Source organism: Pholcus phalangioides, unplaced genomic scaffold (assembly GCF_987345545.1).
Source record: "Pholcus phalangioides strain wild (caught in Gottingen) unplaced genomic scaffold, Ppha-v1.0 ptg000013l_1, whole genome shotgun sequence".
NCBI lineage: Eukaryota > Metazoa > Arthropoda > Arachnida > Araneae > Pholcidae > Pholcus > Pholcus phalangioides.
This window is the reverse complement of record NW_028301606.1, coordinates 30,831,888-31,095,701: the sequence shown is the minus strand read 5'-3', so window position 1 is coordinate 31,095,701 and position 263,814 is coordinate 30,831,888. Positions and strand designations below refer to the sequence as shown.

At 34.1% G+C, this 263,814-nt stretch overlaps 1 protein-coding gene across 4 annotated transcripts; it reads right to left on the bottom strand.

Moving 5' to 3' along the window:
* Positions 1 to 133,101: 133,101 nt before the first annotated feature.
* Positions 133,102 to 254,424, bottom strand: LOC149078968 (cell adhesion molecule Dscam1-like). 4 transcript variants are annotated; one of them, XM_089241199.1, is made up of 28 exons: positions 254,096 to 254,424; positions 231,161 to 231,484; positions 213,244 to 213,405; positions 203,020 to 203,169; positions 196,447 to 196,564; positions 168,818 to 169,005; positions 168,465 to 168,731; positions 165,408 to 165,635; positions 165,072 to 165,251; positions 161,736 to 161,897; positions 158,518 to 158,802; positions 156,602 to 156,721; positions 155,164 to 155,337; positions 152,410 to 152,557; positions 151,072 to 151,220; positions 150,722 to 150,853; positions 147,859 to 148,026; positions 147,662 to 147,732; positions 147,327 to 147,564; positions 147,060 to 147,158; positions 145,720 to 145,905; positions 142,934 to 143,227; positions 142,555 to 142,716; positions 139,037 to 139,278; positions 137,312 to 137,387; positions 136,809 to 137,019; positions 134,628 to 134,752; positions 133,102 to 133,587 (listed from the first exon to the last, which is right to left on the bottom strand). In XM_089241199.1, exons 1-28 carry the CDS (start codon positions 254,163 to 254,165, stop codon positions 133,487 to 133,489), a joined length of 4,830 nt encoding a protein of 1,609 aa, XP_089097325.1. In that variant the 5' UTR covers positions 254,166 to 254,424; the 3' UTR covers positions 133,102 to 133,486. The 4 variants fall into 4 exon arrangements, 2 of the variants coding, with proteins under 2 accessions (XP_089097325.1, XP_089097326.1); XM_089241200.1 differs by having other exon boundaries at positions 134,628 to 134,749; XR_016193865.1 differs by having other exon boundaries at positions 133,479 to 133,587; positions 136,846 to 137,019.
* Positions 254,425 to 263,814: the final 9,390 nt, after the last annotated feature.

Here is a 263,814-nt window from a genome sequence, read left to right as displayed (position 1 = left end):
AAATCAAGAAAGTATCCTTTAAATCTGTAAGCGGAAGGCAAGGGATGAGATGTCGAAATATTGGTATCATTCATATTTTTTTAACAAGTAAAAATTCGATTTTTATGATCATTTAAACTTTCCTGAACAATCAAAAAATCAACATGTTGAAATTTTTTTCCATCTCTCACCCCCAGAAATTCTCTCCCGCTTCCCTATGGGTGCGCGCTACTTCGGTTACAAGGACCACTGATATAGACGTTGTAATAACAATCTTTGTCCTAACTTTGGAGGAAAATCTGATGATTTCTGTCTTGACCAGAGAAGTTCTGTCTAATTAATACACTTTTACATTATTTCTCTTATTTCTTCTCTTCTTCTCTATTCTCTTCTCTTATTAAAAATACAGTATATAACTTATTTTATCAGTCGAAATTTGGGAAGTGATTGTATGTCGTCACGAAGTGCTGCCATCTGTCAATTAACGCGAAAAATGTTCATGTTATGAAAATACTCTCGAACCACCGGATACGACACGAGGGAGTTTTGATCCAATTTAAGGAAGGTTTTTATTATATTGGATACAGAAGAACCAAATTTTAGGTCCCTTCATGATGGGTTTGACTTATGTATGTACATTTATCGACAAGGACGTGCAGTAACGGAGGAGCAAAATAATGATACATATTTTATCAGTACTAAATGATATGTCGTAAGCTATTCTGATAAATCTGCGGCTGAAAAGACTTACGATGTAAAAGATAGTGATTTTCTGCTATATCTACCCGAAAGAGTGATTCCAGAAGTGGTTGGTGTGAATCAGATAATACTGATGAAAAAGGAAGACAAAGATGTATTTTTTAATTGCGAATTCTTCATAAATTAATTTGTTGTATGAAATTTTAATAGCGTCCTAGATTTTCCTCGATAGTGCAAATTTACGATGCATAATAATAATGTTATCCACAGTGTGCGTGAACTAAATAGTGTGAATAAAAGATATTATGTTCACATAAAAAGATGTACAGCATCAAAATGGAACAATGTACAGGGCGATGTAAATGCAATGTTTATCAATGGTAAATCTTTTCCACAGTTGTCCTCTAAATTTCCATATTTAAAGTTTGAACGTCATTTTATGGTCACCCTGCATGCTTAAGAAAGGGTAAATTTCTTCAAAATTAACAAATTAAGCATGGGAAATAATGCCTGTTATTTTTTATTGTAAAAATTTAGTGTGATTAAATAAATCGCACTAAAAAGAAGCATGGGTCAAAATGGCTGCCAGCGGCCTTAATAAGTATGATGTACAGTCCGGCCCTTCTATAATGTTAAGAGGTTAGGTTAAACTTAGAAAAATGCTTAAAACATTCATAACGGCGATTATGAAATGTGAATACTGCATATATTCTCAGTTTATCAAATTAACATATTTTCAGAATAAAAAATATACGCTTACGTGCTCCAGTCGCCCCCAAGAGTATTTAACTGATTAAATAGATGACATAATATATATAACAGATTTAACTTTTCTCTATAAAAAAAACGATTTTAGTAGGAAATCGCAGTTGGTACTTACTTTAGTCAATTGTATGTAATTTAATAATAAATATTAATATCTTTGTAAAAAGTACTTTTTACGATACAAATATTCTAATAAACGTATTTACAGAATTTATCATTGTCCGTTATTATAATACTGTACTTGCAGTTTTCGGATAATTGTAACTTAGTATGTTTTTATCACTATAACCACAGAAAAACTTCGTTATTTTATTTTTATTTCTCGGACAAAGGAAGCAACGCCCTTTAGCATGCCGATTTTTCTTACGAGGTGGCTCGTTTTCATGTTTTTGTAAACCTCTTCAAATGATTAACAAATTCGGCGTGGTAACGTTGATACCGTGCATCTTTCTCTCTCTCTCTCTCTCATGAAACTTACCACTACAGAGATACCATGACGAATTCAAAGTCCCTCAGTCAACAATTTCAATTTTTTTTTTTAGAAGGAAAGAGTTTCGAGAGAAATAATGTAAGTATATAGTTAAATAAAGTAGAGAGTACGTAGTTGCGTTAAGAGCAAACCGCTCTAATTTTGACTTATCCACCGCAGTTCTGATTTTATTTTATTCATACTTATTACAAAAAGCTACTAATTTACTTAATTACGAATATTTTATGTGTCGTTTCGAGAATATGCAGTGAACAGGCATGTCAATAATTGCAGTATAATCCTATAACTGAATTTTTAAAACTTGGTACATCTTTCTCTCTCTGTCAGAAAGCTGTTCGAGATAGCCAGATAATGCCATCTATGAAACTCAACAAGAACTACGACAGGGATATTTGCACTTAGATAACGAGCTCTAATACTGGAATTTTCGAAAATTGAAATTTGGGTTATGCAACCATATAGTAACAAACGTACAAAGTGACTTTTGAATGATTTTCAAGTATGGAAATTCACAGTGAATTGTTACCTAAATTTGAATTTTCTTTCAATTTTATGAATGTATAAGAGTAAAGTACGTGGTGTTAACAAACACTCGTTATACTTTTTTCTAGGAGTAAAGCCTACCTTAGATATAGAAGATACAGGAGAGTTAAAGATTTACAGTTCTTAATTTTTGCAAAGTGACTTTCTAAAAATCATTTGACGATCCTGGAGCATTTTAAAAAATTACGGGACGAAATTCTTCAAACGTTCATATCTTCGGAAGTATTCAGAATGTATCCGTGTTTGTGATCTCTGTGGGAAGATGTGAAAATACAGGCATATGCAGATGACATTCTCCTGATAGTCTTGTACTACACAGTGAAACAATTATGAAATTTATATCTGATTTATTATTGATTTCAATATGCGATTTAGGATTTTATAATCGAATTAAGATTTAATATGGAAGATTATATGCTTATAATTATAAGATTAATATTATAAGATTGATATTATAAGATTAATATTATAAGATTGATATTATAAGATTAATATTATAAGATTAATATTATAAGATTAATATTATAAGATTAATATTATAAGATTATTATAAGATTATTAATATTATAAGATTATATGCTTGATTTCCTATTGTACACGTATTTGTGATCTCGCAACTGATTTTATAATTGGATTATGATTTTATAGATGTTATGATTGTAATGTATATTTTGTAATGTACGTTTTTTTATAAATAAATATTGCCAGAGGTATATCCAGTCCGTGAGGACAATGAGCCGATATTGCCATATGACGATGAAATTGTTTTACTCTATTTCTCGGAATGTTCGCAATATAAATGAAAGCCAATGGTGTCGTCTGTTAGGCATCTTTAAGACAAGCCAAATGATGCCACTTCGGTTTTAATATCTCTTCCGGTTTGGGACCCAGGCTCGCTGTCTGCTTTCGTAATGGAATTGTGTTACATCATATCTCAAGAGGTTCACAACGCAAATAGATGTCAATGGTGTTGTCTGATGAGAATTTTTCAGACAAATCTAATTATACTACCTCGGTTTTAATATTTGTTTTGGTGAGGGCACCAGAGACTCGTCGCTCGCTTTAGTAACCAAATTGTCTTACGCTATATCTCGGGATGTTCACAACGCAAATGAAAGGGAATGGTTTCGTCTGTCAGATATCCCAGAGTCGAATCCGATGATACCCTACGGATTTGAATACGTCTTACAGTTTGAGCCTCAGGCATGCAGCCCGAATTTGAAACGAAATTAATTTTTTTTACTCCGTATCTCAAGGAGTTCGCAACGCAAATCCACAACATTGGTATCGTCTCTGTTAGCTATTTCAAAATCTGGCCATACCAATTCCATTACACTTACCATGTGTAGTGAGACCGGATCACGAATATATTTTAATTAAAAATAAAAAACCAATTACCACAAAAAAACCGAAACATTAACGTTGTGTGCCGCAATATTTCAAGTTTTAAACATTTCATTGTGTTCAGGATCATTAAACAAATACAATTAAACAAAAGTTTTGAACGGATATTCAATTGATATTTCATTAAATCAATTAATTAATGAATCAAAAGATTCACAAATATAAAAGATTATAGTACAAACACGCACACACAAATAAATTGGACTTACCAAGGTACTGCTCATCTCCACTGCTGGCTTCCCAAGGGAAGGCCAACAGGCACTAAATACTACATTTTCAATACTTTAAAACGGCCCCCTGCTGTATAATTGTGAGCATCCCTGGGAACTACCCGATACGCGGACGCGGACCCTTACACAAACAAAACCGCAAAGAAAGTGTGAGTAACTGAGAATTACTTCTACATTAAAAGAAAAAGCTCTAATTTCATTGGTTAATTGAAGCATGGGAATGGAATGGCTTCCACATTTACGTTTAAATGTTTGGGTGCTATCAATATACATAAAATTCGTGGCGCACCAGTTATAATCATGTGCACGAAAAAGATGATTTCAAAGCAAAGAAAAGTGTGTTTCTCTATGATTAAAATGAGAAGTATTCTACCTATGCGATTTCTTAAGTTTATATATTCTGGAGGGACAAATTGCGTCCACGACACATGCAAAGCTAAGCGCAACGAATGTATTCGTGTCAAAATTTGCTGCCGTGTCTACGACATAGTCTACAATAATTTTGTTTTTAATTTCAAACTATTCCCCTTTTCTCTGACAGGTTTGCTTGTAATATGCCCCCTTCCCCCCTCCCTTTCGATTTTATTCGATCTAGGCACCGTCTGAGTTTGAGTGTCATCTGTCTTCCAGAAAAGAAAAATAAATTCTAAACTGTTGCTGGAAACAAAAGGAATTTTTTTGGCTTGTGCAGTGGGCAGAAACATATCTCGAACATTTGAAGAGTTTGACTATATCTAAATATAAAGCATTGTCTATTTGCCAATGATAACAGTTTGCAACTCCAAGGGACTTTTGTTTAAGCACTTATACGAAATCAAATCCATTTTTATTCTTTATAAAAGAATTATCACAAATATATATATATATATATTTGTCGGTATATATATGCGTCGGTAAATGTGATAAATTGGTCACATTGACTGTTTGAATTGTGCACCTGTGAAGTTAGAGTCTACTGGCATTGCACATGTTTGTATATTTAATAAATAAATACATAATAGCCGGTTATCATACATACTTAACAATCATCTTAGAAAGTTTGATAAATTCACCACTTTCGCCGGAGATAATGCATAATATTCAAGTGTCGTTGGTAAATTTGAAAAATACAGAAAACATTATCACTTTTACCGGTGATTATGCGTAATAACCAAATATCGTTAGTAAATTTTATAAATACTTGCAATTTATCGCCATTATCTGTGATTACGCATAATACCAAAGTCTAGCATGTGGGATGAATGCAGTTGGACACCGATATAATGATACATGTCTGAATTATATCAGTTATACTATATAGTGTACTTGTATACTATATGATAATGTTTACCATAATACTATATGATAATGTTTACAATAATACTATATGATAATGTTTACAATAATACTATATGATAATGTTTACTATAATACTATATGATAATGTTTACTATAATACTATATGATAATGTTTACTATAATACTATAGTATAATGTTTCACCAACGACACAACACTTGGGTATTAGTGTTTATTAGTTATTATGCATAATCGCCAGTAAAAGTGAGATTTTGTAGTACCTATTAAATTTGTTTTGAACGTTTCGCCAAGTGACCGTTGACGCCTTCATTCCGCCGCCAACACAACGCCAAACCTGTCCATCGAGAAAAAACCTGTTTTTGGAGCAGCCTAGGGTGCAGTTTCTCCCTATATCGCAATGCATAAACGAGGTTGCTTTAAAATTGGCGTTCAACATTGGCGAAAGACGATATGTTGGTTGGCACCATATTACCTGGCTGCGTTTAACAATATATTTTTTACTTCGATTCCCACACAGGTCATATGCCACTTTTTTTTCCTCCCTTCCATTTCCATTTCTTGGTCTCTTATTAATTTTTATAGCATGAAAAATAAAAAAAATTGGAACCCGGACCCTGTCAGCCCTGCCCATGGGAGCTATGGTTTCTGGTTGTGGTGAAAACAGACTTGATAATTTCATTCCGGATCCAGGGCCCCCCCCCCCCCCTTTAACGGCTCCGAGCGTTCGGGCGGGTGGCGAAGCCGTTTGCGGGCCGTAGCGGCCTACAGGCGTATTTACTAATAAAGTAATCGGAAACGTTTTTTTGCGTTTCGGTATTATATATGATTATTATGATCATTATGTTATATTGCTATTAAATTATATGTTATGGTAATATTGTCGCGTGAGCAGATTAAATAAAAGCGAAATCGTTAATTGGCCATATCATATTACCAATCTAATTTTATTTTACGGGATGACAGCATAATGCCGTCTTAGTGACAAACCTTCAAGCGATAAGCTAGTAATTGAAGTAAACTTTCTGAACATAACGCAAATGATTCTGGGACTTTTTTCATTGAGAACAATAAGCGTTGCGCTGTGGGAAGATTTTATTGCCTTGGGGCGACGCTCTTTGCTCTTTTTTCGTGATTCTGGTTCGTATCGTTGCTAAGAGAGATGGTCTAACCTTCGGCTTCGGAAAAATTGCATGATATATGTACGAATGCTCTGATTATGTGAATCCTAAATCTCAAATTAATGCCTAAAATTAACTAAGCACGCAACCCATATGTAGAGGTTGTAACTACGACAAATCGGAACCCCCGAGTCTTCAGGTTGGAAACAGATACTGACTTGGACTGGCCCACGCCACTTTTGGGGACGCCATCACCCAGGAGATGAGATGAAGTTATCTGGCCTAACTGATGCAACCTTTCTGAAGGCCTAGAACACCCGCTCGGACTCGTCACCTCTGGATGATGTATATGGAATCTGGTAATCTTCGACCTACGCGTGTGTACTTCGCCGCAGCCCCTGTCTCGACGACCCGCAAAAGATCCATAATAAAACTCTAATGTTGTGAATATCCTTTTTTCTAATCCAGGCATGGTACGTAAGTTCTTTAGCGATAATCGAGATCTCACTAAGAAATTAAAATAATTGCCGTCTCAAACTCAGTACAAATGTATGGATTTTATATGTATCTAAACATATAATTTGATTCAAGATATACGGAAGGCTGGATGTTGTGAAGATATTTATTATTTGAGATGTTAATTTTTTAAGGAAGGGAAAAACTCATCTCTGCCTCTACCGGGAGTCGAACCCGGGTCCCTCGATTGCCGGACGAGTGCTCTGACCACTAAGCTACAGAGGAGATAGAGATTTTCCTTCGCTAGAGCGTATATATGCCGAATGGAACCGTGCGATGGACGGTGAAACCGATCAGCTAATAGCTCATGGACGACGAGCCACCAGAGTTACTTCAAAGCTATTTTCTCTCTCGTTTCGAATTGATTTACTTGTGTTTGAGTCTATTTTAATTTATACGATCACGAGCCCCCAACCCTCTAAGGGGGAAGTCCTAACCACTCCCCACAACAAATGTACCAACGAAGTTTAGGTACTATGCATAATCGACGGTAAAAGTTAAGTAAATTTATCAACTTCACTAACGACGCTTGGGTACTATTCATAATCGGTTTATTATGCATATTATAACCGGATTCATCACATTTATCGTAGCATATATATATCACTTCTCAAACTCGATGAGAAACAGTGTTAGCAAAAACGCTTTCAATTAACTCCTAAAATGAAAAAGAATAATAAAAAGAAATCATAATCGTTACGTAACTGAAAACTAGTTACACTTTGATATAATAAAGTTATCCTGAATGTTTGCATTAGACAAACGAGAAAAGAAATATTCGTAAGACTTCCAGTATTTATTTCGATTATATTATTCGATATTTATGCTTTGAGCAAACACAAATTTTCTCTTTCATTAATGACATCGAGTTTAAGATGCAAGAAGCCAAACTTCGCCTCACCAATTATCTTTTCTTCCGGACGAAAAAACAGAAAAGAATTTAATCAAAAGTATTCGCGACATTACATTAATAAACTAATTAATTGATATGCGGGCGCTTACTTATCGCTTTGTCAGCAAAATTATCAAATGAAACAGAGCATTTTAAAAAAAATAGGAAAAATGCATGAAAAAGAAAGTGGAAAATTGACTTTTTCTCCCTTTTCGGACACTTTCGTTATAGGCACGCATAATTAACGGAGAACTTAGTTCCAATGCATAAACACGCATACACATACGCATTCAATATTTGCAAATGAGTTTTGACTAATTTACTTTGAAATTATCTCCGTTAACAATCAACGTTTTCGCTCTCTCTCTCTCTCTCTCTCCCCCCCCCGAATCTTATTTAACTTCTTCACTAATTGCTTTACTGATTATCATTCCTTGGAAAGACAATTTTGTATTTATCTTTAATGCGCGTGTTAATTGCTTGATGGAAGAATCTCGTTATTACGGAAAAGAATTATTAATTATGATAAAAAATTCTTGTTTTGGATTAAATCGGTTCGTTTTCTTCCGACACGTGAAAGAATAATCGGAAAAACCAAAAAGTATATACAGTTTATATAAATTAGAAATAATTAGCGTCAAGTGATTCAGTGCGCATCATTTTTTACGGCGAATGTGATGAATCCGTTATTTTGCACAATAATCGGTTGTTATGCATAATCGCAGAGTACTTTTGTAAGTATGATAAATTTGTCCAAATTTATCACTTGCGATTATGCATAATATCAAATCGTTGTAAATTTAATAAATGCTGAAAAATTAACACTTTTAACAGTGATTGCGCAGATTACACAAGCGTTGTTGGCAGCCATGACAAATCGTACTAAATTCATCACATTTGCAAGTAATTGTGTATAATCTTCATTTCGTAATGGTAAGTATGATAAATCTGTGCCATTGCTGTGATAATATTTATTATTATGATGACCATACTTGCGAACCGGATACATGAACGAATTTAACGATTTTTTTCCCAACACTCCCGAAATATCTCTTATAATCAACTCCTATTTGACCAATTCTAAAATATGACCTCTGTATAACAAACTCCTATTTGTGATCCTACGCCGATATAATGAACACCTATTTAAAGAATTGTACAATCGGACCCCGATATACATACTCATTTTGGATTTTTTTTTTCATATTGTCAAATTCCAAACTATTGCGAATTGATGTATTATGCATAACCACCGGTAAAAGCCGTAAATTTCAAGTATTCCTTTGATTACTACTCCTCCAAGTACTGCTTTGATCAGGTACGACTCGTTATAATGTAATTACCGAGAAAAGAGATTGTTATTTTTAGAATTTATCAGAATTATCAACGACTCCTAGGTATTATGCATATTTGTTGGTAAAAGTGATGAATTTATAAAACTTACCCAAGATGATTGGTAAGTATGAATAATAACCATGATGTTATTCATGTATAATAACCCGATTTATCACACATTTACCAATATACAATTAAATTCTTTTATCATGCTTATTTGCTCTCAAGTATGTTAAAATAATGTCTGATAGGTTTCGAATAATCTCATTAGAATTTATACGAGCGCCACAATTAAATTATTGTTTCCTCTCGTTGCAAGCTGATACAGCCACTGCAGTTATTTCTTTCATTTCTTTCTTAGATGGATGTAAGATGATATATTTTATGCGCGTAAATATAATCATCATATGCTTCGAAGCCAAAGGTGACGTGAATAGGACAAGATGGGAAAATTCCAAACAATTTAGACATCAACTTTTCCGTTTCACCAAAATAAAAAGGAACCCATTTAAATGCATTATCGCCGGTAAAAGTGATATAAAGTTATCAAACTTACCGAGACGATTGGCATTTATGCATAATAACTGGTTATTATACATAATAACTGATTTATCACATTTACCGTAACATGCATATGTGTAACTTTGTATCCACCTCGAGTTGTTTTTTCTGAAAATATGTTCATTTTATAAGCTGAGAATATATGTAGTATTTAGAATTTATAATCGCCATAAGCATTTAGCCGCTCTAAGCATTTTTCTAAGTGTAACTTAACCTCTTAACGGTAGAATATGTTTCAGGAAAATGCATTAAAAATGGAAGTATATTTTCCCGTTTAATTTCGTGCATTATATACATAAAAAAGCTAAACAAACTCAATTTGGCCTATACGGCGAAAAGATAAAGTCATTTTTCTCGTCACGGAATAAAAAACCGTGCCGTGTAATCAGAAACATGGCAGTTTTCAGTTTGCTCGAACTCAGTTCTCAACAGAGGTAACCCACCTTTGACTGCTTTTCCAATCCATGACCAAATGACACAACTTTTACATGTATGATGACTGGTTACTTAAATAATTTATGTAAAAACATTGGGAATCACCCATCATGTTTTTTTTAAATTAATGTCAATTTCCAATTAATTATTTTCTAATAAATGACAATTTGTAAATTTAATTGAAATAATCGGTAGCTATGATTTCGGGAAATTCGCTATTCAGGAACAAGAAACCATTTTTTTCTATACTCATGTGTAAAATTAAGAGTGTTAGCGCACTATGTCGAATTTATGAAAAACTAATGGACAGATTTTTGTGAAATTTGGTATGAATTCACACTTATAACAGATAAAAAGACATGTTACGCACGCATGATTGTCAGTAAATCTCATCACTGCAAGAATGTCGAAAATCCACGTTGGGAAATCGAATCGAAAATGGGACTAATATGGGGAAGGGTCTCCTCTCCTGCAGCAACGCAGTTTCCATCTCCGGGGTGGTTCTTTGAGGGGGATGGCGAGATGCTATTGACTCCCCAAGAGTGTTCCAGGCATGTCCTATAGGGAGAAGATCTGGGTCAGGATAGTGGTCTATCAGTCTATAGGTTCAGGAGATCTGGCTGGCCAATCCATACGAAGAATATTCTCACTTTCTAGATAATCGTTGACCAGGTGAGCCCGATGTGGTCCATGAACGAGAACCGATGGACTACTGTGCCTGAAAAGTCGAACATAGGACTTTAAGATCTCCTCTCTATACCTCCTAGAAGTCAAGGACCCTCTGTGATACACGTGGAGGGGTGTGCGGTCGTCGAACATGATGCCTCAAATAGACACAATGTGCGAATTCTATTAATTTTACACACGAGTGTATTTTCAAAAATAAAATTTCTGTTCATGGTCATAAAAAAAGGAATCCAAGGACTGAAATTATGATAAAATTTATGAGAATGTCATTTTTGAAAAAAACACAAATAATTTCATTAAAAAAACTAATTTTTTGTAAATATGCTTTAGAACATACTATGACCACGTTTAATTCCAAAAAATGTGTGTTTCAGACAAAAAAATTGTATGAAAATTACTTGAATTTTTTTTCTTTTAACAAAGCTTAGAAAAACGCTACATCATTTAAAAATTTATAAAATGAGGAATAAACCTTCGAAGTTTGATTCGAATTGTGTTATTTGAAAATTATCCAGTTTATTCTTCAAACTTTAAGATATTTTTTAAGCACTTTGGAATTTCCCGTCTAATAGAATTTAGTTGATTCTTTTTTTTTTTTGAATTTATGTAGTAATTTCAAATGATAAAAATTTTAAAATATCAGCACTTAATCCAGATATCTAGCTCTATATTTCATTTTTAGAGATGAAAATATGAATTATCTGAAGCAATGTGATAAAAATCCGTGACTCGTTTAACTTTCAGCCAAGTGCTTTCAGCATTTAAAAAATGGGAAGTTCTTTCTGATTATATACGACGAGGGATATTTTGAATTTCAGCATTACACAGAAATTTTCTTCTAATTTTTCTAAACTCGATATATCGCGTCTTTCATACACAAATAATTCACAAAAATATAGATATAATCCAGTTTGATCCGTTGTTTTATACAAAAACCAAACTCAAAACACAAATCATCAATGTCTATTTATATATTTATTATAGATTTATAACCAACCTATTTTAGATCCGACAAGGTGCTTAAATGTTGTGTGTGTGTGTACATAAATATAGATAGACAAGGTTTCGTACTCTGATGTTAAATCCTTTTTGTCCTCGGACATCGATCCGGGATTTTATCCGACCCACCCATTCCTTTAAAACCTTACACAAGATAAAAAAGAAACGCTAACTCGGATTTTTTCTCCTCAAGAATACTTAAGGTCCAGAATTGCTGCTCTTTGGTGGTGTAGTTTAAGAATAAAGTATACGATACTTTTAACGCGTTATTTTGGACTGCATTTTTCTTTTCTTGTCCTCTTCCTGAACCGTTATTTATTCGAGCAGCTCTTTTCTTCTCCTGTTTTCCTTTGGACAGTTTTATGGCGAGCTCTACAATGGCCGTATCTCTGTAACTAAGCCAAGCGGAAACGTCCGATTGAAAGTGAATCTTACTTTCTGTTATTCCTTTCCTCAGCACTTTAAGCGTCGCTCTTATAGCTGGTTTAAGACTTTCGTTAGTACAATTTATTTTATGACGATTTATACGTTCGATACAGCTCAATAAGGATTAAGACTTATAACTAGAATGAAGGTTAAAAGTGGGAAATGTATATTTTCCATCCTTTAATCACCTTTCAACTAGTGTTTTAAAGGTATACACTATATTTTGAATAACCCTGAAATTATATATATATATATAAAATCCGATAACCGTTAGTTCTTCTTTTGTTCTGCTGATGCATCAAACTAGTGAAGAAAATTTATGTTTTCAATTTAAAGTAATTGCTAGAGAAAGTAATTTATCCAGTATTTGACCTAGTTAAAAAAAGCTACCGGTAATAAATTTTTAGAGTTTTATTGTGTTTCGAAATGCCACGGTTGAACATCTATGAATAAAAAAAACCAATTTTGCAAACTGCATCATGTTTCGCACTTACATCACGACAAGAACGTGAAATACATATAACATAAGTGACAAAAACATTTCTGCTTCAAATAAACAACAATGGAAGAGGAAAATTGTATTCTAAGCTTTTACAGTATTACAATAATACTGTAAAATCTTTTATATGATCTTGTTTATTCTCTAAATAAAAGTTTACAGCGGCTAAAATATGAATTAAATTAATGCCAATTAATTTAGAGAAACACGAATTAAATTAATATAATTTTCTGTTCATGCGGATACAAAATGCAAAAAAAGTGGAAAATTTCTTTTCTGGCAAGTATTTATAATTTCATTTTTCAAAATCTTTCTATAAATCCACTGTCATCCATATGGCTGAAACTGATCTGTCTTTACGCACAACTTTAGTAGCAAGTGTGTTTAATTACTTTTTTGTGTCTGAATAGAAATTAGAACTACTAACAAGATACATTAAGTTTGCTCGGTGAGTTTAAAATTGAAAATTGTGTTCCTAAAATTTAAATGTTCCTAAATTTTAATGTTATTATCTTATAATTAGTCAAAAAACTACAGATACGAGGTACCATTGAAAACTATTTAAAAATATTTGACATCAAAATTTAACTGTTATTCGTCTTATAAAAAATATGTATGAAATTATAGTCACATAAATGAAAAAACTGACCGTGTTGAAGGAAAATAATAAAATACATGTAAGTATAGCTGTAAGCTATTTTGATATTCTTCGAAATGTCAATTATATTAATATTATATCTTTGAAATATACAGGGTAATACAAAGTTCAACTCGTCGAACAGGAACTTAATGGTGAATCGTTGATCCTAGAGGCATACTTCCATTTACAAAAGTATTCAAATAACGTGTGGAGATACCTCAGATACGTCGTTCATGTTGCTAAGGGTTGTATAGTTAGTTCGCCAGTAAAATACTATACGCCCTGTTATGCATGCATCCTGTAGACCTATATGAAAAATTATTTATTCGTCACATTCAAACTCATATTTTTGTTTAGAAAATTTAATTTTTTTTTATTATGTTAAGTTTTTCCTATGATCAATTTTATTTGAAAGCCTTCTATCCCGAAAAGAGGAGTAAGTTACCTAAACAGCGGCAGATTACAAAACTAGCTAAGTACAAAATTTCTGTCAGTAAGTATATCATCGTTCACTGAACTTCCACGAAAAATAATATGCCCGTGAATTCATGATTATAAAACTTAAATCTTCTTTTAAAACGATACAAGACATACATTAGAATTCTCTGAAATTTTTCACTGAAAATATTTTTATACCATTTTCTAGGTATTTATTACTCGAGAGATGAAAATTTTGCACATGTTGACTCTCACACTCATCAAATATAATGGTATTTGAAAATATAAATTGCATATAATGTTTTCAATAAAACTACCTATCAATATTCTTAGTTCATTACCGTAATTAATATTTGAATATGAACAGAAAAATATTTTCTGAAACGCTATACCCTTTGAATTCCCTTTCGTTTGCACAAGTTTTACTCGTTATTCAATATTAAATATCACATTTATAAACTGTATAATAAATTTAATTTCCCTACATATTTCCCCTAAGCGATAAATATGGATGTATTTGAATGAGTTAACTACATAAAATTCAATATTTTCGATTAACCGCATTTGATGCTTGAGCTTTAATTGAGTCACATTTTTGTGATAAATACTGCAGTTTAAATTTATGCTCGTAATTAATGAGTTATTTATTATTTGAAACATAAATTTGTATTTTATTGAGTCTTATTCTATCGAAAGTACTACATTTATGATACAATGTATTTTTAATGCAATTTGGATTTAAACTGTTATATATTCATTTTGTTTTCATGAAAAAAAATCACTACATAAATTAAGAGAAAACTATGCTTTTGATCACATACATGCTTTTAACATTTTATGTGGATACATATATTTATGAGTATAATGTGTTTTTTATCTATGTTGTTATTTCCAAAAGCTTCTAAAAAAATCAAGATGTCAAGTACCAATAAGTAATTAATAGATGTTTATGAGACTGATATTAATTAATATGAATTTACTAGAGGAATAAAATCAAATAAATCTTTTTTGTCATACATAAAGGAAAATATTTGTGTTCCTTTATATGAATATTTGTTTTGATTACATATAAAAAATGTGTTTACCCAATAAAATCAGGGAAAAAATGCATTTGGAATTGTGTTGCATTCAATTAATTTTCGTGACAAAAATTACAGAGAGAGTTTTTGCAGCTTGTTATCTGTTTGAATAACAAATTAAGTTCATTCAATCTCCATTTTTAAAAAGAGCTTCAGTTTTTTTTTTACATTTCAATTCGCAAAATGAAATACAGGGTGTTTCAAAAAGAATCATCCGATTTAAAACAATCATAAATATTCAGATTTTAATCCATTTTGATCGAATAATGTATAGGTAGAAAAAGAGAAATCTACAGTTTCACGCAGTTGGCGACAGGTAGCTCTAACGCTCTTCCTTCGGCCGCCAATTCAGTGTTTGTCAAGGTTGGCTTTTCCCACATTTAGAAACCGATTCGGGTGACTTCATTTTCCAGCAGGACGGGTCCACCAAACTGGATCTTGGACGTTCGAGAATTTTTGAACAATCGCAATCCTAAACGATGGATCGGCCGTGTGGGACCTGACGATTCTATTTAAACATCACTGGCCTCCGAGATCACCGAATCTCACAGTGTGCGATTTCTTCTTGTTGGGGTTTATAAAAGACTGCGTTTATGTGCCTCTCCTTCCGTCTACATTAGTCGAACTGAAGATACGCATAACATCAGCCGTGGAGGCAGGGGATGCAAACATGCTCGCAAAAGTTTGGGAAGAATTTGACTACCGTATATACACGTGTCGTGCATCCCAAAGTGGGCATATTGAGCACTTTTAATTTGGTTTGTAAAAAAAACTTTGATTAGCCATGTAATATAAAATTAATCTTAAGTGTCTATGTGTTCAATATTTTTCGCAATATACGCATTTCAAATCGGGTGATTCTTTTTGAAACACCCTGTACTTTTAAATCAGACACATTAATTTGAAAAACTATTTTTAAATTAATTTAAATTTATAGCCCAAGCTGTTCATTTTTGAATTAATTCAAATCAATCAATCGAAGATGAATTTCGAAATACATTTTCTGAAAGATTTGTGAATATGAGGAATACATTTCTTAAATAAGTATGAATTTGGGGACTATTGGTACATTTAAGGTACTTATTCTTAAATTATCGTCGGTTTTCTCTAATATACGAGGATATTTTTTTACATTTTGGATGATGGAAAGTGGGGTGTTTCCATATGCTGTCACTTCACTTGTCATTATCATCTATTGAAAAAATATATATAGAATACTGTTATCTAATCGCAATCTAAGTATAATTTGATTAAATGCAGATATATATGATTATATGCATCGATTATGATTAAATTACCTTGAATGAAAAATTATATTTCTGATCGTTTGATCAATTATTCACAACTCAATACTTTTTCTGCAGAGGAAGTCTAGTTAATGTTACAGTTTGAGTTTATTCAGTAAATAATTTTAGAAAAGCAGTTTTTATTTCAAGATGATGTGAAAAAAATACTAGAAGGTTGAAACCAAAAACAATAAAAAAACTGTAACTTCGGTTCGAAAAAATTTAAAATTTGCAATGCGAATTCTTTCAATTCGGTAGGAATAACTCTTCCAACTTGGACTTCTCATTTACTCATTCCTGAGTGAGACGAGAGATCACGAAACATCGAAACAACAACATTAATTTTGAAATGGTGAATGAATTTTTTTAATCGTATCAATGTAAACGAAGAGAAATATTTGTGTGAAATTGAGCGGTACACTGCAACACAGCATGGCATCCTTTTCGAAAATTATCCGGCTTGACTTGTATTATTACTAACTCTATTTTAAGGAGGTTTCATTGTTTTTCAAGGATTTTGTTTTGTAATTAGTTGTTAATAAATTTTATGAACACAAGCTTATGAACACAAGTATATAATGATAACATTTTTTTTTTAAGAGAGATTAACTTTTTGATATCTCTTGATGATTGCAGGATGGGCTAACGATTAGAGGCCGTTAGGTTTTTCAGACCATAACTTTAGAGGAACATTGACTTGGTCGAGGGGATGTAGAAAAGAGCCACGCGTGCTCTTGATGACAAACGGATGCAGGAAGACTTGATTTTTTGAAAATGCTTGCATTGGAAGAGCGCAGACGTCAGAGGGATATGATTGAAGTGTTTAAAATTTTCAACGGGATGGATAGGATTCACCATGAGTTATTAATACACCGTCAATCAACTGCTTTGCCAAGGAGACACCAGTACCGATTGATAAGGAACAATTCTAGGACGTGGTGCCGCAGAGAGTATTTGTCTAATAGCATGGTGTGAATGAATAGAATAGTTTACCCCCGAGAAGGGTCGTCGTGAGTTCTAACACAATCGGCAAGTTTAAAAGTAAATACAATAAGCATATAGGGATAAATCGAGAAGCTATTCATAATTAGATGAGACAACCATGACTTTTTTTTTATAGGCAGTATACTTATATTTTATCCTAATTATTGGTTTTTTATCGCTCTTATTGGGTTGCTGTAGTTTTGATGCAATTTAGACGCATATTCGATATCCATATTTTTATGGCTTCCTTTTTTTTCAGCCACCTCGTTAGACATTTTCTGTTGTGGCCTTTGTATTTGTATTAACATAATCGATTTTTTGTTGTATATTTTCATAATTTAATATCGTGTTTCATATCAAGTGATCATTTCAAAATATAGTTGCATATCCCTGAAAAAATAAAGGTCCTTAATAAAGCTACAGCACTTTTTTTTTTTCAAACTTATGCATGTATATTAAAGGAAATGAGCTATAACAGGCATGATAGAAAGAAATTTCAAGGCATTTAATAGAAGTGCAATATCCATTCTTAACGAAACAAAAACTCGGTATGTTACTTTTAACCAAAAAATATATTCAAAGCTCAATGAAGCTTGTTATGCCATACACTTAAAACTTCCATTTTTTTTTTCCTTACTATCATTCTTCTTTTCTCTCCGGTAATCTTTTTCCTCCTTATAATTTTTTTTTTCTCCATCCCAAGGCTCACCGAAAACTCTTCGAGTGTTAAAATTCTTGAGCCGTCAATCAAGGCAACCTCTCAGAAGCAGAGGGTTTCCTTGAAATCTTAATTTCTCGACATTTCATCGCTTTCTTCCGTCCCAGTAAACTCTTTGGGAAAGTGTATTCAAGAAGCAAATAAAGGGAGAATAAAGTAAAGAAATCTTTCTCTTACTCCTTTAAAAGAACTTAAAAAAAATTTTCTGGAGATAAAAAAAAAAAATAGAAAGAAAACTATAGATTTTGAAGAGAGAGAAGGAGTAAGATAGCCTAAAAGAGGCTATATAGCTATTAGCCGATGGACCGTAAAACGCTGATACGAGAAGAATATATATGGGGTAGCCATTTTATTTTACTCTTATTTATTTATTTTACTTTTTTGGTCTTCTTATTTTTTTTTTTCCAGGACTTTTTCCGGTTCTTCTGCTATTTTTCACTTTTAATCTCGTCTCGTACAATTTCTTTCGTATGCTGGAGAGTGGAGGTTGCGCTAAAACAATAAAACTTATCCGGATAGTACGTAGTGTGGGAGATTGAGAATAGCAAAAAAATCGTAGAGAGAAAGAGAGCGAGGCACTCACTGTTAGTTCTCCTTTGAATAGTGATATATCCTGCTGTGGAATTTCCTTCGAATAGCCTCTATTAATTTCGCTGCTGAAGCGGGATCTAAAGCCACTCTAAAGAAATATATAGCTCCGAATGTTTAAGTATATCCAAGTATTTTCTTTTATGTTCTTTTCCCTAGAATGAGCGGAGAAAAGAGCTTAGATTCTCGTACTTTACAATTCTAATTTCGTTGGTTGGGCTAGTTTATGAGAAGTATTTCGTATAGTAGGATAAACAATTTTGGGATTATCAGAACGCAATACTTCTCGGATATTTTGTTTCTTGCTCTTTATTGTTGTTTTTCTAACGCTCAAACGGATTGGATAACCCTCGCTTAATTCTGTATGTCATACTAGTACATTTCTCTGCGCGTTTTCTATTGAATTTTATTGCTTCTCGCTTGATTTATGGCATCGCTCTCGCTTCTAGTATCGATATACGTGTTTATCAATAGCAAGTTTGTTTGCCATGAATTTTCAGCTACGTATAAGCATGTGAGCATTTTTCTGTTCATTGGATACATTTCTTTATATGTATTATTGGGAAAAATATGAATTTAAGAAATGTTTTTGTGTTAAATCATTCTAATTATAGACCTGACACTCTTTGATTAACTTCAATAAAAACGTATTGAATTTTTGTTTCACAAATACGAATACAAGAGGGCAATGTCAGCCAAATTTTTATTTCAAAAAACACATCAACGGTTGTTGCAATGGCCAACCACAAGTGTGGAAATGTGCAGTTTTCCTGCATTTACTGCTGTCTATAAACTGACGAAGTCCTGCTTAGCAAAAGTGAATAGCTGTTAGTTTGAATTTTATTTCTAATCCTCTCAATTTGTAGAGATTTTATAAATGTCTGGACTTTTCAAATTTCAGCAGCTCTCAAATGATATGTGTGACACCGACAAATCAACTCTATCCCAGATTAAAAGATATATATTTTACTTAAAAAAACATATTTTTTACTCAAATGACATTAAATATACTTTCTTTCTATTAGAAAGTATATTAGATACTATACTTCTATAGATACAATACTTTCTAAAATACCAAAAATTTTGAGAAAAGAAATTTATTTAGTGGTTATAATGGGTATTTTGATTATTTATTTCCCTTGTATATTCAAATATACAATGGGCTATACATGATTAAGTTTTTCCAAGTATTTTCTTTCATATTTTGTCTGGAATGCAAGGAGAAAAAAGGCTTAGATTCTCGTACTTCACTATTCTAGTTTCGTTGGTAGAACTAGTTTATGAGAAGTGTTTCATATAGTATGATAAACAATTTTAGGATTCTCAGAAGGCAACGCTTGTGGGATATTGTTTTTCTAACGCTCAAACGAATTGGATAACTTTCGCTTAGTTCTACGTGTCATACTAACACATTTATCTGTACGTTTGTTTACCATGAACTTTCAGCTACGTAGAAGCCTGCGAATGTTTTTCTGTTCTTTGAATGCTTTTATTTTTTTTGTATTGTTCCGGATAATTTGTCACACATTTCCTTGAAATGAGCAGAAGATGAAAAAATTTGGTGATTTTTGATCTTCATGGAATAAGCAGATATCTTCACCCATAAATAATGTTTCGTCTCCTGTTTCAAATTTCAACAATTGCATTAGAACCACAAGAGCCGTATTGGGATCCTAAACCATTCAGCGGTAGCGATGTTTCGTTATCGATTGGACGAAAATTTGTAATATCTATAAGCAAACCAAATTTTTCCAAAACTTCGGCTTCAATAATGGGATGCGCAGCATCTTCCACTTTCAAAACGAAAGTCTCTCCTTAAACGCATATTTAAAACTAGATTTTTGTTGCCAAAAGTTTGAATTTGGGATCCATTTGCAGCATATATATATAGAGCTTTTGTCTATTATGTTAGTCTAGTATAGTTCGTCAGGCGTTTGGGAAAACAACTTATTGATGCGCCAGTGCCAATTAGAAATCGGAAATCCGTATTAACGTCGATGGCAAATTGGCGACTGTGGAGAAATCTTTCTTCGGCTGTCGCCGAAAGAGACGATCCCACTAGTTTCCCTGAAACAGACATTTATCAGTTTCAGGAAAGTTGTGAAGCTGAACAGACTGTGGTTCGAAGTTGCGAACCACAGAAAACCAACTTCAGCCAACCAAATCTGTTTCGACGGTGGGGCTCGAACTTGGGCCTCCGCGAAGGGAATTAGAATATATCCATCTTTGAAGAATGTAGGAATGGAAAGCGCAAGGTGCGGAAGCGAAATGTAAACAGATCCAAGTTGGCGTCGAAGAAATTAGCTAGAATGTTCGAAATCAGATGTGAAGTCACTATTTATCCTGATGCTATACGTAGTCAGAATATAAAACATTTTATAAAAACGTATGTATAATTCGCTGGGAGTACAACGACATGTTTACGTATCAGCAGTACAAGCTAAACTAACTTTTACAATCAAAGTACGCATAATAAAAGGATGCGTGAGGAGAGTGTGCCATCTACACGGATTAAGGCACACTACAAAACATAGTACGCACAAGAAGAAACGTGAGGAAGGCGCACCATTTATACGGACTATATCGCACTCTACAAGATAAGATATCATTTTCTTTTATTCACTGCTGTCTATAAACTGTTAAAATATTGCGAACAGCAAAGTTGTTTTCATCTTGAATTTAAATCCCCATTCACTCGTGAAATTTCAGCAGCTCCCAAAAGAATGACACCGACAAGGAATCAACTGTTTCTCTACAAAAATATATGACGGTTGTTTTTAATATATTAAAAACAGTCGTATTTCGAAATGACATTAAGCGATGTACGTACTTTCTAAAGAAGAAAAAGAAAAAAATTGTTATTATGGATTTCTCGACAATCTATTGCCCTTGTATATCCATATAGACACTGGACCAAAGAGGGTTAACTAATATTATATGTAGAATAATCTGAGTCACCTAATTTCAAAACCAGATAGATTTTTATTTTCGATTTATTTTTTGCTTTCGTACAGATCTATCAGTAGGTGAAGTTACAATATCAAAAATCAGCTGGAAACTATTCAATTTGTGGTGTAAAAGTAGCGGTTGGTTGTAAACCATGTAAATAAAGAAATCAGTTTCAGAAGCAGGTAGATCAAGATGCGCGTAGGCGCATAGATAAATGCATAGCTCGGTTGCAAAACTAGATAGATCCAAAGGGAAAACAAGATTCGCTGAAAGTAATATTTATACAGAGCTGAAATTTGGTTACAAATGTGTCTAGCTAATTCCAATTTGTAAAATAAAATAAAATTATTCCACAAATAACGCAATTAATTAGTTTTTTGAAAAATTTGTCAAAAGTAATCAATCTGATTTTGAAACTATACTGCTTATATTATATTGATAAACTATTAATTTCGAGGGTAATTGAAATCATATGATTTTTTTTTATTCGCTTTTATTCAAAGTTCTCTTGTAGTTTCATAAAAATTTATATCTGAATATGTACTTCTCCTGTAACTGATGTTCTGAGGAATAAGGCAGTGGGGGGCTTTATTCCACTGAATTTTTTTCATTCTTTACATTCTGATATCACTATCTCAAAAATTTTCAGAACTCTTCGAAAAGACGCAAAACCTATAGGAAATCAAATAATGTAATCACTGATATCTCGTCAAAAAAATGCTATCTAAGTTTCGCAAGATTAACTTTTTTTTGGTACAGTAAATAATAAATAGTAGGAATTCTTATGATCGACACTATTTGAATTTCAGACAATGTGGCTATCATAGTTCTATTCTTTAGTTGGATGATATTTTCTCGTAATTAATTCAATTTTTCGAACCCAACCGCAACAATTTCATTCCTTTCGGACATTCTCTGTAACAGCCCGTATCTATTTTCTGTATACATTTTGGTGAATTTTATCTGCATGTAAGAATATCCTATTTAAATAATACCTAAAAATGTTAAGGACATTGTTTTCATGTGTAGGTTGAAGAACATCTGACCGAAAATAGCCGCCCTCCCCCATTCTTTTCATTAACTATCTCGAAATGCACATCTTTCTGTTCGAACCACTTTCTCTTAAAGAGATAAAATATAATATTTCGTTTAGAGAAGAAGATACCGCTTATATGATGTTCACTTGCATGTTTCCCCAGGAATTCGTTATCGAATTTTGCGGTATTCTTTTCTTTATGGGAACCTCCAGGGATCAAGATGTGAAGTGAATTTAAGATCTTGATGTTTGTCTTCTAGAAAATATCAAAGAATATTTCCAAAGTGCTGATAAATTTTACATGTTTTTCTGCCTCCGGGTAAAAGAACATCGTTGTATTTTCTCTGGCACCATCACGTTCGTGTTGAAAGCATGAACTTTTTAAAGGTGTCAAAATATTTTCCGAGATTGTTGGCTTCATGCCATTGCATTATTCGCTTTCTATACACGTTGTTTCTGAACACTGAATATATTCGAAGAATAAATTTGTTTTTCTTCCTCAGCGTTTACTCTCGGCTGAGGCTTCTACCCCCCTAACGATGGTATTTAAACTGAGTATATGATTGTAATTGAATATACATATAGCATATGCAGGGTAAGAAATGTGTACACCGTGGATATATAATATCATCATATATATTTTATGCAGAGTCCGGGCTGAATAGAACCTCTAAACGGGCCGTAGTTTGCCCATCACTAACCTAGAAAATTGATTTAAATAGAAAAATCAAGTTAGTATATTCAAATTTTATGAATTTCCACAAAAAACGTGTTCAATGCATTCTGACGGCAGGCTTCGAATGATGGGTTTCAGTTTATGGGATTCCCCTCCGTATGTTTTGGGAAATACGAAATTTCACTAAGCAACATTTTTCCCACCCAGTAAACTATAAAGAATTCAAAATATAATTAGTTAATAATTTTTTCCTACCCGATACGACTTCAATGCACAATTTTGAAGTGATTGTGTATTGAAGTCGCAATTTTTTACAACTTTTTTTTATGCATTACCCTATTTCTAGTTGGTGAAGAATTCCACGGCCAATTATTAAGAATTTGTAATTATTCTAGAAGTAAGTCCTGATGAACGTGGCAGAGTAAAGCAGTCAGCTCGCAAGATGGCTATCACCACTTCTCCTTGTTCACGCCTTGTTACTTCCACTAGCCTTCTTGTCTTCTAGTCGCCTTGTCCCTTCTTCGAATCTTTGATAATGAGACTGGACTTCGGAATGCCTATCGGAAAGAATGGCCTACTTTGTAGATGGTAGAAACGTAGGAAAGTTCATCCCCAGACTATACACCTATTCTGACTATACTGCCTTGACGCAAATCGATTTCTTTCGTCAAGTCATTTACATTCTAAGTACCGTTTCGTCTTGGAGCTGCAGACCAATTTTATAAGAAGCAGAAATAGCACTGACGCCACCAAAGAAGGGAGATTTGACTCAGTTGCTAAAGTAGTGATTAGGAGTGCTTCGCAAATGAAAAAGAATAGATTCGATAGCTCGATATCACGAGATGCGACGTACGTACATCGTATACATTCGTGTTATTGGAGGATTAGCAACAATTCCCGCTCAACCATGTCATTCCTGATGAAAAACCGGCAACATTATATTGTTTCTGACCACAGACCGTAGTTATGTTCGGTTCAAAAGAAAAACATTCTAATGAATAATTACTTTTCTTTTAGGAAAGACTACCACTACTTAACCGCACATGCATCTCGTACACATTCTTCTAAAGAATTTCTAATGAACTGGCACATCGTGAAAACTGACACGAACTGTATCCAAACGTATTTATGTTTTCAGAATTGTGCTTGTTTCGTGTTCTTGCTGGTGCTGCCATCTGCCTCACATATTGCTTGAATTTTACGTGTTATGGCTGTATTGTATTGTAGCCTACAACAACTACCTACAACATGTAGGTCTGCCTGTTTTCTACGGAGAGACATTTTTTAAATGGGAAACCGGTTCTTAGGAAAGATCATATTTCCAGTAAACATATTGTGGGAAACCCAGCGCTTATATTGATATTATGGTAAATAGCTCCTTAGATCTTATTTGAAATATTTCCTATTTCTATTTCACGTTTCAGAAAGTGAATCCATTCAACGGAATTTGTTTCTTCTTAAGCAGAGGGAGTAGTTATCTGACTGAGAAGCCAATATCCTTCCGCTGAAATTAAGTCCATGGTGGAAAAGAATCGGGCGAAGGACACACAATTTGATAGACCCAAAACCGAGTAGGTTTAATGTACATTATCTCCCATTCAACACTATTTCAGAAATTCCTTGCTTAAATTGTTTCGAGGAATTTTCATCGCCGGTCGGATGGAAGTGGGGAACGAGAGAAAACTCTTCAAGGCTCTCGAAAATTTAATTTAAGCTCCGACTTTTCAGCACAAAAGCCACTAAAACGTGTCGGCATGATTGATAGTGGTACAGGTTCCATTTCCCAAAGGTACTCTTTTGTAATATGTCTAACACTTTGTTCTCCTATAATTTCAGCAAAATGTTCCTCGCTCCAAAATGATAGCTTTTCCCCCCTATTTTATTTTATTTCTTTCCTTTTTGTATCTCGTTCTCTTCCTGCGTTGTTTCTTCTCTGGTATTTCACATATTTCAGTCAAACCGCTGTTTCTTATTTTCCCCCATGAGGGTACTTCGCATCACAATCTAATCTTAACTTAGGTTTCTAGAAATTTATAAAGTAATGTTCAGCATGAAAGCACCTTAGGACGCATAATTAATAACAAGATGAAGTTAATTTTCATGTCTCATCATTTCGATAACCTCAGTGAGACGGTTTTCAATCTGATGTTCAAATAAATTATGATGGAATGCACATGCATGGAAGGTATTTGTATTTAACTTCTCATGAGATTTGGTTCACTCATAATCAAGTTATCAGGAATTTCAAAGCTATTCGTGAATATGTGTGATGCTAGAATTTAGGGCAATGTTTTGAAATATTTCTCCCAATTTTATTGAGATAACCAAGAAACAATACATGCAAACCACACACTAGGGCATGGATTTTATATACAGAAAGATGTAGTGTCCACACTTGTTTAATTAATACCATATATAATGAAAACTGGCCGTTTATGTGGAGATAACGATTTTCGGAAACATATCGTGTCGGTCTCCATCTGGGCTCGATCCCGGACGAGTGGTTTACCAACTAAACTATAGAAACAGATAGAACATGCCTTCCTTGGAGCGTGCATATACTAAATACTGTACGATGGAAGGTGACGGCATTCAGTTAATGATTTGCAAATCACATCAAGTCCACCAGATGACATCATATATGTTGAGAAAATTTAACTCCCCACTTGTGTGTAAATAGAAGAAAAAGTGAGAACTGGCTGTATATATCTATACAGCTTTTTGTGGTGAAAATTCGTCTCTGTCTCTACTGGGCCCCGAATCCGTGTCCGTCACATACGAGGGACTCGGATTCGATTCCCGAGACGATTTTTTAAATGAATATCTGAGCATAAACAGCCAGTTTTCATTACATCTAGTACATGAATTCTAGTCACTACAGCATTAAATTTTGTTCGAACATTGTTGCAAATCGGTACAGTTACATCGACTCGTACAATTTCGTGTCGTTGTGGTTGGCTTCAAAAAACACTCCACGTTAGACTTATCTACTATTCTAAAAACAATGTAAAACTGAAGCTCGAACTAAACGCTCTGAAACACTTCAGGCGTAATAGCGTTTACAGCGCTTCGATGACACATTGTTTCAGACCAGCGGTTCTCAACCTGTGCTTCACGGAGCCCTTGGGCCTTCGTGTTCACTTCCCGGGGGTCCGCAGTCACTCGAGAAAAATAAAATAAATCAATAAATTTGATAAATAAATAAATAAAAGAGGCCTAAATGGTTCCGCAACATAAATTATCGGATAATTACCATATAATCCAAGACGTATATGATCCTATATCATCATTATATTGTACCTGTGTGTTCAAAATTGCAACTACTACTTAGCTGAATATGCATAACATTCTCCTGCGTAATTTATGACGAATTGGTGCATGTCGGAATGTGTGTTGTGTGGGACTAATGGTGGTGAGCAAACGTTTCAGTCTGTGGGCCAGTTATGCGGTGCTTTTGTGGCTCGCGGACCAGAAACTGGTATGTACAGAGTTGCCGTGTGTGTGTGTGCATTTTACAGGACATTTGCGTAATTTTGGACGTTCCAATAATATTATAAAATTTTCCGTTTTCTCTCTTGTTTCAATGAGGCTCCTCTGAACTTTTGAAATCGGGAATTAAGATTTTTTCCATGGCTCACACATAATTATCAAGACATAATTTGTATCATAATTATATTTAGTAACAGGAGCATATTCATCTCGCATATCTGTCAAACATATGCGTTTTGCTTTGTGAATTACAGAAATTGCTACCCATTGCGTCTTGTAAAAGTTCCCTACTTCTGACCATTGCCAATTTTTCAGCAATTTTAATGATAGTTGGTAACTTTACTTGCCTTTGGCATTTTTTCGTCCGTAATTGGCAATATCAATTGTGTACACGTATGGATCCCGATTTTCGGTTTCCCGTATTTTTATGAAGGGAATATGATCAGCCTGGGTCACTGGCTGTGGTTTGCTCCTCCTCCCTAGCCTAATGTAACGTTAGAAATATTAGTGAGAACAGAAAAATGAAGTCCTCTCTAAGAATCTAAAGTTGTGACCGTGTTTTGACAGATTCCCCTCCCCTTTGCAGATTTTATCACTGAAGTTAAAATGTAGAATTCTGATCTTATAACTATATTATAACGACAGGTTGAGAATGCAAGTGGTGTAAATTCGAACAAAGGAATTTTCACATTTCAGATTACTAGCAATTATTGCATTAGAAAAACTAAAATATTCGCATTTGCAGGCTATTTTTTTAACTTGAACTTGCATCACTTCATTCCTTAGTTAATTTATGTATTTTATGTGATTAGTACAATTTAATGAATTCTTGACTTACACCACTTGCATTCTCAACCCCCCTCCCGGACTGGCGATTCCAATGACTCCGAATGTACAGCTTCAGAACCAAGACCAAAATTCTTAGTCAGCATCCCATGATCACAAGACTCAGGATTAAAGAAAGATCAGATCCAGGCAGACCTTCCTCCCTCGGAGATACCCTCTACATCAAAATTTCAGCATTCAGATGTAATTCTACATTGTCAGTCAGTGTAAATTAGCGTGTGTTTAATCTTTTTTCTTTGGTATATATATATTTCAGTATTATTTAATTTTTATTTTATGTTAATTTCGATTGTGTTGCGCTCAATGTTTTCTAATGGATTGTTTCTATAAAATGTATATAACAGTGCTTAGCTAATTAATGTAAATTAGCGTGTGTTTAATTCTATTTTCTTTGGTACGTATATTATATTATTTTTTCATTTTTCTCCTAATGCTGTATGTATAATAATCCTATGATTGTATCGTGCTCAATTTTTTCTGATGAATTTCCATAGAATGTATGTAACAGTACATAGACTATTTGTGTAAATTAGCGTGTGCTTTTCTTTGGTACACATAATTATATTTCTTTTTTTCATTTCCATTTTATGTTAATCTTGATTGAATCGTGCTCAATGTTTTGCGATGGATTGTTTCCACAGAATGTATATAACAGTGCATAGCTAATTACCGTGTATTTAATCTTTTTACGTTGGTATATATATTTTATTTTTATTTCATTTTTCTCTTAGTTAATCTTGATTGTATGCATCCTCAATGTCTTCTGATGGATTGTTTCCATAGAATGTATATAATTTTTTCATTCGTTGAATAAATAGAAGATGCTCTCCGACACGACCCAGCCTCCTAGGAGGTAAAGAGAGGAAGTTGTCTTGCACAACAGCTCTGGCCCTGAGCGATCATCAATCAATCAATATCATTCTCAATCCCCTCCCATAACTTTATTATAGCAGATTAATATAGTCCGCAATTCTTGACGTGTAAATAAAACGAAATATAGTGAAATCCATTTTAACGGTCATCCCTTTTTTATGGGGAAAAATAACTTTTTCCTTTTCAGAGCTCTTCAATAACCACCCCCCCCCCAGATGCTGTCACCCCCATGATTGGGGTCAAGACTACGGACAGCCGCGGGACTTTTGTCCGCAAAAGTGTTTTACTGTACTTATTATAATAGTGTTATAGTTTATCTAAATCCGAGACCAGGCTTTGATATTGATTGATTTCACCTATAATAAACAATAAACAAATTGTTGAACCTGATATCGAAGTCAGAATGAAGGAATGTATAGAATTTTCAGATCGAAATTTCAGGTCATCGAGAACTTTCATTGAAAGAAACTTTGGAATAATTTCGTAAATTTTCCTTTCATGAATCTCCTAGAGAATTTCAAGTCTTACCAAAGATAGCGAACGGATGCATGTTTTGTTAATTTGAAGGCTATTTGTTCACGCGAAACCGATCCACTTAGTCCCTTCCATCAATTTACGAAAGGAGATTCGTAGGCGGCAGAGATCAATGAGATACAGCACCAGCAGCAGCTGCCGCCAAATTTCGAAACGCATTCAGTTTTAAAGCAAACTCCGAATACTTTTTTGTATGGGAAGGGAGAAGCTCTTCCGATGCCTCTACATCCAATGATTGTTTCCCGGAACGAAAACAACAGAAGTTCTATAAAGATTTCCCGCCGTTTGCATTGATTAGAGGAGGAGAGAAGAATGGATACTTAAATAGAGAAGATTATACTGCATACAGAGCAGAATTCACCAGTAGAAGAATAAGCACAACGAAGGAAAGATGAATATTCTCAGAAGAAAGTTCTCTGAATCACGCTAGCGATTCTTTCCATTCAGAAATTTGTTTCACCTCGCTACTGGAAAAATGAATTTTAAAATTCCTTCCAGAGCGTATGCAGGTGGCGCGAATGTTTTAGAAGAGAACTATTCATGGGGAGCGAGACGATAAAAAGAACTATTGATTGAAAAATAGCGGATATCCATGCTCCTTATATTTCAGAAACATGTATTTTTATGCGAGTATGCTTAAATGAGGAAACTATTTTTCATATTTTAAACTTGTACTGTACTTCTAGCACGGATAACAGAAATTCGAATTTCCGAATAAATATCATGTATCAGTTAATTGAGCAACAGTATAACATCACAAAAACTGAAATTCTGCATAATGTTTTGAAAAAAAATAATAATTGGTACACGTAATTTAATATTTATTAACCCTTTGGCTATGCGAATAGTCGGAGATATGATCCTATCTCTACGCAAGCGAAAAAAATGTAATTTTTCAAGTCTTCTTTTGTGAAAGATAGATGGCAATGAAACTAAGACTCTACATAAATTGAATGAAATCTAAAAAAGGGCTTACAACGAAATCAAATAAGTAAATACGGAAATAATGAAAGGAGGGAAAAAAACTGGAATATGTATCTGTACGCCATTTTAAGATTTCCGTCTGTCAAATGCAATTCAAATCATCATAGGATGGTTCAACAGCCCACTAAGGTCATCATACAAAAGCGATGGAAGCAGTTTAGTGTTAAACTAAATTGTATCTTTTGAAAACCAACCATTATGAGAGAGCTATTTTTTCCTCAATGTTTAAAAAAAAAGAAAACACGCATCTGATGAGATATTACAGATTATTGAAATTTTCCAACCATATCTTTACAACTGCCATACACTGTGGGTATAGTGATGGGGTTGTGTGTGTGCGTGGTGGAGGGCGCGGGCACGTGAGTTCCCTTCATTTAATCCGGGGTTAATAATGCTTATATCATGGAGGGGGAGGAATTAATTCCATCTAATTGGTGACAGAGATAGCTATGCATCACCATTGGATAAGTTCTAAAGAATTAACAACTTTAATATTACACATAAGAGGTGTTATTATTGATTGATTATTTTATATAATAACAGCATTCAAAAGAAAATACCAGATCTAGCTTGAAAACTAGCAGCACACTATTCAGCACCGAGTTTATCCAGCTCAGTCATAACACAGAGAGCAATCATTCTCGTCTCTACGTGGGGAGCCAATAAGACAGCACTTAAAAATTCACGCATAATACAACTGGCAAAATAAACATGACGAGTTGTTGTTTCCGAATTCGGAGGACAGATGACAGTAGTTTTCAAGCACATAACAGGCATTCATGAGAAACAAACTTCATATTAATTTTAGAATATATACACGGAGCATCCCTGCATGGTTCGTTAGAATTTCCTCAGAATAATATCTACGAAGTGCATGTGCGGTTTCGTAGCTCAGTCATAGCATTGACTGTCTCTCGAATAAATTTGTTTGCTAAAAACCCAGTCTCTTGTGGTGCATTCGCTGAGTCACTCATTGTGCTCAATCATGAAAGGCTAGTTTCACCTACAGTGGTATAAATGTAAGGTTTGTGAATATGTCCAGCTATATCTAAACACACAAAGTTTATATCTATTGTTAATAATTCTTCAATGTTCTGAGGGGATGCTCTCCCACTGAGTACATAGCAGACCCCACAAAACAAAACAGTTATTATCGTATCCATCATCCACTATGTTAATAAGTAGTTATCATGTCATCAACCAATCTAAAAGAATTCACTTTTTCTTCAATATAGCGTCTCCTTACCACTAAATGGAGGTATGATATTTGAGGAATTAATATATATATAGTGAAAAACTGAAAAGATTATATGAAAATTGAAAAATTAAAACTTGAAAAAAATCGAAGAATTCAAAAGTGAAACTAATTGAAACCAATGTCGAGGGCACTCATGAGAGGTCGGGGGTTGCACCCTGACATTCGCTCAAATCATAACATTTCTGAGAGCATTTGAGCCCGAAAGCCTAAATAAATGCTCGATCCCCGACGTTCTGCTATTGTGCCAATGAAATAAATGATTATAGAAAAAAACGAAAAGAACGAAAATATTAAAGCCAAAAATATTGTTGTCCAGACAAATATTATAAGCAAGGATTGCAGTCAAAATAAAATTCTAATAAAAGTAGGTGGAGAAGATGAAAGTGCGTACCATGTGATTAGAACTAGTTCTGTATAATTGACGATCACTTTTTTTGAAGTTAACAGTGTAAGGAGGAAAAGTGTTGCCTATTAAGATTTTTTTAATATTAATTAATGCATTTTGAAAATCTGTAGCATTATTACAGATATGTTTGATGCGAGATAGTTGAGAGAATGCAATGTCTTCGCAACGTTTTTGGTGATATTAGAATTGTGATTAGTTAAAAAATTGACTTTGAAATTAAAGTAATTTTTTTTCTCGTGGATACCAGTTAAGACAATATTGTTAGCAATGCTTATTTTCAAGTTAAGGAAATCAACTTGATTATTATCGTGATTAGTTTTTTAAAGATTTATATCGTTAGGATATACTTGTTGACTGATTTCGTGAAAGTTGCTGTAGTTGAAGATTATTAAATCATCAATGTATCTGGCACCTATAATATTATGAGAAATTAAATTTAGGATTTTTCAATTTTCATATACTGCTTTCAATTCCCATATAATGGTTTCAAATTCAATTTCTTCTCATGATCAATTTCGTTTCCAATTTTTCATTAATAAAAAAACCAAAGAATATTCTACAATACATATATATTTAATTTTTTCATATATATATATGAATACATACGGGATAAAGGAAGGCGAGCAGTTTCTCATCATAGCAACGACCCCTGCTTTTTTTCCTCTAGAACAGGCATATTTATTTATTTATTTATTCACTGAAAGAGTCACGTAGATAATTACTGCGCGGCGGCAAAATTTATCTGCATTCAATTCTCAAGTGACACGTGGCTACATTCACAAGAGGATCTTGAGATTTAAAGAATTAGCCTGATATGGATGTGAAATCAGATCCCTAATTTCTTTAAGATTGCTTAAAAGTACGGATTTTTGCGGCAGGAAAATCACTTCGATAGAAAGTGAAGTAGAAAGGAGAAGAAAGAAAAAAGATTAAAGTTTAATTGAAGCGTTTAAAGCTTAAAGGCTTAAAAGGTTTGAAACGCTGTCAGAGGAGCTGTCAGCCGAAGACATAAATCAGAGGCTCAGTAATTAAATTCCCTTCAAACACGGCGTGGTTCAGAAGAAAAAAAAAAGAAATATTTACGCCTCAAGTACTTTGTCACTTTGCTCATAACATTTTCCAACACAACGATGGATTAAAGTAAAAAAAGAAAAAAAAAATCTTTACAAATATCATTTACTAAGGGAAAATGAAATTGTTTAAAACGTCTTTCCTACAGGAGCTGTCATTCGTGGCATTCAATTCCGAATTTATCATGATTACGAACGCGTAGATAAAAATTTATTTATGAGTAAACATTGTGAGTCTTTGTTAACATTTCTAACGTTCCGTTACAATGGAAAATCCTTGTTTATCTCTAGATACCATGTACTTTTGGGTAAAAGAGCATGAACGTGTATCAGTTTACGTAGCCATTTTCAGGAAATTGGTGAGTGGTAATCTGCCTTGTCTATGGTGCATCATAGAATGGCATACAATAGCAGAACAATCCAATTATAAATTCTTTTATCTTCAATGTTGAATTAGTCATTTCCTCTAATAATTTCTTCAAATTATTAAGTTCCCTCTGTGGCGTCTGTTTTTGTTCTGCACCCAGTCTTAGTTCACCACCCTGTGGCTTTCAATGACTGAATCAGAAATAAATGGTAGTGATTAGGGATGTTGAGAGAAACGCGCGATGTCACTCTCTGCTGTTCATACGAAATACGAAAGAGGAGATGGATAGAAAATTCACATGCGTTTGCGGGGAATCGAACCATCAACCTCTCGTAGTCCGGGTGAGTGCTCAAGAGTTAAGAAGCAGAGGACTGAAGTTTTCCTCTTTGCATGTGCCCTGAATGGGACATCGCATGGCCAGAACCGCCTGACTCAGCTAATACAGTAGCTCTTTACGACAGCAGCACTAGATGGCGACGTATATAGGGTGTCCGAAATTGTTTGCACAGCGACTATCTCTGTAACCATTGACTTTAGAAACATACTTTCAATTAAAAAGAATTCAAATGACGTGCAATTACTAAAAGAATCTTAAAATTTGTTTGAGTGGTTGTTTATATAAAAATTTAAAAAGAAAAAACTTTTTTTGCAATCCCCTTGTTTTCGAAAACCCAATTAAAAAGTGGTTGCCTGTCTCTTCTGAGGCCTGCAAACAGAATTTCGCGTTTCTAAGTGTCATATTTGCTGCAATATTTTAATTAAAGAATCGGGAAAAACAGCGTAAATGAGGAATTATTTTATATTTATGTTAATTTTTTATTATTTTTATTATTTAAATTATATATTATTTTAAGTCCGTTAGATTATACCATTCTTTCCAACTTTTTTTCGTGATTTTTGTGAATTCAAATATTTCAGCAGATATTGGGGAATTTTTCGGCCCAGAAGAAACAGAAAAACAACTTTTTAATTGAGTTTTTGAGCACACGGGGGCTATATGGAAAGTTAATTTCTTATATTTTTATGTATACGACCCCTCAAACAAATTTTAAACTTTTTATTAACTGCGCACGTCATTTGAAAACTTTACATAACTAAAAGTATATGTTTCTCTAATGTCAACGGTTCCAGAGATACCTGCTGTGCAAAGAATTTCGAATAGTGTATAGGGAGTAACGATAAGACTCTCCACTGTTTATTTCGTTTTGAACTTCAACTTTCAATCTCTGCTTAGTATCTGAAATTGGTTTTCTGTGATTTCTAACTTCGAGGCACGATTTTGAGTCACTCTTTCATATTTGAAAAAGCTTCTCCATAGAGTGCAGGTAGACATTCACCATGATGCTTACATAACATGAAAAGTTCAAGTATTTTACCATCTTCACTTCAAAATATGGATGGCAGATGGCTGCACTGGAAAATACACAAAACAACAGAACTCTGACAAAACGAATGTTAGGAACCACGCGTACACTGAGAACATATGTTCCGGCGTGTAAAAAAATCGTTAGAAATTCCCCAGAGGAATGTGTATTAGGTGCATTTACGGTTAAGTAGTCAGGTGGCTGATGGTAATATGGACATGTTGGTAATATCGAAATTTTTCTGTATTTTTTTATTTCGAAAGTGATTTGAAATTTGATGTTAATTTGTAGGTATTTGTATTGACGCATGACCTAAAACTTTTGTTTGCTTGTGTGATGTGTAGTTTCATGCCAGTTTGCAGTACTGGAGTGTCGTTTTAAATTCACATTGATATTTCCTGTTCTTGTTGTTTGTTCTGTGTCATGTAGATTTCTTTACATTATTTTTGACAGCTTGATTTTATCTCCGGATATGATATATTAACTGCGTACGTGCGAGTATCGAATTTTTTTGTCAGAAATTACATGTGACCAGGTTTTCTCTGGCCCTCTTCGCAAATTTCTATGCACTAGAGGGAACAAGGATATATTAACTAAGGTCCAAAAACTACCTCTGAATTTCCTCTTTTTTTTTTAATTTTTATGATTCATGATTTTAATTTAGTTAAAGCTTTTGAAGTTTATATTTTGGAAAAGTATGTCTTTTGTGTTTATATAATTTGCAATTAAAGGTTTCCTCAGTTGAATTTTTTTTTCATCAATAGGTTCTCAGGATAGTTGCCTGTTAATTTGTTGAGATATGTGCATTGAGGACTTCATTCACCATTAGGGTGGTCGAAAAAAATGATTTTTTTATTTTCAAATCCCTATAGTACAGAAAATTTGCCTCCTTTAATAAGAAAAATCACGTAACTTTTTTTTTAAAAATCGATTGATATTTTTTCCAGTCAAGCATCGTACTTGAAGTTTATGGAAATCGACGAAAAATTGAACATTTCTCTTGAATTTTTTTATATTACCTAAATTTCTACGATCAACACGAAAAAGGTTGTTCTTATTTTATGGTTCAATAAAGTAAAATAAATTAAAACATCATTAATATTTCAGTGGTTATTGGTCTCACAACAGGTTCGAAAAACAGGAATTAACCAAATTTTTGCAAGTTTCATTGTGCAGCTCTTCGCCCGTTTTGTTCTGATGAAACGACCCAGAATTCATTACAGGTGGTCACTGCACGTCGAGTTCCACCCACACCCTATCAAATCAACCATCCAAAGTAGGCGTGTGTATAATTTACATTATATTTCAAAACTGGTCACCAAACATGACTCGTTCAAAATCTGACTATTGAGAGAAATTAGGTATAACTGATCTTGATAATAGCGTACAGATATAAAGTACAGTACATGCCTACATACGTTAGTTTATGCCTCTATATCAAGTTTGATACATGTCCCGGCTGACTTCGAGGCGCAAATGCGAGTAGAACTCTCTGTTGGAAAGTCTCGCCTCACAGAGCAACAGGCCTATAACAGTACAAAAAATTCAATCATTTCACTTCACTCGTAATTTGAAATATAGATGGTGGCACTAAAATTTTCCACACAACACTACATATGCACCCCGACAGTTGGGTACACACACTTTGTTCCAGACTCTGTAACGAAACTGGGTTGGAAGAGATCTCGGTAAAGGGATAAGTCCGGTGGCAGCGTCCTGGCATTCAATGATTCATTGCATGCCGTCTGTATGATGAAAAATATGAAGGAGAGGGTGTTCTTTGAAATGAAGTAGACACATGATCTACTGTAGTGGTCTTCCCACGTGCAGTTCACAAAATAAGCATAACTAACTTTTGCGATCATAGGATTTTAACTAATATTAAATATTTTTAAGAAAAATGTTCAAGTTCTTCAATTTTCATAAATTTCAAGTACGATGCATTACCGGAAGATATCAACCGATTTTAAAAATGTTTACGTCGTTTTTCTTATTATTAAAGGATGCAACTTTTCCGCACTATAGCGATTTCAAAATAAAAAAATCATGTTTTTCGACCCACCATATTGACTTTCACCTGGTTGGGAATATGGCCAAGAGGTAGCCTCTTTAAATAAAACATGTTTTTCATATTTTTTGTTGAGATGTGCCGAAATAATCAATATAAAAGTAACAAAACTTTTTTTACCGTGCTCGGATCTTAAGTATAATTAGTAATAAGTCATAATTAGTAAACATTGCTCCATGCACTGGGATTTTGTTTAAAAAAAAAGAAATTCGTTCCTATACTACCGAAGTTGACCAAGTTATAAAACTTTGAATTTTGTGATACAGTATTTAGAATTTTTTTCCTTATCTGAAAGAGCATCAGCCTAACCAAACTCCAATAGGCCGTGTTAAAAACATTATGCAAAAATCAATCTAACTTTTTCGATGTGCTTCAATTGAATGACATACAGTTACGCGAGACATTTTGTTTGAGTGATTTCACCTATGCCTTTAATGATTTCCACTGGTTAGTAATGAGTCTCTATCTACTCGAATTCCCCGTTATTCGTAGTCCAGTTTATAACGTATCACAATCCACAGCTACCGGCTGCTCTATCTTTCACCACATTATCATCGCTTAATACGAATCGTACAAGCTGACGATTTAATTCAAAATGCACTCCATGTTATGAATTAAGGACACAAAACGTAACTGCACATGCTCCATGAATAAAAAAAAATATTCTTGTTCAGAAGATATTGGAAGACGATATACTTGAAATGAATAGCTCTCGTCTTTTTATGTACCCAATTAATTATTTCTTCTAGTCATTAATTAAAAAATTAACAACATATTCATTTTTTATCCATTTTTCTAAATTTTTTATTGTAATTAATATTTTTGTCTATTTATACATTTTTTTGCAAAAAATGCATTTTATGGTGAGATAAAATGTTTGAAAATAGAAGTAACCGTTATTTTTTAACTTGAAATTAAAGGTAGAAATTAAAATCTATTTGACATGAATGTCGCTCTCCACTTGTTAATACAAGATCTCCTATTCTATTTCCTCTGTAGCTTAGTGGTCAGAGCACTCGTCCGGCAATCGAGGGGCCCGGGTTCGACTCCCGGTGGAGGCAGAGATGAGTTTTTTCCTTCCTTAAAAAATAAACATCTGAAATAATAAATATCTTCACAACATCCAGTCTTCCGTATATCTTGTATAAAATCTATTTCACAAATTATACAGACTGAAACTAAGAAAAATAATTTTGTTCGTTCCATTTATTGACGTGTATTGTTTTCTTAGTGAAGAATATTTGAAAATTTTCCAGATATTAAGCTCATTATTTAAATAAGCAGCTTACCGCAAGCAATGGGCAAAATGCAAAACAAATATGACCCTCCGAAAATCTCCCTCTCTAGAGAAAAATAAACCTTTTGAAAATGTTTACAAAAATAATTAATAGTTAAAAAAAGCTGCAGTGTGTTGTTTGAAAAAAATAATCAAAGGAGAATTCACTTCAGTTTCTTAGGAATAACTTTAATAATACAGGAATATTCGGTTTTAAAATGATAAACAAACATTTTTTAATAATTTTGAATAAAAAAACTCATTCCATTAGAAAATTTTAATATAATGTCATTGTATATATTCACATGATTTGCTACAATACCCTCTGGGCGGCTCAGAGCAATATAAATTAATGTTATTGAACCTTGCTTTTAACGTCCACTAAGTGCAACAAGAAATGGTATTTTTATCTCTGCTTTTTATACCCCAATTTAAACAATTCACACATGACATAGTACATTATAAAAATAAATACAAACATAATTGTAATACGTAAAATTCAAATACGGCATATACACAAAATACTATGCGACCTCAAGAAATATAGGATTGCATATAGCAAACACACAAAATACAAACATATGGTAATACAAAAATACAACCATATGGCAATACAAAAATGCATAAATTATAGTAATACAAAAATGCATAAATTATAGTAATACAAAAATACATAAATTATAATAATACAAAAATACATAAATTGTAGTAATACAAAAATACATAAATTATAGTAATACAAAAATACAAAACACATAGTAACAACACATAAAACAACACATAGTAATGCGCAAATGCAAACGTAAAAAAAAAAACGCTATGTGACCTCAAGAGGGTGTGAAGTTTTTCCAGCAGGCAAAAAATATCAATTGGCATAAAAAGGTGGAGTTTGCACGAAATACTTTTATCAGGGCATCGAGTTTCTTTTTTCTAAATAACTGATAAAATATTTGTAAATTCCACCACAGAATTGCTCTCCGTCACAAAGAAACTTGAAATAACACATGGAATTTGACATAAACAGTGCGTAACTAACGTTTATTACGATTTTCGCTACATAAAACAACCACATTTCATTATGAGCGTCCTTTTTAGCTCGAGCTACTTCAAAACGAATGAAAGAGGGCTCGTATTGAAATGTGTTTGTTTTACGTAACGCAGATCTTGAAAACCATTAATTATGCACTGTTTGCATCGCATTCCATGTCTTATGTAGAGTTTTTGTGATTCAGCGCCGTCTGTGGTGAAGTTTTCAACTTTCTTCATTATTTACAGTATTTGAAAACAACCAACATCTTCATAAGTATTTATGTTCAAACCGCACATTTTTATGTAAATTGGTTATTTTTGTTTTTTTTGAAAATGCTTCCAGGAATTCCTGTCCAACTTGTACATCATACTGTATTTTTCTGGAAATATCCAATAAATTCATAAAAATTTAGTCAAACTTAACGATGAAACGTCTGTGCTCGCCTCTATATCATTAATTACAGTATATCTATAAAAACAGGATCAATCGTATGATTTTCGATAATTGCTCGCTCACTTCCTAGTTAATTGAAAACAATAAGTGTTCAGAATGTATTATTTTAATTAATAGATTATTAGCCTGGCTTTTGCTATTGAATTACTCAACTCTTTTTAATACCCATTTTCCTCATCTCTATAAGGTTTGTTTTCATATGAGGACCATTTGAAATTAACGTCAAATCCTACTTCAAGGGGAAGTAGTAGGAGTACGAACCTAGAACAAACTTACACTGGATGTAATAATATACTCCAGTGTAATAATAAAATTCCATAGTTTCGTTTCCATCATCAATCCAGATTATCCGTGTGTGTGTATTTCGAAATTTTGCGACTCTGTATAGAAAAACTTCTTTGGTATAAGCTTAGTTTATCTCTGCATTATTTATGCAAGTGTAATATAATCACGTTATCGCATCTGATAATATACTTCAAATGAATATCTCAAAATCACAATTCCGTTTATAACAACAAAATTATCCAATACCTCCAATATCGTTGAAGCATATTTTTACTATACAAGGAACTCCCAAGTGTACATTCTTCCATACATATTTTTTTTTGCCTGATGCCTTAACTGAACGAGCTTAAATTTGATAAAAATTGCGATCTTCGAGATATTTCACCAAATGCGTTTAACGACCGAAAAATTCCCAGTGAGAAAATTAAATGATTTTTTTTTTCATTCTGCTCGAAATCGTTAAGTGAGTTGAACTATTTTTCAACTGCCGCAATTTGTTTCCATTAAGGTTAGCAGCGAAGCGGTTGGGCCATCCACGTGCGTTTACGGTAGAAGAAGCATTAATGCTTTACCTTTCCAAAGAAAAAAATCCAGGTTTGGAAGGAGTACCTTTGGATGCGCTGAAGTAAGTGAAAAAGATTTAATTTCCGACACACGCGCCTCCTTCATTTTTATTTCTAGAGTATAATTACTACTTCCAAGTGGTTAGAAACGGTTACTTACTATACATACACTCACGCAGAGATAGAAATTCCTGACAGTGAGAGAGTTTAAATTCTCAATCTTACTCTTTCCCGAAACCTTGTCACTAATTAAAGGAAATTCCACAAATTATCTATAAAAGTGGTGATGAGAATTAAAATTCCATGAGGTAAGGGAATATCACACAACGAACAGCAAAACAGACAATTGACAGAATTCATGATTTGCCATATGTGTGTGTTTCATATTATCAATTATTCTAAACGGTGTAAGATGTAAAAGTTCCATAAATAATGAATTTTTTTTTGTCCGTGTTGAATCTGGAAACAGCGGAGGTAAATATAATTAATTAGGTAGTATACGGATTCTTCCAAATTTTGTGCTGAGAACGGAAAATTGAAACACCTAGTTGAGATCGTCGCACATTCAGGGTGCATAGGAAAGTTCATTCGACCAAAAATAAGTAGCGGACGGAGAGAAATCATAACGGTATGATGAAGAGACACGTCTAATTATATGCAAGAAACCACAGCACGCAAAGTACGCAGATCAAAATTTTCTAATTCGATTGAAAAAATCCCAACTAGGACATTTTGGACTCTACTCTATTCAACCGATTTTTCCATCTCTAACATTTAAAGTAAAATTCACCGAGACATCATTAATTGAATTTCTTGATTTTTACTACTTTTTTCAACAATCTCTGTAATTCATTTGAAACCGCGGTAATTCTAGCGTTCGAAAAGAGCAAAAATCAAACATTTCAAAGTTAGATTCTTCGATTATTTTTTCTTTAAATACTAAGAGGTAAATTCCATTGAAATAATAGAAGTCTCAAATTCATAATTTCATCATTTGGTTTATATTGTATCACCGAGGGGGGGGGGAATCGTTATTATGAATATTTTATTGCTTCCTTTAGTTATTATGCCATCTCTCTGAAGATATTTGAATTTTAAATATTTTGTTATATCTTTTTATTTTAATTTTTGTTTATTTTATTATTTTTTTAAATTCATGTTATTATGCATTTATTTTTAAATTGTCTTTTTTTTCTCTTCTATATATATACATATATATATATATTGAACTGAAATATTCAATTCCATTAGAAGCCAATTTCTGCCTTCTTCCTTAGCGATTGTCGTGTTTTCTCTCCACGTAGTGTGATATCACCTTGTTGTTACGTATAAATTACGTATCAGCTTCGTCACCTATGTTGGAAAATTTATCACCAGATTTGCAAATATTAAATATAATACATAAAATTAATTATATTAAAAATTAATCATCCACATCATCGTTATACCAGGAAGTATCGAACATTGATAATTTCCGTTGGCATTTATTTAGCAGATAATGATAATTTCACAGGGGAAAGCTAAAGTTGAAACTTATAGAGGAGATAAAATTTGCTTATGTTATAAGTTTAAGTACCAAAAAATAGCATTGATTTAAAACTGAAATTTCATTGGTAATAATTTTTTATTACTACCTCAAACTTATTGGTGTGTATGGATAATTTTAACATGCATATAACATATTTTTGAAAATTATCTCACTCATTGATAACTAAGAATTAAATAAAGTGAATATAGAAAATATATTTTACTATCTTTTCCAATTTCTCACTCATATGAAATATAGTGAAGTAGATAGGAGGGAAAAAGTTTTTGGAGAGAATTCCAAGTAGGGAAAAATTCCATAATGAACTATGAAATATTTTTGCCAAGTGTGGAAAAAGAAAAGGGCTCTGCTTCAAACCGTTTAGAGCACCTTAGGAAAAAAAGATAAAAAAAATCTTTTATTGGAAGGAAAAGAACAAATTTTTGATATTAAAATTTTCGGAATATTTCTCTTCTTCATTTAATTCACATGTGAGTCCGACTAGCGATATTTCATTTTCTCGCACGTAACAAATGCTAGAGCTGATTCGGAGACAAATTTCTTTCCTTTATTCTCATCTTCCGGAGACCATTTTCATTTTTTTTAAATTATTCCCATTTCTTTCTTTAACAAAAGAAATTAATTTTCACTGGAGGACGAATCGCCAAAGTTTTCCTCAAATTTGTTTTGAAATTCGAAATGGTATATTCTTCATATGAGCAGCATGTCAACCATGAAATATATACTTCAAAATGAAATATTTCTGAATAAATATGTGAATAGTTTGTATTTATGAATAGTAATTCAAATGAGAAATAGTTCCTATACCAGCATGTATGGCCCTATTCTTTCCCTCTCTACGTCTGCGTTTTTCATTGTCACTCACGTTACTTAAAATTCCACATTGATTAAAATTGTTTTATAAATTACTTATTCTAAAACTCAAGATTGGTTTTAAATATTTCAGAACATTCAAGTAAACAACTGCCATATTGGAAATTTTGTAACTTAAAATGCAAATATTATTGCTTGTAATGGATCAATGAATGTTTACATTGAAATTATGGATTCAAGTGATGTTATTTCGAAAATTCAGGTGACAAATAATGGGTTGGTGTTTGATATTTATAATTTTGAAATTTCAAAAACTTTTAAATGCATTATAATACTTTTAATATTCAGCGAAAAAGACACTTTTAGTGACGATATCGATAATACACAACAAGTAATAATTCATAATACAGAGTGCCCCATAGTTTGGTATATAAAAATACATGAAAACAAAAATAAACAGTTTAAAAATCAGAAAAATTGAAGGTGTCGGTACATTTGAATGCGGTTTGCAAAAAAAGGTTATTCTAACGCAGGGTGATTTTTTTTTAAAAGATAGAACATTAGTTCAAAGTTTTGTCGATAGAGAGCTCTGCATGATAACAAATCACTGGAAATGTGCAAATCAGGTACTATAAAATGCAGGGTGTGAAATTAATAGCTCATTTTTTAATTTTCTCTGTTACTGGCACTTACAATAAAATTTTGATTGTGATGTTGAACATTGATGGATCAAATATTGGGATGGATCACTATTGGGGAAGTTGTTTCACTCCAGCGAATCACTGGCTGAAGCAATACAAATGTGTCAGAGAGACACGAGATTGAAGAAAGATTCAGATCTAATTACTCGTGCAGGAATAGTTTTCCTCGCGCTATAACGACAAAAATTTGGACTATATTTTTTTTGTACCAAAAAAGAATCCCCTATCGTGAAAATAACTTTTTCGCGAACCAATTTCGAATATTAAACCAACTCGTTCATTTTCATGAGGTTTTAAACTGTTTAAGTATTTATGGGGTATCCTGTACAATAATTCACGATAGTAAAATGGTACGTGGTACCAATAATAATTTGGATAAATATAGTTTTTATGAAACTAATGAATTTTCAAAATCCGATTCGCGACGTTCGTAGGCACATTATATTTTATTTCAGGTTATTATTGCTTCAGATTGAAAATTTAATGGATCCAATCAAAATTAATCAAGTAACGTTTGTTAATGAAATCGTAAATAGCGATAAAATAAAACAAAAATACCCTAATTTAATTGTGTTCCAAAGTAAATACCGGTTAGTTTTAATATTTTCTAATAGCATATATGGCATCAGATAAAATTCATAACAAAATGCAGTGGAATCCCGTTTTAACGAATACTGTTATAGCGAAAATCTCGTTTTAGAGAACACTTTTCCAATCTCCCAGATAAGTTTACATAGTGACATTTTAAATAACCAGGAATTTCTTTATAACAAAGTAATTTCTGCGGTCTCTTGGAGTTCGTTATAACGGGATTCGACTGTAATCACTGCCATAAAGTAATTCATATTCATCATATTGCCTTCAAAACCGACATTCGCGCTAAATTTTCACAAAAGAAATACTATATTTTTACGTTTTAATTCTCCACGTTTATGTCAAGTATAAATTTTTCCTCTTCAGAGTCATTTTTCTCCCAATACTATATAAATGATAATTTTCCATTTAAGTAAAAATAAAAATAAAAGAAAGATAAATTTTCCGAAAATAAAAGAAATATCAAACAACTGAAATCGGACATAACGGCTTCACAAATCAAGGAAAAAGAAAATATTTCTTTATTTTTTTTTTCTACCCGAATAAATTGAGGAGAAACAAGAACAAAAAGAAGCAATAACGTTTAAGTAAGATACACGGGACTATCAATCCTGAAAAATATACGACATTTTCTTTTTTGAAACGGGCGCGAACGCTCCAATTCTTTTTTTTATGTACTTTTTTTCGGTACATATTTCTTTCTGAGAACTTGGGGAAAAAAAACAGAATAATAATAAAAAAATGAAAATAAAAACTAGAAATGCATTAGTCGAAATATAGCTTTTGATATATAGCTGTCAAAAATTCCCTTTGTCATCCAAGAGGAGTAAAAAAAAATATAAAAAAATATGGGGGAGCTTGTAAAACTAGTTGTAACACTGTGTATCATAAAGGCACGTTCTACACATGACCATTTATCTCTCTTAGTTCACTTTACTTTAGCGCTCAGCTGAAATTTCAACGCATGCTTCTCTGCCGTTTTATATGACAAAGTGATCGCTGTCATTACGGCGAGAAGCTCGCATCGGTTTCTCTCTGTCTCTTTCGACCAGAAATCTCTCATTTCTCTCTCTCGCTCGAAATAATAGTTGAATACGTGTTTTCCAAAGTCTCACACTGGTTGCACATGACGGTTCATTAACTGAGTCCTTTCAAAACGCGTTTGTGGAAGCAGTTTCAACAAATTTGATAAAACGCATCCGTAACGCGCGATATCCTTTAATTAGTGAGTGTAGCATCATTCTCTCAAACTGCTCACTCCTGTATTGTAATATGAGAGGAAAAATATTATCTAAATTAGTGAACATATCAAATTGAATTCGTGTAAATCTGCAATTTTCACTGTAATATTGGAATGTAATTTATAGATATGTATATGGGAATACATTATAGATGTTATTCAGTTGAATATAGCCGATTGGTAAATGATTCGCAGAGCTTTTATGAAATGACGAACGGTTATATCAACTGAAATTTGGATATTATCCGATTCAGGTTGAACTAGAGGTAGCAAGTACATGATACTTACGTGACGTGAAAATTTAGACATTAGTCATTTTCACTTTGAAATACCGAATACAGCATCAGTTATAACACGAAACAAGATTCATTCTGATACCATATATACGTTGAGGATCTCTCATGCACTCAGAAAACACATTGCGGACTGTACCAATTTGTTAGATGTTCCGCAGAGGAATGTATGGTGAATGTACAGTTGAGTAGTGATCAAACTGGAAGTTTTTCTTTGCCAGTTAGAAATTCCACCATAAAGAAAAATATGAATTTTCTCTCAGTTGATGCAAGTTTCTTGTTTGAAGTGGTGCACAGAAAAAAAATTTCCACATTTAATGAAACGGGGAAAAAAAGCATATATTTTACAGAACATTATTTAGGCTCCAATCCTCTTCCCGTCCCTTCTTAAGCCTTATTCTAGCAATCACAAGTCTAGTGATATGTACAGCCGGTTTTATCAATGATTCACATTTTCCTATCCCCCGTTATATTGCACCTGGTGAAAATCATGAGAAAGTCTATTTAAGTAAAAAATATATGACATTGTAACAGGGGTTTTTAGTGATTTCTGCTTTGCCAGTTGAAGGGTTAAGTATGGATTTTAACTATGTTTCGGGTTCCGATTGTAGTCTTCTTTTTCGTGGTCTTAGTTTAGTAAAATTTTTACCAGTATTTTGAATATTAAACAAGTCTTTAACGGATAGTTTTGGAACCACGATAACTAAAGTAAACATTCCAAAAGTCATTGTTGGGGCCCAAGAACAAACGCCCGACAGTTTTTACCTGTTTCAAGTATCCTCCAGGTCGGACGAACTTTTGAAGTAGGCCTACGTTATCGTTCAGGTCTTGTCCTACTTGGTACATATGCAAAATTTGGCGAAGATCGGCCTAATATTTTAAATTTGTAAAGAGACACACAGACAGACAGATGCAAAAACAATTCTATATGTATATAAATTCCAAATGTGATATTTAGTTATTTCTGTTAAGCTATGGTAACATGCCGAAAATAAAGAAATACTTAACGGTATGAGAATAAGTGCAAACAAATAATTTATATAAATTCACAGTTAAGATAGAGGCATGGATGCACAATTAAATACTTCGACTATAAGTTTATAAATCATTCTCATTAGTATCGTCACAATTAAATCAGCAATTAGTTTGATAAGAGAGAAAGAATAGTCAAACTGCTTATAGTACCTAAATTTCATATATTTTGTATACACACACACATGAAGCAATCTCTTTATTCTTAGGTTCTGCTCACATTAAATTCCACCGCTTCTTTGTTAGAGTAGAAGATAAAATTTAAAAAAAAAACATATATATAATAATGAAACCGAACGTAAATAAAAGTTAATGAGTAAAGTAATTAATGGGGATGTTAAATAAGATTCCACAGAACGAACTAATATTATGAACCGACAGAATCTCGAAAAAGGAGAAAAAATTCTTTCGGGACTGATTTGCAAATATTGAGTTTGTCCTCTAAAATGAACTTTTCCTCCTCTTAATTATGGGAAGAGAAGAGGACATGGTCTTAATGTATGTATGTGTATATATATATATACATATATGTATTTATATTTAAGCGAATCAGGAAATTCGTTGCCTGTACTTAATTTTTTTTTTCTTCTTCTTCTTTCTCCATCTTCTCTTGCATTCTTTGGAATTTCAGCTTTTCAGATTTGTGTAGAATAAGGGGAATGGGAAAAGTACGAGCTCTCTAATTGCTTTATTAATGCCATGTCATCAATGGTGTTTCGAATTAAATTTTGCCTCCAGGCGATAATTTGCGTGGTGACATTAACCTTCCTGTTTGTTTGTTTATTTAATCATTTTTCTGTGGAAGAAAAATGCATTAATGAAGCGGGAAAATTTTCTGCGTTGTTAATAACATAGTTGTTTGTAACATAATTCTGTATTGACTTATTATTAAAAAAAATCAATTGATTGAAATGGTGTTCAGCTTGTTCTACATAAACTGCGTTTAATGGAATTTAAGTCAAGTATAGGTAAATAGTATATATTGTTTGGATCCCACACATTTCTTTTATAAAGCGTGTTAAGGCGTTAAGGGTGTAAAATAGACAAAAATGTCCAAAAGGAATAAAAATTGTACGATTTATTTTTAAATTAACGTAAAATATGAAAATTCATTAGCTTAAAGAGAGTCACAATGGCGGTCGGCTGACTGAAGTTGGTCTGCGGTTTCTATCTTCTAGGCGCGAATGTGAACCGATCTCCCCCGTTAAAAAATCTCGCCATACACAGCAACGGCACAAATCTTCAATCATTACGCTTCAGGCATGGTGTGAAAAACTGTTGGCAGATGGTAGCATTACAATAACTAACATTACACAGTTACAAACTTCACGTTAGGTTCACAACACGTATAAGCGGTAGTGTACATTCCAGCTGGGCCGTAACAAGGATTTTTTGCCGCCCCGGGAGAACATAATTTGGCCACCCGTGGCAAATGCTATTTTACCGCCCTCAAAACTTTAAAATTCGATAATTTTATAATTGTGTTCTTTGTTCCCACCTTAAATTGTCGTCTCTTAAATTTCGCTGCCTATGACAGTTACCCCCCCCCCCGTTTCTCCCTCCCCCAGTTACAGCCCTGCATTCCAGCATACCAATTCGTTTGAAATTCCGCAGAGGAATTTGGACGATGTGCATGTGTGGTTTAGTAGTAGTAGTGGTAGTTTAAAAAAAAAATTATATACAGGGATGGTTAAATCTTCCAAAAGTATTGTAAGAGAAAATATCGAGTGTCCAGCAATCGACTTAGGGTTTTCAAAATGGGATTGCAAGAAAACGGTGACAGATATCAAACTCATTCTTGCGGAAAATAAATGTGCAAGGTCAGGATTTTCAAATACATCATTCATGTTGCAAGAGGAGGATGCATAGATATTTACAACCTCTGACAATAAAGTTCGGTGAATGAAGTCAGAACGGTCGATCTGGCAACACTGACGAAGCAAAACGCTGCGCATGCGTAGCGGCAGGTGTTGACCATCTGCCGCCACCGTTGTTCAGTTGAGCGTCGTTTGTGTTCCGTGAAAGACTTGTTTTACAAAGTGCTTGTTTAGTGCGTTGGTTCTTAACTGAGAACAGGAAAATGAACGACGATGAATGCTCCAAAGTACATTGAAATTTTGACCCGTTTCATGAAACGTCTACGCAGGTTACGACCCCAGTACGCACAACAAGTTTCGTGGTTTCTTATTCACGACAATGCTCACCCTCACACAGCCACTATCGTCAAACAGTTCCTGGCCAAAAAGGGGGTAGTGCAAATTGAACATCCACCATACTCGTCAGATCTCAATCCTCCAGACTTCTTCCTATTCCCACGACTCAAACTCGCTTTGAAAGGAAAGAGATTTGACGATATTCCTGACATCCAACGAAACGTGACGAGGCTTTTGAACTCCATCCCAAACGAAGACTTCTTGCAAAGTTTCCAGGACATGTATAGGAGATCTCAGCGGTGCATAGTAATGGGAGGTGAGTATTTCGAAGGACAGTAAGGTAACTTTCGTTAACATTTCATCTACGTTAATGTTACAGGACTATTCACCGAACTTTATTGTCAGAGGTTTTAAATTAAATAAAATAACTTTTTTATATATCAGCACCCTGTGCCCAAAAACCCAGTTAGAAATTTGTTTTCCTGTTTCTCCTGACACCAACAAAAATTTTCACGTTATTCCACGTGATTGTCCATTCCAATTGAGACATTTCGCAGAAACATTTGAATTCACAAATCGGAAGAAGGTTGGGAAAGAAGCGTTGCCCGTTAGTTTTTGCTGTCCTTTCCCAACTTTCCTCAGTTTTGAATTCAAATATTGCACTTAGAAACGTGATTTTTTTTTGTTGGGATCAGGAGAGACAGGGCAACAACTTTTTAACTGGGCTTTTGGACACAGGGTGACCGTATAAAAAGAAAAAAAAAACGATGAGCCTCTCCGCTAATTGCACGAAATACAGATAACTGGATACGAAGCGAAGATAATTGCAAAGAAAAGTCACATTCCTATGTGGGGAATCGAACCACCATCCTCGCACTTTCCGGGTCGTGTTCTACCATTAAACTACACTAGGGCAGACAATTAGGAGGCTGTCTGTTTCGCAGCCCGTTCAGCCCAAAAGGTGCACCATGTTCTACGGAAAGGAAATGTCTGTCCTCTGTGGTTTAATGGTAGGTTTTGGATTTGCACCATAACTGGCATTTTTGAAGTTTTAATTTTCGTATTTATTCATTTATTCACAGAACAATCGAGATTTTTAAATAATTCAATTTTTTTATAATTTACTCTGGTTTTTTTAAATGAACTATAGAATTTTTATTTCTTTTTTTGCAACCTACAGTGAAACAATCCGGAGTCATGAACATGACGAAAACTGTAAAACTGAAAGTCACCAGTCATTTCGTTCTCAGGAGGGGAGCGGGTGATCTCTCATACATTTTTTGTTTAGGGGTTTGAATAGCTTCAGCCACCGGGTTCCGGTGTCTTAACACATCACTCACTTCACTTCTGAAATACAGATGGCGACACTGAAAAATCAAACACAACACTACATACGCACTCAGACTGTTAGGTACGCACACAGTTACACTTCCGACACAAGTCAGTAGGCAGTAAAACACCCATAGATGGTGATAGACCTGAGTTGTACTCGGTATGAAAGAAAGAAAGAAAGGAATCCGGTGCCTATGATACCGCATGTATGCCCGATAAAGGAAGACAGCTGGATTCATTTTTTCAATACCTTGAAGAGAGAGAGAAAGAGAAAGATCTCATTAGATTACGAAAGTACGAAAGATGAATAGAATACATGAAACTAACCTCCAACTGAAATTTGTATGCAGCGAAATCCGCCTCAGGGGCCATTCAAGTATTACGTAAGCAGATTTTCAGCCATTTTTGACCCCCCCCCCTTGTCAGCAAAAGTCAGCAAAACATTGACCCCCCTCTTCCCTTGCCAGCAAAGTTTACGAGATAAATGAAAACGAAGTTTGATTTGGGTCACATTGACCCACTCCGCGGTTCTAGTGTTAAGAATAATTCATATTTTCATAAAGGGTGGTTGATCACCTAAACATCATCCAAACTCCCCTCCTCCCCTCTTGTCATCAAAAGTCAGCAACCCCCCCCCCCACCCCATCGATGCTGACGTAATACTTCAAACGACCCCTAAAGGAGAAAATTATGGATAAGCAGTGTGTGGTTGTGGTGTTGCTCAACAATATCTACCCACATTCGATCCAGTTCAGGGTGTACTGGAACACTCCACCTACATTCCAGAACTATCATAATATGGCTTTCATTTGTTTGCCTCCCTCTTCTACACAAAGCACTTGAAAAAACGGAGGTTAAACTCGTATAGCGAAAGATCATTTATTCAAGTACAGTATTTTGAGTGCGACATTCACCGGCCCACCAAATAATGAGATGTCTGCATTCGGTCCCAATTCGAAGTAGAATTAAATGTTCTTCGTCATGGACTTTTGCCCTCTTTTCATTCGCGATCAATACATTTTTCATCCCTATTATAATTTTGTTAATTATGTAACATCATGATATTTTCCCGTCAAAATTATTCAAACATTAAAAAAGCTAACACGAAAAAGTCCTTTTAATTATGTGCATAAAAGTATCATCAAAAATAGTTCGAAGCTATTTTTGCTACATTTCTGCAACAGTTTCCTAATGGTTCCGGATTTAGAATATTTTGCTACGAATAAGAGCATTTTTTCGTACCTTGCGGCAAATGTAGTTGGACCGGAAAGTGTGTACAATATTTGAATGGATCTCTTCAAGGATGGAAATTTCTCAGCGCGGAGAAACTTTGGCTGTCGGCTCTTTATTCAACTCTCACAACTCTCCTCTGGGCGATATGTGTTGAATAAAAGCTTTCAAGTTTTTCGGAGTGCCAGAACGTAAATTTCACGTGAGAGTACAAAAAAAAGTATTTACACGTATATATACATTTTTTGCACTTCACGCGTAGAAACGCGGTAGTTTTGTGTGCATCCATTAAGAATCGCTTGCTGTGGAGAATGATGCGAAGTACTATTTTTCTAAGCCATTTAGGAAGAGAAATATAAAGAAAAAGTGTTATATTTTTTTGGGGGTTTCTTTTCTTTCTCTTGTTTCTACGGCAACGCGAAAAGTCCCGTTTCTTTGAATACCGCTCTATCAATATATATGACTGGTACATCTTATATATGTGTGTAGGTGTATGGGTGTGTTTGCCGCATCTTTTCTCTTTTGTACTTCAGTGAATTATTACATACATTCTTCGATATGTATGGGGGTGTGTGCGGATATATGCGAAGAAATAAGTTTCTCTATCTTTCTTTCTGCGTACACTCACAAGTTTTGTCGCCTTAGGGTGTTCAGAGATTCTCCGAAGAAAATGCCGTATCTAACGCTAAAGAATTAGATTGTTCAGGAAAACAAAGATCAACAGAGGCATCAGTAAATTCAATTTATACCTTGGTATTTATTGTATTTTAAGATATAACCAATTACTAAAATGAATCTAGACGACTTTTCTGTACGATTATTATGGCTAGGATTTTTATGATTTGCACACTTTTTTATTTTATTTTACTATTTCAAAGGAATAGAACACATTTTAATGATTTTAAGTTGTTATTTTGTATAACTCTTCATTTTCAATGAGAAATGTTTTTTCTCTTTGCCATCCCATCTTCTACTGAAAGACTTATACAAGGTCGTGATGGAAACAAAATTGGGTTCTTAGTGTTCAGAACATCTGTACATTCTTTCTAGTGACATTGTTGCGTGGCCGGTTCCCGACGTATAAAATTATATAATAAATGGCATTACTCCAAAAAAAAAAATCAATATATTTCAGATGTGCCGCTTTTACAGGCTTAAATTTGTTTTAGGTTTTTCTTAGGCAGTTACACCAATTTACCCATTGAACAAATATAATCTCGGACTCAAACATGACTTCAAATTCTCATCCTATACTAATACTGAATGAAACGGAAATAAAACTTGATCACTTCACCATTATGACTGTATCTTTCTACCTCCTCATTTCTGGAATTTATTCGAGTAAGCGCCGGGTACGCCTTTCTCTCCGGTTCTGTTAAACTACTCACATAACACCTACAAATAAATGGCCCATGTGCCAAATCCGAATCACTAGCTATCCCACCCTAATCGCCTTTGTGCGTTATTTTAAACAATATAAAATACCAATCTTTGCGAAGAGGAGTACCAGAAGTGCCTTCGCACTTTCACCTACACCCTAAAACAGGCACGTGTGGAGTGGAGGGATCTCCATTGTCAGAAAAAAGGGATGTGTGAAACGAGTGCATTGCAGCAAATTGTATATATGCATCTGTTACATAAAAATAATTGCGTTGTATGTTCCTATAAATGCTGATTAAAAAATAAACCCGGAACATGTATTGTCTGATGAATTGTTATTTTTAGAATGAACGCGTTTATGGGGGGTGGGGGGTGTTTGCTATCACAAAAGAATAGAAATTTCTTCTCTTCCATGAGCGGAGATACGATGGTAGCAGGGAGTATTCCCCCAAACAACAATGATTTGTGCGTGTGACACAAGTCTATGTTTGTCTATGTTTCTCTTTTCTTCAAGCTAGAGACAGAATTTTACGATGTAAACCAGTTGAACACTGGTCTTGTCCTCAAGGTTTCCTAGTGGAGTTTAAACAAACTTTACATTTCTAGATAAATTATGAACAATTTAGCGCATCGTGATTGGTTGAAATCAGTGATGAACCATTACGTCAATCATAGTGAAAAGTACTTGTCAAAATTTACATTTGGCGAGTTGAGGTTTTTTCCCTATCGTTTTATTTTTTCACGTGGTTGCGGGTGGTTTTTCGATTCTTGTTTAGAATTTCATTGCCTTATTTTATTAATTTCAAAAATGCCCTTTTAATACAAATACAAATACAACGCCACAACAGGCAAATTGCCCAACGAGGTGGCTGACTTAAGAACATCATGGATCCCCGAGCCCCTACCTACTACTGCTACACCACACATGCATCCCCCCCCGCGGAACCCCCCAACGAATCGATACATGCGGGAATGTGCGTGTACGTGTAGTGCAACCTGACGTAAAGTTTCTTTCTGTGTAATGCTTGTTATGTGTAGTGCTGTCATCTGCACCCAGTTTTACAAACTATGAGTGAAGTGTTATGGTTGAATGATTTACCGTTGTAGGACTGTTACTCTCTGTGGCGAGATTTTTTAACGGGGAGATCGGCTCGCATTTGCGCCTTGAAGTTGGGAACCACAGAAAACCAACTTCAGCCGACCACCACTGTGGGGTTCGGTCCAAATTATTTTTTTCAAAAGAGTTGCCATCTTCTTTTGTGAACAAAGTCGGGGAAGACGAGCAGCTCCACTGTAGCGTCAACTAAAAAGCACCTAGCGTTTGACGCATTTGGCGAAATTCGGTTTCAGATGATAGCAATGTCCGCTGATCATACGAAGGCTTCAACAGCTGGCTGATGCGAAGATAAATTCAGGAAAGATGACATGGGCAGCCATGTCACATGTCAGACCTGAGTTAGGTCTGACTATCCATGTACGGCCTCGTTTAGCGCTTACGAGCTCTAAGGAGAGAGAGAGAGAGGTTCTCTTGTCATTGTTGGGTAGTGATTTAGCACGCTCGTCCGGTAAGTGAGAGGACGTGGGTTCTATTATCCGCAAAGGCATTCAAATTTCCCTTCCTGAATTCATCTTTGCACATCTAGCTGTCGAAACATTCGCATTATCCGAGGAGAGTGACTTCATCTTCGGATGGCCTCGTTAGCCTACGCAACTGCCCCTGCACCCAACTTTCAGACTCCATTTTTAGTTTAAGTGTTTTCCTATCCTCAGCGGACACGTGTAATGTACTAACTTACTACGAAATACACTAATCTAGTAGAGTGCTGTGACTTCTTGGTCACTCCGTCATTTATCCCACATTGTTACAGCTTTGCGTTTTCATGGAAATACTCATATTCCTATTCGGTGTTTTTGATTTTGTGCGTGATCAATGATCCGTTTATATAGTTCCAGAAGATTGCAGAGAAAAAATTTTAATCGCAGTGACGTTAAATGGATTTTATTTGGCTTGGAGAAAAATTAAACGAAGTCAACATGAACACTTGATACAAATCGCAGCGGGTTGCGAAGTTAACAAAGAAAAAGAAAAAGTTTATCATAATCAATTGACTGCCGTTCACATTATCTTCGAAGAGACTTCATTTTTTTTCGCTTAGTAAGTATTTGAGGAGAAAAAAATAATAATTTTGAGGGGAATATCATTTATGCTCGCTACGGGAGACGAAAAAGCAATCAGGTCTTTCCCTTTTCATAGTTTAATGCATATTTTTTCTTTCATACATAGCGATTTCCTTTTTTTCCTTCAAAAAAAAGAATTTCCATTGAAGATTTTACTTTTCTGCGTTATACCGATGACAAAGTATTAATAAAAAGCATGCTCCAGATAAAATAAAACATGTAAATATAATAATATCGGTGAAAAAATGTGCTGTATCAAAATACGTCCTGTACATCAGATTTTACTTTATCGGATATGATGTTGGTTCTAACTAGATCCTAGTAATTGAAATGAGTAGTTTTCAATCCACATGAAGTAATAAACCGAGAAGCGTAAGCAAAGCATTTAATTACAGTAAGGACTAGAATCTTTATAACAGGGATGCACATTGTGCATTGTACAACCTCTTGCCCGTACGGTGTGTTCCTCATATGTTCGGAGCCTGGGCAAATATAAATTTTCAGGGTCCCTTACATATTTTATGTTCTTTCAGTCTGAGGCGTGGGAAGTGGAGGGGGGCTTGTGCCTCTAATACAAAGGGCAGCTGATTTTGGGACCCTTAAAATTTGTGGACAATGAGCACGTACCCCGTTTTACCACACGGGAAACTGATAGTGCATATGGTACATGTCCAAAATACTGTCAAAGGTAAGTAGTCAATTATAGCCAAAAAATTTTCAAAAGTATGTAGAGATGCCATCTATCGCTAAAATTGCTGAGAAATCGCCGATGGCGGGAAATATAGAACTACTGCAAGTCACAACAGATTAAAATATAATTCTCAAAAACAAAAGTATGTTCGACCGGAATGTGAGATGGATATACTTAATTGTTACCGTATAATTTCGGTAATCAGAATCATCAAGTCATATATCAGAAAATATAATATAGGCTATATATTATGAAAATAATCTTGATCATTGATTTCAATTAGCAATAAAAATTCGAAGTTCGTTAAAAATACGGGGAAAAACGTGACATTTCATAAAAATACGGGATTCTCAAAAATTACGTTAACATCCCGATCTATACGGGTCATATGGTCACTCTACATATTCCAATTTCTCTTCCGCGAGAGGCAGAAATATCCCATATCCTACCCGTGAACGGAAAAGGTTGAGCAGCCCTGCTCCGTTAACGTTTCAGTGGAAACGTTTACCAGTTTCAATTGGGAAACGGGATAACATGAGAAATTGTAAAATGACACACTCAATGTCATTATTTTCTTCTATACTTACATAAAATACAACACGCGAACTTATTCAAAACAAAATGTTTTGACGTATACTTGAATTATTCAGTAAATATAATAAATTACATACAGATTAGAATGATTCATATGGTAAAGTATTTCGTTACTTAACATAATTGCTAAGGAGTGAAACACACACGACGCGAAATTGAAATATGTGTATTCCTTTTCTCTTATTGGAGATATAAATCTGAAACAAGAAGCAATTTGCGTCATCCCTAAAATATAGAGGAAATTCTTTCATTTTTTTTCTCCGGCTTCTTTTCTAAAGTGGATCTGAGGGGATCAGATATCTATATCGTCGTTTTCTTTTAGATACTCAAAGAAATTGGGTTTTCGGAGGCAACTCATCTCTCTCTACTGTTTTGTTCTGAGAGTATCCGTGCTGATATTGCTATCGCTCCTTATATTTTAGACTGAAGTCGGGAGAAGTATTCAATGGGTGGTGGTTTCCTCGTGTGGGGTTATTCTCGTTTTCTTGAGTTTCAAGAAATCTTGATCATGATTATTAGAAGGCTTTCCACTTACATACAGTTCAGTCAAGTAAACCATAGAAAAAATAATAATAAATTACATAAAATAAAATTTTATCTAAAAAACTTCTGTTTGGAGTCTTAAATTGGATTCACCGGAATAATAAAGCTACTGCGATAGTTTCCTTTCTCAAAAAAAGAAAAAGAAAAGACTAGCATGGATGGTATTAAGCTTTGAACATTTTTTTATGAGCTTTCGTACGTTTCTGAAATGCTTAATAGTCGATTGGTTTTGAATATCGTTTTGAAAAAGTGCGGAAATTCATTAAAAAATCCCAGTAAAATTTTTACATCAGTGAAAACTACTATTACTCAACCGTTCATGCATCTCTCGACCACAGTCCTCTGAAGTATTTCTAACGGAATCATCCAAGAATTATGTCACTCTCCACTATCCATACGAAGGTTTTCAACAACTGGCTGTTGCGAGGATGAATTCAGGAAAGAAAATTCAACAGCCTTTGCGGGAAATCGAACCCACGTCCTACGGCCCCGTCGTTCTCTCACGTGCCGGGTGAACGTCCTGAACTACGAATTCAACGAATTTCAGTCTTTCCTTAGAGTTTGTGAGCGCTGAACGGAACCGTATATGAACGGTCGGACCAAACTCAGGCCAAAGTTCACAATAGCTGAAACTGCCATCAGATGGCAACTTATCCAATGATGATGTCACACTCCACTATCCGTACGAGGGATGCGACTGCCTATGTACGGTCCCGTTCAGCGCACACGATCTCTATGGAAAGATTGAGATTGGTTGCCTTTGAAGTCTAGTGGTGTAGGGCACTCACCTAGCAAGTGAGAATTGGTTCGATTACCCGCAAGGCAGTTGACTTTTCTTTCATTCCTGAAATCATGTTCGCACATTATCCAGCCGTTGAAAACCTTCGACTCAGTATGTATGGCGGAATGTATGTATGTATGATCTCTAACGTATTAATGTTGCCAGATCTGTGCATGTATGGTGTTTTTGCTGGTGCCGTCATCTCTCTTTCATATTTTGAACTGAAAAGTATTCACAACTGAGGCCAAGAATTGTATGAATAAAAGTTTGATATTACTCAGATATTTTTAAACTTTGGGGGCGACTGAGCGTGGCAGCAATTGCAATGTGAGTACAGTAACATTTTCATTGATCAATTTAAAATTGGGCAAAATTATACTTGAATATAACATTTTATCAGGTTCTCGATCAATAACACATGATTATGAAATTGAACATAATAATCGAGCACTTTTGGATGTAACATCCAAACATCTCAGCCACTACAACGGCAATGCGGTGCCGCTGTGGTGACCGAGCGGTCACACTAACGGATTCGTATTGCGAGGACCCAAAACCGACCATGACCGACCATTACCCTCGCTCTCTCCCTATAGGGGATATAAGCTGGTCACCCAGAGGATTTGGGCCATGGTGAAAGAGCTATGCAACCTGGGTTCGAACCCCATCTGTGTCACTGTGGTGGCCGGCCTAAGTTGTTTCTCTGTAGTTCCCAATTTCCGGACGCAAATGCGAGCCGATCTCCCCTTAAAAAGTATCTTCATTGAGAGAAACAGGCCTACAAATGCACAAATCTGCAATTATTATACTTCACTCATTGTTCGAAAAAAGAATGGCAGATGGAAACAATCCACGTTAGGATCACAACACATATACACAAATTCCAACATTTGTCGATTAGTTAGAGCAGTGTTTCGCAACCGATGTGCCCCGGCACCCTAGGGTGCCACGGTATCAGCTAATGGGTGCCGCGAGATATTATGGCGATAAATAAAAAATATTACAGTCCACTTAAGATCTTAAAATAAATCAAGTCGAATAAACTACTCTCATGCATGACAGACTTATCGGATAAGTCGCCATCTGTGGTTGCAGTGTCAGCAATGTGAGTGTTTTCACACACACACACACAATAGATATGTATAGATATGTACTTTACATATCTCTTTCCACTGAGAATCTCGACTGGGTTGTCTCGCCATTGGATTTCGCAGACAGTGCGGAGAAAACAGATTTCATTGCTTGCCGAAACAGATGAATTTATTTATCTTTGCGGTTTTTCCACGCTCGGAGGTAAGCTCACCAAGAGTGAGGCGTCAGTGGTTGTTTTTTTTTTTGGATTGGATTGAGAGAGGAGCATCATAATCAAATGACCTTTTCATCCTTTTCAACATCATATCATTCTATGCGAGCAAGCCTTTTCTGTGATTATGGAGACAAAATACAAATCAATAAATACACTGCAAGGCCTTGAGGACGATATAGTTGTTTCGTTCCCAACTGTGAAGCCTGATATAAAGTGTCCATACTCTAAGCATCAATCAAAAGTTTCACATTAATGTTAATCGAACAAAACTCTATTGATGTATTTTCACTCAGCGATTTTTGTTGTAGCAAACTCTGTATTCAAGGAAGGCTGCCCCAAATTTTGATGTTATTCCTAAGGGTGCCGCGAACTTCAAAAAGGTTGGGAAATACTGCGTTAAAGGTTCCGCAAAGGAATATGGAAGAGGTGCATGTGTGGTTTAGTAGGAGTGAACAATACTGTGCTCTTGCGCAACCAGTTGAAGGTTGTTGCTATGAACACCTCAAGTTTTTATATTTTTTAATCTATTAATCTGGATCATATAATGATACACGAATTGAAATCATGGATCACATGAATTGGCACGAGTACGAAAAATCTGTAAAATATATTTCCTACACCATAATATCACATACATTCCAATGCAGTAAATAGTTGTTTCCATACATAAAATTCAGTATACGTGAGAACTTGTTTTTACTTCTTTCCCGTTCAGTGTATCTGACATTTTTACGAATGTTTCCAATATAAACTGCAGAAAAATTCCTAAGATTCGAGAAAGTTATTAAAAGTTTCGTTTCCGGCAGAAATGTCTTTAAAATATGCAACATGATAGATGGTGGGAAATATTTTTTTTATCTACATTTTATAAAGCAATTTTTTCCCCACAAAATTTTCAGATAGTTCTTAGAGCGGCCATGAACACCAAAAGTTCCAATATCAGAAATTTTAATTTTAAATGCCACTCGCATGGAGTTTTCGCAAGGTTTAAAAATATTTATAAAGATTTGAAATATTTTACTCTGCCCTGAAAATTTTTTATAAAAAATATTTCTTACGATTCACATTTTTTTGGGGAATATAGATGAAAAAAAAAAACCCTCAGAAATTAAAAAATTCGTTTATTTCTTTACTATGGAAGTATAAGCTGGTGATAAAAACATATGCTAAGGTTACGGGGGGGGGGGGGGGCACGTGTCACGAACCTTGAATTTGAATTTTCAAAAAAAAATGTCTTCAATATACATTTCATTCAATTGAAAATAAAATACTTAAAATTCTGTGTCAAGCGATAAATTTGTTCTTTCAAAATAAAAGGAAAAAACGAATGCGTTATAGTGTAAATTTATATGTTACTGGCAAAGCCCGAAATTGGCCGCTTGGAGAATTTGCCAGCCCAGTAGTTGACCCCGCCAATGCCCGAAATTCGGGCTTCCGCTGGCCCCTAAATATCGATCCCTATGATTCGGGGTCATCTCCACCTGGCGTATTTTTTTGTGATAATTAGGGCTATTTATAATTAGCCATACCTAACTATAATAATTACGATTAGCTATGGCAACCCTAACGATCAAAGGGATCTGAACATCGTTATCTTAGTGATACATATATACATATATATATATATGGATATAGGTATCGATATATAGGGATCGGAACGCGGCGAAAGTCCTAATTTCGGACATTAGCTGGGTCAAATGGGCTGGCGAGCCACTTCGCGAAGGGGCCACCTTCGGGCTTTGACAGTAACATATACGAGAAAAAAAACCATTGAACGTGATTTTCTCAGGTTGCGGTTTTCAAAGATAAAAGATAAATAAATAAATAAATAAATAAATATATATATATATATATATATATATATATATATATATATATATATAAATATTCGAAAATTTTCTTTTTGTCGAAACTTCACCAATACCACTGCCATAGACAGCTGTAATATGCAGTGTAGTAGAAAAACATTGGCAGATATATATACTGCACCAAAAACTCCGCAGAAATGTTCATTCAACATGCATTGGTAAAATGGTCCTCGGACTTGGATATCTGACCATTGGTAAAAATTTTATGACTTTTTAAATTTTATAAATCTATATACTGTAAATTTCAAAAATCTATATAAATATAAATTAAGCATTAAAAAAATATTTTTCATTGATCAATTGCTAAATCCGGAATCAATTTTACTAACACATATCAAACAAAAATTTCTGCAAAATTTCATATTTTTTGCTGCAGTATTGTTTTTTTTTATCTTACTGTTGAACTTCATAACTGCTATCTGAGAAAACCACGTTCAAAGTGTTTTTTCTTGTATATATTTATTCACTATAATTCATTATTTCTTTATTTTATTTTGAAAGAACAAATTCACCGATTGACACGAAATTTGTAACATTTTATTTGCAATTTAATGAAATATGCTGTGAATTCATTTTTCAAAATTTGACTTCAAGGGCCCTGACACCCCTTAAACATAGTAACTTGATTGGATTCACAACTGTAGATGTAACATCTTATTTAAAAATATAACATTTGAAATATATAGTATATTTCAACTAAAAATTCATAAAAAAAATCTATGCAACTATTTTATTATAACTGATCCGTTTGTTTTTGTGTGTTTTTTTTTTTTGCTCTTTTCATTTTGGTAAAATCTAAAAATATCGAGATTTGTACTGATATGCTATAAAATAAGAGTAAAATTCCAGATTCTTAAAGTAAGAAGAATCCGAAAAATATTGGTAGTAAGAATGAAAGTTTTGTTCGAAACTAGAAAGGAACGCATTATCTTCGATAAAAGGAACTTATATTTTTTTCCCTTTTACCTATAGAAAGAGCAATATATAAAACAAGCAATGAGAATGGAATATGTGTGTGTGTTGGCGCTGGGCTGTTGTTATTTCCCATCAGAAACTCATTTCTTCTTCGACGTTTTCATGCTTTTGTGTTCTAGAGTACGTTAAGAAAACACACAGTGGCAGTGCACTTTTCTCCTCTCAGAGGTGTCCTAATATTCAATGCCCGATTGTGTGCCACTCAAAAGAACATCCAATTTGTCAGACATTATATAAAACAATTTTTATTTCTGTGTAGATATGGATCAGAAAAATATGTTCGATCTATGTGTAATATGAGATGGAGGTGCTAGTAATAATTTAGGCTGTGAAATCGATTAAGATTTTGTCCGATCTCTGTACAAATAATTTCCTTCCTTAAAAAAATCGTCATATAGTGTCTTCACTCTAATTAAAACTAGTTTTAGGGGAAGAATATGGCAATTCTGTTAGCAATTCCATTCAAATTTCTCGAACTTTGGTGCAATAATTTGGCTCATATTTTTGCTTACACAGTTAGTGTATCAATTCAAGGAAAACATGAAAATATTCTTACGTCGATTTGACAAATTATGTGCAATGAAAATAAACTGTTTACTATGGAAGAGACATTTGCATGAGAGAGAAACACGGAAATACTCCTCTCTTCTGTGCAAGATACAAACGAGGAAATTATTTCTTTAATAACACTCTTCAACATATTTTATAAAGTGTTTGTATAAATGCATTCAAATAAATTTATTTATATTTCTATGACCATAAGGGAACAGAATATTGCCATATCACTAAATGATTGGCTCTAGTGTAAGAGAAAACTGCCCGAGTGGTGCAGTGGTAAGATGCTTGTATTCGAACGGGTTACCTCACCAAACACGCATAGCCAGTAGCGTACGAAAGATTTTACCAAGGGAAGAGGGGATTTCAACTTTTTTTCTTAAATGAGGAAGTTTAATTCTTTTAATGCAGAAATACACCATAATTTCGGCTCTGGGGAGGGGGGGGATCTCATCCCCTTGCGTACGCCAATGCATATAGCAAATGATGTCAAGACAATTCACATGAACTCGGGGCATTCTAAAATGAGGAAATTTGATAACCAAGCCAAAAGCAAACATTTACACGCAATAAACATTTAAATAAATTTCAAATATTCCCTCATAGCAGTGACACCTGTTTTGTATGTAATACTTTTCATACCTCAGCTATTACTTAGTGGGAGAGGATTTTCCTTTCCATTACATTTACTGCATTACAATTATGCACAATCGATACTTGTAAAATAGAAACTACGTAGATGTAATTATCAATTTTGTTTGGCATTTTCGCTTTTTGCAGCATCAAATACATACAAATCGACAACTTTTGCTTGATTTAGAATTTTGTTGTTGAACTATATAATCGAACATTTAACAACAATGGAAGGGGGATTAAATAAATAAATAAATACATATATATATATTTATATATATATATGTATATATTTATTTATTTTTCCATTGTTAAACACTGAACTATTCCACTTGCCGCTGTGGTGGTCGAGTGGTTATAGTAACGGACTCGCGATGCGAGGATCCGGGTTCGAACCCCACAGTGGTGGTCGGCTGAAGTTGGTTTTCTGTGGTTCCCAACTTCAAGGCGCAAATGCGAGCCGATCTCCCCGTTAAAAAGTCTCGCCACAGAGAGCAACAGTCCTACAACGATAAATCATTCAATCATAACACTTCACTCATAGTTAGAAAAAAATACTGGTGGCAGATGGCAGCACTATACATAACAAGCATTACAGAGAAACAAAAAAAAACTTCACGTCAGGTTTCACTACACGTTCACTACACATTCCCGCATGTACCGATTCGTTGGGGGTTCCGCGAGGGGGGGGGGGGTGCATGTGTAGTGTAGTGGTAGTAGGTAGGGCCTCCAAAAAATGGCTCGGGGATCCATGATGTTCTTAAGTCAGCCACTTCGTTGGGCAATTTGCCTGTTGTGCCGTTGTATTTGTAGTTGTAGTTCATTGTCTAAGAAATTCGTTTGTTAATGAGAAATGACGTCGCTCTCTTCATATCGTGAATTAACATCGTAGTTCATTGAATATGCTCTTGAAAAATATCACTAAACGCATTGTTATTATTTTCCGATGACATATCTTTGCGATGCAGGGTTTTCCACGGTGAATAATATTAAAACAAAGAAATGCGAAAGCCTGGGAAATTTAGGAGAGGGGAAACAGTGGCTTTATCATTTATTCGTCCAAATAATGCTGATATCTGCAAAAATCCCGAAGCTCATATACCGCATTGCATTTGAATTTTTTTGAGTATTTTAATTTTAAGTGATCTTTTAAATATATATGTTAGCATCAAGTATTATCGATATTTTATTTTTATAGAAGTAGTAACACTTTCGATCACGTCTTTCGATCATTTATTTTTTCATTGCGTCATTGATTTGAAAAACGTAGGGCACCTCTCCTTTATATCACGGTTTGTTGTATTGTAAGTGTTCTGCGACTTCTAAAAGATTGAGAATCAAGGCGCTAAAATTAAATTAAAAATAGCTTTTAATGGCATCAAAGACGGGAATTGAACTATTGGTTAAAATGCTTGAACGAATAACAAGAAGTAACATTACAACGATGGGAATTTCGAACCACCTAGAACGACGTAAAGTGGTTATTTTGACCACAATAAAAAAAAAATCAATACAGATTATTTTTCTTTACTGAAGCTTCTTGAAACAGTATCTATTCAGTCCCTTTGACTTATTTTTGTATAAACCTGTGTTCGTGTACCATTTTTTTTTTTTTTTTTTTGGACCGAAGGGCTTATTATGACGAAGATTAGTAACGTGTTTTGTTACTTTAAAAAGAACTGACTATCATATTTTGAGCTCTCGTAGTCCATGGCAAGGTTTGAAGTAAAGAGCCGCCAAATCCAGTTAGTAATGAAAAGTGTATACATGAGACAGCTTGTCGATACCGATCGCATTGTACACTGAATAAAGTCATTTTGTCGAAAACATCAACAACACTTCATAGTAGAATAAAGGAATTTCTGGCAGAAATTCCCTTTGTCCGCGATTTCAATTTTTTATGTGCATGGTTCTCAAGACCTAGATTTTACCAACTACAAAATTATTTTTTTGCTCAGTCGAAGGCATGATATCTGGTAAAATAATGGCTCTTTCACATCATCCAGCAGGGCCTCTAGGCTGTTACCTTTGGTAGGGCACCCTTTTTAATGAAATCGTAATGGGAATAAACAAAAATTTGTTAACAATCGTCTCGGCCACCAGGAATGAACCCGGTCCATGGTTAAAATAGCGAAAAATTAAGAGTATTTTCGCCGTGTGAAATACTACTAGCAAATGGAATACAATAAAAACGCAAAGATCCATAGAAACGTTAAATGCATTCAATAACTTACGACGACGAGCTCCTTGAATAGTCTATCTTTGAATTTCATAAAATTTGTACTGGAGAAAAACAAACACTGTGACAGAACATCTGTTCTCCCTCAATATTAATGTTCGCATAAGAATACAGTCCATTTCAGCATGTTTTTCAATCGCATTACTTAAATATCTCTATAACGGTCAAAATGACCGCTACCGTCGTTCTATGTCCATTTTACCACCAAACTAAAAAACCTAGACCATTTATATTTTAAAATTTTAAGAGCCTTAAGAAGGTGAATAAATTCACGGAATTTCAACAACGTGAGATAAACCGTTTCGGTGCAAACGCATGTCAAAATAGCTGTGCGGTCAAAAAATTACCGCTTTCGTCATTCTAGTGTTAAAGTTTAGTTATTTCAAGAAATTATCTTAAATTAATAGAATGTCTATAAAAACCGTAAATTCTGAAAGCGTATTGTTCTAGAATATCGTTATCAAATAATTTTTATTTCAAAAGTAAATGCAAATTTAATTACGCTTTAGAAATAACTTCCACACACAAAAATAATTAAAAAATACTATTTCATAAAAATACCAAAAAATACTCCTCAATATACATTTCAAGATTTTATATATTAGCAATTGTGAAATATTATACTTCCACCGATTTTTTAAATATACTACTATGACATATGATATTACATTAAAATATATTCGAATGAAAAATTGAAGCATATACATACATATAAGAAATCCTATGAATTTATATTACGTTCAAGTTAATTCGTCGACACTTTTTATATCGTCAAAGAACTGCGTATAAAAACTACTTTTATTCGTTATTCGAAACTTGCAGAATGAAAAATTTCTCTTTGAAAGAAAATTAAATCTATTTATACTGAAAAGAGTAAAAAAAAATGGAAACCATTCTCAAGGGAGAACTGAAAAACGCGTTGTACATCTCAAAAATTTCTTTGCGGTAGAAGCCACGAAATATCGTCCACGACATACAATATATTCGCTTCTCGGAAACGATTTTTTTTACTAAAGAAAAGAAGTAGATGATATTGAATTTTTTTTCCACAAAGAAAAGTATTTTTCGAAATGCCTGAACGTTGAAAACGGAAACTCTTTGGCTCTTTGTTCATGCTTTACTGACTTATTTCATTGTTCATTACGGAGTATTTTGTGGATGCTACCACTTTTCATGAAATTGTTTCTTATTTTTATCTTTTGAAGTTAAAGTGAAAATAAAAACCGTAAGGATCAAATATCCTGTTAGAGAATTAATAGTTTAAAAAAAAAGTTGGTAATTTGAAGACTTAAGTCGAGTTTTATAGTTTCTCCTTATTTTTTTTTTTAAATATATTTTAATAATGTTTTATCTAATAGTTTGTCTTTAGTGAGGATGGAAGAATTTACTAAGGATGTATAAGAAGATGATTTTTAGTTATGTTCAATATATAAAAATGAAAGTTTTTCAATAAATTCTATAGAAATTGGGTTCATTTGACCCGAGTAAACTAACAAAAGTATAAGGCAACATGTTTTTCTTTATCATAAAATAATCTACAATTTATCAGAAGTAAAACTTCCCTGAACGTTCATGAAAAATTAAAAATACAATTGAAATGGTTACATACGTTTATTAAATCAATTGAAAATGTTTCAAAGATTTTAAATTTGTTCGTGTATTTATTTTTAAAAGATAAAAACATTATAGGTCACAATATCTATCAAAATAATGCCAGTAACTCATGGAAAATGAAGCAAAAATATGACTGAGTGCATTTTCAATTCTCTAATTTCCTAAATTGAGAAAAGAAACAAAAGTAAGTAGAATTTTTAGCGATGAAGAAGAAAGAATTACTGGAATGTTACCTTTTATTAAAAAAAAAACAACCCTTCAGACAAAAAATAACAAAGTTGGAAGAAAGCGGTGGGGTCAAGTTGACTCCTTCTTGACCATGCGAAGGTTCACAATGGGTGTATTGAATTGATGTTTTTGTTGATTCAGGTTGTTTGTATAACAAATATTGCAAAACACCTTTACATTTTAACTTTTGCATCAAATAAATTACTGAATTTCATTTCAAAACACTTTCTGTGTCTTATACAACAAATTGCAGAAATGTATAAGTATTTTCGAATCGGTAGTTTTTCTCAGTAGAGATAGTAAACCGGGTTATGTTTAGAGTTTACCAGTACGTAAACAAAACAAAACAAACATGTTATTCCATCTCTTTCTTTGCTTTCAATGACTCTACAAGTATGAGGCGACCTGGGCCATCTTTTACTGACGATTGTCAACATTACGGTACACTGTAATGCACTTGTAGTATCAGAGATAAAATTACGACCTATAGGACACACAATACGAATTAAGGTTCGAAGGCTGAAATCTTTATATAATAATAATAACTAATAACTCTTTATGCGCATATGGGGCCAGACCCATGGAAGAATAAATCTTTAATAAAACATGCGAAGTATATATATAATCCACACAGGTAGACTAGAATATTTTTTAAACGCTAACGTTTAATGTAGCATTAAACATAATTAATTAAAACATAATATCAAGATCATAATTAATTAAAACATAATATTAAAACATAATTAATTAAAACATAATATTAAAACATAATTAATTAAAACATAATATTAAAACATAATTTATTACATTTAATGTAGCCATTATACTGTATAGTTTAGTGTATTTTTATTTTTGTAATACACATAATGTATTTTTAGTTATATTAATGTAATACTTAATTTACTGATCTGGCACTTTATATATACGTAAAGTATAAACTCTCGATAACAGACACCCATAGGACAAAAATTATTACCGCTAACGGGGAGAGTCCGCTAATACCTACGATATACATTGGAACCTCGTTCATACGCCTTTTACATTTATACTACGTTTCTCTTCAGTCGCATGTGGTTCCGATGTTTGTATGTACAGGGTGATTCAGAAAACATGAAAGATTCAGAAAATATTCGCATGTGAAAATTCATATGCGAATAAAGAGTTATTATTATTATTTTATTAAATATTTTCGTCTTCGAACCCTGATTCTTATTGTGTGTCCGATAGGTCGTAATTTGATCTTAAATACTACAAGTGCATGACAGTGTACCGTAATGTAGATAATCGTCAGTAAAAGATAGTACAGGTCATCTCATACTTGACATTGAAAACAAAGAAAAAGTTGGAATAGCATGTTTGTTTCGATTATTTTTTTTACGTGCTGGTAAACTCTAAACATAACCCGGTTTACTATCTCTACTGACAAAAACTACCGATTCGAAAATGCTTATACATTTCCGCAATTTGTTGAATAAGATACAGAAAGTGTTTTGAAATGAAATTCAGTTAATTTATTTGATGCTAAAGGTAAAATGTGTAAAGGTGTTTTACAATATTTGTTCTACAAACATCTTGAATCAACAAAAACATCAATTCAATACACCTATTGTGAACCTTCGCATGCTCAAGAAGGAGTCAACTTGACCCCACCGCTTTCTTCCAACTTTGTTATTTTTTGTCTGAAGGGTTGTTTTTTTTTATAAAAGGTAACATTCCAGTAATTCTTTCTTCTTCATAGCTAAAAATTCTACTTACTTTTGTTTTTTTTTCTCAATTTAGGAAATTAGAGAATCGAAAATTATATTGAAAATTATACGAAAGACTCAATCATATTTTTGCTTCTTTTTCCATGTTTGTATTGGTGTGTACTTTGACTTCTTAAAGTTTTTCTCATCTTTTCTGAATCACCCTGTATTGAATGTTATAATGTGTATGCTACTGTAAAAGTGATCTCCGGTGGTTATACATAATCAGCAATCGTTCCAATATAAAGAAAGTTTGATTAAACTTCGGTACATTTATCACTTTTACCGGAGATTATGCAAATCAAGTTGAAAAGTCTGATAAATATGGAAAAATTTATAACCTTTCTTCTCTTCATTGAATCAATTAACTATTTTCACCTGCACACGATACGTGCACTACTTATGTTTTCCAATAAAAATTTAAATTTAAATAAGAGAAGAAGATAAAATAGAATAGATAGATAGAAGAATATAACAACATTAACAGTCTTGCAATGTTGGCTTTCTTCACAGGTATCAACAAACAAAACCAGCATTACCAATTCACCATCCTAGACCTCTGGTAATGTCTTGGCGATTTATCATATTTACCAATACGAGCTTGAGATTAAACTTAATCTAAGTTGAATATGATAAATCCCCGGTTTATGACGAAAAATTAATGAATTAGAGTTCAGAAAAGAAGAAATTGAGTTTTCCTGATTTAAGTGAAATACATTAAAACCCTATACCAGGGGAATGAGCATCGCAAAAGAGTCTGTTAATGGAGAGTGTTTGATAGGAGGGGTTCCACTGTATTATGTACGTTCGAAATAGAATCGACTATTAGACATTTTATAAAAGTAATTTCCTATCACTGACTTAATTTTGTATCTTTGAAAAAAGAGTGGTTTTCAATTCGAAAAAAGTATAAATTTTTGATAAGAAATCTAATAAAATCAGGAATGTCAGTAATATGTATTACATAAATAAGTTTAAAAAAAAGTAACTTGATTCAAGTATGATATCATTTGGAGCTCACATGTTTCCCAGCTTTGGTTGAAATTAGATCCGCGAAATTCACATTTCCGTTCTTAAGCCATTTGTGGGAAACGTTTCGGTTGGAAATGTACAGACACGTGGTATAAATTTCAGGGACTCTTTTGAACTCTTGCATCACTTCCCACCTTCGGAGATAATTTACTAAATCCCGTTAATTAGTGAAAGTTCAGGAAGATCTTCGTGAAGCTCGAATTCCCAGCACAGAAATTTCCCAACTTTAGAACCGCTTGGAAATGGCAATTAACCCATGAAAATTAAATCCCGGGTTCTCTTTTCATCCCTTCCTCATTTGAATTGCTGGCTTGTAGAAATCTTATTCCCAACAGAGCATGTCTTAGAAATTTACTTTCAACTCCGAAACAAACTTATTCCTGAAATATATTTAGCCTAAAGAAAAATACCTGCAAGGGGAGTTGATGCCATTCAAAATACAAATTCAAATGGATATTTAACATCATCTATGATCACGCTTATCGCATTTCATTATTCATTTGAATTTATCTTAAACGATCCCCCCTTTTTTTAGGCGCATTCCGAAAGATGGCTAGATAATGTATTTTGCTTTTAATTAGAATTATTTGAATATAAATTAGTATTCAAATGTGCATTATTAACACATTCATTGAAATTGCAACACAACTATTAAATTAAATCCACGAAATATTTTACTTAAAAAAAAGATCTAGAAGTATCATTTTTCAACCTATTCAATAACTTTAAAATATTATTACTTATAATACATGTAATAAAACATGTAATCATAATTTAATTAACAAAATTAACTAAAATTACCTGAATCCAAATCGAAATTTAGCACTTAAAATATCAGTGATTTACTACAGAATGGGAAGGAGGATCTGGATAGAGAAATATATGAGTCGCTTATCTTAGAGTATTATATTACTTGCATTAGGGTACAAAAGGTGACAAGATTTTTAGTTTAATGATATTAAACTGGGCAATTAGCCAAGTGTTGACAATTCTCGCCAATTTCAGAGATTTACCGCCATATTCGAACATTCGTACGACCAAAACTACATTACACATCAAATCTGAAAAATATATTCTGTAATCAATGGAATTTATGCTCCGTTAAATGTAATAAATCATGGTTATTATGCATAATTGCCGACCATTTCGGTAGGTTTGCGAATTACTTTTACCGGTGATTATTTATAACTCCCACCTCATATTGGTGATCACGATTTGTACTGACCCGGGAAAAAATTACCACGTAGATTTAAACTCAAAAGTATTAACACAATCGTCATCTATATAGCTACAAAAATCACTCCGATTTGCGACGCCATCTATCGCTACTAATTATTAGCGCCATCTATAATACAAAAATGGCTACTGATTTTAGGGAGAAGGGTCGATATTTTCTCATCAAAAACGGACCCGAACATAAACCGACCCTCCACCCCCACTTGAAGAACGATTTTTTTTCTTAATAAAAAAAACTCGGCTTATAATTACTGTTTTTCTCTGTTTTATATCTCAAGATTATTTCTTGGATCACCAGAGGTATTATTGGTGATCTCCAAGAATTTAAAGAACTTGTTGCAGATGAAGATTTTGATATGATGTTAAGATAGAGCATACGAAAAAGGAGGGAGAGTAGCTATATGTGAAAAGATATTTAAATTATGACAACAAACCACCAAATAATCAATTTGACATCTCTCTGTTAAATCATATATTTGACTGCAATTATGCAACAATTCTTAGTGGTGATTTAAATTCTAAATCGCCACTTTGGAACTCAAATAATTACAATGCAGCAAGACGTATATTAGAGCAGTATTGCAGAAATAAAAAAATAATTACATACGGGCCAAATGCTCAGACACACTATCCGGCACAATCCAACAATTATTGATGTTGATTTCGAAATTCCCATACAACAAAAAAAACAAAAAAATTACAAACTGACCAATATATAGGCAAGTACTTACAGGAATTGAAACACCAGATAATATGCTAGTGAGTATGCCATAGATATAGAAAATAAAATAAATTCATTAACACAAAAATTGCAGGAAACTGTTAATAATTCCACTCGGGAAAGGTCAAACGAAAACAGCCCATTAGCACTCCCAAGATATATGAGGGAAATTATAAGAGAAAAGAATAGGGCTAGAAGAAGGTGGCAAAGAACCAGAGATGATAAATATAGCCTCAGATATACAACACGAAACAATACACGTCAAGAAATCAGAAAGTTTACAAGTGAACTATTTCTAAGGTTCCTAGAAGATGCTAATTGTGAGGATGGGTCGTTGTATGAAATTTATAGAGCACAAAAACCCCGTAGCCAAAGACATACATCTATACATGTCCCGCATAGACTGGTATATACAGATGAAGATGAGGCAGAAGTATTTGCAGATGTATTTAAACTGTAATTCTCACCAAACACTAATACTTCAAATGTTCACACAAGTCGAGAGAGTGCGTAGAAGTATTAATGAATACTTTGATAACCCCCCACCTGAAACACAAAAAGATATCAATGAATTAAAAACCATAATAGAACATTTAAAAATCCGGAAAGCATCTGGAGATGACTATGTCATGTTTAGGATTTAGAATTTTCTCTCTGTTCACTCCTCTTGCACTGTATCAGGCACATGGACATCAGTAACATTACGCGATGCACTATAAACAACATCTCTCGGTTGTTTCGTGAGAGTGTCAGATTCTTGTATCAGAATTTTCCAGTGAAAAACACGTAAATTGGAAGAGAAAACAGGACGTTTGGTCATAAATGACTACTTTAAAGCACATCAACTCCGGTCATTTCACCATATGACAATTTGTAATCAGAGAAGTTGTATGAACTGGACGGCGCTATCTGTCGGCAGTCGCCCCTGGCTCGGTAGGTAAAGAACTTGTTTTCGATGTTCTTCCCCCCGGTTTCGAACCCGTGGACTTCGACGAGACGAGCATATTATCACTTCACCACTCGGGCGCAAATGCAATATAACTGGAATTGTTAATCTAATGGACCCTATGAATTCAGATGAACCCTCTACCATAATAGATTCAAAACGTAAAAAAGGTACCCTGAGAAATGTCATTGTTACATAGACTGAAATGATAACGATGTAATAATTTTCCTCTCGGATAAATTATCATACATTCTCTCCAGTAAGATAAATACCAAAAAAGGCATTATAATATACAGTCGAATTCCGTTTTAGCGAATACCGTTATAGCGAAAATCTCGTTTTAACGAACACTTTTCTAACCCCCCAAAAATGTTTACATAGGAACAATGCTAGGTAACCTAGAAGTCCTTTATAAAGAAATTTCGTTTTATCGAACTGATTCCTCCGGTCTCTTGGCGTTCGTTAACGGGATTCGACTGTATCAAGTTTTCATTCGAACACAGGTTTAGCTATAAATAATTTTCAAAGTTTGATGAGGCGTACTTTGTGTCTTATTTTTTTATTTTAATAAGTTTTACAAAGTATATTAATAGATAGATAGATAGATAGAACCGCTCACAACCCCGGACTGATGCAAAGCACCTCACTTCCGTTACATCAAAAGAGGCAGAGTTTTGTCGGAAAAGATAGCAAAGATTTGTGGTGTCTCCCCTTGCCCCATGCTCGCAAGTTTCGAATCACTCGCGTCGTTCTCCCCATGAAAACAGTCATCATCTCGATGCAACATACAAGTCATTTGACAGAAATGGGTGACTGAATCCAATGACTAGGGAGAAATTGCACGTGCGCCCAGTGGCACATAAGGGCCGGAGACCGCAGCCTCGGATTTAGAAAGAAGTGTGGAAAAGACTTGTGGGGGAAGAAAGTATATTAATAACCAGAGCCCAGATTATATGCAAATGCATATGTGCATATGCATTTTCATATTTGACCATTTATTAGCATATAAATGTATAAATCAAAATAATTTCCAAAATCAGGGAATATATATTACCACAAAAATGAGAAACTTTGCCTGGTTTTAATTTATACAAAAATTGCCACGTTTTCAAGACAAATACATTCAATTGGTCGAATGGGGATGTTTACATCACCCCTCCACGACTCATTCGTGTGAATTCTGACCACGAGGTCCTGATGACGGCTCTCCATTGAAGAGCCGAAACGCGTCGACCATTCGACCAATTGAATTTATTTGTCTTGAAAACGTGGCAATTTTTGTATAAATAAAAAAAAAAAGGGAATATATATTTTTGAAGGCGTATTTATATAAGCTAATTTTTTTTTCTTCACGGAGGTAGGACTTAGTGAACATGTAGCGATATTTTAACACTATTTTCCAAATGTCAAGTCAAATGTGACCAGTTGTTTTTTATACATAGTGTCGAAGTTCTTTTGTTGCTGCTGTTTCGCTACTGAGCAGCTACAACGAACTAGAAAATAAAAATTACTGAATAAAAATATTTAGGGATATTTTTTTATGAGAAACAGAAAATATGAATTTTGAAAACATATCAACTTTGGGTCTTTTCTTGCATGGTAAGATTCATTCTGGCACATATTTCGTAATTTTTTAAATTTTCAGGTTTTTTAATGCCTATGTCGGCGTTTTGAGTCCATATTTTGGCATTTCAAGTGCATATCTCTTAGACATTATTTCGTCACATTTTTTAGTGCGTATAATCAACGAATACCATACATCCAATGTCAATCAAATCAAATACAAACAAAATAATTTAAAAAAAAAAGAAAAAATACCGAAAACCAACACATTTATGTGCTAGTTAATGAAAAATAAATATATTAAAATTTAAAAAATAAATCTAGTTAAATTTTATATTTTTATCATTACAATAGAACAAGAAGAACGATAAATTCGAAACATCAGCCACAAAACTGTTGCATAAAGGAATTTAAATGATAGAAAATGAATTCACGGACTTGTCATGAACATGTACTTGAAAAACAAAAATGATTTTTATAGCACTTGTACGGATATAAGCTTTCAATACATAAAATAAATAATAATTGAAAAAAAAACCTTGTCTTCCACATTCTATAACATATATTTTTTTCTTCCGTTTTCATATATATTGGCTGCCGGTTCAAAAACTAGGCGTAAGAAAACTGACAGCAAAATATTGAATTGAGTGCGAGTAAAATTCCGAAACAAGCTGTCCGCGTGGTCTCAAGAGGGACCTCGAACGAAACTCGAGGAGAGTCTTGTGATGCCAACACTTCCTTCCCTTTCCCGTCTCAGTCTGACAGCTGCTACTTGCAAGATTGAACAAAAGCGAAAATTCAATACTTTTCTACGACAAAAATAAAACTTAAAAAAAAAAAAAATTGTAAAAGAAAAAAAATGCTAATGAAAAAAACTGGAGTTTTTTCCCTCCCCTGTACGAGACGTTGTTTCAATTTATCAAATTTAACACAAAAATAAATTCATGACACGAAAAAACACTTTCTGGCTTTCCACCATATTTTTATACATCGAAATAACGACGACAACATGCCAATTTAGAGTAACTGTTTCGTAAGTGTTACGTTTGTTTTACAACGAGAGCTTTGGAGCCAAAATGAATTTACCTCGACCTTAGCGCAACCCATTTGCGATCACGATTTCCTTACATATCCAGATTAATATGGAAAATATTTATGGTACAGAGATTTTCAGAAAATTACACATGTTTTGTCGTAATTTCCTGTCTATAACACGAGCATGAAGATTTCGTTTAATTTAGAAGAGAAAAAAAACAGCATAAAAAATACTGTAACTTTTTTTTAGGGGATTGAGATAATTTGTTTTCTCAACAAAAGAAAAATCATGTTCCCAAGGAAATTTTAATGGTTTGAAGGTACATTCAAGATACTGATTTGATGTTGCTTTTCTCGGATTGGCTCTAGTTATTTTAGATAATGCATGCTTTCAACAATGTGATTTGTACAGGGTGATCAGCGAATAAGCCTTTATTTCAAAATTAAATATCTCTACAACAAAGATCAATAGAATTATGCGGTAAACGGTACGTTTATTAGCAAAACTGTAAGAATGTTGTACAGAAATTTCGAAAATTTAGTTGTTTTTTTTAATTTTTTTAAATTAAAAAAAAAAAAAACTGGAGATTTTTGGGGTTCCGAAAATCCTCATTTGTGTGAAGAGAAACCACTGCATTCGCCTAAAGTTACTGCATGGGCTGCGGTATGCGCGATGTGTGCTGACAAATTGTTCCAAAATTGTAACGTAACGTTCAGTAGTAATCGTTTCTCGCACGAAGAAGGGGCCGATAATGCCTCTGGCGCATACCGCAGCCCATGTAGTAACTTTAGGCGAATGCAGTGGTTTCTCTTCACACAAATGAGGATTTTCGGAACCCCAAAAATCTCCAGTTTTATTTCTTTTTAAATTTTAAAAAATTAAAAAAAAACTAAATTTTCGAAATTTTTGTACAACATTCTTACAGTTTTGCTAATAAACGTACCGTTTACCGCATAATTCTATTGATCTTTGTTGTAGAGATATTTAATTTTGAAATAAGGGCTTATTCGCTGATCACCCTGTATGTTGCTTATATATATGCATTATCATCGGAATTTATTTTTACATTATCTTAGAAACGAGATCCAGTCTTACGAAACCAATGACAGATTCGGAATCAAAGCTTCAAAATCCGCTGAATTATCCCTTTTGCCAATGACTTACTGCATTTGTTGATAAGGTACAGTTTGAACGTGACTTGTATGCTGCTCATGCATATAACCATTGGAATTTCATTTTCATTTAACATCAAAAACTAGAACCAATTTGACAAAACAAGCCAGATTCGGAATCAGCGCCCCAAAATTACTCCAAAACCACCGAAATGTCTTTGGGAACAAAATCCGTGTTGTGCAGTGTAATCCTTTGCCTAATACACAGAAGGGATCAACCGAATAAACGAATAAAAAAAGAATGCCACGAAATTCGTAATTCCTCGCACAAAGAGTTCCGTCTTCAGAAAATGAATATAACCACTCTCAGTTGACCGAGGAGACGATTTGATTTGGTTACCAAATCTCAACTCAGCGGTAAAAGAGTAATTACGAATCAAGCGTTCTGTTCAGGCTGAAGATGGGTACCTGAATGCAAGTTTTCACGTTCTAAATGATTACTAGAGAAATAGAGCTATCTGATTGGTCTCTATTTGAGGTTTCTTAAAAATTCCCGCCTGAAACGAACCTAAGCGGTAGTGTTGATTTGAAGGCCACAAATTAAAACTTAATAAGCTAGAGTTTCTCATGAAGTCCATGGTCCACTTGGACATTTTCCGAAGGCACATGTTTTCGGGCTTTCAAAAATATTTTGGTAAACGTACAAAATTTAGTTGTAATAAAATAATTATTTATATAAATTTAGTTATATTAAAGTAAAATTTCCGTAAAAATGTATAAAATTCTCTCATACGCATGCAAATTCTGTAATGATTATGTCATAAAACGCCGAGCCTAGGTTAATCGAAATTGTTCCACTTCTAATAAGATTTACATGATTCTTCATGATTCTACATTACATGATTCTACATTACATGATTCTACATTACATGATTCTACATTACATGATTCTACATTACATGATTCTACATTACATGATTCTACATTACATGATTCTTCATGATTCCACATTACACGATTCTTCATGATTCCACATTACACGATTCTTCATGATTCTACATTACACGATTCTGCATGATTCTACATTACATGATTCTTCATGATTCCACATTACATGATTCTGCATGATTCTACATTACATGATTCTTCATGATTCCACATTACATGATTCTGCATGATTCTACATTACATGATTCTGCATGATTCTACATTACATGATTCTTCAGGATTCCCCATTACATGATTCTTCATGATTCCCCATTACATGATTCTTCATGATTCTACATTACATGATTCTTCATGATTCCCCATTACATGATTCTTCATGATTCTACATTACATGATTCTTTATGATTCTACATTACATGATTCTTTATGATTCTACATTACATGATTCTACATTACATGATTCTACATTACATGATTCTACATTACATGATTCTGCATTACATGACTCTTCATGATTCTACATTACATGATTCTTTATGATTCTACATTACATGATTCTGCATTACATGATTCTACATTACATGATTCTACATTACATGATTTCAATAATTAATTGATATAGTTATTTAAAAGCATTTTCTGCTCAGAACCCGGTTTTAGGGTAATTATTGAGTTTTGATGTATTCCTTTTTTTTTTGCTCCCCACAGCATCATTGCCACCACGATTTGCACCTAATGGAAGAGCTTAATCCCACCATGTCCATTACGAGAGAGAACGGGAATTTTAAGAAAATTCAAATAGACCAATCAAATAGCTTCATTTTACCGGCAATAATAAAGACTACTTTAAACTAACATGCAGGCACCCAGCTTCATTTTGACCACAACTTTTAATGGCTCGGCCGAAAACTTAAATTCGAAAGAGAAAAAACCCCCATAAAATTGTGAACAGGTATGAACTCGAGAAAGCGGGCTATGGAACAGTTTGTTTAATACGCTGAATCTTTTCTGATTTTAGGACACATTTCACTTCTGCGGCTGTAAACGAGAAATTACGGCATCTCATGGGCATATAAAAGTTTCACATAGTTAAATGCGCATGTGACGTATGTCTTTTCTTTTTCTCTTCAAATTTAACATTTTTGACTGAACATAGCCAATTCAATGCTTTTTAAATGCGATTTCTGCACATTCACGTAATAAAATTTGTCACCGATGTTCTGGCAAATAATTTAAACTCAATGTTCATCGGCGTTGTTATTTTAGTATATTCGAAACTTTTTGTATGGATATCAAAAACAATGATCGTGAGAACATCAAGCAATGAATTTCGGTGAGATAAAAGACATGATCGTGACGCTTCATTCATGATGTTGAAGGAGAGCTGGAAGAAATAGTAAACTCGGTAATATTTCAAATCGTTCAATTTCTTGCAGCTGTCATATTTTATAACGTCATTTCGATAAATATTGAAGTTCTAGAAATGGTACAAAAGATGGGAGTGAGAGAAAAGAGAATAAAAAATGTTGGGGGGAAAAATAAAGAAAAGGAAACATTAGTGTATATATAAAAAAAGAAAAAAGAAAGAAAAAGTGTTGAAGAGATATGAATTCTCACAATATAAGAAATGCTTTTTATGTGAAGGGCGATGTTTTGTTTAAAAAAACAATAGCACCGAATTCTTTTTTCTATTCATTGTGTGGGAAAATTGAAGTCTACTCTTATCCCCGATGAATTATTCATCGCTTACAGCTTCAAAGTAAAATCTATCAATCTTTCTTTAGTTTTTGGCGTTTACTAAAAGCGCTATCCTCGAGAGGGAATATACCACCAAATATCGCCTTCGTTCAATGGTAGATCATTTTTAACTTGTATTATTATTATAGAAATTCACCGCGCGCGTTGGTGATGGCAGGCTGGGCTCTTCATTCCTCTTAGCTCCTTCTCTTATCTTTCTGAAGTTCGACGGATCGTACATGAATGTAACATCCATCACTTACTGATTACGTTCACGAGCGTGTAATAGCTATACGTGTTTTCCACGGCTAAGTCTCTGCTTTTGAAAAAGAGACTGATGAAACTTTTGTGATATAAAACACTCTTCATCTTCGGCATAATATCTTTCACTTCTTCTATCGACTTCGCAACTCGAAAAAAAAGCTAATGGATAAAATGTCAAATCAATATGTTTCCACATGTGAAAGTATGTATCAAACTCAAAATTTAATACATTAAATTAAATTCCAATTTATTCTGTACTTAATTTTTAATTACGTAAACGATTAGACAGAAAATTTATTTATAAAATCAAACTTACCAAGTTGTTCTTAACAAATAAATATACATTGTTTTTCCGCATTGGTCGGCATGCCGGGAAGCATCGAGGAACACCAGCATTTTCCGGCATTTCGGAGAATTAGGTCACACTTTCTGAAAAATTCTTAAATTTCCGTACTTTAGGAATTGGTTGAATGATTTCAGGCTGGTCTGTTCTCCACATTTCAGGATCCTCCGTGTTTTACGAATTAGGATGTAGCTAGCTCGAATTTCCTGCTCACTTTAGTTACCATTTATCATGGTTTATTGCGGATGTCGGATACTTAGAATATTTATTCTTGTAGATTAGATGATATAAATGGAAAAATTAGTAGTCTGTGGAATATTTTTGCATAATTTGATAAAGTGTTCAAGATATTAAAAAGAAGAGAGAAAATTTAAAAATTGCACTGCGAAACGTTCTTTGTATTTTTCCAATCTCTGAACATGCAAAGAAAAAGGCGTGCAAAATACAGTACTGAATCCCTACTTCATATTAGGCTGGCGATAAGTAGGTTAGAGCGATAACTAAATCGTCGATTTTCATTATCGTTATCACTCTTTTACACAAGAACGTCTTACAGTGAAAACTATCATTTTATTCCAATTCACGTATTTATTCAGTATTTATTGTAAATTGATATGCGACTTCTGAACTTACCATGTGATCCTTATTGAACCTTCCTGTTTCCGCTATGCCGGGAATGGACCAAGCTTCTGCATTTAAAAAGCTGGTGTCAAAAAAAGATTTTTACGGCATGCTGGCTAATGCGTGAAAATACGGTAATATTTAAATAATTTAATTTTAGAATACATTAACTAGATAGATTATTAGTATTATTTATCACGAAATTGTTTATATTTTCCCATGAGATATGTAGTTGTTGTTATCATTAAATTGTTTTTATATGTATTTATATACTCATATTGATAGGATATTCGATTTTATTACAAATTTTCTTCAGCATGATAAACTCTCAAAACATCAAAAGTGAAAATTTTGAGCATTTCTTCTTATAAAAGAGAAGTATGCAAATTTTTCTTATCGTAAAGAAATGGAATAAAAGAAGGGGTAAGGTATAACATGTTTCCTTTTATATTCGACGTGAAGAAAGAAAAGCTGACTGTGCAATTCCTACTTCTTATATTTATTTTTGTATTCCATTCTCTAGGTCTTTCATTTTCAAAGGAAAATTTCCTGAACGTTTTTTAGATAAGCAGCTTATTGTAATAGGATTACAAGGGCAGCTTCTGAGAAGGTCCTTATTCGGGCATCCCAATAAGATGTCATTATTTATATTATGCATGTTTACAGCGAGACAAAAAATTATGTTCGAAAGAAAAAATGGTAAATAATATGCTTTTTTGCGCGATGGAATTCCGCTTATGCCAGCATTAGATAGCAGTTGTGCCATGATTGTTGAATGCAAAGTTATATATTAGAAAGGGGGAATAGACTTTCTGGTAGTAATGCTGTATGATGCTGAACATTTTTGGAAAAAGTATATATTAAACTTCCCCCCCCTTTCTTGTATGATTATAGCAATTGATATCTTGTATGCTCATCCATTAATATGGATATATATATATATATATAATACAGTGAAATTTCGGTTATCCTAGGCTGATGTCACTCTCCGCTATCCATAAGAAGGTTTTTAACAGCTGGCTGATGCGAAAATATATTTAGGAAAGGGAGGAAATTCAACTGCCCTTGCTGGGAATCGCACCCACGTCCTACGGCCCCGTTCAGTGCACATGAACTCCAAGGAAAGACAGATATTCGTTGCCTTTGTAGTCCAGGGCACTCACCCCGAAAGTGAAAGGATGTGGGTTCGTTTCCCCACAAGGATAATTTAATATTTTCTCTCTTTCCTAAATATATCTTCGCATCAGCCCGCTGTTAAACATCTTCGTATAAACTTCGGTTAACGAGCATAATTCCTTCCGTGAACGTGATCGTTACCCGAATCACTCGTATGACGAATCAAACTTCCTCAAAGGATACATGTGTGGATGAAAACGGAATACCAACGGCTCAGTTGTGATAAAGTGAAACTATATAGGCAAAGTGCAAAATTTTTGATCATTATGCGAATTACTTTTCAATCGAATCGCTGGTTTACCGAAGTTCCACTGTATTATGAATCTATGCTTGGTTATGTTAATATCACTTGCTCATCCAATTTATAAAGCCGTTATTTTATTTAGAAACCGTGTGAAATGTGGTTTCTACAAATAGCTAAATTCATAAAAATAACATTTCCTAAAATCAAAATGACGTTAGAAACATGTATTTTTTCGGGAAACGTCTTGCAATGGATCAATATCTTCTGGTTCGTAACATCTTGCATTGCTTTTCTAGAAAACGAATTTATCATTCCATATGTATGCACTTCTTTTTATCATGGAATACATCCATTAAATGAGCTTATTATATTATTACAATTTATATTCCGCATACGGAGCTTTCGTATGAGAAACAATTACAAGGTGGAAATAATTGAGCTCGTACTACTCTAGCACATGTGCAGCTTGATATAAAAATGGTTAGAAATTTCGTTGAGAGACAAATGATTGTATGGGAAGAACAATTCTACGAAAAAGCAGTACATGGTTCGAAAATTCACAAATAGGAGAAAATGTGATGTTCTTTTTTGGTTACGGAAATTCTGGTAAAACGTAATTGAAATCTTTAAATGCAAATCTATATATCTACATGTATATAAATTATTTTCTGTGCGAGACTGTGTGTCTGTGTGGATGTGTGTGTTCGCCATACAAATCTACAATTTTAGATCGAACTCTGCAAAATTTTGCTTATTTACCAAACAGGACGCAACTTCATTGACAGGGTACTTCAGAGTTAGGCAAATGTCGGAAGTGAACAAAAAAAACTGTCGAGCAACAATGGTTCTTGAGTCTCAACAATGACTTTTAGAATGTTTACTTTGGCTACCGTGGTTCCCAAACAATGTGTTTTAGACGTGTTTATTCCTTCACAATGGTTTGTCACATTTTCAATGCTCCCAGTATGGAAAAAACCCGAACAGCACCAGATTTTTTTATTAGTTATATGATACGTTCGGGATGGACAAGTAAAACAAATCAGTGCAATAAGGTATGTTTTTCCAATTTATCCATTTACTGTGACTCTTTCAAGGATTGCAAAGCTCCATATCACCACAGCCACCATCATTGACTTTTGAAACTGTTTCTTCGCCTCCATGAGTCTTCCTTCCACGTATTATTTTGAGTCTCATTTCACATCTTAGATCTAGCGAGAAGAGTAGTGTCAGTTTGACTTTGGCTACTTTGTATTTAGTCCTTTGAAAAAAAAAATCTTAGTATCATAATGTCAGTAGTGTTTTGTATCTAGACATGCAGTTAAATATCAGAATCAAAGATAGTAAAGTAGAAAGAAAAAATTATGAATATGATCTGTCAGTTCAGCATGATTTTATAATGTTCCGTTGAACATTGGTAGGAAGATGGTTTTTATATTAATTTAATATATTCAGCATAAATTTCAATTCAAATATAAAATGCGATAAAAATTTCATCCTATACCAACAATACAGGTTCAGGATTTCTTTTTAATATACGTTTCTTTGACTAAAGAGTTAGCCGAATCTTTTCATCTCTGCTGGAACCATGTTTACTACCAATTGAAAAGAACCTTTTTTGGCCCGAATAATTTCCGGCAATTTCCTCTTCTGTATAATCTTATTCTCACTAATAAAGCGGGAAGAGTTCGGATAGTGTGGGATTTCGCTGCGTGTTTTCTTTAAAGAACAATCACTCGATTTACAGCACGAGGCAATGGGCCGGAGAATCTGAGTTTGTTTTAAACTATTTGAATACGCTTTTGTGTTGGAAGCAGCTGCCACCGAACCATTCAATCCTTGAGCGGAGGAAAATCTCAAAACAAAAGATGTCTTGTACATTGATTTCGAAACGGCAAATGGATTTGAAATCTCGGTAAAGTTTCGCGTAGCTCGTATTCGTCTTGGCTAAGAGCAAACAGAATTCTGTTTACTGTCTTTCTTGCAAATAGAAAAGGAGTCCAGTTTTAGACAGTCGTGAAATTACAATATTTCACTAAGGAAAGAACGGAAGCACTTTCAATAGAAGAGACTTCTGGTATACAGATTCTAATTTCAAAAGAAATTCAATGTATACAGTAGAAAATGCTAACACGTGTTTCCCTAAAAGGAAGATCTAACCAGATATAATTAATGTTTTTCCTGATACTCACAATTTCAGCCTTAACCTAAAAATAAGCCTCGGTTTAAATCGTAAGTCACAAAAATTTTGCACTATTATGAAATTATTGAATTATAAATTATTAATATAAATTTGCATGGTGATAATCGATGTTAGTTAACGTTTGGAATTTCAAATGATTCATAAAATTATGTACGTAAAAATAAAAATCAAGACATGATTGACATGACCAGGGGTTTTATCGAAACTTTGAAAACTAATTACGAAGATGGCCAGCACATGGGGCTAAATACATTTTTTAATCTCTCTTTGAATAATAAATTGATTAACCTTCGCTATTAGATTTATACTAATGGTCACCTTTGTTACCAGTGAAGCGCCATCTGCTCAATGATTTTCGTAACTATTTTTAAGGGTTTCAATAAAAACCCTTTTCATTTTCAGCGTGTACGTCAATTTTTACCTCTCTACGTCGAAGGTGGATACAGGAGGAGGGCGAAGGAGAATAATCACTTCCCCGTTCAGTGAAAAAATTGTAACTCTGACTTAGGGAGGCGTGTGGAGGACGGAATTCTCCCCGTTCAACAATATACACACCCTTAGGGATTCAGCCTCCTCCCCGTTCGAGAAGACTGTATTCGCCTATGCTTAACATACATTATTCCGTGAATCGTGAATCATTGAACTTCCACGTGTTAACTGACTTTTGAATCACTCTGTTTAGTGACATTATTCACATTTATATTCAAAAAAATTGATAATAAAATTTATTCAGAATATTTAAACACAAAAAATGCCTGCTTTAGTCAAGATTAAACACCGCCATAACAGTGAATCCCATGACTCTTGATGTTGTTGTAAACAAACTATTCAAAGGCCATTTGCGCATGGTAATGAATGACTACATTGAAAATAGGATGATGAGAAATTATCTTGGAAACTTTACTAAGCCCATCCAGCAAGGGGTCAAGTTCGTAACTTAGGCGAAGGATTCAAAGGACACATCCAATGACAGCAATGGGATTGAGCCTATTGCTATGCAAGCAGGATAACTGAACCAATGCTCATTTTGGTTTAGATGAGCACTATTGCTAGAAGAATGAAGGCCAGTGATTCCACAGGAGAAATTTACTCACAAAGAATCTAAGCAGAAATTATTTTTTTATACATCAGCAAACACAAAGATCTCAGCTGCAAACAAGACCCAATAAAGCTTTTGGAGCAAAAATTAGTAAAAGACTGGGCGTTTGTTTCTTTGTTTCGGAGAAATACGTATTCAAATGGTTTTTTTTTTCTTTTTTGACTTTCAAAGAATTGCCTTAAGATACAGAAATACCTTTCTGCTTATTCAATATGAATAATATGGGAAAGCCACACATTTCTTGTCCTGAAAACGTATATAGCAAGATAAAAGCAAGCACTTTTTTGCCGTTAATATCCATAAAAATTGTAAATCAGATTCGTGATTGTTCTGGTGAATAGTATTATCGATACATGATACCTGCTTATATTTACAACGTACAAAGAAACGGGGAGGGGGAGGAGGACAACAATAAAAAAAGCAACGAAACGGAATCTTTGATATCTCCATCCTGATTCCAGCTCCAGGAAACCACGGTAAGTGGAATTGGTTTACCCGTAAATATGATCGAGACAACAAACAACAAGGATTAGGAAGAAAACAACTCTCATGAAAGCCTCCTGTAATGATTTTTTCCCTACGGAAGAGTTGTAGTGGCAATAGTAGAAGTAGTAGTTGTTGCTGTTATAGTAGCGGTGTAGATGTAAGTATCTGAGGAACGGTCCAGTGAAAAGAAGTCCTCCCATAGAAGAGTTACCTCGGAGAAAATCCGTTCCTTTCGAGTAACAAATAAATACGACGTGCTTGGCGAATCCTTCACAATAAGAACAGAGTTCCAGAGAATTCCCTCTACTTATTCAAGTTTCAGGATTCGATCTTTTCTCTCCTTATTTCTCATTCCTATTGCGTCTTTTTCTTTTTTGTTTCTTATTACGAATGATGTTTTGAGTTTCTGTAGTGCATTTTCATTTTGTAGTGTATGATATATTCAGGAATGCAATACTTGGATGGCGTTGGATTCACTTTTTTTCCTGTACCGATAAGGATAGATCATGAATATCTTTTTCCGAAACAACAAAATTGCTGTCATACTCCGTGATATCGAAATTATTTCAGAAAAATATTCATGAAATATTTCATGTCCCCAGGATTTGCATTAACGTCCGACGCCGGCGTAAGAACATCCATGATATCCTCAGATATATTTCGTGGATGGATGATGATTCGAATATATTTTGAATGGTTAATGGGGATGCTTAAAAGATTTTGGAGGATCTTCACCGCTTGCAGAAATGAATATTTAGATGATAGAATTCGAACGATATAGTTCTTTTTTTTTTAATCTCAAAAAAAAAAGCTCAAATCATTTTTTCCCTACTCTTTTTTTTCACGAAATTATCATTCCGTTGAGAAAACATGAACGGAAATTATAAAAAATAATAATAATTAAAAACATTGCAAAATGAGTGAAAGTCTATCAATACATTCAACCCACCAAAAAAAACCGTGGTTTATTTTAACTATTTCGGTAAAAATAATAATTGGACTCATCCCAGTCTAGGGTGGTTAGACTTACCGGTTACCGGGGAGAGTCCCGGTATGTTACTAATAAATGCACTTTTATTTTGAAGCTTCAAACTTACCTTCTTTGTAATTTCAAATAGAGAGGGCTGTTGCAATGAAAGTGAGCATGAAGGGCCGGAAGCAAATAATAAATTTCATTAATTTAATTTCGCTGTTGTCTTCCGATTTCACATTCACTCCCCCCCCCGGAAACCAATACAATATTGGATGAAAAACCTCGAAGCCCTTCCTATTATAACGTCACTTCAATTATAAATGTTGTCCAAAAGCAAGTAATTTCATTTATTTCAATTCAATTAGTTCCCTTAGAAGTAATAAATGTTTACGTTTCAGTCAAGAAATTTTTAAAAACTCAATTTCTTCTATACATGAAACTATTGGCAAAACATCTATATGCAATAACTTCGGTTAAAGAAAATTTCTATATAGCATTCCTTTTTTACACCTTAATGAATTGTTCAATAAACACCTTTTAATTTAATTGTGTTGGAAGAGAATACTTGAAAGAACTTTTAAATTTTTCTAAAGTACGATCTTAAATATTATCATTATCTTTCCTCAGCATTGCAACATTTCTCATATTTATGCAAAATGCATTCGGAAAAGCTAAGAAACTTGATATATTATTTTGAAATATCTCAAAGTAACTACAATAAATCTATTTTCTTTGTTTTAATCACGTCCTACGTTCCTTTTTAATCCTTTCCCATTTTCTCTTTTTGGTTTTCCTTCTCTTTTTTTTTCATTTCTTTCGTCTTCTGTTTTAAGCAAATATAGATAAGAAAACGTTCGAGCAAAATCCTTAATTACCATAATTGAATTTTCAAGAAGTTAAAACTTTTCTGTCTGATGTGAAAATAACTCTTAATTTATATTTAAACATTCAGTTTCTTGCCAGCTTCTCTTATTTGTTGACTAGTTCTTAAGATAACAAAATTTCAACGCTCATCGATATTTAGATTTTTTTTTTCTACTGAAATCGAAACATTCTTTTTGAAATTGATAAATATTTATACTCTTTTAGAATGAATTATATTTCATTCTTGCTTGAAAATATTATTCATAATTTATTATGTTCCGATTATATGTTGGACTTGGTTTAGCTAAAAACGAAAAAAAAAATATTAATGTTACAATATCAATGAATAATAATATTGCTAAATATATGTGTGTCATAAATTTTAATGCAATGAATAATTATGTAGTTATTTATATGTGCATTCACTATTCATGAAACGATAAATAATTCAATTAGAGTAATACATAACATATAATAATTGTTTCATTCAATATCACAAGACTGATCGAAAATTTCACAATTTTTTAGAATTTTAGTGAACAAAATTTCATTCGGAATCATATTTGATGTTATAAGCAATAAATATTGAAACTTTCGTAAGGGGTTGAAAGTAATAATACTGTGCATTTATTATTAAATGAAATACGGAGGATTTATGAAATTGGGATCTTAAATAACTGGATATGTGTATGTAACAAAATGAACGTGAAGTCCCTGTGGGATAGAAATTGATAGCCTTCTCTATGTAGTTTTTATTCATCGGTTACTCAGTATTGGGAAATTCTTTCTGTGCAAATGACAGTAGTTTTTGGCCTTAATTGAGAAACAAATACATATACCAGAAAAAAAAATTTGCAGTTCAATCAGAAGCACAGCAGGATACTAAAGATTATTATGATTTTTTCCCTTGTGAAAATGTTTTTTTTTTCTATGGCATTATTTTGCATTTCCAATCTTTTCGGAATTATTTCAGTTGTTTCTGAAGTGTGATTTGCATTATGCCAAGGAGAGCTTTGTTTTCCAATTTAATTCAGATTTAAGTGACGTCAATCAGACCACATTTTCTATACTTTTGTTTCACTATTGGATGTTTTATTTTATGCAAATAAAATACAGATTTTCCAATGTGGAGAATTATTTTGACAAGAAAAATTAAATTGCAGTGGCAGTGTATCTCTTTGCGCGAGTTGAATTAAAATCCGAGTGATTATTTGAATATTTGTTTTGGAAAAGATTCAATATCACGTGTGAGTCAAAAAACATTCTTTGTAATGTACACTGCTCAAAACAATTAGGGGAGCACATGGTTTTAACAAAATTACGCAAAGATGTATACCGATAAGTAACATAAAATGAATCATCCATAATTTAAAGCCTAGCAGGAAACGGAAGAAGAAAACTTCATATGCAAATCAAAGTTCATGACGTCAAAAACCAGAAAAAGGAGATAAGTGTAGAAATCGGGATGTTGCAGAAACGTCTGCTTTACTGCCGTAACTGTGAAATTCGATTGCGCAGTATTTTTTTTTTTTTTTTGAGACAAGGTGACTTGAGGATGTCTCAACAACGTGATTTTCCTGAATCCATGGCATGGCGTGTTATAGGCAGACTGGAATCCGGGCAAACACAACGTACTGTCGCGGACGCTGTTGGAGTCGCCAGAAGTGTTGTTGCAAGGCTGTGGAATCGATTCAAAGAAACGGGAAATGTTAGACGTCGACCAGGGCAAGGTCGGCCACGCGCCACTACAGCAACTGATGACTGGTATATACGGTTAACAGCCCGTCGAAACAGAACAAAGAATGCCACGCAGCTGCAAAGACGGTTGCTCTTGGCAACAGGACGAAGGGTGTCCAGCCAAACAGTACTTACTCGGCTTCATGAGGGAGGGCTCTATGCACGTAGGCCAATGGTCTGCATTCCGTTGACCCCCCGCCACCGTGCGGCCCGAAGAAGATGGGCTGCTGAACATCGAGATTGGGAGCAACATGATTGGAGCCAAGTGCTGTTTACAGACGAGGCCCGATTCAGTCTGGAGTGTGACACCCGACGTGTTCTGGTATGGAGGGACAGGGACACTCGAAATAACCCCGCATTCGTTCGTGAAAGGTCACAATACAGACGGAGCTGGTTGGATGGTATGGGGTGGAATCAGCATAGGCGGACGTACGGACCTCCATATCATTCGGAATGGCACTTTGACGGCCCGAAGGTATGCAGACGAGATACTGCGACCTCATGTCATCCCTTACGCTGGAGCCATTGGAGATTCCTTTGTTTTCCAGTATGATAATGCCCGACCGCATAGAGCTCGTCTGGTGGAGAACATGCTTGAAGCTGAAACAATACAGCGTATGGAATGGCCAGCGTGCTCTCCTGACCTGAATCCAATCAAGCATGTTTGGGACATGCTCGGACGACGCATTGCTACGCGACCAAGGCCACCTGTTACTGTCCGAGACTTGCAGATTGCACTTCTTGAGGAGTGGAACAGTATTCCCCAAAGTCTGATCGATAACCTCATCGCATCCATGGCAAACAGGTGTGCAGCAGTCTTAGCTGTTCGAGGAGACCACACGCCCTATTAAAACTCATGCATCATGTCTAAACAGTACTTTTTTTATCGTTTACATGTAACCAAATTGTTGCCCTAAATCATCTTTTCATGTTTTTTCCATATTTTCAAAGAATTAAAGCTTAATTCCAAATTTTTTTACGTCTTTTTTCTGTATTGTGCATTGATACGTGTGTACTATCCATTGTATGCCAATACGTGGCTGTCTCGCGCGGTTTTCTTCACTTTTTTGCTTGCTCCCCTAATTGTTTTGATCAGTGTAGTAAATGCGTGAGAAATTAAGATTTATACATATCTGTCGTGATATTATTTTACAATAATTTTCTGTGCATGCGAAAAAAATTAAACATCATGGATAAGTCGTGAGGTTTATCCTAATGATAATCTCATGTGAAAATGTTACTTTATATCCATCAAATAAATGTATGTTACTTGTGCACGCTGTGCTCCTTAATACGATCATATCGGAACTGGGGTACAAGTAAGTTTACCGAGATGATAACTATATCCCAGATGCAATTCAGATGACTATACATACCATTTTTATGTTGAAAAAGCACACAGCCCAGCTTTTTCACCCCAAAACTAGTTCCCAAATGTTGAACTGCGCCGCTGCATTTCACTGACTCATTTTCATTAGCTCACTGTTCGAAAATGTGAATTTCTCCTCTTATTAAGCTAAGATATTTATGTCGATATTTCTTATTCCAGCCACAGTGAGTTGTTGAAATTGAACGATATACATTACAGAACTTTCTAAACATGCTCAGGTACCCCCTACATCCCTTGAAAATGTCTTTCAGCTGGGGAACTGTGAACTTGGTCAACTGAAAAAAACTGATGGTTAATAATTGAAGGGCGGAAATAGAGAAGGTAGATTTCAACTGGGTGTTAAATTCTAGGAAAGAATAAAAATGCCTTCATAAAACCATCGAACTGTGTAGTGATAGGGCGGAAAAAGCATGTTTGTTCACCCCCCCCCCCCCACACAGAAAGCTTAGTTACGGCACCAATTAATGGGACGTTTTTTACTCATTTCCACTTTCCTCCACTATAGAGAGTTTATTGCGATTGCAGCGTCACGTATACATAAATCTTTGCGGCCACGGTGGCCCAATGAGGAAAGAATGAACGGAGTACAAAACAGCATCCGGGATCATACATTCTTCAAGATTAGGATTCTTCCACTTTCATTCCAGTTCCAGAATATAGGACCTAAATTAAATCATTATGTGTTCAACTGGCCATGTATCATGTAGATATAAGCCTCTAACTATAGGTTTTTCCCATGTTCTGATATTGGTTCGTTCCGTACTTTGCGAAAACGACAACAATACACGAACGATACCATATCCGTGATTCCAATTATTTTCACCTACTGTATTACACATGCGCAAACGAGATGTTAATAAGAAGAAATTTTTATTTATATATCTTGGAAAAAACACCTACAAAGTATTTTATACTGTCATAACCTCTCCGCTCCATTTTTAATAGTTTCAAATGATTTTTAATGATTCTTCATTCAAGACCTGAGGTACACACATACATCTGTACTAAATCCAATTTCCCTCTAATAAATATATTGACCCAAATTAATTAGTTAATTAATTTTTTAAGGACATTTTCAAATACAATATACACAAATTAGTCAAAATTTTTTTTTTAATAGTTAGTCTTTGTTCAGGTGTGAAGATGCTATAGAGAAGGACAAAGCAAAAACTGCTCTTAAAACTATTCTTACTATAAGTATTGAAGGATTTATATGAAAAGCGTTGTATAGAATGTATACAAAATTGATAGAAATTAAAGTAATGGGAATTTTTGATATTCTTTTAGTCTGAACACGCCTGTTTTGTTCGTGAAAACGAATATTAATTTTTTTATTTATTGTCTGTAAAATATTCTCTCCAGCATTCCGATTGAACCGAAGTATATCCCTTTTCAGGATCTAGAAGAAAAAAAACTCACATAAAATTAGTTTTATTATTTCTTCTATGAAATTTGATGCATTGAATTCAAAACAGTTTTTGTTTTTGTGTATGAGACTTTACTCTTTTCTTCTATGCTTCATGTTTCACATCAGCATGTGCAAGAAACTTGGCATCCAGTGTACGACGCAAGTAAATGCAAGAAAAGCCGGTAAGAAAAAGAATGCGTAAGGGGAAAAATATATCTATTTATCATAGCATCGAGAAAAAAAAATTACGTAGGCTTATAAGTGGGTGAATGCATTTTCAGGTATAAGAAAATAAAAGACAAAAACTGTATTGTATATGAAAAAAGACAAAAAAATCCAGAGACGATGCTTCAAAGGATGGGCATGGAAACACATTATCTGTGATAAAAGGAACCTTTTGTACTTGCAGAAAGTAAGAAGGTAAAGAAGAAGAAACAAAAGAACAGATAGAAAAAAAAAACCGCTCACAAAGCCAGACGTACTTCCATCAAAAGCTCATTTTGCTTCTCGTCCGGCTTTTGTACCTGTCTTTATCGTGGAGTACGAAAAAAAGTGGTGGAAAAATAGCTTCAGAATACATTTCTTTGAGGTCAAGTGAAAAGAGAGGTGGTCTATCTTACTGAATATTTGTGGAAGTCATTATAAGAACAAATAAGTGGATAGTTGATTTTACTCAGTCTCTTTGAGGACAAAATACCTTTTTACAATACATTTATATTTATTATATATGCTAATGATATCAAGAAATATTATATGCATTTACGAGTAATAAATAAATAATACAATAATAATTATTATTATATTTAGATTATCACAAGAATTAGTATTAGGTTCCGCCAGAGGAAACTGATGCATGTTAGCGATGTACTTTTTACTCATTCTTCCATTTATTTTTCATCCTTTCTACATATTATCATTTTGTACATACAGGGTACATAGCTAACTGATGAGCCGTTCATCCTAGATGAAGACTTTCGATTAGAAAAACTTTATTATCCAAACAACGTGTAGACCTCAGATATATCATTTACATTGCAAGGGGTTGTAAAGCCATTGAATAAATAAAATAAAACTTTAAATAAATAAAACTTTAAATAAATAAAACTTTAAATAAATAAAACTTTAAATAAATAAAACTTTAAATAAATAAAACTTTGTGATCAAAAATGGTATGTGCAAGTTGTTGCTACCTCTTCTGAAGGTAACAAAAGAAATTCCCAAGTGCAATATTCACTGAAATATTTTAATTCAAAAATCGGAGAAAATTTAGGGGAAAAAACAGCGTAAAATGAGGGAAGAAAACATCTTTCCTTAGTTTATGCTGTTCTTCCCTAACTTTTATCCGTTATTTGAATTCAAATATTTCAGTGAATATTGCACTTTGAAACGTGTAATTTCTTTTGTTGGCCTCGGAGAAACATGGCAAAATTTTGTAATTGGGTTTCTGAGAGCTTGGTGTCCGTGTAAAAAGTTGTTTTTGTTTATTTTAATAGTTATGCAACCCTTTGCAATATGAGTGACGTATCTGAGATACACGAACTACAGTATTTGGATACTTTTTCTAACTGGAAATACGCCTCTAGAATCAACGGTTCATCAGATCAGTAAATTACATCACAAGTTCTTAGTTATGCACCGTGTATATGCATCCAGACAGCAAATGCTTTCGTTGTTTCACTGGATACTTGAAGGTTAAGTTTTTTTACTATTATTAAAGTCGACGCTCGTTATAACGACAGTGCGTTATAGCGACTGTTCCATCACAACGACTACTCGGCAAGTCCCAAATGTTTCTCCATATATTCATGCTATTTTTCATCCAGTAATGATTACCTCTAAATACCATTCAGCCCAATAAAACGCCCCAACTCAAATCTGCCACCACCCCTTTCATGCAAAAAATAAAACAATAAAAATAAACAAAATCCATCCCGTTCGTTCGATCTATACCTTTCATATAGGAGAATTCGATACGTAAATTACGTACATGCAATTAATTATTGCAATTTTATTATCTTCGAACCTTGTGGATTTTAAATCGCGACGACTTATATCAGCGTTTCGCAGCCTACAGTCCGCGGACCAGAAGTGGTCTGTAATGATGGCATAAGTGTTTCGCAGGCAGACTTGATAATTTAATTCCAAATGAAAAATTATTCAATTGTTGTTATATTGATATTATTAACAGCCATAAGTATTCGATTTAAAATCACACATTTTCATACTCAGGCACATCATACTTTCTTTCAAAGGGAGCACAATTCAGGTCCATCACCATCTATGAGCGATTTACTACCTAGTGAGTTGTGTCGAAAGTGTATACTGTGTGTGTGTACCTAACAGTTCTGAGTGCGTATGTAAGTGTCTGATATTGCAGTGCTACCATCTATATTTCAGAAGTGAAGTGAGTGAAGTGTGTTGATAGAATATTTGTACCGTTCGTAAGACTGTTACATTTGGGCATTAAAGGCTACTGGAAATCGTGGTGAATTGAAAAATACTGCATGGATGAGTCGTTTAACTTTCATTACCTGACAGACATGTGAGATGGATATATTTATTTATTTATTTAACTACACAAATACAAAGATTTCAAACATTTATAAAATAAACAAACGTATAATGCACACATATGCAAACATAAACCACACACACTATAACACTTATTTCAATATTACGAATTAAAATAAGCACCGTGGAAGAAACGGAACAAATGAATAAGAAAAATCGGAACAAACAAAAATACAGGAATACCCCGTTATACGGGACATAATTGGTTCGTTGAATTGTTTCAGACATTTTTGCCGCCTGCCAGTCCAGTGGTTAGGGAACTAGCTTCTCACCATGCAGGTCTGAGTTCGGGAATGGATGTTTACCAACACTAACAAATTCCCTGGACGGATCGTGCTGATCCCTTGGGAATACGTGAGGATCACTTAAAAAAAAAAATACTGGTCCTTGGATTCAGGAAGCTTGAGAAACGCTGGCTTATATGAATAATGCAATTTTTCATTCCACCCAAATATAGAGATATTAAATGCTGGTTTTCTTTAACATTCAATATAACGTTTTCACCAATATAACGTCCGTTTCCCGTGGAACGATGGGAAGTCGTTATAAGTAGAGTCGACTGTATAAGTAAATCGATTCAAGCATTATGCTGTAAAATATTTTGAAAAAAAAAAAACAACTTCTTTGACTTTTCCATATAGGAAATGGAGCCGCTGTCGTAAATTCTCAATGATGGTTAAAAACATATGTTTTTCTCCTTCATTCATGTGTATTTACTGTTATTATTCTAAATTTGATACGTCAGTCGTTCTATCATACCTGTTTGAGTGGGTAAATACGCAGTTGAAAAAGAAACAAGCTGATATCTTGCAAACACAATTGATAATTATCTATATCATAAATTCAGTTTAACCCCCCTCAACGTATACTCTGTCCGTCACACCCGGACCTCGCATGCTGTTGAGTGGTGGCCAACCAATCGTATAATATTTTAATCTATTATATTATTTAACGATCTCTGCATGTTTGGTATGATTCGAAAGAGGAATAATGAGGCTTTGTGCAATGATAATTATTAAGTTATTTTTTATTTTTATGTTATTGTGAGTAATGAATGCTTAACACGTGGGGATCCAAGACATTGTAAAGGGCATGTTTTAGCCCGTTGAGCTAAAACGTCCTGTATAATTGAGTTAGTAGTTCTTTGTTACAGCCATGAACTGGAATGGGAACCCCATGCTACAAGAATGGGGTTGCCGATTGGTAGGCCTCCTCGTACTGCACCATGGTTAACACTAAATCTACCTCGTCTTTCTCCTACCCACTCTTGAATTATATCGCTACTAGAATAGGCTATTATCCTATTTTATGAAGATGTCTAGTATTGTTTAGATTATTAGTCAAATATATAAGGGGGTGGTCTCATAGTCGCATAAAGCCTGACGGACTCGCACCGCGAGCATCCAGTTTCAAACCCCACCGTCGCTGCAGCGGTGGTCAGCTGAAGTTTGTTTTCTGCAGTTCCTGACATCGAGACGCGAATGTGAGCCGATCTCCCCGTTAAAAAGTGTCGCCGTAGAGATCAACAGTCCTATAACGGTATAATTATTCATTTATTACACTTCAATCACTATGAGTTGAGAAAAAAGTCATAGTTAAAAAAATTGATTGCAGATGGCAGCACTACACATATCAAGCAATACATAAAAACAAACTTCACGGAAGGCTCACTATGCGTACACACACATTCCAACATGTACCAATTCGGTAGAAGTTCCACAGAGGAATATGGACGAGGAATATTTCTGGTTTAGTAGTGGTCGCATAAAGCCTTGTATAAACTAAAGAGAAGAAGAAGAGAGAGAGCTATACAGGAAAATTTCTCTATAGCTGAGCGCAGCCACGAAGCTGAGTTATAAATTCAACTTTTGGGCAACGGTAGAATAGAAAAAAAAAAACAATTTTACAAATAAAATTTGAAAAAAAAATTAGGTAATACAAGTGTTACTTATAGACAAGACTTTTATAATCGCAAAAAAAATTAAAATTAACTCAATGATTATTTTAAAATTTATATGTTTTTTAATAATCATCTGCGGAAACCGGTGATTCCATTTCAATCTCTTTGCACCTACGAAATGGGATTCATTTAAATCTCCGGGCTTGAGGGAGTTAATATTTTCATAAAAGACACCAAATATAGATTGATTTACATCCCATCAATGGTGATACGTAATGGAATAAATTGGTGAGTCAATATTTTTGGGGGAAATCTCACGATCGAAACCCATTTTCGTCAATACCGCTTTAAACTATTTACTGTCCATAAATAAATCGGAAAATTTTAAATGAGTCTAATTCTAGAGAATAGTAACGTTTCCTTTCTAATTTCCTTTTCTTCATCATTCGTTTATCTGTTCGTCGCCATTAGCAAATGATAAAATTAGCATTCAGTCCTATATGCGAATGAAGTAATTTTATACGGTTCGTTTAAAAAAGAAAGCAAGTAATTTGAACTTGCTTCAGGAGAGAACGGGAGAAATTTAAAATATTTGTATTTGCTTATATTCTCGGAGTAATTAATTCGCTAATCTTAGAAGTTTATGGTAATGCATATATTATTCACTGGGCTGGAATATGAATGATTCTTAATCCCTTTAAACTTTATATTCTTATAGAAAATGCTGCTTAAATTCTTTTAACACTAGAACGACGGGAATTTTGAACTGCCTAGAATGACAGCCAGCACCATACCATTATCATAGCGGCCATGACCGGTTATGATGAAAAATCGACAAAAAATATTTTTGTTCACCGAACCTTATTAAAACGGTATCTATTGTCTCTTTGACTTATTTTTGCGATAAACCATTGTTCGAGTACCATTTGTTTTTGGAATTTTGGACAGAAGGGCTTGTTACAAGAGACAAAAACTAATACCATGTTTTGTTACTTAAAAAAGAAGTTTAACTGTGGTTTTTCCCGTGGCAGTCCATCGACACGTGCGTTCGTGTGGAGCTTTCACCGGGAGGATCCAGGTTTGAACCCTGTTGATGCACAGCGGTGGCCGGCTTATATTGGTTTTCTGCGTTTTCCAACTTGAAGGCGTGAATGAGAGCCGATCTCCTATTTGAAAAAGTCTTTCCGCAGAGAGAGCGGGCAGGCTTTAAACATGATACAACATAAGATGATACGCATTGAACATATTTACTTCAAAATATGGAACACAAATAGCGGCACTAGCAAGAACGCGAAACAAGCGCAACTCTAACAACAGAAATACGTCAGGGCCATGCATATACATACAAGCACACAACACGTTCCGACATGTACCGATTCGTTAGAAATATCTCAGAGGAATGTCAACAACGTTTGAAGTATAATATACTTGGTCGAGTGGTCATAGTGACGGACTCGCCAGGATTCGGGTTCAAACCCCACCGTCGCCGCAGCGGTGGTCGGCTGAAGTTGAATTCGTCTTGGCCTTCGGGATGGAGTCTTTTCATTGAGTAAAATACTGAGAAATATTACTTTTGTCATGCGACATTGTACCAGTGTATGCAGTGCATTATAAGAATAAAGTTCCATGAAGACGCACGACAAATGATTTGAATGAAGTACGATGACAAGCTTCTTCAAAAGTGTATCTTTGAACGGTACAAAATGGTTACTGGAGAAAATCATGTACCATGGTAGAAAATTTCTGTTCTCTAAATATCAATGTCCTTATTAGAAGACTGTCCATTTCAGCGTGTTTTGCGATCATATTACTCACATATCTCTCTCGAAACCTTCCCAGATCAATTGATTGGCCCGCGGCATATTTACATATCACCGCGGCACAGTTTCAGAGCACTTAAGCTGCCCGAAGTACATTCGCAGATCGCTCAAGCGACTTGTAGCGCGTATACAGAGTGCTCAAGTAACCTGCGGGGTGGTGTATTCGATATTAATTAAGTGACCCACGTTTCCAACTCATTGAAGCCGCCTGCACTCACCTAAAGGTTGAACAACTTCATCATAGAGCACACGTACTCAACCCGTATCCCTCGGATTCATCTGATGGGGTTCGCATTATCGGAAATGTGATCGCAGTATATCTACAGATCACTTGAGTGATATACGGTGCAGTTCCAGAGCACTTTAGTGACCCGCGTAAAGTTTTTTTAAAATTAATTTGGACACGGTGAAACCACCACAAGCAACGTCAGAATGATGCTTGCCAATTGCAAATGTGCACTGAAGGTGGTTCGGAGGTTACATTCTTGGGACAAAATAATCTCAATCCTTTCCTCCTAATGAGATTTTCGCAAACAAAATAAGATTCACAACAAAGAAAACTGGAACGGGGGAGGGAGGCAAAATTTTACCGTACCCCAAAATAGCCCTATTTAAATATTTTTAAGGGGAAAGAAAGGAGTCATTTTGTCAGTTGCGGAACGACTAATTAACAGATAAGAAGATTTAGATAAGATTACAAAGGAATTCGTGATAATTCCATGTTTGAAAATCAGTGGAAAATTCCTTATCGCGTACTTTCCTGAAATTGGTGTTCGTTATACGCAGGAGTGAACTGTACAACCTTTACCACAGGAAAGATATGCAATATTTCTACAGCTCACGCGTCAGAAACTGGTATATATAGGGGTGGCCGTATGACCATTATTTAGCGGAAAACTATCCACACAATCACAGTGTCCGGAGATAACCTGGCCAAAGCTAAATGTGCCGATGTGAGACTGCCCGGTAAGAGCCAAATCCATTTTTTTCAGTCGCCAACGTGTGATACATTTCTATATATAGCAGCTGTATTGGATCAGCTCCATGTGACGAGAGGGAAAAAAAGTGAAATATGAAAGAAAGCAATAAAAATGCTTATTTAAACATAGTTTTTTCTGCCAAATTTTAGGGGGAAATTATTACCGCATCATGGCAGTGGTTTGATTGGTTGCCATAAATACGCGCATCTGGTCTTCAGCAACATCGTTGAGCATTTTGTCTGTTGTGACCTAGTATTTGTCTTTGCATCAACCACATGATTGCCCAAGGGATCACTTTAATCTGTTTTCGGCATAAAAATACACTTTTTAATAAAAATGTCGGGTAATTTCATCGAAGCAAAACTTGAGATTTTATTTCTTGCTGGAAGAAAGAATTGGGATTACTTTTCATAATTTACAAAGGCGCTTAATTTTCTCCCATTAGCCATTCTTCAATGATAAATGGCAAATACGCCCAACTTTGACAACTTCTTTGGTAATACCATTCTCTCGCAGGAACATCTTTCGCGAAATGAATGGAATAACTTGCCGGGTCGCATTTGATTCATGGGCCGAAGGTTGTGCACCCCTGACGCAACCAAAATAGCATAGATAAGCAATACAAAGTTGACAGGAAATGGGTAAACTTCGTTGTATATAAAAATTCTAAATATCCGTGTTAGTTATAAGCAAGTCTGACTGTGTACTACTTATTTTTTGTATAATGATTATTTGAAGCTTGAAATAACATTTAAATTAAGCGATTAACATATTTTGCACCGTTAATCATTGGAGTAGTAGTTTAAATTTCTGTTTTCTAGATTGAAAAGACAAAATTCGTGATAAAAATGCAAAGCCCACAACAGACAAAATGCCCAATGAAGTGGCTGAAAATAAGATGTCCACACACACTCAAAATATGGATATCGGATACATAGCTAATATAGGCCTACTGTATATCTGTATGCATCTCATGATAATTAAGATACATACAGAAAGTTTGTAATTTTTTTAAATCTTTTGACATATTCAAGAATTAATTCATGCACGCTAATTTCCATCTAATATCTGATACATTTTGAACCACAAAATTGCTTGACATATATATCACGACAAAATTCTCTCTTACACCAAGCTACGCATTGCTCATTCGAAATGGTTTAGCGAATACTGTTAATTAGCGAAAGTTCAAGGAAATAGAAGTTCGGTAAAGGCTTTGAATTCCCAGGACGCGAATTCCTCTTCCACAAAATTTCGGAGTAGGAAGTGGAAATTATTTCGGTGAAATTAAATCCACCAGGAAGATCCGAGTTTCCCCTTTTACCTGTTCCACATTTTGAATTGCTGGCAACAGGAAATCATTCATTCGCTTGGACTCCCCTTCCGAATATTTTCTCCGGTTAAGTTAACTTGAGCTTAACCAGAAAGTAAAAATGTGTGCGCGGCGTAAATAAATTTCTCGACGCCATAGAATAGGAGTATAAAAAACGAAAACCGTGATAAACTCAATTAAAGTTTCCCATCTGGGAATAAGTTCCATTTATTTTTCCACGACTATTACGGAATATATTATTTTTGAATAACCAATTTCCAAGTTTCGTGAATTTGCTATAAATTTGTGAAATTTAATAATGATTTTTTTTCCTCTCTCTTTTCAGAGAGGGAGAGTATTTCTCAATAATAAAGTTTGCAAAAAGTTATTTCAAATTTACGGTAAATAAAAATAGTAATAGGCGTTTTCTTCCAAGTTCAAAAATTATAAAAGTGTACGAAATAATTTGTGCTAGGAAAGAATCCGTAAAACTTTATGCGATTTTTATTTTCTATATGTATTTATTAATGCGAAATTGCGTTTCTGAAATAAATGTGGGCGTTTTACGTCTAAATTTAATCAACATTGATTTAGTCACAGAGGCATATACATGAATAAATACATATATGTAATTGGGGAATATTTTAATTACTTTCAAATATAAATAATAAAGATAAATATAATAATATAGAACTGATTCTTTTTCAGTGCAACATTTTCTGTGATTTGAGAATTTTTTAAAAGTTTTTACCTAAAAGTCTTGACTGTTTCATTTTCAAGAATTTTTCGTAGCATATAGGCCTACATTTCTATAAAGTATATACAATCAACTATACATCATAGGATAAGATCATTGATGTGTAAAAATAATTTTTGTATTCAAATTTAAGCATCACTATTCTTTCATTTCTTATTTTGATGTATAAGGTTGGATCAAATGAAAACGGGACAGTGGTGCATTTGGTACATTTTGGTATGGAGTGAGGTGAAATTTTTGTGTAGAGGTAGAGCGAAGGTAAGGAAGCCAACCGATATTAGAGAATGGACTCGCACTAGGTAGTTTGTTGGAGGCTCATGATATGTGCTGGCTGTTGACAAAAAGTCCGACAATCGGTTGTTTTCCCATCTGCGTCTAAGGATTTTTTGCGAGTAAGAAAGAGCAACGTGGTGATCTTTTTTTTTAGTCGCAGAAGAGGTTGGAGTTCACGAAGTGCATCGGCGTACGGAGAACACGCACTGTCATTGAATCGTATGAAGGGTTGGTACAAGTGTTTCCGAAAGGGAAGGGAACCTGTGAGCGATGATGTGCGACCTGATCAAGGCCACCTCGTCATCACGGACGCTTTTGTGAAAGAAGCCAACCACATTATCAACTCCAATACACGCTCAACTACAGGAAAGTGAGCGCAAAGTGGAAACCCTTGTGCCAGTCCTGCATACGAGTTGTGCAGTGGTAAGATGCTCTTCACCATGAGGTTCACCAGCAGCGTCCACGGATTCCGTCCAGGGTAAGAACATCGAAAACCAGTTCTTTACCTACCGAGCCAGGGGCACCACCGATAGATGACGCCTTCATTTCCCACCCAACCCCATTGAAAACTGCCTTGTGACGATATGATTGGAGTTGGTGTGCGGTAAAGTAGGCCTGCATATGAGTCAATGGCAGTGTATATTCTCCGTACACAGTCTCCGTTCGCCGATGTAGTTCGCGAACTAAAACTCCTGCCACGAAAAACGAATTACACCATGTTGCTCGTCTTTACTCGGAAACATTCCGCAAAATGCATATTAAAAACGACTGATAGATGATTATGTTGGTCGACCGCCAGCGCACGCCGAGTGCTTTCGAGCGACTACCTAGGACACGTCCATTCCCCAGTAGAGGTTGCCTTCCTAAACTTCGCTCTACCCCTACACAAAAATGTCGCTACACTCGTACAAAAATAAACAAAATTATAACTACTGTTGCGTTTTCATTTGATTCCCCTTTAAACTTAATATTCATTTTAATATAAGAGAATGAATTTTGATCCTATATGAATTGAATTCTAACGAGGAAGTCATAAACGTTATGAAAAACGTTGATGATTTCCTCGTAAAAATTAAATTAAATCATGTTTTTCTTTGTGTTTTTCTTTGCTATTCCCCTAAGTCTGACACAAAATGAAATTTTCACTAGTGTAATATAAGTGTAAAGGCGCGTTTATAATTAGCGCGCGGATCATGCAATGAAAGCATTTACAATTGGTTGTTCAGTAATTTGTACGGTGTTGTGAATGATTCTTGAGCTGTTTGAACTTGACTCACCTGGAATCGGTTTTTCAACGAACACAAAGGAAAGAAAGAAATACAAAAGAAGTTTGTGTACCCACGAACGGATTAGACCTGCTGCAGGAGGCTGTACGTTACAAGATCGGCGAGCTAAAGGCTCCCTACACACCCTCAGTTATACCTGTGCAGTTATACCTGAACAGTTCGGTGCATCCACACCATTTAGTTGTACCTGTGCAGGTGAAGTTTCTGAAACTGGTTCTAGGTGATCTTGTCTTGATCCTCTTCTTCTTTAATTTATATTTTACTTTGATTCAAAATTGGAATCCATTCACCCAGGTTCGACTAAATATTATAGGATCAAGACAAGGAGTTAAGCAATCCATAAGATGAAAGAAAACAACACAAAACTTTCATGAACAAGTAATCAGAGTCAAATTTTAAGGAAAAAGAAAATATTTAATTTTAACAATAGAAAATAATGGGTGTAGGTAGCTACCTTTTAACAATTAAAAAGGTTATACAGATAAATGTAAACATCTACCAAATGAAGGTTAGATTTTCCGAGACAAAAAACATCGCCTTACAATGATTTAAATAAAAACTTACATATTATCGTTCTGTAAGAGTCCGTCTTTAACGGGTGAGCAATCAATCCGTCTCGAAGAGATGACGACCCGCAGAAGAAGATTCCATGTCTATTTATGCAGATTACGTTTGAAGCTCGAAGAGGGTAACATGGAGGTTTGTCCATAATGAAGACGGTGACCAGTCGATAGACGAATTTGGAGTGAATGTATGGTGAAATGGCAGCTGAGCGGGAAATGAACTCCACATTTTTAAGAAGCCCTCTGTCTTTACGCCGGTGGTCGTTCACAGTGAATTCGTGGTAGGTCTCTATTAGAAGCCAGTGTGCTGGCCCGTGGACGAACCCTCGGTAAGCTGTTAGCTGCCATGTGGTCGCTCCACAATGTACACATTTCACTATTTTACGATATTTCACATCATACTGTTTTCGCGACACCGGAGAGCGAAAACGTGTACATCGTACATTTCCGGTAGGCAAAAATAATCAACTAGCACATTTATAATTCGAATTATGAGCGAGCGAACATACAACTCGCTCATAGTATGAAAAGTATCGAGAGTTTTCATCGTTGATTACAAGCGAGAGAGAAAGGAACTCTCACCCGCATAGCGTAGAGATTATCTCAAGAGACTACGAGCGAATTTTCCCAGAGGGTATGTTAAAAAGGCCCCTTGGCGATACAAAACTATATGAAAATGTACTGAGTACAGGTCCTGAAGGGAATTATTCGGCGTTGTAATTTGCAGTTGGCGGAGAAGGGAGAGAGAGGGGGAATGTGAGGTACAACAGAGAAAGGGGAAAATCTTAAGGGGACCGTTAAGACCTTCGGAGAAATTCTTCTCGCCAAGGACCCTTAATCACACCCCCTGAAAAACAAACATTACCTTATATGACTCGATGACCATCTCCTTCACTCTCTTACAACCCTTTGTAATTCGACCCGTGTTTCTCATCTGGGGCCCCAAGGCAGCAGTACCATGTACAACTGTATCTTAAGGCCTAAACTTTCTATAGAATAGATTTTGCTTTCCACTATTATTATTATTATTATATGTATCATAATATATACAATTAAATATAGGTATAATCAAATGATTAATTATGCAAGATTCCGCTGTACAAATAGAACATAAAGCAAATATATTCAATATAATAATATTTTCTTTTCTCTACAATTAAAACTATTTTAAGATTAAGCTAATGTAATGTTATGATGAATTTTGACAATTCAACATAACAATATGAGGGGATTATTTTCATTCTTCGATCTCCTTGAAGCGGTCTTTCGATCCGTTCGAATTTTTGTCTTCATAAGAACGAAATGAAAAAAAAGCTTTGTGAATTCGCATCCGTAGTTATTGAGAGAAGGGGGAGAAAGATAAGGTCAGATAATTGCGTACTACCAACACCCCCTAAAGAAGAGGGGGGTCTTTTTTAGGGGGTGTTGGTACTACCCCTGTCGTTAATAATCCGTATCTGAATTCTTCGCGCACATTCTAAATAAAACCCTCTTATGTAGATACTGAATTCTTCTATTCACTATTCATGTACTTATCCGTATATAATACTAGCAAAAATACCCGGCGCTTCCCGGGTTCTCTCCAATTACAGGGAGGATTGAAAAAGTGGCAAACCATTATAAAGGGATAAGCTGTTGTACATAATACTGGTCGCATCAAAGAAGAGGAAAACCATTGTAAAGGGGATGCGCATGTCTGAAACGCATTGTTAGGGAACCACGACAACCGAAGTAAACATTCCGAAAGTGATTGTTGGGGCCTTGTACTTACACTCATATACATACATACACTCATACATACATACACTCATACGTACATACACTCATACATACATACACTCATACATACATACATACATACACTCATACATACATACATACACTCACACATACATACTTTTACATTTATATATAAGATATCCGTTATAAGCCTATGTACAACAAGTATTGAAAGTAAATCAAATTTGAAATCGGTGTGTGTGTGTGTTTCGTCAGCAGAGAAGAGTAAACGCATTCTTTAATGCTTATTGTTATAAAAGAGAATTTTACTATATATTTTAGTGCTCTGGTTCTACGTCTTTTTTCAGACCTGCCTCACCATGACACGGAAATTATAATTAATAAAATAAATCAGTGGTTCTTAACCTTTTGTGTTTCACAGATTCTTTGTGCCAATAAATTAAGGTGACGGTACAACACCGTTAATAATATATGACCACCAATAGTATATAGTCTATGTAAAAACAATAAGCTAATTGTTTTTACATCCTTAGGTCAAGTAGCCCCTGAAATCTCACCAAGCACCCTTGCTTAAGAACCCCCATCTATATATATATATATTATCAATAAACAATTGATTGTCATAGTATAGTACATTATTTAAATATAGAGTTTATATGTATTTTTTTCGGGGTGCATCATATCGTGCAAATTTATTGCAAATGGAGTGATTTCAGAAACAAAATTTCGAATTTGAACAATGATCGAAATATTTCTAAAATTGCATTTTTAGTTGATATTAAATTGTAAAAAAATGAATATCCTAAAAATTATGTCATTAGAAAAGTTTCTTCTAAAAGGCAATCCGTCTCCAACACAAATTACTCAGTTACAATTGTTCAACGTCGTTGTTAGTACGAAAGGGGCAACAAATCTGCGCAGTTATACCTGATTGCTCTTACACACATTCAGTTATACGCAGGTATAACTGTGCAGTTATACCGAATGAAAAAACATTCTCTTCAGTTTGCCTGTGCAGGTCAACTGATGGCTCCTACACACGCTAAGTCATATTTGCACAGTTGACCTGTACAGGTATAACCACAGAGTAATAATGCTTTATATCTTAAGTCTATGGGTATAACTGCGCAGGTATAACAGCGTGTGTAGGGGCCCTTAATGTAAACGCCCTTAAGAGAAACTACTGTACATTCAAGCGCACGGTGGACATTTCGAAACAAACTGTCTTTTAAGGTCTCCATATAGTTGAAAGAAATTTCGTAGCTTCGTAGTTTATTTGTTTTCTGACAGCTGCTGCGGAGAATATGAAAGAAAAGTATGATTCAATACCCTTTGAAAATCAAAACGGAATGATACCCAGGGATAAAAAAAAATGCGTGGAAAAATCTAAAACCTGAAAACATATTTTCTGAATATATATTCAGATTCTTTCCGACGTCAAATTTCTTGTGTTTTCAGCAGTAAGCTATAGATACCAAAACATTTTTTAAAGTATGAATAATGCAAAAATTGTTTCATATCGCGAAAATGTATAGCATAGAAGGGTGTTCTTCTTCGTAAATATGGTTATATGATATTTTTAGTTCTACTAATATTTCTTCCCAACATAAATGCTCAGATTATGCAAAAAGAATGCTGTGGTAGATCACTTCAGAGAGAGAGTTTACATGAAATATCTCTAACTTTCAATAATATCTAAATTATAATGCAGAAAGTACTCAGGGGCAATTTTAACAATTCTATTATTAATTTCCCCTTTTCGTTATTTCGAGATTCTATACTTGTTTTTAATTTATAATAGTTACGGATATGCCTTGTATAGCCAAGTCTTCTATAGACTAAGTTAAGCTGCGACCCCATTTTTTTGAGTGATTTGCATAAATTAGAAGTAAAATACTAGCGATATTTTTCCGATCTGTATATTTCCTCCTAGACTTGAAAATTGGACAAGAATTTAATTTTCGAAACATGGAATATATAAGCCCTCTTCTCATAATAATTTTTCTCACCCTTTCTGTTTACTCTTGGATGGTTAAAAACCTCTTAGGCACTTCGTCAATACTTAAGATATCAATGAAAATTGATAGCATAATAGCTAGTAATTGCTAGCTTCCAAAATACAAAAAATATTTATTCATGAATTATTCAAGTAGCAGATAATATTGAATTTAATTAACCTCATTAACAATTTTTTCCCTATTGTTCAAACAAGAACTGTAGCACCAAACGAAAAAAAAGAAATAATAATTAATCATTCTTAATAATGGTGATAATGATTAATTGATCATAACAGTGATTAATTATATAATCTGAACAAAAAAAAAAACATTTTATTGATCCTTATGAAGCAACTGATATCTCCGAAATGTATATTGATATTTTTGTTCTCTCTCGATTAATTCAATTTATTTAAATTGATTAATTTTTCCTCATTTACGCAGCACATTTAATTCCGTAAAAATAATATGGAGGAAATCCAGTTTTGTGTAAGTAGAGGGGAAAAGCTCTCAATAACTGGAAGTATTCTGCAATAAGAGGAACTTCGGTCGAAAGTTATCAGGTTTTTGTTTGCACTTAAGAATATTTACGATAACCTTTATATATTTTTTCATGAATTATTTATCGCTTCTTCGCTGGGACAAAAAAAAAAACTATCAATCTCGTTGAAGTTTCCTGACGTCTACTAAAAGCACTGTATTCACTTGGGAATGTTCGTAACAACATTGATATGATCAGGAACAGGCTCTCTCTATATTACAGTATATACACTGCATTTATTTTTTTGCTCCATTTTCAACACTTTGTTTTAGTAATATCACACTTTTATTTTAACGTGAATTGAAGTAACGCATTTGCATACAAGATTCCTCTTCTTGTTTTCTTGCAGAAACGGCATCAAAAATTAGAGCCCCCACCCTATAAAAAAGTGGGAATAATATTATAACAAGACTAAATAAAATACTGCGTACGAATAAAACAGAAAACATCGCGCTATCATTTCTATTTTTACTTTGATACATGAAGTATCAAAATCGATGATTATTTTACTAGTCAAACAAACCGTAACAAAACTAATTCGTACCTATCAACAGGAAGCTCATCAACATAGTATTGAAGTTCCCAAATTTATTGATATTTCCTTGATGAAATTAAAGTTTGTTAAACAGTACAAATATAATTATAGGGGAAATTGTTTTTGTGCTTAATATAATCTGTAAACCTTTAATTTAACCTTTCAGCTTTTTATAGCATCTTTTGAGTATTTTATAGTGGTATTCTGCAATCTCAGGTTCGTGTAAAACATTTCAAGAAATTCTTACATTTTCTACCACATGATTCGAAAACTATTTTATTGTGGAGTGAGAAAGATATTTGTGAAATTTTTATTAATGCGGAAAAAAAAATTTTCAGCCGTGTCAGAAATAAAAACTTCTGAGAGAAATAGAATGGAAGTAAACGGTGCACTTTATATCACAGAAATCAAGCTGAAGCCATGTATATAAAAATTTTTAACAAAGAACAGCAGATGTACGACTAATAAAAAAAAACGGAATCTCAATTTTTACATTGGGATGACATGGATGAGATTATAAAAGTTTTTACATATTACAGTATAACAGGCATATAAGAAGTTAAATCGGATGATCATTTTGTAAAGCGTTAGCTTGTAGTTGATCGAAACAGAGCTGAGTTTCATCGACACATTTTGCTGAGGACCCTTGGGCTTGCTTGACTTCCTTCACTGTTTTTGAAGCCTGTGAGTAAAAGGCGACTTCGTACAAAAAATTTGAGTGAGATAAGGATAAACTATGTTGCCTTGAAAATTGATGAATGCATTCGTTTCCCGTTCCAATATTTTTCTGTAAAAAAAGGCATGTTCATAAACATCATTAAAAATTGTAAATTCAAGAAATATATATGCTTCTAAAATATATTCATAAAAATATGTGAGCTATGCTGCTATCTATTAAATAAAAACTAAACTACCTATTATAATTATTCAAGTAAAAACAGCATAAAAGCGAATAAAATGTGTTACAGCAATAGAAATCAAGCTGAAATTTATTTTTATGATGCAAACTAAGGGGTCATTCAAGTATTACGTCTGCATCGATGGGAGGAGGGGTTTTCCGATTTGATGACAAAGGGTGATGGGGGTTTGGATGGTGCTTACGTCATCAACCATCCTTTATGAAAATATAAAATATTCTTCATGACATCTTACACGGTGCGCCAAAAACGGGAAAAATATGTCGCTAGTTTGTGGGCACCTGAACTAACATTCTCCCTAATGATAAATTCCTTACAGAACCACTTCAGCGATCTGTAAATGTTTAACAGATCCTTAAAGTGCTCTGGAACTGTGCAACGCATCACTCAAGTGACCCGTAATTATGCCGGGGATCACTTAAGTAGTAATCTGGGAATGTTCTGCGGGTCACTTGAGTGATGTAGTAGAACCGTACCGGGGGCCACTTAAGTGCTCTAAAATTGTGCTACAAGTCACTCAAGGAATCTCTAAATATGCCACGGATCGTTGTGGAACTCTGGAACTCTGTCGCGAGTTACTTAAGCGATCTTTGAATGTGCCACGGGCATACTTCAGTGATCTGAAAATGTGCCACGGGTCACTTAAATGCTCTGGAATTGTGCCACGGGTCATTTAAGCGATCTGTAAATGTGTCGCTTAGTTCATTTTTAGAAAATTGGGTTTGAGGGGACAAGCCACATCAAATAACCTTCAGGGTCACATTTGGTCCGCGGGTCAAGGATTTACCAAATATGGCTTAAAGGGTGGGTCGCAATAAAGGGGCCGTCTTAAAGAGAAATTTTGAGTTCTGACCTTTTAAGTAGCATTGCAATTGACAGAAATCGATTATGATATCATATAAAGGTATTTTCTTTCAAAATTTTAATTAAAAAAAATTCGTCTGGAGGAAGGCGCTAGAGCCCCCTATGCCCTTCCTCCTGCGTACGTTTTTTATCCTACCAATATGTGTTAAGAGGTAGGGGGCAGTGCTGACGAAATTTTTATGACAAAGCGGGGGGGGGGGGTCGAAAATGGCTAAAAATTTGCCTACGTAATACTTGAACGTCCCTTAATGCAAATTTTATGCGCTAAAATACCTGTTACTGCGTTTTTACGTTTGCCACCATATCAGTCCTTGTAAGCACTATAAACATTATTAACCGATGTTTTGGAGCATAAAATTGACGCCGCTATGTCGTATTAAAAAACAAAACCGCGTAATATATGTACGGTACCATACCACATAATATTAAATTTCACGCTGCGCATTGATCCAAAACCAAGAAACAATTGCACTTCGAGAATTATAGCAGATAGTTTTGTTTTATTTTGAGAGGTGGCAATAGTAGTCCCAGTGTAATGCCTTTCTGTCGCGTACAAAAATATAACATATATACAATATATATGTATTACAAAAAAGCCATCTACGAAAAAAATGCACATCGCAGTGGATTGTTCCTAAAAAACAATATCGCCCGTTAGTTTAAAGTTCAACTATATATTCATGTTCGACACAAAAAGAAATTGCTGAAATTCTGCGGCAAAGATAATAACATCGTAGTAACGCATAAAATTTATACCGACATCACACATACAGCTCATTTTTCATTTTCATGCTACACTACAACTAACTTATAACTAACTTTTATTTAAACCACAACCAATTTTCCTTCAAGAATTGTAACAGTTTTGTATTGACAGCTGGGAACTCAGCTCAACGCTGTTTCTCACATGTATATTTGTCGGGTACAAATATAGGAAAATAATAGCTAAGACGGTTAGAAAATTTTCCCCGAATCGGTTGTTTTCGTCAGCTCGAAAACTATGTATAATAAAACAATGCTTTTCAAACCTCAGATGAATGATGAATGAGTGCCACTCTTTTCCGGACAAATTTTTTTGTCCCACCGGTATCCGCAAAAGAAAGGTTTTGCTGTATCTGATACGTTACACTGGTATAGGCCTACATTTATTCAACATGCAAGCATGTTGAAAAATGTAAACGTTAACTGACCCATTAATCACAGAAATGTTTTCCACAGGTTAGCCCACATTCTTGTTTGTAACAAATTTAATATCATGATAATTTTGTATTCTTCAAATTTACGCTTTTCCACTTTCTTCGAAATTATTAGGAATTCATATAAATGAAAACTTTTGCTGGTAATGAGGTTGCGGGTAAGTGTTTAATGTGATATTTTAATTATTCTTCCGAATAACTTACATGTAACATATTAGCAACAGGGTATGTGTTACCCCGCTGCTAATATTTTATATGTAATTTATTTATTTCTCCAACGGCATTTTGATGTATCACAATTAAGTACATTTTCTCTTACGAATGTTTTAAATAAAAATTCAAAATTTTGTAGTGTTCTAAAATTTTCCAACATTTTTCTTCGCATTCATAGACATAAATATTTTTTTATGCGACGTGATAAACTTATGTTAAATTTATATCGAGCGTTTTTTCGATGCATGTCGAAATGATTCGTCTTAATACTCACCCCTATTCCATCTCACCTAGAATTCTATTTCATCGCAGTTACTATCAGAGCTTATTATATTGGATTATCCGAGTTCTAGAACACTCGAAAAATAAAAACTTCAAATGAGGAATGCTGAGCAAATGATATTAAAATTTGGTATCAAAATATATCTCTATTTAATATATAGTTTCATAACAAATACTAAAACTACTGAGATATAAAATACAACTATCCAGATAACAAAAAAAATTCTATGTAAAATCGAAAATTTTCAACAAAAATACAACAGAGAGCATGTAAGCGGGTATGTGTCGTGAAAAATGTAGAAATTCGGAAAGAAAATCAAAACTCAGCCGTGAGAACTAAAATGATCCTATAAAAAAAATTCAGCTTCAATGTACACCAAGTATAAAAGAAACTCCGAAATCTCGTCATGCATTCTTTCATACAATCAGAGAAATGTCTGGAATTTACTCGCATTTTATTTGGAAATAAGAGCCTATAGACACACGTTTTATACATTTTTTTCTCCCCCTTTTAAAATCAGGGAAGAACGTGATGTTCATTGCGATCTCTTCGTTATTGTAATGTTGGAGAAAAAGTCAAAAGCATATTTTTCAAAAGGAGAATATGCATATATACATACTCGCATATTTTTATCCGTTCATTTTTACTGCTTGATTTCCATTATGCTTTTCTGCAGTATAAATTTATTTCTCTTTCTTTTTAGTGAAGAGCCTTTCGTTCCGAACGTTTCACAAATGAATATCCTTTTCTTTTCTTCCCTCGTTCCCGTATTTCATCTCGACTTCAAAATTCTTGTAATAACTCCGAAAACGAAGTCCTTATACATTTCTTTTCTCAATTTACCTCTAGTAGTATAAAACTTTTTCAACAAAAAAGAGTATATTTCTGTTCATCTCTGGCTTTTCCTCCGAGCGCATTCCATTTTTGGGAGCGTCTGCCGTTGAGTTCATGCTGAAAAGAACGTATTGAATTAAATGGAGATCCAACATCAAAAATATGGCTACATATTTATATTTTGGTATAGTCCATTTAAACTTTTCCATATTCGTGGAGATATAAATATTCTAGATAATAACGGAATACATTTTATTTAATCATCGAGACTCTTGACCCACCAGTTTGAGGTTAACTGAGTGTGATTCTAATTATAATTGCATTATTTCGTTCAGTGAATGAACTACAACGACTAACTTTCCTCTACAATAATAAGTTATTCAATCAATTATTTTTTAATACAAATAGAGGTAATATACATGGCTCTCTAGAATTGCTTTCAATTAAATAAATGGTGGTCAAAATAAATTGCTATCAGTAGATGTTCATGTATTTCTGTGTTTCAATTTTATTTACAATTAAAACGGTAAAATAAATAACCACATGTTGGCATTTTTTACCTAACATGTTAATGGAAGTATGGAAATAAAATATACGATAAATGTTTTAAATTCTCAATGTAATAATGATATATTTTTTTTTAATCTTAGAAATTAAAGCAAAAAAATTTCAATTAATTATAGAAGTATGCAGTTATATTATTTAAAATTATATTCAGGTATGTTATTTAAAACTACATTCAGTAATATAAATCATAAGAATGTACTTACGAAGTTGAGGAGACAAATCTACGTTTCGGGCGAAATACCCCGATGAACTACAGTGTATATATATATTAAAAAACAAATTTTGACACACAAATTTTAAATTTTCATGATGATCACATTTTGTACATTTTTCTATATATATATACACACACACATACATATATTACCGCTAAAGCTCGAAAGCCGTTAATGTGCACATTACCTAGCTAATCTGCAGATTAACTGATTTGATACCCAGATAATCTGTAGTATATATAATGTACATATATGAACTTGTATTCAATTAATTTTTATTTTCATCTTTTTCTCTTACAGTACGTATTTGGACATCAATTACTTTACAGGGTGGTTGTGAATAAACTGACACTACTCAAACGTATGTAGCGCCAATTCTGATGGAGGTATTTTGATGAAACTTGGTATATAAGATATATGAACAATGGGGGAAAAGAAAGATTCAATAAAAAAATGCTTAAATTTTTTACCACCAGGTGAAAAGTGGTGCTTTCTATCGCAGTTACCTTCCCCCCCCCCCATAGTCTAAATAAAATCCAAATAAATATACCACAAGTTTCGATTAAATAAGTCCAACACAACGGACGCTACATAGGTCGAAGTAGTGTCGTTATAATTCAGCTGACAAGCCAACAGTACACCACAGGGACAAAACTATTTCTTTCCTTGATATAAGGCTGAGAACATAGTGGATGCGGCGAGCAAAGCGACGAATGAGAAGGAAGAGAAGCGACATGAGAATATAGCTGCGAGCAAGGAACATAGTACACATAGCGGGGACGTTTGATATAGCAGAGTGTATCAAACAAACTCGCAATCAGCTTGGTTTTTTTAACTTAAAGAATGCTTAAAAAATTCATAATTATAAAAATAATTGCTCAGACAACAATTTAGAAATAATAATATTGTGTGAATGTCGCTATCCTCATATTTTGATCGCTTTCCTCCCTACACATCTTTTCCCGCGGCACTTGAGTGCGATCACTTCTCGAAAAATTTTTTTAGATTAAGTTTATCAAAGCTCCCCACCGTTTAAATTTGTATTATTAGCATAGGCGGGACGGTAGAAGTGAAAAATCCCCCCCCCCGAATAGCTTTATTTGTATAAATATCTGTTAGTTTAATTTTTTTTTACACAAGAAACGTAATTATTGACACCCAAAAATCCAGCATGAAAAACATTCGGTACGCTTCCAGTATGGAAATATTGACGGAACACAGAAAATAAACAAACAAATAAAACTTGCCAATTTTCCCACAGAAACATACATGATTTTTAATTCAGACTACTCAAATACATGTACCCACACACTGTGCATGATAAATTAGCTTAAAACTCCAAATGTAAATATTATAAACTCAAAATACATATAAATTATTTTCAGTTTGGTTAAGCACGAGCATACGAAAAACGTTTGACGGGAAATATATGAAAATTATATTCGGTACTTGCTGTTTTCATTTGGTCGTCCACAACTTTTTGAAGTACGTCGAGAACTTAACATCAACGATTAAGGTGACATTTTTGACTTCGCTACCGCTTTTTAACAGAGAAAACAAGCCCTTTGACGGACATTTTGAAGCTACACAGAAGCGAGCAGAGCGGGGAAAACAAAATATCTTGAATGCGCTGCTATTACCGCTTGTGGCGGAGTTTCCGCTCTGCTGCGGTGCGCGCCGCTATACAGCATTAGAATCAGTGTGTTTGTTTTCGCTGCTCTGATCTATTCTCTCATCGTTGCTTTGCTCTCCGTCCCACTATGTGTTCAGCCTAACAGCCTAAAAGCAGTAGTTTTGTCTCTGTGGTTAATTGGTTGTGCACTTGCTCCGATTGCCGAAAAGACCAGGTTTCGAATCCCGTCGAAAAGAGCAAACTTTTCTTCCCAAAGTTGATTTCAACATTTATATCTAGAGAGTCTCATTCTTTCATGCCCTACAACGCCAAGTTGATGAGAAAATAACATCTCTCCGTATAGATTTTTTTCTCTTTTATTTCGATATCAATTAATATTGGATATCGCAAAATTTATAAAAAAAATATTTCGAAACCTTTTATACCTTGTAAATGTTCTCGTTACAATTATTGAATTTTCTTAACATGCTGCAATAGTTATTTTGTGTTTGATTGAAAAAGATTATTTTTAATCATCCTGAGTAGATATGAATGGGCATTATCAATGTGACTTCATAGGATAAGTCTTCAGAAATCTCGTAAAGATAATGTTATGTTAATTAATGCATTATTGCAATATATAGCATTTGTCGCAAAAATGCTCATAGCTAAAAGAATAACATATCTCAGTAAAATGTTATTGTTATATTGTTTAATATGCTGCTTTAATTTTCAAAATTTGATCAGATAATTGAGAATTCTAATCATTTAATTTCTAATCAACGGTACGCGCGTGTTAATTTCCACGTTTCCAAGACTAAGACCAACATTTTGTTTTTTGACATGATTGAAAACGCATGCACCGTATGAAACTAATAATAAAATATAAAATAACTAGATGTATCCTAGGATATCACTAGGATTATTATTGCAGATTTTATTACTACTATTTGTCTGAAATATCGACTTTGTTTTTGCAAATCCCGGTAAAATTAATTGACATATTAACGATGAGAAGAACTGTTTTAATTAGCAGTGATACAAAATAGCAAATCATTGTAAAAGTATAAAAGTGTCATTGTTCCTATTTCTTCGATAAAAGACATGTTTTCAGAAGAATTGAAAGAGAAAATGTTTTTAAGTAAAGTTATTATTACTGAAGTTAATAGAAGGTATGATGTCGAGAGATAACCTATTATTTCGCGATACTCATTCGTATCAAACTTAACATCTCTCGGAACAAGTCTCACGTGAATGGGAACTTGAAAACAACCACGAATTTCAGGAATTTTTCGTGCCTTGCTAGCGATGACAGATAATGAAACAAATGTTTGTCAAAAGTGTCATGAAAAATGAGTTTAATTCACCCTGACAGCCTGTAATTTGTATGTTACCTTAACTCCGACACAGGCAGTGTGCGAGAAAGAGGGAGAGAGAGTCATTAAGATCAGAGTAGAGTTATGATCCGGAAACAATGTTGCGCGTATACATAAATAAATTTTTGTTGCCATTTTTTGAATTAGGTATGCATGAACTGGAGAAGAACAATCTTCATGTTTCAAGATGACGATGCCTCTTAGTGAAGCTTCTCGAGTTAAATGTAAAACTTTGAAACAAAAATTATATTTATTACGAAAAATGTGTGTATATTTATGCGATCGAGTGCGTCTTGATTTTTGTCTGTACTATCGTTATTTATTCGTCCATAAAACTATGACGTTTCACTCACAAATAAAAGGCGTTAACTGGGCGTAATGTTCTTCTGACGTCCATATCAATTATTCTAGTTTTGAATTGTGTAGAGGAAAGAATGGAATGGAACGGAAATAAATCATTGACCTTAGACGGATATAACATTTTGTGAATATATTTTTAGGTGTTATACAGGGTGCACACATAGCAGCATTTTACTGGAGAACCGTTGATCCTATATAGAGGCATATTTCCAATGAAAAAAAGTTTTCAAATTTTTCATGTTGTAAGGGGTTGTATGTTTATTAAAATAAAAAAAAAATAACTTGTTACACGAGCACCCTATTCTCCATTACCAAATTAGAAAGTTTTTGACCTATCTCTCTTGATACCAACTAAAAAAACACTATAAGGGGACGTCGTGTAGGAGGTACGTCTCTTTTCCGTGAGGTGGCGGAAGAATATCCCCAGACTCTTGATATTGGAGGGGTGTCCAATTTATACACGAAACTACGGAACTTAACGAAGAAGCCTTTATTTCGAAGCACACTCAAAACAGACAACATTACAGAACGGAAGCCACATTCCAACTCACGTTCTCTTCCTCTTGGAAGATAGATTTTCTCTTCTCACCTTCTTTTAACAACGTATAAACAAACAAAGCATATTATGTGGTATAAGGCCACAGATTTAGTAAAAATGTACTGGAAAAATAGATTCGTTACAAAACTGTTTTTTTTTCCAACTTTCCTCAATTATAGGAATTTGACTATCTCAGTGAATATTACATTTAGAAACATGGAATTCTTTTAGTTGGCATTAGAAGAGACAGTGCAACAGCTTGGTACCTGGGTTTCGGCACTGGGTGTCCATATAAAAAGTTAATATTTTTATTTTGATAATTATACAACCCCTTGCAACGTGAATGATATATTTGAGTACTACGCGTAATTTGGAATTTTTTTCCTAATTGAAAGGATACCTCTGGGATCAACGGTTTCTGGGATCAACTGATATCAGCAAAATTTCATACACCCTGTTTGCTATGCACCCTGTATCAATGCATCAAATTCATTCACACATTACAAAATTCGTTTTTCTGTTTCTTTCCTAAGGAATAAGCTTATTTTTGCAATGCTCAACCGCTGGACAGCCGCCTGGCAGTCCAGTGGTTAGAGAGCTATCTTCTGTCTATGCAGGTCTGGGTTCGAATCCCGGTTCGGGAATGGACGTATACTAAGGCTAACAAATTCCCTGGACAGATAGTAAAGATCTCTTGGGAATGTACGTGCTGATTACAAAAAAAAAAATGTTATTATTTTTTATTTTTGCGAAAAAAATTCCCGAGAGAGTATTATTATGCACAATTACTACATAATCGTACATGCACCTCGTACAATTTTTTTTACGGAATTTCTCACAAATTGGTAAGTGCCGGAATGTGTGTTCTGAGTAAGCGTGTGGCCCTAATGTATTTATGTTGTAGGAATTGGGCATGTTCCGTGTTCTTGATTGTGCTGTCTTGAATACTTTGAATTAAAGATGGCAGATTCTTGAATTTTAACTGTATGTCGGTATAGTGTTGTAGGTCTGCCTGCTCTCTGCAAAAATACTTTTTTTTTAATGGGAGACAAACTCGCATATGGGAAACCACAGAAAACCAACTTCAATCCACCTACACTGTACGTCAATGAGTTCAAACCCGAATCCTCACGATGAGAGTATTATGCCCAACTGCTAAAATTCTAAAGGCCACAAGAGGGGAAATACCCAACGAACAAGCTGGAAAACTACCATTATTGAAAAAATAATCCCTATGCTATTCGTTACAACGGTCCATATATGTGGCCCCTCATGTTTAACGGTTTTGAACGGTTTAAAATTATTTTTAATCATTACTTTTCCAAGTTAAGACCCGACGTGCACAGATGTGTACATAACTCCAACGGTGCCCTAGCACAGTGGTGCGCAAACCGTGGATCGCGACCCTACGAGGTGTCGCGCCAATAAACTGGGAGGTCGCGACAGTTTCTCCAAAATGAAAACTTCCAAATAAAAAATTTATTTTTACTTAAAAATTGGTCGAAAATAGAGAATGTCTTTATTTTCAGAGTTGAGCTAATTACCATGTACCATACAATGTGATTTTATGAAATTCTACTTACAATAATCCATATATAGTCTCCTTCATTCCAGAATCACGAACGTGCAATTCCCTTGCAGGGAAAAAGTACGTAGGGAGAATTGCTCGATTTCAAAATTGTGTATTTCTTAAAAATTAAAAACACAGAGTAGAATAATAAGTGATGTGTGAGTATACGGGGGAAAAAGTGTCTACGTTTTATGAACAATTTTTTTAAATGGTCAATTAAAAGTATAGAATAATTTTGAAACCGGCTGATTTTTTCTTAATCACCCAGTGAATGAAAATCAAGGACCATATACCTCATTACACTTCCACCTTGCATATGGGACACCATAAGTAGTTTATCAGAAAACAAAGTGTGTAAATATCTATATGATATTTAAAAAAACTGAATATCTTTTGAAGTCAATATCGCCTAATTAAAATCAGAACAAAGGTACCGGAAAGGGCTTTCGTGACAGCAAGTTTACAGACATAAAAAACAGGAATGTCCCAGAAAACAGGGACATATCGTAAGCTTATTTGGGGGGCCGCAGGACATATTGCCATCTCATGTATGGGTCGCCAATAAATTTTTTGGTCAAAAGGGAGGCGCGTTGCAAACGTTTGCGCTCCACTGCCCTAGCACAAATATATCTACCGAAATTTAGGAAAATTACCGAAAAATATCATTTGATTTGAATGAGAGAATCAAATCCCCCGGCTTCCTTGCCTAATGCATGGCTCACCTTCGATTCTTCAAAATAATCTACATAATAATCTGGACATTTCACTTATAAAAGAACCACTTCAAAGCGTAAATTGGTGAAAAAAATCAATATCTTCTGCTTGCCGCGACGCCCTTGACGAAAATTGGCGGCACCCCTAGAAGCCACGACGTACATTTTGAGCAACACTGAAGTAAAGAAATGGTGATCGATGTTCATTCGTAATAAATCCAAATACAAATACAAATACAACGCCACAACAGGCAAAATGCCCAACGAGGCGGCTGAGAAAAACATGCCCATAACAAATATGGATGTCATAGATTACTAAAATACAATTACAAAAACTATAAACAATATATATACATGTAGTATTATACAATGTCCATAAAATGTATTTATGGTTGTCTTATTCAAAGTATGGATAGCTTCTCGATTTACCCCCAACATGTTTACCGTATTTCTTTTTAAACGTGTCAATTGTGTTAGAATTTACTACCCTCGGGTGTAAGCTCTCTCTCTATTTCCATTTATTAACAACCTGATTGACGCCGAATTAATAAATCATGGTCCATCGTATCCATACCGTTGGAAAATTTTGAACACTTCGATCAGATATGGTCCTACACGAGATATAATCGCGTCCGTGAATAAGAACTTTAATTGGTCCGAGGTTTCATTTGATCAAAGCTAGCTATATTATCTAGCACTGGAAATCGATCGAAATTTTTAACTGGTCAGTCAAAATTTTTTATAAATCGTTTAATCTAACTCAAAAAGAATGTTTTCAGATACTAACCATTGATAACAAACGTAGTATTTGAATATATATATATAGCATTAACCAACGCTAAAAAAATATTTTTTATGCATTCCGCGCAGTCATTCCTAGACGTGAACAAGAAATTGAAGCCGCTCGAATGAAAAGCTATCATAATTATATGTCCTCTTAATACAAATACAAATACAGCTTATCTGAGGTCTCGTAAAATCACACACACACAATCGCATTATTATAAGTATGTGTACATACTTCTATATGGAATACATAACTGATCAATCTAAAATATGCAGTTATAATAGTTGCGTAATTCCAAATATGCGTAGAATTGGAATGAAATAGACTGTCTTATTCGTTTGAATGTATTACATTCACTAGACAGAGAGAATCATTTTTGAGTTTAGAATGTTACCCTATGTTCCATAAACCGTCTGCGACGCAAGTCTGTCACTATCACCACTCGACCACCACAGCGGCCACCGAAACCTTTGATTTGTAATGACTTTGATGTTAAAATGCCAGCAAACTGAATTAACAATGATAGAAAAAAACGTCTTATTAGCATGACAAGGTGCTATTCAAATGGTACGTAATTATTCAAGCATTTCGGATTTCAGATTTGAATTTGGAAAATGATTTGAGTCCTTCAAAATGTTTAGATTTATGATCTTTATCCTAATTATTATGGATAATGAGGTAATATGAAAAATACAGGGTTTTCTCCGTCATCAGGAATGACCACCAAAATATAACAGTGATGAAGTACTTGAAAATCCCCCCCCCCCCCATGATGCTATAGAGCCAGTGTCTCTCAGTTGTCACCATCACCACGGAGGCTATAGGAGAACATTTTATTTTCTACTTCCTAAGATTTACTCAGGCAACATTGCAAAGGTGTTTATTAATTATTGGTAATGTGTCCATTAGTTTGAAATCAAGCGCAATGGGCATCACAAGTGTTTCATTTTACTGTGCTGTACTCATTTTCAGCAAGTGATTCTCTCCGGTTAGGTGGAACACTATTTTTTCACAAATGATGTGTCGGATAATGTGAAATACTATGAGTATATTACGTGAGCTGACGAATATCTCTTCAAAATGGAAATTTTAGTAAGATAAATAAGGAAAGGTCTAAAATGGCGTGTGTCCTGTTCTCTGTGGGCCCAACTTTACGGTGTTGGAGCAGGTTAGGAATATTTCACATGTGACTAATGTAAATAGATTATGAGCCCCCCCCCCTCCCCCATCAACTACAAGAAACATACGATATTAAATTTTCGTTTTCCATTGTCATAGACTCATTAAATCTTGTTTTTGATGAATTCGAATTGGTTTCCTTCATTTTGAACAGCCCCCTTCCCCCAATTCCATATTACTAGACTCTCACATTATATAGAAATGCCCTCTACACTTGCTAATACCAGATTCATTGAAAGACTGGTTATTTGTGAAGATGAAGATTACACAAGGAAGAAAATTCATCACTGACACAAAATGGTGGCCTATGTCATTCACGAGCTATTAGTTGATTGCTGCCGCCGTCCATGTGTGTATATATATACGCTCCAAGGTTGAAATATTCTAGTATCTGCTTTCATAGCTAAGATGGTAGAGCACTCGTCAGGCAATCGAGCGACCGGGATTCGTGTCCCCGTGGGGGCAGAAATGAATTTTCTTCCTTGTAATCTTCATCTACACAAATAATCAGTCTTTCAATGAATCTTGTATTCCATATTAGCCCATGAAAATGATTTTTTAATGCCTTTTTCATAGTTATAAAATTTATTTTTAAATACAATGCACTTATCATGCAAACACTAGAACCCAAAATTTATAAAAATGTAGCTTCATGTTTCTACTATGTTTCAAATTATGATAATCGAAAAAATAAAAGTGTAATTCCATATTGCCCGAATGTATTCCATACCCACAATCAGGAAGGAGTTCAAATAGGTTATTACAATGCTTGTAAATTATTGGAAGCAAACTTTTTTATCATCTTAACTGATAGAACAAATAATATAAATATATATTATGCGCAGTACTGAGAAATTGGACGCAGTTGTCGCGAGTAACAACGCAAATTTATTTACGGATATTCCAAGTAATATTGTGAAGTTTTTTTTTCTCACAGAGATATAAATTTACTGTTAATGAGATTTGACAAAACGGTAATACTCGTAATGCTAATGGGGAAAATAAAAGGAAAACGGTTGTGGAAATTCCACATTAATTCTTGATATATTTGTTTCACATAATTTTCGATATATTTCAAAAAGTCACTTTCGTATGGAAAAAAAGAAAAAGAAAGGAAATTTTATGGGAAAATAATGGACTTTCATCTCATTTTATAACGAGGATTTAATGACAAGGTAAAATGTCCGCGAGGATAATTCTTGATGAAATCTTCCCATCGTTCGCTTTTCTTTATTTCGCACTTTTCTATGAAGCACGCATTAAATCCATTAGCCATCCTCTTCTTTGCGTTGACAAATCCTATTCAAGAAAGATGCATTTGCCTTCTCTAGGGTAAACTTTTCGAGTACGTTTTTTTCTAATCAATATCCTTCTGAGTTATTTGCATTAGAGGTGTTTAAAGTTTAACAACGGGTGGAATATGTTTTGGTATGAGATGAATTCTCCTAAACAGAGTACATTGGCTTCATGATAGTTAAATATAAACTTAACAGTGCATTTCCAACTAGATTTTTGCATAATTCACATACAGATACAAATACAAAAATACAAATACGAAAACCACAACAGGCAAATTGGCCAAACGATATAGCTGAAAAATTTTTCATCTGTTCTAGTCTATTTTTCTTCGCCTCTGAAGAGAAATAGAATAGACTGTTTTTTTTGTTTTTGTTTTTTTGTACGTCAGTTGTGTGTGCATGTGATTGTTGCGCATGAGAAAATAAACTTGGACAAGTCGGGAGTCATGATCATAGCATACAATTATTTAGCCCAGGTTTGCATGCACATTTTTGATGGGCATCCTTTTTGAGTCACCTCGTTGGGCAATTTGCCTGTTGTAGCATTTGTGTTTCCATTTGAAATTGTAAAAATTTGCCACCGCATGTTCGCCAATACGCATCTAGATGGACGATTCACTCCTCAAAATTCAATTTTACTTTAAAATGAAAATACTCCTTTAAATTTTAGGTACAATTTTAATATAATTACATTTCACTGATACAAGTAAAGATACCCATCATTTTATAAAAATGCCCTTAAAATTTTTGAGCGGAGTGAAATTACTGTTCAAAATTATATTTTCCTAATAACACAGATACTTTCCCTTAGGACGGAAAGGAGAGGGACTCACGTACTTTAAAGTGTGACTCCAAATTGTACTGAGCGCCCTTTACTTCTACTAATAACATTTGTTTTATTTTAGCACTTCGAGTGTCTGAAAATTTCTAAACAGCTTTGATTATTTCGGAATTTATTCGAGCCAACATGCAGTGAAACTATATGAGGTATAACTGACCGCTCAAACTGACAAAAAAAAAAGAAAATACTCTTTGATATGCATACAACGAAGCTACAGACGAAAAACAAATATTTATCACAAAAATGAGAAACTTTGCCTGGTTTTAATTTATACAAAAATTGCCACGTTTTCAAGACAAATAAATTCAATTGGTCGAATGGTCGACGCGTTTCGGCTCTTCAATGAGAGTCGTCATCAGGACCTCGTGGTCAGAATTCACACGAATGAGTCGTGGAGGGGTGATGTTTACGTCTGGTCGTCCGAAGAGTTCGCCTTTGTATTTGCTTCGTCCGAGTGGTCTTTGGATGCGAATTGGGAAGCCGTCTGTTGCAAAGTGTTGAAAGTTTTTTCACGACTGAGGTTAATAAAGCCTGTCCAAGATCACTCGGACGCAGCAAATACAAAGGCGAACTCTTCGGACGACCAGACGTAAACATCACCCCTCCACGACTCATTCGTGTGAATTCTGACGACGAGGTCCTGATGATGGCTCCCCATTGAAGAGCCGAAACGCGTTGACCATTCGACCAATTGAATTTATTTGTCTTGAAAACGTGGCAATTTTTGTATCAACAAATATTTAGTCAATTTTCTTAACACTATGACCGGAAGTGACGAGATATGTCGCCTCTCTAACAGCTTTTCATTTAAGCAATGACAAGTCCAGATATTTTCTAAAGCTGATTTCCTAATAGAACACAGTTTCCTATCTTCTTTACTTCGCGCCCGCTGAAAATCCGAAGAAAGCCGATATCACGAAAACTTGACTGAACGGTTAAAATAATAAACAAAAACAGCTTATCCACACATTACCAGGAAATCTCATGAAGATGAAAAACTAAATGTTTAGAAAACTTTCGATGCAAATCTTTATTATCTTACTAAAATTACGATAATTATTCTTGGGAATACATATCTAACAGGTATCATATCCAATATTGTAAACAAAATGCGATGATCTACAACATAAATGTCAAAAAATTTTGTGAGACGTCTAGAAAGTAATGAAGATCGGTCCTATATAAAAAAAATATAAACCAATTTATTGATATGTTCGAAATAAATTATCAAGAAGAAAACACAATTTCTTTTATCTCTCATCATCAAGAAAAACCCAAAAATATTCATTAACGTTGATGCAACAGCTGTGTGAGCATATTCCCTCTTCGAGCCCTAATACTAGCATTAATACGATTAGTGCGAACTTGTACAAGAATATACATACTTCTAAAGGGAAGAAAACAAAAAAAAAAAAAACCTGACATTAAAATGATTGATGCGAATTTTTAACAGTATAATTATCATTAAATTTCATTATGTTGTTCCTTCGTTCCGAAGAAACTCACTCAACATCGCAAACACGAAAATAATGTTTTTGTTTTTTTTTCTGATGCCGAATATTTTTTAATTTTTAAGAATATTTATTTACTTTTACGTAATATATATGTTTAAATTTACTTGTTTTTTCCTCCATGTAGGTGGTTTAATTATCTAGGAGATCAATCTTTGCCAATTAATGTTTCATAAAAAGTAATTGAAATTTTAAATTAATCTTCTGTGAATTATTAAATACGTACCAAAAGCTTAGATATTGATTAGGTATGTGCTTCTCATTTATGATATTGTTCTTATGAAAAAGATTGATGAAATAATTGAAGGAACACTTTAATCTCGAGGGAAAACCGATGATTTAAAATGTGTAAGAGAGTTTCTTTAAGGTGTCTCATAAATTTTAACATTTTCAAAAAGACTCAAAACTATGATGTGGTAGAAATATCACTAAATATCATCATTGATTCATTTCAAATTTGATACATACATATACCTGATTGCACATGGTATGCTACGTCACAAAACCAAATACTTTACATTTTTTAATGCGTATTTTATACAAATTTTGTGATAATACGTATTTATTTTTCTTATTTTTTGCAAATTTTCAAACATTTAAGGCAAAATGTATTACTAACACCTTATGCGTATGATAAAACAACATATCAATTTGATTGCATAAAAATCGGTTCAAAATAAATTCAACTATTTTCTTCATAAAATGAGGCGAAATATTTGAGATTCATAAATGCTTGATTTATGAAAAGATATTTAATTGTTTTAATTAAAAAAGGCGGAATTTTTCAATTAAGTCTCAATCTTTTGCCTTATTGTATGAACAAAACACTTTCTTCCATTCGAAACCAAGTTTTATTCAATTGCATTGGTGCCATCGTGTTTTATCATGCACGCAAGTTGCTAATAATATATTTTTATTTTTAATATATTTGAAAATTCGTAAAAAAATGAAATACGGTGATATGTATATCGGCGTAACATATCACATGCAATTAGAAATATGTGTACAAAACTGATGTCAAACAAATCAATTATTAAATTATGCTTTTAATATATCTTAGCCAGGCTTAGATTCCAATGCTTTTTCACTATGTTGCCGTTAATTGTTATTCGAAGCACCGAGCACATAATGACCCAATCTTCTCCTTCAATGACACTCCATTAAAGAATTATTTTATCGAAAATGCGCATAATATGACTCTTATAATAAAAACATCAATGTTAAAAGTTTGAGGGTTGAGCCCCATTAAAATGAACAGGACGTTCATATTATGTTGAACAAAATTAACGCTATACGATTTCAGGGTGTCCCCAGACATTCGTAAATACTTAAAAAATTCATAAAAATTTAAGGAGTTAGTATATTCGAATGTGGTTTGCAAAAACGTTGATCTCACGAAGAGGGATTTCTCGGTATAGAAAAACGGGAGTTGAATTTTTTTTTCGATAGAGGATGCGAGAACCAGTCGAGTAGGAGTGACTGAAATGGAACCATTTTCGAATCTCTTCTGTGGCCGAAGCATTCGTAAAACGTCAGCTGTTGATGCTCAGCTGAGGTAAAACAACTTCGCCAATAGTGTTTTATCCACCAATATCAACCTGAAGAAGTACCAGTCATGGAAAATTCAAAAATGAGCCGTTAATCGAGCGTCCTGGATATTTCCATCAATCTGATTTCCGGCTGCCTATTGATAAAAATTAGAACTATTTTTTTTTCTTATACCCAAAAAATAATCTCCCTTCGTGAGAATAACTTCTAACAAAAAAACCATATTTAAATATATACCGCATTAAATATATAACCAATCGCTTCAGTTTCTAAGAATTATTTTAACTATTTACGAATTTTATGAGCCTTGTATTACGTAACATGTGTATAAACTGACTAAAAATGTTAAAATTATTTTCCATCGATTTATGAATAGAAAAATCATTTGAATGCCTTCACGATATATCACGTCCTTGATCGAACGGAATAAATCAAAACCTTACCAGAAGCGAAAAAAAAATAACAAATAAACTTACATGTATCTATAAAACTGGCGTTTTTTTTCTATAACTTTGACGCAATCAAAAACTTTCACTAAAAAAGAAAAAATTTAAATTCCAAATAAATTATTGATCATAAATATTTATATTCGGTTTTTATTTATTTATTTATTTTTATCCATACGGATTCGGATTTTTCTTATTAAAAAAAAAAAAATACTTATATATATTCCCAGAGCTCCCTCTTTCTTTAGCTTCCGGCATCACGTCACCGTCGGATATATTTAGAAGAACCGAGGCGAGAAGGTATTAGATTCAAGTACTAAAAAATGAAGAAATATCAAGGATTTCGAAAATATCGTCAACCTGGTAAAATAGGAAACAGGAGGGAGAGGAGGAGGAAAAAAAAAAATTCGGTTTTCGATTTTAATGTTACGCATGCCTTCTCCCAAGTTTCAACCTCTTTAAGAAGTTGTCAACCAAGTCGAGATTTTTCATAAAGTCCACGAGAAAGATAAAGAAAATATGCCAAAAAAAAGGGGAAAAAAATTGGAATCCTGATTTCGTCCTTGTATTTCCATCTGTCATTTTTTTCACAAAAAAAAATATAATAATAATAACAAAATATGTGGAATAAAATATTCGGCAGAAAATTTTCGTGTCTCATACTTTCTCGTTTCCAATATCGCAGGAAGGATTTTTTTTTTATGTATAAATTTTCTCCTGGAGAGAGAAGAAATATACTATCAGATATTTTTTAATATATTTATATTTTCGGATTGCGTATTTTTTTTTTTTCAAGGATTTGACATATTTCTCAATGGTTTTTTTCTCCCCCTCTCTTAGATTTTCTAGCTTTTTCTTCCACAAAGAGTTATTTAGTTTAGCATGTACCGGAGTATTTTCTGTTCAGTGATGGCGAATTGATTGCGTAATTCTTTAAAAAAAAAAAGCAGTAGATTTGAAGAATTTGCAAGAATATTAAGGTATTGCGCTCCCTTGGTTTTCTTATGAGATGGTGATACGGAATATATATTTTTATTGAATTCTTTTGAATTCGTGGTTTATATGGTTTTGTGTGATTATTTTCAATTTTTTTTTTTAAACTAGAATTTCGGTAACAATATTTTCTGTGGTGGATGCTGAAAATGGTTCGATCGGTATTATATGTTATGGTAAAAGACCGAAGACACGCAAAATCTAGAATTTACCAATAAGATTTAGGTTTTACCATGGGGAGTTGGTAAAAGCCCGAAATACGCTTGTGAGCGTTTTCATTTATGACTTTTACCAAGTCGCACCCCTTTTTTAATAACTTTCTGCGTTGATAAATAACGAATAATTCTAAAAATCTACTAATTATAATTAATAATTAACAAATGAATTAGTTAACCAACATGAACGTTCCATGATAATTTATTAAATTATTCATTAACTCACTCCGAACAGTAAAAGCCCATTTTTAATATATCAGTTAAAAGTAAACTTTTGTTTGTCATGCCCCCACATTATTATTAATTAATTAATTTAGTTAACTAAATAGTTAATAACTAACCATAACAATAAATTAGTTAAGCATTAATAATAATAATTAAAAATAACTATGATTATCAATTAAAAACGGGCATTTTAGTTCATACTCTGAACAGTATGAACTTTAAATTAATTAATTCATAAATTTATGATTTACTTACACAGTTGGCGTCAGGAACTGACGAGTACATGTTGGTAAATCAATTACTTTGCTAATTATTAATTATTTATAATTGTAAGTTAATGAATAAACAGCAGGAACTAATAAGCTGTTGATGGTTTATTGATTCATTAAAAGCGGTCTTTGACTTCGTCAAAGTCCGGAATTAAAACGTTAACAACAGTATTTCGAGCTTTTACCAACTTGCCGTGGTAAAACCTAGGTCTTAAAGCTCAATCCTAGGTTTTACCGGTCTTCGGGCTTTTACCGTAACATATAAAATAGGTACAGAAGGTTCAGAGAATTTCGAATCGCTGAAATCTCTCGAAGTGATTTCCTTTGTAGTTTTGATATAAATTTTAAAATCTCTCTGTGGAACCGAGAGGTGAACTCGTATAAAATTTTGTGTTTCCACTGTTTCTATTATTTCTTGTCTTTACTGTTGAATCATAATTACGAATAGAGCTGGTGAAACCCGAAAACGTATTAATAAAATATGTGGAATATAGTATATTCAGCAGAAAATTTTCGTGCCTCATATTTTTTCATTTCCAATATCGCAAGAAGAGTTTAAGTGTCAATTTTCTCCAGGAGAAGAAAAATACTATCAGATATTTTTAATATATTTATTTTCGTATTGCGTATTTTTTTTTCAAGAATTTGGCAAATTTCTCGATTTTTTATCCTCTCTTAGGTTCTCCAGCTGTTTTTCATCGAAGAGTTATTTAGTTTAGTATAAACTGGAATATTTTCTGTTCAGTGATGAAGAATTGATTGTGTAATTCTTGAAAAAGCGGAGGTTTGAAGAATTTGCAAGAATATTAAAATCAAGTTCTCTTGGTTTTTTTATGAGATGGTGAATGGGAACATCTATTTTTACTGAATTCTTTTGAAGTTTGGTTTATCTGGTTGTGCTTTTTTTTTAAATATTTTTTAAACTTGTATTTCAGTAATTATTTTCTGTGGTGAACGCTTAAAGTATATGTTTCGATCATCTATATATAGTCGAACTTGAATGATTCGAAGTCAAAAGGCACTGGAGAAAAATTCATATTATGCAATTATTCCATCCTGGATCCGTAAAATAATTACAAATTGCAACTTAATTATCAATATTCACATAGGATAATAATTACCAATTATTACAATTTTATCATCAGCTACGAAACTTTTTAAAAAAATTTAATAATTCACAAGTAAAATGATTGATCTTAGCTGCCACATACCATACTGTGCTGGAATTATCATCAGAATTTCTTGACCATGCTTAAAGGCTAATTTACGGAAACAGTTCATGATCATCCGTTACAAAACTGTTTCCCAAATTTTGTTGAAATATAGTTTCATTGACGTATACTTTCTGCACTCTTAAAATTACGATAAAAAAATTCATATTTGGAACGGGACACATTGATCGATAGTTAGAAAAGCATCATCAGTATCAAGTGGTACACATTTTCGATGCACTCCAGCTGAACTTTGTTAAAATGGGCATTAATAATCAAAGAAAGAGTAGAGAAAAACAGAATTTCCTTACAAACTTTCATTTGTTTTTTTAAGATTTTTTGCTTAGCAAATTGGTCGAGATAATCAAAGTTCGACTTTTGTAGAATATTTCCAAACTGAATTTGCTCATACAAAAATCCTGATTTTTCGCTCCAACTTTGAATTATCCAAAAACTTCGAAATAAACAAGAAATTTCAACGTTAAATTACATAGAAAACACAAGGGGAGTTGGTGAAAGTTTGAATTATCCAAAATTCGAATCAACCACTTTCGAATTAACCGAGTTCTACTATATATTGGCGTAGAGGGTTTTTGCCCGAAACATTAGTGATTTTCTTTTTGTTGTTTTTTTTTAATATATATTTTTTAAAATATGTCTGAAGAACAAGGATGGACTCGTATAGCATTTTTTCTTACTGTTGTCAATTTTTTTTTCTTTGGTAATATAGCATGACTATGAATATAACCGGTGATATCGAAAAATGTATGACCAATACGAGCTCAACTGCACAAAAGATCGTTTAGGCACAGAGATCATTACCATCAAGGTCCACCGGTTCGAATCCGGGCAAGACTACCAGAAAGTACTTTACCTAGGGTAACCACCGATAGATGGCGCTTTGATTCCCACCCAACTCCACCGACTAGAAATTTTCGTAAATACCGTATTTGACCGGAGTTGATGTCTGGTAAACATATATGTAGCTGCGACTTCTATATCTCAATTAAATTTTCTATTGAGAACTCCCCAGTTCGTTAAATAGTGTGTGAGAAGTAAGATGTACTTTTTAAATTTGTTAGTATAAAAGAGTCAAAAATATCGTCAGATCTTGGGATTACCTTTATAGTAGTATGTGCGTATCACCTAGGTCTGGACAAGTTCCCAAAACTTCACACGTCCAATCGGGCAGTTGAAAAATGGGATAGTTTTTTAAATGGGAATTTAAAAAAATAAGAAAATTTAAAAGGGGGATGTGGTGAACAATTAAAAATCGAAAACTATTAAAACCACTAATTATAATTTTGCGCGATGTTGGAGTCGAAAAAGACGTTATCAAGATCGCTGAAATGAAGTGAACAAACACTTCCTCGCGAACCGGCATAAATCAGTGCCGTCTTAACGCATGGGCCCTCCAGGGCACAGCCCGGGGGCCTCACAAAAATGAGATCCGGTTGAAATTTTCTAGAATTTACCAGGTAGGGCCCCCGAAAAACCACTTGGCCCGGGGGCCCATGATACCCTTAAGACGGCTCTGGCATAAATGGGACATAGTTTGCAAACTGGCGAAAATATCTTAGAAGAGCAATTTCCTAACACCTTCTGACTTATTACATTTCTTATTTATACTTTGTATTATAAAGACAAGAAATCCCCTTAAGCCTGACCCCTCTGTTGTCAGCTATTGGTAAAAAATATCTGTTATAGCTCTTGACATAAAATAATTGTTGGTTTTAAACTGGTGTGCAGAATGAAAATATGTATTTTCTGGTATAAAATGCCGATTTTTTTCATTCTTATGCTGCATACTGTCATGAGTTTTATGTGTCAAAAAAATATCAGCTGGTATGTATTTTAGTATTTGCGAAGTGATTTTGCAGAAAACATGAAATCGTAGTAACCGGTATTTTGGCGCATGGAATTTGTACAGGGATGTAGCGTAAAAGTAAAAATATATATATAGGTTTTGCAGCATATTTTCATTTTTAAGCTGCAAATCGGTTTTAAACAGGCAATTATTTAATTTCGAAAATCATATGAGATAGTTTTATTTTCATTCAGTAGATAGCAACAGAGTTGCCAGAATTTCTATATTTGAAGCAATATTTATATACGCAATATTCTCTTCTACACAAAATTGTTTTATCGGTACGGGAAAGCGAATAGAACTCGAACTCATTCATCAATATGTTCAAGGCAACATCTTCTTACACATACATTTTCCAGAGTTATCTTAAAATTTAAAAAAATGAGGGTTTTTCATATGCTCGCGTCAGGCATGTGGTTATAAAAAAATACGTACCCGTTCAAATTTCTTACGTGCCCCGAGTATTTCGGGCAATAGATTTGTCCAATTGAGGTACCCCACTGATAAAATATAGAAAAATGATACGGATTGTTGGGCAACGCTTCAAACAAAAAAAATCCATCATCCATCTACTCGCGTCTATAGTCATCTCATGTCTGAAAAATTATTTTTTGTGAAATATTTAAAAAAATAGATTTATTCTTGTTTCAATTTTCTGAATATCGGCATCGTTTGAAGAGCCACAAATTTTAGTTCAAAAATCGTTTGTTAATACAATTAATAAATATGTGTTAGTAGGTTGCGCAAACACGAATAAAAAGTGATTTTAAGAAATAGTACTTTTTTTCCAATTTCATGTTGAGAGAAAAAAATCCTCTGGTTGTATTCACATACCAGGATTACGAAAGGTATTTCTTCTAAACATAGGAAGGCAATAGAAAATCCACCATAAAAATATAGATATTCGCAATTTAGTATAGTATCTTCAGATGAATCTGTATTTGAACTTTCCGTGCTTGTGAAATGATTCAGAAATTGCATTTCTACGCAATGTCTATTTTTAGTGTATTCGGCTGATGTAATTCGCATTCTAGAAATAATATCTACGAACTACTATCCATAGACCACTTTCGAGAATAGAATGCATTGGTTTCTAATGAACAAAAAGGATACACGAAATTGTATACACCCGTATATTTTTCGCAATGCGCTACAAGACCGAAACTTGAAGTTGAAAATAAAATATTCTAGTGTAAAATACATTCGTTTTTCAAAAACGAAGAACATACATGCACATTCATTCATACATGCACGTATTCATTGTTATATTCCCTGTAAAATCGTAAATAAAATCTCGGAGTATAGAACTAATGTTTGCATTTATTGTTAGCCTTTCAGTTTGGTGTTTGAATAAATTTTATCTGTATACATGTAGTATCGATATTGTGCATCTCAATGCAATCTAATCGGTAGGCTATCTTATTCAGAAATTCAATTTACAACGACAAGTTTACCGTAGTATCGAAATCGATTGCTGAATACGTTTCATAAAATATCGATAGTTCATTAGAAATTCGGTTGTATTAAGTGGTTTTATTCAAAAGCTATTAAGCGGCAGTATTTACTCCAGGGAAGACTGTTTCAACATGTGAGTATGATGTTGAAAATGTGAATGATAACAAAAAAAAAACTGTTCAATGAATAAATTGGTATAAAATACTTTAATCGAATCCAACATATGATAACCCAACATTACCATCATATAATTCCAGGTTAAATTCGTTTTCAGCTGCAAATAAACATTTCAGTACAATCGCCTGTAGTCTTTCTCGAATCCATAAGTAATCAGTCACTCATTTTTATCATTTACGACATTTTCCACAAGTTTCGCAGATTTGATACAGGAGACATTTATTATCTTGTGATATTAAGTTCAGATTTTTGCTATTTGAACGTATAAATAACATTGTCGTCACACTAAATGTGGGAAAGAATTTTTCTTTTAACATGTTTTCAGATTCTTGCCAAATTTCAGTCTTCACTTTTTTTTCTCCTGATACACATTACATTTTTGGTCTGGTTTTTATTCAAAGTTGAAGATGAATACGATGAGAATATATCACTTCCTTGCCCAATGCTATGTGGTACGGAATTTTCTCCTCCAAACGAGGATATAGCATACATTGGCCTGCAAAATACGCGTAAAAAAGTGAATTATTATTATTATTCAATACACAGAGCAGACTCATATTGTGCAAATCTCGTAACCCACAAAATGAACTTTTTGTTATTGATAAAAATATATTAGCAAATATAAAATTTAAAATAACTTTCAATTGCGTACAAGGTGATGATAAAATATCTTTGCCGATTTACAAGGGTTTAGCGACCACAAAAGTTGACGAATGCGAATTTACTTGAAATAAAGGTGATAGCATATGCTCAAGAATGAAAAAAAATGGTCTCACGGTTACGATCACAACAAAAATGTTTCGAAAAATTCGAATGACAACACTCAATTTTATGCATTGCAAAATGATCGGCGCTGTAAAAAATCATGAATGGCGTTGAAACGGTACCTGTATAATCATAAACGCAGGTACCAGACACAAAGAAAGAAATATATGTCAGCACAAGTCATATTACTGCCGCAGGAAGTCCCCCACCGAAAGGTTAGCGCACCAACCTTTTAGCGAGATCTTCTTTCTTTGTTTGTGTTTTGCATCGATGTTTATGGTGATACAGGTACCGTTCAAACGCCATTCGTGATTTTTTACTCCACCAATCAGTTATCAAGGCATAAAAATGAGTGTTGATATTTAAAGTTTTCAATATTTTGAAATTTTCCGTGACCGTAACATTGAGAACTAGAGTTTTGTTTTTCTCTTAATTCTTGAGTGTATACTTTGGAACTCCAATATGTTGAATTTCATTCGCATTCGTTGCTTTTTGCTGCCGGAAGGGGGCTCGTACCTCGGCAAATTTATTTAATGACCAACCCGTATGTATTAAAGATGAATTAAATATTTTTAATTCACATTCGAATTTTTAAGATACAAAATACTAATATAATTAATCATTGAAGCTAGACATCGCAGTTTGAAATAAAGAAGTCTAGCTCCATCTGTCGCGAAAAATTTATCTTTTCGTTAAGTTTTCGCGTTTCATCCAAGATGGGCGAAGCAAGTTACTCTCGACGCGTGTAGCTTAACGTAAGATGTCACGCACCTTCATCTTCGTGGTATTGAAATATGAGCTGATCTCTATCACATTCGGCGTCACTGCTTTCTCCTAGGTCACGTGATCCTGGAAAATCAAAGGTGCCTCGACCATCATCACCCTCGTTAAACCTACTAAATGAAAAAATGGCAATAACGACGTATTTAGTATAACGGGATTTGAAAATATGGTACATATATTTGTGGGCACAAATTTGTTTTCTAGACAGTACACGTGAGAGTTTTACCACTAGAAAGACAGACGGGGGGGGGGTCTGTGTGACCCTGCGTTCTATTTCTGCTCCATACCTCGAATAGGAATGGAACAAATACTTAAAAATATGTCTACTTTTCCTTAATTATCATGTTCTTATCGTATACACCAAAGCTTTTTCATTACCTTTCTTAACAAAGAAGATACGAACCAATATACCTAGAAAGACTGAAGGAGAGTCACACTGACCCTCCCACGTATTTTGGAACACGCTCATCATATAATACTACCAACATTGTCACAATTGATTTTTGTAAGGTTAAAAATTCTTCTAATATTGTGTTTGTGAATCTAATTCGGTGTAATGATTGTACCGAATTATATGTACAACCACATTGAATACACAAAAACAACCTAGAACTACATCTAAACTGATTTCCAAAAATATCAGAGATGTCAATATTATCCGGTCCATCGATTGCGAAGAAACTGCTGCGGATTGAAGAGTATTGAATATCGTGAGAACTTTCTCCTCAATAGGGCGTCAAGGATTGAGAATTTTTTAAGAGAAACTAATTGCTTACAGATACTTGTTTCACGTCACTGTAATTATGTGAATTTTTTCGCATCGGAAGTTCGGTTGAAATCCTTTGGAAAGATCAATGTTAGGTGCTTATAACTTCGTAAAAAATAAAACAAGATATCCTATTTTCAAAACCTAGAAAAACGTATAGCTGAAATACTATCGGGAAGAAAGTAAATTTTTCCCTCCCGAGTTCGTACCCCATTGATTCACATGAACAGGAGTCATTTGCATAGAACTCTTAGAACTCTTTAAAAACTAAATATTAATAAAAATAGATTAATAGATAAAAAAGTTCACCCTTAATTCTTCGTGTTATAAGTCTATTCTGTCTAAGAAAAATATTATACCATGCTTTAAAATATCAAAATACTACCAGAAAAGTTATGGAGTCACACAGACTCTTGTCGTCTTTCTAGATAGTCTTTCCGACCCTTTTTATCAAGTGTTAAATGGAATTACACTAAATCAGTAACTTAGTTAAGAATTTTTCACACTTAAGAAAAAATCTTTATTTCTACTCTTATTTATTTTAAGATTTATTTATTAAAATTTATAGAAATTCATTATTTATAAATAATACATGACTGCTATTTTTTGTTATTTGATTGAACAAACAAACGAAAATGATATTTAATCTGAACTGAATTTTAAATAAATTGGAAAAATTCATAAATTTAATAATTATTTATTTCTGAAAACCCCAAATGGTGAAAAACACTATTTAATCGATAGCGATATGTCAAAATTTCTGACCATAAGATAAATAAATATAATTCCAGATATGAACGAATACAATCTCATGAAAATGTTTATCGACTTCTGTGACCCGACATAGTTAATCTTGAAGATAATCAATATTTCTTCGTATTAGACGTTTCAGATATTTCGTCCGATTACTTTTTGTCTTGTAAGAAATAGTATTTGTAAATCCATTAATAACAGTAATTAATGGATTCACAATTACCCATTCCAAATATTGGCTACCTATTCGAAGATTATCAGTCTTATCTATTTAATGAAGGCATTTACGGCATGGAGGAACATGAATATAAATATTTCGTTTATGTATGGATTTATCTGGGAACATTAAATGAAGCATAAATAATGTTGACAAAGTCAATTACTCAGGTACAACCAAGATTCTGATGAGAATTTATGTACCGGTATGAATTCTTTTTCGTTGAATTGCTTTCCGCCCAAAAGTATAAACGTATTCTGCCTCACCAGATTTTGTTCAAAATAGAATATGCCTATACCAATACGCGAGGTGTGAAAGTGTGAAAAACTGATGTCAATTTTGATGATTTCCTTGTATCGTGTGTTTAAACCTCTGAATGCACATATGAGATGTACACATACACATACAATGTGTTCCCATTTCATTATCTTACCCATCCCGACAGGAGGGGTTTTGAGCATATGGAGCACCTTGTTTTGAACCGGGTTGCCATCTCGAAGAAGACGATGCTCCCGTCGAACGCCGATGACCGCTGCTACGCTCCTGGACGTAGTCTTCTTCTTCGATTGCCGATGACCATCGCCGTCCTGAAGATCCGAGCTCTTTCCAGTGGTGGGACGTTTCCTGATCCCTTGAAGAACGATCTAGAAAACAATCAAATAGGTATTAAGGAAAAAAAAAAGATTAAAATGAATAAATTTCCTCACACGCATAACATGTTTGAATTCAATGTAAATCATATTTATTCATAGCAAGCAAGAATATTTTTCCAGTTATGAATAAGCAATACGAATAGCATTCAATGTCAATGTCTCTATACGCATATCTGTTAGTTAAATATTCATGAGAATGGGTCTCTCTCACTGATATTTTGCATATTCTTTTCTAAGTTTGGGAAGACAATGCGCATTTGCGCGTTTGTTTACAATAACTTACTTGGAAAACTGTACATATGTTCTACTTCTGTTTGGGTCAATTCTTTTCCATCGTGTATATGCTTTGTATCACTTGACTAGAAATGAAAAAAAAAATAATGTACATGTGAAATCGCATTTTAAATAACTCTACAAGATTTCTTCACTATGTACCGTACTTGACAGAAAAATAAGGCTATCCATTAAGCTTCCCGGGATGTTGTAACGGGATTGGATGATTTCTACACGTGTTCTCGTGTATACAAATGCAAAGGCAAATTACCCAACGAGGTCGCTGAAAAGAGACTCCCATAAAAACAAATATGATTACTGTGACTTCCGCAGTAAATTTATTTCGCAAATTGAGATGTAACATGAAAATTTAACCATTCAAGTTGTTACATTTTGATATTTACAAATATTCAATGAGATAAACCTTTTGTGACGCGGCGAACCTTCATAGAAGGCGAAATCTTGCCACGCCTGTTCCAGCATATCCTGACCATTTGAGTCAACTACAGAGTATCAGAAACGTTGTTTGAGTGGATATTGCCCAGTTGGGAGAAGAGATATCTGACTTCATTTTGCGATACGGCGATGCTCTGGCACGTTGGCATAAATAAACATTTGGCATTTATAACATCTCTAATCTTTATAAAAGCTGTTGTCTGAAACATATGTGATTATAACCCCCTTTAGACCTGCTGGAAGGACTTATCAAGTCCCTTGGGGTCACAAAGTATTTGTATTTATGTGGTTTCATGTTTGTATACATGTCTGTGTTTTTGTGATTTGTTTATTAAAAAAACACGCATGAAGTGATTTCAAAATCAACATTTTCCAGAAAGCTAGATTTGTCGTACTGGGTAGAACATGCAGTGTAACATAGGTTTCATTGCCTTCTTTGTCACCAGTTTGAATAGCCTAATCCTTTAGGGATAATAAAATTCATTGGAAAGATGAAATATCCCCTTTTTGGACTTAGCACAGTTAAAGCAGCGAATGGGTTGTGCGATCGACTCAATTTATCCATCTATGTCAGTCTACGTGTAGCTGTCTATAGAATGTCTATAGAAAAATGTCCATAGATGTTGCACGTAATATTTGTGATAAAAAGGGAGAGGCTGTGTATGTGCGCTTGCGATACACATACACACACGAGCGACACAGTGCAAGTTTAAACGTGGATATGTCTTTTAGACTCGTTTAGATAGTGGAATGTGACATATTTGGTTGGTAACTAAACCTGGAAAAGGATTCTTCGCATACATGAATAATTGTGTGATTTGTTTGGACGAGAGCTATATTCATCTTGTACATTTTGTGGCACAGCGTAAAACAGTTGCGTTACGAAAAAGGGTAACAAACCTGGTGCAAGATGTATTTGACATATTATTATGCTTGGCAAACCTGGCGGAAGAGATGTTCAGACTAGTAGAGTACCATTAGATTTGTCTTAACGAGATTTATTTCCAGACACCTAACGCTCGTAAATTTTTATACTTTCTGAGCGCATTTAAGCCTTTAAAGCATTGCTCGCGTTTTAAAATTTTTTGGAGATGCATCTGGAATTTTCAGATAATTATAAAACCCATTCGCGTGGATAGGCCTGAGATAGATCAGTATCAGCTATTTCCAATTTTTCCCATCATTCACATCGATATAGCCTGTATTATATGTATTTACGCATTCATTAAAATAAATCAAACCATACAAGTATGATGAAGAACGTCACAAGCGAATTCACCTGTTTTAGAGCGAACGGTATGTCATACTGCCTTTCGACATGATGCAATGTGGATCTGCCTTCGGTACTGCTGTCACCGGAGCTCCTTTCTTCTAAAGAAATGGCTGGTACCCTGCTAGTAGCATAAGGTGAAGGGAAGTATAATGGATCTTTGGCGTGGACGTAAGAGCCATCGTGTTTCACTTCATACTCCGACATTTGAACGGCTTCTGTATTGATCTCCTTGCGGCTATTTTCGTTTTCTATCGAGAAAAGAATAGAAGAAAAAAAGAAAGAAAATCTTCGTCGAAAACTGCGCCATTTGAGAAACGTAGGGAATAACTTTTCTTCATTCATCTATCCACTCTTGTTCGAAATAGCTCTGAGGGATGTTTCGTGAGATGATAAAATTGATGGGAAAAATCTCTCCTTTTCTTCGAGAAGAAAAGGAAATACAAAGAGAGCAAAATTTATAAAATCAAACTGGAACATAATAATGTATGTGTGCATTAGATTAAGTGAGCAATATTGTGTGCTCTTCAATTTCTCTTAATCTTCTAAAAGTTAAACTGTGATAAAAGTTCTGAATTTTTAGATCGGGGGAAAAATAAAATAAATTATGTACCAAGGAAAGAGCAATCGAGATGTATATCTTCGAAGAAACGTTAAATGAGGGAGACTTTAGTAATTAAATAAGCACCAACGTTTATCAGACCTTCTGTATTCTTTGAGAATTTCATAATAGTATTCCTCAAGCATTAGAAATTATCATCCGGAGTAAACATTTTCATGAATATTCATTTAAATACCTCGAAATTGGAACGTCAGAAACCAGTGATTTGAAAGTTTGAGGGATCGAATTAACCGCAAGATCTGAAAATTAATTTTAAAAGCTATTTCGTAAAACATGTTTATTTTATAGGAAATTAACGTTTCTATTCGATGTATTAAACTTTATGCATAATGCTTTTATTCATTATTGAAGAAAGATATAGTGAATTTAAATATATTTTGCTAGTTATACCCGCTTTAATATATTTAGCAGTATACACGATGCTTCGGTAATGGTGTTTTGCCCAGCAATAACTTCCCAACTCTATATTAGATAGCAATATAGTAAAACATCTACGCTCGATCAGGTGCAACAAACGGAAGAAATGAAATAATAATCGGGGAACACACATAAAAGTTAAATTTGATTTGTATGCGGTCCCAAACTAGAAAAAATTCCTTAGTGAAAATTGATTTTTCTGTTTGTTATACTGAAATAAACTTAGTCTAATATTTGGATTGAAACTCCCCGAGATATCAGTTATTAGTTTTTTTAATAGATAGTAATGATTAAACTAACAGTCGTCATAGATAACCGACATGAATTAAATTTTGTATGCGTGCTGTTCAGGTGATGCGAAAGAGATTGGTAAAAAGAAAAATAAGTAGTTGCTAATTTCCACCGCAAGGAGTGAATGTGGTACCGTAATGATGGCAATTGACGTGATAAGACTACTCCGTCGAGCACATAATTTATTATTAGTCGGTTCTTTTAAATACATTTTGGACCGTTCTAACTTTAATCATCACACAGTACCTTGTGATGATAAATATGAGAACTATTTTTGTCGCTCCCATTCTTTCCCTCTATAAATATGAAACTTGACTACTAGATGCAGTGGGAACGCCATAATGGTTAGTAATGGTTAAGCAATTACGTGATGGAGGATCTGGTGATTACTGGTGATTACGTGATCCCCGATCTGGCTTGAACACATAATTTTGATTTTGCTCTTTGGAATACACTTTTGACCATTTCTAACGTCACTTGAATCATTACAACGCCACGTGATGATGAAAAAATCAAACTCACTTACTTACTAACCGAAACGGCGACCCAGTCCATATTCCGAAAAATTTCTAACCGATAGGTCACCGCTGAGGTAAAAAAGAGTATGATGGGGGGCAAGCAGAGTCAAGAAGGTGTGAAAAATCAAAGTATCGTATCGAAAAATACACGCTTACAGTTAAAAGCAAGGACTGCTGGGAAGAAATTTACATTGCTTACGAAATTGGGTATGCATGAAATTACACCTGGCACCACCGGAAAGGATGGAAAAGTGCGTGCCATACTGTACAAAAAAAAAAAACTACACCGAGATGCAACCTGCGGAAGTTGGTGTATAACAGGTGCTGGAACAAAAAATCAGCGGCCGGGGAAAAACCCACACGCAGGTCCGCCGCACCTCAAATATCCAACACTACACCGCTTCATCAAAATATATGAAAAAACAATCCACTTACAAACTATATGAGCACACAAACAGCCGGGGGAAGTACCACGCACTCCGCAGTTCATCAGAATAATAGAATAATGTGTGAGGTGTGAATACAATGGTCGCATGATGCACAGTTACAGGACGGAATACATGTACACGAAGCGTATCAAAATTACACGAAGAAAAGTGAGAAACGGGTTTGTTAACAATGTGAATACATCGAGAATATTTTGAAGGAGTTTTGGAGAAAATTATGGGAGGGATTATACACGCCATCATCGTATAATCTTGTTTATAATTTTGATTGCCTATTGGCGTTTGTTGTTTCGATTTTAATTATCTTTTATGATTTCAAATTGACGATCGTTTTTATATATATTTTATTTTTTGTTGCCTTCATCTGTGTGAGGCAAGAATGTTTTGTTATTTATAATAAAACTTTCTGGATACAACCATCCTCCGGGAACCCTTCGATATCTCTCTGAGATGGGAAAGGAAACGGGGGTGTGTCCAGTCCAGCGGGATGCCAGCGGGGTAAAACAAAGGCTGATTGGGACTGCTGGCCCCTCCATACACGGATTCGATGGTCATCGGAATTCATCGCTGAAAAATATGTGACGCCAGTCTGCTGGCAACCTTGATAATCGGCTACAACACCACTCTAGACAACTCTGTCGATGTTGTGGGGTTAAAGGCCACTGTGAGCTTAGCTTAACTTCGCCTCAGCGAGGTGTAATGAGATGGTGGAAAGCATCACGGGTGATACGGAAGAGGCTGTAGCCTGTCGCACAATCTTCCTTCGCATTCGTACACTTTGGCCATCCAGAGCCTTCATTCCGCCATGCAGTAACCATTGTTGCCAGCACTTTTGCACAGTCGTGCCCGTACGGGCCTGCCAGCTTCACACATCCCGACTTTGTCTAAAGGGAACTGCAACGCCGAAATCCGCGGTTCCTTCCGATTCCAGTCCGCGATCATTACCTGGTTTATAACATTGCTAGTTGCGCAGTAGAAATGCGCGCTATGACCGAAGTTGACAATCATTGGCCTTGATAATTTAATCATTGGCATACTTGATATAAAGAAAATTACACGCTCAATTTCGAGCAGATCGAATTACTTTTTTATGGGTGCTTTATTTATTTATTTTTATTTTAGTGTATTCTTATTTTTCGAGAGAGTGTATATGGAAAGCTAAATTTTTTTAGCAACTCTACTGAATTATTGAATTAGAAATTCACGTGGTTTTCTTTTATCCAACGTGCTTACCTTGGTAATGGTTTGGGCCACTTCTCCTTTGAAAACTGAGAACACATACGACGATCAACACTGTTACAGATATCATGATTGTTACGACGACTGGTGCAACAATGGCCAGATTCGTGTACAACGGTGCCGTACTTTTGACTATAGGATAAGTAGCCGAATTATCTGTTCAAGGAGACAATTGAAAAGAAAATTCAATCATATATATATATTATGTGAAATTCTGCATCTGATTTTCACAAGAAATTCACTTTTTTACTTGAATAGTTTAAGTTCACGTATGTTAAAATTATCTTTATTTACATTTATTTTCGCCACGTATAGCCGAAAATTATTCCACCGCAAAAATTGAATTTTTGATGCAGCATATATTTACACTTACCGTCATTGAATACGCTCGTGCTGAACGGATACTCAGCTTCAGTTGCCCCAGCATCATTATGAGCAGTCACGTGTAGCCTGTACCACATACCAGGATACAATCCATCCAGTTCAAACGGATCTGATTGCATGAGGACGTGATCAGAGATCAGAGTCCATTCTATTTCTGTCTCCATTCGGAACTGCAGCACGAAAAACGTTATCGGGCAACCTCCGTCTTTCCATTCTTTCAGGTGCAGGTATGCCATCGTCGAGTTCAGCTGAATAAAAGTTTGCTGAGGAGGAGCAACTGGAGCTGGAACACAGAAAAACATTTTTTTTATTAGAAAACAGGAAAAGGTTTACATATTTCGATATTGTCTCACAATGGAGGAAGAAAATGACTGGAATTATTCCGGAAAATATGTTACTGATCCATGTTTACTACATTTCTTCGGACTTCGTGCAGAGCAGCGTGTAATTTCTCAGAGATTAGGAAAATTAATTTTCATGGCTATTTTCCTTGTTACATGTGTTACTCAAAATTCTTTCTACGAGGGTCATTTCCAAAGTAATGCACAAGATGACACCACTGAGGAATGGATGATAACATCTCATTATAATTGAAGAATATATATGCCATTATAGTGAAGTCAATTGTTGAAAGAATGTGAAATATGTGTGGACGGATGTTTCTTTATTTTTTTAGTGCAAGTCGAATTTTTGTAATGAGATGTTTTAAAAAGGTCCACAGGCATCTCTGGTGCTACTTTCTTTCAAACCGAGTACAACTTTGATCTATCTCTCTCCATCAAGCCATGGGCAATTTACTGCCGAGTAGGTTGTGCCGGAAGTGCGTGTACATATATCTAACAGTCTGAGTGCGCATATTGTGTTATGTCTGGTTTTTCAGTGCTGTTATCTATATTTCAGAAGCAAGTGTAATGATTGAATATCCGTATGTTCTGAAAGTACGGTAGTAATTTGGTACTACTGAAAGAAAACATTTGATTTTGAAGTTTTCAACTTGAATGTAAAGCATATATATTGCTGGCTATTTTTTTTTTCTTTGTCTGTAAATATACCCTGGACGTGGGTGGGGGACTTGGAACCGAAGATAAAAATTCAGTTAAACGAGTGAAGATTTTCCCCACGTGACCCATAATAATTTCAACGAGTACAATCAAAAAACGCCCAGCAAATGGTTTTTTTTGCTAGCGTATGGCAACATAGGAATGAACCCTCGTGGCAGGTATAGTTACGTAAAGATCAAATGTAATGGTACATTTTTCCGGGACATATAGCAATGCTTCTGAAAATTGCACAAAACTCCATTTTACACACTTCAGATTTTCATTGTGCATTGCGATACACGCTCACATTTTAGGACGTCTTTGGGGAATCCACCATATATATGTATATATATATATATATATATATATGTATATATATATATATATATATATATATATATATATATATATGTATATATATATATATATATATGTATATATATATATATATATATATGTATATATATATGTATACGTGTATATATATATATAATATGCGTCATGTTTTTCCTACTATTTAACCTTCATGAGTATGCTTCCATCATTCAGGGATGATGAGCGTAGCAGCGTACTCCATCATCTCAGGTGTTAACCTGGATTTTTTTTCGAAGAAATATTTCAACATGAAGTTCTTAAAATGGGTATAGATGGCGTACGCATATATTCTAGCATATTATTATTTCTTTATTTTTAAAAGGTTTTCTTGTACTATGTGGTACAATTTTACATTGGTGAGGGGTGGTAGAGTTCCTGCCTGCCCCGATCACTGTTTTTCTTAGTGATTGTGGATTCGAACCCAGATTCTCTGTTTATATCACTTTTTTTCCTCGATTGCATTATACAATGAAATCTGTACGAAACGGAACGTGAAAAGACTGAAATAATAACCCATTTTAGACAGGGCATTTTAAAAAGGTGCATATACACACACACACGTGTGCACATAAAAAATCATTAATCAATGAAGGGTCTATTTTTGATTCCGTCGAAGACAGGTTCCCTATCATAAAATATCCGTGTTAGAGAGGTTTCACTGCACAGCGATACCTCGGCTTAGGAAGTTATTTGCTAATGAACGCGATTCCGGAACGAATTATCTTCGTTATCCGAGATATCATTGTATTTGCAACGTATAAGTTTGGGTGTCATCTATCTTTTACAAAACACAACTAGAAAAGAAAAATAATTTCTGTTTTTGCGCAACCGTTTTGAGAGCAAGTTTTCTCCGACTATTCCCGCAGCCGAGGGGTTAAATACGTATTACTTTACGCCTGTTATACTATTCACATATGAATCCACAAAATTGTGTCTTATTCCTCCAAGTTACAACAGCCAGTCCGGGGATACAAAGCAAAACTTTTCACTCTGATATCTGAACCATCTGAGCACTTAACTAGATAGAGTAGTACCTTCAATGAAATAGGAATGTTACAACATGGCTTCATTCAGGATTCCCCAACGCATTCAGATTCCCTTTATTATAAAATATAGACTACAGATAAATGAAATGCCAGCGTGTTCACTGCTTATGGAATAGATTACCTCTATTCTGTTATATAAGATATTTTTCAGGAGTTATTGTTTGAATGAGTTAGTGAAGAAAATCTAACGATAATTTCTCCTGAAATAACAAATTTAAGATCTCGTTCATAAACGTTAGCACATCAGCTATATAGAACTATATAAAACTATACGAATAAGTAAATCAATGTATATATAGTTATATATTACGTACCTACCCCTAGAGTCTTTGCTGAAACGGTATCGCTTGGTAAACCTTCACCGACCTCATTGAAGGCGGTCATGTAGAAATGATATCGTGTCCCACATTGAAGGCTTTCGAAAGTGAAATCTCTCCGTTCTTTGGTTACTCTGGTTTCGTGCCAAGCACCAAGTTCTCTTTTGTAGTGAAGTCGGAAACCTGAAAATCGAGAAGATACTGTTTTTTAAATTCGTTTATTTTTTATAAATATTCTCGATAATAATTTCAAGTATGGTTTTATTCCAGTGAGAACAAACTTTTACGAGTTTCAGACATTTACACACACAATATGTTCGCCTAAACTTTCGTGCAGCCGTCGTTGAATGGCAAAGAAACTATTCACACTGGCTATTTCATGCGTGAGTTAAAATCTCACCGACATACTCCTTTTTTTCCATCACACCGATTAAAAAAGTCAATTAATTTCCAAATCTTTGAAAGAAAAAGCCTTGAATATACAACTGCAATATATCAAAAATTTCAAGTGTAGTGTCAAGATGATAAGCCTTTTCTTCCCACTGCGTTGATCACTGATGCTTCAATATGGTAATCAAACGTCTTAGCTTTTTGCAACCAGAATTTTCCAGTTGGCGTGCCGAAATAGCACAGGGCAATTAACAACAAGCCATAGAGACATTAAGAGTTCCACGGTCTCTATAATCAGTCGGTCTTTTTGTAAGACTCTTCTTTCCCGAAGGGAAAAGATTCACTGAAATAACGTATACGGTGTTTGCACATGATGAGTATTTAAAAAGCACAGTGTTACCAATCTAGAAGTACTTCATATAGGCAGAAAGAAATATTTAAAGATCAATTCCGTTGATCTTTACCCAATAAGTAGTACAGATTACCTGCTTATACGCGGTGCTGTGTAATCCAAAGATGAAATTTTCACTACTTCAAGGAAAAATACCACCCTATAGCCAACACCATCTATAGCAGAAGGCCTCGGCACGAAGCTCGCGACATCTCTGAAGAAGGTCATCTCACCTACAGCCATTGGATATACTAGAAAAAAGGGCGAAGGGGGCGCATGCGTCGGCCTGCCATATCCAATGGGTATAGGTGAGATGGCCTTCTTCAGTGACGTCACGAGTTTCGCACGGAGGCCTTCGGCTATAGATGGTGTTGATATAGCACGCAGCGGTGTTTTACTATATGTAGAAACTTCGTTCCTCAATAATGAAGTTTTAAGAAATAGAAGGGTGTTTCGTCCAAATTTTGCAGAAAAGAATATCGATTTCTCTTCTCATAACTATACACTATCTATAACCAAATACGCATGAATCAATCTGATATTTTTGTATACTCACCAATTATTGGACTTGATTCTGCACTTCTTAACCTCCACTGAATCTGAATCGAAAAGTGAGTCGTTGTTCCAATTGATAAAATAGGATTTGAAGGTGGATCTAGATCACATGAAAAATAAATAAAGAGCATAAATCAAGTACATTATTACTGTAGAGAATTTTTCCTGAACATCTGCAATAACAAATGCAAAATCAATTATCAGTGCACTGTTCCCAGTGTTGATTTGTAACAAGGAGTGGTACGCAGAGTAAGAAGTTTTGCCTTACCATTGTCTTTCGTTTTCACTATAACTTCATCAGACGGTGGCCCAGCGCCTTTCCTATTAAATGCCTGCACTATCACACTGTATGAAGTCAGGCGCTTCAGATTGGTGATCAGACACTCGTACCTGAAGTCTTCCGTCACCTCCAGAGTTTTATATGTATATGGTTTCGGTGATCCCTGAAGCTTATAGCCGACGTAGTAGCCAGCTATGCGGCCATGCTGCTGTTTTGGATCCGGAGGCTGAAATGAAAAACGCAAGTGATTGATGAACATGGAAAATCTATTCCTCACTTCATATTGGTTCGAGAAATTAAAATTCAGCTGTTCACATACTTACTTGCCATGACGTTCTAATCGTATGAGAACCAATCGCTTCTGCACGTACAGTCAAAGGTGGGCCTCCGGGAACTGTAATGAAAATTAATCCTTGAAAGTTCACTATTTTAGGATCATGTTAATAAAGGTACTTGAGATTATTTAATGTGTGTAATCTGGCATTAATAAAAATAAATGTTTTAAATTCCAATCAAGCACCTTCCATATCTGTGGTAGCAGTTATAACGCTGCTGAAATCACTTTTTCCAAAAGCATTGTCCGCCATGACACGGAACTGATACGACGAAGCTGGGTGTAGACCGGATACCACGATTTTACTGTCTGCGCCAGATGCGGTCATTTCCTTACCGTCATCTTTCCATGACCCTGTAAACGCACGCGAGACGAGTATTAAACCACGGTTTTTCAATCAATTTCTCATAAACTATAAACTACAGTGGAACTACGGTTAACGATGTGATTTGTTTATTTATTTTCAAGTTATCACAGCTGAGCTGAAGGTTTTTCGCTCCCCCCCCCCCACACACACACGTACTGTTGCATTGTGGGTAATATTTTTCCCTGCTGTCTCGGCTCAGCGTGCCTCACTCAAAAAACAAGCACACTGCGAGCATGATCGTTTACGATACGAAACGATGTAACATTGTAATAACGCGTATGTGCGCCTGAAGGGGTTTTTTTTTTTAAATTCGGCTTGGGAAAAGGTGTGGTACATTAACTGATGGATCTCCTTTGTACGCAACAGTAAGTGTTTTGTTTATGAACCCTATCTCGTCTCAGGAAGAGAAAAGAATGAGGAGAAATACATCGATTCAAATGATATTGGAGAGATATATGACTCTCATTCAAAAAATTCAAGTATAGTGAAAACTGCATGTGTTTGATGTTTTAAAATAAATGTCTTGAGAAATAAACAGTGGAAATGGATGAAAAAAAATTTACCGTGCTCTGAAGACAGAAAATATCATATATTATTCACATCTTCACTCAAAGTCAATATAGAGTATTTTAAAAAACGAGGTTGCAATCATTCTCAAAACTAGAACACTCTGGAGAGGTGAAAAAAACTTTCAAGCTGTTAAAATTTTCGTGAATATTTCTTATTGGTTGACGCTGACGGCAAAATTAGCATAAAATATTATATTGCGCGTGCGCTACTACTATAAATAGCTGCTGGCAAGCAAGTTTTAGTTATACGTTGAAAATTTGCCGAAAGAAAGACGTTCCGATTTCTACCGAACTTTTCATAGTGAGGCTATGGGAAAAAGGCCTAACTCAATAGAAAAATGCCCGAAAAGCAAGATGTTCTCAAGCAATTGTAAGTAAAATTTTAAGCAACATCAGTTTTCAGAATTATCGTGGTAATAGTGGTCGTAAGCCAGCAATTACAAATCGTCAAGATAGATTGGCGAAGAAAACCGTGTGGGAAACGTCTTCGGAGGTTTGCGATTTATAGAAAGAGATAAGGTAAGCAGGAGTGCATCATCCTCCGACGCACTCAGACGAATGAATAAATTTGGATTCCAATTGCGTGTACCTAAGAAAAGCCACTTCTAATTCCCAAGGAAACACTGCTAGAGTTCGATAGGGCAAAAATATGCTAGCATGGGGGTCAACTAGATTGATGAAACATACTTTTTAGTGATGAGTTAATATTTTGCGTGTCCCACAGTCATCAAGGCATCCGATCCGCGTTTGGCTCTGCAAATCCGAAACATTCACTAAACAATGTTTCAAACGCTCAGTGAAATTCGTTACTTATGTTATAGTGTGGGGCTGTATGAGCGCTGGAGACCCAGGAAAGCTTTGCATTTTGAATGTAACGGTAAATTCTAGTGCATACGAAGAAGACTTGGAGAATTTCATGCTACCACCATCCGATGACTTATTTGAAGACAATTTCACTTTCCAACAAGATTTTGAATTTGGTCATACTTCAAAGACGAGAAAGAATTGGCTTAAAAGTAATAAAGTTTAAGTGCTTCCCTGGCCTGCAAATTCACCCGATTTGAAAAATCTGTGGACCGTCATGAAAAGACGCCTGCAGCAATTCAACCCAAAGAACAAAAATGAACTTTCGTCTAACTTGAAATCCGTGTGAGACAATATCTCTAGCAATTACTGTAAAAACTAGTCAGTGATATGCCAAATCGTTTACGAGATGTTACTCGTATTAGGGCAAAGGTGGGATGCCACTTAGTATTAAATGTTTCTGAATTGTTTGTTTTGAAAAACGTATATACTCTTCCTTTACAGTTTATTATAATTTCATCTGTTGCGCTTGTTTGGAATTTCTAAAATGATGTCTTCATTGAAATAGGATATAATACAAATTTAAAATCAAATTTTGCGTTTTTCACTATATTCTGATTTTGAATGGGAGTAGTGTAGAATGTGGGAATCTGTGCAATATCCAATGGAGAAACTTTGAAACAATGGAGAATCCAATGGAAAATATTGAAAGATTTTGAAAAAAAAAATGTAGAAAAAATGTTGTAGAAAGTAACCAATCAGATGAAGCAGTGGCAAAGGGAGCAATAAATCTATCCAGAAACAATGCAATTTCCCATTTTCGCAAAATCCTAAAAAGGAGGCAAAAGTACGCGCCATTGGGTAGGTTATTTTTCGAAGTCACACAAAAACCATAAGTTTGCAAATAACAGTGAGTCCGTAAATCGTCCTAAACGATAGTCCTCCTATTTCTCGTCATCTAGAGCAATTAAATTTGTGAACATTACCGAATTATATGTTTGTATTTATGACGTTATTATATTATACATATTTTATTGTATTATTTGTTATTATTATTACTATTGTGTGGTATTGTTGATTGTACTTTTTATTAGTCATATTTATATGAATGAATAATCGTGGAACAAATTTCATTCGAGTTTCCATCATTCCCTACGAGAAAGCTTGATTCTATGTACGAATGATTCGGGCAGCGAGCACATTGGCAGAGCGAATAAATTAAGCTCGCAAACCGAAGTTCCACTGTATATTGAAAGGATGAAAGTTTTGTTGAACTCGAATCTGAAAATGAGTGATATATAGTTAGTACCTGATGTAGGCTTATGCTGTATTTTGTATTGCAAGATCGGACTGTTACCGGAGTAGGGCGGAGACCACGAGAGAGAAACAGTCCTGCTTGTAGCATCGTTGGCAGAAAGCTTGAAAGGTTTATCCGGTCTCTCTGCAACAACAGGGCGTATCGAATGAAAAATAGACGTCATTTGTAATAGACTAACTAATGCAATATTTTTGAAGAAAAACTTTCTAATATCTTCAATATAGACTGTAAATGATGATTTTTTCACTAATTAAAAAGCCGTGATTTGGTAAAACAAAACTGATTACAAAATAAAATGTATTTTTAATGTTCATCTGTGACATTTAAAATTAGTTTATTACCCTGCACTATTATCTGGATATTCTTCACGTCTTTGCCGTAAGAGTTTTCAGCAAGGCAAGTAAACAAGGACGAGTCTCTCCTGTCAGCAGATTGTATCCGAACCTCAGAAGTCACGCCTTCGTCAGTCATCGTCTCATCTATTGTATACCTATCGAACGAAACCATGTTCAGAAATCCAAAGTAATTAGCCAAAGGTTAAACCATCAAAGGCTCATCCACGTACCTGATAAATGCTTTTACCTCCCTACATACCGGTATTTATATGTAACTCAGAGGAGGATTTACGGTTTTGCCGCCCTCATCCCGTTGTAGTCCGATTTTATTGACCAACCCTTTCTCAAATTCACCGCCCTGAGGAATATATTACTTAGCTCTTTCTCCCTTTCCTGCAAATACTCATCTGTATTTGCCTACAAATTGTAATATATATTGTTGAACTGAAAATTTCCGTCAAGGAAATTTTCCACACGGACGTCACTTACAAGTCTTACCTGCGTGAGGGTTTTAAATGTACCTGAAAGCGTCTTGAGTCGGCATTACACTATAAAAGTTCATTTATAAATCTGAAAACAACCAACAAGACTATTTGCTACAATTGCTCAAGTGCAACCAAAACACTTATTGGTTGAATTTTTTAAGTTTTATGAAATAGCTTTTATAAAACTTTTATAGTTTAATTCCTGCCTTCGATGCAAACTACAAATCAAACTACTTCTTTACCGCACGCAGAATCCGGTCATATCATCATACGGCTATTTCCTACAGATGGAGTGGGTCGGGGAAATGAAATTGCTGTTACGGTAAATGAGATAAATCAGTCATTACACATAATGACCGGTTATTATGCATATTTACCATACAGCCGTATTAATAATTTTGATAAACGTATCATATTTCCCGGAGAATATGCATAATATCTAAGTGCGTTAGTAAATTTGATTTAAAAAAAACTTGAAATTTGTCACCTTTATCTGTGATTATGCATGACTACTCTAGTGTAACTGGTAAATTTGATAAGTATGAAAAAAATTCCACACGAGAGTTTAGTATGTGTGATGAACATGGTCCATCCTATTCATCGCATTAGAAAATTCAAACACTTCGATCATATATCCCCGACACATGCGTTCTTCCAATGTAAACATATTCAAGAAATCAAGTCTTGCTTCATAGCTCAAGCCTTTTGTGCCCACAAGAGCACGCGTAGCTCTTCTCTGCAGCCCCTCAACCAAATCTATCTCCCTCTGGTCTCCAAACCCTTACGGCACACTCCAATGTAGGAAGAATTAAGTATCGGAAAAGCGAAAGAATGACTTTAGGAGAATAATATTCCTTACTGTTTTTCTATTTGTTTATCGAGTGGATGTTCATCTTTCTTCCATGTTACTGTAAGCGGTCTGTCACCAAAAGCCTGGCATTTCACAGTAACTGGTTCTCCTCTCCTCACCGTCTCAGCTGTGAATTCTTCTTTAAAATGAGCTGGCACTAAAATTTGAGTAGAAAGAGGGGGAAAAATCAATAATGGCACGTAATCGATCATACTATGTTAAGCTGAATACGAGTTTATAATGAGGGTGTTATTACACGCTTATTAAATTCATGTCTGGATTCAGGTTTGATATTTTTTTTCTTCCATAATGAATGCATAACTATACACAATAATTATAAAATCGATATTTAAAAAAAAATCCAACAGAAAGACCTTAAAAATTATTAAAATTTAAAAAAAATTTAGAGACGTTGTTTCAGCCCGAAATATATTGAGAAAATGTTTTCTGGATATTACACTTAACGAATCTCTGTAGAGTATCTTTCGGTAATCGAACCTCCGTCCACTTTGATACCGGGCAAGTGCGCTAACCAATACACCAGAGACACGACCTTCACTTCCTCATAACATTCACTATAGACGTGAAGCGCCAAGTGGAGGCATTGCAGCATCCACCAAATCGTGAATATCCAGGTTCGAACCCCGTTGATGGCACAGTGGTGGCCAGCTGAAGTTGATTTTCTGCAGTTTTTCTACTTCGAGGCGTGAATACGAGCCAGTCTCCCATAAAAAAAATTGCCGCAGAGGGCAAGCAGACCTACAGCACGATAATGACATAACGTGAAAATTAAAGCATTTGCCACCTTCAGTTCAAAATATGGAAGGCAGATGGCGCAACCAACAAGATCATGAAACAAGCACAATTCTGACAACATAAATACGTTAGGGTCACACATACACTGAGAACCGGCATGTGTACAAATTCGTAAGAAATTCCGTAGAGTGATGTTCACGAGGTGCATGTGCGGTCAAGTAGTAGTACTGGCCTCCACAAAATAATAATAATAATAATAATGAAATAAAATAACACCCGCCTTTACTATCAATCAGCTGGGCAACCACTGCCGTAGTGAAATGTGGGCTGCAATGTGTCCATTCAGTGCTTCACGATAATAATGCGTGCTGTAAGGAAATGAAGGTTGTGTCTCTGGTGTATTGATTATCGCATTTGCCCAGTAAGTAAAAGGACCAGGCCACGATTCACAAAAAGAGACTTTTCAGCATAACATAAAAAAAAATTACCTATTTCTCAGGAGAATAAAGTTATTTCCATAAATTTCATAGTTTGTATTTAATTCGGTTTTAATTTCCTTTTCTAGTTCTTCAAAGATTATAATGATGCAGAGTTTTTATGCTGTGGTGAGTTCGATAGAACAGATGTGACTTTATTTGAACATATGATATCGAGAAGACCCGCATAGCCGACGATACTGAAGTTACATGTATTATTATTTGAATAAAATATCTTCACATCGGTTCTTGGAATACATGTATTCCACTGAAAGACAAAAAAATATGAAAATAAAAAAAATCTAGCCCCAACTATAAATAGAATTCTTATCTCTGGTTCTTGCCGTTCTCGTATCATGGTTTTTCAAATACGGATACGTGAGCACGACGCGCAACTACATTGTTTGCCCTGTGTAAGTGATTTCCGCAGTCTACGGGAGCTTGACAAATTTTTTTGTTTTTTTCCTGGATGGAGAAACTTTCATTTGATGAGAAAATTCCACGAATTTGATATATTTCGTATAGTTTTTGGTTATTCCAAATATGATTAGCATTTTTCTGCTAAGCGAATTTCAATAAGAACTGACTGCATAAAATATAACTCAAGTCTAATTATAACAAATTTGTTAACCCTGATGTACATACAGGTTGATACAAAAGTCAGTTAACATTTGAAAGTACAATAATTCATGGAATAATGTACGTAGAGAGATAAAAAATTATCGCTCATGCTGGAAACGACATGAAATTTTATTGAAACTGAAAATAACCACAAGAATAGTCAACAGATATTTTATCTACTATTAACTAATATATTAATCCTTTCAGACGCGAGCATTCATATTTGTATAATTCTCAAGATTTTTTTCCATTTTGATGCTCATAAAATACATTAAAAACACAAATGTTTTAAAATCATTAATATTTTTCAAATTTTCAATTTTTTTCTTTTTTTTGTGGAAAATTCGTTCACATTTTCTTCAGTCAAGGTGATGCAGGTTATATTCATCTTCACATGCAATTGTTTCCAGAATTTTATTGCAAAAATTGCATGCAACAAATCATATTTTACGTGAAGGCATTTTCTCATGGAACCAATCTTAAAAACCCCCTGAAAGTTCACCCTCTGATGAAAGCCCCCCCCCCTCTTCAAAGTTCATATTCTCCATAATTTCAACTCGAAATTAGCACAATACTTTGTCAGAACTCCCTGCGGTTAAAACAATAATTTCTACAGAAAAAGCAACCCACCCAGATATGCGTGCAATGTCTGAAAGAGTTAATTAATTTTTGTTAACAGATGCATTGTAATGCTATAATTCTCACTTCTGTTATCATATACTAATGGCAATTGCTATATTTATTTTTTTAATGTTTTACTAAAATCACATGTCGCTTCTAAGCGCGTGTCAATTTTTATCCATGGTACGCTCATCATTCCGTGAATTATTGGACCTTTCACATGCTAACTGACTTTCAGAATAATCATACGAACGTAACTGCTGAAATTTTGAATGACGAATTTTAATACCTCGTATAGATAGAGTTATCACAGTGCTGATACCCGAACCTATACCATTAGTTGCTTGGCACATGTAGTACCCTTCGTCATTCCTCTGGACATTACGAATCGACAGAGAGCCGTTCACGAGCGTATGTATATGCGCATCAGTCGACAGGCCCTTGTACTCACTAGACAGCGCACCTGTACATGAAAGAAAATTTGGGTTATTAGACAAAAAGCGAGACACACATACGTACAATGCGAACGCCTTGTTTAATGAGCAAATGGGATAGAACCATTAAAATCGTCGAGAAATTGCGCAGATTAATCATGCTCATCCCCACGTCACAAGTCTTTCTTTGATATCTCTTTCTCCGTCCGCAATACCAGAAATTTATGATTATGAGTTCTTATCACGGTCGCCGATCGCAATAATCTTCAGAATTTCACTCTACGCACGTCTAATCCAAGTTTAATGAAGCAAGGTACCCCAGAAATGTGTTAAGCACGCACAACACTGGAACATTAATTCTCTTTACATTTATTGCATTACTTTAAACGATTTCGTTGAAAGAGTCTCTGTCTCACGTTTTTCCTCCGGAATTTTAAATAGTATGCATGAAAAGCGCTAATTTCACATGCAAGCACATTTGCATAAACCTAACCTCGAAATTACTTGCTGAAAGTGTAGCTGGGTATATTAAAATGCAGCCTAGTAATATCTCTACGAGGTGAATCGGTGACGTTGGTGATTTTCCTCTTCATTTCTGCTTTTTTCCTCCACTCTTCATCCTCGAGGGGATCGAGCGACGTTACCGTGGAACGTTGATAAGACACGTTCTTCAGAAAATAAAAAAGATCAAGTTTTCAAATTAAGATATAATCTTTTAATATGCTGAACCATGCTGTAATAGAATCATAAGTGATATCTTCGGGTAGGAAAATTTGCATCATGTCATCTGTAAATTTTCAGGCTCATTGTAATTCTGAAACAACCAGAACTCAATACAGGTTGTCCTAAATTTCTTGCACAGCCGATATTTCCGTTCACTTTAGAAACATACTTCCTTGACTTAAGATTCATATTTCACCGACATGAAATTTCAGCAGACATGGTCTAGATCAAATTTAATTTTTCCATTTTTTATGCACACGACCTCTCCGGAATTCAACGTTTTAAGTAACCACACGTCATTTGTAAAAAAAAATCGTAATTAAAAATATGTCATAAGTCAACGGTTGCAAAGATAATAGCTGTCGAAGCAATTTAAGAGGCAGCCTGTATACCATATTTTCTATAAGAGCACGATGAATGGTTATTCATTGTGCTCAAACCGATTTGTAAAACTCTTTTGGTTCCACCCACATTATTGTATGTATCTCATTGCTCCTGCACCAATCGGATCTGCATATTTGGTCCTGCGTACCCAATCTGCGACATTAGTCAGAAAACAGAAATACGTACCCTCAGCTCTTTTCCATTCGATCTTTGGTTTCGGAAATCCATCAGCTACGCAATTCAACATCACGTCTGAACCAAGAACGGCTGCAGCGTGTGACGGTTCGATTGTCCAGCGAGGTGGAGCTGAAAGAAATTGAGAACATAGGGAGCACATGAGAATTCCGAATGACAGTGAATATTGTAAGTCAAACTTCCGGGTACATTTCTTTATCAATGTTCTTTTATGAAAGGTCAATTCTTTTATAAAAGTTGTCTGGGCTAGAATTATTCAAAAAGTATAATGGCTTATATATATAGAACCACACATAGTTGCGAGTTTCAGTTTCAAAAGAAAGCGATACTCCTTAAATTTATTTGTAGACTCTCTAGGGCAAGCATCTTCAAGCCGTTGCACGCGAGCATCAGGGTGCTCCCTGAAGCACCTAGAGTGCTCGATGCTCGTACACGATTTCGTGCACGCGAGCACTTGATCAACATCCCAATTAAATACCTTGAACAAATTGCATTCAAGGATTAAAACTATTCTGATTTCATTCATAAGTATGCCAAACTTGCCGTAAGTGTACTCTTCTTTTGATGATGGATACAGGCAGTGTTTGCGACTAGAAAAAAAGTTGAAAAATCTCTGCTCTAGTGCATTGTTCAGTGTGAGCACCTTCAATGGCTCTAAAGATGTCCAAACGATACGCGATCTCTTTCCAAGTTTTTAGTAGCATTTGAGGTGTTATTAAATAATTGCTGCATAGATATAAAGTATTGGTTACAGATGTTGGACGCTCTCAGTATGTACATACCGTTTAACACACGATACCGATTCAAATTCAACTATCAAAAGAACAAACTAAACCTTATATTGCGTCATCCACATGCTGATTTGCCATCAGTGCGTGACTGAGTAATATATGCTTGTTTTTTGGTTGATAAAAGCGTCTCAAAGCAGCTGTCGACAGTGAGCATGTGTAATCTTGTCAGAAACCTTGAAGCAATACCCTAACAATACTACAACACTTTCATAATTAACCTTGTATAGCTCTCTCATTATAAGCCATCACATTTGGATATCTTTAGCCCAGACACCCTGTACTCTTTTCCGAACAGAAATCAGTGATTTAATTCCAGAAAAAAAAAAGTATACATAACCGGAATTATTACAGTTACTTCGCCTATATGAGTATAATCTCTCTTGGCCCATTGAATGCTCGCGCTGCATCTTTTCGACACCCATGACATTCATTCGTTTTTACGTTCATATTTGGAAGAGATTTCTCCTGTGCTGCCATGTACCATCAATTTAAATACTGTGATTGATATCGGTAAAAGAGCTACAATTGAATCCATTGAGCAGCAAAGTGCAATTTGGCGTCTTTCATTCGCTAAGCAACAGATTATGGAAATGGCATGTGAAGTGACATTAACTTTCTTTTTTTTTCACAACAAAAAATGAACAAAGAATATTCAGTTCCGGACACGCAGTGCAGTGTCGCACCAACAATTTTTTCCGTAACACAGTAAAAGCTAGAGAGATTGCTTCAGTTAGATTGTTTAGTTTGTTTCAGGTGACGCGCATTCCTAACTTCAAGTAAAATGTTATATTATGCGGTATTAACTTTTTGTCTACAGATAATAAGAAAAACATCTAGTTAATAGACACGCATTCTTGAGAAATTCATTAGACTATGATGTCTCACAGACACAACACGAGTCTCTAGGTTAAATGGCGAAATCGAAATGAATGCACCATTACAAAACCTTCTTATAACAATTATTTTCTTCAAAAAATCACAAGTTAGTCGGAAAAAACAAATGTCATATCACAAAATCACCAAACCAAATTAGAAACATGATGAGAAGTTATAAGAATGCCAAAATCAGAAGAATAAGACACATATTCCGTTACGTATGGTTAATGAACAGCATACCGTGGATTACCATTGCCGCCGTAAAACTAGCTGAGGCAGCCATGTTGCTCGCAGTGCAAGTGTAATTTCCTCTATGGTTAAGATCGACTCGTGAAAAAAGAAGAGCCTTCGAATATTCGTCGAGAGTCGTTTCGGATAGGCCTAGACCGAATTGCAAAGGTTTCCCGTCTTTTGTCCACTCTATTGTGATCGGCGGATCACCTTTCGTCACCGAACAGAGAAGCTTCGATCTCGATCCTTCTTCTATTGTCTCCGGTAAATTATACGGCTCGATAACCGGGGGAGCTGTAGGAGAAAAATAGGAAGATTAAATCCCACTATATACCACTCTGAAATTATAACACGTCAACGTCTACTTGATACGAAAAAAAGCTGAAACCTGTCACAAAAATATAATGTCACTTTGATTTGATATCTCCCACAAATTCGACAAAGATAACGACGAGCCCATCGCTATCATAGAAACAACATTTTATTATTATGTGAACATTCAAGTAAATTATTTAGAATTTGAATCCATCTGTGTAATAATTATTACAACTAACTTTAATGATGTTTTATTCTCTGTTGCGTAGTTTTCGGTGTCTCCGTGATCGTGAAATCAAAATAGCAGCTGTTTCGTTGAGAGTTTTCTGCTGAACGACCGCACTTCAACACTCATTAGGTAAATTGACCTGTAAATGAACCGAACAGTGCTTAAGCGTAATTATTCAGAGAAGCACTCTTGGGAATCGTCATCGTCATCACATGCGATTCCTGTGTCGAATAAATTTCCTTATTTTATTGCGGCGGGAGTAATTAGCTTTCACCTATCGCTACTTAATGTTATGAAGGATATTAGAAAATGCTATGCTCTGTCTAACCTGATATAGTTTATCATGAACTCTGAATGTATAGGAAGTGCAGGGATTATGGACCAGTCAGGTAATATGGAGAGGGAATTCCGCGTTTTTCTCAGTTTTCAGGTATGGCGGCAGAGCGGAACACGGTGATAGACTTCTTCAAAATATACCCATGAAGGTGAATTAACTTCTGCAGATACTCGTGGTTTCAGACACTGAGTAACCGACATACACAGAGAAGATGTCTATTTATACATTTACATACACTTACTGTGGCAGACGGGGACAGACGTTATGTAGAAGAGGAAAGGTCAGGGAATAATGTGTGTCCTGTGGGACCACCTTGACTAATCTGGGGCAGGGGAAAAAATTGCTTCTTTGAATTATGAATCCTTCTCCACTACCATGGCTGAACAAATTTCCAAACATTAATATGCTCGGTCGGGCATGTAACTTAAAATAATAGACTCCCGAACCAATATTTTACATGCCCGAAAAATATTATCACTCAACTTATTTACTTAAAAAAACTGAATCTCATTGATTTATTTGCATAAAAAATAACGAAAAAATAAAATGAAACAAATTATTTTTTAATCGAAATTTTGAGACAAATACAAAAATTCAAGAAGAATGTGATTATCAATTACGAATCTAAAACAAGTTAAACCGCTATTACAATTTTCTTCGTTGTTGTCGTCGGAAAAGTCAAGAACCAATTCACATTTCACCTCGCTTATAGAAACATGGGTGATTAACGATGTTCGACCGGACATGCCATGGCCTATGGTAGCCAGAACATGCGACTGAGAAACCGGGACAAATTCTAATAAGAATCAGGACATAGCGCAAAATTCACTGATAAATTCTGAGACACCTGGATAATGAATTTTCAAAGGGAATTATACTTTATAGTGCCAAATTGCAAGGCAATGGACAAAATTACCTATTAGCACTGAAAGTCTGGGCTTAGTAAGATTTAGTTCAGTGTTCTAAACCTTTTCCCTACACTTTTCAGACACTACATGCGAATAAAACGGCCATATAATACATTATTTTTTTGGAAAAATATATTTTTACTTATGCAAACCATAATTCTCTCTTCTCTTTTCTCTTCCGTGAATAGTTGCCAAAGAAAGCATTTGTGTTGAATCTCACGCATGTTTGTATGAATACTCTTGCATGAACGTCGATCAAAAATACTCATGTATGTATTTGTTTCGACTACATGCCCGGTCAAAATCTGTATATTCCCCGGGCATGTCGGGCAATAGATTTTTCCAGCCCTGCCCTCTACCATTATCACCTATAAAAACAAACTAAGGGTTAGTTATTAATCAGTAGCTTCATTAAATTTTATTTTTGATAAATTTCAGTGAGTTTTCTTCATTTGGAACCACCGGTTTCATATTCTCTGATTATTTCATCAATTTCCATAATCACCTCCCTTCCCATATAAATAACACATCCAGGATGATGATAGATAATCGTGAGTTAACATCGATAATTCGCTGTTGGGATGGTACGTAGAGCATAGAACCCTCACTGAAAACGCCACTCGAAACGCCTGAGATTTTTCTTTTGGTAAATAAATGGAATAGCTTATTCTCGGGGGTCGCAAATTCTAACACAATTGATAAGGAACTCGATGTCCCTAATGAGATGAATCGAGAAGCTGTATAGATGTAGAATAAGAGAGAAACAACCATTATTTTTTTATGGGCAGTGTATATTATATATTATCATAATTTTGATTGATTTATTTATTTGCGAAATACAGTCGACGTTCCATTTTCCGAACCTCCGATTTATGAACTCTGCACGTTTTTGCGTACTAATCCTCTGATCCCAAACAATATACTTTTCTTTTGAACGTCTTTCTCATTTACAAACTTTCGATTTTACGAACTATTTTTCACGTCCGTAAGGGTTTGTAAAAACGAGCATCTACTGTAATTGCTCTTATTTTCAGTTCTGTTTGACTCAGATATATATTCGACATCCATATTTTTTATGGGCATCTTTTTTCGTTAGGAATTTTTTCTCTCTTGCGGCATTTGTATATGCATATAATTCACTCCAGAATCGTAACGATAAAGTATAAATTCTATATCTTTCCGACAACTCTTACTCAATGGTGCGAATGGAACTGCCGGACCGAACGGCCGTAGGGAAGAACTGTCCGTATGAGAACGGAAGATTTCGGATGATCTTTACTATCCCAGATGAATGACCAAACACTACCGCCAACCATCCAAAGTGATGTCCAGCGGGGAAAATAGCGGTTTTTTTTTCTTTTTCCTTCAGCACAGAGAAGTGGGATCAAGAAGTAAAAAATACACACATACACACAAGGAAAGGCATGATGTATCTTACTGAGAACGTTGATGACAAGTTGCCTTTCTCCTCTCTGTCCTTGGCTATTTCGAGCCACACATTTGTATTCCCCGGCGTCGCTTTTGCGATCAATCTCCCATATGATCAAGGTGCCGTTCTTGAAAGCTCTCTGTCTGTGATTGTACGGAATGCGTCGTCCAGCTTAACACGTAAAAAGAAAGAAAGAAAATAACTGCAGTTATATAGATACACGTCCCAGCCATAACACAAAGAAATGGAGAAATGAATGTTTACAGAATTTTAACAAGAATGCGTTTGCTGTTGTTGATGATGGCAAAACCCATGACCTGCATATTTATTAGTCTACGGCCTCCCGTTATATGTCACACGCATTTTTTTATGGAATCATGCTTTTTCGGAAACGAAATCTTGTAGAAAATTTATAATCCAATTAATCCCAAACAAACTCCCAACTATATCGAGGCCTTAACAATTCATATCTGATATGCAATTTGTCTAGTTTTATTCGACAGCGTGAAATTTTCGAATTTTTTTCTTAATTTAAATTATGAGATAGCCGTTTCGGAAGAAATGAATAAAGCATGTTGTGCATTCATGAATTTCTAGAAAAAAAAACCTTTAGAAATTTAGATTCTTGAATGATGTAGATAAGAGATTCACTAAAATGATTATGTGAATGGCTGATGCAGTCGGAATCCCGAGAAGATTTATCTTCTGGAAGAATCTAGAATAAAACTAGGAAATGTTTGTTGTTACTCACCAGCACTACACATTTTTATACAAAAGTAATGCACGCTTCATTAAATAGAAAGAATTACATTCATTCCATTTAATAAATTTAACTTCATTAACATTTGCATTAATTAACATATTCATATTATATTTTTTAATATTTCATTAAAAAAGAAAGTAGAGTAAAAGCTGCTTGGGAAAATTTAATGTGATAGGAGAGCTGTTTCCATCATCACTCCGATCAAAATGGCTACTAATGCCACAAAAGTCTGTTATAACGAGTGCGGCTTGTAGCGAAAATATCGCTATCATAAGTGATTCGAAAGTGATTGTCAAATAGTTAATGTTGAAGATACAAAAAATATTCACTTATAGCGAGTTATTTGAGTGAAAATCAGAACACATTCACTATAACGACACGGAAATTCTCGAAAAAAACATGTTTTTCTTTCCCTTTCTTTCATAAACTGGAGGCTGGAAAGAGTGGAATTTCTTTTTTTCAAATCTCTTCACTCTATTCATAGATGTTTATAAACGAGGAGTATTAGTATTTCCCCCACAGATAAAAATACCAATTGCTATATCGTATCTTTTTATTTATATAGGAGGTTAAACACAACAATTCATATGTAGGTGTATTGCTTGTGTTGTATATGCCATTTATATTCAAGATTCAATGCGTTAAACATTTATCATACAGAAGTTTCATGCACATACAACATGCTCAGTCTCATCGTTATTCAATTGACGATTCATGTGGCATTAGTCTAAGAAAACTCTTCCAATCATAAACAACATTTAAAATGTCACCTGACATCATCGTAAAAGCTGTTTAAGAGAAGAAAAATCTTGTTTTTTCCATAATGAAAGTCATATCTGGTAAAATATTTTTAATGCACTGACGTAAGATAAAAATTTAAACCGTTCTTCTACGACCAAAACTAACCGAATTATGAAACATCCAAATTTAAGATTTGTGGGTGTTTTCTCTTCTCAAAGAAAATGGATTTTTCAAGAGGCATAAATTCGGATTTAACTATTAGTTACATTCAGAATTAACCATTAGTTACATTCAGAATTAACCATTAGTTACATTCAGAATTAACCATTAGTTACATTCAGAATTAACCATTAGTTACATTCAGAATTAACCATTAGTTACATTCAGAATTAACCATTAGTTACATTCAGAATTAACCATTAGTTACATTCAGAATTAACCATTAGTTACATTCAGAATTAACCATTAGTTACATTCAGAATTAACCATTAGTTACATTCAGAATTAACCATTAGTTAAATCCCAATAGGTACAAAAATTTATATAGGCTATAATTACCAATTTGATATTCCTGAGATTTCATTCAATGTTGTAATCAAAGCCCGAATTTTGTTTCCCTAAGAAATCTTATCATAAGTTTTGACAGTATCAAAATCATATGAAATTTTTTTTCTCAATGTTTAGGTTTCATCAAATTATATATAATTCACAAATCTGTTAGGAGCAGTGGCATTATGGCCCCCACAACTGTGGGGCTGACAGGGCTCCAGCTTGGGGGCCTGAGAAGATTCTTACCATTTTTTTGGTTTTTCACGAGAAATTCACTATTGAGAGTCTCGTGAAGAATCTGACCTTAGGGCCCTGTTGCTAGATTGAGCGGGACATGACTGGCGTGCAGGGAGGAAGGGGTACATAGGGTTTATTTCAATATAAAACTAAACCCCCCCCCCCCATCGCCGAGCAAATCTCGTTTAAGCCTATGGTTAAGAAGAAGCCAAAAACATATTTTGTTTTATATTTTAAGACAGTTCAAGCATATTTTATCATCAATGCAATCAGTATTCCTATAGTTCTTTAGTATAGTAATTTATAGTATTCCTATAGTTTCTCATCTTTTTCATTGTAAAAAAATTTAAAAAGTTAAAATACCAAAAATATCGTGAAAAAATGCCAAAAAATGCCCAATAACAAAAAAAAAAGTGATTTCTGAACCGTAAAAAAAAAATCAAGATTCAGGTTGAATTGGCTGTAACTACGTCAGTTTTTTTTGATCGTAGAAGAATGGATATATTTTATTTTAATTTATTCATTTTTTTATTTACATTTTTTTTATTTTCCATCATATTTTTCTCATTTTTATTTATATTTTTTTTACTTGATTTGTTTTTTTTATTTCATCTATGTTTTATTTTTGTTCGTTGTACTTATTTGTATTCATTTCTTATTTCTTATTTTATTTTTGTATTTCACATGTCACTGCATGAAAAACTTTTCTGACAAATGTAACTTAGGACCCAGCGATTAAATGAAATTAAAAATTTCTTTCCGTAGATTGTCAAGATCTATACTTCTTTATTTAAACGCTTTTTCGATAAAGATTCCGCATCATCGGAATCGACTGTTGAATATCGATAAGAATAGACACTAGTTTAAATCGAAAAAACAGAAATTGCTGAGATCGCAACCACCTAATCTAACACAGAAAAGATGTTTACTCATGACACAGACACAGTATATGAGCTCTAAATATATTTTTCTTTTCGTGAAAATCGAGTTGATATTTTTTATCCTCTGTAAATATCATGAAAACGGTGTTCAATAAAACACTTTATATAGCCAACCTTTCTCCCAATATACTTCTTCAACAGGATAGCCAGCCACAGGACACCGAACGACGAGATCTTTTCCTTCGACGGCAGCAATATCTTTCATCATGCGTACGAATGGAGGGCCGATTACGTTTATCTTAGCCAAATGGCTTATCACTCCTAAATCGTTCTTTGCTTGGCATCTATAGAAACCTGAAGTTGGAAATATACCGAAGAATGCATATATAATATTACATATGAGTTATATATTATTTATTGCTCACTGTCTTTCTCATACTGTACATCATGCAGCGTGGAGGTAAATCTATTCTATTTGAAAATATCGTGCTTAAAATTATTAGCCATTACCTCCATCTTCGACTCTTAAGCTGCTTATATTCACGAAACTTATGACTTCGGCTCTGGAGGTGACGTAATCTCCTACCGAAAACCTTATGTGTTCAGGGATAGCCAGATCATCTAGCGTCCATGTGACTTGTGGCAAGGGATTACCGGTAGCTATGCATTTCAGCGATAGCGGTGAGCCCGGTTCAACCTTTGCAGCCTCGAACATGTGCTTGAGTATCGGAGCTACATCTGAATCGAATAAAAAAAACCACAAAAAATTCAAGAAATTGAGCAAAAGAAAACCATGGATACAGATAAAAAAGGATTTTTGTAGCTGAATTTTCGATAGAACGTCGCATTTAAATTCCAGCTTAGCTATCGTATAATATTCATATTTGAAATTTTTTGGTTTCTATGAAGTGCCTGCAGATGCTATCATCGGAAATGCTCTCTAATACCAGAGATCAATCCGATTACTTTTATTCTTTTCTTTTCTATAATTGGCAGCGAAATGTATTCGTATTTCTTTTTTTTTTCATCTTCTGCAAATTCTTGTATGGATATACTAAGCTGACTTTGAGTAATTTTCATAGAATTTTGTCGTATGATAACTTTTAAGGACATTACTGATAAGCCGATTACCTTAATAGGATCAAAACATAAAAAATGTAGCGCATGTATGGCTTGGGTTTTCATTTTCTTTCTTTTTTTCCATACTTGTAATTCTTCACCTCTAACCGCTTTGAAATACTTCCACCGTCAACACATACGTACAATAGATACGGCTTAGTCATTCATCTCATGTTTGAAGAGTGAAACAAACTCCTTTTTTAAATTTATGCACATATGAATGCGTTTATAGGAGGACCACGGAATACAAGCACAAACAAAAACGATATCGACTTTGGTAGTCCTTTGAGGTTTTTACTAACGGTGAGCTTTGTTTTTCTATATTTGCTCAAGTTATGCAGTTGTGAGCCCGTTTTCTGCATTCAAAGAATTTGGCATTTGTTCAAAACTTTCATACCGTGAGAGTAAAAGATGCCACAAATTTCGGATTTTTTTTTTCACTTTTTATATACCACAATAATCCCCACATACTGTAGTTAACAGTAGGACATGTTCTCATTCACTACAGCTATCCGCAACGCAGTTGTCCGACCCTTGTTTACCAGGACGTGCTCATTAAAATCCGGATTCAAAGACACGCTTGGGGTCCATCAGACTGCGATCTTCATTTTAGTGTCATTATTAATGGTAATGCTTTTAATGGTGGTTTTCTTGGTGTATCATTAACTGACAATTATTTTCTTTAAAATCTCTAGTTAATTTTACCGAGATTTTTATTCATTTAAATTAAGTTCGCCGCTCATCTCAGATTTCCTCTCGCATCGTAAAATGCAACATAATACTGCAACGTTGCCACCGAGAAATACTTCATCAATTGCTTTGCCGTTACTCTCAAGAATATTTTCGTCAGCATCATTTTCGGCAGACTAAGTGGCCTTTCACCTCCAGATTTCGTTTCTATGAGGATCAGCGATTGGTCATGAGATGAGTTTTTGAGACAAAGTTTGAAAAAACACGAGAAAACGTGCATTATATTGCATGGAATCATTTCATTTCCTTGAGAAATAAACGAATTTATATGATCAAAATAATACGGTGTTTTTTTCTAGGGCATTATGAAGATAGCGTCGTTAAACTCAGATACAGTACAGAAAGAAGAAACTCACATGTATGGGTTGAGAGAACGAGTCCACTATGTAAGTAATAAGATTCCCCTTCAACTGCACGTGCAGACGAGTTAAAGTGGTTAAGCAAATCTCGCGAAATAGTTAATAGTTGGAGTCTAGACCATTCATTCATTCATACAAACCGAGAATAAGGTCTATCGCCATGGGTAATTTACTGCCGATTGAGTTGTACCAGAAGTGTGTGCGTGTGTACAGGTATCTAACAGTCTTTGAGTACGTATCTAGTGTCATGTTTTTTTTAATTTTCAGTGCTACAATCCATGAGCGAAGTGTAATGATTTGTATCGTTGGCCTGTTGTTCTCGGTGCAGAGATTTTCTGACGGGGAAATCGGCTCGCATTTGCACCTCAAAGTTGGGGAACCAACTTCAGGCGACCATTACTGTGGCGACGGTGGAGTTCGAGTTCGGGACCTTGTGATGTGAATCCGTCACTATGAATACTCAATCAGCGGCGGGGTCAAGTAGAACATTTCCTTAAAATTTCCAATTCGGTTGGAATGATCCAAAAGGGTGGTAGAAGGTATGGGGATAATATGGGATCCTTTGGGAGTTCATAAGATAAATGTTTATCTAAAGGACTGGGGCGTTAGAACCAAAACATATGGGGAACTCATATGTTCTAGACAATGCTAAATGCCCAGACTTTGTTTATTTCATAATGTCTGCCACGGAAACGAAATAGTTTATCCGAGTATGCTTCCCCTAATTCGTTTTCCATTCAGTCAAATTCTTTCCTACCATGTCTATTATAAGAAAGAAGAATCCAAAATTGAGTTTCTTGAAGATGGATGACATTAGGAATCTTATAAACATTCGATTCTAAAATAAAATGTTATAAACAGGGAGAATAAAAGCTTTGAGCAAACCGGGAAAAAATTGTGTTTCAGAGAGTTTTACTATATTGCAATGTAAATATATCTGAAATATTAAAATTTTGTTGCTAACAATCGAAGCTGAATCAACATAAAATCCAACATATTTCTATAATATCAAGAATCCCTGCCACATTTGGTTAAACTTGGATATATTAAAAGCCAGTTGTTATGATTTATAGTTTATTCTATAACTGTAACGGCGGTAGTCACCGAATCACAGTCGGTGAATACGGCCGTATGTGTGCTATATACTCCAAAAACTATTTGTCTGGCCATATGGACGTCATTATAAGTTAAATAAGATGGAGTAATGAGGTTGAGGACGGTGATTAAGTGGAATTAGAGTAATTGCCGTTGTCTTATTTGAATATTACACTTACGTCTCTCAAGAGAATTACCCCCTATATTACGCTCTCTCTATTAGATTGATGTTATGACATCTTACCTCCTAGCATTAATTGCCCGGTATCCTGAGCAGATTCCTTGTCGTTGTAGGCGAAGCACTGGTACATTCCTTTGTCCTCACGCTCAACGTTCCGTATGCGCAACTCCTCCCCAGTTACTATTATTCTGCGCGAAGATAGCACCGGTACCATGTCTTTGCGCCAGCTCACCACGTGGATTGGATGTCCGGACACGTTACAGCTCAAGACAGCTGTCTTGCCGACGTCTATGGTCTGGGCTCCAGGATGCACTTTCACCTGGAGACGCTCTGAAATTACATCGAAATACCTGATAGAGATATTTGTCATCAAAATAACACCGGCAGGTGGATTGAATTGAGTGATAGTCACATACCACGAATGAGAAGCTCAGTTTCTGCTCTCTCTTGGCCATTCGTGTTATTCACAACGCACACGTATTTGCCCCCGTCTTGGACGGAAGCTCTTTTTATCAGGAGTGTTCCGTTTAGAACAGAAATTGAGTGAGACGATATATCGACTCTCTTCAGTGAGGGACTTAGACCATCCTTAACCCGATACCAACTGCAAAATAGCGTAGATTTTAGAACTATGCATCAAAAACATTATCAAAGAAATGAATAAGAAATTTTATAATACCAGCAGCAGATCAAGAACAAACACACAAACAAGATATTTCAAAAACTTTCAAGGTTTTTTTTTGTTTTTGATCGTTTTGGGGAGGCCATGGGACTCCCTCCCTGAGTACGCCTCTGATGGGAACATCAGATACATAGGCCTATCACCTTATTCCTGAATACCTGAATACACATTTTTCTTCCACGAATTGTGGTATGTTTACTAGTAGGTTTACTATTCGTTAGAAGTTTCTCAAAGTAATGCACGAGGAATCAGTGATACATGGTACCCCCGCCACAACAGACACTCCCCGTTAGCAGAAACTTTTCTGACACCGGTCCCGTGGAATAGGGATATAGTGTATTTTACTCCCCGTTAACGGACACTTTTTTAGCGGACAATAAAATCAGGTAGACTAATAAATTTTCAAACTCTAATTTGTTAATTTTTTATCATAAACCAAGAATTTATCATATTAAAATTAGATTACGTTTAATTTCAAGCTCGTATTGGTAAAAATGCTAAATCGTCAATTAATTACTTAACTGAACATAACTATGGTCCAGGATGATGAACTCGAATGGTAATGTTGATTTTGTTTGTTGATACGTGTGAAGAAATCCAACTCAGATAATGTTGTTACGACAAAGTTGCGATCCTCTTCACACATATTTTAATTTAATTTTCATTACAAAACACATGTGTAGTGCTTGTATCAGGTACGGGTACAAATAATTAATTGGTTTATTGATGGGAAGAAAGGTTATAAATTTGTCCATATATTTTATCAGACTTTCCAACTTTATTTGGGAATTATGCGTAACCGTAAAATTAAAAGTGATAAATGTAACGAAATTTATTCTAACTTTTCTTTATCGAGGCGATTAGCAATTATTAATAATCACCGGTGCGTATTACTTTTGCAGAAGCATATACATTTTAACATTAAAATGTATTGGAACCGATTGCGACCGATGTTAAACGTCGTATAAACGAGGTTCTACTACATATCTCATGGATGTCCATTATCGAGAGGTACTACTCTAATGTGATATTTCCAGAACGAGGTCACCAGTGAGAGATAATATAAGTCAATTCCAAAATTCAGTTCCAATTTTAATTTGAACTCTAGTGCAGTTACAATGCAACTTAAGCTGGTAATGTCTCATATGATAGCTAATTCCCCATTTCAAGACGTATTCTGTTTCCAAATTTAACAACTACATAAGAAACACTTCATCAATAGCTAAATTGATTAAATTAACAGCAAATATAGAAAAAAAAAACAATATGCACGCAGTGTTTAGAAATATGTGAAAACTCTGGTGTAAAAAATATTTTGTTTTAGTTAGAAAGATTGAAAATATACCATATTTAAGAAGAGCTAATTTCGAGGAATTACAGGGTTAAGATTAATTCCATAAAATTTCACTGTTTAAAAACCGTAAAAACCTTCATATGAGGTGGAAAATGGAATAAAAAAAAGTAGCTGGCTAAATTATGTTTAAAGTTTGAATACATAATTTCATTACAGCCTAATTCCAAGTCGAGTTGCATGTTTTTCGACCGACAAGGAAACTTTCCGCGCTCACATAATTAATGTTTACATTTTATGAATAATATTCTGAATAGTAGTCTTCTAAGCACTGTCAGAATATATTTATAACGAGATGAAAACCGTAAAGAAGTTTTATTTTATGTTAAGGGGGCATTTCTCTTTTTTGCAGAAAATTTATCATGTGTGATTTTTATAACTTTACCTGTAATTTCTTACATATATTATTTTTTAGTTAATTTTTGTAGTATGTTTGATTAAATGGAATGTCATTTAACATTTTTAAGTATCAAAATTTCATGAGTAATAATGAAAAAAAAATTCGCAATCCACAAATTTTTCGCATGCGTATATTTTTTTTTTTACTGTGACTGGAAAAGTCATTTCTTGAAAAATTGCAAAAATCTGTAAAAAAATGGGATTTTTAAATCTACAACGATATCAAAAGAATGCCGTGCTTATTTTGATATATAAACAGTAATCTGAATAACTTACAAATGATGCAGCAGGCATTGGAGATATTTTCGCCGATATCGAATGTAATTTATAATCGATATTAGTTGCTAACTAGGGATTCCTTACATTTTATGTGAATATTACATAAATATAACAGTGGATATTCCCCTTTTTACAAAAATTCACCAACCACCTGTGAATTCTAAACAATGTATATTGATAGCTTAAAATAAAAAGCTTATATATCGAGAATTCCTAACTTCTGAGGAAGAAAAAAAAATGTGTTTATAAATATAGCCCCTTGATATGATTGGTAAATGGCTTGTTAAAACACTCTACTCACAATAAAAATTCTTAATCCTAGGTGGTTCACTTAACATTAAAACAACGTCAAAAATCACCGAAAAATCCCACAAAAGTTAGTCAAAAACGGGCACGCGTCTTTGTTTTCTCCATAAAAGACAGCAGATCGCTGTCGATTATTTTTCAACAGCTTTGGTAATAGGTAAGTTGAATATTTGGAATCAAAAACTCAAAAATTCATTTACGGGTAAAAATTGATGTTCGAAGTTTCATTCTAAGCCATCACGTTTGGTTTCTTAACAACTCAACAACCAACTTATTTCTCAACAAACTCTGATTTCTCAGCAGTTAATCGTGTAATACTAACAATATGCATGTACAGAATATGGTGTCTTGAAAATGCATCTACGTTATTTTTGGTGATATGGCTGCATTTCTAACAATTTAATTTATAAATACTCTATAAAAACTAAGAAAAATCATCATTCACATGATTTAAAATTTAAACTACACTATAGTATATATATTTTTTATCTTACTTAAAATCGTAATCTCCAAATATCAACCTATTATAAAAGACGGTACTTTGAAGTACCACCAACTCATTCATTTCCGCAACATCCCTTATATGAATTGATGGGTGGACTGATAAGTTAAGTATCTTTATCACTAATAAAGGAACTGATAAGAATAGATTATATAGCCCCTATTGTGTAGATAGATCTTGTAAATCATGAGATGATACTATGATTGACTGGCGGGTGGATGCCATGTTGATAGTTTGTGTTCAGCGTGGCAAAAGTTCAGCCAACAGAGAATTTTTTAAATTGCTTCAACAAAGCAGTGGGTTTGAAACCAGTCATTTCACTGATGAAAGACCTAATCTGGTGATTGACATGAATTCTAACGGTTCTCAAAATAATGTTTAAAATTAAATTTAAAAACATTGCAACATTACTAAAAAACACTTGAAGCCAGATATTTCATTTTTCAATTTGGTGAAAAAATGGACATAACGAACCGGCAGCATCTTGTGTGATACCGAAGTTATTGCTGAATGAATGGCTGACTGAGGCAACGAAAATACAGCATAACATGCTCCAGAAGAATTATAAAAAAGTTAAGCGTAAAATGTTAAACACGCTTCGCCATTTTCTTGAAACAACTGTGAAGGTAGGGCCCGAAATATTTACAATTCTTGCAAAGATAGATGAAATTGTGAAGACTCAAAGAGCAAAAAAATTCATCAATCATATGTATGTAAATAAAATTGATTTGAAAGAAAAAAACCCTATTTTATTTCAGTATATTTCCATATACTGTGATTGAATGTTGACCGTGCAACTTAATAATTTCATCGGTATGTAGTAGAATATATAGTACGATCTTTTTTAGTTTTTTTCAAAATCAATCGAATTTTTTTCGCCTTTTTTTGGCATGGTTTTCCTCTCACTAAATACACTCTATTTCTCGAAAACTCTACATCTCGATTTTTTTTTCGTACTCATCAGTATCGAGATAGAATGGTTTGTGACTGTACATATAAGGTTAATTAATTTGTTGTGTACTAAATAATGTTTTGACAAATATGCATCTTTTTTTTAATTTTAAGCCTTATAACTAAAATGATCAACCGAAAATCAATTACGTGATTAATGTTTCATTTTTTTCATAATGTGGTAGATAAAGGATTAAATATGTTGGATGATAATTCGATAATTTCGGTCAATATTTCGGTTTCGATTTTATAGCAGAGAGAGAGAAGGCCATTTCGTTTTTAAATCATTAAAAACGTCTTTCTTATTTTATTACTCTCTAATCAAGTATTGTCCCAAAAAGACCGAACTTTTCGAAAGTATCGAAATAATTCTAGTTGGCCGACGATAATTCTCATTAAGTATTTGGAAGGGAATTCACGTATATAAATTGCTTTAATGGCCATTAATGTAGAGGAGGAGAAATTACGCTTGATCAACATCACACAGTGGAGAGGCATCGAGTTGTCGAAAAGTGAAGTGGAGCGTGGATCGCCGACCGATTTCATTTCATTACTGACACGGTCCTATTATATATATATATACGAGAGTATCTATCTATCCATATATATATACACACACACACACACACACGTGCACAGTACTGAAGTGGATAGCGTGCAATTTCACGTACGACTGGAGAGCTGTGCGTGTTGTCCTTGATTAAGAGGGAAGAGAGACAGAGAGAGGCAAATACTCTATTAACAGTCCGGTACGGTTACCCGTTAGTTACTCGGAATACCTGAAAATATATATATCTATATATTGTACTGTGAAATTGCATTCGGACGAGGTTTAGGGTTCACATATCTCTTTGTATTCTACAATGAATGAAGATCATCCACTTCCGTCTGCGTAACGACGTATTGAGAGTCATCATTCAGCATTAATGATTTCGAGAAGCTATCATTCGGAGCAATAAAGGAACAACCTTAGCGAATTATAATTCTAATGAATTAAAATAAAAGAAATATCAAATGAGAAATTCAGATTGACTTTCATCGAGACTTCGAGAGGTGTATATTGCGGTAGTTAAATTGTATGTTAAGAATTTATAGGTTGTTGGAGAAAGGATCTTTCTTTTGTCTGTAAAATTTATTACCTGTGATAATTTTCTTACAGTATTAAATAGAATGGGTATTTAAAGTTTGTAAGGATCAAACTTTCATGAGAAATATTTAAAAACAAATTGTAATAAACAAATCTTTTTACAAATGTATACAGGGTGCATGGCTATACCTCGAATTAATGGCGAACCGTTGATCTCAAAGACATGCATTCAGTCGGAAAAAGTATCCGAGAAACGTGTAGACCCCAGATACGTCATTCATATTGCCAAGGGTTGTATTGTTATTAAAATGAAAGAAAATTACGTTTTTATATGGACACGATGTGCCCAGAAACCCCATTCGAACGTTGTTGTCCTGTCTCTCCTGAGGACAAAAAAAAAATGCCACGTTTCAAAGTAACTCTTTCACAACAACTCAACAAAAGAGTTGGACCAAGAATTGTGACTCGGATTTTTTTGTTGAATTTCCGCACACTTACAGGTGGTGCCGATGTGTGAGAATACCCAAATTTTCAATAACCTGCTTCGCGTATTTGTGGAGCCAAAAAAAAAAAAACCCCGAAAAAATGGTTTAGCCCTTTTGTTTCTCTCGTTCAGCGGCCGTATTGAAACGATGTATGAGTGATAGGTATGTATGAAAATAGTATTTTCTGTATATTCAGAATAAAAATATTGTAGCATCTGAGTAGAAAGTGGGAGAATCATATCACACCTTGAACTTGAGCTTCTAATTTTTTAAAATTTTTCTGATATAATCGAAATTCTGCCATTATTTTTGAACAAAAAAAAAAGTCTGAAGAACCAACGTTTTAAATTTTTACTGTTTCAGCAACGGTATTTCGTGAAACTTTCTGTTCAATGAATGTCGCCTTCCTTTCTTGAAATATTTTAGTCCAATTGTCGCGCTTTGAGCGACATTTCAAGATGGAAATCGAATTTCGGATACTTTGGCAGCATTTTTCTGAAAGAGGGCAAGCGGATAAAGCTTTCTATTCCAATGAATCAAAATAACAGATATGCCTGTACTATACTAAAAAATAATTTACTTTTGGAAAATAAATACATAAATATATATTTTGATTATGACTCTAGAGCAGCGGTTCTCAACCGGTGCTCCGCGGAGCCCTTGGGGCTGCTTGTGCACTCTCCATGGGCTCCGCGGCCGCTTAAGGAAAATAAAAAAAAACAGTAAAATTAAAAAAAAATAATAAATATTTTCACATAGTAAAAATAAATCAGTGACTGATGAATAACTAAGAAATGGGCCTACGGGGCTCAGCAATAGAATTTTTCCCAAAAGTAAAGTCTTTTTTTTTTAGTGAGTGGCAGACATATCTGTTGTTTTTATCCACCGAAATGGAAAGCTCTATCTGCGTGCCTTCTCTGAGAAAAACGGCCGAGATTCGTTTTTCTGCTCAAAGAGCGACATTTACGCTAAAATATTTCAAATAAAGAAGGTGCCACAAAAGAAACTCATTGAACAGAAAGTTTCACCAAATACCAGTTTTGCAACAGGGAAATTTGAAAACCCTGGTTCTCCAAGGCTTTTTGCTCAAAATAATGGTGGAATTTAGATAAAATCAGATTTTCTTATTTCATTCTGATTTGCATTTTACAAACAAAGACATACTAGCTAAATGCTCATTCTGAACATCAGTTCCTGAATCAGATTTCTCCCATCGATTTTTGAATTCAAAAGTTTGTCCACGAATATTACACTTAAAAACGTAGAGTATTTTTTTGCTGGTTCCGGAGATACAGGGCAACAACTTCATAATTTATTGTATTTGTGATCGCAGGTTGTTCGTAATACAAAACGAATTTCTTAATTCAATAACAACTTACAACCCCTCGCAATATGAAGGACATATATCTGAGGTCCACACGCTATTCAGATACTTTTTCTAATTGAAAGTGTACCTCTAGTATCAATTAATTATTTAATTCTATCCATAGAGATGCATTGTATTTCTTAGCCTCCCGACTGCGATGATTACGTTTTAATAGCAATTTCGAAGTTTTCCGGTGACTGCTGCCACACCCACGTTATTTTTATTTCGGAAAAAAAAGCACTATCTCCCAAAATCTGACCATGAACAAACGCTATATCGATTAGAAATTAGATGCATTTCAACAATGCGGAACAATTCCTACAATTCTAAATGTTTAGTTTAAGCGTCACACGCGACTGGTCTCATTCAAAACAAAAAGAGAAGATAAAAAACATAATTTTATTATTATTAAATTTTTTCAACATTTACAAACTACCACCCGAATAAGTTAAAAAAATACTTTCATGTAATTGAACTGATTTTTTTGCATTTTACACAAACAAAGACATACTAGCTAAATGCTGATTCTGAACACCAATTCCTGAAATATTACTTAGTTTGTGGATTTTAGTGTTGACAATCAATGTTGCTTGCAAAACAACATTGGCGTAACCACCGCAAGTCTCCAAACCATACTTTTAAAAAAGAAAAGCAGATATCACTTAAATACAACATTTGGTATAATGACTGAAAAGCCACATACATTTTATGGTTTATAAATTAATAGTCTGGGAAAATAAAGAGTGATTTGAGTAGGTAATTTACAACAGCAGAAGGTTGTTGTCACCCACAAGATTCGAATTTAGGTATGGAAATCTTGAGTTTGGAAATCAACCTCACTATATTGATTTAAAGAGGATATGAAAATTTTTCTAAAACATTTTCCGATGATTCAAAAAATTGTATTGTTATACACAATGGAATGCAGAGTGATTCTAACTTCATAGAACAAACCTTAAGAGGTGATAAAACAAGCATTTTTGGTCATGGAATGTGTAGTCTAATCGCAATAGCAAAGACATTAGAGAGGACACAATAGCACTTCAACAGTAGCATATTATAATATTTTTCCAACAAATTTACTGCGATGTGTGATATCATGAGGGTGCATATGGTTCTAACATAATAACGTAAACAATTTTTTTTCTAAAAAAAATAATTATAAATTACTGAATCACTACATTTTTATTTCAACGGAATAGATACGCTGAGCTCATCACGCATTTTATGTGGCACCCGTCTCCATCATATCTCCTCTCTCTCGACTTATAGAAATCGTACCCGTTATTCCTATTTGAACCTTTAGACCTCATCAAAATTAGCCTCATTAATATGTCACCAATGTGTTTTATCACATATTTTGCATTAATCTTTAATATTCGACCACACATACACATTCTATAACGAAAAATGCTTGTTTAGGAGTATTCTATCACCCCTTAGTTTTTCCCATGAATTCTGAATCACCTTGTATAGTACTTTAAGTGCATAATGTATCCGCTAATTGTGTCTAGAATCAAACTCATTGTGATCACAATTATACGGAGGTTTAAACATTAAGATGTCTCAGCTGGGATGATAACGATGCATCGTAATTTAAAAGATTGTATGATAAATAAAGCTAAAGTTTCGAACTTGGATAGTTTCGAACAGTTCATAAAACAACGTGAAGGAAATTTATCTCGGGAGTATACTTACTACACCTACCTCATGTATCAACTGGACTAAGCTCGTTGTTTGATGAAATGATCCTGGTAATACATGGCTGGACACGAGAAAAAAGAAAAAGGAACCGTGTTATACGGTATTTATGGGCTAGGATAATCAGGCTCTGTTGCATGTGATTCATTAGCCGAGTGTCAAGTTAAGGACGGAAGATCTCACACGAACTCCGCGAGCAAAGTTCAGCAATTCTACCCCTTTCCCGTTCCCATAAATTCCTCGGCCGCTTTCACCTTCAGGAATTTCAAGTTTGCGAAAATTACCGATTTATTGAGTTCACCTTGCAGTCCATCCCCGGGACAACCTGACTTTTAATATCACACACACACACGTCCTCTCTCTCGTCTCTTTCTCCCCAACCCACGCCCAATACGCAAAGCAATTTCCTTCGGGTTGCTTAACAAGCCGAGCGGGTTTGACTGAAATTACGTCATTACACTTCAACTTCACTGAATCCGAAGTTAGTGGTGTGGGAGAGAGAATTGGCTGTGATGCAAATGAATGCATTTACTGGAATTTCCAATTATCGCCCGATGCGTTAAGCTCATGATCTCAAAACCATCCCTCAGCTGTCAGTAGTATCCTCACCATCCGGCTCGATTATGAGGAAAAGGATATAAGGTATAGGAGACTAATACGATCAAATGCGGTCTCAACAGACATTTATGACATTTTGCGATGTGTTATAATGTGAATACGAAGAGGCGGTGTAATAAACATCAAGATTGAAATTTTCAATCACAGACGAAATCAGACATCGTGTTTATTGTTTCCCAACGGAAAATATGGAACAAATTAGGAGATGAAGCAAAAGTTATCTTACGTTTGAGGATTTTCGAATATTGCATGAAATTTGTAAATTTCTGAATTATTTAGTTCTTGTTGAGTCATATTAGCTAGGTGTTGGGTTAGTTCTAGATTCCCATTCCCATAATGGTAAATTTTTTTTACTTCATACTTCATAGACATAAAGGGGAAAAAACGTTTATACCTGTATGGAAAATCTGACGATACGTAGAGGGTGATTCCGAAAATATGGAAAAACTTTAAGAGGTGATATAGTTACACACCAATACAAACAATTTTCATCAAAGAATGCATGGTATATCACGAAACACAAACGTGCTAGTGCGTTTCGAAACGGCCGTTCCACAAACGTTAAAACGACATTCCTGTTGAAATTTATCGGGAGAGAAAGAACACCGTGTGTATGCAAATGTAACTTGGGGAAGAAGATAAAAACCGTATGCATATCTGCGTCACAGTGAATAAAAGGCGTGGACACCAGTCCTGTGATGTTGTTCCAGCGTGCAACCGTTCTAACAGTTGTAACGTACAGGATAATGACGCACTTTAGTAATACTGAAAAGCAGGCATACATTTTATTTACGGAGCTGCAAACGGAAGTACCACAGAGGCAACACTAATGTACGGTGAGAGTTTTTCCCATAGGTGGTTGCCCAATCCGAAACATTTGCGTGCTTGCATCGGCAGCTGTGCGAAACGGGATCCTTTCTTGCTTCCCGGTCTGATGCAGGTCGTACAAGGACTGCCAGAACAGCAGGTGTGGAAGACGAGATTTCGCCAGGTTACATTTGCATGCATGGTGTTATTTTTCTCCCGATAAATTTCAGCAGGAATGTCGTTTTAACCATGTCATTTAGCATGTTAGTCTATGCATTTTCTAATGACAATTCTTTGTATTGGTGTATGCTACCATCTCTTAAAGTTTTTCCCATCGTTTTTTAATCACCCTGTACATACAGTAAGGAATACAGAAAAAAAATCGTGATCATAACATCATCCACAGTTAATCAGTGCATAATCGTACCATTGTCCTTATGTAGATAGTCCCACAATAATCTTGTCCTGTATATGATAGAATCTGGAATTGAATTTATCCAATCCATACAGAATATGCTAATGTCATTGATTTTTAGTATAATCAATCACGCCGTGATAAGATATAGATTGCCGTCTATATGGCCGTCACCTCCATTTCATCCACACGTGCCAGTAGAGGATGAAACAGCTTGTCTTCTTGGGCGTGAGTAGAAGTAAGCTTTGCTTGCTCTCCACAGACAGCAAGGAGTCGTCCTCCTCACTACATACACGTACTAAAACACGAAAAATAATGCACCTGTGTGTGTGTGTGTGTGTGTCACTTTTTAAATTCTAACAAGAAAGACAGACGCCAGCTCTCTCCTCAACTCAGAACAAGCAAAATTCGAACAATAGATGAATCGCTTCATGTGCAAAGATGATAAAAATCCATTTTTAGCAAAAATTCCTTTTTCGGCATTTTTCACATCAGTACATGTTTCTGCATGCCATATGCCAGAACAGCATCGATCTGTAGTGCTTAGTAAACGATATCCATAGGGCAGTATTCACCGACATAGTTTAAAGTGCAGTCACATTTTTTTGGGTAAGGGATCACCATAGATTGGTTAAAAATCTGAATCTAACCAATCCGTGTCGATCTCATCAAAAATTGTGACTAGTTTAAACCATGTCGGTGAATACTACCTATAGTATGGTTCCGAAATTTATACACGAAAATGCTAGTCTCGAACAGCTTTTCGCTGTTTAAAACAAAAAAAAACTGGTTTCTGTGCCTAATTTCCTTTTCTCTTGCATGAGGCGATTCAGGTACTATAGCGATAAGGGTCACTAGGAACGTTAGTTAATCACAAAAATCTTTCCAACATGCACCGATTCACAAGAGATTCTTCAGAGGAATGTTCACGAGGTGCGTGCATACTAGTAGACTTCATGAACTCATTAGTGAGTAAACTTGGCGCGTATTTCCTAACGGGTATACTATTTTGTTTAAGTATAATAACTCCTTTCATATCTACACACATACTGTGATTATTTTGACAACTATTGCATTTTTAATTGACTTTTTATTACGACATAATCATTTAATTCAGTGGTTCATTTATGATCGGCCAATTCACTAAATCAAACTTGATAATGAGTATATACAATATAATAGTTCATGATACACAGAAATACGTTAAATTTCCTTGGCAATAACACACGCACGCACACGCATATATTCCTAAAATCTTTCAATTTCTCTTGATCAAAATGATTTTATGTATTAAAATAATGCTAAGTAATTTCAAACGCGTATTCATCAACTCGAGTTCAATTAGTAAAAACATTGAAATATTTTCCAGTGCTTTCCCAAACTTCCATTACATGACCCGCTAGAATGTATGATTATCTTGTCGAATGGCCATTAAGTGAATAGTTGTGTCCAAAATTTTCCAAGCCGGTAATATCAGGTGTTTCAAACGTCACATAAATACGAATGAAACTTTTATAATGTTTAATCTCAGTGAATTACAATTTGATAATCAAATTAAAGTATTGTGAAACAAGTTGGAAAACTCGCTCGCATTTGAAATGAGCGCTATCTGGTGCTGGTACACACGACTCTATTACTTTACCTTGATGGCACGACTAAATGTCACGAGAAAATAATTAGCATTATTCCCGAAGAATTCCCAATTAATATTTACCCTCTTTCCCCTTTCTCCCCAATCTCATTCGGTGTTTGTTCCCGCGTTATTATGAAACGTTCAGAGATTTCTCCGTCTCTCAGTGCGATTACTTTTACAGTTAGAATGCAATAAGCTATTATTTTCCTAACTCTCTCTCCCTGGCTGGAAGGCTGTTGCAGATACTGGAAATGAAGTGCCCCCTCCCCCCAGTTTTGCCCCCCGAATGAAGTTGGAGGAAAGTCTGGGGTTTTAATTAAACTAACTAATACAGCATCGCAATCTGAAGGAACTTCGGCCTTTTAATTAACTCGGATATAGAGAACAATCCCGGAATTTATATCAGCTTTTCCAAAGATAGACTGTTTGGGTAATGAGCCATGTGTTGGGGCACGTACCAAAAGGCGACGATCTGTTCGTTGCAGAATTTGGGAGACGAATGGAACAAGGAATTGTTTCGTTTCGGCAAACCCCGGGCTTCGTCCAATAAGAAAATCGATACCATCGGGGGGTCTTTTCTAAAATGACAATTTATTAATGCAGAAACACACTTTCGGTGAGACTCACTCACGGAGGAAGGGATTTCCCATTGAATACAAGAGAAAATATTCATCAGTGGAACTAGCTAAGGAATAAGTTTGGGCTTTTCTTTTCATGAACTTTCTCACCCATTTATTAGATTTCTAAATAAGCTCTTCTCCTGTCAGAAGTCATCGATTAATCCGAAGGTGAAAATCCAATTTTATTCATTTTAAAATCAATGGAGGAAAGTGATCAACAGTCGGTTACCGTCCTAGTCCCCTTTTTCAGCTTTTGATTTCATCAAAAATAAAGTGCTGTAGCCCTATGGAGTTGGTGTTTTCAACCTTTTTCTTTTAGGGGCTCTGCTGAGCTCACAAAATCTACACACGTCATCCTTGGACTTACTTTTTATGAAGGATGTCCCTGAACTCATGGACCAAACTTTGACGCAAGGTAATATACACACATATAGAAGCATTTTTTGTATAGCAATGGTGAGGTTGTAAATGAAACGTCTTGGCGGAAAAACCCTTATTGCAAAACTTTCTTTCAGTCACTGTTGCAACTTTGTGAAACACCTGGCACATCTTCGACAGGATACGCCAATCACTTGCTAGACGCTGCCAGGCCTGTATCAATGTTGGTGGTGGGTCATTTGAGCAGTTACTGTAATTATTAATGAAAATAAAAAGTTTTCTTCATTTCCATATATTATATATTCCATATATTCCTAATATATAATATATTCCGAGTTTATCCGACAACACTTGTCACTTTGCATTTCAAACCCCACATTCCTATAAAAAAAATTATTCTTTGTGTGCATTTTACCTTCCCTTAAAGTTTGACCCACGAGTTCGGGGACACTCTGCATGAAGAATGTTGCTTAGGGTGTGAATTACAGGGAAAGCCTGTAATTCCCACCCTATCATGCAGATCTGTCCCCTGCAGTACGTATTTCGTGCGACACATTAATTGCTCCACATGCTTGATTTAGGAAAACTCAGAAAATTATGGCTACAGTACAAATACGTTACATATGTACCGTAATATTCAGCGTTGAAATCGGTGTCGGAGCAGATGACCCTCCGTTCAGAGATATACACGGAGGGGGGGGGGGGTGCATTTCCTTTTGATATCCTAATTTTTGTACGAAAATATCAAAAATAAATTAAATGTTTTGTTGACTAGATATAATAGAACCACCTACAACCTCAGACTGGCGCAAAACAGCTTACTTTCGTTACCTCAAGAGAAGCAGAGTTTTGTGGGAAAAAAGTTAGCAGCGACTGTTAGCAGTGGTCCTCTTGCCCCGTGCTCACAAATATCAAATCTCTCGCGTCGAATGGAAAGAAACGTTTTTCACGCTCTTGTAGTAATAATGTCGAATACTTTTCTCTAGCCACATCTATTTAATTACCAAATTAATTTTTTTTAATTATTCATTTCTATTATAATCTCTCAGCTCGAAAGCTACAAATAAGACGCTGCAGTATATAATCCACATTATTATTTTTTACCAGTACTTGCAAAAACAAACACAAAAATACGCTTATATTTACACAAGACAAGACATAAACACATAAAAACGTCATGGACACACATCTTCCTATTATAGTCTCCAAGGGACATATAACTCCTATTTTAAACGCATAATCCACCAACGATTGATACACAAGAAAACATGATGAGCGTATTGTGTCTATGTTTTCACACTGCCGAAGACTTGCGGCAAGATGCACTAAACGCGTTGCAATAGGGGAGAAATTACATGCATCTTCCACAAACAATGTTCTCCGTAAAAAATATTAAAATTTCCCCTTATCGGGTTATTTATATATATATATATATATATATGCAGGGTGATTCTAATTCATGGGATATACTTTAAAAGGTGATATAAGACTAAACAAACATTTTTCGGCACAAAATGTTTTTACGACGAATTTGCTGCGATATGTACATGGTCATGAGAGGGTGCATATGCACCTTCGGATTGGAGTTTTTTTTATTGGTGCAAGGCTCATCATGCTAGGCCAAACGATGATCAAGTGGTGTAATGGCTTGCAGAATTTGCGTTACCTAGGTTGCACCATGAGAAAGCCTACCTAAATATTTGCTTTTGTTCTCTAAAAACCACCGTCTGTCACCTTTGCTACTGCGATTCGACCACACATTCTCTGAAACTCGCCTCTTAAATTTTGTCCTATGAATTTAGAATCACTCTGCAGAAGGAAAAAATAGTTTTTGCTAGACAGAATTATATAAATTCCGTTCGTAAATAAAGTTATAAGCAAAATATCATATCAAAGAGGTTAAGATACTCAGGCATGTTACATATCAATCATTTTTCTTGAAATGGTGTTTCCAATTCCCCCCAGTTTACTAGTTTAAACTCTCTAAATGGTAAAACATACAGAGAGAATGAGTATCCCCTGTAAGTTATTTGCCAAGTTTGAATTCAGTAAGTTATAAACGAGATGAGGAAGAACCACAAACAATTTTCGTTTTGCCTTCTTTACGTAGATGAGTAATTGAAAATTTCTACATTTCTATAAGACACTCAACGGGAAATGCATAAGAAGAAAAACGAAACTCTGTACTGACATCTTGCCAAGACAAGCAAATTATACAAAGAGCTTCTCTGTCTCTTTTTCTTTCACTTTCTTATCCCTTCTTTCTGTTTTGGTCTGGAATACGTAGTCTAGAACTGGGGAATAGAAATGGGAACTTGAATACATAAAATCGTTTTAATCTTCAGTATCTCTGTCGAACATATCCCAAGAATTTCGCTGGCAGAAATGTCGTCTTGGAATCTCTGGCATGAATTCAATTCATTTATGCCCCGGAAAATTTCCCAATTTTTAAATTTTGTTTCTTTGTTCCTTTACGACATGAAATGTTCAACTTTCAAAAACTACGCTTAGGAATGAAATGGGGGTGAATTTCCCCGACCAGAGAAAATCGGATGAAATTTTTTATTCGAACAAAAACGAAATATTTATTTATTTTTTCTTTAAATCCCTTATTTGCTGCTTCAAAAAGGCAGTACGCACTCATAATATTTATGCAGAATGAATAAATATAAATATATGTATTTATCGATTTCTTTTACAGGATATTGACTCAGTACCACACGAAACCTTATCATCCTTCCGTTTTCCTGAAGGATGCCTGGAAGAACATTTTCTGGAGGATGTTTCAACATCTCAGCTTACATGAAACGAGAACACATATTTGAAAGCAAAAATATGATATTCTGAGGTTCATATCATCGAATGATTTATTGCTTTTTTTTTTCTTCAAAAATCTAATTGTCCATAGAAACAGAAAATACCCTAAATATTTGTTTTAGTGATGCTTTAAAAAAAGTATAGATTTAGGAAGATATTCGATTGAATTAAAACATGTAGAAGCGAAATTCCATTTTATCGTGATTATTGTCTTATAAATACAGGGTCACCCATAAATTCGTACATTTTGAAAATTCATAAAAATTGAACGGATTTGTATATTTGAATAGAACTTGCGAAAAAATATATTCTCTGAAGCGGGGGGGGGGGGATCATTTTGCTACAGAAAAAAAAATCGAATTTTTGTCCACAATCACACAATTCCATGGAAAACTACGTTTTTTAAGAGGCTATTATATTGCCTCTAATCGAGTGTCTCACGCCACAGTGCGTTAAATAAGGAAGACAGGGTCGTGTCTCCAGTGGTGTAGATAGAAACATGATTGCCCGGGTTCGATTTCCGGTAAAGCCAGGTGACTTTTCTTCCCTAATTAACCTCGGCATAATATCCAGAAAATATTTTTCCTTGAAAACAATGTCCATTTGCGTGCTGCAGGTAAATGGTTATCACAGAACTAGGAAACTATTCCTGTGCAATGTTCATAAATAGTGTTTTATCCTCCAGTATCGACATCACAATGAAAACTTAATGTAAGCACTGGTAACGGAAATTTCAGAAATAACCTATTAAGCGTACAAACAATCAAAAAATTCCCCTACGCGAGAATTTTTTTTTTTTTTTTTTTTTTTGCAAATTGCATTCAAATGCACCAATTCTTTCGATTTTTATGAATTTTTAAACGATTTAAGAGTTTATGAGAAACTATCATTTTATATCATGTTAAAAGAACCTTTTCGGAAAAAAGAATGATCTTTTTTTTTTTCAAAATACATATTTTTTTAGAAATATTTTCAGATCGAAAATGTATTTTTGAACGTATATTTTACCCTTAAATACGTAGCTCTTTGCATATGCGCAAAGAGTCCTTTAAACTTTCATTACTGCAGCCAGTTTTAAGATAAAAATTCAGAATTGCCTTTACACGTAATGTGACGTCATATATTTTAAATTTTATATTTTGAATTTGCTGAAAGGTGTCTCAACCCAATTAATAGCATCGATTCTTTCTTGTTGCAGAGCATGTGTGTGGCTGTGGTTTTGGTAATTCACTAAAATGCTTTCTTTTTTTCCTTTTTTTTTAGTATTCAATCTCAATTTACTTTCTCATTTTATTCATTATAGTTTTAATCACAAAGAAGGTAGTTATACAAGATGATTCAAAAAGAATTACACGATTTGAAATGCGTATATTATGGGAAATATTGAACATAGACACTTAAGATTAATTTTATATTACTTGGGTAATCATTAAGTTTTCTTACAAACCAAATTAAAGATAATAAGTTCACCTTGGAATGAACGGCATATGTCAATACTGCAGTCATATTCGACCCGAACTTTTGCGAGCATGTTTTCATCCACTGCGCGTGGATTTCTGTGGACTACGCGCGAAACTCTGACGACTGACATGCGCGGACAGCCAGGGGATTTCCCATTACACAGGCAACCCGTGTCTCGGGATAGTTTATACCATCCCGATTGATACATTGATACATTTATACCAAAAACGGATTGAAAGCTGAATAGTTATGATTCTTTTTTAAATCGGTTGATTATTTTTTAAACACCTTGTATATCTGGAAATTAATGTTTCTGCAATACATTTAGCTATTTCCTGTCCAATGTTTGAGGTCCTGTATAAGCAGTACAATTGGAAATAGGTTTTTTAATGATTGTTTCAACTTTCTATACGTGTCAATAACTATGAAAAACTATCAGCTCGACCAAAAAACATGCATTTAAGGGATTAATATGATGCCGATTCGATTATCTGAAATGTCAGTCGCAGAGGATTATTGCCACATCGTGCAAATCCTTGAAAAACTACCATCACTTTGTCAACATAATTAGTATCAAAACAAACCAAATAATCCCACAAATGAGTTTCCCTGAAGGATTTCCTTGCATTGGAAATGAAACAGATGATTGCGCGCTTTGAAGAAACTACAGGATAAATTGGCAAATCTCTCGTCACCAAACTCAATTATCCTGGTTCAACCATCCAATAATGGAAATCTGTCGATTGAGAGGGAATTTCTCTTTGAAACTTGACGAAATTTTACTAATTAACGAGAAGTTTACGAAGGTGGAATGATTGTCGAAAGGTCTTAAGAAATATAACGTCCCAAGCATCGTATCGGAACGTTGAATTTCAACATAGATCTGATTCCATTCTCGAGATGTAATCTTCTGATTGTCGTTAACGATAATGCAAGAGACATTGCTGATTTCTGATTCTCTCTTGTGCGATATAAGAATGGTGAATATGTAGTAGATTGGATATCAGGTAGAAGAAGGTCATATTTCTTGGATAATTTCCTCCATTCTCTATTAGGTGGAAAAACAAATATTCTTTATTATGCAAATTTTCAAGTTTTTGCATTTAAAACTCATTCTGTGGTTTTCAAACTTGTTTAAAAAAATCAATCGTCCATTGTTCCAAGACATTATTAATCTTGAAGATCAACACACACATATGGACAAACAAAATAGAAATCTAGACCAAACCACCTTGTAAGATTTATAATTATGGATATCGGTGAAGGCAAGTATGGCATAGGCTGGATTTTCTCCGATTATTATCATGCATATTGTAAGGAAACATAACACATCTGAATATTATGCCGAAGTGAATTCGGAAAGAAAGGTCACCTGGTCTCTGCTTGGACTCGAACCCAGATACACTTGCAAACCGGGCAAGCATGCAGCTGTCTACACCACTACTTCACCAAACACTAACTCTGGCTATATCACAATTGACTGTCAGTGATTTGTGTTGGAAATGAAGGCGTCATCTATCAATCAGTTGCAGTCTCAAGCTGGTTAGGGAAAATATTGTGTCTACATTCTTCCCCGGGTTTGAACCAAGGAACGTGACGGCAACCCTCACGGTGGTAGACGAGCATTTTACCAACACCTTACTCGAGCGCTTATCTATCTACACCACTGGAGACACTACCCTCTGCTTTCCTTATTTCACGCACTAGCTTGAGGCACTGAAGTAGAGGCAATTATAGCATTTCTTAACTTCGGCAAATGACCCCTAGGTGAGACGGCAGAGAGAGATAGATGTTTTTTTGTTTTTTTTCAGCCCAACATATCAAGGAAACAAACATTTTCTGAATATTATGTCAAGGTGAACTCGGAAAAATGGAAGTCATCTGGTCTGGTACAAAAGTACCACACATACAGAGATACTCTAAACTCGTTTTCTTTTTTTTTCTATATTTAGCTCCGAAAATATGAACTTTACTTTCACAATTATAAATTGTGAAAAATTAATTAAAACAGTTAATTAAAACCTATTAAAACAGTTTTCATGTACATATGCTTTTGTAAATTTAAAACCATGGTTGTTAAAATAAAAATATTAAAAAAATCATTTTGATACTATAATTTAATTATTGTATCTGTATTCGTAAAATTGGACTGCAATATTAATCTTGCATGCGTCGCTGAAAGCACTTTTTATCAATTCATTAACTCCATTCCTTTTGCCACTCATTACTTTCAATTATACACGTGGATTCGCTTATTTATTATTATTATTTGTAATTATATATGATGATTATTGTTATTCCGGGCTGACAGGCAAGCTTAGTGCCACAATATTTCGATCGTGTATTTTCATTGAATAGCTAATTTTTATAGGTACATTACTTTGTTTTATATTCCTGTTATAAATATTCACGAAAAACTTTGTGAACATTTTTTCCAAAGCTCAATGAGACATCCCATATGTCACCAACAAAATACAACGTTGATACTACAAGTTCTGCTTGTTTCACGGAAAACCACTGAGAACTTCCACTCGTTACTCGGGAACGATCATCAAGCCCTAAATTACATTTTATTGCATTACCAGTATTCAAAATGAATATGAAAAGTTTCAAGACAGCTTTAAAATACGTAAAAAAAGTAAAACATTGGCTGTGTTATACATCATTTTTTACATATCATTCAGACGGAACATCATTACAACGAGACTAAAAAATAGGTGTCACTGAAATTTGAAAGGATACATTTCATTTTTCTTTCCTTTTTAAGAAACAAATGAAATTATTTTTCTGGTATTTTTCCTCCTCAGAATCTCTCAAACCATTTGTTTTAAACTGTCTATTTCTTAAGTCCTATATATATATATATATATATATTGTACATATCCATTGAAACGAAAACGTCTTTATATGACACACTCATATCTCTTTCTCTCCCTTTCGCGTCAGAATCTGAACTAATGGGATTCCCTTCATTTTATCCAGGTTCGATGTTATATTATTTTCTTATCTTGGGGATTTTTTTTTTTGTGCTTATACCGTGGGATGAGAAAAAATGGATGGCCCATGGATTCGTGAAGACGATTTTTCTTAAATTTTGGATCATCGAAATCTGACGCTTTTCTGCCATAACTTCTACTTAGCACTAGCTCTTTTTTTTCAATTTCTCCCTCTTTTTTCATCCTTCTTTCCCGTGATTCACTTTCGAGAAAATCAAATTGAATTTACTTTCAATTTTTCAATAAGGAAAAAAAAAAAGAAAGGGATTTATATACTATTTTTAATTTTTTGACAGGTTTTGTTATGTATTTTAAATGTCATAAGCTCGTTATAGCATTAATCTTTGATTAATGTCATGGATCTCGTTTTTTTCTGTTATTCTCGCGACGGTTTATGAGAATTTATGTATAATAAATCAATCAAGTTAAAGCAGTATAACATTTGTGTATAAGTAAACACATCCACTTTAACGTGTCTAACGTGTAATGTGCGATATGAGTTGCTTTTTTACATAATAAAAATAAAATAAAAACAATGTTAGATGTTTCACTGAATTTAGTAAAAAGCGTATATCGAATGCTTATCCATTCTATTATTCCATCGTTTGTCATTACGATTTTTAACGTTACAGCAAATCAACGCTGTGGATATATTTCTTTTAATATCGGGGAATTCAGCTCTGACGTCAGCAATAGAACAACAGTAATTTTTGAGGTCAGGGCTGAACTTTTTTAGGTTAAAATAAAATTCTACACCGACAAAATAACCCCCCCCCCATTTTACGTACAGGGTCTGGAAATGGATATACATTTATAACACTAATTTTTCAAAGGTAGTGTTGAGTAGAATTCCAAGTGGTCAGTGAAATATGTTCCTTAACAAACCTTGGATCATATTAAAACTATAACGTATGGCTAAGGCAATGTCTTGCTAACCTTTTGCCTTTCACTCTTTCCTTAGCCATTTCTTATCAGGTCAAAATAGTCTCGAAAAGAACCATTTCGTGCCATTGAATAGGCACACATTAATATGGACGGCTCACCACAACGCCCCTGAAAATCGTTGGTAATCCCTTTCCCCCAGAGCCACGACGTGCACTTTGAGAAACACTGGGTTAAGTCATAGTCCCAGACTCTTCAGAGAGTATAAAAGTGGACGAGGTGACCTATCATTGTTTACTGATAAAAGAAGACTGTTGAAGAAAGCGATAAGGGATAGTAAAAAGCAAGTTGAATCTAGGTTGGCAGATAACATTGGCTCTGACCCAAAATCATTTTTTCGATACGTCAATAATGGATGTAAGGGGACAGTTGGCCCCCTCTCGATAGGAGGCTCAAAAGTAGAGAGCAATGTAGGCATGTGTAGTGCTTTCAATGACTTTTTCGCGTCGGTTTTTAATGGAGATAATGATATTCGATATGCGGGTGTTGCATGGGGTAATAAAACGCTCAACGATATTCAAGTGGAAGACGTGGAGGTCCTAAATCTTCTAAGAAATGTATGTGCAAGCAAAGCACCAGGACCAGATGATATCTATCCCAGGGTTCTCAGGGAAGGTGCTAATGAATTGTTGGGGCCAGTCGCACAGATATACAGGAGTAGTGTTGCTGAGGGTATCGTCCCGAGAGATTGGAAACTGGCTAACGTTGTTCCGATATTTAAGAAGGGTAGTAGAGAAGTGGTGTCTAATTATCGTCCAGTGAGTTTGACGAGCTCCCTCTCGAAAATTTTGGAAATTATCATCAAAAGGCAGTTTGTGAAGTGGATAGACGAGAATAATGTATTGTCGGATAATCAGCATGGGTTCAGGAAGGGGAAGTCATGTGTAACTAACCTCCTTTGCTTCTATGATTACGTGACTAAGGCTTTGGGTAAGAGCAAAAATGTCGACGTTGTTTACCTTGATTTCCAGAAGGCATTCGATCGGGTCCAACATGGCAAACTCTTGAAGCGTTTACACGAGATTGGAATAGGGGGCAACTTGCTGAATTGGATAGAATCGTGGTTAAGAGATAGGTCGCAACGAGTTATGGTGAACGGGGAATTCTCTGGTTGGACAGACGTCACAAGTGGAGTTCCTCAGGGAAGTGTCCTTGGCCCCATACTTTTTTCACTTTTTATCGATAAACTCGATCAGGGTATCGATGGAATTACTAGCAAATTCGCAGATGATGTGAAGCTAATGGGGGTAATCGGGAATGAAAGCGATAGGGAGTTGCTCCAGACCAACTTAAACAAGATTGCAGCATGGGCAAATGAATGGAGCATGACGTTTAGCGTAGATAAGTGCATGGTCGCTCATTTTGGTTCGAACAACCAACGGTTCTCTTACGAGTTGAATGGTGTCACTATCCCGGATGCAACTAGAGTCACCGATTTGGGAATTCTCATTGACGAGCGACTTAAGTTTTCTGAACATTGTTCAGCGGTTGTCAAAAAATCGAATAGAATGCTTGGTCTCATTTTCAAAAAGGTCTCTTCGCGTTCTCCTAAAGTCATTCTTCCTCTTTTTCGAGGCTTAGTTCGTCCTGGACTGGAGTATGCTGTAAGGTTTTGGAGACCATACCTACAGAGGGACATAGACTTGGTTGAAGGGGTGCAGAGAAGAGCTACGCGTGTCCTTATTGGCACACAGGGCTTGAGTTATGAAGAAAGACTTCATTTTTTGAATATGTTTACATTGGATGAACGCAGGTGTCGAGGAGATATGATCGAAGTGTTCAAAATTTTCAATGGGATGGATAGGATGGACCATGAACTTTTAGTACACCGCCAATCGACTGCTTTTACAAGGGGACACCAGTATCGATTGGTGAGGGACAATGCAAGGTTATGGTGTCGCAGGGAATTTTTCTCCAATAGGGTTGTTAATAAATGGAATAGCTTACCCCCGGAGGTAGTAAATTGTAACACAATTGACACGTTTAAAAAGAAATACGATAAACATGTTGGGGTAAATCGAGAAGCTATCCATTCTTAGAATAAGACAACCATAAGTAATCTTTATGGGCATCGTATAATATTTTATCATGTGTATATATTGTTTGTAATTTGTGTTAATTGCATTTTTAATTGGGTTGCTGTATTTTTGAAACATATGACAACCATATTTTTATGGGCATCTTTTTATCAGCCACCTCGTTGGGCATTTTGCCTGTTGTGGCGTTGTATTTGTATTTGTATTTGTATTTGTATTTGAGTTATTGTGAAGGATGAAGCCCCATAAAGCCGTATAAAAACTTCAAATTCTATGCAAATTTATGTATTGTATCATCAACACCCCCCCCCCCCCGAAAGGACAGTCTCACGCTAAAACGGTTAAACTTGATTCAACTGGGCGAAAGAAACTAGGCCTTCTTCAGAGTTTGACCATAAGGCCTTGAGTGAATGGTGAGCGGAAATCACTAGTCTATGCTACTGCATGAGCTCTGATGGTATTTTATTACAATATTAGTTAATTATGCTCATTAAAACTTTCATGTAAGACGTTTTCTGTTAAATTTATAGAATATACTTAGAAAATTCCCAAATGTTTAAAACTAAAAAAAGGTATTCTTTCTTTTGTTGAAAATTTTTGCAACGTTTAAAATAGCACAATTTCTTTTTGTAGAAAATTTTATAATTTTTTTAACCAAAAAAATAAAATCAAAATGCATTTGTTTTTTTTTTTTTAATTCAAGCTTAAACAACTCTCTCTATATATAATTTTATGTGTATTTTGTGTATTAAAAATTTTCTAATCTGATTTAACATATTTCTACTCGGATACATATATACAGAGTATCCCATCAAGACCGCCCAAACTCTGCACAGCCAGATTCTTTGCTTGGAATACATAAAAAGTGCCCCAAGTTCCTGTAAGACCCATTGTTTCCGAGAATAATGCAAAAGAAAAGTATGACGTCATATCCGGTGCAAGGGGGAAAAACTTTATTGGAAACATAAACATCAGTATTTGCATATGTTTACATAGGAAGATGTCCACAATATCCATCGCGCATATCGAGGCATGCATGCGCGTGACGTGTAAGGACGTCGAGCCGTCCAATAAAGTTTTTTTCTTGCACCGGATATTACGTCATACTTTTCTTCCGCATTTTTCTCGAAAACTATGGGTCGTACAGGTACAGATCTTTGGGCATTTTCTATGTATTCTAAGCAAAGATTCTGGCTGTGCAGAGTTTAGGTGGTCTTAATGGGACACCCTGTATATGTATATATATAAACGAATTTTAATGTAATAATCTATATTTTTAATTAAAAAAGTTTTTTTCTTCTACACACAGAAAGCGTTGAACGCGATTATTTGCCTCACTTCCATTCAAGTAAAATGTTCTAATAAATTCGATATATTTCACTCATAAAAAATAGAGTAAATCCTGTAAAAAATTCCAACTTACTATATACCTTCATTTTCTTTTAAAATATATAGAAAAAAAATCTTGCTTCCAACCAATAGTTTATTTTCCCAACGTTACTTTAAACTGACGTTTCAAACTATAAAAACGGATAAAATATACTACACGAAAAGTCAATAAAAATTGCAAAAGAAATAAAAGTAAAATAAATTGTAGGTAGGGCTTATCCTAAATGATGATAACTCTCATTTTCCAAATAATGGTAGCATAACTTTTTTTTTTGCTCTCTCGTCTCTTCTCTATAAATTGTAAGGGCGGCGCATTGGTGATCCTAATTCTAGGAGAGTTCTTAGAACATTTTTTTTTGTTTCTCCAATATTTCTCTCCACCTTGTTTTTTTTTTTTACTCTGGCTGCATTCACTGCATACAATAGAGCTTGATCAATCGAAACAAAATCATGTAATGAGAGTTCTTTTCAAGATTTCTCAAAATTTAATTAACAGAAATACATCGGTGCAAACTACGGAACAAAAGTGAGAGGAAGACTTTCTATTTCCTTGAGCCAATTTTAAAAAATACGTGGTCCGTACTGAAAGGAACAGAATAATTACATTAAGGCTAGTTGCAAGAAAAGTCCCAAAGGGTAATTACTTGGTTTGTATTGGACGAGAGCCCTCTTCTGTGTGAATCCTTTTTTTTTCTCTCTCTCTCTCTATTCTTATTTATTTTGTATTTTTATTTTCTTATTTTTCTTTAGGCCTAATACTATCTTGGCTATTTCCAGGCCCCGTTCGTTTCTTTTTTCCTTCTCTTTTTCACCTCATTAGTGCCAAGTGCATTTCTTCATCAGATTCGCGATACGAAAAGAACTCTTTGAAATTCTTTGCTCGTAACGGTTTCAAAAGGAAGTAATGGTTTGATGACGATCCATTCAAGCCATTTTATCCTCTCTCTCCCTTTTTTGAAGACATCCATCTATGGATAAAACTTCACGTAAAGTAAAATTCATGATTTTTTTCCACTTTTTTATAAGTGAATTTGTATCATTTTAAATGACGAAGAAAAAGTATATTTCACGTGGATATTTGACAGAAGAAATATTTACGGATATTTGTCTTTTTTTTCTAAGTCTTAAAATGAATCCGATATTTATGATAGGCATCAATTTTATTGATATGATCGAGACGCGTGCCCTAAACTAAGATGATATTATCCATTTATATGAGATGAAACTATGCTATTATCGAATGGATGCATTTCGAAATTACATTTGTTTTGTAAATATTTAAAGGGGCACGTAGTTATTAATTAACATAATTTTCTAATTTTGTTACTGGATGATAGAATCCTTCTTAACCCATTTATTACTCAGCCGATTATAATTATTAATCCTTGCAATTACAATACAAATATGAATGATGAAGCTATGAAATTAATTCGTACTTGAAAATTGTTCGTATTTTGAATAACTCGCATTTCAAACTCAAATTTACACGTTTAAAGTAATGGAGATAACTTTAAATCGTTCAAAATTCTTAAAACGAAATGAATACTTGATATATACACACACGCACTTTTAAAAAGAAATTAGCTATTCATCCTAAACAGAATTATTTTCCATGCTCAAAGAGCGCAAGCATTAGTGCTGTTGGGTTTTCCTCATAAATTTCATTCACATTGAATATTTGCTCACAATCTGAAGCATTTTTAGCAAAACGTTTTTGCTCGTAACTTGGATTATTATTATTAATTATTATTTGTAAATCGAGTCACTCATAACTCGAGGCGCACGGTATATTTATGAGTTTGATTTCTTTAACGTTCTTATTCTATGCCCGTGTGCTCATATATTTAGTTGTATGGGGAAAATGGTGTACGCAACAATTTTTATTCTGCTAGTGCCAGCAAGGCAAGTAGAAGTGGCTGTGAAATCTTTAGTTGCGTACATTCAGCCTCATGCACTGCGTGCTCTCACCAGCATATCGGGAAGGTGTACGCATTCATCATTCAAAAGAGGTAAAAAACAACGTATTTCTTTATAAAGCCACTGCTTCAAATTTTTGTCTGATTACTCTCTTGATCTAATTAATCATGTTTTTTTTTTTTTTAATATTTAAGGATTTATTTCTTCAAATACCGTTTTTTATTGCAAACATCCACTAGGTTCCTACTGCTACCCAGTGGCGGAATACAGTCGGTCGAGGCCTCGGGCGCAAAAGAAAATATTGGGCCCCCTAAATTAGAAAAAGTGTGAAGTTTTGGTTTTCCGAGGTTCTTTAGAAGTCGGGGCCCCGGGCGTGCGCCCAGTGCGCCCGCCGTTAAATCGCCTCTACTCCTACCCTCCCTTTCCTTGCATGTCTTACTTATTTCGAGTTACAGAAAACACTCTGTTAGTAAGTACAATTAGTTCTGAATTTAAAACAAGAGTTTTTTTTATTCAAAATAAAACCTCGCTTATTTCACAAATCACATTTTTCAACATAGTTATTTTCATTATATTACTATATTCCTCATCAAATAAATACTACGCAATCGATGTAATTCACCAAATTATAAGCAATCTCTGAAATGACAGAAAAAGCAAACAAATGTATCCATGCGTATATATTTACAGTCAATATTTGCGTTCATATGTTTTCTACTTTTTTTTGCAGAAGGTAAACAGCTGGTTGTGCAAAAGCGAACATTAGACTAGCATATCGGAATCGTTCATGAAGAAACGGATGAGTACAACATATCATTTTCATATTGGTGACGATGAGCGTAGGAATCGTCGATATTATCGATCGAAACTATATATATATATTCTTTTTTTTTCTTTTTTTACTTACGTGTATGTTGGAATAGGATATCCTTGGGCAGCACATGGAAGCTCTACGGTATGGCCAACATCTGCTTCAACTTTCGGTTGGCTATGAGAAATCCTTGGCGAAACGTTACTTCTAGCATCTATAAGAAATTGCAGTTTTCTGCGATTTATTTATTCTGACATCGTAACATCACATCCTAACATCATAGATACAAAAAAACCGCATAGAACTATATATTTACTTTTTTTTCTAATCCAGACGTTATACAATTTATTAATTGAAGTTTGAAGAATTTATCAATTCAGAAGTATCGAATAGAAAAATATAATCAGATATTTTTCAAATGAATTAGCGAGTAAATGAAAGGATTTTCAAAAACAAAAATGTGTATGAAACTAGTTTGGCTAATGGAATTAATTGGAAGGCCTTTTTCATTAGTTATTTATCATAGAACTTCTCACGCAATTCCGTGATGTTGTCTCCTTGTTTATAATTAAATTGTTGATTTAATAAATTCAAAACCACGAATGATCACTCTGAAACGATTTCTTGATTAATTTATTGGAAGTCAGCGTATTTTTTGAAACAAATGTTTCTATGTGTTTTAAATTCTTCAAATATTGTTTTTAAGATGTAATTTAATTCCAATTTATATCGTAAGAGCTTTTATTTCCCATTTTATTGGTTCATCGGCGTAATTGGTGAAATATTTCTATGCTTATCCTAAAGCATGTAATGGAAATTAAATTCAGTTTGTCGCGCAAAATAAGAGTGATTTTTTCCCTATATTTTTGGAATAAAGGAATTTTGGTTTAAACATTTGCCACGTGTGTAATGTTCTTAATGGATTTTATTTCATTACAATCAGAAAAATATCACTACGTAATATTTCACGTAATATTGACGTCTTCGTCAGTCATTATTATTCTTAATATTTGGCTGTTTGACCCAGCAATGTGTTTGAGAAAAGATCTATAGGGGGCATTGTTTTTAAACAATGCTACTCTTTTTCGGGATTATAACAGAGAATGTGAAGTTCTGACATGAGCTTCAGCATGCGCCAATCGATGCTTTCAATTCGTTAATTGTTCCTCAATAATCAAACGGTATGGCACTGTAAAATTTTTTGTTCTGCTTGTTGAAGGACCCTCAGATCGAGGTTGGTCATGCCAGCTAACATCCAATCACGTTTGTGCCAATTTCTTCAACCAAAGTGTTACTATTATTAATAAATATGGGAAATATCTAAATAAATTACGTTCTGGTTTTTTTCAGTTAGATTAATTTTTCATTTGAATTCATTCAGCTATTCGTGATTTCCTATTTTTATTTTTTTGGGATAATTTATCAATTTTCGAATGTCTGTAGATTAATCGGTTATTTTTCATTATTAGTTTAATCCATTCATTAAAATCGAAAACCCTCCTATGTTAAACGTCCAAGATGTAATCGAAGATTCTAAAATTATTCAGTTAATCCTTTAGTATTTTATTATTTTAATTATTTTTTTATTTAATCGATACTTTTTTCGGTTAACGGCACAGAATTAAAGAGAAAATATATTTATCGTATTTTCCTGCGTATAATCCGTGAATTAAATGTTGACTCATGCATTATTATGGGTGAAAATTCTAATGTTCAGAGGAGTTTGAACATGCATTGAATATTTGAACTGGGCAGTCGATATGTTATACTAAAGTCATCTATAGTTCCATAAGGAGCACATGATTTTTGCGTGATCACTGCCCAAAAATTCTCCATGATTCATGTATTTCATAGTTTCCCAAACTTTGCATTCCATTGCCCCCTTGTTTAGAAATTTTTTTCTCTCATCGCCCCACCACCCCCCCCCCCAACTCAAGCGAACCCATAAGAGACTATTAACTATGTTTAATCCGTAGCTTCTATCGCCCCCCACGGAAACATTCCATCGCCCTCGCCCCCTAGTGGGCGATATTGACAACTTTGAGAAACATTGATGTATTTGATAGTATATTTTGTTTTTGTTTTTTTGACATGTAAGAGGAACCTTTCGTATCTTGAAATGCATTGAATTTTTGCTGACTCAATTACTTGAAGTAGTTTTACTGAACCAACATGCATAATGATGTCGAAAATCTTCATCCAAAATGTAGCTGCAAAATTTTCCACTTCAAAACAACTGGATCTAAAAGAAGTCCATAATTTTTTTCTTAGTGCGAAATATAAACTTCTATGTATTATCTCTATTTTTTTTCCTTAATTAAGAGGTTGGAATAGAGATAAATATATATATTTTTTGAAAACACATGTGAAACTTGCGAGAAACATTTTTTAAATCGACTTGTTTTTCCTACAAAAACGTAACGAACAGCACTTTGTAGTTGAGATTTTATTAGTAATTGAAATTTGTATCTGCAGATTATACGCATGTAATGTCAATCCTAAATTCAAAGGTAAAAAAAATAGTTCATTTCCATTGGAGATTCAGGAAAAAATAAAATTTTAGTGTATTTCCATTGGAGATTCAAGATTCAAAAATTTCTAATTTTTTTTCTGTTTGATGCGAAATTTTGAAAAAAAAAACCCAGTTTGTCAACGAACCGCACTCTCAGTAATGCATTTTCTTTCATAATTACGAAAATAAAAGCCATGCTCTGAGTCTTTGTACATATCTTAACGTTTTATCATTATTATTTTTCTCCATTCCACTGCAGCGGAAATCAATTCTAAGCTAAGAGGCTATTAATTTTACGCGATGAATTCGTAACAACCGGCGAAATAGCTTTTATTTTAGAACTCAGCCAACTTTGACGGAGAAAATTACCCTAGAAAAACAGAATGAAAATCTAGAGCAAAACAGGGGAAAAAATTCCTAAATTATGTGTTTTGCGTTTTCACATTCAATAAAAAAATTATAATAATAATGTAAGCTGTTGGATAAGATGTTTTCCTCTCTGTTTTTGTGAATCAGCTTAATTACACACATTTGACTTATACACATATATTCTGCTTGTCTTAGTTGAAAGCTTTCTTCTTAAGCTATTGTGTTTGATCATCGGAAAACAAAATGGACTCCTCATTTTGTTGTTTTTGTTAAATTTGAAAAGTCGTATTAATTCCTATTGTGCCTTGTGTTTGGCCTTATATATATATTTTTTTTATTTTTTTCTCCCCTTTCTCCTAATTAAAATGCTAGATGCTTTTTCAATCTGTCACGGCACTTCGTTTCGGTGAGTACTTTATGTTAGTAAATGAGTGTCTTTGAGAAAACTTCAGCGAAGTGCATTGTGTGACATTAACGTACCGTCTAATGATTTAAAGAGAACATTTTCTTTTTCATTCAAATATAAGATAAATGTGGTTGAATGGTTCGGTTTCAGTTGAAATACATCACAGCCAAAATATTTCATGTTTCACTTGACTTTAGTTGCATAAGACATCGTAAATTATTTTCGGTACTTAGGAAAACATGTGTAAGAGAAAGTAGAGTCTAATGGGACAAGGCCAGTATTTTCTTTTTTTTTTGGTATTAGCTTTTTTTAAATATATCTCTCAAATCTGAATGACAACAATCAAGATGATGTCATTAATCACAAGAAGTGAATCATTCCTGACTATTACATAACAAGAATTGAAAGAATGATTTTGAAATATTTTTTTTTTACATTGGCGAAGATATTGGCTAATTGGTATACTTTGAATATTGCGCATTTTTCTTAAATCTCAATTAAATTTTTCTGTGATAAACAGGTGTTGTTCAGCTTTCAAAAACATAAACATTCAGCTCTTGGGGTCTAATGAGACTAGAATAGAGGTTAGTGCCTAACAAAGTCTCTTCTCTCGAGCAAGTGTAGAAAAACTTAAAAATCTAGTGGTGACATCAAAACTACACCATAGCTTAACAACAATTGAAACTAAATGGGTTCCGTTTCATTATACTTTTATATATGAAAAAATAGCTTAGATATGTAAAAACCCCGAAAAATTATGCTAAAATAATAATTCATAATTTAGTACCTATTATTTTGCTTTTGTTGGTCTACTTCTCTTGTCCCATTAGACCTCGAGGTCGGGGGACTAACAGAACAAAAGAGTTGATTTACAAAATTGATCATCCCTGCAAAAGCTAAAGCTACTGAAATTTTTTGTTCTGAATATTTTGTATTGTATAACAAAATGTGTATGTTTGTCAATAAACCAAAAAACCCGTTAAATTTGTATATTTCACTGCAAAAAAATCAAAAACTAAAATTTAGTTAATTACCCCCCTTCCCACTTTTTCTATGTACAATAGTATATTATCTTATTGTTATCTCTTTTCCGCGCTATATATGAAACTCATTTCTAAAACGTATAGCATTTTTCTATTCAAAATAAAGAGAGGTAACTTATTTGGGATGTCAGTGAATATCTCGATAGAGCTGGTAAATAAAAAAGTGGGCTAGTAAAACGCTAAAGAATATAGAGATATATTTCATTTATTTATATTATTCATAAACCCAAAAAATTGACTTATAAATTACGTATGTACTATTTGTTTTTTCACTGATCTCGAATACATTCTTTTAGCCGGCATTCTCTGAATTTGAATACGTGCAAAATATATTTTGATTTCGCTGTGTATGAGAGATTATATTGTCATGTAATTATGGTAATGATAATATCTATAAATATAATAATATACCCAAATAAAAATAATATATTATCTCTCTACCCCTATCCCCCCTATCCCGAAATATTGTTACTTGAACCTTGAATAAATTTATAAATTAGAAAGAGCGAGGACTAACGAATAGTCGGATTATGTGACTGGAATGTGACTGGTCTTAACCGCCTTCGAATATTGCATCTGAGAGTAATAGTCAGAAAAATCGCCACAATAACCACAAAAGTTTTACAGCAAAATTTTCATTTTTATTTATATGGTCACTAGCTATAATACCCGGCGCTACCCGTATTTTCTTCAATGAGGCATTTTGGATCACGTGATATCTCCCTCTTTCTTTGAGGGACATACAAACTGTGTCCAACTTAACCAGTATGGCAACTTCCTGCGCTACTCATGAAAGAAACAAATCTACATTAAAGCAACGCGTAGAAATGAATAGTTTTTTTTTTTTTTTTTTTTTTTTTTTTTCATGGGCGCTAAGTATTTCGATGTCTTTTCTTGAAAAAATGCTTAGTTAAAGCTGTGTAATTTCTTCGATGTACTTTACGGGCAAATAATTAATTTTAAAACATCCTAAACTATATTAATTTATGCAGTTGAATGTTAAAAGACAATACGGAGATATTAATTTTCATGCTTGAGAAGATATAAATAAAAAGTTGAAATTAATGTTATTACATGGATATACAAATCAAAAGTAGGTCCGGCTAATTACTTCATATTTAGTTTTTTTGGGCTTCGTATCTCTAAGCGAACACAATATTTCAAAAATCGAGAATTCAATTGAATTTTTAAAATTATTGATGTGGCGGAAAACCTCACTAAATTTCTGCATTACAGCAAAATCGGCAATTTTAATACTGATATTCTGTATGGTTCAGCTTTTGCCTGACCCTCAAAGTCATGACAATTATTACGTTTATTCAAAAAAAAAGCCTCATTACTGAGAGGATTTACAAAGTGACAAACCATTAAAAAGGCATATACACGTTTGAAATGAATTGCTAGGGAACCACGATAACCAAAATAAACATTCCGAAAGTGATGGCTGAGGCCAAAGCTTTATAAAGCTCTCGAACCGCTTTGGTTGAGGCCCAGAAACCATTGTTGCCCAATAATTTTCGCCCATTTCGGGCATATATTTTCCCAGCTCTTACAAAATTTTAAAGTAGTCTATCATTCAAGTTGGTTCCCAATTGGTATATATGCAAAATTTGGCGACGACACATCTAAAATTGTATATTTGTATAGATAACGCACACACAAACACACACACGCACCCACACACGCACAATCAATGTCATATCTATAGATTAAATATTTTTGATAAATTTTAGTTCGTTTTTTTTCATTCTTGAATCCCTCCCTATTCCATTTTACCCTAAAAAAGTTTTTTCTTAAAGAAAAACCTTTTTCTCGGCATCACACACACACACATTCAATTTTAAATACCACCCATTCGTGAATGCAATGACAAAAGAATCAAAATTTTATACAAATACTTTGGATATAAAATAGGTTTCAAAATACAAATAAGTTATACAAAATAGGTTTCCGTCATCCGTTGAGTTAAAATAATTAAAAAAAGCAAAACTGCAAATACAGTCGATCCCGCTTATAACGTCCTCACTTAGAATGTTCTCCCGCTTAATACAACTTATTTTCGTGATCCCAACTCTAACTGATTTTCCTTAACATCTGCCATCAAAAAACGTTATAAGCGAGATCCCCTGTGTATTTAATCCACATGATTTCACTATTCTCATTTGGATCGATTCGCTTATACCAGAAAACTCCGGGATATTACTGTTTATTTGAATAAAAATGTAAGGTGCACTTCGTATATGCGTTTTCCGTACAAACGAGATGGATATATCGTGACAACGTAATATGCAATGAAAAGAGAAAAAGAAAATGCAATTTTGTTGGCTTGTTTGTCTTACCCGTAGCGAAGAGTTTGCCTGCTTTTGAGCTCGTAGTCACCTCTCCGGAGAGTTTGTTTCTCGTGACACAGCGGTAGCTTTTGAAGCCGTCTTCTGCAGTAGCTCCTCTAATGTGCAATTCTCCCGAGGGAAAGATACTATATCTTCCGCCTGAAAGAACAACGAGCCAAATAAAGAATTCGATATGTTTTCTTTTCTTTTCCTCTACTTCTTGCTAAAAACATCTGGTAAGAAGCAAAATATTTACTGTTACACAAGCCTCTCTCACTCGATTTTTTTCCCTTCAATCTTTATGACTTCATGGCTGGAAAAAGTTCAAGTATATCTACCATATATCTAACACTTTTATGCTTCACCTTGGCAATAGATTGTATTTATACCCATTATTTATACTCAGCTTTCTCTCTGTATCATTTGGTCGTAAATGATAGAGATACTAAAGAATTTTGCTTCCGTGGACTGCGTTGAATATAATAGAAAAATCCAACACGGCGTAATAACGCTGAAAATTTATGGACTACACTTTTAAAAGAAACTGTAAATTTTGTAAATTATCACACTGAAGGAGAGGGTGGAACTATTCTCACTCCCCCCCCCCTCTCACTATTTTCCGAAAGACGTATGATTAACACAATGGACACCAAGCTAATGGTGCTAGTAAGACGAAGACGACATAGTAAGACGAAAATTTCAATGATTTGTAACAACGTCTATCTTTTTTATATGGCAGTAGGGCAATAGGGCATAGTAATAATGACTTTCACTAGTTACATAATTTCGACTTCTGCAACAGATGCTGCACATAAATACCAACGTTGTCCATTTCACTTGATTTTCCTCCGATTAAAAGAGATTTGCTCTTTCCGTGTAATTATGCAATAGAACTCCTCTTGATAGAGAACTTGTGATTTCCTTCCTTGGAAGATATTCCCCTCACCCCCCTCCCCGGCATGAATACTACTAGTCTCGAATAATGTGTTTGTTTGCCACGACAGTATCTTATACCTTTTTTTTTTTATCTCACACATTTTTTATCTCTTTTGCTACAGATGAATATTGCTCATTCAACCCGTTGCGATGTCTCGCAGAACCCACCCCACAATTAAACGGAAAATCCCTATTCAATCACTATTTTTTTAACCCATGGCCCCATATGAATCGTGTTTTTTTCTTCCTATCCCAGCCAATGTTAATAATACTTCCCCTCCCATCTAGATATGTACAAGACTCTTTGAAATTTTACTGCTCAAAAATATTATATAGGGGGACAGATCTTTGGATCCCCGAGATGCTAGGTGCCCATCAGCTTCCCCCTTGTCACTGCTTCACGGCTGTAGTCCGTCCTACTGGAGCTTTCCCCACCAAATTTTCATTTTCACTTGGATGCCTTTATTTTCCAAAGGTCTCCCTGAACACTTTCATCACATATCCTGGCTTCCCTTTTACTTCCTTTACACCCGTGGACACTTTCAGAAAATCTCACGGCCAAAAGTCAGTCATATGATTCCAAAAATTAAGAACAACTACTCTAAAGTATATGTTTTAATTTGTATTCTTATACCATTAAAGCGGGCTACTTTGGTGCGCTTTTATGGTATAGTTAAAAATTATATAATTTTTTGAAAAAAAATCATATTCCCTTTCCACAAACCCAATATTATAACTACTCTTAAGTTCTCGTAACATTTTTTATATCGATAGGCTATCTCATATTACGTATATGTAAATTAAAAAAAAAACAGATTTTTCAAAATTAAGCTGATGAAAAAAGAAAAACCTTTTGGGCCAAAGTTACTCTATTGCAAGGGCAACATTGGCCCACTTCAAGTTTTCCTATCTCAAAGCATTAAATGAAGAGCTAAGCTATATCTCGAAACTGGGGCTCGTAAAAAACATTATATCTTAAAGAAAACTTATATATCAACTTGTGTTGATCATAAAAAATAGCAACATTTATATATTTTTTTGTTGAAATTTTTACTTATTGCTTATTTACTTATATAGACGCTGGCTCGTCTTTGAAATTGACAAAAAAAAAAGATTTCTTTTAACAGGCTTTGGAAGCTTAGTTATTGGGAACCCATAACCAAACATTTTGTAAGTATGACGAGCAGCTAGCTTTTCCTTAGTACTAAAACACCTTGGGATCACCTGGCTTGTTGGAAAATGTATTTTTCAGTTTGTTTTTATTTTTATTGGTGCTTCCAAGTATTAATTATACGCAACTTTTGGTTTCATTTTAACAGATCTAGTTGCGTCTAAACTGTTTTGAAGGTGGCCTTTGGAAAGACATTTAAAAAACATAATTATTCAATGCATAATTATATTTATAAGTGGACTCGCAAACAAACTAATATTTGTTGCAAAAAACTACTTTCTTCGGCCCACCAAAATGTCGGGCCAAAGTGGGGGGGAGGGAGTTATTTTTTTAAATTTTTTACCAGAGCTTCAGTTTTAAATTAATGTTTTCGGACCGAAATGAAAGATTAAACGAGATCATACTATAGCAGAAAGCATTAAATTATGTTTATAATTAGGCACCTACCTAACTGGACAAAGCTGAATTACAACTCCCACGGTTGATAAGTTTTTGAGAGTTGAAAAAACGCTGTGCCATTACATTATACAAAACCACCACCGTTGCTGTCTAGTCGGCCATTCGTGATCTCCCGATAAACTGAGTTGCCTTGCTTAGCGCATCTTCTTAGCAAAAATCAATTTCTCAATTTTTTTTTCTACAGTAATAAGAGGACATTTTATTATTTCACCGTTTCGGACCAAAGAAGGATCAAACGCTTGAAGTTGCCCACGTTCATGGTATTTCAATAATTCATCAACAAAATGGGGTTTGTAAAAATGCAATTTATAATTTTTACCTAATCCCTGCCAGGGATATATCTCACGTAATTTATAACTAGGTTTCATAATAAACCACTCGGTTGCGAAATAATTAGATTGTCTGTTTAAGATTAATTATAAAACATTAGAATGCCCGTTTATATCCTCAGTTACTGATGATAGTAATAATAATAATCAGACATGCATGGAAGAGATGAAATTTCAAGAACTCCCACGATATTGAGACGGACAATCCGCTTCATTATCTCAACGGATATTAAGCTGGAAATAGCAGGCGGATGCCATTTCCCACTAATCAGCGATATACGAGATTAGACCATAAGCTGGCTCAACGAGTGAACGCACTTACGGGGTCTACTACTCTATTTGCAGGAGGAGTTGTTTTACGTCGGGTAGAAATGATAAGCACCGGGAGAGGATTCATCCAATGGAACTTACGAAAAGTTCCGCAATATGCTTAGCATGATGATGTCGAATTATATTCATTTATAAAATATTTGAACAAAAATGGAATTTTTCACATTTATTTGTATCATTTACTGGATTATTTTCATTATTTACTGGATTATTTTCATTATTTACTGGATTATTTTCATTATTTACTGGATTATTTTCATTATTTGCTGGATTATTTTCATTATTTACTGGATTATTTTCATTATTTACTGGATTATTTTCATTATTTACTGGATTCTTTTCATTATTTACTGGACTATTTGCATTATTCACTGGACTATTTGCATTATTTACTTGTTTTTATACACTCTTTACGTTTCGCACCAGTGGTTATAGAAATATGCTTTCAATAGGAAAAAGGGTATCCAAACAAATCTGTTTTAGATTTGTCATTCATTACGGACCATATATGAGGAGCTTTATTTTCGAAATTAAACGTTTTCTTTTTTTTTGCCGAGTTCACTTTTTAATTATTTCTGAATCTTTAGGATGATCTCTGTCGGATTATGCAACAGGGTTTGTTCAAGTGGAATGTTTTTGGTAGAAATCGCAATCTAAAGTTAGTCGTTTCTACCAAAAGAGAATATTATTATGCATATTCAACTTGTTCATTCACTTCGACATTTTTCTTTCAAAAGTGAACATGACAAAATGACAAAACGGTTTCCCTACTTGCGTTAAAATATTTTTTTTCAAAACGGCACATTTTCAGCAGTGCTTTAAAAATCACGTTTTAGAATGATCATAAGTTCCTTAAGCTACTGATGAGAGACTTGCTGGAATCAACAGGTGGCGTAGAAATTCCCATTGTTTTCAGACTTAACCAGCTCCAATATGAATCAAAAAGTAACGTTTCTACTCATTTTCTTTCAAAACGGAACATTTCAAAATATTAAATATAGATAACTCGCTTGAATGTTGATCAAGAAGCATAGTATTTAAATATTCTTCTGCCATTCCTACATACTATCTGTTGGTCTATTTTCCACTTTTGCAAAGCAGTCCAAAGTCTTCCACTAAAAATTTACAAGAGTGGAAATTTTCCCTTTTCAAAATAAGCTCCTTATAAATGTAACTGAGTTGTAAACACAGAATTTTTACAGGACTCTCCCATCTCTGTCCTTTACCTCCCAATTATAAAGTTGTTTTCTATCCTGTATCTCCTGATCCCAAAGAAAAACCATAATATGTTTCAGTACAATAATTAGCCAAAATACCAGTGAACGTCGGGCATCTCAATATTTAGAAAGATAGAAATCGAAAATGTAATAATAAATTGTATCTTCGAATTTTCGCACTGTATTTTCTCTTTTTTTTTTCTTTTAATATATATGCTATATTTTTTTCCTATTCAAATAATTCGACTAATATTGCTCTTTTGAATATGGATTTATTTTCTCTTTTTTTTCCTTTTTTTTTTTTTTGGTAAGTCTCTACCAAGCAAAAACCTTTTTAATTAGAAGTTAACAGTATAAAAAAATATTTTTTTTGCCTCTGGGTGCGAATACGATTCCTTTAAAAGTGCTGTATCTAAAATGCGTATGTTGTTTAGATAATTCTTCTAACTAAAACCCTGTTTCCATAACCAATGGTTCAACGGAAAAAGAACGTATAAGGTTTTAACGCAGTGGTTCCCAACCGGGAGTGTGAGAGATCATTTTTTAGGGTGCGAGATGGAAGAAAAAAATTACAACATGTTGACTGATTATTCAGGAAAATTCAAAATGCGACAAAAATCGAATTTTTAACTCTTAAAAAAAATATCAATCATACTGATATTTCGACACCTCATTGGCTTTCGCTTGCAGAAATATGTCACGCGAAATTTGCGTCGTAAAAATTTCTTTCTCGATTAGCCATCGCACTTATTTGCTTCAGAAAAAATATCATTATTTACCTAAACTATTTCTGTTTTTTTTTACATTGATATCTCCCGTTATTACCATGTTGTGCTTAGATTTGATACTGCCGTGAACATGACAGAAAAAACGTCAAAAAATTTAGCCGTGTCAAAGAAACATTAATTCATAGTTGCTGGAACCAATAAGTGAAGAACTATTCATCTAATAGAAAATTTTTTTATCATACATCTACTTATCTCTATATCTATTCATTTACTATTTAATCTTTTTCGCCAAATCTAAAAAATATCAAAAATAGTGTTTTTAGTTTCGTTTTTGAATTAATTAAAAACAATGAAATCAAAATAATATATTAGATATAGATATAACCGAAAAGACATTAAACAATAAGCAAAAAGTTTATAGATATTAATTATTGGATAATTAATGTTATCAATTACAGAAAAAAAACCTGCATTTCCACACAGATAAAGAACGTATAATTCAAGCGGGTGCGGGAAGGCAAGTCGCATTGCTCTGGGTGTGCGGGAAGAAAAATGATTGGGAACCACTGTCTTGACGTTATACCCAGTATATTCTGGACCTCGTAATATATTTGGGTATCCGATCTTTTTTTTAATGCGTTTGAAATGATTCTTCAAAAATTAAATTTTGCGAGTTTTCAAATCCGTGAATTTCCTTCTACAACAGTGGGTTTCAACTCATGGCCAACCGAGATGTTTGTTAATTTGTGTGTAGTTCGGCTTATTGGTCAAGAGCAGTGGATGACGATGTCATGAACGTGAAGAACGCAAAAAATCCTCATATTAACCTCTAATAATAAGCATTCCAAGAAATACGCTTTACAGACATTATTTCGTCATACATGTGCAGCGAAAACTATGGGTATCAGAGTTTTGTATTTTACATTCTGAATCCCACCTAATAGAACAAAGTTCTATAGCTCTATTCTTCTGTTATCACCCAAAACTAGTTCTATCACATTGATTGGGATGTTTTATCATATGCATAATACTCACTAGATGTTGCACCATTTCTTAATTCTCTGTTTCTCACTCGTATCAGTATTCTGTATGTGTCCATCATTCGCTCGCTCAATTATGCTGTCAAAAGTTATTTAGATGGACTTTTTGGCTCCACAAAAGTTACACATGACCGAATTTCCGAAAGTACCCAAAAATATCCTCAAAGTTTATAGAAAATTACGAAGTGTGCGTTGAAGAAAACAGGGGTTGTCTGAAACCTTACTCCCCTTAGTGAATTCATTATACTATTGCTTTAAAATGTTGAAGAAAAAGCTCACAATTCTCTGTAGGATCTAAAACAAATATAAATTATTTACATGAATGTGTGATATTCATTTTCCTTCGGAATGTTTAACCTTTTGGCTGCAGAAATAATCAGAGAAATGCTTTTCTCAAAACGGCAGCGTAAAATAAAGCAATTTTTTTTTTTAGTTGTCGTTTGTGAAAGATAGATCACACTCAATCCCATTCGTTGCAAATACAATGAAATTATATAAGACGAACACTGCATGTAACGAAAACTTTTCTCCCACAGAATCAAAAATAGTCCCTTTATTGATTAATGCTTTTAATGTGCAACTTTATAATACGAAACCTACAATAGAATATTATTAGAGTTTCTTAACGTTCAGTTTTGAAGAGGTTTCGCTCTTCGAAATTCACTGTACATTCAAGAGAAAAGGTGTGATACAAACAAAGAATCTGGGTTCGAACCCACAATCGCCAACAAAATAGGGAGTGCAGCCAGAAAGATACTTTACCACTATTCAAGAAAATATACCCATTATTGTTAGTACTATCAAATCTGTAGGACAATAGTGAAATAATAATATAAAAAAATAGAATATGCGTACACAATTTATGCATACGTTCAACAATATACGACCATCCTATTTAATACAAGCAAATCTGTTAGCAAATAGAGAAATAATAAAAAAACTAAAATATATATGTATATACGCCATATCTACGTCATTTAAAAATCTTGATGTTAAAAATAAAATAAAAAATCTGATCATCATAGGATGATTGAGCAGTCTACTGCGTAGATTATCTGTGGATGATGAGAGCATTCTGAAGGTTAAGATGTCGTTTCTTTCGTGTAAGCTCTTTATTGCATTTGCCCGGCTCCATATTCATAAAGTAATAAGGATCTCAATAAAGCATCAGGATCTCATACTTTTATTGATGCAAACAAATTAATTCCAAGATCACTTGTCCTGGTGAAACGATGGTATCGTTCGAAGAATTTCCTCGATCTTGAGACGAATCATCGATTTGTGTCTGGATCGTCTCAAGAATTCCCAAGAAGAGAGTTTGATCCAAATAAGAGCTCCGGCAATAATCCGGAATTGATGCATCTTCTACTCTCCACGTTCAAGCACTCACTCAAGTTCGAGTCTTGGTAATGGTATACGGAAAAGGAAAACACTAACAAACGGACATACATAAAAACGACATCAAAAACGAATTTTCTTTTCTCCTCTCTTTCCCCTCATTACAACCCAAAGCAATTACTGATCGCTTGCAGTAACGAAAGCCCACCCAGAAATTAGATTTTGAAAGCCCTCTACTTTCGATGTTGGTAAAGGAACAGGGCTTCGGTGGGCGATGGAATCCAAATTAACGTTTTATCTAGATGTAAATACTTCAAGTAACGCGGTTCCGTGTTCCACTTTTAATGGGTTACGAGTTACATAGAAGTTTTAAAATCGGTAGTTATAATAGTTTTAGATTACTATTTGAATTAAATCGGGCAAAATTTTTCCCAACCACCATTTCATAATAACCAATGTCATGTAATGTGTGTTTAATTAAGAACCTGATTTTGCTTGTTTTCTATTGCACTTACGTTCAATTACACTTGTAATTCTGTTGTAACTCTAAGAGGGAAAAAACAAGTTTCTTTAAAAAGTAAGGGAATTAATTAAAAAATATTTATTGTATGTAGAAACTCTTATTTTTCAAAGATTCGGTTTTTTTTGTTGTTGAAAGAAAAACACTTTTTTCTTCAGTTTCCAAAACTTCTTAATAATCACATTGTGTCCTCGTTATGAATAAAGTTCACTTTGGTATGTTCCATAAGTAACGCTTAATTAGGCTTTCGATCGGATTGGTTTTCTGTTTGTTTTTCACATTCAAGGAAAATAGAAATATTAATGCAATTATGATTAAAATTTCTCTGAACTTTAATTCTGATATTTCTTGAATATGTAGAATGCCGGGCAAAAAGTATGCAAAAGTAAGGGCTTATACCGGGGGAACTACACACGTTTAGTTATAAAAGTGTTGCACTTTTGACGGGTATTGCTCAAAGTTATAATATTAAGGTTACGCATACGCATTTTCAACAGTTGATTCGAGACACTTTTCACAGTAATCGTGCGCTAAATGCCACTCAGCATATGGATGTTGCAAAGTAAAGTTCATTGCTTGCTTTGGCTAGCTGAATTTAAATCAGTGACATGTATTAATTCTACAGCGCATGTGAGATTTTTTTTTTTTTTTTTTGCTGACACATAGAGAGCCGGAAAAATTATAAAACGTGATCGATTCTGAACTGTCATTCTGCTCATACAGAGCCTCAAAACTGACGTACATTACACAAGCCTTAAATTCACGTACAAAATATATATATATGTATACACTATGGGGGCTCTGCCCCCCCCCTGCCCCCTTTGGCGGCCAACCCCCTCCCCCCCCCCACTTCTCTTCACAGCATATCTTGTTTATTTCGTCCCACTTCATCAGCGTGCTATGGAAAGGGAAGTGTGAAAGCACCAGCTTACTGAAAAAGTGAATTTTAATAAAAAAATAATAATAAAGCAACAAAAAACAAATGAGATTCATCAAGTACCCCCAGAAAACTTCCCCATGGGGTCCCCAGATTCATTTCGCTGAATTTTAGTGGGGCCCAACACTGCATATATCTTGGGCTACCGATGTGTTGCAAATTTTACAATGTTAAACAACAAAAATCAATGAGATATATCCAGGAGCACCGAATTAGAACCTGTCAACATTTGCATGGAGCCCTGACCTGGAAGCTTGTCGGACTCCCCCCGTGAGGGGCCACGAAACTTTTTCATTTTTATCAATTTTGCAACGAATAAAATCCAGGGCCCCACATCCAGTAGCGGTGACACAATACGCAGATTTGTGTGGGGAATCCAGACTGGATTTATCTCGTTCTTCCGCTGTTGCAAATTCTACAATGTTAAACAACAGAAAAGAATCAGATTCATTCAGGGCCCCAAAATGAAACCTGTAAACATGGGGGCCCCCGACTTGGAAGCTTGTCGGTCATCCCCCGGTGCGAGTGCCATGAAAAAATTTCATTTGTTTTCGTTTCACAAACGAATAAAATCCAGGCCCACCCACGCAACTACCCGTGACCGAATTCACATATTTTATGGGGCCCACAGACTGGATATATCTTTTGCTTCCGCTATCGCAAATTTTTCAACGTTAAAGCAGCAAGAAAACAATGAGATCCATCAAGAGGCCCCTGGAAATGGAAACTTTTAACTTATACGTGCAACTCCCCCCCTCCGGGTACCCGATGGGCCAAATGGGTCTCCTCCGGGACTCGAACCCAGGCCCTCTTCCATACCGGGCAAGTATGCTAAGTATGCTGCCATCTACACTACTGGAGACACAACCCTGCCTTCCTTATTTCGTATGTAGTGTTAAAAGTCGCGCACGAACTGAGTGACATGTGGAGCTTCCTATCACTTTTATCAACAGCGTATCTCTGCAGCAGTTGGTGTAGCAACTAATCAAATGTTAATAACCACTTTGCAAGAGATCGAGTAGCGTGTTTGGGCATCTGCATAGCAACCAAAAGGCTCATATTTAACTATATTAACCTCCAAATAAACTGGGAATTTTCAACTATAATTTATAACTGATCCTGGGTAGCTGTCTCACTATAAGGCATTGATTTGGATATCTCCAGCTTAGACACCCCGTATTTTCATAAAACAACAACCTGAATCAAATGAATCGGAAACACCGCTCACCTCTATTAGCAGAATTGACGATTGTGACAGAGTCATCTCGAACCCAAGACGTCACGATGACATAATCTTTAACAAAATTCGGAAAATTGCATCGAAGAACAGCTGTATTACCACTTACTGTGAACTCGTCGAATACTTGGACTTTATATGGCTGCTTGACCACTGAAAGTATAAGTTAAGAGTGAGCTCAGAGATCTATCGAAGATGCAATACGAATACAGAATACAGGTTGTCCCATAAATTTGTAAATGGTTTGAAAATTTAAAAAAATATTGAAGGAATTGGTATATTTGAATACGGTTTAGGAAAAAGTAATTGCCGCACGAAAGAATATTTTTTGGTACAGAAAAAATATAGTCCTTTTTTTGGCCCTCTATCGTCAAAAAGAGGGAGTTGCACGAAAGCAAATCACCGAATATTGGAGATTCGAACTTTTCTTTAATCTTTTCTGTGTCCAAAATATTCCTGAAGCTTCAGCCAGAGATTCGTGGCTGAAGTAGAACGACTTCAACAATAGTGTTTTACCCACCAAGTTAAAATCACAATGAAAACCTTATGTAAGAGCCACTAACACGAAAATTCAGGAATAATGTAATCTCACACTTTGCATTCTATGACTGATTTGCATATTTCCAGTGATTTGCTTTCACGCAGCGCCGTGTGTGGGTGCATTTCGAACAAATTTTTTTTGTACCAAAAAGTATCCCTTTTTATGTAAGCATCTTTTTTGCAAACCGCATTCAAACTTACCAATTCTTTCAATTTCTGATTTTTTTTAATACTATTCACGAATTTATAGAACACCCTGTATATTACAACATTAAAAATAACTAGAATGTGTCCGAAGATGTGCTTTCGCAAAAACTTGATTTCTTTATTTTATCGTTCATGAAACGAATACAGTTGATTCGATTTGAAAAATAAGGATTTTTAGTTTCGTGTCTGACCAATCACATCTTAAGTTAAAAGCATTTTCATATTAATCCTGGGGCACTGCGTATTTTTTTTCTCTTCTATAATAAAACGATTACTTTAGTTATTTCAAATTGAGAATCATAATGAAAATTGTGTGTCAATGAAATTCATCGCGTCGAATAAATAGGTTCATGAAATTTTCACTAAGAAATTTTATTCGTACATATCTTTATCATCATTACTCTTTACTAACTGATACCCGGCGACGTTGCCCACTCTGTAAAAAATTATATATGTATAGCTAAATTAGACGGTATTTTCCTGGCTTATATAAAAGAAAGTGATTCAATAATGTTAAAAGTGACAATAAGATTTAATAATTTGTAAGTTCAAAAATTGATTTTTTTTTATTAATTATTTTGTCAGCAAAAGTGTACAGTGATCAATGCATCACTTGTTTTAAAAAAATACACTGATCGCAGCAACACTTGTACGTACACCGAAAAAAAACATTGATCAAAGCAAAATTTTTGTAGTCATAAGTTAAGATTTGGGTGTGGAACAAAAATCTATTTGACTACGTCATTTGTTAAACGATTTTCAATATTCAAATTGCAATGGAAAACCCATTAAAATGCGCATCTTTTGTGTGGAAAAAAGTTCATGCATTTGGTTGAAAACATGGAAAAAATGGGAAATTTGGTTTTCGAGAAATTTCTGCAATAAAAAAAAATTGATAAAAATATATATTTTTTTTTTTTGCGGAAATATGCTACGGCTCCTTCCACACATTAGCGAAGACTCCTAAAAAAATTTGGAGTGATACGATCAACGGTGTGGATTTGTATTAAGACCAAATATACATACATACTTTCACATTTATATACTGTATAAGATACTGAAAAACATTTCAAAACACTGCACGTAATATATCTGTCCGTTATAAATAAAATTTTATTTAAATTTATAGTAGAAATGGATATAACTACACATCAAATAAAACTAAAAATAGTATTTTTCTGATTTATTGCTAAATTTTATTATTTTACATCTCTTAACTAAAGTTTCAACAACAGCAATCAAATTAAACCGAAAAGGCTTTTGGAATTAGAAATAAATTCAATAAAACATACAAAACGAAAATCTTGAATACATTTTCCTGTGAAAAAAATGATAATAAGGGTATTTCCATTATGCAGTTATACAAAAATTTTCTAAACTTTTCGTGGAAAACTTCGACTTCAAGATATTTCCCTTTTCTTTTGTAAAAGAAACGTTTCCAGAATAGATATACACCGAAAAGTGGTAAGAGGAATGTTTAATTTAACCGTCATTTTCTTTTAATATTCAGTTTTAAAAGGATGTAAAAGAATATAAGATGCATTTTAAGTTGTTTACAGCAGTTTTAAGGGTGCCTCTCTTAATTATGTTAGTGGTCAGAAGCCAGGGAAATCTTTTTATGCTTAGGGAAGCAGCTCTGTAACGCTTAATTAAATTACACATCTCTGTTCGGAAGAAAATTGCAGAAATTCCAACCTGTTATTTAGATGAAACAAAAGGAATTCAAATTTTTTTTTTCTTTTCTTATAGAATTTTCTTTTTTTTCATTTTAATTTCTACCTCGAAATGCATGTTTTGCTTTTTACTTTTAATTTTCTCTCCTAAGTTGAGTTTAAGTTTTGGGTTAAATTAAAAGTCAGATTTTCCACGAGTTTCTCATAAACCTACAAGTAAAAAATCGATTGAATTTTTTTTTTTTTCAAATTAAAGGTGAGATGAAATTCAAAAGAAAATCTATTTTATTCTTTAGAACCAGATGAAATCTTTTGATCAGTCATAAAGACGTTTCATTATTCGACACGCGTGATGTCTGATTCTTTCGTTATTATAATGATGTTTCCCGCTTAGATATTAGTTTATTGTTACGTACTTACGAATTAAATAATTTCGAAAGAATAAAATTGATTTAAAGTAGCTGTTTTAATTAACTCGTTTTCATCGTTATTAATTTTTAGCTCGATGTCTCAGTTCTACAGATAATTAAATGCTGGCGGCTTTCAAATAATGTTATTTATCATTGTCAAATTTAAAAGTAGAAATATTCGTGTGTCGTTTGTTTTCTGACAGAACGTATGGAATTATATGCATGGTGTCTTGCTAATAAAGTTACATTTTATGAATTTGTGAAGGTGGCTATCGTATTAGAATCAAGGTTGTTGTCTTTGCTGGGAAAGTTCTAAATTCTCATAAATTGTCACAGCTCAAGAAATTCCGTAAATATTTAAACACGACCGTATTTTTCTATTAAAATCATCGGACATTAGAACTGCCTTAATGATTCACTTTTAACATAATCTCTAAATTAATGATCACACGCACCTGAAAAATTCAAAATTGAGCCATCTCAGCAGCGTTGCTTAAACTTTGTGAATAAACATGTGGTTAAGAGATAACGTCAAGAAGCTAGTTCCGTTATGAAGCAAAATACACGTTTTTAAATTTTGTAAATTCGATCCTTCCAGGATATTTACACACTTGAAGCGAGATGCGTAAACGTATATTCAACATGAAAATGAAGTAGGCTTGGATAACATTCCGTAGACCCTTCATCCATGGCTTGTATATTTATACAAGCTGTGGGATTACTCTTCTTATTCTCCAAAATATTTGTACATATCACCGGGCAGTATAATTATCTCCCGCCATCTTTTAAACATGAACCTATGACTTGAAAAATCGATGTTTTCAAATACTATAGGAAACATAAGTAACACTTTCCGCATCAATTACTGTGTATGTCTAAATTATTTAAATGTATTAGTTTAAGATGATTGAAAAGTCATTCAAATAAATAAGTATACTTTCATTCGTCAATACTGAAAATTGAAATTTCTAACAGTGAATTTCCCTCAATTATACGGATTAAATACAGCCGTATGAATATCAATGGCATTCAAACATTTGCGTCTGTAAGAATTTCATCTGAATTTCACAGAATGTTTTACTCCCTCTCTATATATCTCTGAGATTTGAATAAAAATATTTCATTAAGACCTATAATTTGATTATTATAAGCGAAAAAATATGAAGGTAAGAGTGAGTCAAACACTTCGTATTGCATAACATGAAATGAGAAATAATTTAAATCACTCGATAAATTAGTATGTGTGTGTGCGTGCGTGCCCTTTTTCCCCTTTTCTTAAATTGTGTTTACAAAAAAAGTGTTTTGTTGAGAATTCAGATATATTTTATATTTATCAGTTTCGCAATTTTAACAAAAAAAATCATTATTCCCAATTTTTTTATTAATTTACAAAATAATTGCTGCCTGCTAGCCGATCGATTATGACACTAGAAACCAGATTGATGAAAGTCTTAGTTTGAATCCCATTGAGAAACAAGATTGAGTATTCATTAGGAATGGACATCGAAATTATAGGTAAAACGACCATAAAAAGAAGAAAATGGCCATCCATGTATGTATGGCAAACGTATTTCGAAATTCAACTGGGAAATTTATACCACTATAATTATTTCGCACGTTATACTTCAATAGTAGCTGAAAAGTTTTGCTTTGAAAAATAATGAGTTTTTCATGGAATAAATAAATTGTAAAAGATCTTTATCAAAATTTTACAACTGGTGCTCGTCACAATTTTAGAACAGATTCTGATCACAATATTTTAGTGCATCATAGGACTTATCATTATTCAGAAGAAGTACCTATCATTATTAAAAAAGCATACTCATAAGAATCCTCCAAAACATCCTCATCAGAATTTAGCAAAACATCCTTATCAGAATTTAGCAAAACATCCTCATCAGAATTTAGCAAAACATCCTCATCAGAATTTTCCAAAGCATCATCCTCAGAATATTTCAAAATATACTCATAGGAATTTTCCGAAAAAAATTCTCCCTTTTATAGAAATAATAAACTTTCATGTGTTGTAAATTGAATATCTCATACTCGTTGATATAGCTTTTATGAAGTGTACAAATCAATGAAAGTAAAGGTCTCTAGTTTAAAAAAAAAATGGAAGATGAAGTATAAGTACAAATATATCCCTTGCTAAATTTCTTTCTTTCTTTTTTACTATTACATTTCATTTCGAGATTTATTTTTCTATATATATGCTGTCATTCCAATAACGAGGAATTAAATGCCATGATTTCGGGAGAGGGGAAAAGGAGTCTAGAGCTGAGAAAATAGAAAGCCTCATCGGAATTTTAATTAACTGGATCTCAAAAGAAGTTGCATTTTGACACACCATCACATTATCTTCTCATTAAACGTCAACGACAATTCATTCTCGCAGAAAAGAAGAAAGAACTGGGATTTGTTGAAGCTAATTTCGCGTAATAGTTAATTACGATGGAATCCATCTACCATCACGACAGCAAAGAACAAAAAAAACCAAATTAATAACAGTTTTCTTAATACTTCCTCTTTCTTAATGTTATTATACTGTTTATACCCTAGTGCGACTACAATTATCAGTAAGAACTAGATGTTCTCATGGGAGCTGCGTGTCTATATAAATATAATACAAGAGATTGCATCGTATTATTTTTTAAACATAGCTACTATTTTAGTTTTGAACCTTTTAAATCACAGCTTTCGCGCTTCTGACATGCCTGAATTTTATACATCCTTTCTTACTTTAGGATGGTACCGATTTTATTTTGTGAAGATTGTTATTTGCTATATTAGGAATACATTTTCTTTTCTGCCAAAAGAATTGTTTTTCTTACATTGCAGCTGCTCCCGATTTTTCATATGAAGTATTTTATTTAAAAAAAAAACTTGATACTGTTCGTATAAAAATACACAATGGTCAGCATTAATGTATAGTGAATATCTAAATTGATTGATAGTGAATTTTTAATATTGTGATTGGACGTTATTGTCGAATATGAGAATAAATTGAAATAGATATTGAATAGAATAAATAGAAATTTTTTTAAAATGAGAATAAGTTAGAATTTTAGGAATTGAAGAAAATGAATAGAAATTGAAATGGATATTTTAGAATAAATATGAATTAAAATATACATTTTTGAATACAAAGAAAATTAAACAAAAATTGGATAGTGTAAAAAGAAAATTTTTAATGAATAGAAATTTTAGAATAAATAGAACTTTTCGAGCAATAAAAATTGCAATATAAATTCTCGAATAATTAAAGATTGAACATAATGAATCGAACATTTTGATGGTTACAATAAATATAAATTTTCGAATGTTAGAATGAATAGAAATTTTCAAATATTAGAATGAATAGAAATTTCCAAATATTAGAATGAATAGAAATTTTCGAATGTTAAAATAAATCAAATATTCGAAATTTTCGAATGATAAAATGAATCGAATATTTGAAATTTTCGAATGATAAAATGAATCGAATATTCGAAATTTTCGAATGATAAAATGAATCGAATATTCGAAATTTTCGAATGATAAAATGAATAGAATATTCGAAATTTTCGAATGATAAAATGAATCGAATATTCGAAATTTTCGAATGATAAAATGAATCGAATATTTGAAATTTTCGAATGATAAAATGAATAGAATATTCGAAATTTTCGAATGATAAAATGAATAGAATATTCGAAATTTTCGAATGATAAAATGAATCGAATATTCAAAATTTTTGAATAAATAAAAATTTTCGAGCAAATAAAAATTTTAATATGAATTCTCGAATAATTAGAAATTGAATAAAATGAATATAAATTTTCGAATTAGAATAAATAGAAATCTTCAAATATTATAAAGAATTAAAATTCTTGAATATTAGAACCAATAGAAATTGTCAAACATCAGATTCCAGGGTAAATTTCAGATATTATAACAAAAAGCTATAGCATACATAAATATTATATACTTTTTGCAATACATACTTTAATATAAGTATTTGAGATCTCGATAAACAAAAGTTATCTGCAAAAATCTGCTTGCTACATATTTTCTTAGCAAACATGTATTTTCATATGAAAAAGCCACATTCCGAGATGTCTCTAAATGGACTTAAATACTTTAAATTCTGATCGTTGTATCAACGTTTTGATCTTTCGAAGAACTAATTTTCTCATAATCTTGGAAATCGGAAAAGAAAAAGAATCTCTGATGTTTACATAATTTCATATCCTTGAAAATGCTAGAATGCTACTGTAAACAGCACACAATATTTGATCCCCTTTATTTTATTATAATTACTCAATAAAGTGAAATTCCTTTATTTTACATTAACCTTGATACTAAACGTATTTACGTTACTTAAATTAAGAAAACATTGCTAAAACGCGTGAAAGTGCTGGGTATTAACCAGAATATTCACAAAGACTAGTTCATCGAAAGTGAAATTTTCGAAGTGATGTAAACACTGCATTTCCCTGGTTAACTTTTCTTGTTGTTTCGCATTAGCTTTATCCAAGGTTCATACGAATGCGATTTGAAAGCCGAGATTCCTCTAATGCCTTCACCAATAATTTTTCCAATACTTCGCGTTCACGTGGAGATAAATTCACGAGTTGGTCGAAAATTTTCGAGAGAAATTCCCGTTCTCTCCTCGTCCATTAAATTTTGAAATCATCACCACCACCACCATCATAGACCTGTGTGTATAGCAACAAAGTTCGCGTAAAACTTCACGAATTTCCGTTGTTCGAAATAGCTTCATTAATCTTCGTACAATTAAATTTCTTAATGATTTTCAATGATTCCGAGAAATCCCGTCTTCAGTTTATTCAATCCTTTTGTGAATTCATTGAATTTATTTTATGAAACGGTGAGAAACATTGTGGTATATTTGTAATTTACAGCTCACTACCTATTCAATAGGATCCCCCCCCCTACGAATTTCACTCATAATTAAATTAGAGTCGAACTTCTGGGTTGAAATACATTGTACTGTATATTATTAAATATTGAAACATGAATTTTTGGGGAAAACTTAAAAGTTACATCCTATCGTTTCATAACGGAAGTATTAATTAAATAAACAAAGTATTAATTAATAATTAAGTATTATTGTTCGTAAAAATTTTAACTTAGAATTATAATTCTAACGTTATGCAATAAGAGATTTTTCAATAACGATTTTTCATTAAGATTATTATACAACTTTATATTAATGTAGTCATCACATTTCAATTTCCATATCAGTAGATTTATTCCGTTGTTTAGAAATATCATCCGGGACATAAATTCTCCATCCCCATTACGACTAGTCGTATCATTGTTTTACGAAATCAATATTGGAGAATTCTTCAATTATCTATTTTAACAGATAGTATTTCTAAAATGTTTAATATATTCAATTTTATTTTCGAAAATGTGTTAACTTGTTTTTATCGGAATCGTTCAAACCATTATAAATAATTTGAATTATTTTATAATATTTATCACTCACCTGAATAGCATCAATTTACCAGTAACTTTTTTTAATACTAAAGTCGATGTTTATTCCCAAAATATATTCTGGAAATTTTGGCGTTTAATAATATGATTCTGCTGAAAGTGTTAATGTGTTTGATGAGATTGAGTTTGTACCGAATGGTTTTAAAAATGCAATATCCATAATTTGTTGTTTGTGTTTGTCATGAAATTTGGAGCTGAATCGAAAATTTAGACTTTTAAAGAAATCTTAATGTCACCATTCCTAAACAATATAAAAAAACGTGGCATTATTGTTTTCAGATTTAAAGAAAAATACATAAAACTAAAGAACAGTAAAAAAGAAAATACAGTGGACTCTCACTAATATAGTACATATCTGACCAGACTGTACCGGATCACCGAAATTACTGTATCACTGAGTAGAGGAAAGAAACCCATCTCAATAGTACAAACTTCTCTGGGTAGACATATTTTACCATTAGGCACTGGAACTTCTTAACCGTATACATGAACCAAGAAAAAATGCCTGAAACGCATGGAATCTCTAACAAATCAGTACATGAAGGAACGTTTTTTTCTGAGTGATTTTGTAGCCCTAATGTATTTATATTATCGGAGTTACGTTTTTGTCGTTTTTCACTGGTGCTCCTATCTAATTTATCGCACACCAACACTGGTCATATATCGCCATACGGCAATTTCCAACCAGTGGAGTTGAGTAGGAAGTGAGGGCTTCATCTATCGGTGTTCGCCCCAAGCTCGGTAGGTAAATAACTTCTTTCTGACGTTCTCGGCCGGATTCGAACCCATGGGACGAGCATGTTACCACTGCGTGACTCGGGCGCCGGTGCCGCTATCTGGTTTTCATATTTTGAAGTGAATATGGTATAAGAACTTTTTTTTCGCTGGCACCGGTGGCGGGGCTCAAACACCCCTTTAGCCGATATTTTAGAGGTTTTTTTCAGTAAATAATGAACCCCCAAGAAAATACTGTGCACGCTTATGGTCCTAGGACTCCTACCTAAAAACCCCCAATTACTTTATAGGACGGAGATTGTATAGTCTTTTGTCATTACAAAGACTTTCCATACCAGAATTTCCGAATGCTTTGGTAGTGGATGTGGTGGTGGTAGTTAGTGTTATTTCTATCTCCGAAATAAATTATGATTGATTTTTCATGCTATAATTTGCGTTTGATTATGACGTTATTAATGTCTTGGGAAATGAATAAATTCTACTACATATGCAGAGTGTTACATTATGATGTGACATCAGCTTTTCTCTACGATCTCTGTGCGTTATTATCCTTAATGATCTCAATCCCGGGTTATCAAGAGGCATCGCATCCACAGTCCCCCTCTCACTTCCCGCTTCGTCACTTACACACGGATTCAATAATTGTAATTTCCATGCGTTCAGCACAATTACGCAACCTCGCATCATTCAACTAGTTTCCGTTCTGCCGTTGAAAAGTGAAGCTTTAAAAGCGTAATCAATTGCTGGTTGTTATAGTTGTTTAGTAAGATGTTGAATGCACTCGCGGAATGTAATTCCGTATGATATTCAAGTCGGATAAGATGACCGTTCGCATTTTGCGAGAATTACACTTCCGGGAAAAGCAACGTGAATTTCTCCAAAGTTTCGCTTAAATTCCCAGCCTTCCACTCATCCCTCATAACCTATGGTATGGAATGATGGTGAACTGAAGTGATGAAGTCATTCATTGTGCAACACGCGCGACTAAACGCTGATGAAATGCAACAGAGCACAAACTTTTGGAACGTTTTGCATGCGAACGTTTCCCTCGTTTGTCATCCAACGTCTTGTAAACGAGCGCGAAAATGTGTGGAACGCAGAGCATCTCGTATAGATATTAGTTCCGGTGCAATAGCTTTATGGAACTGGAACGTTTCACTCAAGTATTAAGAACTGAAAACGCGTACGAATTAATATTTGACACACATCATACGTTCTTCATCAAACTTAATATATTTGCCAATTCATTCAAAGGATAACACGCTTAATATACACGACAACGCCCAATATCCCAATATCTGAAACTTGTTTATAAATATTGCTTATTGGAAAAAAATCGTGTTTTTTTTTCAAAACCATTGTATAGTCAAGCGGTTCACAATTTAGGAGCACATGGCCTCCTTACGATATTGGGATATTCGAAGGGGACCACGGGTGAAAATCAGATGACAGAGGAGGCACGGCAAGTGATAGGGAGATCAGAGAGCTGTGGATGGACATGACCCGGAGCCTCATGTCCGTAGAAAGCCTACACGCTCAGATTTGGTTCTGCGATTTCCAAATGTAAGTATAGAAATATGAAAGCTTTTTTGTTCATTATAAATGTGGTTGGGGAGAAAGAAACGGTATCGCTTTTGGATGGGGTGAGGGGGGTTAAAGCTCTGGATAGGACAAGAGTAACGAGAACAAAATATGGTCTGATGGGTGAGAAAGGTTGAGAAACACTGGTACAGTCGATGCTCCTTATAACGACCACGTGTTGCTGCTACTGTTCCGTTACAGCGATGTCATGATATTTTTTATGTTCATCCTATGTTAATTTTAATCCAATATAACGACTTACGAAGACCATTTACATGATTCAATGCAACATCCGAACATAGCCCTCTGCCTCTCCTCTTCTTTACAAAGAAATGTACAAAATTCGTGTTTTTCGTTCGACTAAAATTTCGTTGCACCTTGACCGTTGATAATGAACTCGGTACATAGGCATGTGTATGCTATTGATTACATATTATAACTTCATTATAATTTTCCAACACAGTATATTTTCCCACAACTGCTCACAACAAAATGGGCCGTGTGATTTTGTAACTCACCCATGAATAAACTATCTTAAGAAGCTATTTTTTTAATGTTAGATATAACGACTCCCAGTATTACATCCGTTTTTCTTTCCATTAAACGGGAGTGTTATTATAACGAACTTCAGATATATTTACTATTAAAAAAAAGAGTATCTACAAAATAATTATCAAAATCTTTGATGAAATTATATGCATCTTACACAATATCTAAAACTCAAGAAAATGCATCTCCGTTGTCCATGCTCCAAAGCCATTGTTCAACTGAATTACGGTATTTAAACCGTCGTTGTGTGTGTGAGCAATATAATTAGTGTTAACTTAACTGAAGCATTGTTCAAAGTTAATGAAAAACAACAGAGTTAGAGCGAAAAACAAGTTCCCCACTTCAGAGAGCTCTGGAGTTTGTTCTACTGCTCCAAATGAAAAAAAAAATTGTACTACAGAATTCAAATGATACGCTTGCCATTTAGTAAAATAAAAAAATCTACAAAAATCCGTCGATAGTGGCACTGGAGCCAATATATAAACATTTAAATAGTAAATATGGTTACACATACAAATGTAGCACTAAAACTGCATAATATGCTACCCCCCTCCATCCCTCATTTTGAACAATGTGTTCTAATCACACAGGACACCATGCGGTGTCATGTTCTGGATATTTCGGCAGACTCACTACTTTCAGCTGTAGAAACTATAGTTTTGAGATAGAGCACATTGTTCAAAATGAAGGAGGGAACAGGAGGACATTATTGCGCATATGATATCAAATATTTATATGTGTTTTAGCGCCACCTGTTGACTAATAATGACATGCATGTTTTATATTATATATTGCATAAATTTTGTTGAATTTTCAGCAGTATAGATCGCACTCCAGAGCTCTACGATGTGATCTTATTTCTCGCTGAGCGTCCATTATTTGACTTCCCTTGTTGATAGCATATTGTTTAAATTTTTCGGAACTGCATATATTGTGTATCCAACAGTTATTAAATATTATGTTTAACCAAAAAAAAACCAGTTTATACACCATTACAACAGAGATTATCAAAAATCCACATCCTACACCAAAGTTAAAAATTCTTTATCAATTCCGTTTTTTTTAAATATTATGTGAATTTATTGAACATGGGGTTTACTTAATAAACATACATCGTAACAATAACATCAAAAATCATGAGAGCACAGGCAGAATGGCTCTTGTATGAACACTAAAACTTTTATACCATCTGTTGCGCTTAAACTTTTTAATCAATTTACTTTTTTTTCAAATTTTAAAATAAACGATCAGACTTTTGAAACCCCTCGCTACATAGTCTGTCGAACAAAAATTTTAAACGAATCTGAATTTTTCAGAAATTCTACAACAACTTTTTAAGCAGAAAATATTCCCACGTTCCTAAAAATCTTTCTCCAGCAAATTTTCTTAAACCATCGGGTAAGGATTTTTGATGCAACGGAAAAATCCGGGAGGACTTTTATACAGATCCTGTCATTTTCTCGAGGATCAAGACCTTTGTTTTTCTTTCATACATCACGTTTTCTTCATTTTTTGGCAGCGTTTTCTATTCTTTTTCTTTGTTCTTTCTGCATACGCTGTGTGGGGGTGAAATTATGCGTCCATAAAGGAAAAATAAACTCTCGATGAAAACATGTCAAAACCATCTTCGGCGTCCGGCTTTGTTCTCAAAGACGGAACATTTTTCCTTCTCTAACCATCCACTGTAATGTATTCCACTCACTCTTCCACCAAGCTTCTCACTGAGCCCTCTGACCATACTTATCTCCATCTCCCTCGTTGAAGATTTTTATTTAGTTTTTTTTTTTTCCTGCTCTCTTCCATCCTCTCCAACAACCGTCCATTCTTGGCTATATAACCCTCGGACCCCAAGATTCTGCTGCTGTCCTTTACAAAATGGATATGCTAGAGGAATCTGGTCCTTCTCGCAGAGAAATAGTGGGAGTGTCCTCTCCAGCTATACATCTTATACCTGGGCCTTTGTTTCGGAGTTGCTCGTTAAACAACAGCATGTGACATGGGAAAGGAGCCCCCCCGTCGAGTTTTCTTAAGAGTGGGCTGTTCTCTTTCCACTCGACTCTATAATAGAGTTTCTAAAGCGGCTTTTATACCGGGCAATCCTTTTGTGATTTTGAAATACAAATTGCTTTTCTGTCTGACATCGAAATGTGCTTTTTCTTTTCCCTTTTCTTTCTATATATTTCTTCCTCTTCCAGAATGGCTCAGCTTCTTCTATTTTAGCAGCTTTGAATGGATGGATAAAAAGATATTTGATGCGTTAAAAACCTATCAGTTTTCTTAGAACTTTGAGAAATACACAGAAAAATGAACGGGGTAGAAATGTTTCATCTGTTTCTTTCTCGTAGTACCTTGTAACGAGTAATGAAACGTATCTTCTTAGGTTTTCATGTTGGTTTCTTTGAGAATGTTTTTATTTTATTAGAGATGGAATGTCTAGGAATTTATTATTATTATTATTGGTATGTTAGTACCCATGGGTTAATACTAAAATTTTGTCCATTCTTTGGACGGGAAATCGAAATGAATTATTTATGTTAGGGGGGAATAGGTGTAGAATAGACCGGGGATAGTTGGCATAGTTTCTAGTTTCTGATTTTTATATTTTGTCCTTAATACAGCAAATGTGATGACCGATGCTGCGGATAGTGGTACTCCTTGACTACAAATTAATGATGAAAATATCACTTAAAACTGTATATTTATTTGACTAAAAATCTATTTGAAAAAATGTTGAAAGCTATGCCAATTTACTCCAGATGTGGGACAAGTTGGCACACCATCTGGGTAAGTTGATTTAGTTAGCGTGATGGTTAATGGGATCTGAGAAATAAACGTAGGTTTTGGTAACTACAAAACTTCTATTTGAATATAAAAATGCAGAAAAAAATTACGTGCATGTTAAGCACTCAATATTTTGAAGTGGGAAACGTAGAAAACGAATGTAAAAAGAACACTATTCACAGCTTCATGTCCACAGAGAAAGTTGGTCGATTGCTCACTTGAACTGGTAGTTGTAATTTTTGCGCAAGTTTGCTAAAGCTATACAAGAAGTTGGTATATGACATGGGTCCTTGGCAACATGTCTCATCTGGGATACCAATTTGCTCCAACATGACTCTGTCAATGTCAACATGGCAACAGGGCTGTCTCAGTGTTCCACAAAAGTTTTGTGGCGCATTACAGCACTAGAACACAATAGTTTCCAAAGTCACATCTTGGAAAAACAATGGATGCTTATTATCTATCTGAACTGGTTCTGGGAGTCTGGCTTGAGGGGAAGTGGAATTGCTATTAAAATTTTAGTAAACGCTTGTTTAACATTTTATTTATGATGAAAATTGTGACTTTTGTTAGAAAACACTCCTATTTCTTGGGAAAAGTTTGATAATTTCTGGAGAGTAACACGTGAGGGAGACTGAATTATTGTTCGCAATTTATCGATACCCTGTTTTGACAACTGCAGAGATTTTTATTCAGTGTATCAGTGTATTTTGTTATTGACCACTCTCCCCATCACAACCGTTGAAAACGTCTCAATGTATTCTTGGGTTAAAAAAACTCTCCTGGCAGTAAATCAGGAAACATGCTGTCGTTCCTCTGTGAGAGCTCCCAACACACTGAAACGACAATGTGGTATGCAACATCCTCGTGTGGAAATATTAGCACTTGGTGCTCACTTTAGTAGAAAAGAGAAGCTGTATGTGAACTTGCCGCTTATGGCAACTAGGCACGGTCTCCCCTGCATAGGGAAATTATTTCAAGATAAAAAAATTTGGAATTATTTTGTGAAACTAAAACTTACAGTCTATATATGTGTTTATTTTTCTTTTTTATAGCTATTGCGTTTTCTGCATTGTATTGTTTTATATTATGTAGTTCACGGTATTTTCTACATTCACACATCTTATTATGTGTGCATGTCTTTGAAATAAAATAAAATCAAGTCAATAAAAAAATTCGATTTGTAGTGCAGTACCAACATGTACTCGTCATTCACTGGACATCACATGATTATTCTATTCACCCAATTATAGTTTCGAATGAAACTATTAATTGAACTGAGTGGCTCTGCCTATCCCGAACATTTTATGCACCGAATTTGGAAAACTTCAACCTGTTGCTTGTGACATATGTACTCTATTGAAAGGAAGCATACAATACTGATCGAAGCTTGTGCTTGACTTCGTACTCTGAAGATAATGATACACAACTTATTAAACACCCTATTAAAGGTTTGAAGTTATGCTATTTTGAGCCTATGTCAGACTTATCGGGTGCTTTTAGTTGTAACGTAATCAAACTTTATTCTTATAGGTAACGATGCTGAAACCAAAAATGGAAGACCATTTGCAATTGTTTTAGAACCCATTTATTGTCCGACCTTAGTATTTAAAAAAAAAGGAAGCATCAAACTAAAATCACTAGACTGAAATAAGTTCACCCTATAATTGTTATTCCATGCACAACATGGAAAACAGTATTCACATCAAAAATCCTCGCTTCTTGAAGCGCACAAAACTTATACAAAACTATATTCCCGCATGATGTTATATTTAAATACATTTTTCGTCAAACTTTCATTCCCTCCACTATAAAATCTATTGAAAGTATTGTGCGTATTTTCCACATAAAATTGTCTTTCTCTCTAATGTCACAAAGGCTTTTTCTAATATCCACACGGAACTGAAATAAAAATTTTATGAGAGATCCTGTTTTTCTTCATAACCCAGATATGGTGCGTTCGATCTATAAAATTCGAGTTCTAGGTATATTAAATATTATTGTAAAAGAAGCATTTACTTTTATTTTTATCTATATTTATTTATATTACTGTGAATTTAAAGAAATTTAAGTTGTTTTTTAAGACAATTTTTGATATTTATTCGCATTGTGATGTAAAACAGGTTTCGCTCATTTGCGATTCTTTCGTTTATTATACAGGGTGTTTCAAAAAGAATCATCCGATTTACAAAATTCGTAACTATTCAGCTTTTAATCCGTTTTGATCGAATAATGCATAGGTAGAAAGAGGAAAATCCCGAGTTTCACGCAGTTTCCTACAGGTAGCGTTAAAGTTCTTCCTTCGGCCGCCACTTCAGCGTTTGTCAAGATGGCGACTGCACAACAGAAATCGTTTTGTTTTCCAAGCTTCGCGAAGTCCGTAACAACTGTTCGTCGTGCTTTTCGTCGACAATACCCTGGTGTTGAACTTCCTACCGCTCAGAGCATTAAGCGATGGTGTAAACAATTCTGGGACGCGGGTTGTCTGTGTAAAGGGAAATCTCCTGGGCTTCCCCTCATGCCAGACGAAAATGTGGAGAGCATCCGACAGAGTTTCGCACGTAGTCCACAGAAATCCACTCTCAGTGGATGCAGACATGCTCGCAAAAGTTTGAGACGAATTTGACTACCATATAGACATATGCCGTGCATCGCAAGGTGAACATATTGAGAACTATTAATTTGGTTTGTAAGAAAACTTTTTATGATTAGCCATTAAAATATAAAATTAATCTTAAGTGTCTATGTTTAATATTTTTCGCAATATGCGCATTTCAAATCGGATGATTCTTTTTGAAACACCCTGTATATCGTACTTTATTGCATAAACATTATAAAATATTTAAGCTCATATTGAGAATTTCTATTTCATAGGAATTGAAATTTTGAATGCGATCAAATTGGTGTGTATCTCGCATTAGATCTAATGATTATATTTTCATTCTGATATACGTGAGGAGTAGTCAGAAGTATTGGAAGTGTTCTGGGTAAGCATGTTCACGTTGTTACATATCATGGCGTTGTTTAGCTTGAAGTTTGCATTTGAATTGGATGTTAGCCTTTCTATTCTATGGGACAAGACTTAAATTTCAGAACTTTGCTTATTAAATACATCGTAAGAAATGTGCATTCTGTATCAACTTTTTGTATACAAAGTGTTTAATCAGAAAAAGTGTCTAAATAACTTGTGGAACTCAGATACGTCATTCATGTGGCAAAGACTTGTATATTTATTAAAATTAGAAAATTAACTCTTGATACGGACACATTTTCCTCAAAAATCCAATTCAAAAAAAGTTGACGCCCTGTCTTCCCTGAGACCAACAAAGAAAATTCCCTGCTTCAAAGTGCAATATTCGCTGAAATATCTTAATTTAAAAATTGGAGGAAGGTTTGCAAAGATCAGCATAAACTAACGGACAACGCGTCTTTCACTCGTTTGTGCTGCTCTTTCCTCCGACTTTCGAATTCTAATATCTGATCTAATATTCGACTTAGAAACATGGAATTTTTTTTGTCGGCATCAAGAGAGACAGGGAAACCACTTTCTAAGGTTTCGAGCACAGGGTGTCCGTATAAAAAGTCAATTTCTATATTTTAAACATTGTACTTTCACTCACAATATGAATGACGTATCTGATTTCTACACGTTATGTGGATAATTTAGGCCTCTAAAAATCAACCATTATCCAATAAAATGCTGCAACGGGAATGAAGTAATCACCCCGTACTAATCTACGTTCCCGGCATACAAATGCTCGGATGCGGAAACAAGAAACGTGCTGGACTGTATAGTTACACACAGTCTCGAGAAAATACTGCAGGTATCTTCAGTTTGTCACTCTGGATATTTACATGACACTACTTGAAGTTAATTTCGAATCATGTAGACAGAGATTCATGCGAAAGAACTTTTCTATCTTCACTTACTTCCATTCACATGGACGTCTCGGCTTCCAATGGAACCGGCGGAGTTCGAAGCAGTACACCTGTACACGGCCGAGTGAAAATCTTGCCTGTATTCTTCCGATCTGAACGGCAAGAAAACCAAGGTGCCATCAGGACGGATGTGTCGTAGACCCGGTACTTCCGTGACTGCACTTCCGTCACGAGTTTCCCACCGGATGACCGGTGGCGGTTCTCCGCGTACGGAGCAAAGTATGGAAGCACCAGTGGTGTTGTAAAAGTCGATTCGATTGGGTGGTTCCGTTGTAAAGATCAAGTGTCTCCGCTCTTCTCTTTTCCCGTTAGAACCTGTGAATAAAATGAAATTATTATTACTTTATTGGCATTGGAGACTACATACCACGAATTATACAAACCATGTCTTGGGCGGGTTTATACAGTAAAAGTACATTCGAACGAATATAACCTATAAGCTTATTTGGCTGTTTTCTTCATGTTTTGTAAAAAATCGTTTATCAAGCTTTTATAGTGTAACATCGGCCGGTTACAGGAAACTTTAAACCACAAAGGTCCGCCCCCCCCCCCCTCCCCTGAATGTTGTCCTATATCAAATTATCAGTGAAATAAGTAAAATAAAATATACTGTATGAAAAATAAATTTTAAATTTTACGAAATTTGAGTTTTTGTACTACCTCTACATATCATAAGGTAAATCTGATTAACTTTGTAAAGAGAAAAACATGTGAAACAAAAGCAAATAAACTATTTTTTTAATGACCAACTACTGGCCGAGATATGAAACATGAATTTTATGAATTATCCTCATAAACATCAAATACAGGATGGCCCGTAATTTCGTAAAAAGTTCTAAAATTTATGAAAATTAATGGATTGGTATATTTGAATGCTGTTTCGAGAAGGTTATTTTCACAAAAAAAAATTCATTTTTAAATGTTATCGATAGAAGATCGATGTTATCGATCGCTGCACGGTAAATTACAATTTTCAGGTAATTTTCTTAGTATTAAATATTTGAATTTCAAATGTATTCAAAAACTCCATATGAAGTATTACTTTTGATAACAAAATTGTTTTTCAAGTAGGTATACAAGGTCCAGAACAGAAAATGAAACCGTTTCTCTAACACGATGTAGTTTTTTCACGTACGCCTACGCCAAAGTTCAAGTAGGTACAATTAACTGTGAATTCGGGTAACCCTCACTGGAATTGATTCATGACGTATTTCATAGAAATACTTCTGCCCCCGCGAATGAGACGAGAATGCATTTGTTGACCGCTGACCACTTTAAGCCATTATATAATGCGTACGTACTGTGTACTTGGGTGCCATGCTTTTTTCTGAATGCGTTATGAATGTCTTCATCTCTCTTTCCGATAATGGGACTGAACAAAGCACTGACCACTAGTACACCAACATGTTTTATTTTAAACATTCTTCACCTTCACATATGCTGTATACATTGAAAAGGGGCACCCAACCTGTGTTCCATAAAAGTTAATCCGATAGAAAAGTATCAATGCACACAATGCGATTTTAAATACCTAGACCGTTCATATTTCTTTCACAAAAATATCACTAAGAAAAGTTCTCAAGGCAAGTAAAGTTGCCGGAAGGAAAAATTGTCAAAGGCAATTGAGAGAGAGAATATTTACAGCGTAAAACAACTGTCAAATGCAAGTAAATTTGCCAACTATTGCTAAAATTTCTGAAAAATCGCCAGTTGCGGAGAAAGATGCGTTTGATAAATATGCGAGATTAATATACTGTATGAGAGTATACTGATGCGAGATTAATATACGAGATTAATGTATTTGTATGAATGTAACTCAACCCACATATTATGATGGCCATCATCGTCATAATATAATTTATGAGTCATGAAAATAATCTGCACTCTTGATTCCGAAAATTCAACCAAGTCCTGTTGAAAATATGGGGAAAAACGGGGCATTTTATAGAAATAATGAGGACGGCCAAAAATTCGCGAATATCCCGTATAGTAAAGATCATATGGTCACTCTATATTTACAATATTCTCGCCCACGAGCCACAGAAATACTACGTATTTCCGCTCGTCCGTATATATTTTCAGTCCATGCGGTTTTTATTATACGTGCTTGCGGGGAAACTTACTTGTACGCAATTTGCAGACATGAAAAGCATTAATATTTATAGAAAATGACCGATCACCATCTTTATGTGTCTACATAAATCAAAAAGTTCTGATTAATAAAATCGAATTTTTTTTCCCATGTTATATGACACTAGTCCATCTCGTTCCTTGCGAAAGTGATAACAGTATCCAAATGATAACATTATTCATGATTCTAGTTTCAGCGTCTACTATACTATATTACTGAATGAATGGGAAATATATACCAGTAAAATATATAAATCCCAATTCCTGATGGTATGCATGGCGGTAATAAACATATAATATACCGACACATGTCTAAGGTGAATGACCGCGATGCGTTCTTAATTTGCGCCCGCAATTAAGAATATCCAAGATTTCCTAAGCATCTTACGCATTTCCAAGATTTACCAAATCTATGCTCGGTGATCACTGAAACTAAAAAAGCAAATGTACGGAATGGTTGGAAATAGAATTTAGAAAGCTTTCATCTGACAAGAATTTACTACGATTTTAATTAAACCGGAACAAAACTTTTTGAGTCAAACATTAATTTTGAGACGAATCCAATTACAATTAAAAAAAAAATGACGAGTTGTGTAAACTTTTTAAAAAATTTATATGCATTTTGTCTGCCGAAAAAAGATATACGAGAATTAATTGCCTGATGAAGGTTGTGGTATTATCCTGTATAAAGCGGTGAAAATTAAATTTGGTTTTTGACTGAATGAGATTGAAAAAAAATATTTATACTTAATGAAATATTTAAATTACATTGAATTAAATAAATCTCATTTTATTTTGTTAAATCTTTTTACTTAAATCTCAAATTTACAGTTTACTACCAAATAAAAATTTAGAAATTAATTTATTGAGTTCTCATGATAATTACATACGTTCTCTATAAGGGTAGGATTTACGAAAAAAATTATTTTATGGGGTGTTTTTAATTACAGATATTTTACACTGAACAAGATTAAATCTTAGAGATCGGAATTTGCTACAGAATACAGTACTCGTAAACCAAAGAAATTTATAAATATCACTCCAAATGACAAGATCTATATTCTGTGTTAACTAAGATTGTGTAAGAGGAGTAAAATCCCATATTTCGTTTTATCATTAAAAAAAATATGAAAAATGATCACCAAAGAAAAGAAAATGAGCTGCGATTCAATCAGCTTTTTAAGTTTCTAATTTGAAAAAATATAGGAATATTTTATACTGCCTCCGAGCAGACAAAACGTCTACTAAATGAGTAAGAAAGTATTCCCGACATAATCAATGATGAAAATTGTTCATTTTTTTGGCAGTTATTACGTGATACACTTAATACTGCTTTGCGAAAAGTAATATAGAGATGTTTGCAAAAATTGGCGAAATTGAAAAATTTTAATTATCGACTTCTCAGTGAACTTTTCTTTAAATGGTATGAGGGGAATTTCATAGGACGGGACAAATTTTGGTAATTGAAATTTATTTTTGTTTGTATTTAAATCAGTTTTTACTCTGCCCAATTATGCATTTAATGTGCCGTGTCAATCACATCCCCATTTCTCACTTTTAGATATTTTTTGAGATCAATTATATATAATATATTTAATATAATGATTATTTGTATTATGATCTTAAATATAAGATATATGATCAATTCGTCAATAATTAATCAGTAACAATTAAAAAAAATTTTTTTTAAAAATCAGATTGAGTCGATTAAATTTCAATCTTCTGCATCATTTGATGAACTGAACTGTTTCTTTCTTTTTCAGTTAACCTTTATTCCGTTGCATTGATGTCATGCTATTTTATAAGGAATGCAATGTATTTACAGTACATTGCTTTCGTGATTTTTCAAAATACGCACAAAAATAAGTTCTGGAGATATGAAGACATTCGTGCTGGTATATCATAGCAAATACAATGTTAGGCTGGTATTACACTATAAAAGTTTGATAAAAATTATTTTATAAAACTTGAAAAATCTAACCAATAAGCCCATATATTACATTTGAATGAGCTTATCTGATCCACCTATTGGTTACGTTTTTCAAGTTATATAAACGAAATTTTATCAAACTTTTATAGTGTAATACCGGCCTAAAACATATATATATCAGGCACAAAATGTTCATCGGTTAACCTTTAATCTACCACATTATTAACAAAATGAAATAATTTTCATGTAAATTGTTGGATAGGCCAATTCAGTTCTTAAAGCTAAACAAAAAAATAAGTTCAACAAATTATTTAATACACAACGAAATAATTAACATTATACTTTAAAGTTTCGTCAGCTGTATACGTTTACAGAAAAATAACAATTTGAACATGTTGCATTAATATTTATCTGTTTTATCACAAAGAAATCCATAATTTGTTTCATACAGTAGTTAGAGATCATTTTGTAGAAGCATCGTTTTGTACCATAACAAAGAAGTGTAATCAAGTAAACACTTTTACATGGACGAAACCTATGAGGGATATTATTTGTATAGATCAACATTTTAATTAATAAACATATTTAAAAAATAGGTTCTTTCAAACTTGTGCTGTCATCTGTAATCGTAAAGTAGTTATACAGCCGTCAGTAGTAAAAGGGATAAATGATATTTTTAATATTCCTACTGGAACATAATTATGGGACTTTTTGACCATGTTAAAAGGGATGAAACCTGAACTTCAGAATCAACTCTGTGGAATTTTCATTCTTTTTAAACATTCTCGTGAGATACATTCTCCGTAAGACAAATATGGTATCTACTATTAAAGGAGCTCCAACTACCATAGTTTTTGTCACAACGTTTACTGGACAACGCCCCCTGTACTTTTTTTGCTATTAATTTATGAAGATCATCACTAATTATCTCTAATTATGGTCGCATAGTATCTTTTTTTCAGTACGTTCCACTTCAAACGACTGCAAAAAATATGCATCACATCTTTTCTCACAAATTCTTTAATATGCGAATTTTTCTTTGTCGACGTGTCTGAATCTAACTAAACCCAAGTTCATTTCAACTGTTGAATATAAATACAGACCATACAAAAAAATGATGAAAATTCTCGTAAAATTTCATGTAAAAATCCATCTCTCGGACGAACAAGCCAGACTTTACTCTTTGAGGGCGGGCAAATATTTTTTAATCAACATTTTCATCTGGTTGCCGGATACACTCGTCTCTTACAGCTTTCCCTCTCTCTCTCTCTCTCTCTGACTCTCTGTCGTCTTCTTCAGATCTCATAAAACAAGATGAGAAGAAAACTTTCTTCTCTTTCCTGTCTCGTCTCTCTATAACTTATATACATCTTCACTTATTACCAGAGGGAAAAGGTTGGAAAGCACATGATGGAAGGGAAAGTCTGTCGTTTTTCAGCGCTCAATCAAATGAAAGGCGTTGTCATCTTGGGCGAGTCGCTATTTCTCTCACTAATACGCACGTACGGAGGACGTATATACACGCACACACATTACTGCCTTAGTCGCCTGTCAGTTCTGTATTCTTCGCCTTTTTTTCCATATAATATTATTATTATTTTCCCTCGTTTCTGTGTCCCTTTTATTTGTTTCTTTACTTTCCTCCAGTAACGATGGAATGTGTCCTTTCGTAGAGAACAGATTTTTTTTTCCGGTATTTCTGATGGGAATAATGATCGACGTGGATGTAATGGTCGGATAATGTAGACGCTCCTCGACTGTACACTGCACGTCATTGGCTCCACGTAAGGTGGCACTAATAATTGACGCGTGTGTCATTTCAATTGAAGAAACCATTAACTCGAGGGAGGATAACAACGGCCACAGGAAGAAGCTGCGAGAATGGAGTTTAGGGTGCACCGTATGAAACAGCTGTATGTATACTGAAATCAAGGTAGGGTGAGGCGTATACCGTCAGTGTGCAATGGCTTTTAGTTAATGGACCCTGTTAATCTTCTTTTTTTACTCTTCTCTTTATTCTGCTTCTCTGAATGTTTTACAGTGGCTTTTTGACGGACCTAATAAGCATCAGTTTGCATTTTTAGATTAATTACTAAGAAGAATTGTGTATTTTCCAGTTTCTTGATGAAATATCGTTCCGCATGGAATTAAAAATAGCTGCAGTTTATTATAATGTTCATATTTTTGGTCTCGTTTGGTACACTTGAAGATAATTATTTTTAGGAAGAAAGGAGAGAGAGAGAGAAAAGATTCTTTCTTGAGAATGAGGAGATTCTCTGGAATTTTAAAATGGCATAAAATAACTTTATAATAACGTCTATGTCTTCTAGGAAATTGCGCAGTAGCTCTTTATTTCAAGTGATAGTTTTATGATGTCACAAAAAAATCATGTTCTAAGATTACAGTTCAGTTATTTAAGCAAAATATGAGTTTCACCCTAGCACGGGATTTGAAACTTTTCTGTTCGGCACCCTAGAAGCCTTTATTATAATCACAACTCTTTCATACACTGTATAATCTACAGAGTGTGACAATACAGGGTGATTATCTCGCCAAACTCACTAAGTCATCCTTTGTCTTTTAAGAGAAGGCTTTGGGTTGTTACAGCAAATAATCCCCACGGATTTTTTTCATTTTTGCCTTTTTCCGGATGTAATGGAGGATGAAAGTTGTGTAGCGAATGATCCAAATTCTTCAGGCTGTCCCAAATTGTTTCCATTCTCCAACCGTTGACTTTAGAAACTTATTTTAATTATAAAAATGTTTTTAAATGGCTTGCTGTTACACATTGTCTTAAATATCACAAGCAGTCGTATATATAAAAAAAAATCATTTAGAGACCCTGCTTGCTGAACCTTCCAATTCGTGAAATGTAAATGCTGTTCTGAAAAGTCAATTACGAAAAATCATAACTTTTCAAATGCGATATTCACGGAGACATTTGACTTTCTATTTTTTGGCATTTCTCACTAGTGGTTAAGAAATGTGGTTCACAAATTCAATTAAATTAAAAGTTGTACAAATTCTAAAATTTTCAAAATAATTGTGAAACAATGTAATTTATTGTTAACAATGTTATTTATTGTGAATTGAAAAATAAAGTAGTTGAGTTCATTCCATTTGCGTGCAGTCCCTAAAAAGGAAGAGTTTTGTGCGTGCGTGTGTGTAAGCTAAAGAAAACTTGCCAACGCATAGTGATTTATATATAGTATTTAATATCTCAATAAATATTGCATTTACAAAAGTATGACATTTTTCCCAAATAACTTTACAGAGCGCGATCTATGTTTCGATAAATGAAATATTTACAAATGCATATACAAGCCCGCAACAGCCAAAATGCCCAACAAGGTGGCTGAGGAAAAAGATTCCCTTAACAAATATGGATGTCATATATGTCTGAACTACAGCAACCCAATTAAAAATTCAATTATAAAAACTATATATACATGCACTTTACCACGCGGGGACTGTATAAAAAGTTAGTTTTTTATCTTTTATGTATACCCTCAAACAAATATATTTATTTTAAGAAACTACACGTCATTTGAAAACTTTTTATTACTAACGTTCCCCCAAAGTCGACTTTTCGATAATTACGCCATTTTGACACGAAAAAGTTCGTATCTGTCCCTCAAACTTTCCTTCAAAAATTGAAGAAAGAAGAAATGAAATATATTGTAAATGTATGCAAGAAATAGCACTTTGAATAGGATTTTTTTCAAGATTGCACTTTTTCCGTTTGTCCGTAAGATAAAAAAAAATTACACTCGCATGTGATGACCGTTTGTCTAAAATTAAATTCGAAGCTGGAAATCTTATCATTCGTCAAAATTTTATGATTATTTAAAGTTTGAAAAAGATAAATAAATTTAAAAATTCCGAAAAGATTTAATATTTCGTTAAAATCTCTTTTCATTGGTGGATTGCTGAATCTAAATTCATTTTACCAATCACATGTCGAATAAACATTTCTGCGAAATTTTAGAAATGTCGGTGTAGTGTTTTTTTTTAATCCAAAGAACAAATTCAAAACGTCCAATCTAAAAAAAAATCACGTTTAAAGTGTTATTTCTTCTGCATATTTACACTAAACACACGAAAAATGACGGGTGGAAACGAAAAATTTTTGTGTTTGATTTGCGTCGATGTGGAGTAATTTTAAGTCACATTTAATGTATGTTTCTACTACGTTCACATGATGTCCCATAAAGTCGTAAATACTTTGAAAATTAATAAAAACGGAAGGAACTGGTGTATCTGATTGGGTTTGCGAAAAAAAGTTATTCTCACGAAGAGAAGAGTTATTTTCGGGAAAAATATTTCAAATTTTCGTCGATAGAGAGCGCTTCATGAGAGCAAATTACTAGAAATATGCAAATTTGTGTCTTATATGCAAATCAGAGTCCTAGAAACTCAGGATGTACGATTGACATTTCATCGCTGAATTTTCCTTTAACTGTCGTTGACATAAGGTTTCCATTGTGATGTTGGCATTGGTGGATGAAGCACCATTGGTGAAGTTGTTTTACCACGAATCACCGGTCGAAACGAACCGGTCGATACGAACGTTTCTGACGTAGAAGACATTGAAGGAAGGTTCAGGTCCGATCACTCTTTTTGTGCAGCGCCCACTACCGACAAAAGTTTAAAATAATATTTTTCTCTACCAAAAAAACATCTTTTTTCGTGAGGATAATATACCAATAAATAGAAAAATTCCTTCAATATTTTACAGATTTTTAAACTATTTACAAATTTATAAGAGAAAGAAATAGAATACATAGAGGAGGGTCTCAAAGAGGGTGAGGGCGAAAGAGGTATCTACGTACAAATCAACAAAAATTGTTGCAAAAATCCTGTAACATGGATAATCCTAAATTTTTTCCGTCAATTTTCCTTTAGTATTCCTAGTAATATTTATATACGTTTATGAAAAATGCCAGAATCGTTTAATTAGTAGGACATGGAATTCTTATATCCGTCTACGGCAACGAAACATAAGAAACCAGTCGAAAAGACGGGAGTATTTCTATGAATACTTATGTGCTTCGGGAGGGAAAAAGCGGAAGAAAGGACACAGTGAGAGAACCAAGTCTCCAATTAGGGCAGAGTAACACTCAAGAAAATGAACACGACCGAGAGAAAATTGCTTGTCAAGAACATTTAAATGGTAACCCAGCAGCATAACACTCCATATCCCCTCCGCTCGCATGCTATTCACACTCGTATATCACAAGATTAGGAAAATTAAAGAGAATTAATTAAATTTCCTTCGAATGTCTTCTGTAATTACTCAACAAAAGAGCTCGCATAGGAAATGAATTGTTAACAACAGACAAAGTGGTGGGTGGTCGGTGAGTATGGAGATAAGGGACACAACGTGTATCGAGAGAGAAAAGAGTGAGTGTATTTTCTTTTCTTAATTCTAACTCTACACTCTCTCCCTAGCAAAGTCATACAATGGATGCGACCGCAATGAATACCATCTGCATGTTAGCAATGGCATCAGAGACACAAAGGTTTATTTTTCTGTTAGACGTTTTTTCCCCCTCCGTTCTGAAATTAATTCTAATGAGCTTCAGCCCATAATTGCATTCGAAATAGACAAAAGAGTAAAACAAGGTCCGATGTTTTGTGCACATCTACAGGAGGGATCTAACAATTTGTGTGCTGACTTTTGTTACAGAGATACTGTTCCCCGTTGAAATGAATTAAAATGCGTTGCTATTTTTTTTTCCTGTTTTGTGGAGAAGGAATCGTTTTTATGACATTTAAAATGCATGTGTTTTGCCTATAACATTATCGTTTTCATTTCAGGCCTCCGTGGCCGGCGCTAACGCTTATCTATATTTGCCTGCTATCCGTTGTCTTTGAGCAGTTGGTTGAAATTCCCCCTTCCTATCAATGTGTACGTATGTCACGAAATAGTTCATTGCAAGCCAAGCAACGCGCACTAGAGAAATTCCGAACTTGGGAGGACCAAATCGACCGTCGGCACATCAGAGAAAAAGAAGCACCCTCATCATGTACCGTGATAGAAGGCTGTGACGCTGCTATCGTAACCAAGTTATGCGTGTTCAAAACGACAAAAAAATAATAAAAAAGCAGAAGAAAAGCAAAATCTCAGTCACTTTATAACCTCACAGTCACAGCAAATTAGCATTCGTAAACCTACTTTTAGATCAGGAGTTATTTAACCCTCTACCTCCGTCAGATCCCTTGTGCTGACGATATAAAGACCATGGAGCCCCTTACTTCGCTGTAAAAATGAAAACTACGGATCCTAAAATATTATTCAATATGAAATAATGCAAAATCAGATTTTCCATCAGAGCTCATGGTCCCTCCGAAACCTATTCAAGGGCTCCCAACGGGTTCGTTGTACCCCCTGGGAACCACTTTAAGAAATCTTGCTTTAGATAGACTATACACAACATCTGAGCTATCATGTCATGATCTGAGAAATTCACTTCCTGGCGTTCCATTCACATTTCTGACTGACACCTTCAGGGCTGTAGTCATGTGTGTACTTCTTCAATAAGCAAGAAGAGAACCGTACAATGATAAATGTTATACATGTTGGTGACACGTCATTAAGTAAGTTTCCCTGAACATCGAAAACTTCGAAAAAAATAACTGTATTAAACCCTACACTGAGCTGCTATGAGCCATATATAGCTCGATCTAAACTGTGCAATGCCATAATGACATGTCTGAATGAGTCAGCCCATCATTTGTTATTCTTTCAAATAGCCAATGTCTAAGGTCCATTGTCAAGCCAAGCTTAGATAGACCTTGAGCGTTATTGTCTCTATTACCAAAAGCAGCATGAGAGTAGATCAATTGAGTGAGACAGCTATTCTATCGAACGCCCGAGAGGCACCGTCAAGGTCTACGGGTTAAAATCCAAGGAACAGCATCAGAAACAAGTTCTTTACCTAGTGAACCTGTGAGACCACCAATAGATGGCACCTTAATTTCCCACCCAACTTCACTGGCTGTAAATTACGTATAGCAGTATATGGCCGGAGTAGGTGTGCGGTAGATTAGCCTTTCAGTCAAAAAGAATCATTAGTTGCTTTATCGTCTGTAATGCTGTACCTAAATCTTTCATAACATCATTTTTTTCATTGTCTTTGGTGGAGCTGCTGACGAAAACCCTCACAGCATTTCACGGTATTTTTGTGCGTTGATTAAATAGCTGACTTTTTCCTGTAGGAAAAGTCTGTTGTTTTTTCCTGTATGGCAGTTTTACCTGCATTATGGAAATTAGCAGTTACTAAGGAGGAAATAAAAAGGCGCTTTTATTGAACTGTTTTATTTTATGACATTTTTTGCGTCCCATGTCAACGTTGATCCTTCCATGAAATTTCGTGGCATTTTACTCATTAGACAGAGTACACAGAGTACAGGTGGCTTAAATCAGTTTTGATTTGATTATAGTAATTACGTGCAAAATTATTTTTTGCATAGCTTCCTCAAGTTCTAAAGTCTTCACGATTATGTTGAATTTTACGTGTTTTTTGCATTTATTTTTAATTGTGAAAGCGCCTAGAATTATTCTCTGCCGACAGATGAATATTAATAATTTTCTATATGTGAGATATATGAAACTATACAGGGCGTATAGGAATGCCCCTTTATCCTGGAATAACTGTTGTTGTGAACTGCTGATCCTACAAGCATACTTCCAATCGGGAAAAAAGTATTTAAATAGCGTATAGACCTCACATAAGTCATTCATATTGCAAGGGGTTGTCTATCTGTGAGCATTCCATTTAGCTAGGTGGACAATTTTAAAAGAGCTTTTAAGTGTCTCCCACAGGCGACGCAAGGACTGAGAACGATAAGCCATAATCATATTCAATTTTATACTTTTATAAATTTGGTGAAAGTGGAAAACTCGAAATAAAGTACAAAATTCCTCAAATGTATTGGAGACCGTGAATTATTTCATTCAAGAAATGTATTTCGCTTATTTGAATAACGAAGAAATGGGAGATTATTTCAAAGCAAATAAAGTGAAACGGGACTGAAAATCCATCTTTCATATTATATTTATTCTCAATCATATTTTTTTCCGTCCTCTAATCATTATATTTGCTTTTTATAATTTATTCACTTGCTTCAATCCTGCTTATCTTTTTTTTCTCCACATTTTTAATAATATAACAGATGTATGAGAACACTGTATTTACAAATATTTATGAACGTCTACAAAATATTAATCCCATATTTTTCTTTTGAGACAAAAAAGAAATGAAAGAGATTATGTATTTATGGTGAAAATTGCAAATAAATTTAAACGTGCATGAAATTTTTTTTCTCTCTCTCTTTTCTTAATTGTAAACTAAGATGAATAATCACTGTTTCAGTTTTCTGAAGTAATTAGCTGTTATTATATAGGAGTTCATAGAAAAATACATATTAATGAGATAGCATTCGAAAGACTGTTTTCTTTTTAGTTGTGTTTGATAATGCTCATTTCCAAAAAACAAACTTTTTTTTTTTGCTTTGTATCGGATTAAAGGTGGAGAAAAAAAACCAGGGCATTAAATTTATGAATCATCAATCATTTTAAATAAATGAAAGTTTCTCGCTATTTCCTCACGTCTTTCCACTGATTGCTGAATGCTCAATGAGCTAAAACATTCACCTATCCGATCTGAATAATACATGACTCGTTTCATGAAGCGGGAGTATTTATTATACTTTTGTAATCCTAGAACTGTGATTGAAAAAAAAAATCAATTGTTTTTCATGCGTTTATTATGCGACAAATATTACATTGTTAAACAATTCACATTCATATTGTTTTTGTTTTTGTTATGTGCAGTGTTATGAGTGTAACATCTGCTACTCCTAAATCCAATAGAAAGTGGTTATGATTGAATGCGTTTCGTGGCTATCCGATCAATTCAGTTGGATGTCTTTCTGAGTACTAGTTCGGGAAGTTTGTGTTTGGAAAACGGTTTCCAATATTTATTGCGGATTTCGATACTGGGAATATCCTTGATCACGGCATCGTTTCGGGGGTGTGTTTGTTGAATTTTGGTTCGTGCGATTATGTGGTGAAATCGCCAAACGATGGACGGATAAATTGTTGATTGCGTGCCTAATTCGTTGTTAGGTTTGAGTAGGTTATATGGCCAAACCAGATCTACTTAACGGACAAAATTTATTTTTTCTGAACGTATATGTTGCTGTCAAAACACAACCCTGGATGACGGTTGATTTGCGAATAGGCCGAGAGTTTGGCTAAAATTCGAATTGGAGAAATAATTTGAACTTTGGCCGGCAAATTTGTGAAGTGGTTGGAAATGCCTGGACAATGTTTGATGTACTAATGTAAGGCGGTTCAGTAGGGGTCCCCTCCCTATAAAATCCATTTTTTTCATCGCCAACATGTGATACATGGATATGTATATATTAGCTGTATTCGATTAACTCCATATGTGACAAGAGGGAAAAAGAAATTTGAGAGGAAAAACTATTTAAATCATAACATAGTTTTTCTATCAAATTTTGAAACAAAAATATCGTGTCTGTGATGTGTTGTCAGAGCTAACGTGGACATAATTATCATGACAAAAATACGCAAAATGGCGATAACCCTGAATTAGGCCTTCTCTTTCCGAACTTTGGCCACGTATCACTGAAAAACCTGAAATTTGGACATTGTCCGGTTGAATTTAAATCTAAATTTGCCAGTTCGTGAACTGGCTGATTTTGGCGTTTGGCAATTACACATACAAGGTTGAGTTTCACTGTGCCACACTGACATTTTTAAATTTAAAAAATACTTAAAAAGATTGTATAAATATCTTCAGTTAGGTATCTGATTTCTGTCGCGCCACGGTTAGAGCCTGGGCGGTGCACGGAATGAAATGAAATGCCAAATCGACAAGTCTGAAAATACAGTCGGGTAAAAATGAATAGCTATATTTGTAACTCCATAGTTTCTATCAGAACTATTAATTAACTTATCATTTCCACACATAACTGATACTAGTCCCCCCCCCCCAGCTACCTTCAGTTGACATGAGAGGGGAAAAGTACAGTGTGGAGGGTGTGTGTGTGTCAGGGATAAATTAAATACTGCTTGTGCAAAACAATATTTTTTACACTGAGATAGAAGACTTTCGGCCCAAGATATCAAGGCAATATATATTTTCTAGATATTATTCCAAGATGAACTCCGAAAGAAAATCCATTTAGTCTTCGCCGGGATTCGTACCCAGGATCTCTGGCATACCGATCAAGAATGCTACATCACTGGAGACACGACCCTGTCTCACTTATTTCACGCGCTGTGGCGTGAGACACTGAAGTAGAGGCATTAGGAAGAAATTTATATATAAAGAAAGGAATAAAAATGTCTCGCTCTTGAGCCGAGAAAAAAGTACTTTATCTTTTTCTACCGTTCCACTTGGGGGCCGTCTACTGAATTTAAGAGAGGCTACTAATATACCTCTACTTTAGCACCTCACGCCTATCACGGTGCGTGAAATAAGGAAAGCGGGGTCGTGTCTTCAGTGGTGTAGATTGCAGTATACTTGCCTCTGTTCTAGTCCAGGTGGAGACTATATGACTTTTTTGTCAGAGTCCACCCCGGCATAATATCCAGAAAATATCTGTTTCGTTAATATTTTACTCTACTTTTCGGAATGAGAACCGTGTGGGCATATGCGCCGCATCGCAAAATAATATCAGCAAAAAATTGGCTTTGACGCTAAGGTTAAACGCTAAATCACTTTACCTTCCACACTTTTCCCCAGGATAGAATAAGCTTTCACAAAATTAGTGTTTCCTTTTTCTCTGCAACAATACTTGTTAGATAGTCTTGCACGAATGCTCAAAACTTATTTGAATAACTAAAGTGTAATTCAATCGATTTATACACTCGACGCTAGTTATAACGACCATTGCATTACAATGATCGGTAGGATAAGTCCCAAATGCTTTTATAGAACGACTATCGTATATGTATTACTTTCGATATAACGACCCTCCCAATGGGACAAAGGAGATCGTTATATCGAGCGTCGACTGTATTTGACTGTTATACAATGATATTTACAGTTGATTGTTTTTGAACAAAAATTTATTAATTATTAAACATAGAAGCTATTAAATTTTATTTTGGAACAGGATGTGTTTTTTGGAACAAACATATATATATGCATGCACCTCCTCGGTGAAAGGGCTGCAAGACATTCAAACTACGTATTCAAAAACATAATGAAATACATATTAGCTACGAAACACGGTAGATACTGTACCATCTAGTTTCTCAGATTTATGTTTGTTATCGGCTTTTTTGCAAAGTGAGTATTATTGTAAAAATGCCAACATTAGGAGGTATTCGTTCTCCGACCGAGAAAAAAGGGAAAAGTTTAGCAAGAATGTCTAAAAACTTATTAAATATAGTCATCGCTTTCTTACCTGAATTTTATAAAATGCATAATTATTTTACTTTTCTTGTTGCCCATTAAATTTATAACTTTATAATAATACATTTTACAACGATTTTCTCTGACACTGAATTATTTCATTCCTATCTCTACCCCCCATAATCAACTTATATTTCATCTTAGCCAGCTTTCTCTCTCTCTCTCTCAATCTAGATTTTCTGTATTTTAGGAGCTAAACAGATGTGCTTGTAATAAAATTTACAAAAGAGTTTTGAACTATTATTTGATTATGGAATAAGTAATCATATACTGGAAAAGTGTCTTTCATTCGTACTTTCTAGATTCTTCTCACACAGCTTCCAAAATCACAAAAACTTTGAGTATTCAGAAAAATATCTAGTCTTGTGTTTGAGAATATATATTTTTGCATAAGACTGAAAAAAATGACTTGTTATTGGGTTATGCTCACGCTAGTGATGTAACAATACCGGTCAAAATCTATTTCAGGAGAAATTCCCAATGCCAAATGAAAATTACAAGGAAGAATTGTCTGGATTTAGAAATATCGTAGACATGCAGACTAGATAGTGACTTTTAAGTAACATTAATTCACGTAGCTGATTACATTCAAATGGAAGTGGCTAAATTTTACTTAGGTAATGGCTTTTACAGAGTTTTATTGAATTGGGAAATTATATGAGAAGTAATAACATACATGCATTTTTCTTACATGAAAGGATAGTTTAATAAAATGTGAGAAATAGATGTTAGAATGTATTAATCGATTTTATCGGTGCAACTCTTCAGCTGAAAATGGTGTTATTGAAATGTGAGAAATGTTTTCTTTTTTTAAACTTTTTCGCAAGCTAAAGTTAATAATATAAAGTATTCATTCAATTGCGATGATGAATTTTGGAGTGCACATCGTTTTCCATACTTGCTTCTGAACATCCTTTGTCTAACATACTGCATTGTAACGTCCATTTATCCTGGAATAACTAGGGGACCGTTGATAATAGAAGTACCCTTGCAGAGGGAAAAATTATCCAAATAACGTGTATATATAAACCTTAGATACGTCAGTAATGTTGACACACACACATAATTAAAATAAAATAAGTTTTTACTTGGTCACCCTGTCCTGCAAAACCCATTGGAAAGTTGTTGTCCTGTCTCTGTTAAGACCTCAAAAAAACCGTACTTCAAGTGGATAATATTGGAAATATTCACAAAGATATTTGAATTCGTAGATCGCTAAAAATGAAGGAAAATAACTGGATAAACCAACAGGCAATTTCAGTATATGCTTTATATATGCTGTTCTTTCCCTCATTCTCACCAATATTCGAAGTCAAATATCTCAGGGAAAGACACTTTTAAAAACATGAAATGTTTCGTTGATCTCAGGAAAGATGAGGCAACAACTTTCTAATTGAATTTTTGAGAAGAGGGTCACAGAATAAAAAGGTAGTTTTGATTATATTTTGTTTTGATAAATATACATGACGTATTGAAGTGGTCTCAACACGTTATTTTTATACTTTTCCAATTGGAAGTATGCTTCTAGAATCAATGGTTTGTGAGTTATTCCAGCATAAAAGAGACTTTCCTATGCAGTATGAATATTATCGTAGCCGTGTTTTCTCAATTTCGTTGTATCATTCTACCTTGTGTTCTCGTCTAATTATCAAATTTTTGTCTTCTTTTGTTGTCGCAACTACATATCAATAATCCCATAAACTATTCAATGTATTTTCTAAATAAAATGATGCCAATACTTAGCATTTAATACTTAACATTTATATCTTGATAGGTTTTTTATAAATTTTTGAAATATCCATGTACCAATATTTTATCGTATCGGAATATTCAATGCATTGGGCACAGTTTCTTTCAATTTTGTCAACACTGACTTTACTCGTTTTAGGATTCAAATATGTAACATATTATTGAATGTCCCCGCACTTTATTAAATTATCGTGCTCCATGTGATTCATTTAGTCTATTCAGTAATCATAAATTGTAATAAAAAATTGCAATAGTGAAATACTTTTCTAACTATCTTAATTAGTGAAACGATGTCCCAGCTCATTAATTCTCATTCCTCAGTAATTTCTATTCAAATAGTTTGAATTTAAAATCCTATAACATATCTAAGTAAATGCTAATCCTTTATTACAAGATATTTTTAAAATTTCTTCTTGGCAAAATCCCAACACAGATTTTGCACAGTCAGCATCTCTATCTTAGATCGAGATTAATGATCTAATCATGCAAAAACGAAAGCCATTCAAAGAAATTTATGGATTTTATTTGCATACTCATTTTCATATCTCCCAAGTAATATACATTATTGCCACTCCTTTCTATGATGTACTGAAACATTAGAAACATAGTTCGGGAAAATTTGCTATAAAAGATCTCTTGCAAAAGAAAAGTTTTCAACTATTTTCATAAATACATTTATTTTAATACACGCCGTAGGGAATATGTTCATCTCTTTCCTTGACTGGGTTCACCTTGGGATACAAACCACTGATATTGATAGAAAAATTAAAAACAAAGAATATTTTTTCTAAATTCCATGTAAAGTCTGTAAATCTGTACACGGGGGATACTATCGAAATATACTTACACACATGACATTGCACTTAGTGAAAAATTAATAAGAGGAAAATTGGGTTTTTTTGTAGTTTTTTGATTGGACCGAAAATAATGGACAACTCTTTCAATATTTATTACGTCAAAAATACTGTACTGCAAAGCTTTCTGCGTTCAACTGTGTACAAATGTTTGATCCACCTCTACTAGAAATATTTTTATAATATTTTAATACTAACAACTGGCAGGCATTATATATGCTGTTTTTCACTAAAATGCTCTTTTCTCAAAAATGAGTATTTTCTTCGATAAGGAATATTTTCTCGAACACCATTCATTAAAATGTCTTGAACCTTTGTGTTTCTTTCAACACTACGGTGTTACATACTTTACCACGAGAATTTTTTCGAAAAAAAATCTTTGTGGCTCGAAATATGGGTATTGTTGAAGTTAAAATTCGAGAGAATAATAATCAACAATTAAATTGTAAATTCTCTTGTTAAATTGTATTAAAATATCCATAGTATTTTTGACGAAAACAATTCAGTGCCTAAAGTGAATAGAAGATGTTTCAATTTGGTCCTCCTTATAGGAATCTTCCTTATGGAGGACCTTTAAATCCTTAAAGGAGGGAGATTTTTTCCAAAAGATAGCATGGAAAACCATGATCGAGGAATCCTTTGAGGAATCAAGGAAACTAAAGATGTATAAACAGTTTTTTCACACAGATTTTTGCGGAAAAAAATTAATTTCCTGAAAACAGTTTTTCAAATAGCTCTCTCTCATTTGGCTAACACTTCACAAATCTGGTGATGTATTTGCCAATATAGAGGACGAAGGTACCACATAATAACAGCCTAAGAGAAAAATAGTCAATCTCCTGAGAGAGAAAAAACTAAAATTCATTTCTCATGCTTTTATAATTTAGTTGAATATTGTAGTGCTTTCATATTCAATATATAATTTCCCATAATTTTTGAAACACTGAAAGAAGGTTATGATTGAATTTTCAATATTTCCTACCCCATTCAATTCATAGTACCTATTTATTTCGCAAGTATGCTCAATTATTTGATCCAGTAAACGTATGAAATTATGGTACATAATCGAAAAAATAGAGCATTTTTCTGTTAAATTGGCTCCAGTAATTTAAAGTCACTGTACGGAACTAATTATATAAGTAAATTCAGAGAACGCAGTTTTGACTTAATATGTTGGGATAACTCAAGGTAATACAAGACTACACACACATCTCCTTTTCTATATTCTTCCTCTTTCATATGGTTCTGAGATTCTTCAGAATAAGAAGAGAGCTTTTAAATGCAAGTACATACCATGTGCAAGGCACCTTCTGTATCTATTTTATATATTTTTATATACTGACTGCAACTTTGTTTTTTCTTCAACTTGACAAAAAACTTCGTTTGGCTACTTAAAATTTTGATTCTTCTATATTTTTGAATTCAAATGGTACTACAGCAGAACATCGGAAGATCGAGCATCTGCTTAGGCTCTGGTGGCCAAAGGATGCTCCCAAACACATTCTGTGTTAAGGCAATGCCAGGGTATTCCCCCAACCCCCGATGATACCCCCAGACATTCGCTGCGACTTTTTTCATTTTTGAATTCTTCAATTTTTTCATTCTAATGAAATTTTTAATTTCCAATTCACATTATCACATAATTAATTTGTTTTCAGTTTTACAATATATATATACACAGTCGAATCCCGTTATAACGAACGCCAAGAGACCGGAGGAATCACTTCGTTAAAATTAAATTTCGTTATAAAGGAATTCCAGTTTACCTAGCATTGTTCCTATGTAAATTTACTTGGGAGATTATAAAAGTATTCGTTAAAACGGGAATCGACTGTGTGTATATATATAGTATATGAGGTTTATACATTCACGTTATTTGAATACTTTTTCTAATTAAAAGTTTGACACTAGAGTCAACGCTATTCGAGATTGAAAAAATAGCAGTAAACATTTCTAATTAAAGGAATGGATCGAAATATTATTGGGCAATGCATGAATGCAGATACCAAGTAGGTGTGGAGTATGTTTCGAGGTGCTAATGTGAGCCATATTCTGTTTGAAAAAGAGTCTATGCAGTATACAGAACATCAAAATTAAACCTACATTACATGAAAATTCAGGCATGCACCATATTCACTTCCAAATATTGCATAAAGATGGCAGCACCATCAAAACGCGAAACAAACATGAATCTGTAACATGAATACGTAAGGGAACACACGTGCACGCAGAACACACATTTCGGCATATGCAGATGTTTTAGAAATTCCGCAAAGTAATGTGTGCGATGCGCAGGCATCGCACACATTACTTTGTGGAATTTACACAATTATAAATGTGTACGATGCGTTAGGTAATAGTAGTATTAGAATTCTGTTCTGTAGCATAAAAGAACTCTCAGAGACCGAAGCGACTTCCGAAAAACTACAGCAGTTTTAACAGGCTACGAACTATTCCTTACCCATGAAGAAGAACCTTTTAATTATAGAGATATATTCTGAATAACTATTTTCAAAACTAAAACCATTCTTGTATTCTGCAATAGAATATTTTTATTCCCTCCACCAGAGAAATTCAAAGCATAATAATATTATTAAATCAATAATGTTAAGGCTCAAGATTTAATTACAGCATACATGAGAAAAATATTTTGTGCCACCTCTTCATCCGTAAAAGATATGGATTAGGTTCATACTTATATTATGAACAAAAAGTTGCCTCTCGTAAACCTATTATTAGAATATTTTTTCCTCATACATATACATTCTTTTCATGGAAACTAAAACCAAAAATTTAATTTATTTTTATTACGAAGCGTTAGGAATTAAATTTGTGTTTTGAATATTGACCTTAAATTTAATAAGCATGAGTATGAAAATAATACATCTTGCATCAAAAATGGAAAGAAAATTTTGTGTTGTCTCCTTTATCCAAAGAGAATACATGTGAAAAAATTCTTTTGTAAAGTGCATCGACTCTTGAACTCACGTTCAATGAAAATTCAATGAAATTGTCTCGTCGCTTTTCTAGAACCACGAAATATGAACCCGAGAGTTTTGATTCTATGGTTCGCCCCATAAATAATAATAATGAAAATTATTATTTCTTCACAAAAACGGATGTAATTAGAGCTGTTATCACATCTTTAATTTAAGCAATGCATGAGAATATCAACTGAATTAGAGTTAATTTTGTAATTGGTTCAAATGATTAATCAATGTCAAACTGTGCAATTTGACTTGATTTTAATGTTATCTAAAAATAGATAATATCTTCCTTCTGGCAAAGTCGAAGAGTTTTTACTCTGAATTTTTTTTCCTCTTCAATCCTTACAATTTGGTGCACGTTTATAAACCTCCGAGCACATAAAATTTAAGCAACTCTCGGAAAATGACACTGTCAAGTCATCAACACTTTCTATTTGGAAAAGTATTAAAACCATAATTTGAATTTAAATGACATAAAAAGATATACTTTCTAAAATACCAAAAACAATAAGAAAAGAAATTGGTAAAATGGGTGTTTTCGACCATATAATTTGACATGTACATTCAAATATACACGGAACCAAGAGGATTAAACATAATTTAACTGTTATATTTTTTAATTCTATAATCAATAGTAGGTCAATTGTAATATTTTTCTTTACTAATTTCTGGTCATGTGATGTACTGAATTTTCACCGCTGGATAAAATCGCAATTAAATATTTTTCAATCAATCATTTTTTTCTTATTTCTCTTCTTAAATCGAACAAAAATGTTTATATCGAAAATCAAAAATGAAGTTCTATCTATATTTTCAGTTGACGCATACTTATTTTTCACATCCACACATACTTTTTTTTTCCTTTTATGAAAACCATACCCAAAAGTTTAATTTCATTTTAATACACGAAACTTCGTAATACGATACTTAGTAAGTATTACATCAGTATTATTGTTAATATTATTAAATATTGCCTATAGATAAAATAATATGAATAGTATGAACTTAGAAATTACTATACAATTTGGATCAAAAGTGGAAATAATGTTCTGCGATATTCCTTTTGTCTCTAGGGAATGCATGAGGGAAAAATCGGTGCGGTTATTAAAAAAAAACACTTTTTAATGAAATGCATCAGATCTTGAACTCGCGTGTATTTGTATACGTCATTATTCTACTAACTTGTCACTTTTCTAGATGCACGAAATTAAAGAGGGTCACCCCAGAGGGTCAATCTTCTATGACTGGCCCCCATTAGAACGATTTTTTTACAGAAACCGAAGCAAATTGGTGTTGTTAGCATATTTTTAAATAAAACATTGCATCAATACAGCAATTTCATTGATTAGATCGCATGTTTTAATGGCAAATCAAGCTAATTAAGGGCGAAATTCACAGAGTTTGAATTCCCTTTTAATGTTTCCTACAAACATATAACATGTTGCTTGGCAAAGTGGAATAGTTTTTACCTTTAATTCCATTTCCGCTCTTCTCAATTTGGGGAACTTTTATAAATGACTGAAATTTCAGCACCTCTCGAAAAACAACGCCGACTGGGAATCAGCTCTTTCTAGTTAAAAAGGTATTGTGCTTATATATTTGCGTATTTTTTACTCAAATCACACTAAAATATATACTTTCTAGAATACGGAAAAGTTGAGAAAACATGGTGTAATGGGTTTTTTTACCATGTATGTTGAAATATGCTCGAGACCATAGAGAGTTAAGTTATTTTATGAATTTGAAAATACCTATAATAATTTCACACGATAAATATTGAGAGAACATTTATAATGAGAATTATATTGACATTTACTCACTTTGGAAGAGCCCAGAGGTGACAGCAACAAAAAGAACAGTATGTAAACAATGCACAGTCCACAAACTCATCTTATTCAAGTTTTCAACACTTCCGCGAATTTCTCACAAATTACTAAACTTTGGTTAGGAGAACGATTTCGCATAGTTTTTGTGTCCAAGAGATGCAATACTAGTACCAAGTGACCAGTTACGAACACGAATGTGCTTTTTGCGCCCGTATCGCGTCGGGTAAATACATCGTTTCTAGGGTCCGTATCCCAACAAACAAGAGCATTTCTAACTGACCGCCGAAGATGTACAGAAGAAGAGAAATGATTGAGTTTCTGTGTCGGAATCCTTTCCAGGAATGGTGGCTGGTTGATACCTCCAGCCGCCGGTATTTCACGCGTGCTCTCTTCTCGCACCGCGCTTGCGCGTATCTTAGACTGGTCGGGATTCGCGCAAAGAAAGTTGGGCAAGTTACAGTTTCCCCCAACCTCCCGTCTCTTCTTTTCCAGGAGCAGTATCTAGTACAGGGGGTACACCGCGTGTGAGGAAAAGGGGTATTTTTCCATGTTTATTTTTTTTTTATATAGATTTTTTTTTCCCCTTACAATTTCTTGTTGAGTAACGCTTGGCTTGGCAGAAGAGTGTGTTTCGATGCTTGACAACTTTCGGCGGCTGCTGCTGCAAAGAAGTTCATCGTAAACAATTCCACGAGAACGGGTTTTGATCATTTAAACAGCTTCTTAAAGAGCTCCCCTCCACTACCCAGTCTTAGCTACAAGACACGAAACGTTACTCGTTCAAACTATGGGGCGTCTTTTCTGCTACATTAATTTGTGGCACATTATAGAGTTGTAAGGGTTGATTTTAACGACCATATACTCCTATTTATCACCAACTGCATCCATTTGTGTTTAGTATTTCCTAAGTGAAACGGTACGTCTTTCTAGAAACGGTTCGTTTTTCAATGAATTTTCTTATTACTAAGAAATTTTAGCTTGAATTTATAACATTATCGGAAAGAAATATATTCTTTCGGAAAGCTGATATGACAGTAAAAAAGAAACCCCTAAACTTATATATTATTCACTTTTGAAATGACAATTAAATTTAAATATTTGCTTATTGATGAGTAAAATAACTGCCTAAAAGTAGTAGGAGTACATTATTTTTGAAGATATCTCTATAGATCTTTGGAACCACTGAGTAGATGTAGTCATTGTTCCGTATAGCGAACCCCCGAAACAGACGTTATACTAGGAGGTCGTTGTATCGAACTTTGGAAAATTCGTATTAAAACGGAATAAAAAATTGTATTATTCATTCTGTTTGACTCATTCGCAATGAAAATGTATCAGGTTAGTAAATAATAACGGAATGTTAATAATTATTTGCATGCACACACAATCCTGCCTACCAAAATATCCTATACCAACGGACAAGCTCAAATTATTTTGGCAAACAAAAAGTATTTATTTTGTACATTCATTTGCAAAAATAATACGGGACGAGACTGAGTTCGTTGTATTTATCTAAAAGATCTTTGCAGTCTGTTATATAGGATAAAAAGTTATCTTACAAATCAAAATTGAATGCTATGGTATAATTCAGACATTATTCATCAATCCCCCAAGTCATCAATTCAATTAAACACCAAAGAGTTATTACACGGACATGTATATTTATTCAAAAAAATTATGATTTGCAATTATTGCATTTCAATAAATTGATAATGGCGCAAAAGTAAATATGCCAACACTGAAAGCTTTAACGAAATTCTCTCTTTATACCACCAGCAAAATTTCAAAACTTTGTCCATTCCGAGATTTCTTTTAAACTGGAGACAATTTATCAATTTACGATAACCTTTCTGCAGAAAGATATCTTGGGAAAAATATGCGTGAATAGCTTTGAGCTCGAAGCACCCTAAAAGTCATTATTCATTCGCCCTTCTTCCTTTAAACATAAATGAAGCCTGTCTTAGGTATATGCCACTCCCACTCTTAATACTTCTGACGAAATTGCTGTATTCTTTCCTACCACAGTGGCTATTCTTTCACAAATTTTTCTTACACGATACTCTGATTTTTTTGAAATCTCACCAGAAATACCTTGCAACATTTCATAAGCTTTTTAGTATAATGCCAAAGCCTTTTAGATGAAACCACACTAAACTGCCTGGAATTATTCGATATCTAGTAATCTAATATGAAGGTTTTCGGTGTTTTCTTTTAAATTCAGTTTTATATAGTCTAAGGTCAAAGATCAACTTGGGTTCCTTAGTCAATACTTTTACCTTATTAAAGAAAAATAACTCATAATATGTAATAAAACTAAGATTTCCATATTATGGATATAATACGGTATATAATTTTACTGAAATGAACTAAAATGAACGAAGAAAAATGACCTTAGAATAAATATAGTATATTATGACACACAGGGTGATTCTAAATTCATGGGATAAACTTTAGGAGGTAATATAAGGCACTTAAACAAGTATTTTCGGTCATGGAATATGTGGTTGACTGGCAATAGCAAAGGCGTTAGAGGTAGGACAAAAACAAAAATGAACTCGTTATGAATACGATTATTTCGGATACATTTCAAACTCTCAAAAAATATTCGACATCGACCACAGTTGAAATTTCATTTGAAAAAGTTCTCTCATTAAAATCAAAATGTTAATAAAGAAAAAATCGGAATTTAATGATATGCTTTGGAGAAAAATACAAAAAAAAGGGCTGACGAATATAAACTGTTTGGATTTCATTTCCGACATTTCGTAACAAAAAAGATCAAAATCAATTGAAAATGCGGAGAAAAGTCGGTTTAAATGACTGAATCCAAAAAAAAAAAAAAAAATTGAAAAAAAAGCAATAACTTTCTAAAAATTCCCTGAATTAAATTTAGTTACTTTCAATTTTTTTTCCCCCCAAAATCACTTTCCTAACTAATGCTTACGTTGAATAAATATAAATAAATAATTCTTTTCTTTTTATATTTATTTCTGAATTCCCATCCGGGAAAAATGCATCCAAGTATACAGTTCGAACCGGAAATAAATGGGATGCAATTACACACCAATAATTTTCTTTTAATTTCAAACTATATTAATTATTCGTCGGAAAAAGGGATGAGAAAATTTAATAACTGTTGTGTTCGCGCATTTCTTTTGGGAATACGCTTATGATGAATAAGTTTTGGCGTTGGGAAAACGCTAAATAAAAATAAAAGAGTGGAATTCATTTCCCCCTACATTTTCTCTTAAAATAATAATAATAAAAAAGAAATAGCTTAAATTTAATTAATGGTTCAATTTTCTTTATATTTTAAAACTTACCCAGCTTGCTTTTTTCCTCCTCCCACAATTCTTCTTTCAACCGCAAAAACTGCCTTCAAAATATTTTATTTTCAAAAGGCAAGGATAATTTTCCTATGCCTTGACTTATTGTTTCTTAGATGGAAATTTTCCCCCATCTTCTTTTCTCTTTAAATTTTCTCGAATGAGGAGGAAATCATTCTGATATTATTGAAAATTTTGACAAAGGAGCGAATCTTTTTGATGTAATTGAATTAAATCTCTCAGATCACAGAAATTTTAATGCTATAAAACTATGGATATTTTTAAAAGGTATTTTCACGGTTTTCGATTATTTTCTTTTGCCGAATGACGTACGGAAAAATTCATTCTTCTTTGTTTAGTCGTTATTTCTGTTAAATAAATATAATAATACAGAATTTGCGCTACAATAACAACTTATTGTGAAATATTTCCGGGATGTATATTTGAATTTGTGATGCTTTTTTGTTGAAATTTTATTAAGGAATTGCTTTTTGTCACTTCGTTTGAGGATTAGCTTCCTACGACGAGAAGTCATTTCGTCTTTCTGACGTCACGTGTATTCTACGATTTCATCTCTGTTCGTTTCTGATATGCAGCCATAAAAATTGATTAAAAACTATATAAAACTGCCTATTTTCCTTTCTTATGTGTTTTATTTTCGTTTTCAAATGTTAGAAGACGTGCGAGTAGAATATAAAATAAATGACACTTCAGTGTGGTACAGAAAACTTGGCGCGGTGCATAATTTTACACCATACCTACTCTGTAAATTCCGCTATATTGCTGCCCGAAATAAAATGAATCAACATAGTTTTTTTTCCTCCTGAATACTATGCATGTCAAATAACAGGAAAAACTGTATGTTCATTTCATCTTGAGAAGACGCTCATTTTGTTTATCACTCGGAGCTGTATAATAAACCATGTTTTTTTCGTTATATCTGCGTATATAAAAAATCGTTCTTTTTCTCAATATACCATTTGCATTATTTATACTGTATGGAACATTTTTATTTGATACCCAAGAAGTGGTAATGCCATATTTAGCAAAAATTACAAAAAATTTATATTTTGTAATTTTTATTTACTCGTTATATATATCATTCTTTTTTCTCTATTATTTACTATTTTTTGAGCAATTAATGACAAAAATTTTCTATTTTAGTACTTTTACAGAATACTGAAGAAAATATCCGGCGTTGCTCGAAAAACAAAGGCCCGAAGAATGATTGCTAGAGATCATTGATTTGCGAATTTCTCAGCATTCTTCATGAGCTTTATAGGTTCAGAATAACGACGATCCAGGCATCTTGCTTACTCGGTTGAGCGGCGAAAGAATGAGACTAAAATAATCTGATCGTGTAAGTCATATTCTGTTTGTTGTACTCGTATCAAAGAAATAATGCAAAATTCGTGAAAGAGATTGTCAAAAATTGCGAATTGGCATCCAGAAGATAAACACACACACAGAGATAGAAAATGAATTTCATAATTATGGGGTTAAGATAAATTACATATATGAAAATCCAAATAATATATATATGATGATTCTTATATATTATACACACACACACACAGATCTAATAGCACTTGAAATAGTTATAAATGCAGTGGGGCCAAATAAAGCATACTGTACACCATAAAACGTATTGTACACAATGAAACATGTTTTACATGATAATAAAATTACAGTGGATTTGCCCAAAATATGGTGAGCACAACAGATATACGCGTTATATCGCAACCATATTACAGCTTATATCGAAACCATATTTTGGGTGTGTGTGTGCCAATATTGTTTCACCTAAAAGGTGATCTTTTTTCTGTTTTACATAATAATAACCAGCTTTACAATATAATCAAAAGATGATCGATTTTGTAAAATTTAATACCTAACTTTATCGACAGAAAGAAAAAATTAAAAATTATCAAAAGATCACCAAAGATCAGTAAATGTGTTTCTAAATTTTGTAACTTTGATCACATGAACAAAGGGGGAGGAAATGATTTCCTCAAATAAATGCAGAATCAAATAGGATATGACACAAGGCGTTCTCACACTAACGAAATTATTTCTCTCTCTTTTCTTCGATATATTTCTCGCTTTAATTTGATTTTAAACTCATTTTAGTGAGTGTATTTTCTTTGCCAGCTATTACGTTGATCATTTTCCGATAGAACTTTCGAGAAGAAAAACAGATGGAAATAAGGAAGGAGGACAAGAAGAAAGAAAATGGCGTATAAAGTGTTGCATAACGATAGAAAAAAGATGGAACCAAAAAAGGAGAGAGAAAGAAATAGAAAATTGTATATCTATATATATTTCTGTACGGTTTTTGTCGAAAGCAAACTCATACGAATGAAATTCGATATTTCCATAAACGCTTCTCGACGCTGTGATTTTCTATTAATGAAAAGGAAAAAGAAAGAGAAAAAAAACGCGTATAATCAAACTCAGTGGCAGAATCCAATTAAATAAGTGCGGAACATAGTATAAATGGAATATATATATATATATTAATTTTTTTTTCCTTGAAAACATGCGCATCTTCTTCTCCGTGCATTCGTTCGAAACTCATTTCAGATGCATCTTTTTTCCCTGCGAAGACTCTTATTCTAAAAATACGAGGGGAAATAGCAAAAACATTCATGTATTTTTTTGTACTTCATGCACAGGAGAAGAGGAAAGAAAGGAAATCAATAATTTCTTCTGAACAGTTATTTCGTTTGTTATTATTATTATTATTTGAAAATACATGAGAAATAGTATTTATGTACTAAAATATGAAATTCCTGTATTTCATGTAACTCCGAAATATATTGTATTTCCAGGAATTCGTTGAACAAATGTTTTCTATAACTTTGTTTTTCAGCATTGCTTTTATTTAAGCTGTGTTTTGCGGTCCTTAAGGAAAAGCAGTTGTTATTGTTTTATGTTATTGCTTATCATTGTAAATAAATTATTTATTTAGTTCAAAAAAACTGAATAAAATCGCAAGAAAGTTACTAATAATTTTGGTAAGTTTGATAAATTTTTCATATTTACCGGCGAATATGCATAATACCCAAGCGTCGTTGGTCGTTCGATAAACAGCTTTTTGAGTTCATTGTATTTTGGATTAAGTAAATGTTTGCATAAATTCTTCATCAATTTGTTATGATTAGTGTTTCGAATTCTTTTTTATTATTACTCAGAGTTTCCTCTCGTTAGGAGAATGTTTTTTTGGAACACATTAAAATTTATTGAAATCTCGGATTTTTTTATTTAGATGACTTGATGGCTGTGTTTCATTGCTTTTTGCATATTTAATATATTATAAAATAGCATTGATTATTTATCGTATTTCTGCCAAGTATTTTTCGACTTGATATATTAAAAAAGTCAAGATTTTTTTTTTTTTTGGTTCCATGCATATTTTGATTGACTATTTGTGAAATCCCAAATTAATAACAAACACTAGATCAATACTATATATTTGTACAGACACTTAAAGAAATGTTCTTTAGCCAAGTGCATTAAGATCTAGAAATGAAATGAGTTGGCCAGAAAATGATAATGCTACAAACAAGTATTTTTAGCCAAGTCTTTTAGAAAACATTCAGAGAAAGATTTAAATAAGGGTAGGTCGATTGCATTGATACGGATTTCAACATCTTTCGAAACTAAAACTGGAGAACTAGTTCCAGAAAATACATAAGATAGAATCTTTTGAAAAACAACAGGGCAGATTCTTGACTCTCAAGTGAATAGAAAAAAAAATTAACAAAAATATAAAATACGTTTTCTTGAAAATGTATTATTTTATGTACATGCGTCACATGGTAAATGTGTGATAAATCGGTTGTTATACATAATAACCATGCATACCTACCGACCATTTTAGTAAGTTTGATACTTTTTTCACATTTACCAGTGAATATACATAATACCTAAGCGTCGTTGGTAAGTTCGATAAATACTTGAAATTTATCACCTTAACTATGGTTTTATATATATTTTTTATTTAATTTTATAAATAAAAAAAATTCAAATGAGTCTAGTATGTGTATGGAATGTAGTCGGACCACACACGATAATGTGTGTGGTCCGACCCACCACCCATATAATGATAAATATATACATTATAATGTATAATACGATTTATCATGTTTATCAACGATGCGATGCTTAGGTATAATACATTATCACCGGAAGAAAAATGATTAAATTCAGGAAAATTTATCAAACACTTACCTAAATTCTCAGAAATTATTCATAATAGCCCAGTTATTACGTATAATAAAATGATTCACCACATCTACCATCACATATACATTAAAAAAATAATTAAATTCTTTTATCATGCTTATTTGCACTAAGTATGTTAAAATAATGTCTAATAGTTTTCGAATAATCTCATCACAGTTTATACGAACACCACTATTGAATTAAAATTTCCACTCGTTGTATAAGCTGATACAGCCGGTGCAGTTATTTTTAAATTTGCTTCTTTGATGGATGCAAGATCATATATTTTATGCACGTAGATCATCCTCATAGGCCTCGAAGCGAACGGTAACATCAATAGGACACGATGGAAAAAAAATGTCAAATAATTAAGACATCGTTTTTTCCCCCATTTGTACTAAAATAAAAAGAAGCCCATTAAATCGCTGAAAAATCGCATGCATACGTGTCCTCACAAAAGATTCGAATTTCTAAACCGAAAATAAAAAAAAAAGGTTTAAGAAAGTGTCTTAGACGTTTTTAGTTTTCTTGTTTTTTCCAACGCAACGTTAATGAGTCAGTTTACTTGATGGAATAGAGGTTCATTCAACTTATCTGCGGACTCGGTTCGCATTGGTTACAAAGAGTAATTTGTTTCGTGACTAATTAAATCCAAGTGGATGCGAAAAGTTTGGAACAAGGGAATTCAGAACATCTAAATTACATTCTCGCTCGAACAGAATTCAATTTTCAATAGGAGGCGGTGGTGGTGCAGTGGATTGAAGCAGGTCGTAATCGTGGTTGCGAGCGCAAAAGACGAACGAAGTAGTACATAAGACTGCAGCTGAGGTCGGTCGGTTGGTTGGATGGATGGTGTGCAGCCTCAAGGTGGCATTCAGAAAGAGACGATGAACATTTTCAAAGAGGCGCTAAAGGAGGAAGGTCATTAGTGCTTCCGGGTGTGTCTTGTGTTGTGGGTGAGCCCTTCTTTAAAATCATTGTTCTACCTGAATGGCCGGAAACAAGTGCTAACGGGTTCCACAGCCATCCATTGTACCTTATTCAGAACATGTTAGCTCATATAATATATCGCCAGATCTTACGAGTGGGGGGACTTATTTATTCATTTATCACATAAATATTCCTCCGTATGTACTCACACATACAAAATATTTCCTTATATATTTGATGGAAGGTATCTATAAACTTGAAAGCATTACCAGTTTCATTCACGATGAATATTTTGATAATGGAACTGTGGAAATAAATATTTCAACTTAAATATTAATGCAATCGGAAATACGTCAAAATATTTGTTCTGGGAAGGTTTTTGAATGGAATTATATTCTCTTGGTACACACAGAACTTTTTGCCTGTTTTGTTCTGTAAAATGCATGCACATGAATAATACAAAATTATAACAGATCCAGAAATCCAATATTCAATTTCTTATATGTTCAGTTGAATATTTTATCGGAAATATTATAAATCATTGAAACTTTTGAATTATGTAGAAAACATGATAGGTGTAATCTCTCACATGAACCGCATAAAATGTTTATATTAAGATATTGAGAAAGAAAAGTTGTATATAAAAATGTTACGTAGAATAAAGATTTATCAAAAAAAAAAGGTCATAAGATATATCTTTGAAATCCATCAACCTTAGAATTTTTCATTTTTTTTATGGTTTTAACCTTTTATTTGGCAGTATTGCTCACAGGTAACACGAGTTACTTATAATTATCAAATAAAGCATTGTATATTTTGATCTCATTTCAGCACTGATGCTTCGAAGCAACTCCTAAACATTCGATTTTGTTTGTGAGCTGTTCATGAAGTTTCTATAATTACCAGCAGAATGGTTCAAAGTTTTTTATTCATGTCTATTTCTTGATAATCCAAGCAAGAATAATTTCTGATCCTTCCATGTTGAAGGGAAATATCATGGTGTGGACTATTACTGTGCATTCCTGGCACAGTAATAGTTAAGTTGGCAAACAATTAAATGACTTTTTTATATTATTCAAATGTATATAAATCATGTAAATACAGTCTGTTCCCTGAAGTGTAACATCCATAGTAATAATATTATTTTGTCATGTAATAGCATTCAGGATATCTCATTTTACTACTCAACAATTTTCTCCTCGCGATATTTCACTGTTTGCCAGTTAAAGG

What these genes read in the sequence shown, in the direction of transcription:
- LOC149078968 (XM_089241199.1), bottom strand. Translation starts at nt 254,165, where the DNA reads ATGAGTTTGTGGACTGTGCATTGTTTACATACTGTTCTTTTTGTTGCT. An exon ending in CACCTCTGGGCTCTTCCAAA is followed by an intron (nt 231,485 to 254,095) that starts GTGAGTAAATGT and finishes TTTTATTCACAG; the next exon opens with GTTCTAACGGGAAAAGAGAA. An exon ending in GGCGGCAATGGTAATCCACG is followed by an intron (nt 156,722 to 158,517) that starts GTATGCTGTTCA and finishes AATTTCTTTCAG; the next exon opens with CTCCACCTCGCTGGACAATC.